The sequence below is a fragment of the Emydura macquarii genome, unplaced genomic scaffold (genome assembly GCF_026122565.2).
Source record: "Emydura macquarii macquarii isolate MOO-44397 ecotype Brisbane River unplaced genomic scaffold, CSIRO-AGI_Emac_v2 contig_2292, whole genome shotgun sequence".
Lineage (NCBI taxonomy): Eukaryota > Metazoa > Chordata > Testudines > Chelidae > Emydura > Emydura macquarii.
Window position 1 is genome coordinate 1,249,147 of NW_027132429.1, and position 232,433 is coordinate 1,481,579.

General features: G+C 58.8%; 13 protein-coding genes across 14 annotated transcripts; 7 read left to right on the forward strand and 6 right to left on the reverse strand.

Annotated features, from left to right (window-relative positions):
- The first annotated feature begins 26,333 nt into the window (after window positions 1–26,333).
- GADD45GIP1 (GADD45G interacting protein 1) lies at window positions 26,334–28,656 on the forward strand. Its single transcript, XM_067560371.1, has 2 exons — window positions 26,334–26,811; window positions 27,230–28,656. Exons 1-2 carry the CDS (start codon window positions 26,471–26,473, stop codon window positions 27,546–27,548), a joined length of 660 nt encoding a protein of 219 aa, XP_067416472.1. The 5' UTR covers window positions 26,334–26,470; the 3' UTR covers window positions 27,549–28,656.
- A 3,086-nt stretch (window positions 28,657–31,742) lies between these two features.
- Window positions 31,743–45,958, reverse strand: LOC137161311 (tetratricopeptide repeat protein 39A-like). The gene is made up of 18 exons (XM_067560465.1): window positions 45,842–45,958; window positions 42,196–42,300; window positions 41,748–41,879; window positions 41,157–41,227; window positions 40,862–40,929; window positions 40,432–40,496; window positions 40,051–40,150; window positions 39,844–39,909; window positions 39,326–39,434; window positions 38,976–39,043; window positions 38,561–38,620; window positions 38,219–38,380; window positions 37,691–37,782; window positions 36,757–36,877; window positions 36,243–36,354; window positions 35,711–35,825; window positions 34,998–35,114; window positions 31,743–34,247 (listed from the first exon to the last, which is right to left on the reverse strand). Exons 1-18 carry the CDS (start codon window positions 45,865–45,867, stop codon window positions 34,130–34,132), a joined length of 1,707 nt encoding a protein of 568 aa, XP_067416566.1. The 5' UTR covers window positions 45,868–45,958; the 3' UTR covers window positions 31,743–34,129.
- Window positions 45,959–48,701: 2,743 nt separating this feature from the next.
- RAD23A (RAD23 homolog A, nucleotide excision repair protein) lies at window positions 48,702–65,767 on the reverse strand. Its single transcript, XM_067560466.1, has 9 exons — window positions 65,614–65,767; window positions 60,772–60,933; window positions 60,361–60,554; window positions 58,890–58,945; window positions 57,735–57,862; window positions 57,395–57,470; window positions 56,925–57,055; window positions 56,515–56,679; window positions 48,702–51,766 (listed from the first exon to the last, which is right to left on the reverse strand). The coding sequence occupies exons 1-9, from the start codon at window positions 65,746–65,748 to the stop codon at window positions 51,653–51,655; spliced, it is 1,161 nt and encodes a 386-aa protein (XP_067416567.1). The 5' UTR covers window positions 65,749–65,767; the 3' UTR covers window positions 48,702–51,652.
- A 548-nt stretch (window positions 65,768–66,315) lies between these two features.
- CALR (calreticulin) lies at window positions 66,316–75,597 on the reverse strand. Its single transcript, XM_067560467.1, has 9 exons — window positions 75,436–75,597; window positions 72,939–73,040; window positions 72,108–72,311; window positions 71,233–71,327; window positions 70,902–71,111; window positions 70,544–70,657; window positions 69,465–69,608; window positions 69,012–69,104; window positions 66,316–68,113 (listed from the first exon to the last, which is right to left on the reverse strand). Exons 1-9 carry the CDS (start codon window positions 75,521–75,523, stop codon window positions 67,916–67,918), a joined length of 1,248 nt encoding a protein of 415 aa, XP_067416568.1. The 5' UTR covers window positions 75,524–75,597; the 3' UTR covers window positions 66,316–67,915.
- An 8,309-nt stretch (window positions 75,598–83,906) lies between these two features.
- Window positions 83,907–93,911, forward strand: FARSA (phenylalanyl-tRNA synthetase subunit alpha). Its single transcript, XM_067560468.1, has 13 exons — window positions 83,907–84,109; window positions 85,038–85,175; window positions 85,622–85,720; window positions 86,109–86,227; window positions 86,895–86,987; window positions 87,942–88,070; window positions 88,634–88,749; window positions 89,148–89,232; window positions 89,663–89,762; window positions 90,058–90,226; window positions 90,680–90,757; window positions 91,326–91,440; window positions 91,932–93,911. Exons 1-13 carry the CDS (start codon window positions 83,939–83,941, stop codon window positions 92,035–92,037), a joined length of 1,518 nt encoding a protein of 505 aa, XP_067416569.1. The 5' UTR covers window positions 83,907–83,938; the 3' UTR covers window positions 92,038–93,911.
- SMIM44 (small integral membrane protein 44) lies at window positions 92,814–97,747 on the reverse strand. 2 transcript variants are annotated; one of them, XM_067560469.1, is made up of 3 exons: window positions 97,614–97,747; window positions 94,123–94,427; window positions 92,814–93,353 (listed from the first exon to the last, which is right to left on the reverse strand). In XM_067560469.1, the coding sequence occupies exons 2-3, from the start codon at window positions 94,367–94,369 to the stop codon at window positions 93,199–93,201; spliced, it is 402 nt and encodes a 133-aa protein (XP_067416570.1). In that variant the 5' UTR covers window positions 94,370–94,427; window positions 97,614–97,747; the 3' UTR covers window positions 92,814–93,198. The 2 variants fall into 2 exon arrangements, with proteins under 2 accessions (XP_067416570.1, XP_067416571.1); XM_067560470.1 differs by lacking the exon at window positions 97,614–97,747 and having other exon boundaries at window positions 94,123–94,561.
- An 8,228-nt stretch (window positions 97,748–105,975) lies between these two features.
- On the forward strand, window positions 105,976–111,404 carry SYCE2 (synaptonemal complex central element protein 2). Its single transcript, XM_067560347.1, has 3 exons — window positions 105,976–106,088; window positions 108,487–108,697; window positions 111,210–111,404. Exons 1-3 carry the CDS (start codon window positions 105,976–105,978, stop codon window positions 111,402–111,404), a joined length of 519 nt encoding a protein of 172 aa, XP_067416448.1.
- Window positions 111,405–113,330: 1,926 nt separating this feature from the next.
- On the reverse strand, window positions 113,331–121,848 carry GCDH (glutaryl-CoA dehydrogenase). The gene is made up of 11 exons (XM_067560472.1): window positions 121,523–121,848; window positions 121,177–121,212; window positions 120,669–120,812; window positions 120,078–120,140; window positions 119,219–119,389; window positions 118,377–118,506; window positions 117,630–117,846; window positions 116,918–117,021; window positions 115,852–115,977; window positions 115,250–115,410; window positions 113,331–114,321 (listed from the first exon to the last, which is right to left on the reverse strand). The coding sequence occupies exons 1-11, from the start codon at window positions 121,623–121,625 to the stop codon at window positions 114,248–114,250; spliced, it is 1,329 nt and encodes a 442-aa protein (XP_067416573.1). The 5' UTR covers window positions 121,626–121,848; the 3' UTR covers window positions 113,331–114,247.
- Window positions 121,849–127,017: 5,169 nt separating this feature from the next.
- Window positions 127,018–131,200, forward strand: KLF1 (KLF transcription factor 1). The gene is made up of 3 exons (XM_067560473.1): window positions 127,018–127,154; window positions 128,717–129,557; window positions 130,134–131,200. The coding sequence occupies exons 1-3, from the start codon at window positions 127,068–127,070 to the stop codon at window positions 130,307–130,309; spliced, it is 1,104 nt and encodes a 367-aa protein (XP_067416574.1). The 5' UTR covers window positions 127,018–127,067; the 3' UTR covers window positions 130,310–131,200.
- Window positions 131,201–134,785: 3,585 nt separating this feature from the next.
- Window positions 134,786–149,822, forward strand: LOC137161246 (paramyosin-like). Its single transcript, XM_067560348.1, has 12 exons — window positions 134,786–134,796; window positions 135,381–135,515; window positions 135,677–135,794; window positions 136,223–136,273; window positions 136,558–136,610; window positions 136,652–136,775; window positions 137,121–137,177; window positions 137,996–138,055; window positions 138,639–138,703; window positions 148,569–148,649; window positions 149,227–149,285; window positions 149,629–149,822. Exons 1-12 carry the CDS (start codon window positions 134,786–134,788, stop codon window positions 149,661–149,663), a joined length of 849 nt encoding a protein of 282 aa, XP_067416449.1. The 3' UTR covers window positions 149,664–149,822.
- Window positions 149,823–150,867: 1,045 nt separating this feature from the next.
- Window positions 150,868–155,823, forward strand: DNASE2 (deoxyribonuclease 2, lysosomal). The gene is made up of 7 exons (XM_067560372.1): window positions 150,868–150,999; window positions 151,990–152,098; window positions 152,370–152,544; window positions 152,723–152,804; window positions 153,055–153,216; window positions 153,603–153,800; window positions 154,199–155,823. Exons 2-7 carry the CDS (start codon window positions 152,007–152,009, stop codon window positions 154,579–154,581), a joined length of 1,092 nt encoding a protein of 363 aa, XP_067416473.1. The 5' UTR covers window positions 150,868–150,999; window positions 151,990–152,006; the 3' UTR covers window positions 154,582–155,823.
- Window positions 155,824–172,414: 16,591 nt separating this feature from the next.
- On the forward strand, window positions 172,415–183,856 carry LOC137161318 (NFIL3 like protein-like). The gene is made up of 2 exons (XM_067560474.1): window positions 172,415–172,557; window positions 180,954–183,856. The coding sequence occupies exon 2, from the start codon at window positions 181,656–181,658 to the stop codon at window positions 182,967–182,969; it is 1,314 nt and encodes a 437-aa protein (XP_067416575.1). The 5' UTR covers window positions 172,415–172,557; window positions 180,954–181,655; the 3' UTR covers window positions 182,970–183,856.
- Window positions 183,857–189,359: 5,503 nt separating this feature from the next.
- On the reverse strand, window positions 189,360–227,204 carry MAST1 (microtubule associated serine/threonine kinase 1). Its single transcript, XM_067560475.1, has 27 exons — window positions 226,832–227,204; window positions 218,375–218,406; window positions 212,074–212,162; window positions 211,004–211,079; window positions 209,800–209,878; window positions 209,264–209,424; window positions 208,642–208,717; window positions 207,495–207,704; window positions 207,075–207,176; window positions 205,171–205,303; window positions 204,413–204,480; window positions 203,182–203,267; window positions 202,681–202,889; window positions 199,574–199,712; window positions 199,143–199,275; window positions 198,708–198,873; window positions 198,392–198,493; window positions 197,978–198,100; window positions 197,047–197,156; window positions 196,339–196,502; window positions 195,658–195,893; window positions 195,093–195,296; window positions 194,366–194,595; window positions 193,833–193,955; window positions 193,247–193,383; window positions 192,749–192,909; window positions 189,360–191,783 (listed from the first exon to the last, which is right to left on the reverse strand). The coding sequence occupies exons 1-27, from the start codon at window positions 226,868–226,870 to the stop codon at window positions 190,627–190,629; spliced, it is 4,545 nt and encodes a 1,514-aa protein (XP_067416576.1). The 5' UTR covers window positions 226,871–227,204; the 3' UTR covers window positions 189,360–190,626.
- Window positions 227,205–232,433: the final 5,229 nt, after the last annotated feature.

The window sequence follows — 232,433 nt, forward strand, 5'->3', positions numbered from 1 at the left end:
ACCCAGCCGGGGGCCATGTGTTCTCCTGAGCCTCCAGGCTGGCGGGGCAGAGAGAGCGTATTGAAAGGAACGCAGACGATCTAATGTGGGTCTGCCAGCACTGATCCAGGGGCGTTTGGGGCTGCCAAGGGGTTTAGGGGTGGGGGCTGGAGCGTGTAGTGAGTGTGTGTAGGCGAATGTGTGATATCTGTGTGTGGCTGTAGTGTGTGTGGGGTGCACGCATGTGTGTAGGGGGTGTATACACGTGTGGATGTAGTATATGTATAGCGCTATATGTGTGTGTGTGTATATGCACGTATGTGTGTTTGTATACATGAATGTGTATGGTGTGCTCACGTGTTTGTGGCTACAGTGTGTTTGCTGTGTGGCTGGGGGGCATATACACGTATGTGGATGTAGTGTGCGTGGTGTGGTTGCATGTTTTTGTGTGGGTAGCGTGTGCATGCACATATATACATGGCTACGATGTGGGTGGGTGTGTACGTGTGTGTGTGTAGTGTAAGTGTGTGGGGAGGCACAGCGTGGGGGGGGTTTTGCGCACGTGTACACGTGTGCATGTGCAGATAGATAGGCGTGTGTGTGGTGTGTTTATGCAAGAACGCCGCTAGTGACAGCACCTCAACCTGCTGAATGCATGCGGCTCAGTGGCAGCAGAGAACCGCCTGTGCTGGGAGCCAGTCTTAAGTAACGTCCATATGCCTCCAGTTATCCCAGAGACGGATCTGCTTTTTCTCCCTGAGACCCAGCGTGCAAGAAGAGGAGGGGGGGGGGAAAAAAAAAACCAACCCTCTCTCCAGATGGTCAGAGCCGGCTGTATTTGCACTACAAGTCTCAGAGCCAACAGATGTGCCAGGACGCCATATTGCGAACACAGATGTAGGAGTCAAGTGCTGTGTGAAGATGCTACATCTTCTTTGGGAAATGAATTCAAAAACACACACACGGCTACACAACCAGCCATGCCAGCCTCTGAGGAAGGCGAGCAGCAGCATTTGCAGAGGGTGCGGAGAGCTGAAAAGTCCTCCTCATCACACCCCCACATAACCACCCATTCCCCCCTCCCTGCAGGCTCCTCTGCAGCTGACAACCGTTTCAGGGCATTTTGCATGCTGTCTACTCAGGATCTGCAAAGGCAATTAGACGCGTGAAGAGCAGTGGAGGGGTTTTTTTTTTGCGCAAAGCACCAATCTTCTCTCTTTCTAGCCTTCCCGTTCCTGAGCCCACTCAATGAAAGAGAACACCAAGATGAACCACGGGTGATCAATTTAATCCTTTCAGCACATTCAGCGTCACTCTCATCATAGACTTTGGTTGGATCATAGGTTAACAGGGATCAATCACCATGCTGGGAATCAAGACACCTGGGTTCTATTCCCAGCTCTGCCACTGGCCAGCTTTGGATCTTGGACAAGTCACTTCACCTCTCTGTGCCTCAGTTCCCCCCTCCCACCTCTCTTTGTCTTGCTTATTTGCATTATAAGCTCTGAGGGGCAGATACAACACCCAGCACGACAGGGTTCTGCTCTTTGATTGGCACTTCCTAGGTGCTACTGTAATAAATAATGAATAATAATATCCTATATTATAGCATAAAATATATCTGAGCGGCTCCTACCTAAAGTCTCCAAGGAGCCTTTCATCCTGAAGAATGGATCTAGCAGACAGCTAGATTGCAGTTGCTTCCCTCAGCTCCAAAATGCAGCCACCTCTGGGGTGGAACATGGCAGCATGGAACAGCATCAAGCAACAGTTCAGGATGTGAGGTGAAGAAGGAGATGGCATGCACCTGAAACAGCAGAGTAGGCAAAAAAAACCAACAACATATAGTCAAAACACTGGGGCTGACACCAGATTCTTTACAGACCACAAAGACTGATTTTATTTCTCATCAGCAGCCTAGCACCCCCTAACACTGCGCTTGGGTTAGCATGTCCTTCTGAGCTCCCCGCCCCGCTCCCTGCTGCACAGCGCCCCTTAGCGCCACCCTGGGGCCAGCACTCACTGCAAGGGGAGAGTGCCTCCTACTGAGCCCTCTCTCCCCCCCACTCACAGACCCCAAACCAGACTGAAAACTCCATTGTACCAGGTGCTGCCCGGACTCTGACCAAGACCGGGGCCCCCATTGTGCGAGGTGCTGCAGGGACAGAGAGTGAGAGACAGTCCCTGCTCCCAAAGGACTCACAGTCTAAACAGACAGAGGCTGGGAGGAGAAACAGATACAGAGCAGTGACACGACTTGCCTAAGGTCACCCAGCCAGCCCGTGCAGAGTCAGGAATAGAAGCCAAGTCTCCTGAATGCTAGTCCATCGCTCAAACTACTAAGCCAGATAGGTGGGACCATTAGAATCAGCGGTGTGGAAGTGAGGTCTGATTCTTATCCTTCCCCCTGGCTCACCTTGAGTAGCCCCTTCCTCAAAGAAGGATCCTGCTGGGCCCGATTCACCAGGCTGTTACACCCGCGTGAAATGTGGTTGACCGAGTTGAGACTCAGACCCGTAGATTTCAGAGGGCAGGAATCTGGGTTTGGAGAATTATGGGGCAAGAGCAAAAAGTGACAGGGAAACACACAAAGAGAAAGAAAGCCACACAGGAGAGAAGACCCAAATCCCAATGTCCCTAGGAAAGTTGTCCAGTTCTGAGTCCTGGAGCTATCTAATAATTCCGTAGTGGACCCACATGAGAAGTGAGCTCCAAAGCCGGGAGAAAGTTCTGATCCGATTGTGAAAGCTGGGCCAGGCCATCACTGTGATGGGCTCCGATCAGAACGACCAAGTTGCATTTTATCTCTTTAAAACCATTTTGAAGAAACTCTAAAATCCACCAAAGTCCCAGTCGAGACGTTAGCCAAGAAAAACGTTACATCTTAGCCATTCACTGGGTTCAAATATATCTTATATAGAGGATATAAAATGAACCTTGAATCAAAAATAAACCCCAGCCCGGGCTGTGTTTTCTACAACTGCAGACTTTTGGAAGCAATTTGCAAAAATGTGCCTTTAAAAAAAATTGGCAAAACTTAAGAACAAAGAGAGAGAAAGGTTGAGAGAGAAAAAATGGCAGCGGTGGGGGAAATACAGAGAAATTGGACTGTAAGGGGGAGCCATGACAAGGGCCAAGATTTATGGAGTGTGATATGAGCTGGAAGAGGAGAGCGGTTTTGGAATGGCGGACTTCGAATTCGGGAGCTGGGCTGGAAAGCCACAATCAGTTCCTTTCGACGCTTCGCCTCCATTAAAAGACACCAGGAGATCTCGTAAATATCGCCCCTGGGCAAAGCTAGAGTGGGGGGGTCAGTTGATCTGAGCAGATTCACCCCTAAAATAACCTCCTGGGTGAGGACACTACGCACAGCAAAAGCTTTGTGGACGGAGGTTTCGGTTCAGGAAGGTTTTCGCAGCGGGAGCTGGCCCAGCTGAGGCTGTGGTGGGGTTTTTTTGGAAGGCGTCTTGGCCGACACACAGCACCGGGGCCTGGGATGGGGGGGAGAGAGAAGCTGGGAAGAAAAGTGTGTTTCCACGTTTGGTTTAAGGCTTTCACGGCGGCTCAGGGTTGGGAGCGAAAGTTCGGCGGAGGGCGGGAGCAGCTGCGGCACATCAGATGCTTACACTGGGGCTGGGGACAATCACACTTGGGGGTTCCCGGCTCAGCTCCCACTGTCACTGTCACAGGGGGGAGACTCTCGGGGTCATGCTCCTCCCTCATCAGCCTGAGGGTTTACTCTTCAACCCCCATGTACAGATGGGGAAATGGAGTGACGGAGAGTCAAGACAGATGAGGAGCCAATCAGAGGGCACTAATCACTAGGCCTCACCCTCTCGCAGAGCAGGGAATAGAACCCAGGAGTCCTGACTCCCAGCCTCCTTTGCTCTAACCCCTTAGATCCTCCCCTCCCAGAGCTGGGAACAGAACCCAGGAGTCCTGACTTCCAGACCCACAGTTCTAGGCCCCACCCTTCTCTAGCACTAGCCTGTCACTTTAGAGAACTTCTCCCTTCCTATCGGTCATGCAGACAAAATGAAGACACGAGCCTCCATTCCCAGTTACATTTAGGGCCCTTCAGGATGCTCTGACAGTGCAAAGGGGTACAAAATGGGGGTGGGGCATCCTGAAAATACCCTCTGCACACAGCGGCATCCTGGCTGGAGTGTGAACCATGCATTCGCTCTGCCCCCAACGCAGGGGGCAGGACCACACAGCCCTGCGCGGCGCCTGTTCTCTGCTCCCCAAGAGCCAAGGGAAGCAGAATCTTAGAACAAGCTGCCGTCGCTGGGCAGAGCTAGGAGCAGGCTATAGATCCAAGGACGGTATTAACAGAGCAAGGGCCGGGGGAAGGGGATTGCATCGGGGCCTTCGCAAACCTTGGCAGGGTTTGGGTTTGGATTCAATTCGAGAATGAAGGTTCGTGGGGAAGGGTGCAGGATTCGGATAGGACCGTCCCTGCCCCAGCCAAGTAGAGACACCCCAGAAAGCCACTTGCATCAACTCGTGATTAGAGCAGGGGCTGGACGTCAGGACTCCTGGATTCTCGTCCCGGCTCAGGAAGGACAATGGGGTCCAGTGATTACAGCAGGGGTGCTGGAAGCCAGGACTCCTGGGCTCTGTGGCCGTTTCCACTACTGATTCCCTGCATGACTTTGGGCGAGTCCCGGTGCCACTCCCTGCCTCAGTTTCCCCATCTGTAAATCAGGGATGACAACAACAGTGACAAAGCTACCCACTCTCTCCCGGTAGGGCATTCTGATTTCCCCCAAGACCTCAGAGATTGCTGATCCCGACTGTCCTGCAGGATGGGCTCCGGGGACAGCGCTGGGGAAGCAGGACTGTTAAGCATCCCTTGCTTGCAGCATTTCTGGGCGGGGGGGGGAGCCTCACGATGCAAAGGATGAGCCTCAACATAGCAGGGTTCGCCTCACGTCTCCCCTGCAGTCAGCCCACATCCTCCTTCCGCTCGCTCCCCGCTCAGTTCTTTCGGTAATTAAAACCGGGTTTCCCTGGCTGGCCCAGGAGCGAGGCCTGGAACCCGTTACGCTGCCTCATTAGTGTTCCAATCCTCCCCAAAGGCAGGTTATTAGGAGCAATAATCTTTATGCTGAGCGAAACGGAGATGCAGGAAGCAAGGGGATATTAACCCCCTGCCCAACCCAGAACCATGCCCCTTGCTGGGGGTGGAGGGGGGGTGCACGGCAGCCAAGGCATGTGACTGAGTCTGTCATGTGACCTGCCCTGGGTCACACGGGTGGGGTTCAGGGGTCACACACTACTCCTGGCCTGAAGTTTTGTTTTTCAAGCCCATTGTAAGCACAGGGAACTGACCCCACACCTTCCCCAGAGTCCTGTCTCCCAGCGCCCTGCCCCCACTCTAACCACTAGACTCCACCCCCCTCCCAGAACTGGGGACAGAACCTGACTCCAAGTCGCCCTTGCTCTAACCATTGGACTTCACTCCCTTCCCAGTGCCAGGAACAGAAGCCAGGAGTCCTGCATGATTCCCACTCCCCACTGCTCCAATCACAGACAACTCCACGTCCCCTGAAGGCCCAGGGGACCTTAAAAGAGCATGGTCCAGCAGCAAGGAGCTGCAGCTGAGATTTTAAAAGGGCAAGGTGGGGACCAGGAGTGCAAGTCCAATGAGGTTTCAGGTACCTAAACCCCCTAGGCTGCTTTGGAAACCCGGGGCCAGGAGCCAATGTGATTCGCCTCACCTCCAAAGAAAGGAGAGACGGATCCACCGAGCGGGGCCAGTGAAGGGTTAAACCACCCAAGTGAGACCTTGGCTCTGAGCCTCGGAGATTTGGCTGGGTTTGAAAAGCGAGAGGGGAGGGTGGCAAGAGCCACCACCGTCCCGGCCAAGGGAATTTTTTCTGCTCCAGCGGGTGAAGAAGTAAAAGGGAACAGAGCCTCCTCCCAGCCTCCCCTCCCCACCTCCATCCCCAAATGCAACCCAGCCAAGAAGGGGCAGGACAGAGGCGCAATACAGTACCCTGGCATCCCCCAGCATCGGTCCCTTTGGGAGAGACTGGCCTCTAGTGGATGGAACCAAAACGGCATGTCTTTGTGTCACAGACCCTGTACAGCTTACAGCTAAGGGAGAGTCTCCTTTAGCGCAGGGGACGCGGGCTTTTGAGCAGGAGGAGCCAGGTTCTACCCCGGCTGTTGCCGCAAAGTTCCCAGCTGGCTATGGGATTGTTAGAGACTCGTTAGTGCCATACTAGAGAGGGGGAAACCGAGGCACAGATAAGGGAGGCAGCTTGCTGAAGGTCAAGTAGCAGCAAAGCTGGGAGTAGAATCCAGAAGTCTTGGCTCCTAGTTTTCCCACCCCCAGCACCTCTAACCACTAGCCCCACTCCCTTCCAGAGCCAGGAATAGAACCCAGGAGTCCTGACTCCCAGCCACCTGCTCTAACTGGGGGTGGGGGAGGGTCACACATTTTGTTGCTTCTATAGGCCAAGCTCACTGCACACGCCAGGGTTTCCTTGCATCCCCACACCAGCTCCCTGGATGCCGCTCTCCTATCCCCCTGTATTTCAGGGCCTCCCTGCAGCCCGCCCGCCCCCCAACCTCACTCCAGGGGCTCTGTGTCCCCTCATTTCCCCCTCTCCCCATACCAGGGTCCCCCATTCTCCCCCACCGTATGCCAGGGGCTGTGAGTGTGCCCCCCTGCCCCTTTCCGCCCTCCCCCACTGCTCTTATTCTCCTTTCTTTCTTTTTTCAGAGCACCAGCATCTTAAACTCCAGCAAGCCGGGAGTGCTGCCTTCTGCCATCACCTGGTTCTCTGATCGAGAGAGGAGAGGTGGCTGAAGGGGTGGCTGTGCTAACCAGATGCCAGGGACTCCGTGTGCCCTTCCCCCTCACCCCCTCCGGTTTTCCTGATTTCCCCCTCCCCACAAATCACTAGGCCTCTGCCCATGGATGCCTGGAATATTCTCTGAGATTTTGGAAGTGATCGGATGCGACAGCCAAACAGAGAAATGCCGTCCAGGTGCATGTAAGGCCTCACAAACTGGGCCAAATATTAATTTTATTACACAATATTATGTATAACATATAGAGCAATTCATATTTCATAGGATGGTGTTTGGACATATTTAGTCTAGAGAAGAGAAAGCAAAGGGAGGGACATGATCACAGCCTTTAAAGGTTGTTTAAAACCAACAGAGATCAGCTGTTCTCCGCCACGGGGAAGACAAGAAGGAATCAAGGATCGGATCGGCAAAATTTAGGTTCGATAATAGGAAAAAACCTCTAAGGTTAGTTAAGCTGTGACCGAGGGAAGCTGTGGAAGCCCCGTCCCCGTGGAGGTTTTTAAGGACAGGTTTTTAGACAAACACCTGTCAGGGATGGTCTAAGTATATTTGGTCCTGTCTCAGCGTCGGGGGCCACCCCAGATGCCCTCTCACGGTCATGTCCAGCCGGACGTTTCTGTGATTCTGGGATCGAAAGGAAACGTTTTGATCCCATCGAAACGAAACATTGCAATTGCTCTGAATCAAACCTTTTTGTAACATTTGTTCCGGGGGAAATTCCAGCTTCTGGTCCTTATTCAGAAGCAATGTTGAAATGTGGGAATTCCCGGCAGATCACAAATCCCAGTTTTCTCTGCCACATCCCTGTGCCTGGGGCTCGTCTGCACATGCCAATTAACTCGCACCCAGGTAGGGGGTGAATTTAAACTTACTCCTGTTTGACTCCAATGGATGGCCTACTCTGCAGTGAGAGGGCTCTGCTCTCAGTGTGCTTAATCCATCACGCTGGGAAAAGCTGATCAGGAATAATTTATTCCCTGTGTAGAGAAGCCCTTAGTCAGGATACGAGGGCACAGCATGCCCAGGCGTGATTGTGAAAATGCCTCTTGCACCTCTGGCCCGACACCGGAAACCCCAAACCCTTCTTGAGTTTTCAGCCAGCAAACACAATCAGCAGGGTGAGGGGGAATCCGGGGGCTGGCCGCATCTGTGTGTCTAATTTGAAACTGACCTGGCCCATTTCCGTCTAACTCTGCAGAGAGATTCCCTTCTGCCCACAGCTGGGGCGGGAGAAATTTCAGGTGGAAATGGGGCAGGGCTGGGGGGGAACTGAGGAAGTGGAAAAGGGACTGAAATAGACCAGAGCTGCAGCATTAGCCCCAACCATCCCAAGATAGGCCATCTAGGCTGTGCACGAGACCCAGCCCCGAGCTCAGGGATTTCCCGTGGCTCCCACGGGCGACTGCCAGCTGGTTTCCTCACTCACCGTGGCAGAGGGCTCAGGGTCTGGGATGAGTCCCCAGGGGATGCAGGCAGGGGAAGCAACAGGAAGGGTGAGCAGCACGCGCGGGGTGGGAGGAAGGAAGCGTCTTCCGTTGCTCCCTGAGCCAGGGCCAAGGTAAAGCAGCAGGTACGGGGTTGAGCCGAGCTGGGCTGGGCAATGAACCCCACCTCCTCCACCCCCTGGGCGTAGCCAGTCTCAGCATCCCCCCAGGCTGAGCTGCTCTCCACAGTATGCCCCCTACCGGACCAGTCTCTGTGTTCTCCGACACAAGCCAGTCTCTATGCCAAGGACAAAGGGGAGGGCACTTCAGCTTACCACATGGGAACGTTCCCACTACGGTTTCTGACACACATACCCCCAACTGCCTTCTCCCCAAAGCTTGCGGGAGCCCAGCCCCCTCCCCACTGCCCCCCCAGGCTCCTGTTTAGTTACTGGTGCTGGACTGAGATGGATACAGACTCACAGCGGATCTGGACATGCCTCAACAGGCACTGATCAGCCCCACCAAGAACAAAAGTTCTTATCCACACGGGGGCCCTTTGTCCGTCTGGAGATGAACCCTTGGGCCTGGCGTTGTGTACTAGCAAATTTGCAGATGATACAAAACTACTCAAGATCGTTAAGTCCAAAGCAGACTGCGAAGTGTTACAAAGGGATCTGACAGACCTGGGTAACTGGGCAACAAAATGGTAGCTGAAATTCAGTGTTGATAAATGCAAAGTAATGCACATTGGAAAACAGAATCCCAATGGTACATATAAAATGATGGGGTCTAAACTAGCTGTTCCCACTCAAGGAAGGTCTTGGAGTCAGTGTGGAGAGTTCTCTGAAAACAGTCACTCAGTGTGCAGCAGCCGTCAAAAAATATAACAGAATGTTGGGAATCATTAGGAAAGGGAGAGATAAGACAAAATATCGTATTGCCTCCTTATAAATCCATGGTACGCCCACATCTTGAGCACTGCGTGCAGATCTGGTCACCCCATCTCAAAAAAGATATATTGGAATTGGAAAAGGTACAGAAAAGGGCAACTGAAATGATCAGGGGTACGGAAAAGCTTCCATATGAGGAGAGATTAATAAGACTGGGACTTTTCAGCTTGGAAAAGAGATGACTAAGGGGGACATGATAGAGGTCTATAACATCATGACTGGTGTGAAGAAAGTAAAAGGAAGTGTATTTATTCCTTCTCATAACACACAAACTAGGGGTCACCAAATGAAATGAATAGGCAGCAGGTTTAAAACGAACAAAAGGAAGTATTTCTTCACACAACACACAATCAACCTGTGGAACTCCTCACCAGAGGATGTTGTGAGGGCCAAAACTATAACGGGGGGTTCAAAAAAAGAACTAGCTAAGTACATAGAGGATAGGTCCCTCAATGGCTATTAGCCAGGATGGGCAGGGACTGCTGTTTGCCAGGGGCTGGGAATGGCCTACAGGATGGATCACTCAATAATTGCCCTGTTCTGTTCGTTCCCTCTGAAGCACCTGGCATTGGCCACTGTCAGAAGACAGGCCACTGGGCTAGACGGACCCTTGGTCTGACCCAGTGTGGCCGTTCTTCTGTTCAATGCCAGGGCCTGGCAGTTTGGGGAGCAGAGCAGGTGAAAGGCTCAGAGAATGCCAGCCAGTAGGGGCATTTAATACCAACACCCACAAGCGCTGGAGGCTGCCCACCACAGGGAACGTGTTCCATTGGATGAGTCCAGGGAGCCAATTTGATCGAGACAAATTGGATCAAACAAACAAGGAACATTTCAGTCCTGGCTGGTTTTGGCAAATGGCCGGCAAGGCCCCTACAGGGCAAGGACAGGAGCTAAGGAGAGGTTCCCCTGCAGAGCTCTGCCAGTCCCCCACAGCCCCCTAGCCCTGAGCTCCCACCCCCCAGCTCTGCCGATGCCCCTCAGTCCTGACCCACAGCCCCCTGCTATCCCAGCCCTGGGTTCTCACCCCCCAGTTCTGCCATTGCCCCTCTATCCCGACCCACAGCCCCCTGCAATCCCAGCTTGGGCTCCCCGACCCCCCAGCCCCATCGGTGCCCCTCAGTCCCGACCCGCAGCCCCCTGAGTGAGGGAGGGCTGGGCAGAGCAGAGCAGAGCAGAGCTGCACATCCTGCTATGGCAGGCAGGCTAGGGGTGCCCCCTTCACAAGGCAGCTGTGCACCCCTCTGCAGCCCCTCCCCGCCCCCCCGCCCTGCCCACGCTGGGGGCAGAGAGGAGCTGGGAATCAGGGCGCACGCAGCCGGCAGCTTGCACCCCATCCTGCCCTGGAAAATGGCTGCTTCCCATGGCAGGAGGCTCAGGCCCAAACCCTGCTGTGCTAGCCACAAACGGCTGGGCAAGGGCTCCCCCTGGTGCTCAGCCTGAGCACATCCGGGAGCGGGGCTGCCCGTCTCTATCCATCTATCGATCTACCCGTCCATCCCCGTACACACCCACCTATCTACCTACCGATGGGCAATGATAGCACCATGCACACTCCAGCTGCGTTGCTTTTCATTCCCAGTGTCTTGTCTCAGTGGTGGTAACTCACCCCATCCCTCCACCCTGCGCTCCTCGAACAGCGGCGCAAATAAAATATGGTCTGGAATTGCCTGTCTCACTGGGGTGCAGCCAGGAAACCGGGTCTGATGCTGCGAGCAGGCAGCAAAGGCTTCCTGGCTGGGGTCAGAATCATCTGGGCACAAAGAGAAAAAAAATCCTAATGACCCAGAAGCTTTTCCTCCAAGTGAGGAAACGCTTCTGGCCCTTGTCACTGTGCTCTGAGAAGGGACAGCGTGAGCCTGTTGGGCGTGGATCATCCTCCTCCATGAGGGCTGGGGTGGTGCTAAGCCTTGGGGAAGGACCAACACACCCCTTCGGAGGGAGGCATTATTTTCTTGTTAGACCCAAAGAGCCACATGGTGTCTGACTGACTGACTGACTGACTGACTGACACACACACACACACACACACACACCCGCGCGCTCTCTGCCACCGAACGGGGATCCACAGGTGTGAATCCCGGATTCAGACCAGCTTGTGGGCCAATAAAGAGCCCCCCACACAGACTTCTACCAGGTCCCAGATCTATGCTCTTCAGCTCCAGTGGGCGTTGTGGATACTCTGACAAGGAGTGGAATTTTGGCCTTGAAGGAGCTGTCTGACCCCTTTCTCCCCCATCCACCCCTGCTTGTTCAGGTAGATGCAGTAAGAGGGGTCCATTTTAGCTAGTCCAAATAGCAGCAGAGTGAGACACACGCACGCGCCACCCCGTGCCAGGGGGCCAGTGCCCAAGCATCGTTTTTTTGGGCCCAGTACAAACTTGTAACACGGGCCCCCTCCCACACACATACCCCAATCCCTCATCCCATACACACAATCTCATGAGCCGTGAACATTTTTTTCTTCATGGTAATGGTGATTGCAGCCTGGGCCGAGCCGCCCAGGGCCTCTGGACCCCGGTAAAGTGTACCCTTCCCCGCCCCATGTGGGGGCCCTGCAGGGGGTTTGTGTCCTTTCCTGAAGGGGTCAGACTAGAGGAGCTCAGCCCGTGTGGCCCCTGCTTTGGGAGCCTGGATAAAGTCTGAACCGTAACATTGCGTTATTAACGTGAGCTGGATGGAGAGATTCCTTGTCGGCAAATCTGCAGATCCCCCCGACAGACCCTCCCTCCCTAGACAAGGAGATCCCTCTAACAACAGACTCACAGATCCTCCGCTATGGAGCTGCAGATCTCCTGACATGCAGCTCACCAAAATAATCTATCTATACCCCTGAAATCTATCTATACCCCCGAAAGGGAGACGGGACCGAGATGCTATGAATTGCACCAGGGACCTGGATATTGCCAGTCTACTGTATGTGGAAGGCGCTCAGCTGCTACGGTGACAGACATCGGCGCAAATCCCTCTCACGGGCAGAGAAAGCGCGAGAGCCCCTTTTAGTCTGTACGCAGCTATATCCCCGCCATTCGATGTGCTGATGGGCGTGCAAGGGACACACAGCCAGACCGACTACCCCGCAGACCCTGACGGGGGCACTGAGCGGGCTGATAGACATAAAAAACAAAGATCGGGTTCCAACGTCAGATGGGGAGGGGTCGCCTGCTCTCACACCTGCTGCCTTGTTCGCCGTCATCCCTCCCCCCCCCCCCATATGCAGAAAACAACACCGGTGCGGGGGAATGGGGGGATAACCAACCCCTCCCGACAATGCACAAGAGAAAGGCCATCTGTGCTAGGCAGGGATGAGCAAAGCGCTCCTCCAAACCAATCTGGAGCGGAGGGGGGGGTGTCTGGGGGTGGCGCTAGGCTCCACGCACTGAAAGGGAGCGCAGACCCTTTGGCAGGCGTGAATCAGTGAATTATTAAGATCAAATTAGTTCCATTTATCAACTCGCCCAGCTGAGATAGCGGCTCGCTTCTCCCCCAGCCGGGCATTTGCGCTGCCTCTGCGGCTGGTTGCAGTTTAATACAGATGCCAAACTCGTAATTCTAACGAAGGGTGACAGGGTCACCTTGACTCCCAGATGCTCACATTCTGACAGATGGCGCTGGCAAACCTGATTAACTGCCACCGTGCCAGCTCTGATGCCACCTGCATCCCTCCCCCGCCCCCCACCCCTTGTCTCTCTTTCCCGAAGTAGTCATTACCGAGCCATTGCTCGGCGTCCAAGGTGGGCATGGCGCAAAAGGAGGTGGGGAGAGCTGTGGAGCAGGGAGCCGCAGGATCGGGGGGGCTCTAATGGGTCCTCATGTCGACTACGCGAAGGGGAAAGGGACCCATTGAATACAGGGGGCTCATGAGCTCTTCTGAATTTCCCCATATGTACTGAGTGGTGGGATGGATCGATGGATGGATGGATGGATGGATAGATAGATAGATGGGGGTGTATGGGGATAGGTAGATAGATAGATAGATAGATAGATAGATAGACAGACAGACAGACACTGGAGCACACCATCGACTTTGGTCTGCTTCCCACACACACACTCCGTCGCCCTGGATCTGATCGATGATCCGTCCAGTCCGGTATCCCACACCCTGCTGGACTGCTCTCTCCAGTCTAATCTCCCGTCTCCCACCACGTTCATTTCCACCATCAGGCTTCCGCAGTAGCCCACCCCAGCTGCTTCAGAGGAAGGCAATGACCCCTTCCCAATGCACACGATCCGCTGCGCCACTTGCTGTGTGCGGCTTCCAAGTAGGGTTCTTCCCCAGCCACTGTGGCGATCAGCTGCTGCCCTCAACCTCGATAGCTACAGGTGTTATTAACAGTCCCAGCCCTGTGTTTCAGTCCAGAGCCTCCTGCTGCAGGGAGTTTCTCAAGTAGAATGTAAATAATGTCCTTTAAATGTACCTCCCATTCGAATCTGAGTAGGCCGTTCAGCTGTGAGGGCAGTGGAATCCAGTGATTAGACCGGGGGGCTGGGAGTCAGGACTCCTGGGTTCTGTCCCTGGATATGGGATAGGAGTAGGTTCTTGTGGTTAGAGTATGGAACTTGGACTCCTGGGCTCTCCTGCTGAGTCACACAATGTCAGACACTGGCCTCTGCCTCAGTTTCCCCACCCTCTGTGAAATCAGACTGACACTGACCTTCTTCTCACTGGGGGTGGCGAGACTGGATGAAGGGTTGGGAGGCGCTTGGAGCTCCCCGGGCCGAAGGGCCTCAAGCAGGACAAAGAGTTAACCCTAGTAGCACCCCCATTCATCACCCTCCTGCGGGATCCTGCTATCATTCCAAGAGCAAACCTCAGCCCAGCCCACACCTCGCAAGCAGCGTGGCTCCCAGCCCATACTCCAAACAGCAAACACCTCGCCGGCGTTAGTGCCTTCAACGTCCCAACCCGCTGGGAAGCAGGGTCCCAGGAGTCTCATTCCAGAGTGGGGGAACGGAGACTCAGACCCTCACAGGCAGTGGCAGATAAGCACCAACCACCTTTGAGGAGCTGGGCCCGAGAGATTAAGGAACTTGCCCACTGGAACTGAACCCAGCTGTCCTGCCTCCCCAGCAAGTACCCTAACCATTGCACCATCCTGCCTCACTAGCTGCCTCCCTTGGCAAAGCTGCCCCATGAGGGGCAGCTCCTCCACTCAGGCACAATGGTTTGACTCCGCTGCCTTCAATAGAGTTCCTCTCCGTTTACACCACAGAGACCGGGATCAGGTCCCTTGATTTCGGCGGGAGCAGCGTCGGGCCCAGCGGTGTTGCAAGAGCAGCCGACAGCCTGGCTCTCGGCCAATGCCCTACATACAGCAATATTTTTAGTGGAGCGCTAAGTGGGATTAATGGATCAATGTGTCACATCAGCTGCTGTCCCGAGCAGTCGGCCGCTGGGAATGTGAGGTCGGGAGTGTTTACACAGCAGGGTGTTTACGGAGCAGGCTTCAGAGTCAGCCCCGCATATCTGACCATCAGAGAATCAGGGACCTGGGAAGCCTCCCCCGTAGCTAAGCACTCTGCTTGTTGCGACATGCGATGGTTTGCATGGCTTGTATATGTAGTAACTGATTCAAAGTACTTTGCTATGTATGTGGACAGATAGACAGATCAGACAGAAGTGTGGGTGGAGCGGGATGGATAGGTAGACAGATAGATGGATGGATAGATAGATAGATAGATAGATAATGCAATGCTCACATTACTCAGTTAGCACAGCAGCTAATGAAACTGTCATCCACACCATCTGATGTGCAAGAAAACTTCTTTTTAAATGGTTTTGGGTTTTTCTGACAAATGTTCCAAGGCCTATTTTTCATATTGCTCCACTGGCAAAGTCAACCAAGAGGATTGGGTTAACCGTGGCCAGCGTTTGTCAAAAGCGGCCACTGATTTTGGGCACTTCTGTTTTGGGGGAATTGAGCTGACACACCTTCTTCCTGAGTTTTCAGCGCACCCGCACCTCTGTTCGGAGTTGGATCGACTCCACTCCCCGGGTCCCAGAAGGAAGCAGGATTTCAGGGTGAAAATTCCAGACATTGCCAAGCAGCCGTGATGGGACTAGAGGGAAATGGCTGCACCTGGTGACCCATGACCCCTACACGGAGATGGGGAGTGGGAGAAAAGACAGTCAAGCGGCCTGTAAAAGACATGCAGACCCTCCCCATAAAGTTAGGGGAAGGTTTTGTTGACCTGTCTGAAAGCTGTTAGAAGCCCAGGAGCCAGGTCTCGTGAGCAAGTGGTTGTTGGCTGGTTATTGCCAGTCAGATGGCTTGGGATATTTAGACACCTGAGACTATTTCATCCGGGAGGGGAGAGCTGAGAGAGAGGGAGAAAGACGGGCTACGAATTCGCCAGATGGGCGCAAACAGATTGTCTGCGAATATGGAACAGTCCCCGGGCCAGCTCTGCCGAGATTTCATGAGGCTGGCACTGGGGGAAGAGAAGAAGAATTCCAAGAGGGACCTGCCCACACCCCAAAGCGCTAACACTGACGAGTGGGGCTCAGGGCAGCTGGGTTCTGTTCCCAGGGTCCAGTGCTCGGATAGCAGGGTGGGGCGTCAGGAATCATGGGGTCTAGCGCCGCTTCAGGACGGGGTTGTGGTGCCGTGCTTAGAGCAGGGGGCCTGGGAGTGCATTTCTAGCTCTGGCAGGGGAGTGAGGTCTAGTAGTTAGAGCAGGGTGAGGAACGGGCGTCAGGACTCCTGGGTTCTTTTCCCAGCCCTGGTAGGGGAATGGAGTCTAGTGGCTTAGAGTCAAGATCCCTGGTTTTTAGCCCTAGCTCTGTTTGGCAGTGTGATGTTGGGCAAGCTATTGCCCCTCTCTGTGCCTCAGTTTCCCCCTCTACAGGGGGAACAGGGACCAGGCTTTCCCACATTCCGGGGGGGTTGGTTGGTTTCATGATTCGATCCAGTAACACTCATTCACCTCCACCAAGTGCTTTGAGATCCACAGAGGAACCATGCTATCAACATGCAAAGCCCTGACTGCCCTTTACTGCCCCTCATGCATCCATTTCATCCCTTGGCTTGGAGTCCATAGCCTGCCCTCCCCAAGAGATAGAAGCAGTGAGAGAGCTCCAGCTCCCAGTACGCCAATCCACCCCCCCTCCGCCCCCAACAGCTCCAAAGTGACATCCAGTGGCCAGTTCCATTAATCACAGTGGTGGCTTACAGCCCCCGGAGGTGGTGGGAAGAACCCAGGCATCCTGCAGCACCAGGATCCTGCTGCTATCTCCTTCGATCCAGGCACACACTATGAGCCTGTTGTGGCCTGGCCAGTTCTTGGGGAAATCTGGGAGCGGGAGGTGATTTCTCAGGTTGGGGGGTCTGAACCCCGCTTTGTGAGGGGAGCCCAAACACGGCAGAGACCAGTCAGATCGGGGCAGGAGAGCGCTGCCCCCACAATGGCAGTGTCTGGTGCTGTATCAAAGCATGGGAGTGCAGGGATCGGGCTGTGAAGTTCAGCAGATCGGCCCCTACGCTGGCTCACCCAATCAAAACAATAGCCAGAGGGGGAAAGAGCAGCGTGGAGAAACCAAATCGGTCCCCAAGACACACAGATGCATCCTCCACCCAGTACAGGAGCCCTCTAGACGCGGACCCTTTGAGACTGGCATGCCAGACCTGGAGTCCCCTCTTTTCTGGTGGCGAGGGGCCGCCAGGCGCCCTTGGATGGGCCCCGCAGAAGCTTGGATGGCCTGCCTCTCTTCCCCCCAGAGCAGTCTTGCTGCAGCTGGGCCTGGCTCGTAGAAGACGCCGCGGCGGGATGGAGGCGCCCAGGTGACAGAGTGCCAGCTAATGCCATCTGCCGCGGTGCCAGCCACGGAGAGGATTCCACCCATCTGTTCACTCGCTTGGATTAGGGAGGAGAAGGGCTCGGACTGGATTCAGAGGGGGGCCGTGCGTGCAGTTCCCTCCCGCCATGAGAGAAGTGAGACTGGGTCTGCTCCCTGCTGGAATGGGCTCAGCGGACAGTGCTTAGCACCCAGGCTGACAATGAAGAGGAGCCGTGGAGTGGAGAGAGAAGGAGGAAATGGATTCAGAGATTCTAAGACCAGACGGGACCATTGTGATCATCCTGTCTGACCTGTCTAACACAGCCGCAGGCCTTCCCTGCATTCCCTGAACGCTGGGCCCAGCTTCCTGCCTACAGGGTTACACGAAGGAAAAGGATTGGAGGAGGGTCTGGCCCCCCAGCCCCGCCATCCCCATGGGGTAGGCAGGCAGGCACCCCCACTGCAGAGCTGAGTGTCAGGAGCAGAACAGAAGGTTGACATTAACTCAGGCCCATGTCCCAGCACGCCGGGACCTGGGAATGAACAACAAGTGCTAGGAAAACTCCCCTCTCAGCAGAGTCCAGGCTGCGGGATCCGCTGCACTTAAGCACAGAAGACGCTCCAGCCTGCTGCATGATGCCAGGGCTTTACCAATGAATCTCTGCACACGCCCCGGCCAACCCCGGGTCCCATCCTTCGAGCCCTCTTAAAAGCCTTTAAAAGCCTCAATTCCCCGTGGCCTTTGCCGCTGCGCTGCTATTCTCATCTGCAGCTTCTCTGCCAGCACCTCACATATTGGTTCCAATCTCTCCAGGTCACGTGGATCCATCAAATGAGGTCCCTGACTGACAGACATGGGGCTGCCATGCAGACAGACAGACACACACACTCATTCGTATCTACCCTTAACTGCCCACAGGTCGGCCTTCTGGGAGGAAAGGAAACGTTGGACCCATGGATGAAGAGAAGGATGAGATGTGGAGCCCAGAGCTGGGATAGCGGGGGTGGGGATCAGGATTGAGGGGCACCAGCAGAGCTCCGTGTGTGGGGCCTACGGCGGGCTAGCAGAGGTGGGGCTGGGCTGTGGGTCAGGATCAGGAGGCACTAGAAGGGCTGCACTGAAGAAGCTTGCCTGGCACTTTGCCGTCCTAGGCCTGACTGCCACCCTTGCCCTGCCCCAAACCCCACCCCGCACAGAGATCCCCCCCAACACCTCTGGGATACACAGACCTCCCAGCTTGTCACCCCAGCAGCAAGACACCGGTCACAACAAGAACTGGGGACAGGCCAGGCCCGTGAAAACACATCTGCAAAGACAATGGGAGTGATGCCATCCAGATGGGCCGCTCATGGCCCGGATGCTCCCTCCCCCAACCGGGCTTTTCTTTGTGCGTGCAGGACTCCATGAAACCATGACCCCCCCCCTGTGATCCTGTTTGCTCCCCAATTCCCACGCACCGCCCGGCGCCCCCTTGTCCTGCGGCCATCTCTGTTCAGCGGCCTCTTGACACCTGTCTGGGCAGTTTGGCAGGAAGGGGAGCTTACGCCACAGCCTGTTGGGGTGTAAACACGCTCAGCCACGGGCACGGGGCCAGGGGCTCAGAGCCCACGCCATCGGTGAGGGGCCACACAGGATCCAGGAGGGTGACGTCACTTCCAGCCGAGGAGTGATTTGTCACCAGGCTGCTCAGAGCAAGGCCTGACCAAAGCAGCGTGGGGAATATAATGTGTTTATGGAGGGAGGGGGGGAGCGGAGGGGTTGGAACGACCTGGACAGATCCACTGGTTTAGGATTCAGGGTCTATTCCTGGCTCTGCCACTGACATGCTGGATGGCCTTGGGTGAGTCACTGCCCTACTCTGTGCCTCAGTTTCTCCTCCCACCCTTTGTCTTGTTTATTCATATGATGAGCTCTTCTGGGCAGGGACTGCATCTCGCTTGGTGGGCACGTCTACACTGGGGCTGCATGATGGAATTTCCATCTCGAGGGGACATACCCACGCTATCTCTGATTGAGCTAACACACTGAAAATAAGCATGAGGAACTAGCCACCCAGACTAGGATCCCTTCTGCAACCCTGGGTATGCACTTGGGCAGATATCCCTGTGTGCCGTATGCGTCTGCTTTCAGGGCCCTGTCGTAAGTGCAGGTCTGGCTCCTCAGGCTGGAAATTAGCCATTCCAGCTCCAGCGTAGACCTACGTCTGTGCAGTGCCCCACCCTGATCACGGCCACAGGCCTATACAGCACCTGGCACAAGTGGGGCCTGATCTCATTTGGGGTCTGCGCCCCACCTGGCCCAAGGGGGGCCCGATCTCGGTCAGGGTCGATGCAGCGTGACAGGGGCCCTGATCTCCATCAGACCCTCTAAGTACTCCTGTGTTGGGTCAGATCAGACTGAAGTGTGAATGGGCCACGGAGACTGACACCCCCCCACCACAGAGGGTGCCCCTCCTGGACAGGGCTGACACGCTGTGGACGGGAGGAGATGTCTTGCTGAGAGCGCTCCTAGTTCTGTACGGCCCCAAAGCTGCCAGGCTCCCACCATTCAAAGGGAATGAGAAAATTCCCAGCTTCTCAGCGTCTCTCAGCCCCCGCCGCCGCCTTTGGCCGCGCACTCACTGCAGATGGCAGCCCGGGCACGGGCGTGCTGGCTCCTGGGCCGTTTAGTCAGCTTCCTCGGGATCTGGGCTTTGGAGCATGGGCAGGCTGGCTCACCAGGGAGTGCCAGAATGTCCAGTGCCACCCCCCAGGAGGCGCTGTGATCCAGTCTCTCTTGGGGCACCAGAAGGATGACCGTGGCTCCTAGCTACAAAGTCTGGGAGCTGCTGCGTGTTTGGAGGATGAAGGGGAAGGGAGGGGGCGGGGGGGATGCAGAGTGTAGTCTGCAACGTTACCAAATGTCCTGGCTATCATGCCAGAGCAGACCATCTGCCTCCCGCGGCCTGCTCCCGGCGCAGCGCTGTGGCCCCCTGCCATGTCCCACCCCCACTAGAGCTATTCGGGGGCCCCCCGTTTCAGCACATGCCGGGGCACAGAGGGGAAGAGACCCCTTGCGACACTGCCAGCCGGAAGCAGGATCCCCGCATTCCCAGCAGGGCTATTGCTCACGAGCTAGGTAAGGAGCTTTTAACGCCAACACCCCCAGATTGCCAAGCAACCAATTAGATCAAACCCTGAGCACCCAGGATTAGTAAAAATCCCTTGGCGCTTTCAGCAAGAGTCAGTCCTGCCTCCCTCCCTCCATGCCCTCAGCTCCGTTTCAGCTGGATCCAGCATTCTGCTTTGCTTCCTGCCCTGCGCAATTCTGAACAGCTGCCGTGACTCACCCCAGAGGAGGCTGCATCTCAGCCACTGGCGAAGACAAGGGATTGCTCGGTGCGTCAGTCCGTAATAACAACAGTAACGTCTATTCCAATTCACACCTGAGGTTTTTCAGCCCCAGATCTCAAAGCACGCTACAAGCAAAGGGAAAGATCCTTATCCATATTTTATCGATGGGGACACTGAGGCCCAGAGAAAGAGGTTCCGATTGCCCAAAGTCACTCAGCGTCAGGAACAGAGCTCAGGTATCCTTGACTCCCCGGCTAGTGCTCTAACCACTGAACTATGCTTCCTCAAGCATGGCCGAGAAATGGCACCTGCATCAGAGCACTGGGCCCCAGGCACTCAGCCCAGCGAGGCTCATCCTGGCACCAATTCTCTGCTGCGTCACAATAACCAAGAAGGGTCGGAATTTACATTTTACAGCCTGTTCCTCTGCCCTTCCCCAGGATCAGACCCTGGCCCACAGACTCCATAACCAGTCAGGAAGGAAATTTTTCCCCATCATCCTCTGCTCCGTTTCTGCTGCCAACACACTGCTGGGGCCTGTATGCGCTGCCATGCTGATTGCACGCATGGGGGATGGGAACTCACATCAAGTCAGTTTCACTGGAATTGGAGGAATAATTTGCCCCGGGTGCGTAAGTGACGTTGGATAACGGCAGAGCTCAGCCATCGTGCGCCATCGACCCGCCGCCCGGACATGCCCACCCTTCTCTAGTCCTCCTCGGGAGCCTGGGGGCAGGTCCAGCCGCAGGAGCAATCCAAAACAATTCCAAATGCTCAAGCCAAATTCCACATCCCTCTTCCCGGGGCAGGTTCTGGGCAGCCCTTCCCAGCTCCTACAAAGCGCCCCCTTCCTGATCACGGTGCTCTCCAGTCTACTAGCCTCGTGTATGGCTTCCTGTAAGTCACATGCTTGACCTCAGCCCTGTGACAACAGCTCCCCATTATAAAGGGCCCCCAGGACCCAGTTCCAGTCCTATTTTCTGTTCAGCAGCACTTTCATGCGGAATCCCTGTTGCTGGACATGTTTAAGATCAGGTTAGACAAAGATCTGTCCGGGACTAGGTTTGCTTGGTCCTGTCTCAGCCTGGGGAGATGGCCTAGATGGCCTTCAGAACAGTGGTTCTTAACCAGAGGTACACGTACCCCTGGGGGTACACAGAGGTCTTCCTGGGGTGCAACCACTCATCTAGATATTTGCCTAGACTACAGGCTACGTAAAAAGCACTAGCGAAGTCAATACAAACTACAATGTCATACAGACAAAATGAGAAAGTCAGCCATTTGTCAGCAATGGTGCGTTGGAACACTTGTATTTTTATGTCTGATTTTGTAAGGGAGCCAGTTTTCAAGTGAGGTGAAACTTGGGGTACGCGTGACAAATCAGACTCCTGAAAGGGGCACAGGAGTCTGGAAAGGTCAATACCCCGCTGCTCTGGAGGTGCCTTCCAGTCCTGGAGTTCTGTAATTCTACGCATGTGACCCCACAACCAAACGCAGGACCATCTGATGGATGTTCCAGTTGCGAGGAGATCTGGGAGAGGTGACTCAAAACTCCCCCACCTCCCCACACACACGCACAACAAAAGCTAGAGTCTGACCTCAAGTGCCTGAAGTTACAGAGACCCCCCCAAAATAGTCCCCGTTCTGGGAAACACAGCCCATGCTCTAATTAGGGGGGAAAGGAGCCAGCCATACTACTTTCCTAGCACAGTCATTGGGGGCCGCTTGGCTACAGATCAACCCACCGGCCTCATAAATACTTCATCTCGCAGGGCCGTGGCGCTGATGAAGGATTCAGAGAGAGGACCCAAGGCGAAGGCAGCCGGCGGGCAGACCCAGGTACGAAGGATCAAAGTCCATGCCGAGTTGGCCCTCCCTGCCCCAACCCATGTGGCTTTTAGCTGTCTCTCTTGGCCCTGCCACTCCTCACTCAGGCCGAAAGGAGGTGACACAGGCCAGAGCACAGCCAGTAGACAGGTCCGTGGGGGACGCCCATCAAGCATGGGAGATGGGGAGTGTGGGGGCTGGCTGTACAGAGTCGATGCGAATTTTGTTATTTGTTTGTCAGTGCCAGAAGCCATTAAGATGTCGTCTTGTTTCGGAGAAAGGGTGTCTCTGAAGACAGGCACTGACAGGAAACAAATAGGCTTAAAGACAGCGAGGGCAAGCGAAGGAGGGAATGGGGGGAAGAGAAGAGAGCACCAGCCAGCCGCACTCCTGCGCTGACAACTCCACTCATCTGAACCCAGGCGTTTAATTAGCGTGAAAAAGGGGAAACTGAGTTTGACTTAAAGTGTTCTGGCTCGGCCTGGCTCAAGGGTGCCGGGGCAAGGGAGGACGGGGAAAGCAGGGGAACAAGGGAGAAGTGAAGAAAGCAATTTGTCCTCTTTCTCTTCCGCCACGTGCAATTCGGCAGGGAACATTATGTTATTAGTGGGGCTCTTAAGCTTCCCCGACTCGCTCCCTCTCTGGGGGGAAAGGGGAAGGGGATGCCAGGGAAACAATTAAGTAAAAGGCAGTTTAAAGTTGGCAAACGCTATTTGGGGAGCTGGTGCCGGATCACGGCTGGCAGGAAAGCTCTGCCAGAGGCTGACGGCTGAAGGATATAAAGAGCAGGGGAAAGAGAAGCAAACAAAAGATGACGTGGCCTCAAAATGACAGTGTCGTGGGCCCGACTCCCACTGTCTAGCAACTGCTCCAGTGATGTCAGGTCCGCGGCTGGAGGCTGAGCAAGATGCAGGGATAACAGTGTCAGATTGACCTTTGCTGGTGGGAAGGATGGGCCAGTGGTTAGGGCAATCGCCTCTGGCTTTAGCAAGCGAGGCTCAGTGCCCTGCGCTGGCCCAGACTTCTGGAACAAGCTATATAGCTTCTCTGCTGTTGCCCACCAGTATAAGGGGGATAAATAGTATTCCACAGGTGTGTTGGGAGGATAAATACCTTAAAGACTGTGAAGCAATTTTGAGATCTACAAGGATGAAAAGCACTACATAAGAGCTAGGTATTAGTAATTTTCTAGTCACTAAAAAGATCCTCTCTCTCTGTCGATGGGGCAACAGGGATAGTCCTCTTTTGGATAGAATCAGAACGGTTCTACTGTGTGTCATATGCCCTATACAGTTATGACTAACAAAGTCTTCTTTTGCTCAAGCTGTCAGTGCTTTTGGAACAAGGAGAATCTAAGCACTATCACAGTGGAACAACTTATCTAGGGTTGTGGTGGATTCCTCAATGGCAATTTTTAAAGCAAGATTGGTTGTTTTTCTACAGGAGATGCTCTAGTTCAAAAAGGAATTAACTCAGAGAAGGTCTATGGCCTCTGTTACACAAGAGAGCAGACTAGATGATCACAATGGTCACTTCTGGCCTTAAAAGCTATGAATTCCTGACGGTGTCCAATGTGCGGCATACCGACAACTCAAAAAAATCCCAGGAAACCACCAGTTTTTGTCACAGTAACATTCCGAAGCATCTTTCACCTGAAGGTGCCAAGCTGCATACACAGGGCTCATTCACCTGCTGCTGAAATGCAGCTACTTCTGGTGGGGAGAACACATAGCTGCACACGGCAACACTGCATAACAACTTCAGATAGCAAGCAAATAATACCATTTGCAACTGAAACTCCAGGAGGGGATTTCGGGAGGTAAAATTTAATTACCAAAGTTGGATACAGGCCAGGACACCGGGGTTAACACCTTGACTTTTGGGAAAAGTGCCTTGGGATATTTAACGACCACAAGTGCCCACCCCCCTTCCAACTAATTCCAGCACTTAAAACCAGTACAAGTAAATTGAGAGCGAGAAAATTCCTGACAAGAGTTCACTCTGACTTGGAGGGGGCTGTGTGGCAATCAGATCCTAATTACAGACCTGTGGAGGGAGGGGAGGAGGAGTCTGAGTTTGGATCCGCTTAGCTCAGGGATCATTACTCTCCCAGAGAAAGGCGCAATTTTTCCAGCACAGCGGTTCTGGTGTCTCATTAAAAGCCATCAGGCTCAAAGCAAACAAACCATGGCATGTCATTTTGGGTTTTATGGGGAGAAATAATTGTTCCCACAGCCCAACGTATATAAAACTCACTCATAAAACTCGACCTAGCTTTCCAGAGGCTGCTCAAAATAAGGTGTGTGAGTGGGAGGGAGGGAAAAGCCATTGTTCCATTGTTAGGGGAAACCTTAAATTAAGTGGAAGAGCGAAGGACGAAATATCTGGGAAGGGGAATCGACACACTAAGGGTTCATCTACCTGGGGAAATTTACTGGCATTTAAGTTTATAAGTACCTGCCTGGGGAACAAAAATTTGTTATTGAGCTCTTCAGTCTAGCAGTCAAAGGTCTAAATAAGGCTGGAAGGTGCAGCTAGACAAATTCAGACTGGAAATAAGGCACTAATTTTTAATAGTGCGGGCTATTAACCATTCCAACAATTTACCAAGAGTTGTGATGGATTCTCCAAGGCTGTAAATATTTAAATCAAATGGGATGTTTTTCTAAAAGAGAGGCTCTAGATCAAAAAGGAATGAATTCAGGGATGTTCTCTGGCCTGGGTTACACAGGAAATCAGACAAGATGATCACAGTGGTCCCATCTGATCTTAGAGCCTATTAATTTATACTTATGCCACTCTAGCTCTACCCCTATAACTCCCTGTGCAGATACTCTTATTCCTAAATAAGAGGGCATTTTTCCAGGTTAGCTAGGTCGCTTTGGAAGCAGGAGTTATATGGGTAGATCTATAACGGTATAATTATACCTATATAGTTCTACTGGTAAATTTTCCAGTGTTGATAAGCCCCGACAGTTCACGCTGGACTATTTGGAGATTCTGGTGGACATAAAAATTTGCACTACCACGGTGACATCACTTTCCCTTAGAACTAATTTGGATGAAGCTCCGATACACAGCAAGCTAGAGTAGAGTTGATCCATTTGTGAAGGCCCAGTTGAGTGTATCTGTCCCTGTCCTGCATGTTACAACAGAAGAAATGCAACACAAAACTTTCCTGGGGTTCCCTGAATAGGAGCCTTACCGGTAAAATTCCTTAGCCAAGCTGGTAGGCGCTGTGCTGAGCATGAGGGAGGTGGGTCTTTCTTCCTGGCTGGTCATGGCAGGAACGCAATCCCTGGTGAGAATCAAGTTTATCCGTCAGGCTACAAGATATGAGTCAGCGGGAGAATCAGTTGGGTCATTCCAACCCAACATTGCAATGTGCCATTGTCACATTATCCTGTGAGGCACAATGCCATGCTGTCGTGAGGCGTCGGCTGATCAACTAGCCACCAGGGAGCTGCTATTTCATCTGGACACCATGTAGCGATGCCAGGACGTGGCATGAGGCTGTAATGTTGCATAGTTATTTCATTTCAGTGCCATGTTGCTGCATGATGCCCCCATGTTGCAAAGTGTCCCTCCGATGCTGTTTCTGTGCGACACCATGGTGCCAGGAGGCAATGGGGATTCATCTCGGTGCCACATTCAGACAGCACGCCACGCCAGCCCAATGCCCAAGTGCCCACAGGTCGTTCCAATGCCCCTTTCTGACCCAGTGGCCCTGAGGTCATGCCATGTTTTGGGGGGGGGAGGAGTGTGTTGGTGGAGGTGCCACTCATCCAAGTTTTCCCAGGGTCGGCCCTGTGTGGAGGCAGCCGGAAGGTGCTGAGCACACGCCGCCAACCGGCCTGTTCTGGGGGCTCCGCATCAGCCCGGCTCTCCTGGCTTTTTGTGGCCGCCCTACATGGGGGCGACCTGACGCCGCGTTGCTTGGACGTGACTCTGACTCGGTTACTGGCTCGAGGCACAGCCCTTTGGCTCAGCTCAGCGCCACGTTACTGGGCGAGGGCGAGTCATGTCCGGGGCAGGCTCCATCCCTGGGCCACGCCTCAGTTTGGGGATAAATTCCCCATTTCCGGTCCCCACTGCCCCCAAATACCCCACTTCCGGTCCTCACTGCCTCAAATACCCCCGCTTCCGGTCCTCACTGCCTCAAATACCCCGCTTCCGGTCACCCATGCCCACTTCCGCTCTTTCTTAGCCTCCCCCAAATCAACTTCCGGGCCTCCATCGCCCCCTCATCCCTCCACTTCCGGTCAGCGGGGGGTCAGGCACCTCACTGGGCAGCCCTAACCGCCATTAGCAGCGGGAAGGACCCGCCTGGGGAGGTGGTCACGTGACAGGCCAAGATGGCGGCGCCCATGCAGCGGGCGTGGCTGGGGCTGCTCCGGCCCGCGGTCCCGGCTGCCCGCTCCTATGAAGCCCGGCCCCGGCCCCCGTGGGGCGGCGTGTACCGGCCGGCCCCCGACGATCCCTTCGCGCCCAAATGGCAGCTGCAGCCCGCCTACGAGGCCAAGCTGTACGGGCGCCATGGCTCGGCCTCCGGCGTGGACCCGGCCCAGCTCTGGCCGAGCCCCGCGAAGCTGCAGGAGATGGAGGCCGAGGAGCGGGAGTGGTACCCCGGGCTGAGGGAGATGGAGGCGGCGCTGGATAAGAAGGAGCAGGAGGAGGAGAGGCGGCGGGTGGAGAGGTGCGGGGGCGGGGCAGCCCTGGGGGGCGGAGGTTGTGGGTCCTGACTACCGTGGGAGGGGGCCCTGAAACTTCACTCGTTGCTGGGGGAGGGAAGGACCTAGTCATGGAGGAGTCAGAGATGCTGGAACGTAACCCGAGTCCTGGGATTATGACCCCCATTTGTGCTGTGATCCTCCCCTCCCCCCCAACACATTCCTCTAGGGAAGGCTCCAGCCCCCCTCTTTCTCTTCGGATCCCCCTACCCAAGACCAGCCCCCCTGGAAAAGGGAATACATTACTCTCCTAATTCCATGGGAGAGGTGATCTCCATCATGCACACAATGCAAGTCCTGGGAGCAGCAGTGGCAGGAGAGATTAAAAAAGAGTGCGTCCCTGGTGGTTGGGGTCTCACCGCTTGCTTGTTGCTCTCCCCACAGAGAGAAGTTGATTGCCGCCAACATGGCCAAGATGCCGCAGATGATTGAGGACTGGCGGCAGGAGAAGGTGGCACGCGAGGAGAAGGAGCGGGAAGACAAGGCTCGGCGGGAGCGCCTGCTGGCCAAGGCCCAGGAGCTTTTTGGCCACAAGGTGGACCACCGCAGTACCAAATTCCAGGAGCTGGTGCAGGAGATGGAGAAGAAAGAGCGCAAGGAGCTCAAGCTGAAGAAGAAACAGCTCAAGGAGGAGGCGAAGAAAGCTGCTGCTGCTGCCCCAGAAGCTGTTTCTGTCTCAGCTGGGGGGGCTGAACCAGTCTAAGGGGGCACGTGATATGGGAGCCTCAGATTGGGGCACCTGTAGTGCTTGGGAGGGCTGTGGAGCCACGGTGCTAAATTCTCTTCTCAGTGCATGCTAGACGGGGCTGAGCCGGGGGGGGCTCAGATCTGCAACACCAATCATGTTTCTTTGGGCAGCAAATAAACCCCACCCATGATGCTGACTGGGTGAATGGGGACTGCACGGCAAGGTCGACCCCAGTGTAGCAGCTGCCCCCTGAAGTGTGGCGGGGGAGCAGTCAGCCTCCCTTCCTGCCAGTGCACCCAGCCAGCGCAGCATGGTTTCTTCCGCCACTCCCTGCTGGGCCCAGATCTGTGCCTGAGCCGCCTAATGGAGTTGGAGTAAGGCAGAGGGAGGTCTTTGGAAGCTCATGGTTGAAAACCCTAGGCTCCCCCCCTTCAGTTACCTCCTGTGGGGATGATGCAATGAAGGGCAGCCGGCATTACGGTACAGTATCACGGGGCTTCAGAGTGCATGCTGCTATCGCAGAGAGTGTGATGGCCGCATGGTGACTCAGTTAGTAATGTAACCGCCAGGCTCCTTTCTCTCCCAGCACAGCCGGTTCTGCGCCTACCCAGCTGGCAGCCCGAGATCCCTGTACTTTTCTGTTGAAATAAAAGGTTCTGATCAGGGCCTTGGCTGTCTGGTGCTTTTTGTCATCAGCCTGTTCTGATCCCAGAAGGTTTGAAGATCTCTCCTGCCCACCAATGCTCCTTAAAGACCCCAGGTGATTGTGGTAAGAACTAAATCTCTCCACTCCACCCAGTCAATTCACGTGTGCCCTTTTAACTTCCTGTTTTGAGCTGTTGCTATGGATTGTTATACAGCAGTGACGTTCCATCCCAGAGGTGGCTGCATTTCAGCACTGGGCAAGTGACTCCTGTATACGATAGCTCTTAGCTAGGGCTTTTCATCGGTGGGTCTCAAATAGCTTTCCAAAGGAGGTCAGTATCACGGACCCCATTTTACAAATGGAGAAAGGGAGGTGTGGTGAGGGGATGTGACTTGCCCGAAGTCACGCCACAGGTCAGGGACTAGAACCTAGTTCTTATGACACCCAGGCCTGTGCTGTATCCACTAGCCCCCACTGCCTCCTTTCCCTACCTCCAGGAGCAGCACATTTAGTGAGGAAGGAGTGAGATTCATAGATCTTTCATAGGCAAAATACCGTTCCCCAGCCAGTTCCCTGCCCTCTCGTGTATCTGCTCCAGAGCTGGTTGTGTTTTTTTTCCTGGTTTGGAGACTGATTCATAAATGGCAAGGGTGTAACTGAATTCTTTGTCCTTCCCTGCAGCGTTCGCCTGCATCCCTGCTCCCTGAACGCCGGCTTAGATCAGCACTATTGCTCCAAAGTAAATACGGGCAAATGAAATGAAGGGCAGGGAGGGAAAGCGGGTTGAGAGGGGAATAGAGCCCTCCTTGCTCTAATCACTAGATCTCTTCCCCTCCCAGAGCTGGCAGTGGAACCCAAAGCTCTGATGTCTGGTCCTGTTCCAGCCACTGGCCCCCATCCCCCCTGCTCCAACCACCACCACGCACCCAAAAAATCCCTTCATGTTCCCTCCCTGGTAAGAGAAGGGAAGGCTGGGAGTTAGGACTCCTGGGTTCTCTCGACCTATATTCAGTACTTACAGGGTCCCCTCCCTGCAGTATTTGAGCCCTTCGCAATCTGATGTATTTATCCTCACACACAGCCCTGGGAGGCAGGGCAGTGCTATTATCCCTATTTTAGGGGGGGCAGGGAACTAAGGCCCGGTATGGTTAAGTGACTTGCCCGTGGTCTCACAAGCCATCTGAGGCAGAGCAGGGAGATGAACCTGCATGAGTCAGTGCCCTAATCACTGAGCCATTCCTTCTTCCCTCCTGCTTTGTTGTGTAGCCTTGGCAACCTACTTCCCTTTTTGCTGCCTGCGGAGGGTGGTTGGGAACAAATTCACGCCGATTTCGAAAGCATTTTCCAGCTCAGAGGACAGAGGTTTTCCTCCCCTCCCTCTGCGTTGGTTTAGACACTTCAGTTCCCCCCCCACGCACACCCCTTTGGCATATTTCCTGAGCTGTTTCACACAGCTGGGACAGCGCTCCTGCTCCAACAGCACCCTTGGTTTCCTCGCAGCCACAGCAGCTGGGCTGCTGGCAGGGGAGCCCCCTCTTCACGCAGAGCAGGTGTTTGCACGGTTGAAAAACAAAATTCTCCCTCACAGGGAGCAGCTGGGGGAGCTGGGACTGGCTCAGCCCAGCTGCAGAGCAAGGAATGGCTCTCTGAATAGCTTCCTTGCTGCCGGGGGGCGCTTCCCACGGTGGCCACCAGGAGGCCACGAGGAGTGACTCATCTGACCTGGCAAAGTCTGACTGCTCCTGAACTGGGCCCAGTTTGAGGAGCAATCGGGAGCTGAATCACCCCAGAGCCAATGCTGAGGCCGGAGCCACGGTTAGCCATTGCCCAAGCCAGCAATTTCAGCGGAATAAGAGGCAGGGGTGTCATTCCCTGCAGGCTCAGTTGTCTGCCCCTCCCTGCCTTTTCTGAAGTCCCTAGGCTCCCCGTTTGATACCATTTATAACATCCTATATTCTGCCATACCCTTGCCGCCCACTCGCCCGCTGCGTGTCCCCGGGGGCAGCGATCCTGGCATCATTATTTAAATTAGCATCGTTCAGCAGCCAAAGGGCTACCACGACCCCCCAGCTGGAAGGAAGGTGAAGCTAAACACATTCAGGTATGCGCTTTTAACAGGGACTGGACCAACTTACCCAGGAGTGTGTGGTGGATTCTCCCTTGGGGGGGGTGGGGGTCATTTTTAAATCGAGCTGGGATGTTTTCCTAAAAGCGAGGCTCTGGTTCAAACAGGAATTAATTCAGGTCTGTGTTATACGGACGATCAGACTAGAAGAGCAGAGTGGAATTGTCAGGCCTTAAAATCCACAGCCCAGATTCTCACTGAACTCAGTGGGAGCCGGGTCCCTGAACACCTGTGAGATCTCAGCCTATGAAACTAGTCTGGTAAGTTCTGACAGGTAGCCAAGTCCTCAGACTTCCTCATGAGACCGACTTAAGAGGGATAGACACTGGAGGACTTGACTACACTAGAACGTTGTACCCCTTTCAAAATCCCGGGCAGCTCCTCTCTCTAGCCCAGGGGCAGTTCTATGGCTATAAAGGTGTTTCTAGAAGCGATTCCCACATGCAAAGTAGAACAAGCATATAATTGTAGCCATGCTACAGGTTGGACCAGTTTAGCAATAAAAAGTTACACCAGGACAAGATCTGTGTGTAAAGTGGGGGTGGGGAGCACAGTCCCACTGAAAAAATCAATATGACGTTTGCCAAGTAAAAGTGCTTCTGAAAGCCTGACCCTCAGGGGGTGTGGTAGAAGCATACAAAATAACAAATGGGATAAAGGGGGCTAGGGTGTGCTGTTCCACCCCCTCATGGCATGATAATCTCTAGCGCTTCATCAGTAGATCTCAAAGCACTTTCCAAAAGAGGGCAGCAGCATTAGCCCCATTTTATAGCATGGGGGAAACTGAGGCACAGAGCAGGGGGAAGTGACTTGCCCAAGGTCACCCACAAGGCCAGTGCCAGAGCTGGGAATAGAAGGCCCAATCCAGTGCTCTATCCACTCACTAGGCCACACTGCCTCCCACATCAGCACATCTAAATCCACCCCAAAGCACTACGTATTTGCACACAAAACTCCCCTGACCTGCAGAACTCACTGCCACATGATATTAAGCCTGAGACTATCAGGATGCAGAAAAGGCGGGGATATTTAGGCGGAGGACAAGACCAGCTGCAGTTACATTAGACAGGATAAAAATAAAAATTAGGGTTATCGATTCAAGGCATCAATTGACCCCTTACTGCCTGGGGTCAGGGAGAAATTGCCCCATGGGCCGGATATCCCATCATTGCCCACTGCGGGAGGGTACCTTGTACTTTCCTCCACCGCAGATGATGGTGGGATATTGGCTTGATCTGGCATTGCCTATGGGCCTGAATTCAGTTGCAGCTTCTCTCTTCCCTAGCAGAATCAGTGGAGATAACACGCACACTCTATATCAGGCCCTGGGCAAAGCTGCCATGCTAAATAAAACCAACAGGGAGCAGAGGTCAGTCTATTTGAGGGTGCCCCCGAACATTTTTGCATGGGGGGAGGGAAAGACCCAAAAGCCCTGGAATACAAATTAAACAGCTTTATTTTTTTACATAATCTCCAGAATTAAAGTGGATTAAAACGCTTGGCAGAGCCCACTTCTATTTTAAGATACGCGTCCTTCCCACACAGCCGTAACCAGTTCTTCATGACCATAAAGTCCCCTTGCCTCTTCAGTTCAGCTACCTCGCCATGGGTGTGTCTCGCCTGCTCTGTCCTGGGGTTCAACATCATCAAATCAGCTGGCTCCGGGTGCGCAAATAGCAGCTCTGGTCTCTGACAGGGCTTTGTCTATTCAAACATGCACTGGTTAAACTTTAACGGGGATTAAAGGCAACCGATTCAATTAAACCAGTGCAAGCCCCATGTGGACACTTGGTTTGGTTTAGCTTAAATCGGTTCCCCAATTCACTCAGGCTCGATCTACGCACAAAATTGCAACGGTTTCAGCGAGGCTTTGTCGGCCCTGAGGATTGCACCCAGATACCGGCGCATCTCGCAACTGCAGCATCGAAACGGCGCAGGCTCTTGGACGGCCAAGCGGAGGCCTCGAGTTGCACCGATAACCTGCCGCTCTGCCACGCAACGTACGAGCACAGACGCCGCGCAGAGAAAGAGCCGTCTCCACGGTCCACGGCCCCTTGGCAGCTAGTCACGCAACACAGCTTTCTTCTGGCGGATTTTAAATCAATTCACCTGAATCCAGAGCATCCTCGCTGGGGTTCGCACCGGCTGAGCTGCCTTGGTTTCAGTTCACAGCGGAAGTGACACGGACACAATCATCTCTGGGATTCTGGGCAGCTGTGACAGCGCAGATTTAACTTGTAGCTGGAAACGGACGGCGCCTGACCTTCCCCGGCCCATGACCCCCTACGCTCACCCTGAGCCCCGAGGGCATTCCCCTCCCATCCCATCCCGTCGCAGGAGCAGGTGCAAGCAAGGGCTGCCCAGGTCTGGCCCAGCTGCTCCTTCGGTCTGCCAGGGGTCTGGCCGGGCCAAATCTGAGCGAGTGGCCCCTGTTGGAAGTGGGAAGCCCATGGCCTGAATGGCCCCAGCTGTGCGGCCTAGGGGACTGGCCCGGTTTCATCCCATAGGAGGGCCCGCACACAAAGCCGCAGGGGCTGTACTAAACCAAATTCTCCAGCGTCTGTGTTTAAACAAGCCTTGAAACAGCACCAGAATAAACCAGTCTTAAACCCAGAGCCTTTTGCACTGATTTCTCTAAACCAGATTCAAGTGTGACCGGTGCGACTTTGAATATGGACGAGGCCACACTGCACTGAGCTAAACGAAGACAGATGATTTTCTACCTAGAAGCACCCAGCCACAAGGGACCTGGCCTCTATTTCCAGTTCTCCCTCTAGCTTCACTTTAGCACCCTTGCTTCAAAGTTTCCCCACTGGTCAAAGGTGGCGGTTCCCCCCCTCCCTGAATGTACAAATGCAGGAGGATTGGATCAAATGCTGCTCAGAGGCTGCCCATCTTATTAACCATTTAAAAAACGAATAGTCTAAGAACCGCCCGTAGGATTCGGTCATTTTGCCTTTGAACTGCCACCCTCCGCTTCCTGCGCCCTTCGCGGGAGACCCGGATTTCCAGACAGACAGAGAAGAGTCTGAGCTATAAAAACAAGGCCACGGCTGCATTTTTAAAAAAATATCACCCAATGGTGCCAGACGGCGTGACAGGTCCCAGCTCCCCGGGGTCGCCCCCAGACGAGACGGCAGCGGCAAACCCGCTCAGAGTCACTCAGCGTCCCACCAGAGATGCTGGAAGAGGAAACCGTCCAGCTCCGGGTCAAAGTGGGCCTGGCAGGGTCTTCCCCCACTCCACGTCTCCCATTCCTACAGGGTAACGGGGGCTTCGGATGCAGAAAGGAACAGCCCTGGGGGGTGGAGACGCCTGCTTGGCTGGGAACCAGAACCGGGGCAGGTGGAGAACCCCGAAGGGCCGAGGGATCTGTGGGCAGGGCCGGACCAGGGACACCAGCTGGGCAACACACGGCACAGCACTTACCGGCCCCGTACAGCAAGCGGCACCTCCCCAAATGACTTAGTCCCAAATTAGTTTAATTAAAGTGTGCATTGGGGGGATGGGGTTAGCCCTTTTCCTAGGAATCTGGGTCATCCGGGTGAACTGGCCCTTTAAGGGCATTTGGATGTCCTCCCGCAGGGTGGGAGACCCCTGGTGCTGCGGGCACGCACCCAGGGGAGACCTCCCCCCCGCCCCGACGCCGCCTTCGGTGGCAAAGCACCCGCTCCGGGGAGCAGAGCGGCGCGGGAAGGGTTAAGTCGATTTGGCGTCATTGAAAGTGCAGGTTCCTTCCTTCAGTGGGGGCGAGGGGAGCAGGTGATTCCACACCCCAGAGTCCCGCGGCCCCCCCTCCTCTCGGCTGGGGGGGGGGGGCGGTTCCTAGGAGGGGCTGGCTCCGTCCGTCCCGTTCTCCTCCTGATCGGCCTTGAGCCGGGACAGGACGGCGTGGATCCGGAAAAGCGTCCGGGACTCCATGGAATAGTTCTTGTAGCTGCTCCTAAATGGGGGGGGGGGGGGGGGGATTATCAGTGGGTGGAAACAGTCACAAATACACCCTGCCCCCCCCAATGGGGGTCTCTTCATCATATGCACCAGACTCCCCCTCCCCCATGGCTGAGCCCCCAGTGACCTTCCTGGTCTGGCCTGTCCTGGGACAAGGAGAATGGGACCCCTCTATCCTGGGGGGGCTAACCCTTTCCAAGATCCCTGGCCCCCCATGAACAAGAACTGCATCAGTCACACAGCCGTCCGTCCATCCTCCATCCGGCCCGGTCACAGACGCCGCCCCATACCCAGCCCCCTGGGGGGGTGGGGAAGCGACCTCCTCGCCCCCAAGTCAGACGCAGCCAGCCAGGCCCGGGTCTGGGTGCAGAGATCCGGGGTGTCCCAGCTGGGGTCAGAGGGGAGCTGGAAGGACCCACCCCCCATCTCCTCTTCCTGCGGGATTATGGGAAATTTGAACCCCAGAAGGGAGCAGCTGGGCAGGGGATGGGGCAGAGGAGCCCAAAGCATTGCCTGGTCTCACCAGGCCCCCCCAGTGCAGGCTGGGCAGGGCATTGCCTAGCTGGCAAAGGGGCAGAGGTTCCAGCCCCCCCCGTGCCTCCCTTTTAGCACTGCAGTGCATGCTGGGATACACCAGCTGGGGCTTCTGGGGACACTCCCGCCACGAAACATTTGTGGGACTGGGGAGGACAGGACAGGCTGACATTGTTGCAACACCCTCCCGCCTAGTGTAGACGGGCCCCACCTGGCTCGGCGCAGCAGCCGGATGGCCTCCTCACTCCGGCCCTGGGCCAGGTACAGAAGGCTCAGCTCCAGCAGCGCGTTGGGCACCAGGTAGTGGTCATAGCGGATCCGCTTCTCACTGCCAGACAGACAGATGGACAGACAGCTCACACCATGATGCCACCCCCCCCTCCATGCAATCCACAGGACAGGGGCTTCCCGGGCCAAGAACTGCCCCATGCAGCACCCTGGGGGCAGGAGTCTGCGGACCTGGCCATGGGCCCAGACAGACCTGCAAGAGCACGGCCCCCTCTAGACACCCCCGGACTCCTAAGAGGGCAGTGGCCCCCTACAACCCCAGGAACCCCCTGCCTCCTAGAGTGGGGAGAGGCCCTCCATAGAGCCAGGGCCCCCCGTCTCCTTGAGCAGGGAAGCAGCCCCCCATGAACCATTGCACCCCTTGTGACCCCAGGAGTCCAGTTCCTTGCCCTGGCAAAGCCCATGGGCTGGGGGGGGGGGTGGTATCCCCTGTAACCCCGAGAACAGCAAACCGGGGGGGAGGGGGGGCCAAGAGCCAACAGGCCCCTCCCTCCGTCCCGTCTGCAGGGGTTCAGGATCCAGAGCCCCTCCCCCCCCGGCCCGGCTGGCTGGGGCCCCAGGAGCTCTGAGCTCCCCCGTGCCAGGCTGCCCTGGCCGCAGACCTGGGAGCCGGGCCGGGGGGGGCGCGTCTCTCACCTGCCGTACACGGCGCTGAAGCAGGCCTCCGCCTCGGCCGGGCTGTGCAGGTGCTTCAGACACAGCCCCTTCAGCAGCAGCAGCAGGCACCGGTCGTCCGTCTGGTACTCGCCGGCTGCGGGCAGAGTCGGGGCGTGGGGGGGCTGTGCCGGGGGGGGGCTCCTCTGGGCATCCCCACGGGGGGGCAGCGGTACAGCCACCCCAGTAACCCCCCCCCCCACAACCCCCACCCTGCCCCAGTGTGCCTCCCCCACCCCCAGTGTGCTTCCTCCACCCCCACCGCCCCTCCCCCACACCCTCCCACAGCCCCCAGTGTGTCTCCCACCCACCCCCACAGTCCCCCAGCTAGGCCTCCCCCCCCCAGCCCCAACACACGCCCAGCCCCCCAGATGTGCCCTCTACCCCCCGCTGGCTCTGGGCAGAGATGCGGGGGCTCGGTCTCTCCGTTGGGGCTGAGACCCAACAAACTCGCCCTGGGGCGGGACCAGGACGGGCGCCCCCCCTCAAGAGCACAGGCCTCAGGTCCAGTTACCTGGCGACTCCTGCAGCTTCTTCTCGGCCTGCGTCAGCGTCTCCAGCGTCCCCTCCAGCAGCTCCCGCTGTTTGCCCAGCACCGAGAAGCCGTTCCACATGTACATCATCTCCTGGAGCGAGACCGGGGGTGTGAGGGCAGCGGCCCAGACGGCTCCCCACGAGATCCCCCCCCCGTCCCCACTGCACAGTAACTGAACTGTCCTCAGCTCCTTCCCTGTGCCCCCCCTCCGCTGAGAAGTTTATAATGGCTGGTACACAGAGCCCGTGGGAGGTGGGGAAACTGAGGCACAGAGCGACACAATCCATCCAAGGTCATGCAGCAAAGGCAGGACTGGGACCCAGGAGCCCAGATTCTCGGCCCCCTCCTGCTCTAACCACTAGCCCCTCTCTCCTCCGAGAGCTGGGGACAGAACCCAGGAGTCCTGAGCCCCAGCCCCTCCCCCCGCCCAGCACAGCAGATCTCAGGTCCCGGGTGACGGCAGTTCTGCTTTTCCGCGCCCCTTCCCCCTCACCAGGGCTGGCACCGGCAGTGGGACCGGGCGGCTGCCTTTATAACGCCGGGCTTTCCGGATGGCGAACTTCTCCGTGGGGGGAGACTTGCCCGCGATCTTCTGCTTAAAGGACGACACCTGCCTGGAGGGAAGAGACGCAGCTGGGCGGGGAGCCGGGCTGGGCGTCCCAGAACCTCCGCTTTCATCGAAACCAAACCTCCCGTTTCTCGCTGGCCCGTTTGCAAAGGAACGGTGCCGCGCCAGCTGCCTGACATGACGGTGTGGGGAGCGCCTGGTGCAGCCCGTTGGGCGTTAACTCTGGAGCCTAATGTGGGACACAGGCACCCGCAAGAAAAACGCGCAGCAGCTCAAACTTTGACAAGAGCAAAAAAGCAGATCAGGGTGGTATCGAGACAGACCCGGGCGGATCCAGCTCTCCCGCTGAGAGAGATCTCATTCAATTTGACACGGCCCACGGCATTCACAGCACGTTTCCAGCTGAGACTGCAGAATTTCGCTCCGTGGAACACGAACCCTCCCAGAGCTGGGGTAGAACCCAGGAGTCCTGGCTCCCAGCCCCCTGCTCTAACCACTAGGCACCACTCCCCTCCCAGAGCTGGGGTAGAACCCAGGAATCCGCGAGGCTGAAGAGCAGAGGGGGACACGCGGCTTCACCTTTGGGGGTCAGTGGTCAAGTAAGTGGGGGGTCGGGACACGCACAGCTCTGCCGGTGCCCCTCACTCCCAACCCGCAGCCCCCGGTTGCCCCAGACCCGGCCTCTCCCCCTAACTCTGCTGATACCCCCCACCCCCAACCCACCCCAGCCCCCCCAAAAAATTATGTTCCTTGTGTTTCAAGGCCTGAACCCAGATCTCTAGGGCTCCTCCCCCTCCCCCACCCCCAGTTTTGCAGCAAACCCTCCCCTCCCCTCCCCCAGCGGCGCCCCCAGCCCTACCTGAACAGCTCCACTTCACTCTCCCCAAAGGGCCGGGACTCCTCGGGGGGCAGCATGCTGAGGAAGGCGGCTTTCATATAGACGTACATGGCCTGCGGAGAGACACCGGCCTGGCCCTTCAGACCCACAGGCGCCGCTGGACGTGGGGGGCTCAGCCCCCCAACGGGCCGGGCCCGCAACCCGCAGCTACAGAGCTCAGGTCTCCAACTCCAGACATGTCCGGGAGACCCTAGAGAAAACCTCCCGCTGCTGCCAGGAGTGGGGTTGGGACAGGGGAGGGGGATCAACAGGGGGGCGCTCCCCCCTCCGCAGCCACCAATGCCCCAGCGCGGCACTAGGGGGCGCTGCGCTGCAATGCGCGGGGGGACCAGGAGGAGGTGCTCTTCCCCCCCCCCCCCCCCCCGCGGCAGCCACCACCGCCCCGGTGCGGCACTAGGGGACTAGGGGGCGCTGTGCTGCGTGGCTCCCAGACAGCCCTGCCCCCCACCAATTAACCCTTTCCTCCCTGCACCGCCGGCGGCCCCGCACCTTGGACCAGCGGTTCTCCTTGCTCAGCAGGTCGGCGTAGAAATACGCCATCTTCCACATGCCCTTGTAGGCGAAGCACCACATCAGCTCCCAGTAGCACATGTGATGGAACTGCTTCCAGGCCTGCTGGGCCGCGCAGCCCTCCTCGAACTTGCTGATGGCCTGGGCAGAGAGGCCGAGAGCTTCAGAAATAGGGTCTGGAGGGGGGGCCTTTCCCCTCCGGGGGGCGCCGGCGGCCATCCGGCCCCAGGGCAGGGGACCAGCTGGCCCCGGAGCACCTCCCGCCCCAGATCCCGGCTCCATGAGGGCCCCCCTCCAACCCCCAGCCCAGGGGTCTCTGACCTCACTGATGTTGCCTTTGATCTCCTCTATCCGGCCGGCAAAGAACAGGAAGATGGCGCTCTGCCGAGGGGAGAGAAGGGAGACGTTAGGCAAGGCGTGGGGAGGTGCCGGGATCATCCAGGAGGCGAGTTTGCGGGGTCTCAGCGCAGGGATGGGGGGAGTCACAGACGCCTCCCTGCAGCCGTCGCAGCCCTGCGGGTCGGGACTGAGGGGCACCGGCTGGGCGGGGGGAAACCCTAGCAGTTCTCTCCACTCTGCCAAGTTTTAGCCGGGGCAGCGAAACCCTCAGGGAGGCTGGAGCGTGGGCACCTGGGGCAGGTTTGTGGCAGCCCCAATTCTCCCCAGTGAGGCCAGCCCCCCCCCCCCCGACTCTCCCACCCCGCAGGGGGAAGGGCCCCGCGGGCCGGCCCCGTACCTTCGGGTAGCGAGTGAGGTAGGGTCTCAGCAGGGACTCGGCCTCCGTGAAATTGTCCTCCCCGATCCCTGCGAAGGCGCAAGGAAGGGTCAAGCTGGGGCGAAGCCACCGCCCCTGGGGCAGCCCGGGCGGGAAACAGCAGCTACAGGATGGAGGAGAGATCGGGGACCCCTTGGAGGGGGGCAGGGGGCTGGATCGGAGCTGACACCCCCTAGAGGGGAAAGGCTCCATGCCCCATACTCTGCCCCCCCTACCCCAGCCAGCCCGGGCCCCATCTTGGAGCCGGCGCCCCGTAGAGAGGAAAGGCCCCATGCCCCGTTCCCTGCCCCCCAGCCAGCCCCACTTCCTACCGAGGATGAAGGTGAGGAAGGTGTAGTAGCAGAGCAACAGCATGGTGCAGAGCAGCGCCCGCAGGTTCAGGGTGGTGGCTCCCTCCTGCAGCTGTTGCAGCCCATATTCCTGGGCAGAGAGACAGAGCGGGGGGGGCTGAGGGGGTCATCGGGCACCGTCACCCTACAGACAACGCGCTGCCACGGCCACACACAACCGCAGGGCAAGCCACAGGGCCCAGCCCACCAGGCCAGCAAGAGCGGGGCGGGGAATTCCCACCCAGTGGGGCTTAGCCCCTGGAATGGGACCCACAACTCAATGGCGCCTTCTGGCTGCGCAGGCTCAGTCTGGGGGGCTCTGGCTGCAATGGGGGGGTGGGGACGGAAGGAAAGCCCACACCCCAGTTCCTCACACCCCGGCCCCCAGCGAGAGCCCCACAGAACCCCCCTTCCCAGCACTGACCCAGGGAACCCCCATCGCTGGGACCCGCAGGCGGGGCGGGGCCGGGGCGGGGCGGCCCCTCCCTGCAGGGGGTTACCTTGTCCCCCGAAAACCCAGCGAATTCCAACAGCCTCAGGATCCGCGGCGGGAAGAGAGAGAGCGTCTGGGAGGAAAGGGAGGAATGAAAGTCCCCGTGTCCCGGTCCCCGGCCCCAGCAGCCACCCACACCCCAGCCAGATCGGAGCCAGCGCCCCCTAGAGGGGAAAGGCCGGATGTCCCATGGGCCCCCCCACTGGTAACTCACCAAGTTAAAAGCACCGATACCCAGGGCCACGCCCCCCTCCAGGTGGACATGGGCAGCGCCGGCCGTGCAGTGACTGGACTGGATGAAACTGCTCAGTTCCCTGGAAAACAAACAGGAGAGTCAGAGAGCGCTAACCACTAGCCCCCGCTCCCCCTCCCAGAGCCGGGGACGGAACCCAGGCATCCTGGCTCCCAGCCCCACACACACTACACCCCACTGGGGACCCAGCAGCCCCATCGCATTTCCAACCTTCACGATACCAGAGCCCTTCTGAGGCTGGGGGGGGGGCTGTCCGGGACTCCCCCTCATCCCAGCTGGGCCTGGGGCAGCAGCCTGAACAGGGGCCCCCTCCCCCGGCAGCCCCACTGGGGCGTCACTCACCTGTAGATCAGGTAGCTGCTACGCACCTTGATCCCCCCTTTGATGAAATTCACCATGTTCTCATCCTGCAGGGAGAACGGGGGGGAAAGAACATACCCTGAGGGGAAGGGACCCCACCCTGGGCGCCGAGATGCAGCCGCCTCTGGGGTGGGGCGCGGGGGCTGTTTATAGAGGGACCCCGCCTGGGCGCCGAGATGCAGCCACCTCTGGGGTGGGACGCAGGGGCTGTTTAGCAGCCACACGGCAACTGTGTCTAACAGTGAGACAGGAAATGAAGGCGAATCTTTGGAAGTGCTACTGGGGTGTGACCCAGAGCACCCCCTAGTGCCGCAGTGGGGCAGCACTGACTGCGAGGGGAGAGCCCCCACCCCACTCCCTGCAGCACCCCATGGTGCTTTGCCAGCCGCGTGGCGGCTCAGGGGGGCCGTACCTGCAGGAAGGTCAGGGCCGCCCGCTGCAACAGACACTCCGCGTAGCAGACCTCGGCGTGCAGCTCCTCTGCGAGGGAGAGCGACAGGGATTGGGGGCGGGACACACTCACCCCCGAAACCTCCTGTCCCCTGCCCCAGCAACACCACCACCGCAACCCCCCAGGAGTCCTGGCTCCCAGCGCCCCCTGCTCTGACCACTAGACCCCACTCCCCTCCCAGAGCCGGGGAGAGAACCCAGGAGTCCTGGCTCCCAGCCCCCTGCTCTCACTCACTCCCCCACCCCGTGTCCCTTACCCTCGGTGAAGCACTCTGCCTTGCTGACCAGGCCGGAGAGGGAGCCGCCCATGGTGGATTTCCTCCGGAACCTGGGGGTGGGAGGAAGGTGGCTGGGACGGGGTAGCTACATTCCCCTCCCCCTCCTGACTCCCCCCAGCTACGTCCCCCTCATGAGGTCAGTAACTGCTGGGGGCCCCCAGCCAGGGAGCCTGCTACTGGAGGGGCTCCCCCATCTTCACGCCACGGCCTCCCAGGCCCCAGCTCCCCTGTGGGGTGAGGCTCTGGCTCCCCCTGAACCCTGGGAAACTCCCCCTCTGCTGGGCAGAGGGTCTATGACACACAACAGAAGGACTCCGTTCCACCCAGCTGTGGGACTGGTGCCAAACGGCGCCTCCCCCCCCCCAGCCCGGAGACCTCCATGGGGGCCCGGCTCTCCAGGCTGGGGTCCCATCACCGGCCTCCCGCCCACGCCCTGTCAATCCCCCACCCAACCGCCAGCCCCTGTGCAGCCCCCCAGCCCCATCTCCCCACCCACAGGACCTCCCCAGAGGGCCTTCCTGATCCCAGTCCCTGCTCCCCCTCCCCATGCCCTGGGATCCCAGCCCCCACCTCTGGCAGATCTCCTGCGCCTCCTTCATGGTCTGGCCGGCCTGGACGATGTCTTCGTGCTCGAAGGTCATCATGGCCTGCATCTCCAGGATGGTGGCGTAGACCAGGGCGTGGTACATGCTCTCCTTGGTCCTGCCAGGTGCGGGGGGGGGCAGGTCACAGCGAGCGGGGAGACCCCCCCTTCTACCCAGCAACACCCACCCCAGCGAGCCCCACCCTGCCCTAGAGTGGAGAGTTCCGGCTCCATGACCCAGGGCTGGGGTGTGTGTGTTCTGGGGGGCATGGCCTCTTATGCCCATTGGGGGTGGGGAGGACTGAAGGACCCCCACCCAGGCCAGGGCGAGCCCCCCCCGACAGGCACTCAGCAGCCTGCAGGTGCAGGGAGCCTCGCCCCACTGCAGAGGATCAGGACCAGGGACCCCCACGCCGGGGCAGCTCCTTCACCCACCTGGGCTGCAGCTTCTCCAGGCTCTCGCTGAACCGGTTACACAGGAAACAGTTCAGGGCCTCCATGCAGTCGTCTAGGGCGGCCTCCAGGCCAGGCGGGGGGCTGCTGTGGGGGGGGGGAGAAGCAAAGGGGCTGGTTAGAGACTCATCGACCCCTGCGTGACGCCGGCCAGAGACCTGCCCGGAGCCAAGGGCTGTTTGCACTGGCGCAGATCTTCCAGGATTTTTAAATCGCCAGCCTGCCCCCGGTCAATGGTTCCAGCAGGTAATTTACCCTCCGTGCTAAACCGCTGCCCCCCACTTCTCGGCCAGCTTCACCTTCCGTCTCGCCAGGCCTTTCGCCACCAGACCAACGAGCCTCTGATTAAATGTTCGCTCCCCGCCTAGGAGCTCGCAGACCGGGGCCGAGTCCCCCTCTCCCCTTCTCTTTGCTCAGCTGAATAGACGGAGCCGCTCGGGTCCCTCGGTCTAAGGCAGGTTTTCCAAGCCTTTAATCATCCGCGCGGCTCTTCTCTGACCCCTCCCCGATTAAGTGCAGCTTTGAAATCCCACTGCGGGCACATGAACTGAAGCATGGCCACCCCGGGTCCGTCTAGCGCCGCGTCCCGTCTCCCGCCGCTGGCTGGTGCCAGCTGCTTCCAAGGGAGCAGCCAGAACAAGGCAATTATCAAGTGACCCCCCCCGTCGTCTACTCCCACCTTCTGGCCAACGGGCTAGTGACACTCAGAGCGCGGGGCCGCGTCCCTGCCCGTCCTGGCTAATAGCCACCCAGGGACCCGTCTTCCACCAACGGAGCCAGTTCTGTTTTGAACCCCGTTATAGTCCCGGCCTCCACCACATCCCCTGGGACGTTCCACGGCCTGACTGCGCTGGGTAAGGAAACGCTTCCTTCTCTTCGTTTTAAACCAGCTGCCTGTTCATTTCACGGAGCGACCCCAGTGCGTGGGTTACGCGGAGGAACAAACAAACTTCCTTATCCCCCGTCCCCGCGCCAGTCCGGATTTATAGACCTCCGGCACAGCGCCCCTTGGGCGTCTCTTTTCCAGGCTGAACAGTCCCGGTCTTTCCAATCTCTCCCCACAGAGAAGCTCCCCGATCGTTTCTGTTGCCCTTCTCCGGGCCTTTCCCGCTTCTAATCTCTCTTTTGAGACGGGGAGACCAGAACTGCGGGAAGTATCCGTGGTGGGGACGTGCCATGGATTTATATGATGGCGTGACATCACCAGGGCCAAACTCAGAGGTAAAATTCTCTCTGCTCCTACCTGAGATTCCTCTTTATGCATCCCAGGCCCCCTAGCGCCCCACCGGGAGCTCGTCTTCAGCAAACTCTCCACCACGACCCCCACGTTTTTGTCAGAGTCGCTGCTTCCCAGGATAGAGCCCCCCTCCCCCATCAGTAGGACCTATTCTTTCTTCCTAGATGTTTACATTCGGCCAATTACAACGCAGATTGTTCGCTTGCACCCAGTTTACCAAGCGAGCCGGGTCGCTCCGTATCAGTGACCTGTCCCCGTTGTTATTTATCACTCTCCCATTGTCCGCAAACCCTGTCCCAGGGGACGTCTTTATGTTTTCTCCCAGGACATTGGCGAATAGTGCCGGGCCAGGAACCGAGCCCCACGGGACCCGCTAGGAACACACCCGCTGGATGATGCCTCTGTTTGCAGGTACATTTGGAGCCCTCTCCGTTAACTGGTTTATAACCCATTTAACATGGGCCACGTTGAAGTGGTACCGTTCAAGTTTTTTCAATCAAAATCTTGGGCAAACGCCTTAGGGAAGTCTACGTGGATTCTATCAGCCCTATTTCCTCTAACAACCAAATTTGTAATCTCATTAAAAATACCAGATTAGTTTGACAGGATCTTTTTTCCATAAACCCATGTTAACTGGCATTAATTACATTCCCCCCCTTCAATTCCTTATTCACAGAGTCCCATCTCAGCCGCTCCAGTATCTCACCGGGAATCAACATCAGGCTGACAGGACTAGAATTACCCAGGTCACCCCGTTTACCCTTTTTGAAATATTGGCACAACATTAGCTGTCTTCCAATCCTTGGGAATTTCCCCAGTGTAACAAGGCTTATTGCAAAGCGACATTAACAGTCCAGCAAATGCCTCGGCCAGCTCTTTTCAAACTCTAGGATGCAAGTTACCGCGACCTGCTGATTTGAAACTAACTTTCGCCCCGGCTGTTTACCATCCGGCTGAGTTATTGTTGGAACAGAAAATAGGTCATCGTCATCACTATCTTCCTCATGTGACTCTGACTTTTTCCCCAAACACAGAACAGACGTTTATTTATTAGCAAGGGCCTCAGGGTCTGCTGCAGGAAAAGCCTGCTGGTGGACTAGCAAAGATGGGGGAGCCCAGGGTTGGGCTAGCAGGGGCTGCGGGTCGGGATTGAGGGGCACCAGACGGGGGTGTCGCTTAGCACTTTTCTCTCCCTCTCACCAGCACTGATCAACCCCACTGCTGGACTGACCCTCCTCTTCCCCAGATCCCAGCCCCCCCTCCCAGGCTGAGGGCAACACCTCGGGGCCCCGGCGCCCCCCCCGCCCCAGTTGGCCGCTGGGCAGCCAGCCAGCCTCAGCGCGATGTTTGCCAAAGGCCGCAGCGCTCACTGAACCGGAGCCCACGAGCGCTGAGCAAACACAGGGTTGGCAAGGCCCTGCCAGCGCATCCACCCCGCCTTCACCAAACAGGGCCGAACCCAGGGGCCGGGCCGGGCCCCCTCCCCCACCTGCGGCGCCAGGCAGGGCAGAGGGACACCTGGCCGGCAGCTCCCTCCCAGGCAGGGCTGGGTACTGGGCCCAGCTGGCATCATGGGCAGGGACCCTCCAGCCCCCAGCGGCCTGTACACTTCCCCCACCCCCACCCCGTGGGTTCCAGGATCCCGGCCGTCCGGAGCACCCCCCAGCCCCGGGTAGCCAGAGCCTGGTGCCAAGCTGAGCCCCCGGCCCCCACGGGGCTGACGGTGGCCCTGAGGCCTCAACAGGCTTTGCCCCCTTTGACCCCATGTGCCCCCTGCCCTGGACCACCAAACCGCATCGCTGCACCCCGGGACACCTGGATATTCCCACAGTACCCTGGGGCAGGAGGGGCCGAGGGACCCGCGGCCTATGGGGGGCCCCCCGAGTGAGAGGGACCAGATGGCGCTGGGTGAGAGTCGGGGGTGGGGCCCAGAGCCCCCCCAAACCCTTCCTTATTCTCCTCACCTTCCAGCAACAGGGCACCCTCCATTCCCCAGGGCACCTGCCCCCCCCAACCTGCCCCCTCCTGGTCCCCAACACCCCCCACCAGCCTGCTCCCCACCCCATCACCCCCCCCAAGCCCCAGGGCCCCTGCACCCTGTATCCCTGAATCCAGCTACATCCCCCCCCGTCACCCGACAGGGACCCCCCAGACCCTCGCTGCCCCATGGGGCGACTCTGAGAGCTGGGGGGCAGGAGGAGAGACCCAGTGAGGGGGGGGGGGGGACCCGGGTGCCCTGCACCGGAAGCAGGCGGGGGGGGGGGGTGACGCTGCGTTGCAGCTGCGTGTCTCCAGCAGCCGGGGAGCCCGGAGCAGACCCGGGGGGGGGGGGGGGACCCGCTTCCCAACCCCCCGCAGCCCCGGCTCGCGGCTCCCCCGGGGGGGTCTCACCTGCCCGCAGCGGCCGCCAGGGCCATGACGGGCCGGGCCGGGCCGGGCCGGGAGCAGGAGGGAAGCGGCTCCGCAGGAATGTGCAGCCGGGCCCGGACTGCGGGGGGCGGGGAGGGAGGCGGCTCCGCCCAGCAGGTGCCGGGACTCACCTGGCTAGGCTCCCCCCCCCCCAGGTGCCGGGACTCACCTGGCCGGGCCCCCCCCGCCACGGATCCGGCCCCCCCCAAGTACCGGGACTCCCCGTCATGCCCCCCGGTGAGTTTCGGGTCCGGACTCGGCCCTGGCGCAGCCCAAGCGCTTTGGCATCAGTTTGGAGCGGGTGGGGGGGCCGGTTACAGCAGGCGGGGGGGGGGGGGGGGGGGGGGGGGGGGGGGGTGCCTTGCAGCTGGAGCCGTGGGCTGGGATTCCTGAGATCTAGATTCCAGTCCCAGCTCCGTCACAGCCCCCCCCCCCCACGTGACCATGGGCCAGTCACGTTGCAGCTCTGTGCCTCAGTTTCCCCTCCCATCCTTTGTCTGTTGACACCCTGAGCTACACGGGGCAGGGGCAGAGGCAGGGGCAGCGCCTGGCACAGGAGGGCCCCGGTGTTTGTTGGGGCTGCTTCGTGCGGCTGGGATGTAAAGAATCCATCCCAGAAACAGCGGGAAACTCGCCAGCCGCCCGCCCCGCAGCAGGCCCAGGCCCGGGCCCGATCGCTGGCTCAGTGCTCGCCCGCACAGGGGCCCAGCCCAGCGGCCGCGTTGCTTTGCAGGGAACTCATGGGCTTTGCCTGAATGTGGCCAAACCTGCTTTGTGTGCCCGCCCAGGAGCCGGGAGCCCAGGTCTCGCTGCGCTGGCTTTTCTGGTGCCGGAGCATGGCTGGGGCATGCGGAACAGCTCAGGCTAGTGTGACCCTTCCTAGCCAGGCCCTCGGCTCACCTCACCCGCCTCCCAGCTGCATGAAGTGACTCAGCTCTGTATAAACAGCCGCCCACGCCCACCCCAGAGGTGGCTGCATTTCCGTGCGGGTGAGCAATCCCTTTATAAACAGCTGCTCCTCCCCAGAGGTGGCTGCATCTCAGGGCCAGGCGAGGGATCCCTGTGTGAACAGCCCCCCTGCCCCACCCCAGAGGCAGACGCGTTCCAATAGCGAGCGAAGGGATCCGTCCATCACTTTGGGGGGCGGATGGCGCTGGAGAAAAGCTGGTTATTGACCAATCTCAGGGAGGAGCCGGCTGAGCCTGTCCCAAGGCTCCAGACGCTGTAGCCAACGCCTCGCTGCCCCTGGGTTTATCCTCATGGTAACCATTTCCAAGGCCCCCTCCTCCCCGCCCAGTGCCAGGCAGCGCAGAGCCCTGGCAACCAAGAAAACAGCCGGCGAGACGCTGCCCGCGGCTCAGACAAGGCCTGGTCCCGCTCAAACCCTTTTTTTCACGGGTTTCCGGCCGGCCGGCAGGGAAACAGCACCCGCCGACGCACCGGCCCTGCGTGGAATTGTTTCCAGTTGCCCTGCTGAGGGATCCCCAGGGAGGGCCGGGTGCGGGCAGGTCCAGGCCTGGGGCAGCCTCATAGACGCAGGCTTCTGCCGGGGAGCCAGGGCTGATTTCTCCCGGTGGCCCTAGCGCAGCTCCAAGGGGTGGCCGTGAGATCAGGCCCCTGCGGCCCTTCGCCAGGGACACAAATACAAGGTGAGGCCAGCGGGACTCATCCATGCCTGCTGCCTCCCCCCCCCCCCCACACACACACTGGGGGAAAGGCTGCTGGGAATCAGGGGACCTGCCTCCCTTTTTCTTTCTTTATGGAAAAAGAAGAGCCGAGCCTTCCCGCACTGGCCTGAGCCCCAAGCAGGGCCCTATCGTGCCAGGTGCTGCCCAGACACTCCCTGTCCCTGAGAGCTGACAGGGAGGGGAAACCGAGGCACAGTGGGGCTAGCCCACAACTGGCATGCCTCGGTGCTACCATAATACACCTAATAAACAATGTACAGCACTCAGCACCAGGGGGCCCTGTTCCATGATTGGGTTCCTAGGCGCTACCCTAATGCATCTAATAACGTACAGCCCCTGGCACTCTGTGGTCCTGGCTCTGTGACAGGCTCCCAGGCAGTACCCCCCAATACAGCTAAGAACCAGGGAACCAAGCGCCATCAAAGCCGGGTAACACGTCACCAGAACTCCAGTTTCCATCTAGCCCCGGCCCCTCTCCAGGCTGCGTCCACACGGGAAGCAATTCAGGCACCGCTCTTGGGCCAGGCCTGACTCGCTCATTCTAGACTCGGGCTGCCTGGCTGGGCCGGGCTGCCTGGCTGGGCCGGGCTGCCAGGGGGCCCTGTTAGCTGAACACCCTGGGTTAGACTGTACCTAATGAGCGTCCACGCAGTCAGTTCTTCACTCCACGCCCAGGCCCGCCAGCTCCCGCCCAACCCTCATTAAGCCAGGGCCCCTGGGCTCAGAGAGGCTGGCTGCTGGAGGCCAGAAAAGGGGCTGGATCCACGCCGCCGGCACGTCTCTTTGCAGGGCGTAGCGGCTCCGTGAACCCGCCCCCACCCCTGCTCTGATCCTTCAGGACAGGAGGCGAAGGAGAATCCCAGCTCTGCTTCACGGCCATCGGCCAAGGGGTGGCAAATTAGGGCCCCCCAGCCATCCGCTGGGACGGGGCAGGTCAGTGCCCAGAGGCCGCGAGCCGGCAGGTCCTCGGGAAGACATCCATGCTCCTGTTGGGGTGCCCAGGCCCCCCCACCTCCCCTCCCGGCGCAGGCAGTTTTAAGCATCTGCATTCAATTATTTTAATTCTGCGCCTGAAAACAGTCCCGCTCCCCTCGCCCCCTTTTGCAGCTCCCCCTCGCCCGCAGCTTGGAAAGAAAGAGCCGGAGACGTTCGCGTCGGAGGTTCCGACCCAGCCTCAGCAGCGAGAGGTGGGGGGCGGCTCGTTTATTTCACATTCCATTCAGAGCACCCCAAAAACATTGGCTTTAAAACATCAGTTTCAGCCTGGACAGGGAAAGAGGCGGGACCGCACCCTCAGGGAACTGAAAGCTGGGGGGAGGAGAATCAATACCCACAGGACAGGCCTGCTTCGGTGCCCAGAGCCGGGGCAGGGGGGGCTGCGTGGTGTTCCCATTACCACGACCAGGGCAGCGCAAAACCGCCCAACTCCAGATTGAAATGAGCGAGGCCGGCCGGCTGCCCTTGACCAGACACCGGAAGCTCCTGCCCCTCTGGCTGCTGGGAAACGTAGAGGACCCCCACCCCCGTTCTGTTAAATCAGCAGCTTCAAGGACCCCGTGGGCTGAGCTAAAATGCAAACTCTCACGGGTACAGCTGCGGCTTGCCGGGGTCCGAAAAATCCACCTCCCTGAGGGCTGCGGTGCAGACAGTGCGAGCTAGAGCCTCTCCGGGGGCTGGATTAGCTGTGGTGACGGGCAAACCCCCCCCCGTTGCCATAGCAAGTCTACACTGAAGAGTGCGGTGTAGACGGAGGCCAATGCCAGCACTGCCCCAGTATTCGAGGCCGGGCTCCCACCAGGGAGAAACCAACAGCCACCAGGGCCGCGAAAGATGCTGCTAAATTAACCGGCGCGACAAAGCCGCTGTAGCGCCCGTGCCAGGCAAGGGGCACGGTGCCGCCCACTGAACGCCCAGGGTTGCTTAAAACTAGAGGCAGGTCTGGGCACCGAGGCTGGAGGCCGAGTGGGGAGACCCAATTCTAGCCCCCCCCTCAGCCACACACTCGCCACCCCACTATGTGGGTCTGAACGACCCTCTTTTGGTTTTAAATGTAATCTTCCATCCCCTTTTTACATACTTTGCCATCAAATCTATCCCCTCGGCCAGCATCAGCGCCCACCCTCCACCTGCAGAGTTCCAACGGTCCCCTGCTTAGCATCCACACACCGCCCCTGACATAGGAACATTGTTAAATACAACCACAAGGCAAATAAAACAAACCCCAAAACAAACCACACGTGTTAGGACACCGCCCCTTTAAGAGGGAACCTGGCCAGGAGGGGAGTCCAGGCTCTAACCAATGGAGGCTGTTCTCTGGGGGGCTCGGCTAAGAATGTGGGCCTATCGCACTCTTGTCCCCACCCCCTTTCAAACTCACTTTCCCACCCCCTTAAAGTCAGACCGGCTTAGTTTAGCCCAGCTCTGGGGTGTGTCAGGCCCGGTTCCCCCACCACATCAGGGCACTTAGCAAATACTTGGTTCTCTTTGCAACGGCACAGGCTGGGGAAAGCAAGCCCCAGGCAGGATTCATCTGCAAGAGAAGGGCCCAGGACACTCAGGAGTGATTTCAAAGGGATGGGAAGGTTTGGGGGGCATGAGACAGTGAAGGAAAATCGGGCCACAGTAACAGGTGTCAAGATCCGGGCGGGAGGGAGAGGGGGGACACGGACACACAGCAGAGCTGGGGGGATGTTTAGATCCAAGTGCAGATTTGACCTCTCAGACCCTCCTGCCTTTAAACAAGCAGTGGATTTTAATCTGGTCTTTCCAGAAGCTGGTCTGAGCATGTCGGCTTTTCAGTGAGAGCTGAACTGGATTTTACACTAGCACGCTGAAAAGGGATTTTTAATTCTTGTTTTTAAAATAAGCCTATTTTCCTGGAGGTAAAAGTTTAGCTGGACCACGGGTGCCTGTTTAAAATAGATTTTGATCTAATAAAACTGTATATTTCATCCCCTGCTGAGGAGAAAAATCAGGGTTACAAAGACACCTAGTTTCTGGTTTCCTTAACACTACGCTGGAATTGGAAACAGGGCTTAACACAAGCTGAGGAAGGAGCTAGTCCGGGGCACTTTGAAAGGGGTATTTTATGGGCAGAGGGGTTTGTAAATGGATTTCCATCTCCCTCGGCCCAGCCCGGGTTCTAAGGTCTGAAGACTAAATGCTGCACACGCACTTACGGTGCAGGATCTAGTTTTATGACTCAAACGCTGCCCGTGCCGGCAACCCAGCTGCTTCAGCGCTATTTTCCCAGCAGCCCCGGCCGGCGGCACAGCGAGCTGCGGACCGTTCCAACGCAGCGCCCACCCCGTGCATGGCACAGCGGGGCTGGGATCTAACTAAGAGAGCAGGAAGAATGCCAAAGCAGCTGGATTCTCAGACAGAGGTTGGGCTCCCGGGAAGCTAACGGCTAAGGGAGGGAGGTTGGTTTAAACACAGGCGAGGCCTGGAGCCAGGCTCTGCCCTCAACACCGCTCCAGAATAGCAACACAGTTTAGTCCCTTCTGGGCAGGCAAAGCCAGCTGATCTTATACCAGGCAGGGGCTGGGACCCTTGTGATCTGTGTGTGTCTCACATTTTAAGCAGGAGAGATCGGCTCTAACACTGGTGGTTGATTTGGCAGTCGCAGAAGCTGGGACTGTTCAAGGGACATCAAAGGAGACCAACATACAGCTAGCGGTGCTGGGGGGGAGCAGAGCAGTTCAGCCTTTCCCTGGGGGTTGGTAATCACCACCACAAAGCAATCTGGCTGCACACGCGTGGGCCGGGTTGGGAGAGGATCCGATAGACCTCGTCTGCCATCCCTACATCCCTTCTCCCCGCCCCAGAGCAAGCTCCCTGCAGGAGAGGGGTGCAACCGAATTGAAACGCGTCACAGGCATGGGGGGGAGAACCCCAGCTGTCCAGTTCCAAGGGGAGGGGGAAAGTATTTCCTCAAGCCAGAAGGCCGGGCTGATTGAATCTGGAGGCAAGTTTGTCTGGTTTGGGGCTGGGTTGGAGGGGGATTTGGGGTCTCTCCCACATACCCCTTAAATAGACAGGAATATATATATAGAGAAAATTTTTTTTTTTTTATATATATAAAATTTTTCTTTTCTTCCTTGCATCACTCGTCGTCGAAATTCTGACTCAGCAGGAAATTGGCAGCCAGGTTTTCGTTCTTTTCACAAGCAAAGTAAGCTTGGATGACCAGACTTTCCGGGAATCCTAAGGCCTTTAACTGAGGGGATACAAACGGAGAAGAGTCAAAGGATCCTGACTGTGATGTCCACTGCTGCCCTGTGCATCCCAGCCGCCCTCCAGAACCAAGCCCCTCCAGCGCTGAATGCCTGACTCCAGTTCGGCCTCCTGAATACAGGCTGAGAGGGCCAGAGAGGTGTAAAGGGGCCATAAACCCCTCAGGCTCAGCTGGGGGAAAATCCCCCCAGTGCAGGCGCTGCGGCTGACAGCCGTGCTGTCTTTGAAGACCCCTCGTGTAGGGGGCAGAGTCACCGCACTGCGCCCCCGGAGGCCTGGGACTTGGCCAGGCCTCCCAAGCCTGGTACCTAGAATTGGGAAGGCACAAAGGTCGTTTAAAACCAGCTCCCCCACTGCGCTCCCACCCCTGGCCGGGCTGCCAGTTTGGTGCTGTCTATTAGAGGCCTGGCAACCTCGCCCGCGGTTCCCGCGCCGGGGACTGTAATCAGCTGTGGGGCGCAGATGATGTGCTGCCCGACAGATCCGATGGAAGAGAAGAGCCGAGGCTTGGAGATGCAGCTAGAAACCAGGGCTGAGCTGTTCTGGAGCACAGGAGGGCGTGCTGTCTGCCGGGAGCTAAGAGACAGGATGTGGACCTGAGGCTGAAGAGGATCCGATGGGAGCAGGAAAGAATCCACTGATTGTCTTTCATGCGGGAACAAATGATACAGCTAGATGCTCGCTGGGACGCATCAAGAGAGACAAGGCCAGGCAGTGGAAGGTGCTTAAAGAAATGGAGGCTCAGGTGATCTTCAGTGGGATTCTGTCTGGTTGTAGAGGAGAAGCGAAGGCGAGAGATGATGATGATGATGATGAAGAACACCTGGCTCAGGCAGTGGTGCTACACGGAGGGCTCTGGGATGTTTGACCGCTGGAAGGCAGTGACGGACCAAAGGCTGTTCTCATTTGATGGATGCCACCAGAGCAGGGAGGGCGACACATCTGGGATGGAGCATGGCACAGCTGCTTAGAAGAAGAGCGATAAGCTAGGAATTCAGGACAGGCAGTTGGGAAAGGCTCGTGTAATCTTCGTGCCTGACTAATATCGAACAGGAAGAAAATCCAGTGTGAGAGGATGCGGCAATGGGGAAAGAACCAACTGAGGGTAGGAGAATGGCAGCAAAAGGAAAGATTGTCCCTGGAGCACGGATAGTAACTGGCAGGAAGGGAATACTGCAGTAGAAGGTACCTAGACGGGCGAGGAATCTGGGCGAAGCGACAACGGAGGTGTCCGTACACCGATGCGAGGAGCCTGGATAACGACCTGGAGAAACTACAACTACTGGTGCAGGAAGTGAAGTCAGATATTATGGGATAACAGCACGACGGTGTGACAGCAGTCATGACCGGACTACGGAGATCGAAGGGAACGTGCCGTGCGGGAAAGACAGAAAAAGGTAAAGGTGGGGCCGCAGCATTGCATGTTGATGACAAGGATGAGCGGGAAGAAACGAGAAGCGATGGAATGGATCAAACGGAATCTCTTTGGGTCAAATTCACTTTGGCACCTGCTCCTGACCTCCAGGATCTGATCTGGATCTAGAGAGAGACCTCATTAATATTTGTAATGAAATAAATACTCCTGGGAACTGTGATTATGGGAGACTAATTTCCCAGACATAGATTGGAGGACAAGTGCTCCTAATAATAGAAAGGCCCAGATATTCCTGGACGCGCCAGCCAACAGATTTCTTCAAAGAGTCACCAAACCATAAAGAAGTGATGCCGTTTTAGATTTCGTATTGGTAAGCAGCGAAGACCTCATAGAAGAGCTGGTTGTAGAGGACAAGTTTGGTTCGAGCGATCAGGAGCTAATTCAGTTTACATGGAAGGCTAAACAAACTAGGCCTGAAACTAGGGTTGTGAATTTCAAAAGGGCAAACTTTTATAAGTCACAGAAACGGTCTGAAGGCTGCATCCGAAGCAAGGGGAAAAAATTTGTCAGGAAGGGTTACAAACGAAACTGGATGGGCAGGCATCTCCAGCCGGTGATAAAGAGAACGCCTACAAGGAATGGCAGATGGGAGGGATCAGCATGGAAAGCTCATCTTGCACGTAGAGAAAGCGTAGGGAAAAAGTGAACTGCCAAAAAGCCAGGTACAGTTGGACTTTGCAGAGGGAATTAAAGGCATTAGTAAAAGGTTCTTTAGCCACATGTATTAAAAAAAAAACCAAGGAAGGAAGAAGTGGGACCGCTATGTGCTGAGAATGGGGTGGATATGAAAGAGAATCGCGGCAGGGCCCGACACCTAAACAAATACTTTGGCTCAGATTTGGGGGGCAAAGGCAGATTGGCTAATGGGAACAAGGACACGGAGGTATAAATTACCACATGCGAGGTGGAAGCCAAACTCCAACAGTGTAACAGGACCAAATCGGAGGACCCAGATAATCGCCATCCAAGCATATTAAAGGAACCGGCACATGAAATTATCAGTCCAATAGCCAGGATTTTTAATGAATCTGTAAACTCGGGGGTCAGACCCTGTGACTGGAGAATTGCAAATCTGGTACCTATATTTAAGAAAGGGGAAATAAAAAGTGACCCAGGCCCTTTAATTTGACCTCAATTGTATGCAAGGTTTCAGAGCAAGTTTTGACAGCGAGGGTAGTTAAGGACAGAGATAAATGATAATTGGGAATAAATACAACATGGATTTACAAAAGGTAGATCTGATCTCTTTCTTTGAGAGGAGAACTGATTTTCTAGACAAAAGGAAAGGCAATAGATCGGATTTCAATAAAGCATTTGATAACAGTTCCACATGGGAAATTAGTTCTACTGGAGAAGATGGGGATTAATAGGAGAGACAAAAGGTGGGTAAGGAACTGATTAAAAGGGAAACTGCAGGAGGTCGTGCTGAAAAGGTGAACTCTCAGGAGGGAGGCAGCCCCTCAGGGATGTTTTGGGACAAATCTTATTGAACATTTTAATTAGTGACTTTGGCACAAAAAGTAGGCATGTGCCAGTAAAATTTGCAGCGGACACACAGTTGGGAGGTATTGCTCATACGGAAGAGGATCGGAACATCACACAAGAAGATCTGAACGACCTTGAAAACTGGAGTAGTAGAAATGAGATGAAAGAGGGCGAAGTCATGCACTTGGGACTAAGGACAAGAATGTTTGTGATCAGATGGGGGCGTATCAGCTGGAAGGGACAGAGGAGAAGGACCTGGGTGTATTGGTTGATCACAGAGGACTATGAGCTGTGAAAAAAGGCTCATGCAGTCCTAGGATGCATCGGGTGAGGTATTTCCAGGAGAGACAGGGAAGCGTTAGTACAAGGCACCAGGAGACCACACCTGGAATTCTGTCTCCCCTGTTTAAGAAAGATGAACTCAGATTAGAACAAGTGCAGAGAAGGGCGACTAGGACGATCTGAGGAATGGAAATCCAACCTTATGAGAGGAGACTCAAAGAGCTTGGCTTGTTTAGCCAAACCAAAAGAAGGCTGAAGGAAGATGTGATTGCTCTCTGTAAATACATCCGAGGGATAAATGCCAGGGAGGGAGAGGAGATAAGTGCCATTGTGGACACAAGAACAAACGGATGTAATCTGCCCATCAGAAAGTTTAGGCTTGAAATTAGACGAAGGTTTCTCCCATCAGAGTTATGGAGCAGCCTTCCAAGGGGAGCAGTGGGGGCAAAAAAAGAAGTGGCTTCAAGACTGGCTTGAGAAGTGTACGGAGAGAATGGTGTAATGAGGTTGCCTACAATGGCACGTAGCTGATCCGTGACAGCCAGTAGCAAAAATCCCCAGCGGCTGGAGACGGGACACTAGATGGGGAGAGCTCTGAGCGGTGACAGAATTCTCCTCCCAGGGTGTCTGGCTGGCAGGTCTTGCCCACGTGCTCAGGATCGAATCGATCGCCCGGTTTGGGGTCGGGAAGGAATTTCCCCCCAGTCGGATTGGCAGAGACTCTGGGGGGGTTTCGCCTCCCTCTGCAGCGTGGGGCCCGGGGCGCTTGCTGGTTTGAACTAGAGCGGCTGGTGGATTCTCTGTAACCTGAAGTCAAGAGTTGAGGCCTTCAGCGACTCAGCCAGAGGTTCTGGGCCTGCTCCAGGAGGGCGCAGGTGAGGCTGCATGGCCTGAGACGTGCAGGAAGTCACACTAGATAATCAGGATGGTCCCTTCTGGCCTCGAAGTCAGTGAGTCTCCAGCAGGCGCCAGGAACCCAGCAACAGCCGGCTCGGGACCTGGCTGCACGAGAGGCGCGCAGACACTGCGGCCTCTGCCGTTGACTCCCAGGACTGATCACCCTGCCCATTTCAGCATCCCGGGGATATTGTGGGCGGAGCTTGGCCAGGCTGCCCTGGCCAATCCACAAGGGCCACGCCCATTTGGGGGACAGCCCAAAATCAATTATGCACCATTGCTTGGCGAAGTCAGAGCCATCTGCTCCCTCTCCCCACAGCGCCTCCCGCCCCGTCCAACCCCCCTTATCAAGGCTACGACCTGGCACTTATGTCAGTAACTAAACTTGGTTCTTGTTCAACCCCCAGTGCGAGGGGACAGTGAGACCCCAGGAGTCCTGGTTCCCAGCTCCCCCGCCCTCCAACCACTAGACCCCACTGCCTGTCCAGAGCTGGGGCTAGACCTCAGGAGTCCTGGCTCCCAGGACCTCCCTCTCCACCCCCAACGGCTCTAACCACTAGACCGCTCTGCACCCTCACTGCAGTTCTCCACGGCATCAGGGTGGCTCCCGGCACAGCCAGCCCCCATCTTACCCTTTCTATGGCTTCTTTTTCCTGAGGCGTGACCTGGATGTAGTTCATCTGGGGAGCTTCCTCTCCGATGGCCCCGACCTCCCCCTCGATGTCCGAGATGTCGGCCATCTCACCCAGGGGCTCATTCAGCATCTGGATGAACTGCTCTTGATGCTGGCTGATTTGCTGGGGAGGGCAGGGCGAGTGGGTCAGGGTTATGGAGAGACTCCCCCCTCCCCCAGCGGCGCCTCCAGATCTGCTTTTCAGAGCGGGGAAACTGAGGCACAGAGAGGGGACGGGATCCACTGGTAGAACCAGGGATAGAACCCAGGAGTCCTGCCCCCCCACCACCACCCCAGACACACACCCACTCCCAGGGCTGCTTCCCTGCTGCTCCTCCATGGCCTCATTCAGCCCCTGCCTCCCTTTACCTGCAGGAGCTGGGGGTTCTCCTGGCCCAGCTGCTGGAGCAGGGCTGGGAGCAGGGCTGGGTTCTGCTGGATCACCTGCCGCATGTTCTGGAACTGGGGCTGGTCTCTCAGGAACTCCAGCGGGTTCTCACCTGCAGACAGGAGCGTGCGGGGTGAAGCCAAGCCAGGCCTCGAAGGGGCAGGGCCCACCTGAACCACACTCCCCACACCGGTGGGGCACAGGTGAGCGCAGGATATGGGGGATCTCTAACAGTGGGGACGGGGAGGGGGCCTGGAACTGCTCCCTCCTCCAGGGACCAGTCTTGGTCATCATTGGCAGCCATCCCTGCGCTCTCAGCGCATCCCATACCCCACAGGCGCAAGAGCCTTCTCCCACGCAGCTCTAGCCCGTGGCCTGGCCACCCGGGGTCTCCCCCTCCCCCCGTGATCTCTGAGTCTCGCGTGGGAGCAGGATGGTCCGTGTCGCTGACCTTCCGGCGCTGGCTGCTCTGGGGGTTGGCTCTCCTGGATCGGGGCCCTCTCCGGTTCAGAGGTGCCCGGGATGCCCTGTGAAGTCAAAGGAGCCCGTGTCAGTGCCTCTGCCCCATGGGGCTCACCCCACAAGGGCCAGAGAGGAGCTCAGTCTCTGGGGTTCGCCTGGCGCCCCACATCCTGCCAGCGAGGGGGCAAGCTAGCCCCAGGTGATGGGGCGGGGTCGGCAATGAAGGCAGTGACTCCCAGCCCCCCACTCTAACCCCCTAGAACCCGGTCCCCTCCCCGAGCCAGGGATTGAACCCAGGAGTCCTGCCCCAAGCCCTGGCGCAGCCTTACCGTCAGCAGGTACTCCACGGCTCTGTGGGGGTTGTTGTAGCTGGCCCGGAGCGCGGCCACCACCCGCTCCCGCTCGTACCCCATGGACATGATCTCGGTCAGCATCGTCTCGTACTCTGAGCCAGTCACTGCGGGTACAGCAGCCTGGGGTCAGGGAGTGCCAGGCGGGCGTGGGGTGCCCAGCACACGCTCACCAGCAGAAAGGGGGGCAGGACAGGGCACCGGCTACAAACATAGCCCTTCCCCTCCTCCAGTATTTCCTGGCAACCACCCCACCCGCCCCACCCCCGGTGGGGGATTGCCCTCCCCCCGCCCCCGTGCACACAGGGGAAGTGACTCAACCCAAGTCACGCAGAGTCAGGGGCAGAGCTGGGACCAGAACCCAGGAGTCCTGGCTTCCTGCTCCACCCCCACCCGACTCCTGGTCCATGACGAGGGCTCCGGGGTGCTACCGTAATACAGATAATTAACACCAGCCACCTACCCCTCATGCCCACCTGAGAAGATGGAAACCCACCCACGAGTGCTGGGAAAAAAGCCAGGAGTCCTGGCCCCTTGCCCAGCTCTAACCACTAGACCTCACTCCCCACCCAGAGCTGGGAAGAGAACCCAGGAGTCCCGGCTCCCAGCCCCTCCTTTCCCTAACACGGCCTCTCCCCTAATGAATGACTGGACAGAGACAGTCGCCTTTTATCCTTGGAACAGACACAGCCCAGGCTCCACCAGAGCAGCCGTCAGCTGAGACCCAACCCACACATCACACCAAACAGCCTGGCGCTTGGGACCCTCCCTGCACAGGAACCTGGGATCGCGAAGGAGGCAGCTCCCCCCTCCCTAGCCAAGCCCTCCACCCCCCTCCCCAAACCTTCCACCTCCCCCCCCCAGAGCGAGGGGCAATGCTGCAAAGGGGGGGGGGGTCTGCTCCTGCACCCCTCCCAGCATCAGGAAGAGGGGCTGGTTTTAACCAGCGCCAGCCACCGGAGGGCGCCCCGGCCTCACGAGCCAGCTGCAGGATGTGCCTGGATCGTGAATTTGGCTAACTCCGCGAGCGCCGAGCCACCCGCCTGGGTACAGGGCACCACAGCTGCCAGGGCTCTGCTGTGGCCCAGGGACCCCGGACGCCTGCCCCGGCCCCAGCATTGGGACGTGACCTACCCAGGGTGGAAGCCGCGTCGTCCTGGCGCCCCACGCTACCTGAAGAGGGAACAGAGCTGCAAATTTAAAAGAGAGGAATAGTAGCCAGTTCCTTCCAATAGCTGGGCAACAAGAAAACTGCCAGGGGCCAACGCAGAGCTGGGGTGGCCGGGCCGGGCCAGGCAGAACTGCAGGCAGCAGAAAGGTCCCCGTGAGGCCCTGCCCTCACTAGGAGAGGAGCGTGGGTCTGAGCACGTCAGCGTGTGCGTCAGCAGCGCCACGGCCCAGGAGTTTGCCACCGGCAGACGGGGGCGTCTCTGGAATTTGCGAGCGGGTCTCCACTCTGCCTTCCTCGGCCTGAGCGTGTTCGGAGAACGGGACAGGCTTTTTAGTCTGTGTTTGTGCAGCCCCTAGCGCGGTGGGGTCCCAGCACATGACCTGGGCGCTACCGTAATACCATTAATACCAACGCCCTTGGCGCTGGCCACTCAGGATCCCCGTTCTCAGACTTGGTCTAAGGCAGAAAATGCCACTGGTTTCAAATTCAGCTGGGTTTTTTGTTTTTATTTTCAGTCAGTACAGACCCCAGTGCGGACGATTTTATGTCCTGCTGGGTGACCTTGGGCAAATCACGTGACACCTTATGCCTCAGTTTCCCCATCTGTAAAATGGGGATAATGCTCCTGACCAAGCGCTTTGAGATCTACTGAGGAAAATCGCTAGATAAGAGCAAGGAATTATTATTTCAGCGGGGTTGAAAGCTGTTCCAAGCGGGCTGATTCTAACCCAACCGACCCAGCCCTGCCAGCGGAGTCAGGGTAACTAAGTGAGTCTGAATAGTGGCGAGGTTTAAGCGCTAACAACTGACCTCCCAACGATCTGCCACAAACCAGCTACCCGTCCCCTAGCACGATGACCCACCCCCTTTCTGTCCCCCACCCCAGGGAAGGTGACGTCCATGCAGAGACGGCCGTTCGCCCGCAAGGATCCCGAAGCACTCTGCTGGGTGTGCACATGGGATCACTGAGGTGTAGCCACCTCTGGGGTAGGATGCAGCAGCTGCTGAACAGCCATATGGCTTAAAAAAAAAAAAAAAAGGCAGCAGCCACAGGGAGGCAGGCACAACTGCACTGATGGGGAAACTGAGGCACAGAGCAGCAAAGTGACTTAGCCACAGCCAGACAGGGAATCTGTGGAAGGGCTGGGAATAGGACCCAGGTGTCCTGACTCGCAGCTTCCCTTGCTCTAACCACTAGACACCACGCCCCTCCCAGAGCTGGGGATGCAATCCAGCAGCCCTGCCCCCCGCACCCACTAGACCCCCCCCCACTCGTCCCAAGGAAAGATGTTCCAAGCCTCATAAAGGAAGGCCAGGCCCACCCGTGAAATGGAACCTCCCCTCTCCCCCCATATTCTCTGGGGCTCCTGGAGGGACTATGGGGCAGTTGCAGCCAGGCAGGTGCGGGGCGGGGCAGGCGCTCTCGGGGCTTACCCGGCAGTGCATTCAGGGGTCTTGACAGCAGCCAGCTCCTCTGGAGGTTTCTCCTCGCTCGGGGCCACGGGCGGGACAGCATCTGCACTGGCTGCGGGGGCCGGCGTCTGCCCTGCCGCCGGGGCTGGCTCCGGGGCACTGGCTGGCCCAGCATCGCCAGGCTGGGGGGCCGGGGCGCCCGACCCGGATTTGGTCTGCGGAAACAAGCAGCGTTGAAGGGTGCGGCTGGGACTCGATGCCCAGCCCCCTATGGAGTCCCCACCCCACTCCCTGCCACCCAGCGCCCCCTAGTGCCACGCTGGGGTCAACACCCCCTGCGAGGGGAGAGCGCCCCTGCACAGTGGCCGGGAAAAGCGAGCCCATCTGTGAGTCCCAGGGCAGGGTCGCCGCCCGCACAGGGCCCAGCTGCACCTTGGTCACCATGACCACCACGAAGTTCTTCTCATCTATCTTGTACTCCTTGATGGCCACATCGTCGCTCAGGATCTTGCCGGCGTAGATCAGCTTCTGGCCTGAGACGGGGAAGGCCTCTTTGCCTTTCTCTGCCTCGATCTTCTCCTTGAGGACCCGCACCTGCCGGGCAGGACGAGACAGCCCCGTCAGCTGGCTCGCCCAGGGTCCTGGGGATGCAGAGCCCCCCACGGCGGGGAAAGGGACAGCTCTCCTTTCCCAGCACGCCCCCCACCTGGGTTACAGGGGCCATAGGAGGGAGGGGGATTGAGGAGGTGACGGGTCGGGTTGGTTTGTTCCCACCCTGGTTCTCTACACCCTAGTTTGGTCTCATGGGAAACGTCCTGATCTGGGACTCGGGAAATCTGGATCTGCCGCCGAGTCCCTAGGTGCCCCAGAGCGACTCTCTGGGTCTCAGCTACCCAAACGCTGCCTCCGTCTTCCACCCTGCGTCTAGCCCTTTGCGACAGCGCCAGCCTCTCACCGGGGCGTGGGCAGTGCCGGGCCTGACGGGGCTTGATCGTGGCTCAAGCCTCTAGATAAGGCCGAGGTAGCCTCACAGCTGCTTCGACGGGGCTGCCCGGATCACCTGCGGCTCTGCTCACGGAGGAACAGGCGCCAAACGGAGACCGGGAGGTGCACGCGCAGACTCGGGACCCCCTCGGCACCCAGCTCGGGGCATTTCAGGGCGCGGGCTTCGCACGTGATGGCAGCAGCTTCCCTGCGGGGGCAGCGCCAGGGAGGTGCAGGATTACACAACCCAACGGCAGCTCTCGGAAGGGGAGGAGGCGGCACTGGACTGAAGGAGGGGCAGTTAACGCATGCCGGAGGCTCCCTCATGAGGCTCGGGGCAGGGCTGATTGCAAAGTGCCCCCACTGAGCCCCCTGACCCCGCTCCCGGCAGCGCAGTGCCCCCTAGTGCCACAATGGGGTCAGCACCGACACAGAGGGCAGAAAAGCTTTCACACGTGTCCATCACACCCATTTCCCCCTATCGTTAACACAGCCCGACTGTCCCCTGGGAATGGCAGTTCTCTCCCTCTCTGGGCAGGCACTGGGAAAGTCTCGCTGGTCCTGGAAGCGTGTGCACTGGTCTCTGGGTGACTGCAAACCACTCGGGCCTTCTCGGTGTCGGTTGTAAGACTGGAAGAGCAACACTGGCTGGTCCTTGCCGGGGAGGGCAGTCATGACGCTCAAGCCATTCAGGTTTGCAAGGCCCTTTGGGAGGGTAACTGAGCTACCGCTTCTGCAAGCGGGTATCCCACACGCGGAGCCGTTACACCAGACGCTCTCCTGCACCCCGGAGGACGACTGTGTCCCAAAGGGAACAGCTGCAGAGCCCTGCGAGACGAGCGATATTTTTGGCTGCTGGAGCGAGCCAAAATTAAGCCTGACGCTCTCTGAAAAGCATGTGGGATTCTGGCTATTTAAAATAAGGCCTCCCCCCACCGGCAACGACTGTCTGGATCAGCAAGACCGGATTCTCCGCTACTCAAGTGCAGCTGCCTCCGCGGTGGAGCACAGCAGCTGTTTATACAGAGCTCCCTCGCCTTGTGCTGAGATGCAGCCAACTCTGGGGTGGGCTGTTTGTACAGACATGGAACATACACACGGAACAGTTCAGGGCAGGAACTAACAGCTGCTGCATTCAGTGGCACCAGTGCTGATGGAGAGGGAAGGGCAGCACCCCCTCCTGACCCACCCAACCCCGCCCGGCTCTCCTACCTTCTCACCTACGTTCCATTAAAACCATCACACAATCCCTTTTTGCCTCTCTGCTCTGCTCGCCCCAGGAGACCAGGCAAACCAGTTTCACTGTGGTTCTTGTTCAGTTTCATTCAGCATCACATGCCCTGCTCCTCAGACAGGGCTCTCCTTGTTGGCGGCTTGGGCCTCCCCATTGCCAGCGGCCAGTTTGCATTAAAAGACACCAAAAATACTTCGAAAGACATTATTCATATTCTGGAAGGGCCTGCCAGCTCCAACGGAGATTGGGGTTGCACAGTGCCAGGTGCTGCAGGGAACCGGAGAGTCCCTCCATCCCAAAGAGCTCCCAGTCTGAATAGACAAGCCTAGGGCAGGGTTATAACCCGCCACCCCCTCCCATTCCACATGTGGGGAAACTGAGGCACGGGGTGATTGTGCTCAAGATCAGACAGGCAGCCTGTGGCAGAGCTGGGAACTAACCCCAGATCTTCTAAAGCTCAGGTCAGTCCCTCAGCCACACCACCACCCTCCTCTACGTCAATCGCCGGCTGCTGTTCCTTTCGCTGCACGAGCAATCGCAGCCCTGCCAGAGGGACGAGGTGGATGGAAGCGGGAGGGGAGCTGTCCAGCAGACAGTTTCTGTCCTAAAACGTGAGTGGCGCTGAGGAAACGGCTTGAAACCCTGTTGCCCCCACAGAAAGTTTCTCAGCTGCAAAAAGGGAATATTTCAAATGCTATTTAAAAGAGATTGAATGGACAGGTTTGGATTGTTTGGGTTTTATTTTTATATGGTCCCCAAACTTTTTTGGTCCACGCCCCTCCACCCCCCTCCAGAAGCTGGGGGCTGGAGCTGCAGCCGGGGGCCAGGAGCAAGGCTGGGTGGAGTTCCCACACTGGCCCAGGTGCTGCCACGCCGCCTGAACGTTCCTCTGCACCCCCCTAAGCAGGCGTGCCCCCAGTTTGGGGACCACTGGCCTAAATTCTGGACCCCTTAAAATCAGCTTTGCCTAAGCCCAAAGGAAAACAGGATGAGTTCAGGACGGTGGCGTACTGAGGGTGGGGGTGCCATGCCCTTGGGCACCGGCCTGGGGGGACACCAGCTGGGCTCTTGGAGAAGGACCCCCCCCCCCCGCTGTCACAGGCAGCCAGGGCCCTGCAGCCGCACCCAGTGTGGTGTAGTATTGATAACTAGGAGCTTTCAGAATTCGAGACCGTTCCAGACCTAGGTCCCAAAGTCTGCTCGGTCCTGGTTATTGGTACTACCCCAGCAGCCGAGAGCTCCCACTGTGGGGGCAGGAAGTGTCCTCCCGGCCCCGGCCAGAGCCCATCACACCTCCGCCAGGCAGCCCGGGATCCATCACTCCCTCTTCCAGCCACACCCCCAGAGCAGGGGGGAGTGGGGGAGAGCAGGAAACGGGCCCGCAGACACACTCCCTCGCGGGGCGCTGCTGCCGACTGGGATGGGGGAATGAAAGTATTGGCCCCCTGCCCCAGAGACCCACGGCCTGCCACTGGTGCAGGACTCCGCTCCCCACGCAAGCCAAAGGACTGTCCTCAATCTCAACCCCGTGGTTAAAGCCAGCGGTATGTTCAGAGGGAGAAGAATCTGATGGGCACAGCACTCCACCCCCTAGATCGCACAGTCGCCCTAGAGCTCGGATTCCTACTTCCCAGCCATCCTGCTCCAACCCCCGAGACCCCCACTCCCCTCCCAGAACTGATCTAACTCCATGATCCCACTCCCTGCCGGAGCTGGGAACAGGTCTGAGCGGTGCCTGCCGCCCTGCCCACTGCTGCACCCATACGTCTTCCCAAGTAATTCAAAACAAGCTCTACCGAGGCAGGCGCAATGGGGACTTGCAATCTCCCCCAAACTGGGACCACACGTCACCCCAATAAAACACAGGGATCGCCTTCCCATACAGCCAAAGAAAGGGAGAGTCCTGGGCCCCACGGCCTAGTCACGACCCAAGGCATCTGCATCAGCTGGCCACGCCGGACACGCTCCCCCTCAAGCTAAGTTCCCTTGAAAGCCAAAGAGCATCTTCAATGAAGAGGCAAAAACGTCCTACCAACCAGAGCCTGTTTTGGGTGCTGCCTGTTCAGTTCTGTGCCCCCCCGGAGCGGGACGCTTGGCACGGCATTTCCATCTATCGCTCGCCAAGGGCTTTACAAAGGAGGTCAGTATCGTTCTCCCACATTACGGATGGGGACATTGAGGCACGGGGAGGAGAAATGACTGGTCCCAGGTCACGCTGCAAACCAGTGGCAGAACCAGGACTTGAACCCAGGCTTCCCCAGGCCCAGCCCAATGCTCTATTATTAGCCCCACAAGACAGTGGGTTCGGTTCCTTCAAGAGACCCCAGTCAGCTTTCACGTTAATCATGTGAACACCGATTTCGAGGATGTTACAGCCCCACCTCTAACATCCCCAGGGTTTTCTATGGCCCAGGCCCAAAGCCGGCAAAGAGGAAGCCTCAGAAGAATGTAGCGCCTCCTGTGGGTCGGGGGGAGATGCAGGGGTCTGTGCGCCCCAGCGTAATAGGGGCACATGGGCAGCTCGGCTCCCCCACCCCTCTCTGTGCTGATGCTCCAGTCCCCACATCCCCACCCACATGGAGCCATCCCGCCTGCCCCTGGCGCCCCAAACCAGCGCCCGCACGGAGTCCCCCACATTCCCAGGTAGGGCAAGGGGAGCTGGGGGGAAGGGAAGAGCAGGGACCCTCCCCTGAGAACACCCCATGGGGGGCAGAGGGGGTTGCACTTGGGGGGCGGGGGGGGGAGAGGAGTGGCTGCTCCACATAACAGGGAGAAGTTGGGACTGTTCCATGTGCGGGGCTGCTGGGGGGGGGAGGAATTGGGCCAGGACCATGTGTGTGGGGGGGGCTGCCCCACACTGGGGGGCATGGGGTCAGGACCATGGGGGGTTCCCCACACGGGGGGGAGGGGAGACCAGGACCATATGGGGAGGGGGCGCTGCCCCACACTGGGGGGAGGGGATCGCACCATGGCGGCTCCCCTACGGGGGGGGGCATGCCAGGGCCTAGGGGGCTGCCCCCCACGTGGGGGCCGAGCTGGGGCCGCGCCCCCCTCACCGTCTCCTCGGGCTCCATGCGGATCTTGAAGGTCTGCTGCTGCAGGGTCTTGAGGGTGATGGTCACCGCCATGGCGGGCGGGCGGGGCCGGGCGGACGCTTCTTCCCAGCGGACGCGGCGGCAGCCCCACAACATGCAACTCACGCCGCCGCCATCTTAGCGCCCCGCCGCTTCCGGCCCCGGCCGGGCCGCGGGGGGGGGGGAAAGGAGGGGGTCCGTCACGTGACAGGGACCAGCCCGCCGCGATCATGTGACAGGAGGCGGGAGCCGCCCTCACGTGCTACGGGAACAGCGACGCCCGGCCTCGCTCACGTGACGGGAGCTCAGCCAACCGCGTGCAGGGAACGCTAGGCGGGAAGGATGACGCTCATCACGTGATGCGGGGACACAAAATGGCCGCCGCGACAGGCTAACATGGCCGAGCGCTCGGCCCAGGGCGCCCCCCGCCCTTACGGAGCCGCGTCGGGCCCGGCCGCGCCCCCCGCCCGGCTCGGAGGCTGCATCGGCCACCCCCCGCCTCGGGCCCGGTCTCCGTCGCCCGGGGCCGCTCCCAGCCAGGCCCGCGGAGTCTCCGCCGTGAGCCGAGCGCGGCTGGGCCAGTTAAACGGGGGGAGGCGGCAGGGAACCGCGGGGCGTCTTCAGCCCGCAGCGATGAGCGGGCTCGAGTCGTACCACAGCGCGCGGGGGCCCGGCCCGTCGTAACACAATTCCCCGGCGGAGCGGTAGCAGCACGGGCCGCAGCACTCCTGTGCCTGCAAATCCCGCACAGCGGGGCCGGGGGCAGGGTCCAGGCCCCCCCGTTAAATTTCACACACCCCTTCCTCTAAACCCAACCAGCACCAGGCTTCCCACACGTGGCATGAGCTAGTGCAGGGCGTGGATGCTCTGGCCCCCTTCACTCCTTCCCTTCTTAGAGTGGCCGAAGACCCCCCGCAGCACGCTGCTGCTGCAGCTTCCCCCTTTAGGTGGGGGGGCCTGCACATGGCCCTGTGGGCAGGAGAGAGCAGCCACAGCTACCCCTCTGGCAGCTGGCTGAAAATCCTCCTCCAGTACATTCATTCGTGGGTTTAGCTACTACAGTGGTTCCAGTGCAGCTGAAAGTGACCCCAGTCACAGGCCAGGAAAAGACCCCACGGAAACCGGACCACAGCCCAGACATGAGATTTAATTTAATAGAAATTTTCTTCAATCATTCATACATTCAAGTGTGAACATGAGAAATCTCCCCACCCCCACCTCTTCCCTTCACTCCCACCCACACTACATTTCTGATGGTACGGACAAGCTAAACTTGGACTCTACTCCCTTACCATCTCCCACACCTCACTGTCCTTCCCCCCCCCCCCCCCGCATTTTGTGACCTCCCTCACCACTACATTCTCCTCATTCTAGCCTGTGCCCCATTTCCCTTCCCCCCATGCTGTGTGACAATAGCGCTATGCAGTTTCCAGGGGGATTCCTGAGCTGCATCAGGCCTGTCACACAAGATCAAGGAGCTAACCTTTTGAGCTTTTAAGAGAAATAGCTCAGACTGACAATGGAGCTAGTCTGGACTGACCTCTGTACCAGCTGTGTCAGTGAACCAGAGGCCAGCACAGCAGCTGCAGATGTAAAAAGATCAAGCAGCAAGCTAGGGGAAAAATGGATTGATCCACTTATTTTAAGCAGGAGCTCTCCCCACAGCTGTTCAGTTTCCCCAGGGAGAAGGGAAGAACAGACTGCTGAAAATGAGGCATAATACTGCAGTCTATTAGGAGATTTCAGCCCCTTTGCTCACAGAAGCTGTGCTAGCATGGAGGAAAAACAATCCTACCATCCTCGCCCTCAGGTCACCCACATGGGAGAAGGGGTCGGAATCTGCTTCCACCTGATGTAATTTTGTAAGGAGGGAGGGGGCAGGTAAGGTGTCAGGAAAGAGGGTGAGGAGAGGTAGAGTTACTCTACTTCCTATACATCCCTTTGTAGAGCATCTGGAGACAGCAACTAAGAGAGAAGCTAACCCCTGTTCGAAGTAGTTGATGCTGCTGTTCCTGGCTGAACAAAGGGTTGTTTCTACAGTTAATCTTGGCATACATTCATACACTGCAGGGCCTAGACCTGTACTCACATGAATGGATCTTTGATGGCATTGGGGGCATGTGAAAAAAAACAAACCACAAACAAAACACCAATAAAAAAGTTCGAGTCTCATAGAGACATTACGGTATCCCCGCCCCTTCTTATTTGGGATTAACCAAGCAAGCCACATGGCCCCAGCCAAGGGTGAGGCTCAGCAGAGGAGCAGTGCTGTGAGAATGGCCTTTTACAGCTCATCCTTCACCGGTCCCTCCGTTTCCTCCTCTTCCTCCTTCTCCGGTTCATCGTCGTCATCGTCCTCCTCCTCGTTATCCTCTCCTTCAGGCTCCTCATCCCCTTCCTCCTCTTTCCGCTTCTTGTCTTCCTCCTCCTGTTTCTTCCGCTGTTCCTCATCTTGCTGCTCCTTCATTTTCTTCTCAGCCTCCTGCAGAGTTTGAAGGCAACAAGTTAACCAGAAGGGAGAGGCGAAGGATGGTGCAAGTGGCTTGGCCACTAACCTGGGACCCGTGTTCTATTCCCTGCTTTGCCACAGACTCCAGGCGACCTACAGCAAGTCACTTGCCTCCGTGCCTGTTTCCCCATCTGCACAATGTGGAGAACGGCACTGGTTGGGCCAGGGGCCCAGATACTACACTATATGAAGCCAGAAAAGTATCTGGAGGAAGGAGAGATGCTGCAAGGAACAGCGCAGGCTTGGAGGCTGGACTCTACCCAGTGCTCTCAACAGCTTCAGACCACCTTAAACTTTCATGCCTTGGCGAGAGCATTCGTCTCACTTCACAGGTAAGGAAACCACAGCCAGGAGCGGTTGGGATGTACCCAGCAATTCAGTAGCAGAGGCCATAAGCCCCTCCTGACAGCACCCTTCCCTTTGGAGAGGCTGGGCGGCCATTAGCCTAGAGGGTTTAGGTTTCAGGACATTTATTGAAACTGTTACGTCTCTTCTCCCCCTGCCACTGCCCTATCAGATTGGAACACCTCTCTGAAGCAATGCCCTGTTACAGCCGAACAGCCCCAGCACCCTGCTAGCACAGGAGATGCTACAGTAAACGCCCGGGCTCAGCTTGCCTCTCCCTGCACTAGTGATTCCCTGTGGAGCCCCTCTTGAACAGCTGCTGTTCCTTCCTCCAGCCTCGGGATGACAGCCACTGCACTGCCTGCCAGGACCAGTGGCAGGGATACGGTAGGTTACAGTGCGTCTTGCTGATCAGAGCAGCAGCCCCAGCATTGACCCAGAGGTAGGAGACTGGCACTGGCAAGGGGAATCTTCTGGTGAGTACTGGAGGAGAGCACCCCAGGGTGCAGGAAGGGACGGTCCTTACCTTGGTGGCTCCCCAGGTCTCATTGCCGAACTCCTCAGCGAACTTCTCGTCATCCGTGATCAGGAAGTTGTCGAAGATGGTGCCAGATTTCACCTGAAACGATCGCAAGCTGGTGACTGTGCTGCAGGGGGCAGCCAGATGCCCCAGGGCAGCCTCACCCATCGCACCCCAAGTGTAGGGTTAAGAGCCAAGTCCTGCCCAGAAGAGATTTTACCTGAGGCTGGATCTCAAGGATTACAGATGCAAGGGAGCCAGGAGTCCCTGAGGGCAAGTTAAGGTGTCTGCCAACAGGGGGCAGCACAGCCAGACACATGGGCCCATCCCATTAGAGTGGGTGCCCCAGTGCTTTACAGCAGTAGGTAAAGCAGAGTTCCCCCCCAGCACAAGGCGACATTAGGTCTATGATACTGTTCAAGAGCTTGACCATCCCCCCACCCTGTTGGGAGAGCGCACCTGCCACAGGTCCAGGCCCATGACACCGAAGCTGTCGTAGGAGTATAGGTTGGGCTCGGGGGTGTAGTCCGGGTTGTCGATCTCAGGGTGCACCCATTTGCCCTTGTAGTCAGGGTTGTCGATCTGGCGGGGTTTCCACTCCCCCTGAGAAGCAGAAGAACAGCACATGAGAAACTAGTGAGCCCCCTCTCCCCATCTCCAACAAGAAAGTGGCCGGTCTCACTGGGGGAGAGAGAGCAGGGAATGGGGACCAGCTCTGCCAGAAGCTTTTGCAGCTCTCTGAGTTGGACAGGCTGCCTCCCTCAGTGCACGCGCTACGCTGAGGGTCACAGGCGTAAAGTTTATTAAGGGGAATGGGAACACAAGGGCTCTCACATTCAGTTGGTTTCAGAGACGTCTGGATTGGACTGAGGCTTCCCAAGAGGAAGCCCGGTCCTAGCATGCTATGGATTCTTCCCATGCAGTGCTGGACCCCTGGACCAAGCATCACGTGGGGGGTTCTCCATCAAGGGCAGTGTTAAACAAGGCTGGGTATCTAGGAATTCCTCCAGGGCAGCTCTCTGGCCTGCATAGGACAGGAGGTCAGACTAGATGAACACAATATCCCCGCTGGCCTGGGGATCTGACTCTAAGCTGCCACGTGCTAACATATGAGAACCAGGGCATGTTCCTGTCCAATCACTGCTCCCCCCAGCCCACTCTAGCAAATTTCCTGAGTCCCTCCTTACCCAAAGGGGGACAATTACCAGTCCAGCCTGAAGAGGTTAGACTGGGGCAGTGTTGCTGCAACAGTTTGGATTGGAGTTACAAGGCTCTTGATCTCTGGAAGGGGATGGGCTTATCCTCTGGAGGAAGTAGGTCAGAGGGGCACCAGGAAGGGACTGCTCACGGCACTGCCGAGGTGTTTAGGGGTTGTGTCTTTCTCTAGGGCAGGAGATCTTAAGGCAAGTGCCTTAGTCCTCTGCTATCCCCTGGGTACAGATGCACTGCAGAGCCTCAGCTGACTCAAGGCCACAAACATTCATGCACATTTAACCAAGTACCCCCTCACCTGCTCCAGGTCCCAGCCCCACCCTTACCTTGTACTCTGGATTCTGGATCACTGGAGGCTCCCACTCCCCATCCATCTCCTCATCCCAGTCCTCCGGCTTCTTGGCATCAGGGTCAGGAACATGCTCTGGCTTATCCCAGTCCTGAGGGGCAGAGGAAGAGAAGCCCGGCGCTGTCAGGAAGAGATTCCCCACCAACTCCTCTGATGGTAGCCTGCCCTCCATTAGCCCTTGCACTGCAGCCAGCCGGTTACACACAGCCAGAGCTACAGCCGTTATCCTCCACCACCTGGCCACGCGTGCAGGGGGAATGATGGAGAGGAAAGGTGCCAGTCTTCAACCAACCCCATATGCTATCCCAGCCCAAGATCTGAAGCCCCCACCTCACCTCAGGCTTAGTGTCCTCGGGATCGTCTATCTTGGCTCTCTCGTCCCAGTCCTCTGGTTTCTTGGCCTCAGGATCCTTGATCTTCTTGGGAGGCAGAAAGTCCCAGTCTTCCTCCAGGCTGCCCGACTCCACCTTGCTGTTGTCTATCTTCACCTCATAGGTGTTGTCAGGCCGCACAATGAGAGTATACAAGTGGGTGAACTCGTCATCCTGGGCAAGGGGAGGAGCCAGTGATTAGCTGGTTTGGCTGGAAGAAGGCTCTCAACTCAGGGCCAAGATCTCACTCCAGGCCCATGTCCCGGGGGCAGGAGACCCCAGCCAGGATACTCACTTTGCAGCGGATGTCCTTGTTGATCAGGACAGTCTTTCCTTTGTAGTTGAAGATGACGTGCACTTTTTTGGTCCCTGGGCCGCAGATATCAGGGCCTGGATTGGAAACAAGCCACTGTTTAGAGGAGCCAACCCAGCCTGCATCAGGAGGGACCGAAAGTCACCCTGTCCCAGCATGGAGAGCTGGCAAGTTCAATGACTAGCTCGCCACATGTAGATCCCCAAGCTGGGGTTTACACCAGTCTTGTTGGCAGGCTCAGCAGAGAGAACATGGACTGTATGGGGCTCCGAGACTGGACTCCTCTCCCTACAGGTCACCCCACAGAAATGGGGACAGGGTTTGGGGGAACACAGATTGCCCTTCTGTTGCTCATGACAGGCCCAGGGCAGGCTGGTCTCCAGGGCTGCCAAGATACTAAATCCCAGGCAATCTGAGAACAGAATTTGCATTCCAGGTGCAGCCCACCCTGAAGGCTCCCGAATCCCTTCATCCACCTCTGGGGTGGAACACAGCAACAGTCCACGACCACTTCGGCCAGGAAGCAAAGACCCCTTTGGCAGTGAAGCTGTGGGGTGAATTTGGGGAGAGCAGAATGGCATTAACCAAGCGGAAACTGGCCAGGCCACTGGCCCTGACAACTCATAACATGAGTTACCCAGCAACACAGCATCTCCGAATGCCAGGCCAGGCCACTGAGCACCCCCTGCTAAAGTCACCCACCCACTCCCGAGGGTTTGGAGAGGTCCCATCTAGACAAGGTGCAAGCCCTACCCTACTTTGCATGAGACCCTACAGTCTGGGCCCACGCAGCTAGTCCATGGCCAGCAGAGGTCACAGGGTCTGCAGCAAGCAGAGCACACCCCGCAGGCACTCACCAAACATGATGTTGTACTCCGAGTCCCCATGCATGTCCTCCTGGCTCAGGCTCGAGGGGAAGAGTTTGACGTAGCCACCACCACAGTCGATGTTCTGCTCATGTTTCACCGTGAACTGCACCACCAGGGTCTTGTCCTTGTTGCTGAAGGGGTCAAAACGGGCAGACAGGGCGTAGAAACGGGCATCCTGGCTCGTCTGGAGGCCTGGAAAGGGGAGGGGGAAAAACAAACAGTCAAGACCCACAAGGGAGAGGGGAGTGTGATCCCTCAGCAGCCAGGTGGATTCTGGCCTCACAGCTCAGCACATCTGGGCAACAGTTCAGCACCCTGCTCCCCAGTAGGATGCTCAGCCCAGCAGCAGCTAGCACAGTGCCTGCATACAGAGCCCCTGTGCTTGGCATCTTACAGCCAGTGCTTCAGGCACAAGGCAGCAACCAGCAGGGGAATTATCTTCCCCCAGCCATGTGCACAGGTGCATTATGGGGGTTGTGTCAAGTACTCGCAGCTGTCACACACGGGGTGCTGTTACCTGGACCATGGTAGCATGGTGGATCCATGCTCCACTGGACAGACAGGTGAGAGGCAGCCCCATCCCAGAGCTCGCATTCCACGTGACACCCGGTCACAACCAGAGTGGGATGGGGAGGGTCCACTGGGCTGATCTGACACTAAGGCATTTATAGAAGTGCTGGGTGATTTATAGGCAAGTTGTAACTCTGACAGGGGAGCGAATGGACAAGAAAGTTAAGAGAAAAGTCCCTGATCTCCCCAGATGCGCAATACACCCCCTAGGGGGACAGCAGAACACAGCAGGAACACAGGACATCTCACCTTTGTCCTTCTCAGCATCCCCATAGAACTTGCCCGCTGTCAGTTTGAACTTCCCATAGTCCGACTTGTGCTTCGACTCCACCCAGCGGCTCGTCCAGGCATCTGCGGGGAAGAGGTACAGGCATGAAGTTTAGTCATTAAGTCATTCATCCCAACTGCCCTAAGAGATCACAGGTCAGAGAAGGGCCCTCAAAGCCAATCGCTGCCTGGGCACAGGCACTTCTAGTCTTACAGTCACCCATGGCAGGGAACTGTGGTAGAAAGGAAACGGCTTGGCCAGTACCCAGCCAATGCCATCAGAGTTCTGCCTCCCAGTGCCTCTGCTCCAGCCACTTGACCAAGCTCCCCCCATCTGCAGTGACAGGCTTCATTCAGCAGGCAGAGTGAAAGTTGACCATGCAAGTGTGCAGCTGAGGATTAAGTGTGGAACAGGATCTTTGTCATCTCACATGAGCCCCAGCTCTTCAGAAAGAAGCTGACAGGCAACACAGGGACTGAAAAATGCAGCTGCCTCTGGGGTGACTATGGCAGCATTTAACGGTCAATCCTGCACTGGCAGATTATATTGCCTGCCAATACCCTGAACAGCATGCCCTGGAGGATGCTTTACATACAGTCTAGAGTGGCTGGGCCAGCCTCTCATTCCTAGGCAGTGCAAGCTGCATTACGGACCAGAAGCAAAGGGCTTGTGTGAAGGGGCCCAGCCACAGCCTTTAGAACCCCAGGTTCACTCAGGCCCTTCAGGCAGGAGTCGTCAGCTTCTTGGCTTCCCAGACAGATTACAACACCTGCTTCCAGCCTCACTGAATCCCATCCCAGCTGCGCACCATGAACCACCTCACCAGCCTCTGGGCCTCCCACACCCACAGATGCACACCCAGTTCCTTTTAGCTACCCACATGGGCACACTGGGACTGAGGTGAGGGCCAGCAACCTCTCTGCTTTGAGATCTATGGACCAGACCAGAGTTAGAAGCAGTTCGCCTACATCTAACTTTGCCATTGGCCATCAGCTACAGAAGATTTTTGTCTTTAAACCTACACATGGCACTCAAACACTGTAGGCCTGTACAGTCTGCAGGTGCTTAGATACACCCCAAAGTGTCTGATCCAGTCATTCCAGAACACTTATCACCGCAGTGCCTGATAACTATCGATTCCCCACTGCCCACTCAATCTAGACTAAACAGGGAGGCAATATGAAACCAAAGCAGCTTCCAGCCACACCCCCACACAGCCCTGCCTTCTTTCTAGAAAAGGAAGCTCCCCTCTATAAGCCCTTAAGCCCAGTGCTGCCCACTGGAAGCGAACATGGCAGCATGGTAAGTCTGTATATGCAAAGGCTCTTACAATTTCAGCCATGGAACTGCTGCTAAGTGACTTTTTAATGTCAACTCCCATGTACTGATTTTGGAAAGAGTAGGCAGATTCTCCCCTCCCCCATCCCAAATAGTTTAAAGCCCTTTCAAGGGAGACTTTGAAAGTGACATCCTAATGCTACCTAGAGTCCACAGCAAATTAAATAATCTTTGTAACAAGAGGGAGATCAAGGTTAGCTCTGTATTCCCAATCCAAATCCAGCTGAGCTCTGACCAGCCAAAGCAGGATTTTAGGGTGTGATATTTAAATGTCTGTGGGTGAAATGTAATTCCCTTCTCCCACAGGATTCTCTGTCCCACTATGTGTGGACTCCTCATCACAGAGATCTGTGCTCATCCCATGGCTCTATACAGCCTCAGTTGATCCTATTATGATTCCCCCCTCTCCCTTTGAGTTCCCTTTGCTTCTGTGGGGACCATTTATGCCACCCCACCATTAATCTGCCCTATAGATACCACCCCACATTCCAGTAACCAGAATCATGACTTCCACAGCACACGAACTCTGTAGCCCCGTAGATCTGCAACACCCCTATTTAATCCCCTCTGCCAACCCCCAGCCCCACCCATGAGCCTAGCAGTACAGCGAGCACTACAGAAAAGCCTTCTGCTCACTTTCACTGTAATGCTCCCCTCATGGATCTATGCCGATGCCTCCTCCCTCCCCCAAAGCCAAACTCACCTTGAGGAGCCCCCCCCAGGCCCCATGCAAACTGCCCTTCCCAGCCTCCTCTTAGCCCCACACATGCTCCAGCTTCAGACTAGCAAACCCTGACTAACCCTTCACCTGCCAGCTAGCCTGACCCTATGAACCCCCCCCCCCTTCCACGCCCCCAGAGCCTTCCACCCCCAGCCTCCAGCTCCTATAGAGACAGGCGGACCCTAAGACAACCCCACTAACATGAACCCTCCCCCCCCCACCATCCTGCCCAGCCCCCCACCTCCTCCCCATGCTCCCCAAGCGTCTTCGGTGCTGCCCCCCACAGTGGCTGGATCAAAACCCTCCTGCTATGAACACAGACTGACCCCCCCGCCTCACCCCACCGCCCCCCACCCTTCCCAGCCCCCCTCCTCCTCACCTCACCGCCCCACCCCCATCGCCTCGCCGCCCCCCCTCACCTCCGTCCCCGAACTCCTCCCTGAAGTACTCGGCGGGCCCCGCCGCCACCAGGCCCAGCAGGCCGCACAGCGCCAGGATCGGGCTCATCGCGGTGGGTCCCACACTAATCCCCGGCTGCCGGCTTAGCCCCGCACGCGACTCCCCGACCCAGCGGCGCACGGACACTCCAGCCGCGCGAGCTGACGGCGGCCGCCCTTATACCCAGCCCGGCCCAGCGCCCGCCCCCGCCGCCGCCCCATTGGCCCGAGTTCCAGCGACGCGCTCTCCCATTGGCCGGCAGCCCGCCCGACGAGTGAGGCTGCGCCCCCGAACGTTGGCGTCCCAGATGGCCGCTTCCGATTGGTTGCCGAGCCCGGCCAATGAGGAACGACCACGCGTTCGGGGGGAGACGCCCCCTCCCCTTGCTGGTTGTGTCACCGCCGCCTGTCAAGTCACGTGACCTTTCGCTCATGATTGCTGGGGCTCCCCATCCTCTCCCCCAGCCTGGGACTCTTGGGAGGGGGCACCCCAACCTAGCCCAGCCCATAATAATCACCCTGTGGGGGAGTGATAAAATAACCCTGGCTCCTCTGCCTCTCTTTGGGAGGGATGCAGGGTCCAGTGGTCAGAGCAGGGGGCTGGGAGCCAGGACTCCTGGGCTCTTTACTCAGCTCTGCCGCTGACTTTTCCTGAGGTTTTGGTCAAATCACTTATGCCCCACTTCTGCCTCCCTGAAGATGCCAACCTACCGTTATGGAACACTTTGGTTCCTCAGCTGAAAGCACAGACTTGTGCCAGAGGATTATTATTTATCCTTGGCAAATAGGTACCTGCTGCTGTTCCTTTGGGGTGGTGCTGGGACCTCCCAGGGCTAGCAATAAAGCAACTGTTAAAACATAATGTGCTCACACAGAGACTAGGGAGGGTTACAGAAATTAATCTTGGTGTCCTGCACAAACTACATCTCTGATAATTTAATTCTGGCTCCCTAAACTCCTCCAGCAGTTTCATCTAGTAACAGGGTTTTTTCTTCACCTCTAAATGCTGTGTGACGTTAGCTGCCATGCTCCACTCCAGCAGTGGCTGCATTTCAGTGGAGTCTGGATCACTGGATAGCTGGGCCTCTCACTTAATTTGCTAATGTTTGTAAAGTACTTACAGATCCTCAGGAGGGGCAAAGGTCTTATACTGGAGGTCTCACACTGCCAGTACTAAAACTTTCTTGGGATTTCTAAGTATTATATATGACAATTTCCCAGCTCAGACAGTACTGCTACTGTAATATAGGAATTCTATATTAGACTAGTCTTGACAGATACAGAGAAACTGATCACAGAGCTAAAAATTAATAGTAGCTTAAGTATAAGTGATCATGACCTTGATCACATTTATAATGTGCAAGCAGAATAAAGTCCAAATCAGAAATATATATACTTGGAGCTTTAAAAGAGCCTGTTCCACAAAGTTGAAAAATTATGAGCCAAATCAGCTGGGGAAAAGAATGTAATCAGAAAATTTTGAATGATAATTGGAAATTGTTTAAGCACACTTAACAAGATGCCCAGCAAGACACAATCTCACCATTGAGGAAGAAGGCCATACTGGTTAAAAAGTTGAACTGGTTTAGAAGGGAAATTAAGGCAGCTAAAAACAATGATATATATATGATTAGTAAAGAATTAAAGGAGGGTAATATACTTAATACCAATCAACATGAGTTAATGGAAAATAGATCCTCTCAAATTAAATGATACTTTTTTTGAGATTACAAGTTTGGTTGATAAAGGTAATAGTGTTGATGTAATATACTTAGACTTCTATAAGGCATTTGACTTGGTACTGCATGACATTATGATTAAAAACCAAGAATGATACAAAATTAACATGAAACACATTAAATAGATTAAAAGCTTGCTCAAAACAACTGTAAATGGAGAATCATCATCGAGGAGGTGTGTTTATACTGAAGTCTCTCAGAGATCTGTTCTTCGTCCTACGCTATAAAATATTTTTATCGACATAATCTTTGATAAAGTTTGCAGATGACACACAAATTGGGGGAGTGGTAAGTAAGGAAGAGGACAGGTCAGTAATACAGAGCCATCTCAATAGGTTGGGAAACTGGGCACAATTCTACTCGAGTTGGAGTAGAGAGGTTATTTTACCTCTGTATTTGTCGCTGATACAACCACTGCTGGAATCCTGGGTCCAGTTCTGGTGTCCCCAATTCAAGAAGGAAGTTGATAAATTGGAGAGTGTTCAAAGAGCCATGAGAAAGGATTAAAAACCTGCCTTATGGTGATACACGCAAGGAGCTCAATCTATTTAGCCTAACAAAGAGGTTAAGAGTAGCGGGACTGGGTCTGGAGCAGTGTGTATAGTGGGGATACTGAGAGCCATTGAACCAAACTTTAAATCCTGGATATGATGGAAACCACTTCAAGCCATCTATCTAACTGTGGATTTGCTATAAAGCCCATCACCTTAGGCACCTATGAACCTTGCCCTCTTGCCATCTTCTGGCTGGCATAATTTACATAACAGGCAGGCGGTCCAACCTCACCCCATCCTTGGGCTCTGTTGTGCCATTAAACTCTAAGAAAACTGTTACACAAGCTCTCCACCCATGGATTGGGGCTGCCACACAAACGGACTTTCTTTTGCAACCCAAACGGCTTAGCTGGCAACAAAGCCAAAGAAAGATGGTAGGGGAGAATGCAGAGGAAAGAGGCAGGCTGTGCCAAAGAGATAAGTGGAGGAGGAAAAGAAAGAGGGAACTAGTTTGAACGTCTGAAAAGATGGGCCGCCCAGGTGGCTGGACTCGTTGGGTTTCTCGTTATTACAAATCCCAGTGCCTGGTCTCTCTGCTTAACCACAGCGCCTTGCAGGAGAGAATCCAAAATAAGAAGCGGCTGTCGTATTCTGAGCTCTTGGGACCTTAACTTCTCCAAGGGACTGCACATGCAGAAGCAATGCCATTGATCCCAGTTCAGATCCCAGGAGCTAGGATGAGTGGCGATCGCCGGGCCAAATCCCAGGGTGCTTCTGCAAGGGGCTTTTGACAGTTCAGTAGGCAGGAGTGGTGGGGGGGAGGGGGGATTTGTGACCCACCCCCTTAGTATCGGCGGGCAGAGGGCACAAGCGTGCATAGAGTTACAAGGATCCTGGGGCTCAGATATAGTGCACCAAGGGTGGCATGTGAGGTGTCTCCCAACAGCCAGCAATGCACTGGATGGCATAATCATTGCAAAATGTACGTATGGATGATATTTAAGGAGTTATGTATCTATACTGAACACTATGTTCTTAAGGTCTGTGAGGTAAGGCAGGTCCCCAGGCAGGAGGGAACAATCACTACTCTCTTTCTGTCTGGGTATATGTATATTGCCCCAGGGCCAACTCAATCAGCATATAAATCAATGGACATCCACGGTAGGGGTGATGTTTGCTGTCTGGGCCAGGGACGGGCCTGAGGATCTGCAAAGACAGAAGATTCCCAAGAAAAGTCTCTGAACAGGGGGTCTCCTGGGGGAAGGGACCAGATTCTGTAGCTGCATAAAAGAAGAAGAGAGGGGACAAGGTTTTATCCGTCACTGACAGCGTGCATGACTTATCAGGGGAGGGTCCCAGCCAGGCAGGCTGGAAAACACTGGGAGAAAGACTTTGGGATGAGCTGAAAAGACCTTGTTAGTTAAATCTAGGCTCTAGAATGCAGGTTGCGATTGGATTCTCTGTGTCACCCATTTTTTCCATTAGTTCCACTTGCTTCTTCTCTAATCTCTGTTCGTTAAATCAGTGTAGACGTGTTTTCAGTACACACAGCTCTAAATGCTGTGTGCTAGCTAGGCAGAGCGGGGACCTGAGGTGGAAGTGCTAAGCGTGGTAGCCTGTTCCTTTGGGAGCAGCGGTGCTGTGAATGCTGTGAGTGTGCAGTGGAGCAGAGCTCGGCATGTGTCTACACTACTACCCTGCAGAGGGACAGCAGAACTTGTGTTTGCCGATGGGGCGGCCTTGTGTTGCCCGTAGCTGATGGAGTCGGGGAGCTGACCCCTGGCAGGTACAGACCAAGCTTCCTCACACTGAGGGCAGGTGGCAGCGAGGGGCCTTGCAACCCTGGATACCCCCATGAAATGTCACACCACGGGGGGGAGTTCACCCCTCACACTTCTCTATCAGCTCTGCCACCAGCCTGATCAAATCCCAGAGGCAGTGATTGCCTTTTGGCCTGCCCTGCCATTTCACTTGCTAGGTTTTTACACTGTTCTCACCACCCTGGTACCTGAGTGCTTGGGGGATTCTTCTTCGGTGGACCATTGCGGGACGCTGACCAGCCGATGTGTTCCACTCCAGAGGGGGCTCGCGTGCGAGGGCGTGTGACCTGTTTCCTGTGTACATGTACCAAGGCAAAGAAACCTACTTTGAGATAAAGTTAAAACTGAGACTCAGTAACTCAAGGGAAAAGAGATGACAGGGACATTGTAAACCAGGAATTTTCCGGGGAAGGTGAGACTTAAAAACATACAAGCATGTTAAGGCTGGGAATCCACAGTTAAGGCACCCAAACAATCTTAACTCTGCCCATGCAATGACCTTAACTTTATCCACAGAGATTAAGGGCAGAAGAGATCACTACTAGGCAGAGCTTAATTTGTGCCAGGACTTGCCAGGACCTTAGCTTTACTCCTGGGACAGCGGTTGCAGAGGCTGGATTTTTAAAGAGCGTGTGCCTTTTGGTTTTTGCTTTCACTGTGCCCACAAAGAGCTGCTCCCAAAAGCTTCCTCTTCCTCCTCTGAGCCTCCAGGAAGGTGGCACGTGTGGCAGGAGAGGCAGATTGTACTGGGTAGGCCTGCTCTTCACAAGCCAATCTCCTGGTGAAGGTGGAAAGAGAGAGCTACTGACAGGATCACATGCCACGAACATCCTGTTGTACAGGCTGAGTAAGGTTTCCCTTTTGAGACTCCAGCTCAGCCCACACCTGGTTTGGTCTCAGGTCACAGGAATGATGGTGAAGGGGAGGGGGGACAGGATCCAGGGAGGGGGGTGGCTAGTGGTCTGAGCAGAAGCTCACGTGCAATGATCTCCAAAGTCTCCAGTCCTTGGGAGGGAGTGGGGGCTAGCAGTTAGAGCAGGGGAAGGGAAATGAGAGTTGGGACATGTTGGTTTTATTCCCAGCTCTGGGAGTGAAGGTGGAGGGGAGAAGCTAGGAGTCAGGACTCCTGGATTCAGTTCCCAGCTCTAGGAGGGGAATGAGGTCAAGCGGGTGTGGGAGACTAGGAGTCAGGACACTTAAGTTCTGCTCCAGGTCAGAAAGGAGTCCGGGGGATAGAGCAGAAAACTGGAACTGAAGACTCCTGAGCTCTATTCCCAGTCCTGAGAGTGGTCTACTGCTTCAGCCACTGACCTGTATGTGGTGTATAAAGCTCCAGGAAGATAGAACATCCTCTCCCTGCTGTTCCCACTTAAGACTCAGAGCCGCTTCCCAGGTAGGCAGCCGGTATGTGTTACTGTCCACCCCTCTAGCTGAGGTTGCACTAAGGAAGTTACAGTGAATCCAGACCACCTGCCCCGGCTCCACTCCCTGATAGCAACCCAAACGAAAGGCATCTCTCAGGCTGTAATTAGACCACTATCCCCATTTAACAGATGGGAAACTGCGGCCCAGATCCTCAAAGGTATTTAGGCTCCTAACTTCCATTGACATTAACACAGTGAGTGGAACGGGAGGGAGTGGATCAACAGAATGATATCAGTGGACGTTAAAAGCCTAGCCACCTTTGAGGATGTGGGCTAGAGAGACGTGCCCAACCAAATCTGGGAGAGAGTAGGGATTTGAACCCAGGTCTCCCAAATCCTACAGTAGTACCTAACCATTACACCATTCGTCCTCCCACAGAGCTCAGGACAGAATCCAGGCATCCTGACTCCCTATTCCTATCACTCCCTGGCTCCCAGCACCCCAGTTCTAACCCCCTAAACTCCACTCCCTTCCCAGAGCCAGGAATAGAACCCAAGCATCCTGCTTCCCAGCCCCCCCTCTAATCCATTAGACCCCACTCTCCCCCTAGTGCCAGAGAGAAAACCTAGGAGTCCTGACCCCCAGCCTGTGACTCTAATCTCAAGATTCCCCTCCCAGAACAGAGTTCACACTCTCATGTTTAAAACCAGCTGCTGGAGAGTCTGCAACTACAGGTGGGCAACTCCTGGAGTCAAATGAAACTGCAAGTGTGGGAGGCTCCCAGCTGGCAGGATCTAATTATCAGAGTCTGAATTTGCCCAAGGTCCCATTTAACACCTGGACTTCTTGGGGACAACACTGCAGCATCAGTGTTGACCACGAGGGGGCAGGGCCTCGCTTCCCAAATATGCTCCAGTGCCTTTTACAGTCTCTTCCATTCATCCAGAACTTCCGGCTGGAACTGGGGGGGTCTGGATAGTTTAGGGCAGGTGTTCTCAACCGTCCCTGGACCCCTTCCTGCTCAATATGGGGAGGGCAAGGTGGTTGCAGCACCCCCACAGCATCTGTCGTGACCTCCAACTGAAGAAACTCTGGCTTAAGGGGAGGGGATTCAGAGCCTTTCATCTCTATCCTGCCACTTCAGATCCAGCTCAGTGGCGACTGGAACCCATTCCCACGCGGTGCCTCCCCTTGCAACACACATTTGGGATTCAGCCAAACTGCTAGTGGGATAGGTATCCACAGCACCCAAAAAGGCAGCCTATTTAGCATAAACCAGTTCCCGGTTGGCAGTGTCATCATAGAGCGTGGAAACCAAGTGAGCTGTAGAGTGAGCTCTCATCCCTCTGAGATAGAGCAGAGGCACCTTGGCAGGAGCAATGAATTTTGCCCTGGCAATGGCTGGGCTGCACCTGGCTTGTGGCAAAGAGGATTCACTTTCTGTTGCTGTAACCCATTAACTAGCACCGCCCATAAGCAAACAAGCTGTGTTTAGCCAGCAGCAAGGTGTAATTACACCTACCAGGAAGTCCCAGGTGGAATAAACCTCCATGGATTAAACATTGCTGCATGCTTCCCAGTTGTGGTTTCCATCTGCCACGGTGCTGGGATGTGTGTGCGTGCGTGCATGCCACACTCACACCCCCAACCTAGTATTTAACAAACAGATTTTGTTTCCATGATGATCCAACACCCATCATTGTCCTGACAATTTCTATGGCTGCCCATAGAGAGGAACTGATGGTTGTCAGCTTGGGGGATTTTATCACAAGCCTCATGAGGTTTGGGGTTTGTCTTAAAGCGCCAGCTCCCAGAGTCATTGCATTACAGGAGAAATGCAGATTTCATTGAAAAAAGGAAGAAAGTTTCTTGACCTTGTGGTTGTGGAGAAAAGCTTGAGAAGGTGACCTGAGTGCAGCCGAAAGTCTCAGAAATGAAAAGGCAAAACAAAAAAGAAAGAACTCAAAATGTATCATTTAAAAAAGCCAAAACGAAAGATGATTTTTAAGCCAATCTCATGATTTTTGAATGCTTGGCATTGAGAACATTGCGCTTCCCGTGTTGGCGTATGAATAAGCAGCCCTCCCGTTTCAGCAGCACCCGATGTTTCACACACTAGGCGCACGCACAGAGCCGCCAGAATGCAGCCACCTCTGGGCTGGCGAGCGCCACGCTGCGCAGCAGAGGAGAAAGGGGAGGAGTCTCGGCCCAGATCCTATATGGTAACGTCCGCCACCTCGTCACTACCTATGTGTGCAAACCTGGGCCCATTGCCATGGCAATGGGGTGTGATATGCCCGTTGCCATGGTGACCAAGCACCTCATGCCATCCTCACACCATGTCACAGCTGCCCAGGTGCCCATCACCGTGGTAACCAAGCACCTCTTCATGTCCTCACCTGATGTCACAGCCACTTGGTGGGTGGGATGGGCCTGTTGCTGTGGTAACCAAGCCCCTCATAACATCCTCAGGCCCTGTCATGGTGTCATGTCTCGGGAGGCCCCAGTGATACCCACCCACAGCCTGCCTGTCTTCCCTCTGCAGGCCCCCAGCCACCCCCTAGCTGGGAATGAGGCCTTATGGGGGGAGGGAGGGTGGCACTGCCACACCCAATATGGCGGTTCAAGTGCCACACCCAAGATGGTGGCAAGACCCTTGTCTTCATGCCCCTCGCAAGGAGGCGACGGGTTTCCCTTCTTCCCTGTGGCCACACTCAAGATGGCACCTGACACGTGCTTCTCCCTCCTCGCACGTCCAGAGATGGCGGCCACGGGAAATTAGCAGTCCCCTTTTATGCCACTCTCAAGATGGCAGACGCTTGGCGGCGCTCACGAGGGCGCCCGACTGCCGCACTCAAAAGGGCAGCGTTCGACAGGGCCCCCTTCGGCCACGCCCAAGATGGCGCCCGAAACGCGCTGCCTCCTTTTTTTTTGTGCCACACCCAACATGGCGACCACCGCGGGGCAACGAAAGAACCCCCCCTCGCCGGCGGCGGAAGTGGGCGTGGTTTTGGCGACCACTTCCGGAGCGAGAGGTCAACACCCGGCTCCTCTCCTCCCGGCAGGGATGTCCCCCGCCATGGCGACGGACGGGCCCGCGCCGGCTGAGCTGCTGCTGCAGCGGCTGGAGCGGGCGGGGGGCAGCGGCGGCCTGTGCAGCCTGGAGGCGGCCGCGGCGCTGGGCCTGGAGCACCAGCAGCTGGTGGGGGCCGTGAAGAGCCTGCAGGCGCTGGGGGAGGTAGGTGGGGCGGGGCCGTGAGGGGCTGGGGGGGTCACATGGGGCTGGGGGGGTTTCGGGGGGGGACTATTGAGCCTGAGGAGAGTCTGAGAGATGGGCGGGGGGGAGGTAGGAGGCTCACGGGGAAGGGGGAGGGGCTGTGAATGGGGGAGGGGAGGGCTCCAGTGGGGTGGCCTTCAAGGCAGCAGCCCCCCCACCCGCACCTCCAAAGTTCCCTTCTCTTGTATCTCTCTTTACCCCCAGCCTCACTAAATACCGCCCCCCGCACCCCCCACACACACTGCCTCTGAAATCCTTGCTTAATCCAGCCCCCCAAACCATCCCCCTGTCCCGTCCCTTGGCACCCCCAGTCACCTCCAGCATCTCTCTGATCCTTGCCGGAGCTCCCTCCGCTTCTCACCCTGCCCTTCTTGAGCAGCCGTGGGGTTGTGCTGGGTCCCTGCTGGCCTGGAGCAGGCCCAGCTGTGGCTGTTGGAGCATCCATGTGGTCCATATAATTACTCGGTCCCTTTTAAATCTTGCTATGCTGGTCTCAACGATGTTTGGTGGCAGCGAGTCCCACAGGCTTGTCACTTGATAGATACATAACCCGTGGAACTCCTTGCTACAGGATGTTGCTGTGGTCAAGAACTCAGCAAGATTCAAAGCGGAACAGCAGGAATATCCAGAAGGGTGATAGCTGATGCTAAAATAAGAGTCCCAGAAGGGATAAAAACACCTCATGCTGCCCAGTCAATCTATGAGAGAGCAGGGGGAGATCTTCATGGGGGCAGATTGTCCCACACTGCCTGCTGTGGGGCTCTCGTGCCTTCCTCTGAAGCACTTGGTGATGAATACTGTTGGAGATGGGTACTGGGTTTAGATGGGCCTTAGATCTGGTCCAGTCTGGCAGTCCCCGTGTTTCAGAGTCCCTCTGTACTCCCCTCAGGTCATCGAGGCCGAGCAGCGATCATCTAAACACTGGGAGCTGACGCCCGAGGGGAAGGAGATCATCCAGGAGGGAAGCCATGAGGCACGTGTCTTCGACAGCATCCCTGCCGAGGGGCTGCCCCAGAGCGAGCTGATGGTGAGGCTGACTTCCCACCCCCCACGTCTTCAGTTTCCTCAGCGTCTCATCTCCTGTCAGAACTTTGCTTTTTCTTCTACATTCTGCAGCCTGGCAGTCAGGGCTCCTGGGTTCTCTTCCTGGCTCTGGGAGGGGAGTCGGAACTAGTGAAGTGAGTGCGGGCTGGGAGTCAGGACGCCTGGGTTCTGTTCTCACCTCTGTTGCTGTGCTCTTGGACATGTCCCCTCTCTTCTCAGTGCCAGAGTTTCCCCATTTGTAAAATTGGGGTAGCTCTGGCCTTCCCCTGGAGGGTGTTTGTGATGCTTGACCAAAGTGCCTGTAAATAGCTATGAGCTGTTGGAGGCAGGGCTGAATACCCTGCTTGTGCCCCCTTTCCCTGTGGGTCTTCCTCTTCTGCTCTGTCTGAATCTGGGCCTGGATGTGAAATCTCTTTTGTCTCATTGCAGAAACTGCCGAGTGGGAAAGTGGGGTTCAGCAAGGCCATGTCCAACAAGTGGGTGCGGCTGGACAAGAACGCAGACGGGGGTCCGCGCATCTTCCGGGCTGTGAGTGTGTTTCGTGCCAGGGCTTTCGTCAGAAAGGAGACTTCTAAGCTGTGCCCATCCAGGCCCCAAATCCCCCTTTCAATCCCTCCTTCTGGGCCGAGCAGAGACCCATCAGCTCTCGCAGCTCGGTCGGTGCTTGGGCGAGCTCTGGACAGGCGGTTGGACCCCTGGGGCTGAAAGGCACTAAGGACATATAGACGGTTATTCTGCTGTCGCATCTTGAACCTACAAAACCCCCAGCTTGTGCTGGGCAAGGCTCCCTGGGCACCTGCTGAGGCTGCTTCCCCTGCCCTGCCGGGGATGGGGGAGTGCTCCTGTGCCAAGGGATGTCCTCGCACCCAGCTCCGCCCCTCTCCTGGGCGCTCACCGCTGCCCTCCTGTCCCCCAGGTGGAGAGTGTACAGGACTCCGTGAGGGAGAAGCTGCAGCTGGTGCAGCAGGGAGAAGCTGAGAGCCTGGAGGAGAAGGACAGGAACGAACTGAAGAAGCGGAAGCTCCTGACGGAAGTGTGAGTTGAGCCTCCCCCTTTCACCTCCCCGGCCTTGATCCCTCTGCTGCTGCAGCACTGTCAGGAGCTGGGATTCTGCCCAGCAGTAATGTGGGGAGCTGGGACTCCCGCAAGCAGACATGGACCAATTAAGCGCCCTTTTATTGCATCAGATAACCGAAGGGGTGCACGTTCCCCTCTCCTCACTAGAGGGCAGCAGCTGGTGGGGTCTGTTTCCTGCTGCTGGCTGCAACCCTGTTGCAGTCCCTCTCCTACCTCTGCTCTCTCCGTTGCTGGACGGGGGGGGGCTTGCCATGCCTGACGGCCCCCCAGCTGTGCTGCTTAGCCAGCCCCTTGCATTTGCCGGCATGACCCAGCAGGGACATCAAATCCTGCCGAGGGCCGTCTGTGTCCTGGATTGTAGCAGCCAGCTCTCGAATGCACAGGTGCAGCCTGCTCAGACTACAGATCCCAGCGGCAGTGCTGCTCGGGTGAAGACGGAATGGTCCATGCTGGGATTTGTGGTCTAGAGGAGCTGCCAGGCCCAAGGGCCCAATCTGGTTCGTTATGTTAACGGGCTGGCTACTCTGCTGTGCTCTTCTCCTAGTCCCAAGCGATGATCTTGGGTGCTAGGCTTCCCGCTGCCTCCTGCCGGGGTCAGCTCTCCAGCTTCCCTTCTCGTGTACAGGATCATCAAGACGTACTGGATCAGGAAAGGCAGTGCCTTCAGCACCTCGGTCACCAAGCTGGAGACAGACCTTACCCCAGAGATGATCGCCAGGTGAGGGGCCCGCTGCTTCAGCTGGAGTCTGCAGAGCGCTGGGAATGTGGGGAAGCTGCCCCGGCACACTGGAATCCATTGACACGTGTAAACGTGGTTATTTGGAACCTGTCTACATACATGCAAGGCCTGGCTGCCTGTGGGCACTCCTGCTCTGGCAAGGTTCTGTGGCCTCTGCGATGGAGGATGGGGGCAGCTGCTACCAAGCTCCCTCGCTATTTAAAACACTGTGAACAGGGCTGTGAGAACCTCACGAGCTGCGATTCTGTTGTAGAAGCTGCAGGGTTTTTTCTATGGCTGCTGCACATTTTGAGTGGTGGAGCGGCCCTGTGTGCCGGGTCGCAGCTCCGCTTGCCCGGATTTGGCCCAACCACCCCCTGTGGGCCAGTTGGAGTGGCGTTTTGTCGTGGGGCATGGGGTCAGCGTCACTCAAAGTGTGGGGTTTTTTTTTTGTTTTTTTTTTTTTGTTTAAACCCCCACCCAAAACTATACATAAGGTTTAAAAGAAATGCACAACACCCGATTCTCTGGGTGTCAGCTGGGGTATCTGGGCTTCGAGTGGCCTGTGCCCCTAGCATCTCCCACTGCTTCCTCTTGACCCACTTCTGGCTGTGGCTCAAATGTTGACCCAGCCCCGTTCTCTGGGCTCCAAGCTCCAGGTTTCACTCCCCCCTTCACTGTGGGTTCAAATCCCCCTGGGATCCCCTCCGCCTGCTGGTAGATGTCCAAACCCCATGTGGCTCAGCCTGGTGGCTCTTTCAGACAAGCATGGATGTTGACAGGCCTGTGGCCCGGGTTCTCATGTCCCACTGTTACATGCTGGCTGCTGCCCTCTACCCCAGAGCTGGCTGCATTTCAGTGGACTCTAGTTGGACGGCAGGTGCTGTAGAAGGCCGTTTAGTTGCTTCCCCAGGTCTCTCCCCACTGTGACCTCTCCCCTCTCCTCATCCGCAGTGGCTCGTGGCGTCACCTGAAGTTCAAGGCGTACAACTTTGAGGCGCTGGGGATCATGCCCGAGAGCGGCCACCTCCACCCGCTGCTCAAGGTCCGCACTCAGTTCAGGCAGATCTTCCTCGAGATGGGGTGAGCAGCCACGTCTGCCCCTGCTGTCCCTAGCCCGGCGATGGGCACAGGGTGTCTGCCCAGGGGGCAGCGGTGCAGAATGCAGAGCACGTCCTGCGGAGTGGGTACCAGCCAGGGGCTGCGCAGCTGCCTCCAGCTCTCGTGCCTGGGAGGGGCAGGGAGACCGAGCTCCTGCTAGCCCAGCCTAAGGGCCTGGGATGGGACTTTTCCCTTCAGCCCGATCTCCAGGGTTGGCAGCCAGGACTCCTGGGTTCTATCCCCAGCTCTGGGGTGGGAGTGGTCCCTAGGGGTTAGAGCAGGGAGGGTGGGCGTCAGGACTCCAGGGTTCTCTCCCTGGCTCAGAGACGGGGCTTTGGTGGTGAGAGCAGTGGGGGTTGGGAGTTGAGGGTCCTGGCTCAGCTCTTCCCTCGCTGTGGCATTCTGGAGAAGTCGCTTCCCCTCTGTGTGCCCGGGAACGTGGGGCTGCCCGGGTGTGTGTGTGTGTGAAGCTGCAAGAGCAGGTGAAGTCTCCTCTCACCAGCCAGATGCCTGCAACACCCTCACTGGTCCCATTTCTCGCCCAGCTTCACGGAAATGCCAACCAATAACTTCACGGAGAGCTCCTTCTGGAACTTCGACGCCCTCTTCCAGCCCCAGCAGCACCCGGCCCGCGACCAGCACGACACCTTCTTCCTGCAGGGTCAGTCCCCCCCCGCCCTTCCCCTCTAGGGGGTGCCGCCTGCGATCCAGCCCTGGGGCCGGGGAGTGGCTGGCTCGGGGGGGGGCAGGGATTGGTTCCTGTTTTTGAGCTTGCTGGGCCTGCACCAGTCCCGGCCTGGCCAGATTTCCTTATCTGGATGGCGCTGGTAGCTGTGGCAGAGGAGCTATGGGGAGTGCCTGGACCCTGGAGTCCAACCCCCACTCGAGAGGGTGCTTGTCTGGGGCGCAGTGAGGGGGTGGAAAGCTCACCCAGCCCGGTGGCTAAATGGGGGGCATCAGGCTGGGGGGGGAGGTGCAGCTGAGCCCTGGGCCCCCTCCCAGACCGGGCAGCTGGGAAGAGTCACTCCAACCCCATTTGCACCTCCTGGGTTCCCCTAGACCCTGCTGAAGCCACAGACTTCCCCATGGACTATCTGAAGAGAGTGAAGCGGGTCCATTCACAAGGAGGCTACGGCTCCCAGGGGTGAGTGTCCCCCCGCTTGCCGGCCACACTTGCAGCCCCACGGGACGGGCTGATCTCAGGGATGCCAGACACGGGGCTGTTTCCTCTCTAGGAGGTGCTGGTTCTGATCCAGCTCAGGCTGGGGGGCTGGCTGGCTTGCGGGTGGGGAATGGGACTCGGGGCCTCTTTGCTCTAGGCTGCCCCTTCTGTCTGGGGCAGCTCCCCTCTCCCATCTCTGTCTGTGGGGCGCTTGGATGCAGGACCGTCCAGCTGGGAGCTTGCCAGCACTCGGGGGAGTGGGGAGGGCGACATTGTGCTGCCCCTTTCCGCCAGTGATCTGGGAAAACAGCCCCTCCCACCTCAACCCCTGGCGCCATGGGGCAATCCCCAGCCCAGGCTGGGCTGGGATACTGCCCAGCGTGTGCCAGTCGCCCCATGAATCCCTCCCCAGGTACAAATACGACTGGAAGCTGGAGGAGGCGCGGAAGAACGTCCTGCGGACACACACCACGGCTGTCAGCGCCCGCATGCTCTACCAGCTGGCCCAGCAGGTGGGGAGCTGCCCCCCCCGCCCCTGCCGTGCCCCTGCTGTGCAGGGTCAATCCACCAGCCCCGGCTGCAGCTGCATCTTGGCCAGGCCCGGGGCCCCACCCTGACAGTGTTTGCATGGGGTGGGGAATGTGGAGCTGCAGGGGAGCCAGGGCAGAGCTCCTGGGGGTCACGGGGGAGGGGGGAATCTGGCCTGGGGCAGGGATCCCATGTCACGGGGGGCTGGAGGCCTGGTGGGAGGGGTCTGGTGGGGGAGGGCCAGGGCTATGATTGACGCCTCTGTTCCCTGCCCCCCAGGAGAAGTTCACCCCGGCCAAGTATTTCTCCATCGACCGGGTCTTCCGGAACGAGACGCTGGACGCCACCCACCTGGCCGAGTTCCACCAGATCGAGGGGGTGGTGGCCGACTACGGCCTGACACTGGGAGACCTCATGGGCACCCTCAAGGAGTTCTTCACCAAGCTGGGTACGTGCCAGCTGGGGGGGGGGTTGTACAGTTCCGTGCACTGAAGGGCTGGAAAGCTGGGCTCCCCGAGGAGTTGGCAGTATGGGGGCAGCAGGCTGGGGGAGCTGGCGTTGGTGTTTGGAGGTGCTCAGTGGTACCTGTTGCCAGCTAACACCCAGGGTAAGACCTGATCCGGGGCTGAGCTTCCACCACCAGCAGTGGGGCACAGGAGGGACACGGGGGGTCTGGTACAACACAGGGTGAGGGCAGGATGGAGACCCAGGAGAGGACACGGGGTCTGGCAGGCCGTGGGGTGGGGGGAGAAGGGAGACCCGGGCAGGGTGTGGGGCACAGGAGAGGACACGGGGTCTGGCAGGCCGTGGGGTGGGGGGAGAGGGAGAGGACACGGGGTCTGGCAGGTGGTGGGGTGGGGGCAGGGGTCCCGGCGGGGTCTCACAGCCCGTCTCTCGGCAGGGATCACCCAGCTGCGTTTCAAGCCGGCCTATAACCCCTACACGGAGCCCAGCATGGAGGTGTTCAGCTACCACCAAGGTGAGGGGGCGCTGGCCCCTCACGGCCAGATCGCCCCATCTGGCTGAGCTGCCGGCTGGGGCCTCCCCCCGGGCAGAGCCGGCAGCGGATGCTGCTCCCGTGGCAGGAGGCTGTGGGGGTTCTGGGATGGGGGGGCTGCAGGTTGGGTGGCAGGAACCCCCCAGCTAGGCTTAGCCAGGGTGCCCACTGCAGCATCTCCTCTGCCCCCTGGGGCTCCAGCAGCAGCTGCACAGACCAGCGGGGGGGAATCCCACATCCCCCGGCAGGCAGGCGCTGCAGAGCTGCTATCCTCAGACACGCCCTGCCCCTCGGAGCCTGACCCAGCAGCGCCAGCCTGGCCGGGACCTGCTGGGTCCAGCCTACAGCCATCCTGCCCCCCTACCCCCCCACACACACACACAGAGGGACAAAGGGGTGGGGTGGGGCGGCGACTGGCTCCGTGGTACCGCCCCCGTCTCTGAATCCCCAGGGGAAGGGCCGAGGATCCCCCTCAGACCCATCCACTCCAGGTGATTCTCTAGGGGCCCGGCCGGCACTAACCGAGCTGCCGTCTCCCTTCCTGTTGCAGGGCTGCGGAAGTGGGTGGAGGTGGGTAATTCGGGGATCTTCCGCCCGGAGATGCTGCTGCCCATGGGCCTGCCGGAGGGCGTCTCGGTCATTGCCTGGGGCCTCTCTCTGGAACGGTGAGGAGGGTGTGGGCACGGCTTCCTGGCACGGGTGACTTTGAGGGTGCCAGCATGGGGCAGTCAGGGCCCCTCGCATCTCCTGCTGCCGGGGGCGGGTGGGGGCATCTAGCCCTTGCCATAGGGCTGGCTATGCTGGGACAGGGCTGGAGATGCCCAGTGTGGCTTCCAACTTCTCTCCCCACCTGGGGCCTGGCCTGGCCCTGCCATGACACGGGCAGGTGCTAACGATTTGCGCTAATCCGGGGGGGGCTGAGCGATCCTGCGCCCGGGGTCGGGCATCTGCGCAGCCTGGGCCCAGCTCCCACTCTGGGGTTTAGCTTCCCTCACCCAGTAACAGCCGGGTCCTGGGGATCTGGAGTGAGGGGTACCGGCAGAGCTGGAGGGATCCCTCCTCTCCCAGGGTTGGGGGATGTGCTGGGCCTGTGCCCCCAGCAGCGGATCCCTGGGGCATCCCCCCATCAGGCCCTAACAGCTGCCTTCTCCTCCAGCCCCACCATGATCAAATACGGCATCAACAACATCCGTGAGCTGGTCGGGCACAAGGTGAACCTGCAGATGGTCTACGAGGGCCCCCTCTGCCGCCTCGACGCGTAGGCCCTGCTGCCGGCTGGCCCCTTATTTATTAGGGTCCTCTCCTAGGGGCTCCCTGCTGGACACGCCCCTTAGCAGCGAGGCCAGGGAGTGCCCCCTGCCCTGCCCTGCCTCCCTGCTGGAGGATATGGCCCTCAGGAGGGGTTAAAGGGCAGTGGTGTTGTGGCAGAGCTGCCCCGGACGGGGGCACCTGGGCCCCAGCCCCAATAAAGGGATGGTGTCTGGGCTGGCATCTCTGCTCTGTCTCGAGGGGGGGGACAAGGCTTCCTCCCTACAGCCCACACTGCGTACGGCCGGCAGGGGGGTAGGACTCCCAGGTTCTGCTCCTGGCAGCGGGCGGGCTGGGAGTTCTCCTTCAGCGGTGAGTGCAGAGGGTGTAGTGCTTAGCACATGGGCCTGGGCCTCAGCCCAGGTGAGTTCTCTCCCTGTGGTGGGGTGGGCAGGGGCATGTCCCAGCCCTGTTTACTACTAGGAGGCAGAGGCCCCTGTTCAAATGCAGGGGGGGTGAGGGGCACCAGCAGAGTGGGGGGAGGAAGGGAGCCCCATGCTGGGCTAGCCAGGGCTGGTGGGTCAGGGGTGAGGGGCACTGCCCCACTGCTCTGGCAGGCGCCCCCTCTGGCGTGTGGGGCTCAGGGCTGCGTGAACCGAGCCAAGCAACATCAGAGTCAATGTTTTATTTTACAAAAGGATCCCGGGCCCTGGTGCTGCCAGGGCTGGCGGGTGCCCCCCACCAGTGCCACAAGGCAGGAGCCGTCTCCACAGCCAAGCGCCCCCCCCCCCCCCTTCCCTGCAGCACAGCTGCCATCCTGGCTGGGGCAGGAATACCCCCCCGGGGGGAAGAAAATAGCCCCTGCCCTTCCCCTCTCCAGGCCTCCACATCCCTGCGCTGGGGGGGCAGAGCGGGGCCTAGCTGCCCATCCTCAGGCAGGGCCAGCAGGAAGCTCTGCTGGGGGCACTTATTAGCCAGCGAAGTTCCCCCCCAGTAATGGGGACCCCAGCTGGGTCGGTGGCATCTGGTGATGGGCACGAAGGGGCTGGGGTGTATGGTAGCCCCAGCTCATACCCACAGGGGGGTTGGTCTTGTCCATCCCGGCCGCTGGCTGGCCCAGCCGCTGGTCTCGGTGCGCCCTGGCCCTCCTGGCCACAGATCGCCAGAGCCTGGCCCTACGTGGGCTCGGGGATCCCCTGCAGTCCGATGTGCACGTGGCTGTGGGGCTCAGTCCCATGGGGCGGCGCAGGGTGGAACCCTGAGGGGGGCGGGGTCGCAGGATCCAAGGCATTCTTGGCAGGGACATCAGGTTGTGGCCCCAGCAGCCAGTCTGGGGGAGATGGGACAGCAGTGAGGGGGGGTCTCCCTGCCCCCCAGCCCCTCGGCCCTGGCCCCTCAGTGTCTCAGCTGCTCTGACTACAGCTCCCTTTGGGGAAACTGAGGCATAGAAGTGACTTACCCAAGGTCACTAGAGTTGGGGGCAAGGCTGGGAACAGAGCAGAGGTGTCCTGACCCGCCCTCCCCTCCCTCCCCGGCTCCAATTTAGGACTCCTGCGTGCTGTCCCAGCTCTGGGAGGGGAGTGATGTCTAGTGGTGGGAGGGGGGGGCTGGGAGCACAGTTTTCATAGCTGCTACCTCCCCCAGTCGGAGAGCACTGGACCAGTTTACGTGTCTCCTCAGAGCAGTGTGAACCAGAAGGCAGAGCACTGGACGGGACCTCAGGAGTCCTGGGTTCTCCTTTGGGTTCTGCCACTGGCCTGCAGTGTGACCAGGGGCAAGTCACGGCCCTGCTGTGCCTCAGTTTCCCCTCTGTGAGATAGGACTAATGCTGCTGCCCGTCCAGCGCCTTGGGGCTGCCTGAGGCCCCCTGCTGGATGAGAGGTTCTAATAGACCCAGCCACCCTGCTGCTGCAGTGCCGCCACCTCTGGGGTGGCTCGTGGCTGCTGTTTAACGCCCCACAGAGCCGGTGTAGCAGAGGCAGATGAGAGGCTGCCCTAGTGGGCTGAGCCGGCAGTGAGGGGGGATGATTTTCTGCTCACCATCCCCCCCCCCGGCTCAGGGCTGAGAAGGGTCTGTCCCACTCCACCCCCCCACTCACCTACGAAGTCGTGGGCCAGGTCCTTGATGAGGTGCCCCACGATGGCGTAGGCCACGCCCACCACCACCAGCGCCGCCATGAGGAGGTAGAGCACAGCCTTGGGCAGGGGGATGAGGTCGTGGGCGGGCGGCTTGTACTCGCTGTAGAGGGGCTCCTTGTCGGACGCGTGCTGGGACAGGAGCCCCGGCAGCTCCGTGCGGTTGAGGCTGGTCAGGTTCAGGAGCTGCACGGCGGCCAGGGCTTCCATGGCCTAGGGCGGGAGGGGAGACGCCTGGGGCGGGAGCTTCAGGGCGGGCGGAGATGACCTGCAGGAGGGGGACAAAGATCTGGTTATCCCACTTCTGGATGGGGAAACTGAGGCTGGGGGGGGGTTTGGCTCTCCCCAGCCCATGTAGCGAGCCGGTGATGGCTGGAACCAAATCCCAGGATCCTGCCTCTGGCTTTATCTGCTTGATCACACAACGTCCTGACTGTGGAAGGAGAACCCAGGAGTCTGGACGCCCAGTCCCTGCCCCCCTCGCTCTAACCTGTAGAGCGCACCTCCCTGTCCTCTGCTCTAACCACTGGACATCACTCCCCTCCCACACCCACTACTGGAACCCAGGCCTCCGGCTCCCAGCCCTGCCCATCTGATCTAGGGCCAGGAGTCCTGACCAATCTTCCCTCTACCTGCTTCATTGTACAACTGCCAGGATAAGAAGCCAGGAGTCCTAATTCTCCCCGTTTAACCACTAGACCACACTCCCTGACTCCCCGTCCCCCCTTCTGTAACCCCTAGGCACTGTTCTCACGCAGAGAATAAAACCCAGGAGTGCTGAGCCCCCAGTCCATCTCCCCGTGCTCTAACCCTACACCCCACTGTCCTGCCAGGGCTGGGGTTCCCTTCCCGTCCCCCCACCAGGCTCCCCCTGCCCAGCTTGGTCAGCTCCTTTGCCCAGCTCGGGGCAGCCCGTGTCAGGACAAACTGTCCCTTCGGCTGGTCCCTCACTTGCTGCAGGCTGGCCCCAGAGGACGGGGCTGGCTCTCGGGGAAGTGGGGAGCGGTGGGAGCTCCCGGGGGCCTGTGTGGCTGCAAGGGGACAGCTCAGACTCCTGGGGGGGGGCAGGGGGGGTTGGCCAGCGGAGGAGGAAGAGCTAATTCAGAGCAATAATATTTTGCATTCTAGTAGCCAGGAGTCCTCAGCCAAGAGCAGCCCCTGTTGTACCAGCAGACAAACGGACCCCCTGAGATCAGGGCCCCTGTTGGGCCAGGGGGTGCACAGACCCTTCCCCCATGTTCAGGGTTCCCCCTGGGCTGGGGGATGCCCAGACCCTCCCCCCCCAGATCAGGGCCCCACCTGCAGAGTGAGCTCACCTGCTAGGCGGCCCAGGCAGAACTTATCCTCATGTTACTGAGTGGGGAAACTGAGGCCTGGAGAGACCAAGGGACTTGCCCAAGGTCACCCAGGCCGTCTGTGGGACTCTTGTCGGGGGGGAGACCTGGCTGCTTTGAAGCAGCACAGTCCTGAGGGCAGGGCCCTGCTTTCTGGGAAAATCCCCTGAAATCAAAGCAGTGAAGCCCCACCCCAGGCAACCGCCCATCGCCCAGCGTTGGTGGGATCCGCCCCCCAGGTATCTCCTCCGAGGTGTCCCAGGGCTTGCACCTGGCCCCAGCCCCACCTTGCCTCCATCCTCCACCCCAGGGGGCAGTCACTCCAGGTATTCATCCAGCAGCAGAACCGCCCCGCCCCCCCCCTTGTCAGCCATCCCAGAGGAACAAAGGGTTCAGCTCAGCCCCCAGTAGAGAACAGCTCGGCCCCTTCCCCCCCCCCAAAGCCTTTACCAACATGGCCCTGCTCCTGCTCCGGCACTGCCCGGCAGGCCCTCTTCCCCATGGAGCGGGCAGGACTCTGGGGCCGTCTGGCCCGTGCCAGCCCATCCAACAGGGATCTGCCCTCTCTGGAGCTGCCCCCTTGGGCCTGCTGAGGCGGGGGTCGTCCGCACGTGCCAAGCCAACCCCCCGGCTCCACAGTCACAAGCCCCCCGAAATCACAAGCCTGGGTTCAAAACCCTGAGCTCGTCCAGGGGGGGCTGGTTATCTGCCAAGACCCTCTCGCCCCCCCGGCTCTCGGGCTTCTTGCATGACAGCAAACATCCCCGGATTTGGCCACCCCAACGCTCCTATGGCCAGGTCCCCACCCTCCCAGCAGCGGGCTCGCTCTCGGGGCCCCCCGGAGCTGTGTTAAGTCTCGGGGGAGGCGACTCCGGGCTCAGCCCACACAGTCAGGGGCAGGCATGGGCCCTGCATGGCTCAGTTCAGCCCCGGCCCGGCAGCCAGCGCTCTCTCGCTCCAAAGCCAAGCCCTACATTTGCCTGCTCCCTACAGGCCAGGCCGCCTCTGGGTCCCAGCTCCTCTGCGAAGACAGGGACAGTCTCTCCAGGTCTGCAGCACCTAGCACCGGGTCCCCGATCTCAGCCAGCTGGTGTGTGCTGTGCCTGGCACCATGGGGGGCCCTGATCTCAGCTGGGGGGGCCGAGCAGCACCCAGTATCCCAGGGGGGCCAATTTCAGGCAGGGATCTGTGCAGTGCCTGGCACCATAGGGGGCCCCCAATCTCAGCAAATGGCACCATCCATGACAGCCTTCCCCACCCCACCCAGACCAGCTGGGGCCTCCACCTGCTACCGTAATACACATAATAGAAGTGTCCTCTTCTCGCCTGGGGCGAGCGACCCCCAACCCCAGAGAAAGAACCGTGGGCATAAGAGCAGGGCCAAGAGGTAACGGCCGGACAGGAGCGCTGCCATCCTCGAGCCTGCCCTGCCCTGCCCAGCCCAGGGCTCCCTCCAGCCAAGCCAGTAACTTCCCGGCTAGAAAGAGTCCCCCAGGCTAGAGTCTGTGGCTCCCCGGTGCCCCTTGGCGAGTCAGTTCAAGGAGCAATTCACCCCTAGGGTGAGCCCACAAATGGGCTAGGGGCTGGGGGGCTTCCCTCTCCACAAGCCGGCTAAGTCCCTTTGCGTAACAGCTTGTGCCGGCGGGTCTGCGCCAGGAGCCAAGGGCTTTGCCGAATGCTGAGACCGGCCCTAAGCTTTCCAAGCAGAAGCCCCTATTAAGACTCTCAGATTTGTGGGGCTTAAAATAACTCCCCCAATGGGCAGGGCATGGAGCGAATGCCAGGAGCAGCAAAGGGGAGGGGGCGACAGCCGCCAGGTGAGGAAGTCACTGCTAGAGAGACACGGGGCAATGGAGAGCTCTCCGCGCAAGCCCCGGTAACTGGCCACCTGCTGCCACCCCACTGCCAGGAGTCCAGGCTCCTACAAGCCCATTGCAGCTCTGAGCCCACCCCAGGACCACAGCTAGAACCCAGGAGTCCTGGCACCCAGGGCACTAACCAGAGCAGGTCCTGGCTCCCAGACCCCTGCTCTAACCACTTGGCGCCATTCCCCTCCTAGAGCCACTGATAGAAGTCAGGAGCCCAACTCTTCCAGACTCCATCGCTCTCCCCCTTCTCACCTGGGCTGCGTGGATCCCGTCTGCCACCGGGGCCTGATGGTGCATCTGTTCCCACTTGCTGGCTTCCCCCAGGCAGTGGACGGGCCTGGCCGGGAGGCGGCAAGTTAGGAGCCCCTGGAGCGATCAGCCACAGCCCAACCTTCTTAAGGATCAGAGCCCGACAGCTGGAGGTGAGCATTAAGGGAGAGGCTCCGCCCACTCCGTTATGTCATCACCAGGGCTGGGGGGGATTGGCTCCCTGTGGGGGTTGACTGGGGTGCTTTGCCAGGGGGAGACCCCGGGCCTGTAGTTAGCTGTGTGGAGTTCTGCACCGGACGCCTGGGTTATATTCCCAGCTCTGGGAGGGGAGCGGAGGACTAGTGGCTGGAGCAGGCGGGCTGGGAGCCAGGCCGCCTGGGTCAGATCCCCAGTTCATACAAGCTTCTCAGCTGGCAGCTCTTAGCCAGTGATCTCCTCTGTCACAGCGCAGCGGGACTCCAGGCTGGGGAATGGGGAAATCCTGCTTTCCTAAATGCCCTTGGCAGCTTCCATTCCCTGCCGTGTTCTTCCTCACGTCTGGTTCCAAACCGCTGTCGAGGGGCGATCACGTTCCACCCTAGACTCAGCTGCTTTAGATGAAGTGGGTTCCGCCTGACGTGTGACCCAACTATCAGGTAAAAGACATGACTGTGCAGTGGCTCCCTCTGTCAGGCCACAGAACAGCAGCGTGCCTTGTGCACTGTCCCAGCGCTAACACGTCCCGGCTCCACTTGTCCAGCCCTGAAACGCAGCCGCCTCGAGGGAGCAGCGCGGCAGCTGTCTAACAGGCTCCGCAATGCTGCAGAGCAGTTGGGGACAGGAGGATCAAGCTAGCTAGTGGTTCCTGGCTCTCTTGCCGCCGCTCGAGTCAGCCGGCCGTGGGAGCTGTGGGCCGGGCTTTTCTTTGCAATGCAAAGACCCTCCATTATTTCTTGTAATGAAGGACTGACATCTAGCGCAGCTCTCGAGTTGCTGGTTGGGTGCAGCCCCCCCATTCCAGTGAGGGGGACGGGGATAAGTAGGTCTAGAGGCAGCCTGGTTTATTGGCTAGGGCACTGAACCAGGACCCTTGGGTTCTGTTCCCTGCCCTGCTGTCCGACCTTCAGCTAGTGTGTTCCTCAGTTTCCCCTCCCAGCCGGTGTCTATTTAGCCCATGTGTGCATCCAGCACGGTGGGACTCCCGGGACTCAGAGTGGAGCCTGAGGCACTATGAAACTAGAGGTGCGTGTAGTAATTTCCACACTGGCCTTCCTATGATGAGCTGAATTTGGGAGTCGCTGCATGGGCAGAACCCAGTGTGGACAGGTGTTTATCACCCAGCCCTTCACTAAGAGGGGACTGGGGGGGGGGTTTAGAAGCTGGAATCGCTAGTGCCGGAGCACAGCTATTTACCAGCTGAGTGAAGGGCTAGCTATGTCTGCTAGTGGGAAGCAGGCAGGAGCCTCTCTGCACTGGGGACACGCTGGGAAGGCGAGGATGGCAAACTATGGGGCCAGGCCAGTTGTGGGCTTGTCACAGGAGCCTCTGGGGCACAGAAAGGGCCCCTTTTGTTCTTCCTCACTTCACCATTCCTGCTGCCTCCCCCTCTGCCTGCTCATGAAGATGACGAGCTATGAGTGTGAAGAGCAGGGGGGGTGTTAACGAGGCAGCGTCAGCATTGGGGGCGGGGGGGGGAAGAGAGCTGGTGTGAAGCGCTGATGCAGGAGATGGGAGTTGACGTGATGCAGCACAGGATGAAGCAGGGGCCTGATCCTGGAGCTCTGCTGGATGTAGGGACTCGAAGGAGCATGGGAGGGTGCTCACTGCCAGTTCACTCGGCTGTCTTCTAGCCACCGAGGGTCTGCAGATTCCACCCAGCAGCGATTCCCGCAGCGTCTAACTGTCCTGAAGAAGGTGGGGGGAAGAAATGGGGAAAACGCAGGAGGTCTTATGAAATGGAGGTGAAAGAGAGACAGATGCTAAAGAGCCAGAGGGAATCACAGGGTCCTCTCTGTCCAGCAGCCTCAATTAAAAATAAATCAGACAAGCCCCTTTGTATTCCTCACAGCCATGTCTTGGCTCTTTGGGTGCGTCTACACTACGGAGCCCATACTGGCATCGCTATGCCGGCACAGTCCCTACGTAGATGCAGCCTAGGCCAATAGGAGTTTTTTTGTTGGTGTAGGAACCCCACCACCCTGAACAATGTTAGTTATCTCATCAGAAGGCCTCTTCTGTCAACACAGCTGCATCTATACTGGCGGTTTTGTCAGCAAAGCTACATCAGGGATGTGGTTTTTTCACACCCCTGACTGACTATTTTAAAGTGTAGAACAAGCCTTTGCCACCAGGCACACTGCAGAGCGACAGCAGAATCCCCTGCAGGTAAAGGACTGGGGCATATGAGAGAAGGAACAATCTCATGTCAACTAGAAGGCAGTGGACTAGTTGATCAGATGGATCTGATCTGATCTGCAAGGGAACCGGCCTTCTTGTCAAAGCGACCTGGCTCTGCAATGCCGAAGGCAATCTGCTGCTAATTGTATTTAGGTGACGAGGTGAGAAGCTGAGACGTCAGATGTTGGCACTTCCATTGCTATAAATATCACCCTGCTGTTCATTGCACAGATGCCAGGTTCAGAAGAGAAGCTTCCGATCTGAATTTCTATACACGGGGCATTAGCCCTGATACACTCGACATGTGAGAAATAAACACCCGCTGAACTTGACATGTTCAAGGAAGGAGCTGGTGGGAGGTACCTCTAAACTGAACCTTGCTCCTTCAGATTTGGGCAGGGAGCCTGAATATTGAGTGCCTGGGAAAGCAAGAGGGTTGAGGTGCTGGACAGCAGAGGGGGCATAGAGCGAATAGGCAAATCTTGACATGTATATAGTAGTCCAGATACAGAAGTGATGGATAAAGTGGTGTGAGCTGCCCTTTCACTCAGACTCTAGCTATGTGTAAAAGGGGCTGGAAGAAAGTTTACATTAAACAAGGCCCCTGGAACTCCGTCTCCAGGATTACCATGCTGCCATCCCACCCTTGTCTGTTGGGCAGTTTGCTGCATTCCTAGCGCTCTGCTCCTCCAGGGTCAGTTTCAGCATATTCCTCCTGGCCTGTGTGAGTAGATATTTCTTTGTTTAGTAGGGACAGTTTCCAGATCTTAAATCCTCTCTGAGAAGGGAGAAGAAAACAACCAACCATCAAGCCCTGTTTCATAAGGTGGAAGATGCTGCTATTCCAGGCACCAATGGATTACAAGTGTAAAAATAACGCCAGCTGGAAGAACTAGCCTGTGATGTCACCCAAATCCGAGACAGGAACCATTCACAAGCTCTTACTGAGCAGGGAACATGCGGGACGGTTTCGTTTAACTGAATATCCCTCAATCGTAAACCTGTGAAATTTTGCCACAAAATGTTCCTTTACAAAATGTTCCTTTCTTGTCCAAAGATCCCTGGAGTGAGGTGAGCTCTCAGATAAGGACAGAAGTGTCTATTTTATGATCAGAAAGACAATAAGCTTTATTAGTCTTCTTGCTGCCTTATTTTCTTGTTGATTCCCTCCTCCTGCTAAAGCTGCCAGAATACCAGCTTCCTGTAAAACATCTGGATTTTTGTGATTTTCGGAGGCTATCGTCCACACTACAAGCACGGGGTTTTCCATCAATGTAATTAGTCCACCGCTCTGAGAGGTGGTAGCTAGGCCGAGGGAAGAATTCTACACTGTGTATACAATGGGAGTTTGGTTGACCTGACTATGGTGCCGTGGGCACAATATTTTTCACAGCCCTGAGCGACATAGCTAGGTCGATCTAATTTTCAAGTGTAGACCAGGCCTGAGTCGCCTTATTGGAACAAGGCACCAGTCTCCTATTGAATTTCAATGGGGTCTAAACACCTATGTGGAAATCCCAGCCTTCTTCAATGGACTGTTTTTTAAATGGTGCTTTTTAGAAGCAAACAGAAATGAAGGCGACGAACCATGTGTGAGGCATCCCTTGTTCTTAAATACTGGACCTTTGATCAGTCTGAAATGGTTATTCCTGGATAGGGCCTTCCCTTATGGAACTGAGGATGGACTGTCCTTAACGAGAGGAAGTCAGTAACTGACACGAGCCTTTTGTCCAGATGTTCATTTGTGTGTAGATAGCATGAGGCCTGCGTGGCCATTCAATGGTCGATTCTCAGTTATGCTGCCGTTATCAATGTAAAGGAGGCTTAAAGTAGGTGGAAGTGGTTCCAGAGTGCAGCTGTTTTCTTCTTTTCAAGGCCCATTGGGATCCACTGGCAGTAGAGCATAGACTAGAGCAGCCTCAAAGCCACTGTAATATACAGGGTCCTGCACAGCCTCAGAACATGGAGACAGCTGAGTTGCCTTAAAGGACCCATCCTCAACCTAAGCATAGGAACAAGGGAACTGAGAATCATACCTCTGAGTTCTAATCCTTGACTCCGCTGTATGTCACTGCAATTCCTTGCGCCTCAGTGTCCCCACCTATAAAATGGGATAGCATTTTGCGATCCAAGGATTAAAATATAAATGCCTGAATCCCTCCGAGCAGCAGGATTAATATAATTTTAATTAGCCTTTGAAATGCAAGCGTAGAATAAGGTAAATCACCATAAATAGGAGAAGTTACATAGACCAAATCTATGGATTTCCAGACAGTGGGGATGTGTTTGCAACTTTGCTTCGTTAATAACATCAAGTATTAAAAACAAAACCAAGATGGTTTAACCATCTCCTGGTGGTCTCCAACTACCCATATACCAGATTGGATTGAGGTAGGGGGAGAACTGAACTCAGCAGCAAATACATCTCAGCAGACGTTGCATCCTCTGGTTGGATACTATCATGTAAATTTGTATTAAAGAGCTGTCTCGCCATGACACCAAGAGTGCCTCTGTCTTACAGTGTTTTTTTAATCATCATGTTTTCAGCACCGTTGGCAACTGCCAGTTTATTTTCATTTCTTATTGTTTGGAACCCATTGCATTCAGATGGGCATGAAGAACAGTGAAATGTGAGGATGCCCTGAGATCCTGTGCTTTTGAGCCACTGAAACCAAAATCTCCTGTCGAGGAGCCTCTCCAGAGGGGCTAAAGCAACAGTAAGGGTAGTTGATGTTCGAGCTTCTCCCAACAGCTCTCCCAATGAACCTGAAACCTGCCAGGCCTAATCTGTGGCGATCTAGGATTTCTTAGTTCATCCTCTTCTATGGCCACCTAGGACTGAATGGAGAAAATAGGGAGAAATGAGCAAAGCTCTTCCACACGAGTACCCCGTACTTCTAGAACTATTCCAGTCCTGGGCTTCCCTCCCCTCACAGCTCTGCTAATGTCCCGTAGTCCCCCTGCTATCCCTGCCGCACACAATTCTGTTGATACCCCTCAGTCTCGACCCGAAACCCCTGCTATCCCAGCCCTGGGCTCCCCCTCCTCCAGCTCTGCTGACACCCCTCGATCCCCACCCGCAGCCCCTGCTAGCGCAGCCTTGGACTCCCCCCTCCCAGGCTACACCGGTGCCCCTCAATCCTGACCTGAAGCCCCCCCCGCTATCCCAGACCTGGGCTCCCCCTGCCCCAGCACTGCCAATGCCCCTCAATCCCCACCCGCAACAGTGATACAGACAACTATCTTGGGGGAGGAAGGCCCTAGCTTCTGTTCCAAACTGTGTTTCCTTTAGGCGTTAATGCAAGCTCTACATTTGGGGGATGAACCCCCCGCCCCCCCACACTGCAGTTCTCTGCACCCAGGCCCAGGCCCCCTGCTAGTCCAGCTGTCTCTAGAGCAGCGAATCCCCCCAAACTGTGCAGTGGCTGGATGTGCCCCCCAGGCAGCCTGGAACCCTCCCCCACGCCTGCGACTCTCCCAGACTGTATCCCACACAGCTCTGCCCCAGCCTAGCCCCCTCTCCAGCCCTGACCCCCACCCCCAGCATGGCCCCCCTCCAGCCCTGCTCCCCCCACCCCCAGCCTGGCCCCCCCCTCCAGCCCTGTTTCCCCCCCCCTCCAGCCCTGCTCCCCCCACCCCCAGCTTGGCCCCCCCCCTCCAGCCTTGCTCCCCCCACCCCCGTCCTGACCCCCCTCCTCCAGCTCTGCTCCACCCCACCCCAGCTCTGGACCCCCCACAGCCCTGTTCCCCCCACCCCACAGCCTGGACCCCCGTCACCTCAGCCTGGCCCTCCCCCCACTTTGGACCCCCCCATTCCTCCTTCCCTCCCCACCTCTCATTGGAGGAGCCGAGGCCCGGGAGGGCGCTGATTGGCTGGCAGGGATGGCATTCTCCAGCCCAGGCCCCGCCCACCTCTCTCCTCTGAGGCGCCGTTGAGGGGGGTGGAAGTGGCGGGAAAGGCTGTGGTGAGGGGGGAGGGGCTCTGGGAGCCCTGCTATGGCAATATAGGGGCCACCCTCCATGGGAGCCACAGTACAGGCCCCCCAGTTCTATATGGGGTCCCCCTGGGAGCCCTAGATGGGTCCTCATCCGTCTATGGGAGCCTGTCCCCGTGGGCCCCTCACCCCCCATGGAGTCTCCCCCACTGCCTATGGCTGTCCCATGGGGGGTCCTTCCCCATAGGGGCCCCTCACACCTGCCCACTGGGGAGCCCCCCCAGCCTGTCCACAGGGCACTGCCTGCGCGTGTGGGGTCTATGGGGAGCCCCTAGGTGGGAACAGAAGCAGCACCCCCATCCCACAGCATTACATCTAATTAGGGGGTTAATTTATGCGCACACGCAGGGTGGGATTCCCACGTCTCTCCAGCGAGCTCCACACGCGCTCAGCTGGCCCCCACCCACCGCCTGGAATGGGATCGACTCAACGGGTTTGGGTGCATTTAGCCCTTACCGTCGCTCTCCAGGCTCGGGGCGGGGGCGGATTCTCTGAGGCCTGTTTTGGCCATGAGAAAATCTCGGCTCAATTGGTCTTTCCAAACGCAGATATTAAGAGTCACACTACTGCCAACCCGCAGCTGGGTCCAGCCCGAAACCCTGCACAAATGGGCTTAAAATTAATGAAGAGAAAAATAAATTGGATTTCTGCTTATTTGCTTTCCTTAGGGGTCATGGTTTCAAGCATTTTTCCTCAACCCCACGGCCTAGAAATGACTTTTCTTTTTTGTCTTTAATTCAAACTGAAATGCCCACGTGATCCCAGGAGCTGGGGCTTTAAGAAAAACCGCTAATATGCTCAGAGTTGGCAATCCTGAAGTCAGGTTTTTCCCAGTAAAACGCATCTAGTTATATAAAGGAGACAGGGCGTGGAGGGGAATTGGAAGGAATGGTCAACAGCTAGCTTCATGCAACATTTCCCCTTAGGAAATGATGCGAATTTAACAATAATACGTAATTCTCTCTCCTTTTAAAAATTAATTTCCTATACAGTTTTGAAGATCTTGGCTGAGGTCACACAAGGTCACACTTTCAAATCCAGGTAACCAGTGAAGGTTCTAGGTGCTTTATTTCTTATTCATTATTATTATTTCTATTATGGTAATTGCTAGAACCAGTTGACTGCACTACACACACCCATAATAAAAAGACATTCCTTACCCCCACAGAATTTACAATCTAGGTAAATACAATTGACTTATACAGCTAGAAACATAAAAATGTTTATAGATGTAGTTTCATAGTCCACGAACAGGAATTAGAGGTGCAGTGGCTTTATATTTTTATATATTCTCAGTGTTTTAACAGTTTTTCTTACAATATATATCAGCTTAGCAAATGTAGTCCTATGAAACATCTCATAAAATACAGACTATTTCAATCTCCCCGAGCAAAGTCAAGTCATAGATAAACACACCATATTTTGTCCAGCTCTCCAGGTAAATTGGGAGTAACTCTGGTGAAGTTTATCAGTGTAAAACTAGTGTAGAAGGGAATCAAACTCAAAATTAGAGCTGGTCAGGAAATGGATTTTTCAGCCCATGACAAATTTTGAGAGTTTGACTTTTTTTTCCAGTCCCAATTAGAGAAGAGGAGCCAAAAAATCAAATTTTTTAAAATTTCATCAAAAGTTCCCCATCAAGCTCTACTGAACAAGTTTAAAACTCTCAGTTTGATTTAGTAGCTCCTGTAGGTCAGTGATTTTGATCCTTTTATCTTATACATGTACTTTAGTGACTAGAGGCTGCAACAAGATCAGGGCCCCATTGTGCAAAGTGTTGTACAAATAGTTTGTAAGAGACAGTCTCAGTCCTGGAGAGTTTACATTCTAAATAGACAAGGCAGGAAGGAAGTGGCTTGCTCAAGTCACACAGCAAATTAGTGGCAGAGAGCAAAAGCCTAGAATAAGTCCCAATGCAGTGCTTGATCCATGCAGCTTCCTGAAAAATCTCTCTCTAATTTTTAAAGGTTACAATGTCTAACCAGGAATGTGAAAGTCCAGAGCCAGAAGAGGAGCAGGCTAAGCCAGACAGCCCGTTCTTTGCTGATATAGAAAGATGTGATTTACATAGTGACATCCCGTCCAGGTGAGGATTTTTGCACAGACCTCTGTCTAACATTTGTTGAGAGCCATTGAAAGGAGAGAAAATGCTGTGCTTTGGGCCATGAATATGTCAACAGAAACTTCCCAAAGAAAAAATGTGTTTGTAATAAATATATTGTTGGTAATACCCTGGTTGTTCATAATGTTAATTGTAGTAATTTCCAAGCCTGTAATCAGACTTAAGTTTTCTAATTAATATAATTGGGTATGGACAGTGTTTCTAACTGCATTCTTAAGTTAGAAAGTTAGTTTGGAGGCAGTGTTGCCCAAATGGATAGAGCACTGGCGTGGCACTCAGGAGACCTAGATTCAATTCTTGGCTCTGTGACTGGTTTGCTGGATGACCTTGGGCAAGTAACTAGCTGTGCCTCAGTTTCCCCATCTGTAAAATGAGGGCAATGATGCTGACCTCTTTTGTAAAGTGCTTTGAGATCTACTGATGCAAAGTGCTGTCTAATTAATGACTCACACATTCCCTGTGTTGGGCACTGGCAGAATTACTCATTTTAAATCCTATAATCTGGTTCCCAGTACATCTCTTGCTTTTAAAGAGGTGGTGACGGCCAGTGTACCTAAGCCTATTCTTAACATAGTACCTATGTAACTATTTCAGTTAGTGGTATGATTATATATCAGTACAGTTAAATTGGGATATCCCTAGTTTGTGGATGCTGTTACATATGCTACACTGAAAAAAATAGACACTCTCAGACCAGACTAAAAGTTATAACTATATTGGTTTAATTTTTCCCTGAGGCAAGACCTAAGTATAGCTAACTACACCCCTACTAGGGGGTTGTACCGCTTTATACAGGTTTGAAACTGATGCAAAAGCTGTGTGTAGACAAGCCCTTGGATAGGAGCAGTTATGCTATGCAGTTTGTCTTACAGACAGCAGTTGAAGGACTTAAATGGGTAATGAGTACTTGAGCACCTCACACTTTTCATGTATTTATTTAAACCCAGGTCTCCTGACTCCCAGTGCAGTGCCTAATCTAGTGGGCCACACTGTCTCTCTTGCAGTAGCTGCGTACATACAGTGCACTCCGGTGGAGAGTATACAACAAGCCACCTGGCACGTAGTGTTTACTTGTACTTCTGAATAGGAGGACACAGCTAATCAGCAGCAGGTGTCTCTGGCTTTTAATTCCATCACTGAGCTGCTTCACCTTGGCAGATGGCTTGGTTTATTTAGACCCATTTCCTTCACTCCTCCTCAGGACCAAATGCCAACACAAGGCAACATAAGGCAAGGTTAAGAAACATTGACGTAGTAGTGCCGGCCAATAGCATGAGGAGTTGAGCGGGGATCCTGAACAGTACAGAGCATAATGTGCTAATGCAATAAGGTACCCAGAAGGCTGATCCTAATCTCACCAACTTCCATATGCAAGGGTACTGGTTTAGAATCACGTGTGTCATTTTTTTTCTATCAAATGGAATTAGATGTCAATTGCACGAGCGCTGCAGTAGTTTAACAAACAAATCAGCCAACAGGGACTCTGTATTTCCTTTATTAAAGATAATTAGCCAACACAGGAGCTGTCAAGTTTGTGATGAATTAGCATTCTGGTTAATAAAGTGCTTTAATTATTGGATAAACAAATGTAAAGGACTAAAATTCCCACATGAGAGAAATTAACAAAATAGCTGGCAAAGGTTTTCTTTGGCATCTGATTTTGCTGGATAACTTTGGCTCTAGTCTTTGTAATTTTTCTTAATTTATTTAATGGGATGGTGGTTTGTACCCATAGACTGTAGCAGAGAATGACATGGGATGAGGGATAGTTATTTTCCTGTTACAGTATCTGTTTAAATATCACATTTATTCTTCACCTTCATAAAACAGTGAAAGAAGTCCAGCTGTATCAGCCCCATCTTCAAATTCCACTGACTTTCTCCTCATTTCAAGAATAAGTTACAGGAGCCAACCTAGGCTGCTCTATGCCCTGCATGCAGAAATCCCACCACAACACATCTGTCCCCCAGTTTGTGAATGGGATCCTGGGAGAACCCCCATACAGCTGTCTTCAACCATGCCTGTGCTGGGGAAAATCCACAAGTGGGGCTTTTAGGGTGCCTGTATGCCGCTGCAGTCTTTTTAAGGCACCAGTAACCAAGGGAGGATATGACCATCTAAGTTTGGTTTTAAAATGCTCCCTTTCTTTAGGAGTGACAGCGGGAAAACGGTGAGAAGTTTACCTTTTCCATAGAGCAGGTGAACTTTCCCCGTTGCTTCAGATACATCAGTTACTCTTTTCTGGAAACAAAGCAGATGCTTTCACAATGAGTCCTCAAACTCATCAGAGTTTTGGCCTTTGAGTGTAAGTCAGGGTAAAGAGAAATACAAACCACGCTCATTTATTTAAATTTAAATGCAGGAAGGAAGGCCCCAGCACATCTCTGATCTGCCCCACCACTGATGCACCTGTAGCAGCACTGGATGGCAAGTCATCCAATTATTTCATGGCACTGGATTCAAACATTGAAAATCTGCAGAAAAGAACGCAGCAGTTGATTGAGAAGATTAATGAGAACCGAAAGAAAGACCATACTGTCATGAGCAATTTCAGGGACAGCCTCCTGCTGAAGGTGAAGTGGATACTACTGAGATGGCTACCAACAAGGGCTTGAGGGTGGAAGCCAAAGGAAGAAAGAGGAGTTAGTTAGCTTGGTGAAAAAGGAGGCTCTTTAACGCTGAGCAAAGGAAAACGTGGGGGGGGAATGCTGTATCATGGATTGCCCACTTCCATGATATAAAATCCATGTCGTTCCAGCAGGGAGGCAGGGTTTGCCCTGGGGTGGACCAGGCTGCAGGTCCCACCATGGATCTGGAGAGCAGGGCCATCTGCATGAAGGGCCTGTGCTTCTGACTGCATGCCTCCTCTCACACATATCCTGGAATCTCACTCTAAGGCCCTCCCAAGCAACAGCTACACTAGGGATCCTCCTCAAAGGTAGCTCGGTGGGAAAAGTAATACAGCCCAGAATGGTGTTGTCTTTTCCTTCTGAACTTCTCTGGGTGCAGTGCTCTCCAACCCCCTCCCCCACAACAGATCCCTGGACCACCAGGCTGAGGGGGGATGGCTGAGCCCTCCATTCGCATGGGAGGGGGAAAAAGCTGGGTCAGGAAGGTCCTCGCCTCGCATGGATCTTCTTCCTGGTGACTCATACTGGGTTATGGAATCATCTCTTCAAGGAAAGGGGTAGGAGTTTCATAATTTTAGGGCATTTTAAAGTAGACCGGACAGAACAGAAGAGGGGAGCAGTTAGACTCTACTTGAATTGAGATTGACTAGAGGGGGCCTAATCAGTTTTTTCCATCTCCATGTTCTCCAATCCTCTGCTAGGTTACAGCCAAATCAGTGTAGAATCTGTTTGTTTTAAATGTCAAACCACTTCACCTGCCAACAGTAGTGAAATCCCAACATCACACCTTAGAGACACTAAATTAAATCCCTATGAAATACAGCAACCCCCGTTTCATCCACAACAGATCAAGTTGCCTAGCTAATCTATTCTCCACCCCAACTGCACACACAGCATTAAAGATTGTGCACTCACAGAATGTTTATTTAATATATTGTAATCATGTTATTCTAACTGCATTAGTCACAGATCACTGATCTTAATATCCTCCATGTCTCTGAGGCAATTAAATAAGATGCTTTGGCACATACTTTAAGTAAACAAAGAGAAATAATACAACATAGGGGAGCTTTCATTACAAAATCAGTTACAGACTCTAACGTGTAACTTATATTAAAACACCCAGCTCTTCATCTAGCGCTTTTCATCCGTAGCTCCCAAAGCACCTTGCAAAAGGTCATTTTACAAAGGGAGAAACTGAACCATGGCAGGTCAGTGGAACTTGCCTGAGCTTACCCAGCATAGAACCCAGGCCTCCCAAGCGCTATATGAGAGCACAAGGTTATGAATGATTATTAATTATTATTATTATTATTATTAAGAGTGGCAGCGTGTCCTATAAGACACAGCACTGGACTGGGACTTCGGAGACTAGGGTTCTATTGCTGGTTCTGCTACAGGCCTGCTGGGTGACCTTGGGCAATTAATTTCACCTCCTTGTGCCTCAGTTTTCCCATCCAGAAAACGGTGATAATGGCACTGACCATCTTTATAACATACTTTGAGATCTACTGATTACAAACTAGGGATCATTATGCAAATGGAATAACAAACCACAGCTTCATTTTATGCCAATGCCTTCAAAGCACAGAAATAAGTTAAGAGGAAAGTCATTCCAATTCTTTACCACCTTCAAACATGCCATCAGGCTTTCACTTCCATCTCCAACAGATGCAGAGACCCATATGCCTCCCACTTCAAACTTGCACTTGCAAAACCTTAAAACTGGCTTCTTCCATCAACAGCTCGGCACATCTGCCTGTCACACATTCCATGCATTTGGGAAGCTATTTCCGCCTTACCGTCACTGGGGCTGCCGTTAAAGCTTTGGGCCAGATTTTCAAAGGCATTTAGGACCCCCAAAATGGTGCTTTTGAAAAATTGCACTAGGCACCAAACTCATGGGAGAGTTGGGAATAGAACTCAGATGTCCTGAATTGCAGTCCCGTGCCCCTGTCTCTGAAGCACATGGCCTCTAATATGTATACCATGTTGTTGTTTCCCATGAAGATCCCAGACTTACAATTGGATCCATGCAGTCAGATCCTTATGGCATTGCACTGAAGTGTTGCATGGATCCAACTGCAGGACTGGGGTCTACATACAAACTGCCAGATTGGCTCAGCCTAGCAGTCCCTCTAGTCAGTATCCTGGCCCCCACACAGCCAGCTCCAGGTGCTCTCAGAAGATGGTGCAAAAAGCCGCCAGTAAACATTTATATTTATGCAGAGATCAGTTTTAGTCCACTCTGTCTAAAACTCATGAAAAAAGTCACACTCAGGACAAGACTCAGCCCTGGCCCAACATGGCAGAGGACCCATTGAAATCAGTGGTAGTTGCATCCCGTTACTCTGGGGGGATGGGGCAGGAGGGGAAATGCAACCCTTAATATTCAAACCATCAGCCTCTGATCCAGTTTAATTCCTAAGGCCTGTCTTTCCTCGCACTCCAAAAGGTTTCAAGTTTGGCGGAGAAGCTGGAGGAAATGATGTTTCTCATTTATGATTGCCACAACAAGCAAATGCAGGATAAGCTCCAGGAGCTCTCGGAGATAATGGAGAGGATCAGCCAGATCCAAACAGAGCTCAGACAAGTCTGCCACACTGTGGAGGCAGCTTATAAAGACTTGTGCAAGCAACCAGAGGTGTGAGAACACTGGGAAGAACAGACAAACCAGCCAAGAAGGTCCAGTTGGAACCAATGCCTAAATTAACCATTGAAACCATCTCGTAGCTACTATTCTGATGCAAAAGGAAAAACAAGACTATAAGTCAGATAAGGGCCCCTTTCTCTATTCCTGTTGCTGCTTGTTTGATTGTTAAGGTTATTTTAAAAATCCCTGAAATTTCGAGCTCTGATAGATAGTGTCCTAAAAGGCATGAGAGCTAGACAGGTTAAAAAACAAACCCAGTAAGATTCAATCTTTTAAAAGTGGGAGTAGGTCTTACCTACCTGTCAGGAGATGGTGAGATGTATTTAAAGTCCACTGAAGATATGAAAGGACTGTGCAATGGCCAGCCAGCAGCTGTTGTCAAACTTCTGCACCCTGCTGCCTTTGGGAATGTCTTTCTTCCGGTGGGTCGGGGGAGATCGATGTAGCTAACTCTGCGCGAGGAGGCCTAACCCCTCTCACTGCACTCTTTTATTTTCAAAGGCATTTTATAAAGATTACATGAATGTTATGTTCCACTTTGTTGGCTTATCAATAGCTGTAAACATGTCTCCAGTGATTTGCCTATTTGTTATTTCCAACTGTCTCTGTGCTATGAGAAACCCAATGTGATTTAAAGAAAAAATATTCGATTTGTCGCTCAGTTTCTTTACAGGAAAATAAGCTGTTGTTCCTGATAAGCTCGTTATTCTCAAAAGGAGAGAACCAAGAGATCATTTACACATTCAAGGGCTGAAAACAGAACCTATTTTGCTACCCATCGGACTTACAACAAAGGAACAAAATATAGTAGCCAAGGGGGGGAAAAGGAAAGGTGGCACAGCACTCTCTGCCCTGAGAAGCCATTTCCACCCATCAGTCACACAAGCATATTGGAAAACCAGCAAGTTACTCTTATATACTGTTCCCACTTCCCAATGCTGGACACAGCTATTTTAGAACTCCTGGGGCAGTCCCAGTTGTCTTAGCATATGGAGGCGGGGTGGAACTTTTTGTCACATTCATGGGACTTGGAATGGTGCAATGGAGAAGGGCTGTTTCGGGTGGATCAATCCAGAGATACCACCCTAGCTGTTAGCTTTTCAAGCAAGGGTGGTCTAATCCCCTTGATACTGGCACATCTCAAACTCTTTGTCTAATTTCCATTTCATATAGCAAACAGTACAGGCCACATTGTCAAGAGTTGGGTGTTGAGCACTTGGAAAAAGCTTGGAGCTACATGTTGTCACAGGCCAAGGCAACTGCCTGTATGAACCTTTCCTTTCCTATTTGCCAGGAATCAAGGACTCAACCCACCTGCCTTGGCTAGAATTGAATTTGACTCCAGCTGTTCAGCAAGCTGGACGCTGTTAGCAGAGAGACCATTGTGCAATTCTGGTATTGCAGTAGACTGGTTCTAGTGCAACGACGGACTGTGCACTAAAAACTCACCCACCACCATATCAATAGGCGCTAGGGCAGCTATTCTGTGTAGGTTCTTATACCACCCCATCACTGTAATAGTTGAACATTTGTGAGCTTAACACCTTCGGAAAAAGTCAGACCCTAGGGCCAGAAGTTTCAAGAGGATTCAGCATCCATCATGAAGCCCAGATTTTGAGAAGAGCTCAGTACATTGGGCACTGATCTCTCCCAAAAATCTGCCTCTGATTGTGGGGGGCCAAGCACTTGAAAAATCTGGCTCCGTTTTCTTTGGAAAAATTTGCCCTTAGGGATGTGAAATTTGAACACAGCCTATTGCTGGTTGGTTTCTTCTATTTTGCAATGGCCAGGGCAACCGGCCACCAAATGTTAACAGTCTATGGCCAGCTTCACACAGTTCAGCAGCTCTGATTCTATGCAGCAGAGGGCTGCGGGGTACATAAACAACTAACCACCCCAAACACAAAAAGCAAGATGCATAACTTTTTTATACCATAGATTTTAAAATTTATTCATGTAAATAACAGAAGGGACATGAGATCAGCTGGGCTCAGCTGTGGGCTACTGTGAAAGAGGAATTTTGGTAACAGCAATGCTAAGTGTGTCTTCTCTGGGTCTTGCACCCTGGGAAACTGAGGCACAAAGTTGCCTGCAGTGGGTCAGTGGCAGAGCCAGGAATTTAACCCCATTTTGACCCTCAGCCCTGTGCAGTGCACAGCATTGCTTCACCTCGGTAACAAGGTGGAGCTCAGTAACTACACTGTCCAGATGCCCATTTGATCCACCCCATGACCTGTCTGTGCATGAAGATTCAGATTTTATGACTACAACACAGTTTTGTAAAGAGAAGGAAGTTCTTGCAGCCCCCTATGCTGCATCAATTCAGAGAAGCAAGTTAACTGACCTTGAGCAGCTTTTCCATGCGGCTCCTGAATTTACACAAGGCAAAAGCAAGCAAGACAGCTCCATGCATCAATCAGCCAATCCAGCCTCACAAACCCACTGACATGATAATCCACTTCACAGAAGTTTTGCTGATTTCACCCTCGCCCATACTCTCAAAATACAAATGCAATGCTGGCAAAGATGGGTCCGTTACTGGGCCGGTCTCCTTGATCCTTTACTACAAACAGTGTGGAAGATGATCTTCTCCTGGATTCTTGAGCTTGTCAACCAACTAGCTGATACGGGAGAGAACTGTATTGCAGATTAGGGAAGAATCCAGGAATCAACCTGAATAGCTATATTCAGATTCTGTATCAAAGCAGCAGTCTTTGCTTTGTGACTTTTTTACCTTGCAAAAGAAAAACCAATAATCTTTTTATACAAAACAATCATTCTTCCACCGCAGTGAATTTAAGGCTATAGCAAAGGTGACTCAGGCCCCTTCCAAACGGGATTTATTTGCCAACGGTGAAAGACTGAAGTCCAGTGATTGCTCTGCCAAGGATGAGAGCATGGATATCATGTGTGCCTGTGGAGCAAAGAGAAATGGGAACAAAGATCTCACTGGGTAATGTTTAGGATAACTGGAAGTCACCGATACATTTGCTATGTCTCAGTTCCATGGAGCTGCATTTCCAGAGCTAGCATGGTTAGATTTTGGCTTGCAAAGAGGATGGTTGCATCACAACAGTCGTGGGTGAATGTGGATCCCTTTGTAAGGAAACAAACCCCACACCTTTCCCCCAGCAGCACTGCTTTTGTAGCACGAGACCACGGAGACTAGAAAAGGTAAACTGAAAGGCAGTGAAAGAGAAGCTAATACAAGGCATTGGCTACATATAGAAATTGTACCGTTTTAGCCATGCCAGTACAACCCCTCCCAGTATGGACATAGTTATACTGATATAAAAGGTGTTTCATACCAGTGGAATTCCTGACAAATGGGAAGAGGAATATGCTATACCAGTATATTCCCCATAAACCATGTCCACACTAGGGCTTGTATTTGTGTAACTATATCAGTAAATGAAAGTCACCCCACCCCCAATAAACACCATTATATGGGGATAAAACCTGTGTATAGACCAGCTGTAAATAATCAGATGCTACAGGGATGAGCATGATCCAAGATTATTTATCAGACAGTGGCTGGGGGTTGCTTCCCCCAGGAGGTGAAGAAAGGCTATATTAGCGATGAGCAAAGCAAATCACTAAAATGCAAGCACTTCTGGGGTGGAACATGGCAGCCATTTCAGCAGCATACAACAACAGCGAAAAGAAACGGAGGGCAGGAAGTGAAGATCACATCCAGTTGGGCTGTAAGGATGGCACCCCCCGGCCCCAGTATATTGTTCTCTCTCTCTTACTTCCATGGTCCCCAAGGAGCTGGGAAATCTCAGGGACCTCCATGGCATGTGATACAAAGGTGTATGGGGGGAGGAGGGAGGAGGATTTACCTTCATATGTGTTCACGGCCTCCAGGTTCATGACATGCCGGATGACGTGGTATTCGTCAGCAATGCCATTGCCCCCCAGCATGTCCCGGGCCTGGCGAGCGATATCCAGGGCTTTGCCGCAGGAGTTCCGCTTCAGCATGGAGATCATCTCGGGGGTCGCCCTGCAGCGAGAGCAGTGCTCAAAGGGACTGGGGTGGAAGGACGAGCTCCCCAGTGGAGCCAGGATCTGTGCCCTGTTGGCACCATGCTGAGCCCCGGCAGACTCCACACTAGGGAGACCTAGCAGCTGGGTCAAAGGGGGAAGGGCCTTCCCCCGCCATGAGGTCTGGATCAGAACCAGCACTCTTAGATGGGAATCGGTCCCATTCCCCACCTGCATGAGCCAGCCACTGGAGTCACTGGCCCCTAGAAGGAAAAAGCCCTATAGGTCATTCCACAACACCCTGTGCCACCAGTCCCACCAGCCCTGGGGCTGGATCAGAGCCGGTGCACCCTGGAAGGGCAAGACCATGGAGCCCATTCCCCACCCGAGCCAGCCAAACCCCTTCAGTCTTCTAGCTTTTCAGTCAAACCCCCAGAACAGCTAAAGGGCAGGTACGCACTTGTCTTCATCCTTCAGCCTCCCCAGCTGCAAGCAAGCCTGTAACCCAATGGTGATCTCTGTGAGCATATCCGCCAGCTTCTTCTGGACCAGCTGATTCCTAGCCAGTGGCACCCCAAACTGGATCCTGGGGAGGACAATATATTTAGGAAACCGAGGAGGAAAAGTCACTTAAGACCACTGGGGCAGCTCCATCTCTGGTGTCTGCCTTCCCTTGGGATGAGTGTTATCCTAGGTGTACTGAGGTAGTGCCTAAAACCCGTCGTGCTGGGGGCTGCACAGACAGAGAGAGGCTCTGTCCTGAACAGCTCCCGGGCTGAATAGACACATGATGGAAGGGGACTTGCCCAAGGCTGGGCAGTCAGGAACAGAACGCAGGTGTCCCGAAGCACAGCTCAGTGCCTTAGCACAAGGCCAGCGGTTTTCAACCTTTTTTCATTCGCAGACCCCTCAGAAATTTCAAATGGAGGTGCAGACGCCTTTGGAAAGCCCTAACATGGTCAAAGCACAGGATGAAAACCACATTAGACTGTGATTGCTGCTCATCTGCCCTGGTCTCTGCCCAGAGAAGCAAAAAAGTTCCATCGACCCTCTATGACGGAAGGTGTTTGGAGAGCTAGAACGCTTCCCTGACACTGCGCGTAATCCAGCACGCCTGGACTGGAAAGAGCTCATGAGTCCCATGAAAGTCCTTCACTATGTTCTCTCACAGTGAACCGCTGGCATTCACCCCAGTGAGTTAGAGCAGGGAGGCTGGGAGTCAGGACTCCTGGGTTCTGTTACCAGCTCTAGGAGGGGAGTGGGTCCAGTGGGTTAGAGATGATGCTGATTCAGGACTCCTGGGTCCCATTCCCAGCTCTGCTACTGATCCACTATGCAACCTTGGTTAAATCACTTCACTTCTCTCCCTCAGTTTCCCCTCCTGGCAAAGACCCTCCCATGGGTGCCTTGAGGTCTGAATTAATCAGTGCCTTTAAAAGGAGACAGGCAGGGACTCCCCAAACTTACATGGGGCTTCCACCCAACCCAGCATGCAGAGTTCTCCCCCTCCGCCCCGCAGTCATTACCTGTCCAAGGCATACTGCCTGGCCGTCTCCAAGCAGAATTCAGCAGCTCCAAGCGCTCCCCACGCAATGCCGTACCTGGCGTTGTTCAGACAGCCAAACGGCCCCTGGCAGGACACGAGACAGAGCCGGGATGATTAGCCTCCAGGCAACGTTGCCAAGGAAGAGCACCTGATCTCTGCTCCCACCAGCCACCTGCACTAGCAGGGCAACAGGACACTGGCTTCCGCGCCATTGTCTCTCTTCCCAGAAGGATTTGGGGACCACGTTTCTAGGCACAAGCCAACTGGCACTAATCGAAACCGACCTGTTAAAGCAGCAGGAATGGCTGAGCACGCCAACGGAAGCCACTTCTACGGTGGGGGCTGTTTTATACGCGAATCCCCCCCCCCTGCTGAAATGCAGCTGTGTCTGGGGTGGAGCATGACAGCTACTTAGCCAAGGATCGCTTGCTCGCCCCCTCCCTCGGTGCTGCCGAAATGCAGCAGCTTCTGGGGTGGAGCCTAGCAGCTGCTTCATCAACCACTCCCAACTGCTCAGGGTAAGACGCAAAGAACCACCCAGTGGCTGATTGCTTCCTGCAGAGTGCCCTCTGCTGGCCCCCCGCCCCACTCCCTGCAGCAGCTGGAGTCTACCATCCCAGCAGTGGCCCCAGCCGACCCTGCTTAGCGTGCGAGATCCTGGGGACCCAAGAAGTGGCTGTGGGTGGACGTACCGCAAGCCCGGAGACATGCGGCAGCAGGTTCTCCTCCGGCACCTCCACGTCCTCCATCAGGATCATGCCGGTGGTGGAGGCCCGCAGGGAGAACTTGCCCTCGATCTTGGGGGTCGACAGGCCCTTCATCCCCCTCTCCAGGAGGAAGCCCCGGACCCTCCCGTCCTCGCACACGGCCCACACCACGCAGAGATCCGCCAGGGGGGAGTTGGTGATCCTGGGAGGAGATGTGAGACCCGGCTCATCTCAGAGCCTCCCAGAACTCCCCCACCGAAGGCAGGATGGTACCATCCAAATAGGGAAAACGAGGCAGGGAGGGGGGACATGAAGCACCCCGGAAACTCAGCAGCTGAGTCAGGGGTAGAACCCAGGAGTCCTGACTCCCAGCTCCTCCCCCTCCCCCGCTCTAACCGTTAGGCACCACTCCCTGCCCAGAGCTGGGGCTAGAACCCAGGAGTCATTCCCATCCAACTACCATTCTGCCGCCCTTGTGTGAAGCGAGTTTGCTGGGTCTTAGCCCAATCCCCGGTGGACGCCTGCCCCCTCCCTGGAGAGGCCCAATTGACTGGGCCATGGAGAGCAACAGGGCAGGGCTGAGTTATGGGGATGCAGCGATTGGGGGAGGGGGGGGGAGGCTTGCCCTGCTGTGGGGCCCATAGAGGATCTGGTCTGGGTGGGGGAGGGGAAGGGGGCTGCAGCTGAGGGCTGGGCTAGTGGCCAGGCTCCCGGGGCCTGGCTCTGTCTCACCAGGTCTTGGAGCCGTGGAGCGTGTAGGTCTTGCTGGCCGGGTGGTAGCGAGCCCTGGTCTCCATGCCCCCGGGGTCGCTGCCGTGGTTGGGCTCCGTCAGCCCGAAGCAGCCCAGCAGCTCCCCTGTGGCTGGGGACGGCAAGAGCCAGTGGGCCTGGGCTGGAGCCGCTGCCCCCCTGCCCCAGGTTCTAACCCCCCCCACGCTCACTCCCCCACAGCCCACGTCCTGCACCGCTGCTCCCCATCTACTGCCCCCATCCACTTTTCTCCTAGGGTTCCCCCCTAAATCCCCCCCCAAGTTCCCGAGCCCCTACTCACCCTGACGCCCTCCCCCAGTTCCCACCTTTCCCCCCCACAACACCCTCCCCATGGCTCCTGCCCCCCATTCCCCAGATACCCAATCCCAGAGCTGCCACCCCCTCCCCCAATGGCTCTCACATCCCCCAGACTCAACACCCACCCTGCCCCCAGCTTCCGGTCCCCCCAACACTCCTCAGGGCTCCTTCCCCCCCAGTTGCTACCCCACACTCCCCATATGCCCGCCTCCCCAGGCGTTCCCCACCCCTGAGCTCCAAGGGCCCAGCCTCCCAGCTGCCCGTCCTCCCCTCAGCAACTGGGCTCGGGGCAGCTTTCCCTTGGTGGTGGGGGAGTGCATTTCTTCCTCCCCCTCCAGCCACCATCCCCCCAGGTTAGCACAGCAGAGAGCATTGTGGGAAAGAATCATCCCAGCATCCTCTCTGCTCTGCCAGCTGGCCGGACAGCAGGGGACCGGTTCCCCCGGGGATCCACGTTCCCTCTCCTAGCCGGGGAGGGCCCTGCCCCGCCTGTGCCGGTCGCTCACCCAGACGGGGCAGGTATTTCTGCTTCTGCTGCTCCGTGCCGTAGGCGCTGATGGGGTGCATCACCAGGGACGACTGGACGCTCATGACTGATCGGTAGCTGCTGTCCACCCGCTCGATCTCCCGAGCCAGCAGCCCATAGGCCACGTAGGTTGTCCCGGCACAGCTGTAACCTGAGAAGGGCGCAGGACGCCCGTCGTCAGCGCCACCGGTTCTAACCCCGCTGTGGGTCAGTCGAGACCGGAACCCCCGCCCCACCCGGAGGCAGCTGGGGAATGGCTCCCGTCAGCACCCTCTGCCCCCCCAGCGCCGGGGCACAAAGCCACAGTGCTAGAGATGCCGCTGCAGCCACTGGAGAATCAGCCCCTACATACTGGGGGTGCAATTCAGCACAGCCGCGGGCCTCCGGAGTGGTGCAAATCCCCCCCCCCCCAGGGGGCATCCCAGGTGGGGCAGAGGTGGCCATGGCCAGGGCAGGAGGGGGCAAGGAGGGGCAGGTCAACGAGAGGGGGCGGAAACTAGTCCAGAGGGGGCGTGGCTAGAGAAAACCAGCAGGAAAGGGGCGTGGCCACCACACAGCCCCACTTGAGCACAGGTCAGATCAGGACTACCCCAGGGACAGTCTGGGGGGACTGTGGTGGGGGACCAGCATGTTCCAGGGGAGCTCTTGGGGCCTCTCCCCCACTCCTGCTGCTGCCCTCGCCCACCATCACCTCTGCCTCATGTTGGCTGGTGAGATCCTCCCCCATCCCCCACGTGCCAGCCCCTCCCTCCGCAGGGCACACTGTCCTCGAACTCAGAGCCACTCCACGACCCGGCCAATGGCCTTGCCAGCCACGTGACCGGGCGGTCGCAGCTCACCTTTGATGGTGGAGCCCAGGACTCCCAGCTCCCCCAGCTCCGACACGATCTCCCGGTGAAAGACTGGAAGGAGGGGACATGGAAGGGTGTCTGTGAGTGAAATGGGCAGTCACCTGTCTCCCTCGCACCCACGGGAGTGCCAGCCGCCCAGCCCACCTGGCTCTCCCTGGGAGACCCGCACACTCCCTGCAGCCCCATAGCAGCAACGTGATCCCGGGTTTAATCTGCAATTCCCTCCCCCAAATGCATGTAATTCAGGCGTTCACCAGGCCCACTCCAGAGTCACACACTGAATTTAGCGGAGTGACTCTGGATTAATGTCAGAAGAACAGCGAGCAGAATCCGGGTCTGCGAATCACCCCGGGCACCTCTGGTTTGCAGGCAGCCAGGGCACACCGCCAGCCAGCACCTGGATTTCCAGGGAGGTTGGGTCTGTGCCCCGCTGCCAGAGACTGGACGCAATCGAACGGCTCGTGGTGCTGTCCCAGCAGCTGCAGTGAGCATCTAAACCCTAAACCGCGCACGCAGGAGCAGAGGCCTGGATTTTTGGAACGGCCGCAGGTTCTATCCCCTGCTCTGGCTTTCAGGCACCTTCATTCCGGTTGGCCATGACAATTCGTGGCATCAGTTTCTCCTGGCAGTAGGTGCGGAAGGCATCCCGGATCATGATCTCCTCCTGGGTTAGATGCCTCTCCAGCTGCAGGGCATCTCGCCAGTCAAACTGGGCTCTCGGGGCTGGGGGAAAGACAGTCAGAGCTGGCTACGGACAGAACAGCTTCAGATCCAACCCCTATCCACGGGGGCGGGGGGGAAGGAAAGTTACCAGCCAGATACCCCATCTTCTCAACCCAACCTCCCTCGGTCTGAAGGCAGATCACAAATGGGAACGTTAATCCCAAGAGTGAAGAGTAAACCTGATTTGTAGGCACCAAGAACCCCTTGTTTTAAAAAACCCAAGCGCGGCCTTCTGGCTGTTTAACTTTCCGCTACTGGTGGTGTTGGTGGATTTGCCAAGACGCTCAGATCCTGTTCTCTTCAGTTCCTGCGGCTCTCCCAGGGTAAATGAGTCCTTTCCAATCGGGGCTGAGGGTGCGGTTACCTTTCAGGGGCTTCTCTTGGGCCTTGGTTTCTTTTTCTGGAAAAGGAGACAGGAAAACAAACCCAGCATGGAAAGTGGCGCAAGCCGAGCAGGTGGGTTTTTTATCCCTGCTCCACTGGGGACGTGACGCGGGAATCACTGGATTCAATTCTCTACCCGGTGCCATGCCGGAGAAAGGCCCTTTCTGGGCACCCCATTACACGTACCTGCTTCTTAGCCCTCCAGAGGTAAAGAGCTGGAGATGCCAAGGTGGGGCTCTGACAGACTCAGACCCGCCACAGATGGGGGACCTGGGGGTCCATGGTGGTGGGGTGTTGGGAGAGGCCACCCCGCGCTCCCTACTCACCTTTCTGTGCCACGGTAGTGCCCTGTGCCCGGACGGCGCCCATCCTCGCCATGCAGCACCTGCCGCATCTCAGCAGCCTGGTGGTGGTGAGTCTCAAAGCCATCTGGGTTCGCTTCTCGCCAGGAAGGGAAACGAGAGAGAGGCTGCTTAGGGGTGACTGCCTGACACACTGATCAATCACTGTTGCGCTGGGGAGTGTAGACGAGACCCTGATGATCTTTTAACCCAGTACCCAGATGAGGCACCTGGATGCTGTGACATGGTTCTGCCTACACCACAAGGCAGGGCGGTGTCTTAATTACGCTGGAGCAGCTATGCTGCAGCCGGGTCCCTCCAATGGTGTCTATCGTGTAGACAAGACCCACGGCACCGCTTGTCGCTGCGCTAAGGGGCCGGAATTGGCCAAACACACAATCCACATTGGAGCTCTGAGCCAAGACCTGCCCCTGGGAGAGGAGTGGGGTCTAGTGGTTAGAGCAAGGGGCTGGGAGCCAGGACTCCTGGGTTCAGCTCCGGGAGGGGGCAGGGGCTACGAATCAGGGCTCTGACTCCTTTCCCAGTACAGCCCGCCAGCGATTCGTGTCGGCGGCTCCGCTAGCGGACCCAACTCCAGGATCGGGGCCGTCCTTAGGTTACCAGCCGGGTGGGTCAGACCCTTTATAACCTGCGTCCCCATCGATCCCTGGGTGTCACACCCGGCACTGGGGCTGGGCTGCCAGTTCCCCAGAGCCCCACCAGCCCAGCCCCTTGGCTGCAGCTGCCGGGGGAAGGGAAGAGGGTGGGGGAGCCTGGGGAGAACCAACCAGACCCGGTGCAAGGGAGCGAAAGGGACCCGGGACCCGAGCAATCGACCCAGGAGAGCCCCAGGCTGCCCCTGCCAGCCGGGAGTGGGGGGCTGTCTCAGAATTAAGGGGGGACTGCCCCTCCCCCCGCTGACCCCATCAAAGAGACCGACGCCCCCAGCACAGATCGACTCACCTGGGGCGGGAGGTGCTGAAACTAAGCAGGGGGCAAAGGTAGCCCTTTGGTCTGACGTCAGCAGGAAAGGGGCGGGGCGACATCGTGAGAGTGGCGGAAGAGAGCGAGATTAACCCCTTGGTGGCCAGGCGGGGGGGGGACGGGGGGGGTGCAGGCTACATGGACGCAGCTGCCGCGGCGCTTGCTGCAAATGTTGCCTGCGACCCCACCCGCGAGCTGGCCCCGCGGCCTGCAAGTTGCCCCCAGCGGGTGCGTGCCGGCCACTTCTCCTTGCAGCCCCCCCCCCGGGAAACAAAACCGTGCACGACTGCCCATGCGCACGCAGACCACCTCGGCCTGCAAAAGCTGCACGCAACGCCCTGGCACCTGCACTGCTCGTGTGCGGCATCTGCAGACCCCGGGGAGGGGAGGGGGGGGGGATCATGCAACAGGCCGCCCCGGCCTGCAGCAGCTGCAGGATTGCAACCCTGGTGTGTGCATGCACCTGGGGGGGGATCGTGCATGCAACAGAAGCATGCGGGCAGCTCTCCTGCAGCGACCCCTGCTGGCAAAAGTCACTCAGCACAATCAGCTGCAGGCCACATGTGTGTGCAACGTCTGCATGCAACGCTCCAGCTGGATCCTTCCTGCTTCTCTGCCTAGGGGCGGGGGGCAGAGACTTGGGGTTAACAATCAGTGGGAGACATTATCAAAGGTGGGGGGGGGAGGGAGCAGTACCCCGCCTTTTCCGGGGGGTGGGGGCGGTGGTTAACAAGCTTCCGCCCATGGTTGGCCGCCAAAAGGAGGTGTGTGAAGGGTGTTTTGCAACAGGAAAAAAATGAATGATTGGGGGGGGGGGGCATGTGGTGTAAGAACAGCTGCTGAGCAAGTTACCGATGATGACGTGTATGGGGGGGATCAAGATTAAATGCCCCCCCCAAGAGCAGGTGGGGGCTATGATTGGGTGAAAATGGAGACCCCTCTTCGGAAATGGGGGTGCCTCACTTGGCTCATGCGGCGGGGAGGGGGGTGATGGTGGTAAAATGAGGGAGGGCAAATGCTGGGCCAGGCTGCCAGCGGACCCCCCGCCCACCAGCTGATCCTGTCCAGCCAGCAGAGACAGCCTGGCTGCTTGGGGAAGTCTGGGGGACCCCACTGCTACCACCAAGGTCCCGCGGGTCAGAGGGGAGCTGGGTCTCTATGGGAACATACATTGGGGGAGGCTGTGGGGGGTGTGATCTCCCTGCCAGGCCACCAGGGCTGACTCTGGGGGCAGGGCACCAAGCCGCGTGTGGGGCAGGGGTCATGCCCTGGGCCGGGTGGGGCTGTCAGGGGCTCATTGCGGCAGCAGGGACACGGGGCAGAAGAGCCACAACCGGGCGAATTTGGGGAACGAATCACTTCCCCTTCTCCGCCTGACTGTCCCCGCCCCCGCCTGGGCCTGTGTGTGCAGGGGGCACAGCTCTGCCAGTGCCCCTCACTCCTGACCCGCAGCCCCCTGCTAGCCCAGAGCAGGGGGACAGGGAGTCCAGACTCCTGGGTTCTATTCCTGGCTCTGCCCTGGCTGGCTGTGAGATCTCAGCCTCGGGTTCCCCCCCCCCCCGTGTCTGTGGGGATAATGATCCTGCCCCTTTTCCCAGTGTGGGGACAGGGAGCCCCCGGGCCGCGAGGCTGATCCCAGAGACCTGTTAAGCACTCACTCAGAGCATCTCGCCTGGCTGCCATGGGTCCGATCTCATCCCCCCACCTGCCCCCAGGGCTAATCAGGGCCCAGCACTCAGCCCCGAACCACCAGCCCCAGGAGCTCTGCAGAACTGGGAGCTGGTGGGGGAGTCAGTGGAGCAGCTAACACGGGGGGAGGGAAACCTGATCCCTGATCCCCCCATGGCCGATATCAATAATGATCCCTGCCCCCTGCCCCACAGCAGACTGCGTGCTCTGTGGCCTGATCTCCACGGTGGGGGGGAGGGGAGGGTAGAACCAACTGGGCTGAGGCCTGGCAAACTCATCTCACATCTGGCTGTGGCAGCTGAGCTGGGAGAAAGCAAGGGCCCGGGGCCGAGATTCAGCCCCCCCTCCCCCGCTCATCTGCCCTCTTCTCCATGCCCAGCAGGGCAGGGGAAGAGATGCAATGGCTTCTGGGATCAGGGATGAGAGCGAGGCTGGGAGTGGGTAGAGGGGACCCCCGGGCGGGGGCTCCCTGCTGCACTGGGACTCGGGTACGTTGTTCCCCAGCACCTGCTGACCCCTGGGACTGCTGGGAGGGTCAAAACCCCATCACCAAACTCTGAGGGGCCAAGATGCCCCCGGCGGAGTCGGACCCAGGAGTTTGGCTGCAATGGGGCTGACCCAAACCTTCCCTCCCCCCACCCCCAAGCTATTGCAGTTCAGGGCCCAACCCCTGCTCTTTTGTGCCCCACAATCCCTATCCATGGCCTGCTGCTCTCCCAGCCTTTGCTCCCCCGCCCGCCCCACGGGGACTGCCTCTCCAATGGCGCCAATGGAAAGTTCCCTGCTGCTGGAGCTGGGATAGATGAGGGGGGCTTTATCTCCCAGCAGGAGTGAGTTCTGCTCCGGTATCAGAGCTGGGGCAGGCGGCTGGGCTGCTCTGGGGCAGCCTGATAAACCCCAGGTGGCTGGTGATCTGTGTCCACACGCTTCCCCGAAAGCAGCTGGGGGGGGGGGGGGGTTCAGAAAAGAGGGTTTGTCTCTGCAGGGAAGGCTCTGGAGCCAGGGCCAACTCCAGGTGTCAGGGACAGTGGGGCCCAGGGGGAGACAGAGCCATTAAACAGCTGCTTCAGTCAGTCAGGATCAGAACCCAGCCCCCTGCTCTAACCACTAAACATCACTCCCCTCCCAGTGCTGGGGATAGAACCCAGGAGTCCTGGCTTTCTCAGACCCCCCATGCTCTAACTACTAGACCAGGGGTCCCCAAATAGTGGGGCACAGAGGAATGTTAGGGGGTGTGCAACCAGGCTCTGGGTTCAGCTGCCTCAGCCCCCTGCCTCGGTCCCCGGCCCCCCACTGCAGTTTCCGGGGCTCCTGGTCGCCACGGCCCCACTCCCAGCCTTGGCCCTCAGCCCTGACCGCAGCCCCCCACAACCATGGCCCTGCTCCCAGCCCCAGCTGGAGGGGGTAGACAGGGGTAAGTGGGACCAGAGGGTAAAAGGTTTGAGGACTCCTCCTCCCCACAGTTGGGGTCAGGAGGGCGGGTGGGGTTCCCTGAATCATGTTTTGCTTCTCAGGAAATTCTCAGCATTTCTGGTTCCTCATTTCCTTTGATGAACTTTGAAAGGGGCTGAGGCCGGAAGAGAGAAAATAGATGGGGTATAAAAGTCCAGGACAGGCAGAGCCAGGGGGGCAGAGAGTGAGAAAGAGAGAAAAGGGACACTCGGGTTCTGTGCCTGGCTCTGGGAAGAGGAGTGGGGCCTAGTGGTTAGAGCAGGGGGGGCATTGCTGGGAGCCAGGACTCCTGGGTTCCATTCTCAGCTCTGCCCCCGGTTCACTGGGTGACCCGTTCTGTGCCTTGTTTTACCCACTAACCTGTCAACTGGCATGACCATAAGTTGCACTGAAGTGGTGTCTTCCATCCCAGCTGCCTCCTGTGATTCATGCCCCCCCCCTTCCTTCCGTCCTTCCTTCCAGCAGGCCCCAGCGTGGTGGGAGATGCTGCTCCCCTCAGACTAGTCAACTGGGATCTATCTCCACTGCTCTGGCAGCTGAGTCTGCATCACTGGCCCCCATTTTACAGGAGGTGAAACTGAGACATGGGGAGAGGGGAGGAGTGACTTGGCCAAGTTCACCCAGCAGGTGACTGGCAGGGCTGGGAATAGTATGGAGGATTCAAACCCTGGCTCCCAGCCCCCTGCTCTAACCATTAGACCCCACTCCCCCTGAGATGGGACTAGGACCCAGGAGTCCTGACCTCACCCATTCCCTCCTGACAGCATTTAGCCACCTCCCCCTGGGGGAGGGCTGCAAAGTGGAGCCAGTGATACCCCCCGTTAATTCAGCTGCAGCCGCTGATTTACAGCAGCTCTGGCTATTGATGGGCCCAGCCAGAGGCACCTGGGGCAGATTCTAGCCGGGCAGAGCCCTGGGCTGCTGCCAGGGGAGCTGGGCGGGGGGCTCTGCCCCTTTATAAATCAGCCCCCCCGCATCTCTCAGAGGGGCAGAAACTGCAGCCACTTGCTGGATGCAACAGCTTCAGGGTGCTTAGAGATCCCGGGGGGGGGGAATCATTTCCCACCCCCTTGAGTGAAATTAACGGAGTCCCCAGCATGCACCTCCCCCCCCACCTGATGGGCCACACCCCTCATGCTGATTGGCCCAGAGGCCTCCCCCTTATCACCTTGGCTGGCCAATGAGAGGGGGGTGGGAAAGGGGAAATGAAGCAGGGGGGAGCCTTCCTTAGAAAGTGGCTCGAAGGAGTCAGAAGTGGGGGGCGGGAGGAGAGAGGAACACGTGGGGGGGCAGGGAGGGAGAGTGAAAGTATTCAACACCCCCCCCCCTCCGGTCTTGGCCTGTGATTCCTGCCACTCCCCCCCCCCCTCCCCCTGCCTGATTCTGGATTGGGACCCGGCTCGCCATGGCATTTGTTGATGCTGTCCTGCCCTCCATCAGCAGCCTGGCTGGCTTCTGCCACTTCCAGGAGAAGCAGTCGGAGATCCTCAAGGTAAGGGAGGGGCTGGGAGAGAAGACACGTGGGGGTGCTAGGAGCTGGCATGAGCTGCCTGACCACCCCAGGGAGCCCACTATGGCCTTTGCCTGGGGTGTGCTTGCTCCAAGGGGTGGCTCCTGTTTAACTGACCGGCGGGGTGCCTGGGCTGCCTGCAGCAGGGCATGGGGGGTTATTGCCTTCTCCTGCCTGTGTGGTGTGAAGGGGTAGGGATGCTGCTCCCCAGAAGTGGTTGCATTTCAGGGTTCCATGTTCTGGGAGGCTTGAGTGTGGTGGTGGTGGTGGGGGGGGGGCAGTGAACAGAGGGGGGCAGAGAGCAATGGAAGCAGAGTGCTGCTCTGAGCCTGTGAGGGCCCTGGTGTGGGGCAGACCCCAGGCAGGGAGCGCCTGGTCACTGGAGGGCAGTGGGGGGAGCCCCTTCCCTAGGGTGAGGTTTCACTGGGTGAGAGGGTCCTGTGAAGCTGACGAGCCGGGGGGCTGTGAAGGCAGGATGCCTGGGTTCCAGTCCTAGTGCTGGGGGGACCCCAATGTTCACCTTAAAGGAGCTTCCAGCTAGTGGTACCCCTCAATCCATGCAGCGCCCCCCATCCCTCCTAGCCCAGCCTGGGGCTCCCCTCGCCACAATTCACCCAGTGCCCCTCAGTCCTGACCTGCAGCCCCCTGCTAGCCCAACCTTCCCCCCCCCCCAGCTCTGCTGGTGCCCCTCCATCCTGCCCCCTCCTAGCCCGGCCTGGGGCTCCCCCAGCTCTGCCGGTGCCCTTCAACCCCAATTTGTGGCCTCCTGCTAGCCCAACTCTTGACCTGTCTCCCCCACCCACACACCGGCTCTGCCAGTGCCCCTCTGTCCCCGTCCCACTACCCCCTCCTAGCCTAGCCTGGGGCTCCTGCCCAGCTCTGCCAGTGCCCCTCCATCCTGCCCCCTCCTAGCCCAGCCTGGGGCTCCCATCCCCCCAATTCATCCAGTGCCGCTCACTCCCGACTCGCAGCCCCCTGCTAGCCCACCCCCATCTAGTTACTGAGCATCAGCTGAGCTTGTGGCCTGGTTTTTGCGGAGCCAGGAGAGGGGCTGGGCTGAAAGCAGCAGTCGCTGCCCTGGGGCAATGACCGTTTGCACCCCCCAGAGGGGCTCCCCCACCTTTCCTCTAACCTAGCCTGCATGTGGGCCCCGGCCCGGGGCGCTCTTCCCCGCCGCGCTGCGCTGGAATGGCTGCGTCCCTCTGCTGGGCCATGACCTGGTGCAGGCGCCTGATAACAGATTCTCTTATCTCTCTGCCCCAGCGAGGGCAGCGTAGGAGCTGGCCCCACGGGCTGCACCCTCACCCCACAGGGTGACAGAGGCTTGTGGCCAGCTGGGGTTTGTTGGTCTATGGAATTTTTCTCGGTAAAATAAAAACTTAGCTGGAAAAGCGGCTCGATGTGCTTAAGAAATGCATGAGCTGGGGATAGAACCCAGGAGTCCTGGCTACCAGCTCCCCCTTCTCTGACCAGTGGCTCTAACCACTAGTCCCTTCTCCCAGTGTCTCCTCTGGCCTGATGGAGCCTGTTGGTTTTCTCTCTAGTGGTGGAAGGTGGAGGATGCCCCGGACCCCCCAGTGCCCAGCCCCATGGACCTGCCCCAGCCCCTCGGCTCCCTGCAGCTCAAGGAAGAGGATGACCATTCCTGCTGGGACCTGGACTTCTTGCTCAGCAATTTCCCCAGCACAGAGGCCGGTGGCTCGGGCCTGGGCGGGGGGTACGAGGCGGGGGCCGGACTGGGCCAGCAGGTGGCCTACAAGGGGCAGAGCCCGTGCGGGTATGCGGCAGGGGACGGGCTCCCTGGCCCCAGCAGCCTGGTCGCTGAGCTCCTGTCAGGGGACGAGCCCCTGGGCTGCGTCTCAGCCCCTCCTGGCTACACCCGGGGGCCGGAAAAGGGGGGAGCGGGCACCTGCGGGGGTCATCTGCAGACCTTCCACTCCAGGCCGGACTGTGGGGCCCAGCCCCCTGGCGGGTATGGGGAGCCCCGGCCTGCGGCCCTGCGGCATGGCTACCAGCTGAGCTACGGTGGCTATGCCCCGCCGGCCCCCACCCTGCTGGCTCGGGGGGCCCCCTACTGCCAGCTGCCCCAGCCGCCCCCCTGCAGCCTGGGGGGCGGCTACCAGGCCTTCTGTCCCAGCCACTACCAGGCCCGGTTCCAGCTGTACCGGGGCGACCCGGCTCTGCTGCCCTCCCCGGCACCCGCGGGCTACCTCGGCCTCCTGGCACCGGCCCCCTCGCCGGCCGGGGAGGTGGCCACCAAGCCGAAGAGGAGTCGTGCGGCCTGCACCCGCAAGCGCCCCTCCATCCATCGCTGCAGCCACCCCAGCTGCGGCAAGACCTACACCAAGAGCTCCCACCTCAAGGCCCATCTCCGCACCCACACAGGTGAGGGGGATGGATCGGGGTGGGGGGCAGGGGGGCTCTGACCTTGCAGCCTGTGCTGGCCCCGTGGGGAGGGGGGCTCAGGAGGGGTTGAGGGAGGCATTCCAGGGAGTGGGGAGGCTGAGGGGTGGCTCTCCCCTGAGATGTGGAAAGTCCCGTCCGTTTCGGGTTGTGGACAATGCCTGATCGGTGAAATCTCTGGCTCTGATCCCTGAGTCTGGTGCTTTTGTTCTGCCTCTTTGCCATTCCCCTGCACCCAGGTACGAGAGCAGCACTTCCTGTCCTAAATGTGTCATGGGGTGGCCGTGCGGCTGCTAAACAACCCTTGTGCTTCACCCCAGAGGCTGCTGCACCTCAGTGCGGGATCCCAGTATAACCAGCCGTCAGGCTCCACCCCAGAGGCAGCTGCACCTCAGTGCGGGATCCCGGTATAACCAGCCGTCAAGCTCCACCCCAGAGGCGGCTGCATCTCAGTGCGGGATCCCAGTATAACCGGCCGTCAGGCTCCACCCCAGAGGCGGCTGTGTTGGCTAGGGTGGGCTGGCTGGGCTGGGGTGACGCTCCCTTTGTTCCTGGCAGGCGAGAAGCCGTACCACTGCACCTGGGAGGGCTGCGGCTGGAAGTTTGCCCGCTCGGACGAGCTGACGCGCCACTACCGCAAGCACACGGGGCAGCGCCCGTTCCAGTGCCGGCTGTGCCAGCGCGCCTTCTCCCGCTCCGACCACTTGGCCCTGCACATGAAGAGACACATGTAGCACCGAGGCTGCGCTGCTCCCTGCTCTGCCTGCGCCCTGGACTGGACTGGAGCAGCCTCGTTCCAGAGTGGCCCAGGTGCCACGGGCCAGCAGCAGAATGGCGTGGGGGGTGTTTGGGCTTCCTTTGGCTGAGGGGAATGGACTGGGGGGACTGTCTGAGTGCCCCCCCGGGAGGACCCTGGGGCGCTGTGGGGAGCGGATCACACACCCCACATTCTTCCCCAGCTGGGTCTATTGGAGGTGTGGATCCAGATCATTGGATGTGTGGATCCAGTGGGGGGCTGGATCCTGGTTGGCCCTGGATCTCCCCTTCCCCAGCCCCCATTTGTCTGCTGCCAGTTGTTTCCCCTGCTGTGGGGACCACTTCTGGGGGGAATGTCTCGAACCCGCCTTCCGTGGAGGGAGTTACCTGCAACTCACCCCGCAGACCCTGCGGGCCGGCCAGCAGTGGCTACCCCCCACCCCTCTGGAGCCTTAGTGGCACCTAGAACCCAACCTTCTGGACGTCCCTGCCCCATTTCTAGAACCCAGCCCCTGGGGAACCCGGCCTCCATCCACAGGTGCTGCAACCAAACCTCCCAAAGCCCCTGCCACCTACAACCCGGCCTTCCTGCTGTGACACCTCGCACCCACCCCTGCTGCCTGCCCTTGCCCCTGAAACCTGCTCGCTACCCACCCCCAAGTTCCCCTGAGGGCCCGGGGCTGGGTGGGGGTCCTGGCTCTGAGGGGTGGCTGTTGCAGGGGGTCCTGTGGGGCATGGGGAATAAGCAGGCACCCCTGAGGCTGATGCTCCCTAGTAGCATCGCTCAGTTTAAGCAGGTTCTTTCCCCTGGAGCAGGTACCCCCTCTATTAAATGTCAGAAAGGGGGTGAGGCTGGGGTTTTATAAACTGCAGACGAGGGGGTCCAGGCTCTGCTCCAGCCCAAGGGTGGGGGACTGGCTGGCTTGGAGTGGGGGAGGAGGAAGGGGTGGGGGGGCCTTTCCCCTCGAGGGGACACTACCCCCTGCTCTGACTTATCCCTGGTTCTTTAATGATGACAGTAATTTCCAGCTCCATGAAACAAGTGTGTGGGTCTCAGCCCTGTTCCCATCATCCTCCTACCCCACCTGCAGAGACTAAACTGTTATAAGCTTCCCCCCCCTCCCCCCCCCCCCCCCGGTGCCTGAGCTCCCTCTTCCCTTGGGGTGAGAGACAAGGGGGGGCTTCAGGCTGGGCCCACCTGAGATGGGTGATGGAGGGCGGTGTCCTTGAATGAACTGACTCCAAACAAAACAGCTGTGAGCCGTGTCCCCATCTCACTGTGGTGGCAGCCAGCCCCTGCCACTGACTGTACACCAGCTGAGGGATGCTGCAGGAGTAAATTTACCCTGGGAGCAGCTCTTTATGATGGGGAGGGGCCTGGTTCTTCACTCTCCATCCATCAGTTCTGTCATTCTGATGCCTGGGAAAAGGAGCTGACCAGATTTTCTTTTTTAAAAATCCTGTTTCCCTGCGTGTGTGTCATATGCCCTATATTGCTAGCAGTAAATGAGGATTCTCCTTGCGTCTTCCATGCAAAATCCACCGCCCCCTTGCTGTGTTGGAACTGCTAACCCACGAGAGGGTTGAAATGAAGCTATTATTTCTTCCCTGGCTCTTTGAAAGTGTGTTTTGGTGGATTGGAAAGTGACAGCTGCAGGGGCTGACACTGAGAAGAGTTCCCAGAATTGCTTACCCTGGTTGCGGTCCCTGTCAGGCAAGGCACTGGGCAGCTCTTGTGCTGGAGAGCTCACTGGCCACGTTGCCTCAGTTTCCCCTCCCACGCTGTGTCTCAGAATGTAAAAGGAACTTGCCCCAGCTCCGACGGCAGATCAGCGGCAGAGGAGAGGAGACCGTGTGATTCCTGGCTCCCAGGCTGCTGCCGCTCCCGGAGGTGGGGGAATATGTTTGTGCAGCACCCAGCCTGCTGGTGCCCTGGGCTGTGACGGGATCTCCTGGGTGCTACCATAATGCACTTAATAAATTGTGTACAGCACCTAGCACAATGGGTTATTGGTTCATGGCTGGGCTCCTGGGTGCTACCGTAATGCACCTATTAAATTGTGTACAGTGCCCAGTCCAAGGGTGTCTAGGGCTGTGATTGGATCTGCTGCATGCTACCGTAATGCACCTAATAAATTGTGTACAGCACCTAGCATAATGGGTTATTGGTTCATGGCTGGGGCTCCTGGGTGCTACGGTAATGCACTTAATAAATCATGTACAGCGCCTAGTCCAAGGGTGTCTGGGGCTGGGAGTGGATTTCTTGGGTGCTACTGAAATGCACCTAATAAATTGTGTACTGTGCCCCCCATGATGAAGTCCTGGTTGGGGGGAGGGGTACACATACTAATCGGTAAGGTAGGTCCTTTCCCTAGGAGGCTTCTGCTGTGAATTCCCAACCTGCCATTTTAACTGAAACCTCATAAAATCGTCCTCTAACTGCCCTGGGAGGAGATGGGCTCTTGCTAATTTTAATCCCTCCGGTGAGGAGGTGAGTTTGCGTCCCAGTGGAAAGCCTCTCGTGCTGTTCTTGTTTCAGGGGGGAAAACCCCCATTTCCCCCGCTGTATTAATGAAAAACAAACCTCCTCAGGGCCACACTCTGTCATAGCAGTGAGTCATTCCATCTGCCTCGCTCCCTTGTAGGCTGAGCCAGTCCGTAAATTGGTGCATTTTGCCTTGACATGGTTAAAAACAAGATTTTTTTTGTTTTTAAAACCACGGTGTCTGCTCTAATGCCTTTAGTGCCGTCAGCGTGGGAGCCTCCTCTGACTCCTGCCTGCAGGGCTGGGCACCCCGTCCCCTGAAAAGTCTTGGAGAATTAGCCGGGGAGCTGAGATCAAGATGACTCTTGTGAAGAGGGTTTGATAGGATTGGCTTTATTGATCGTGGACAGGAAACGGCTAAGCAGGGACCGCAGTCTGTAAAATGACAGGGCGGAGGTAGAGAGAGGCCCCACCAGCATTGTTCTCTTCTCCCTGCCTCATCACGTGAGCTCAGGGGACAGTCAAGGCCGGGGAAAGGTGGCAAATTCAAAACCAATCCAAGGAAAGAGCTGTGCACCCACAGCGTGAACCTGTGGAACTCTCAGCTGCTGGATGGTGCTGAGACCAGAGCCTCAGGAAGGGGCTTGGAGGGTGAGCGGGACAGCGAGGAGCCCGACTGCTGTTGACAATTCGGGAAGTGATATTAACTTTGATGTGGTGGGGTTTAAGCTCATCTCTAGCATATGGGGGGGCAGTTTATCCCTCAGGGGCTACTGCAGGGGGTCTGACGTTCTCCGCCCTGGGTTACCCAGGGCGTAGGGTGCACAATGGCCCCGTCGGGCCTCGAATCAATGGATTGAATCAGTTACGTTTTTACCCGTGAAAATAAGCAGCTGGGGGAATGGGCAGTGCCGCTGCTCCCTGGTGGTGCACAGGTGCTCTGCGGTGTTACCTCTCAGCCTGGCTGGTTTAGGGGGTCGCCTGTACGAAGGCACCCCGAATCCAGCCCTACCTCCAGGAGCTTCCGCACCCGGCCAAGTCGATCTGGGAACGTTCAGCCCCAGCGTCCGTGACGCAGGAAGGGCGGCGGCAGAGGGGTGGGAGAAGAGCCCCGAGAAGGATTGGGAAACCTCCCGGCGAGCGGGCGACTCGGATGGCTCCATCTGTGTCGTTTCATGAAGAGCTGGTGAAGGGTGGGGGGGCTTGATCCCGGTCTGAAAGTATGGACGTGGCGGGGAGTAATTCACCCCTGGACCAAGTCACTGAGGGGTGCGGTGGATTCTCTGTCACTGAGTTTGTCCCTCAAGACGGGATGTTTTCCCAGGAAATCTGCGCTCGTTCAGAGGAGGATTAATTCGGCGACAGCCGATGGCTGGAGTCAGACGCCATCTGTGGGGCCGGGTGCAGCGCAGACACCAAATGTGAGGCAGTCCCTGCTCCCAAGAGCTCACACGCTGAATAGACACAGGGTGTGGATGGGGAAAACTGAGGCACAGAGCAGGGCTGTGACATGCCCAAAGTCAGTGGCAGAGCTGGGGAACGGAAGCCAGGCGTCCGGACTCCTAGCTACCTGCTCCAGCCATTGGGCCAGGCTGCCATGCTCATACTAGGAAAGGGGGAGAGTGCCCCCCCATACCATCTGGGACAGTCACCCCCAAGGCCACTGATTTGCCCTGTCGCCCCTCCCCCCCAGCGGGGGCTGGTGACTGGCTGCCCCCCCAGTATGGGGAAGGGGATGCCCAGTAGCCATGGATAGAGGGATCCCACACACACGCCCTGCTCTGTCTCAGGCATCTGGGGGGGGGTGAGGAGATATAGCCCCCCCACCCTTGTGTCATATCCTATCCAGCCATGTGTTCTAGGTGGTTGCTAAGCAACCTGTGGCATGGCGATGGCAACCGTAACTGGGTGATGTGTGGTGGTGACCAGGGGGGCTGTGTCACATCAGACCCCCCCACAGAAGTGAAGGATGGATGCTGTGTGAGTGCAGGTTGCTATGGGTCTGAGCCCCACTACTGCTGCGGGGGATTCTCCAACGGCTGAGGTGTCTTGTCCTGGCTGCTGCATGGTGGGGGCGGCGCTCAGCCCTGCCTTTACTCTCATGCCAGACATCGGTGCCCACCCCCCATGGTGCCAGAGACCAGCCGGAGCTCCTCCCCCCTGCCCCCTTCACTCCCAACCACTCTGCAGGCCCCCCTCTGAGATCCCTATCCCCCCGTCCATTGCCCTCAGCCCCCCCACAGGAGCTGCCCCAGGCATCATCCTGTATGGGGACCTCTGTAGTGACTGGGGGGGGGGGGGGAGGCCGCGCATGGCAATGCATGGCAGTTGCTGGGTTCAGACACAGCCTGTGGGTCTCTCTTGGTGTCACCCCATGGGGGTCTCCCCTAGATCCCCCCCCTCAGGGCTAGTGTCTCTGGGATTAGGGTTGGGGGGGGCAGGTGATGACCCAGCTGCTGGGCTGAGCGGACTTAGGAGGTGGAGCGGCGGTGTGTGGGGACCCCTTCGGGGTGGTGGGGGGGACTGGCTAGAGCTGGGGGACTCTGATGCCCACTGTGCCGCAGGAGCGTGGAGGAGGAGAACGCCCGGCTGCGGGAGCGTGTGGCAGAGGAGCTGGTGCAGGCCGAGCGCTGGCAGGGGCGCTACGTGGCGTTGCTGGGGCGCCAGGCCCGGCTTCGAGCCCGGCTACAGGCCCAGAGGTGAGGACCCCCCCCAGGTGTGGTGGGGAGGGAGCAAGGGAGAGGGACCTGGCGGGGGAGATGCCTGGGGGTGCAGCTTGCGCTGGGGTCCCCGGGGGCAGCGGGGGAGGGGCTCATGCCCTGTGTGTGCCCCCCCGCCTCATGCCCCCCTGTCCCCCCAGCCTGAAGCCGCTGGAGCAGGCGGCCCGGGCGCTGCGGGAGGAGCTGGAGGAGGCTCAGGGCGCCCTGTGGGAGCGGCAAGAACAGAAGGGCCGGCGCCGGCGCCATGTCCACCAGCGGGTGAGAGCGCCACGGCAACCGCCACCGTGGCCCTGTGGGGACCACGGCCATGGCAACCGGGGGCTGGATCACAACCGGCGCCCCCTAGAGGTGAAAAACCCTGTGCCCCATTTCCTGCCCCACAAGCCAGCCAGACCCCCGCCCTGGGGCCAGACCAGAGCTGGCGCCCCCTAGAAGGGAAAGGCCCTATAGGCTGGTTCTCATTCCCCACAGCCATCTGGGCCCCCCAGCCCGGGCCCCCCAGCCAGGCGGCCGGCAGCGGGGTGGGGCGGCTGCACACGGCGGGAGCTGGCCTGCGTGGAGGCAATGACTGGGGCTGGCTGGAGGCTCAGCACAGAGCTAGCAGCCTAGGGCCCCCCCCCCCCACCCAAGGGACAAGCGCCCCCCCCCCCCCATTGCAACAGCAATTTCCCTTCATTGCCCTGCAGGAAAAAGAAAACCAGAGACTGGCTGAGACCCTCCAAGAGCTGGAGGGAAAGGTGAGTGGAGGGGGTCAGTAGTTGGGGGGGGGGGGGGGGAACAGGGCTGGGAGTCAGGACTCCTGGGTTCTATCTTCTAACCCCAGCTCTATCACTGTCTGTGAGATCTTGGGCCTCAGTTTCCCCATCTGGCCTTAGAGGTGCTCTGGGATCCCTTCCTCACAGGGTCATCCTCCATCCTTGGGAGAGGGAGGAGCACCCTGCAGGTGTCTCCCCGTCCTTCGCACTGGCTTCAGCCCCCTCCCCCCCCCCGTTTGTGCTCAGCAGTGCTGCTCCCCCCACAGGTCTCCAAGCAGAGACAGCTGGAGAAGACCCACAAGCAGAATTTGCAGCAGCTGCGGGTGCAGGGGGATGAGCTGCAGGTGAACCGCGTGGGAGGTGTGGGGCTGGGGGGTATCGGGGACGGCAGTGCAGAGCCGAACTCTCCCATGGACTCCCAGGGCGGAGAGGGGCGGGGGAGCCCCTCCTCCTACACACCAGCCCCCCCCCCCTGCTCCCCGAGGTGTGGGCAGCTGGGGCACCAACAAGGAAAGACCCCCCCCCACCTGCCTCCTGTCCAGCTCCTATCTAGGGAAACTGAGTCACTGAGGCGTTCAGTCCGGGGGAGGATGGTGACTTCTGAACTCTGGACACCCATCCAGCAGGGTCTCACGGGGAATCCAGCCTCCATGGGGACTTACTGAGACACAAGGGAGGGTCTCAGAGGGGGTCTTTGACACCCCTTCCTGCCAGCCACGGGCACAGCTGGGCTGGGAGGGAGTGGGGATCCCGGCTGATGGACAGGGCTGGTGGGGGGTGGATGTGAGCTGACGGGCTAAGGCAGACCCTGTCTCTTTCCCCCTTCTAGAGGCACCTGTGGGATGTGGAGGCCCAATACCAGGCCAGGGCTGACAGGATCAGGGAGGTAACGCCAGGTCCCGGCTCCGGGTCTCAGCGCAGGCCCCTCAGTCCCGACCCGCAGCCCTCTGTTAGCCCAGCCCCAGGCTCCCCCCACAGCCCTCCGGTGCCCCTCACTCCCAGCCCGCAGCCCCCTCCTATCCCAGCCCTGGACTCCCTCCCCCCCCTCCCCACAGCTCTGCCAGTGCCCCTCACTCCTGATCTGCAGCCCCCCAGCTATGGGAGCCCCTCTGGTCATTTCATGTCCTCCCAGCCAGGGGACAGGTCTCGGATGTATCGCTTGGTTTGAGCCTGAGCGTGATACATCACAGGATTTCCAGATGGGATCTGACCACAGAATTTCGTCACCTCTTGGTCTGTGGGGCAAGAGACCTGTTCCTGCCCCCCCACTTCCTTTCCCCTGCCCCAGTCTGTCCCCCCAGTCTCCTCCCAAAACCTCCATCACAATCACACACCCCAGCCTGTGCTCCCTACACCCCTCCCCCCCAGCTTTCCCCCTCCCCAACCTGTTCCCAGCCAGCCTGCAAGCCCCAGACACTTCCTCCCCCCACCCATCCAGGTTTCCCCAGCGTGGTCCCTTTGGGGCCGTGGCTGACCAGGGAGATCTGTCAGTTACTGGCCCGGAGGCTCTGGTGTTTTGTACCTCAGAGGGGGCCATCCTCATCCACCCCCTGGGCTGCATCTCACCCCCGGGGGGGGGGGGGGGGGGTAGAGATCACCACAGGCCTCTGATTGGTTTCCCGGCCCGTAATTAACAAGCACGGTCCTTATGGACCCAGAACCCTAGCCAACGGTTCCTGTTTGGGGGGTGGGGGGCGGGTTTAGAAGCAGCGACACATCCCCGAGCTGAACCTGACCGTGTGGGGACTTTCTCGAAGGATCCAGGTATGTCCCGTCCAACCCCCAGCGCCGGGATTGAATCCAGCTGGGTTTCAGGGAGCCTCATTTGGGTCAGAACCATCTGCCTCAGGCTGTAGGGCCCAGATCCTTCCTGGGCTCCTAACCTCCCCTGATTTCCGTGACGGTTCCTGAGCCCAGGCGAGCAGCTGCTTCCACGCTTGCATAGCCCAAATTCCTTCCTCTGCCAGGCACGTGGGTGGGGGTTGGGATGGCGCACGGGACACCTGGGCCCTGTTCCCTGATGGGAGACCTTGGCCAGGTCTGGGCAGCGCCTGGCACATGAAGGCCCTGAGCTCAGTCGGGGGCTGGGCAGCGCCCGATTTCAGCCATGGAAACTTTAGCCTCCAGGTTGCCAGTTCGAATCCACGGGGTGGAATGAGTGCGCTGGGGCTCAGCCTTGCTCCGGCTGTGACGCTGTCACGGGTACACACTGGCCCAATGGGTTGAGGATCAACTGGGCTACAAAGACCAAATTCCCCTCTCCCTTTGGGTGGAGATCCCTGGCGGGGCTGTTGCAGCTGAACGGATTGTAACCGTGAGGTGGGGGGTGCGTTCTGGTCCCTCCAAGGTCCTGCACGGGAACATCAGCGGCTGGGGTGATCGGGTGATGGAGGCACAGCAGGAGGCAGAGCTGTGAGTGATTTGGAGGGCAGGGGGCAGGAACATCAGCCCAGGGTGGAGCAGGCGTTCTCAGAGCTGGGGCAGGTCCTGGGGTGGGGGTCGGGGGCCCAGCTAGGGCCTCCTGTGGCTGTGCCAGCCTCTCTGGTGGCGTGGGGGGGCCTGACAGGTAGTCAGGGGCACTGCTTGGGGCACCTGGTCCTATTCCACTCTGCCTCGTGACACACAATATCATGCCAAGTGCTCATTTGAGAATTGAAGTCTTTTACAGTCTTTTCGACAATCTGGGCCCTTTGCAGCTATGACAAGGCCTGTGGTTTGTTTGATTTAGTTTAAGGTTCCCTGGCATGTCTGTATTTTCATGTCCCAGTTGGTATCATTCCAGCTTATTTCTTCCGTATTGGGTGATCGTAATGTGGGGCTGAGATATATCTGTTTTAACCACCTGGGGGTGCCACTGCTATGGTTTACATTGGAAGTTAATTATAGCCCCGCATGTGCACAATGCTCCCTGTTTTACCAACCAGGCATGATTATTTATAGGCACGTTGCCTTCTTTCTCTTGGTGCCAACATATATTTTGATTTAGTTTATTTAATCCCCACCAACCTTTTTTCATTGCAGATTTACAGTAATATCGTCTATTTACTCTACATTTCAGGGTTTTTTAATTAATGTTCCCCATTCCCATTGGGCGTCTAATATTTTTTCTCATCCTTGGCCAGGGATCCACCATATTTCATTTCCTTCTGGCATTATTTCATAATAACCTTTCTCATTTCCCCAAGCCCTGGCATATGTTACTGGATATTCCTTTTGTACCTGTCCATTAGCCATCCCTGAGAGGATAAAAACACATTGGCGGTTTGTCCACTTTTGTATTCGTGCCCTCCAGGTATCTTGGAATGCATTGTTAATGTACGAATAGCAGTGTAACACCCGGTTCAATGTCCTTGGCCAACCTTTAGCACTTGGTTCCATGATCTCTCTCCATGGTTCTCCCAATATTCCCTGGGCCTCCATGCAAACGTCTCCCCTGGACAGACCCGCATGAACGTTTTTTACTGGTTTAACAATTTCCAGACTGGCCTCTCCCAACAAGTTGCTCATTTCCTGCTTGGCCCAGTTTTTGGTCCATTATTTCTCCTTGCACCGCTGCACCTGCTGCTTCAGCCAATTGTTCCAGAGCCTCTCTCACTCTTCCCCTGAAAGTTGAGAGACCCAAGTATTTCCTCGTCCCAAACCAGTATGAAATGTCTCCCATGTAGCATCTTTTTTAACCACCCCTCTTTTTTTTTTAAGTCCTGAGACCAATATGAGAGAGTCCATCTAAGGGATCCATGTTCGTTTAGTCCCATAAGGGGCCAATATTGTCACCTTCGCATTTCTTGCTTCTATTGCCTTTTCTCCAGGGTAGTTAGGGTACCCACTTCCTCTTGCAAAGCCCTCATCCAGCTCAGAGCCTCCTGTACGAGCTGAGATGATGATCTGCCCCCCCAGAAAGGATTTCTGTCACACCACAAATTGAGTTGCTTCACAATTTGCTGGTTTCTCCTCTGGTTGCAATTCTGTGGCAAGCACAGATCTTCCAACCAGTGGTCCAGTGACCACATTGCAAGAGAAACAACCAGCAGTAATAACAAGCAGATTCCCCAGCATATTTCTTCTGGCATCCATGGATTCATTAATCTGGAAAACAGAAGCAGAGCAAAAGGCCTCTAACCTGACCTCATAGGTCACGTTAGCATCATTTCAATGTCTGCATTGCATAATCACATTCCTCGTGACCAGGCATACCACTTCATTTCCACTCCAGCTGATTGTGTGCCCAAATGACCCCAGGAGACAGTTTACAAACGCTCCATTAAGCCCCACTTAAATTTTGTGTGAATTTCAGGGATTGTGCGTTCATCCCTTTACCCGCTTCCTTCTCTCATTCTTTGTGTTTTACCAGGGAGTGCTTATTTTATACAGCCATATATAATAGAATAAGGGTTACAAGCATATATATAGATACTCTAGCTTATCATATAGGATGTGGGCTGTATATTTCTTGCGTTACTGCCAAAATACAAATCTATGAGCCCCTTATACTAAAACAAGCAATGCAAGTTATAAGAAGAGATACGTATGCAAGCAAGCAGGCTAGTCCTATGGGTTTGTAGTCCACAGGTACCAAGTTCACCTCTCAGCCATAGGCATCCCGGATACACATTTAACAGCGTTGTTGTTTGGTACCTGTATCGGTTTCTGATCCAGCCCTACACTGCCGGTACTCTGGCCATTAACCATGTGACGGGCTTTCATGGTGTCATAATGACACTTGCCCTCACACCATTTTACCAATGTTTTTCCATGCCCTGAAATATAGTTTGATGTGGTCAGAATCTTTCCAAATATCCCCCTTTCGAGTAGCCACCAAGACTGCTCTGGGGCTGGCTATGTACTTAACAGAGCATGGTCCGTTTCATTTTTCCTTTTGTTACCAAATTTTTCAGCATTCCCCTGTCCCCTGTTTTCCATTGATCTCCCATTTGTCCTCTCTTTTTCTACCTTGAGTTTCTTCTGTGCAGATTTCCTCTCCTGTCTGTGCCAAGTTTACTATCCATACTTTGTTTTGCACCCACTCCGATAGCCTAACGTTAGCGAGAATTCTGGGGTCCCCGTGGCCGTACCTGTCATCAACTCAAAGGGTGTGTGCTGGCTTCCTGCTTCTCTCAAAGCTCCCATGGTCATAAAAATGGCAGGTGAAGCCGTTTCCCAGTCACAACCTCTTGTTTGAATCGGTTTGGTCAATGCACATCCTTTATTTCTCTATTTGTCCCTTCCACTTTTCCTGCACTTTGTGGATGGTAAGCTATATGCCACTTGGCTTTAATTCCCATTGTTTGCAACAAAGCCTTCACCACCGTCCCAACAAAAGGCGCTCGCTGATCACTGTCTATACACAAAGGCATGTCCCACCGACTCAGCACCTGCGCTCAAAGACCCTTAGCTGTCATCTGAGCTGTATTGTCGGAGATAGGGATTACTTCAAACCAGCCTGAAAAATCATCTATTACCACTAGGAAATACTCTTTCCCTGGAGGAGTTCTTCTTAGAGGTCCAGTGTAATCCATTTGCAGTCGTTCCCATGGGCCTGCAGTGCCAGGTTGATGTCTCATCACCTTTTCCTGCTGGCTTTTAGGATTAACCTGTGCACAAGCCAAACATTTTTGACAAAAAATTTCAATTGGAATCTTCATCCCCGGCCACCCGCACCGTTTTTTTTACTTGTTCCAATGTTCTTTTTGGTCTGAAATGTCTTTGTTCATGAGTGAACCTCATTATTTCTTCTCTGCTCCATTCTGGGGGTCCCCACCTTCCCTCTTGTCCTTGTTTTGCTTCTGTGATTTCTCCTTTCTTTTCTATTTCCAGTTCTCTTTCCACTCCTGCCAATTTTTGTCCCACTAATTCTCAGTCCTGTTTTTTCATATTGCACAAAAAGACTGTTCTGTACATTGCTCGTGATTCAATTTTCCTTCTGGGTCAGCTTTTATATTATCTGCTCAGGTTTCTTTTCCCATTTGAGATCGTGTTACCACCTTATTTTCGCCTTTTCCTGAAGGTGGCACAGTAGCTGCTGCTTGCTTAGCCAGTGCATCTGCTTTATTGTTTTAAACTCCTTCCACGATAGATGGAGTACTGGGGGCTTTAATATGCGTAATTTGTGTAGATCCCGTTCGCTGTCTGATTATCTTAATAATTGCTTCCCATTGTGTCCAACATGAACTCTCTTTATCCTCTTGCTTGCCCATATGGGGGCCCAGATGACTATTCCTTGCAGTGTCCAATGAGAATCTGAACACAGAACCACATCACGATCCAGTGGGGGTAGGTTCCAGGTCTATTTTTACAGCTACCACATCGCAGCCCTGTGCCAACATGTTTTTGCAGGAGGTTATTAATTCCTGCAGCTGCACAAACAGGCTTTTCTTCTTTGCAGTCACTGGACCCGTCCGTGAACCATTCCCACTTGTGATTCAGCCCCGCTTGCAATAGATCCTCTGCTTCTTCTCCTGGCCAGGTACTGGACATTCATGCTGATTTCCTTCCATGATTACCACATATGTGAGCACTGGCAGGCCCTTTACTTTATCTGCTCCCACCCGTCGGTTCTGTAAGACCAAAGATCATTTAGCCAGTCGATGGTCACTCACTCTCACATCCGATGGCTTTCCTCGAAGGATGAGCTTTCACCGCAGTGTGTGACATAATCACTATGCCCTACCATATATTCCTACGTCGATAGTGCCCACATAATCTCTTGCCATTCCAGGTTCCAGCTCATAAGGGGAAAATGTAGATTCATGTGGGGAGGGCTTGCGGCTTCCACAGGCAACAGGCTGCCGCTTTCCCAGCGTCTCTTGTAGCAACACCGCTCCTCTGGCTCCCGGGCTGTGTGACACCCTCAAATAAAAAGGTTTCGCTGGATCGGAGTACGCGAGTGCTGGTGCAGTCAGAACTGCTTCTTTTCCTTTCCTGAAAGTGTTATCGTGCTCTGGCTCCCAATCCATTGGCCTCTCTTTCTCATGAGGGACCATGGAGGGGCTTGCAAATTTCAGCAATGTTTGGTATAAAATCCCTGAACAAATCCCATAGCCCCCCCATTCAACAAACCCTCACTGACTCCCGGGTTTAGGAAGGGTTCTCAGAATTCCTACTCTTTGTTTACTGATAGTTCAGCCTTCCTGCCCCAGAGCGGTCCCTAAATATCCAACCTCTCCGTGTACCAATCGCACTTTATCCCATGACAATTTAAAGCCTGTTTTTTCCACTAGGCTTGTAACCCGTGTGGTCCGATGGTTGCATTCCCCTTCAGACGTTTCAGTAACCAAAATACCATCCACATGCGACGTTACCCCCCGGTTTGTCTGATTCGGGAAGCTGGTCCCACATCTTGGTTACTGAGCATGGGCGATCGCCGGAGTCTTGTGGGAACCCTGAGAAGCCCTCCTGAGAGTCAGGTGTTTATTTGTAAATGTAAACGCTAATCGAGGCCGACTCTCGGGGATGAAGGGGATAGCAAAGAAACAGTTAGCAATGTCCACTACAGAAAACCAGTTAGCTGTAGCCATTACTCTGGCTATTACAGCTGGGAGATTGGCTACAGCTGGGGCCATAGGGACTGTAGATTCCTTAATTTTCCTGTAATCAATTGTAAGGCACCATCTGCCGTCTGGTTTCTGTACCAGCCGGATTGGAGAGTTATATGGACTCGACACTCCACTACTCCTCGCTGTGTTGTTAAATCCTCTAACAGTTCTTCTGTACGGGGACCGGCTTCTGCTGGGTATGAGTGCTGAGGAGCTGGCGTCACAAATGTTCCCACTCTCCCCACCGCAGCTCTTATGCCTTCACATGTCGATTTCTTTCTAGCCCGCACTGAGGGAATTCCTCTGCGTGATCGACAGATGGCTCCGGCAGTGGTGCTCTGAGGAGGGCTTTGGGATATCTGGTCGCTGGGAGGCAGTCACGGACGGAGGCCTGTTCTCTTGGGATGGACCTCACCTGCGTAGGGAGGGATGTGCACTCCTAGGATGGAGGCTGGCACAACTGATGAAGAGAGTTTTAAACTAGGGAGTTGGAGGAGAGGGTTGGGAGATGCCCAGGTCATCTCCACGCCTGATTTTAGCATTGAGAGGGAGGGAAATGAAGTGAGAAAGGACACAGCAGTGGGGAGCAGATGGACAGCAAGAGGAAGGGTGGGGGAGACACCGGGCTAAGAGGCGATATTGGCAGTAGAATGACTGGGCCAAATCAGGTCAGGAACACAAGCAAAGTCAGACCGCAAAAATGAAGATGTTTGTACACCAATTCGAGGAGCCTGGGCAACAAAATGGAGGAACTAGAGCCGCTGGTAGAGGAAGTGAAACCCCGTATTATAGGAATAACAGAAACCTGGTGGAATAGTCGTCACAACTGGTGTACAAGCATTGAAGGGTGTGTGCTGTCTCGGAAGGACGGATGTAAAGGTGAAGTTGTGCAGTAGCTTTGTATAGCAATGATGAGGTGGACTGTAAGGAAATTAGAAGTGATGGAATTGATAAGACAAAGTCTGTCTGGGTAAAGATCACACTGGGGAAGAAAACTACTAGCGTGTCCCCTGGGATAGTGCTTGGGGTGTGCTACTGACCACCGGGATCTGATCTGGACATGGCTAGAGACCTCTCTACGGCTTTTAACGAAGTCAATACGACTGGGAACTGTGTGATTATGGGAGACTTTAACTTCCAGGATACAGACTGGAGGACAAGCGCTAGCAGTAATAACAGGGCCCAGATTTTCCTGGCTGTGACAGCTGACGGATTCCTTCACCAAATAGTTACTGAACCAACGCGAGGGGCTGCCATTCTAGATTTGATATTGGTGAGCAGTGAGAACCTCACAGAAGAACTGACTGGAGGGGACAGCCTTGGTTCGAGTGACCATGAGCTAATTCAGTTCAAACGAAATGGAAGGAGAAACAACAGTAGATCTGTGCCTAGGGTCTTTGACTTCCAAAGGGCTAACTTTAACACATGAAGGGAATCAGTTGGGGAAGTGGACTGGACTGAAGAACTCAGGGATCTAACGGTGGAGGAGGCTTGGAATTACTTCAAGTCAAAGTTGCAGGAACTATCTGAAGCCTACCTCCCAAGGAAGGGGAAAAATTCATAGGCAAGAGCTGTAGCCCAAGCCGGATGAGTGAGCATCTCAGACAGGTGACTAAGAGACAGCAGAAAGCCTCCAAGGAGTGGAAGATGGGAGGGATCAGCAAGGAAAGCTGCCTCTTGGAGGTCAGAACATGTAGAGATAGCGAGAGAGGCCAAAAGCCAAGCAGAGTCAGACCTTGCAAGGGGAATTAAAACCAATAGTGAAAGGTGCTATAGCCGTATAAACAGGAAGAAAACCAAGAAAGAAGAAGTGGGACCGCTGAGCACTGAGGATGGGGGGGAGGTTAAGGATAATCTAGGCATGGCTGAATATCTAAACAAATACTTCGCCTCCGTTTTTAATGAGGCTAATGGTGAGCTTGGGGATAGTGGTAGGGTGGCTAATGGGAATGAGGACTTCTCCTGTTGAACCAGATCTGGCCCCAACAGAACTTCATTTGGTCACAGACCCCGGTAGCAATCAGAAATCTAGTCTGATCTTACCCACAGCAGATGTTCGAATAATGAGCCTCCTGCAGCTGAAAATCCTCTTCCTCTTTCTCTAAATCCAGGAGGATTTCGTCCTCTACCATGTCCAAAAGTTGATTTAGATTAATACTGTCAGGTTCATCACACCCTGCTCTGTTAGTACATGAGATTTTGCTGACTGCTTTCGGAGAAGAACCGCTTGTATTACTTAATACCTGTTCTGCTTCTCGGGCCGCCCTTAGTAACCCCACCTTAGTCATGTTTTCCCGCGGCCCTTTGAAAATGTGAAAGGTGATCTCAATCCATCATATATTAAATCCGTTACATGGGCCTCGTCCCCATCCCAGCCAGCAGGAATACACGCCAGAGTCAGCCTGGTACAAGAAACCACAACAGTTTCTCCTTCCTCCTGACACATCAGCCACACATACAACTTCTCTTAGCTCAGCAGGAGACAGGAAAAACCAGGCTATCTTTTTCACAGCTTCGTTCTTATTTTGCTCACCTTCCATTTCTGCCAGTACCGTTGATCCTTCCCGGTGCATGGTTAATATCAAATCTCGGAAATCTCCCAAATCCAATTGCTTCCGGTTAGTATATCCCAAAAGCCAAGCCACACAGTTTTTCTTTGTTAAAGGTCCCAACTATCTGGCCAACGCCTGCTTTTCAGTTTCCGTCAGAGGATGGGTTACTTCCTTCTGTACCTGCCGTGGGGGCTGAGGCATCTGTACCACCACTGCAGGCTGTTGTTTTCCTTGGAATAGACTCTTTTTCTACCAACTGATACACAGGCCTCCCAGCATCATCCAACATTACAGCACGATCACCATCCAATTTAACATTATGCCGTTCTCTTTTAACCACCGGACCGGTTAAATCAGATATCTCAATGTGACAAGTGGGTTCCCCTTCCATGAGTTTTTCCAGATCACAACATCACACACACCTTCCTCCTTTTTGTTACCAACATCATCGGATGGCAGAGGGGCACATGGAATAACCCGCTGCCCATGACGTTCCTGCTCTCACATTTCTTGGTCCTTTTCCCTCTGCCATTCTTCCAGTGCATTCTCCCAGTCTTGATCATCCCAGGGATTATCTCTTAAAGCCACAAGACAAATGGCTTTTTCAGCTGTTAAGGCTCGTTTTAATTTACTAATGACATTAGCACATTTCTTGTGATTCTCTTTTCCAGTCCTCCCGGCCTTTTTAACTTGCACAGTTAAAACCAAAGCTGCCCCTCAATACCGTAAAGCTTCTTGCTTCAACCTCTCTCTCTCTCCCTCCCGTATATTCATTTTCTCCTCAAATCCTGGCAGCTCCATGTCAGTGCTGTCACCTGCTGGGCACGGGTTAAAGGCTGGGTTAAAGCCGGTTGCAAATCTCGCTTCATGTTCTTGTTCTGAATTTTGACCTTCTCCAGGTCCTGCTCCAAAGTCTCCCAGTTGCATTCCAAAACATCTCGCTCCTCCAAAAGCTTAGCTACAGCCGGACCCATATCCCACATGGCAGCACAAATCACCTGTTCCGTCGCCGGATTATAACCCTTTGGATATCTCAACAACAGATCTTTCCAATACCCCTCCTGACAGGGCGTGGGAACAGCATCAAGGAGCGATGGGTCTAACCCCAGGTTCTCACACACTTGTTTCAATAGGGACTTGTCAGCTAGACCTGGAGGCTTCGGGGCATCCCGCCTTTCCTCCGAGGTAAACCCACCTTGCTTGCGCTTGTGGAACATCCTTGGCTTGAAGATCACACTTATCCCTCTGTTGTCTGCCCGTCTGTGACTCTTCGTAACCTCAACTCAGACACAAAATCAGCTTCGGCGTCTCGGTTCCAAGCTGTGCGTTACAACTCAGATATAACACCATCAGTAACATGCAAGTTTCACTTGGCACAGTGGCCACTCCATCAGCGATGAGCCAGGAACTTTCCACAGGCCCTCAGCTGGGACACAACATCCAGTAGCCGTGCCAGTGAGTCTTGATTCCGTTTCTCCAACGCAAAGCCAGTTATTGGGAAACAGGCATCCCAGCCAGACAGCAAACGGCTATCCAGTGCCTCTTCTTCACGAGCCTCAGTTCCCCAAGCACAAACCCTCAGTAACGAAGCTGGCCCCACATAGCGTTGGCAAACGGAGCAGGGGTAGCTCCCAACTCTAGGTGGAGGCCGTTTGTCTTCTTTCTTCCTCCAAGTACGTGGTCTTTACGATGGTCTCTCACAGTGAGGTGTTGGCCACCCCCAGACCCTCTGGTTCCAAAATCCTGCGTCTGTCCTGCTGTATCACTAGCCCCTTCAGATATCTGCGAGCGGCTGTGACGGGATATTCCCCAGCACTTGTACCCTTTTTCCAACCTAGATACCTCGCGGGGTCCCGTCCAACCCTCATCTTCTATGATTCTCTGACCCTGGTGTCAAGCATCACTCCATCCCCACTGCTCAGCCACTGGTTAGTGGGGTGGGGGTTGCGCCCCGGGGCTGGCTGGGCTGGGGGCTGCACTGCCGGCCTGGGGCCCATAGAGGCGCCATCTCTGGGGCAGGAGGCAGAGAGCGGGGTGGGTGATGCCCAGGGGAGATCCAAGGGGGTTGTGATGCCCAGTGGGGCCTTCTGACCTCGACTCCACTGGGGGACAGCTGCATCATCATACCCCATTTCCCCCCAGATTATGGGGGAGTCGCTGGGGGGGGGACACTAATGCTGTGTCCTGCCTCAGCTTCCAGAGAGAGGCTCTAAACAGCCCCCAGGGACCCCGCCCGGCAGCCTCCTGTGGGAGGAGAGAGCTCGTGACCAGACGGTATGGAGGGAAGTGGGGGGCAGGGCACCAGTGGGGGGGGGGGGGCCCGGGTCAGAAGGCTCTGGGCACAGCTGTACTGGGCAGGGGGGATCAGGGGCCAGGAGGAAGCCAACTAGGGGTGGGGAGGAGAGTGGGGGGCTAGACTGGGAGGTGGGGGTCAGCCCATGGGAGGAGGCGGGGGTCCAGCTGTGAGGGGGGCTGGGCGGAGGCAGGAGCCAGTCTACAGGGGTGGAGAGGGGCTAGGTGAGAGGAGATGTGGGGAGAGTCCATGGTGGGGGTCTAGGCTGGGGGGTGGGCTGTGGGTCAGGGGGTGAGTGTTTCCAGTGAGGGGCTTGGCTGGGGGGAAGTAGGGGGCCCAATGTCTCTGCCCCTGTCCCCCCTAAAGCACAGGGACCACTAAAGAGTGGGGGCCATATGGGGAAGGAACCCCACCGGGATGAGGGGGCTGGATGGGGGTCCCCTCCCAGAAGCACTTGCTGCCATTGGGCCCCTCGCCCTGCCCCCCCACCCAAAGGCCTGTGCACCCCCTTTGTGGGGTGGGGGGGCTGCATCTCACTGGGTTTGTTGCTACCCCCAGGAGAAGCTGCTGCATCAGGAGTCAGGGGTCACAGAGCCAAGGGGGCGACTCCCCCCCAGGTGAGGAACCCGGCAGCCATGGAGGGCGGGGGGGGAGGAGGGGTGACATGAGTGGGACCAGGACTCTGGAGCTGCGGGGAGGGGTCCTGGGGGGCAGGCCAAGCGGGGTGTCTCTGGGGGGCAGGGGGCTCTGGGAAGCAGAGGGGGGGGGTCTGTGGGAGGAGGGGTCCTGGGGGGTAGACCAAAGAGGTGTCCATGGGGAGGAGAGAGGCTCTGGGGGGGCAGGCCACGGGGGTGTCCTTGGGGGGTAAGGGTCCTGGGGGGCTGAGGGAATGTCTGTGTGTCTGGGGCACATGGGGGGCTCCCCCTAGCCCCCCATCTCATGCTGTCCCCGTCTCTCCAGGCTGCGGGCGGCCGGGCGGCTGCTCTGGGCCCTAGCCAAGGCGTTGTTCCTGACCCTGCTGGGCACCCTGGCGCTGGCCCCCCTCCGCGCCCTGCTGTCACGCCAGCCCTGCCCCCCACCCGCCGGGCCCTGGCTCTACGTGCGCCCCAAGGAGCCGCTGCCCCCCTGAGCCACGCTAATAAACAAATAAACCACCGGAATTCGTCTCCAGGGTCATTTCCCCCACGCCCACTCCCCAAATCCAACCCATAGGCCCCCCAGATCAGACCCATGGGCTGTCCAGCCTGGGACCCACCCCATCCAGTTCAGTGGTTCGACACCTGCCAGGCGGGTGCGGGGGGAGGAATCCCTGGGTGGGGACATGGGGGCTGATTCCCTGAATCCCAGAGAACCAGTTCTTCTCTTGGCAAAGCAGTAGCCACTGTTCAGAGCCCCCCCCACCCAACCCCCCCCAGGAGACAATAATCCGGTATCAGGCTCCGCATCCCCAGCAGCGAGGAGTTCCACAGGGAGCATGGGGTGAAGGAGCATCGGTCCCTAACGGTGCTGAAGGAATCTGCCTCCCAGTGAGGGGAAGGAAGAATGGGGCTGGCAGGGCTGGATTAATTAATAATTGATCATTAATAACCACTCATTCGGGAAACTCCCCCGGTCTCCAAGTCCCTCCCAGCCAGGCTGTCTTCATGAGACCCTTAGCCACGTTGTGTGGCTGGGGAAAGTGAAGCACAGAGCACAGCACACACCCGTTACAGGGATAGAACCCAGGAGTCCTGGCTCCCAGCCCCCCCCAAACATGACCCCACTCCAGAGCTGAGAGTGGAACCCAGGAGGTCTGCTTCCCAACCACCCCCATCCTGCTCTAACCACTAGACCTCACTCCCCTCCCCGAGCTGGGATAGAACCCAGGAGTCCTGGCTCCCAGCCCCTGCTCTAACCACTAGACTCCCCTCCCCGAGCTGGGGATAGAGTCCTGGCCCCCAGCTCCCCTCCAGCCCCCCCCAGTTACTAATTATGCCTTTGCGCTGCAGGGCTAATTAAATCCCTAATGAGCAATGACTCTAGTCATTGGCTGGCCTGGCAGGAAACCCTGCCCCGGCCACCTCCCATCGGCCCCACGGCCCCGCCCCCCAACCACACCCCCCCCAACAGCGTCGCCCCCACCGCGCCCTAGGGCCCGCCCCTCCCGGCCGGGGCTGGCTGGGGGCCGGGTGGGGCGGGCTTGTGGGTGGCAGAGGAGGGGCCCATGGATCACGTCCTGCCAGTGCTCGGCTGATGGGGGGGAAGGGGAAGGGGAAGTGTGGGGCAGGAAGAGCAGCAGCGGGAAGGTCGGGGATCGGGGCGCCCCTCGGACGCGGCGTTTCCCCAGGCCAGGTAATCCCCGGCTCCGAGCCGTGCTCCGGCTGGGCTGGGCCCCTCCATGCACCGCCCCGTGCCCCACCCCAGAGGCGGCTGCATCTCAGCGCCCAGCGAGGGGTCCCAGGGGTCATGGCACTCCAAGGTATCTGCTGGGTCCAGCCCCCGGGGACCCCGGAATTGGGGGGGGCTCCCTATCCAGCCCCACAGCGACGAGGGCTCTATGTGTTTATGTGGGGTCAGGGCGAGGGGTAGGGGCCGGCTTGGCAGCCCCCTGACTCTGGGTGCGGAGTGAGGTCTAGTGGTTGGAGCCGGGGCTGGGAGTCAGGACTCCTGGGTTCTATCCCCGGTTCTGGGCGGGCAGTAGGGGCTAGTGGTTGGAGCAGGCGTCTCCCTGCTCTGTCTTGTGTCCCCGAGCTGTGGTTCCCTCTGGGCTTTAACCCTTTGTTCTCCTACTTGTGTGGTCCTCACAGCAGCTTCAGCAGAGAGGGGGGCCAGCTTTGCAGATGAAGACCCACACACTCTGCCCCCTAAGGGGGGATCCCTCTAAGCTGGAGCTGAGATACAGCTGCCTCTGGGTTGGGATGTGGGGGGCTGTTGATATGGGGATACCTTGCCCAACATTAAGAGGTGGCCACATCTGGGGTGGAGCACGGCAGCTGTTTACACAGGCACCCCTCGCCCGGCGCTGAGTTGCGGCCCCTCTGGGGTGGGGTGCAGAATAGAAAGAGGAATTGGTTTGTGGAACTCGGGGCTGGGGCTGGAGCACGCATGCCAGGAACAGGGCCGTGCCCCACGCCCCCACCCCGCTTCCCCGCCTGCCCTCTGGAAGGCCCCAGCGCACATGCCTTCGGGTTGTGGTACCGACCCATGGCCCCAGAAGGACGTCATTCCTGCCGAGAGAACCCCGGAGTCCTAGTTCCCAGCCCCTCCCCCCCAGTTGTTTTTGTAGGGCCTCCATGTGTGCGACTCCCGTGCGTCTCACGGGGGTGACTGCTTGCATTGCAGGGACTGTCTCTGCCAGGATGCTCCCCCTCTTCCTCCTGGCCATGGCCCTGCCCCACGCGGCTGGGGGGGGCATCTCCTGCTATGACGATGCCGGGCAGCCCGTGGACTGGTGAGTCCCCCCTTCTTTCCCTCATGTTGCCCCCCCCAATGTGGCTCATAGAACCTGTCAAGGGGCAGCGTCCCACTGGGCTTAAACAAGGAGGGGGGCTTCTCTGGTTCTCGTGGCACATTTCCCCCCACCCCCTAACCGCCCCCTGCCCCCCCCCAGCCACGTGCCAGCTGAGTAGGTATTGCACCCTGCGGTTCCCTGTGTATGGCTCCCCCCCCATGCAGGGGGTCTGGCCCTAAAGGGTTAACAGGGTCCCGTCTCCCCCCCCCAGGTTCTTGGCCTACAAGCTGCCCCGGGCCCGGCACAGCCCCCTGGCCGCCGGCATGCACTACATGTACCAGGACGCCCGCTCCGGCGGCTGGGTGCCCGGCCGTGCCCTCATGAACAGCACCCAGGGCGCCGTGGGCAGGACCCTGCTGCAGCTTTACCAAGGGGCCAACAGGAGGGTGAGTCTGGGGGGGGGCGCTGGGGGAGCAGAGGGAGCAGGAGGCAGTGGGGGGAGGATGGCGCTGGGGATAAGTTGGGCAGGGGGGCAGGACAGAGAGGGGCGGGGGGCAGGGCAGAGGTGGGGGCGGGGGGCAGGGTCTCCCCAACACTCAGTCCCCCCCCCCATTTCTGTTGCAGGCGGAGGACGCGGCCTACGTCCTGTACAACGACCAGCCCCCCAAGAACGTCAGCTCCTCCAGCAACCGGGGGCACACCAAGGGTAACCCCCCCCGACCTGAGCCCAGCTGTCACCAGCCAACGCTTGGGGGGGGGGGCTGCCCCCTGCTGGGGAGATGCGAGTCTGCCCCCAAGGGGGGATTGAAACAAGCCCCCCCCCCCCAGACAACAACGCTGGCTCTGGGCGGGGAGGGGGGTCTAGAGGTTGCGGGGGGCTGGGAGCCAGGACTCCTGGGTTCTCCCCCCTGCCCATCTGGACCCTGACTCTCTGCCCTCGTGTTCCCGTCTCCCAGGCGTCGTCCTGCTGGACAGAGCCCAGGGCTTCTGGCTGTTGCACAGCACCCCCAGCTACCCGCCCCCCACGGCGGAGACCTACGCCTGGCCCCACAGCGGCCTGCATAACGGCCAGTCCTTCCTCTGCGTCACCTTCCCCTACGCGCAGTTCGAGGAGATTGGTAGGTGGTTCGTCTGCCGGGACGCCTGGGTTCTCTCGCCAGCTCTGGGAGGGGAGTGGGGTCTAGTGGTTAGAGCAGAGGGCTGGGCGCCCGGACACCTGGGTTCTATCCCAGCTCTGACCGCTGCAGGGACTGACTCTGTGTCTATCCTCACGCGGGTGCAACCGGGCTGTGGCACGGTGACACCCCCACCCCCATGTGCCACACCCTGCCCTCTGTGGTGGGGGAGGGGGCTCAGTCTCCTGGGGCAGCATCTGTGATGGGGACAGCTGGACTGAGCCCCAGCAAACTCGTTTCACCCAGGGGGTGGCGGGGTTGTGGGACTCAGGGCTGGGGCCATCCCGCTGCCCCCCCTCCCCCAACCTCCCTCCCCCAACTCCCCCTAGGGACCCAGCTGAGGTTCACCGACCCCGAGGTGTACGACGCCCGGGTGCAGGGAGCCTTCGCCCAGGACCTGCCTGACCTGCGCCTGGCCTCCGAGATGCAGCACGTCCGGGAGGCCCCCTGGAACCGCAGCGTGGCCCTGACCTCGCTGGGGGGCCGCCAATTCCTCAGCCTGGGCAAGTTCCGGCTCTTCCATGACGGTGAGAATGGGGGGGGGGAACCTGGTGGGAGCCGTGTTTGGGGGGACAAGTAGCTGGCATGGCAGGTCCCAGACCCACACTCACGCATGGGGGGGCTGATAACCCTCCCAACGCACCGCAACCCCCCAGCTTTATAACCGCCATCCCCCCCCCCCCCCCGCCCCCGCAACACCTCAGCCTCACGGTTCCCTAGATCCGGCTGGCTGCCCCCAATTCCTCCTGGGGTCTCTTCCCCTCCGCTCCAGGGCTCTCCTGTCCCCCCAGATCTACCCCCCCCAGCCTTCTCACCGCCCTCCAAGGTCTTCTTCCCAGATCTGCCCCCACAGTCCCTCTGTCCCCCCATGGGTCACTTCCCTCTCCCTCCAGCTCTCTGACCTGCCCCGCTCTCTGCCCCCCAGATCTCTACTCCGGCTGGCTGGCCCAGGCTCTCTCCAGCAACCTCTACGTCCAGTTCTGGCCCAACTCGCGGGGCGTCCTGCCCTCCAACTGCTCGGGGCCCTACCGGGTCTATAACGTCCAGGAGCTGGGCTTCCCGGCCCCGGGGCCCAGCTTCTCGGCCACCGTCGACCACTCCAAGTGGTGCGTGAGCGTCGAGGACACGCCCGGCTGGGCCTGCGTGGGCGACATGAACCGCAACCAGGAGGAGGAGCAGCGGGGAGGGGGGGCCCTGTGCCAGCGGGACCATGCCGTCTGGAAATCCTATTATGCCCTGGTGCAGGAGTATAACGACTGTGACAGCACGCCTCAGCTCTCTGAGAGGGGAGCGGGGTCTAGGGGGTAGAGCCGGGGCAGGCGGCAGGGAGGCTAGGAATCAGGGCTCCTGAGTTCTCTGCCCGGCTCTGCCAGTGTCTTTCTGTGGGACCTCGGGCACTTCATTTGTCCTTTCAGTGCCTCAGTTTCCCCATATGTGATGAGGAACAATTGCACTCACCTACCTCTCTGGGGCTGTGGGGGTGGGGTTCAATCGTGTCTGCAAAGCGGTGGGGGTCTCCACACCCCTGTATAAATGCAGCCCCTCCCCACTGGGTATTTCAATAATCATCTCGAGATTTCTAAGTCAGTCTCACGATTTTCTTGGCGTGTCACAGCGGCGCCCTGGGGGTGGCCGGGATGGGGGGGGGACAGCCCCGTCAATACCCAGTGTGCTCTAGAGGAGAGAGGTCGGCAGGACACCTGGGTTCCGTGCCCTGCCCTGCCTCCCTGTGCAACCCTGGCTATGGCACTTAGCCACCCTGTGCCTCAGTTTCCTCACCCGTATAATGGGGCTAATGGCCCTGCCCTGCCCCACGGGTGGGCGGGAGGGCTGAGGATAAATCGTGTAAAGGCCAGGGGCTGCCCAGCCGCTGCAGGGAGCTGGCTATGCTCAGTGCGCCCCTGGCCTGGCTGGTGACTCACATGGGGGGAAGGAGTTTAGGGGGGCTCAGCCCATGTGGATGGGGTCCCCCTCTGCCCCCAAAGAGAGGTGCTCCGGGGCGGGGGGGGGGCAGGAGCTTTCAGCGTCACCTCCAGGCTGCTACATGGAAAGGCTCACGTGACGCCAGCCGGGCCCCAGGCTGCTCAAAGGGAGAGAGACAGCTGGGCGGGGGGAATCTTGGGGGGCTACTGATACTGACTGCACCCCTGAGCTAGATCCCCAGCGCCCAGCCCTCCCCATGCACTCAGCTATCTGTCCATCCACCCCCCATCTGTCTGGGTGCTATGAGGGGCAGGTTATTCCATCCATGTCCACTAGAGGGAGCCTTGCCCCATCCTCTGCAACCCTGGGCCTGGCCACTGGGGTGGGGGGGGATGCCGGGGTAGCTGGGCCTGTGGGTCTGTCCCCAGTAGCCCCCCCGCCCCCGGGAGTGGCCCAGACTAGCAGGGCAGCTGAACATTGCAGTCACTGTGGCTGGGGTCTGCACTGAGGGCGGCCCTGGGCGTATCTGTGTTGGTGGGGTCAGGGTGTGTGCATGGCGCTGCACGTGTCGGGGTGGATGTTGGAGGGGGGTTCGTGTTGCAACGTGTGTGTTGTGGGGTTGACTGTGTATGGGTGTTGGGTGTGTTGCCTACAGGTGGTGTGTGTCGGTCATGGAGTGCATGGGGCTGTGTGTGTGTGTGTTTTGCAGGGCGTGGGGGTTATGTGGGGTGTGTTGCAGTGTGTGTTGGAGTGTGGAGGGGTTTTGCAGGACATGGGTGGGGGCTGGCTGTGTGCAGTGTGTGTGTTGTGGAGTATGTTGTCTACAAGCCATGGGTGGCACCGGGGTGGGGTGGCCGTGTGTGCAGCTGTGATGGTGTGTGTGAGGGGGTGTATGTGTGTTGCAATGTGTATGTCTTGGGCTGTGGGTGTGGAGTGTCTGGGGGGGTGTTGGGGGGAGTGTGGGCGCTGGAGTGGTGAGTGGTGGGGCTTTGCAGTGTGTGTGTGTAGGTGTGTGTGTGTAGTGGGGGGGGGGCTTCATGTCTTTACAATCTGTGCCAGCAGAGGGCGCCCTGTCCCCCTCCCCTGCCGGCGCTGCTGCGTTCCAAGCCCTCGCCCAACAGGACGTTTGGCTTTAGGTGTTTTGGTAGGACCTACCCTTACCCCCGGCTCGGCCGGCATGCTGGGGGAAGGGAGAAATCTGTGTGTGCAGCCAGCTCTGTCCCTGCCCAGCCGTCAGGCTGAGCTCCCAATGCCTCGACCTGCCCCCCCCCGCTCCCAGTCCCTGCGGTGGGGCCGGCCCTCCGGGTGGGGGGGTAACAGGCTACAGGTGAAACCAGGCCGGGCCATCCCCCCCCCCCCCCGGCCCCTGCTAGCGCCGCGGGGGTGGGGGGGATCTGACCTCACGGCTCCCCGTCTCTGGGCCACTGCTGGTGGGTGGGATGAGTTTGCTGGATCTCAGCCCAGGCTCCTAGCGGGCCGGTGCCCCTGTCGCAGCAGCGCCAATGGACCGGCACCGAACCCCCCCCCCCGGCCCACTGACGAGCGAATGGGACCGTCTGTAGCGGGGGGCTGCGGGGCGGGAGTGAGGGGCACCGGCTCAGCCCAGACCCGCAGACGGGGAAGATTCGCCCCCGGCCTCTCGGAAGCCGACCCTCCCCCCCCCGCGCGCTGGGGAGTGGGCGGAGCCTCGCGGGAAGGGGGCGGGGATCCCTATCCCCCGCCCCCCACTTGCGTTAGAACCCCCCCCCCCGGGAACCCAGGAGTCCTGCCTGCCAGCCCCTCCTCCACCCCTTAGACCCACCCCACTCCCCTCCCCGGGAACCCAGGAGTCCTGCCTCCCAGCCCCTCCTCCACCCCTTAGACCCCCCCCCGGGAACCCAGGAGTCCTGCCTCCCAGCCTCGCCCCCGCCCCCGCTGCACCCCCAGGTAGCCCCGGGCGGGGCGGGGCGGCGCGGCGGGCGCTGTAAATAGGCCGCCGGGAAGGGAACATCCTGTTCCCGCTGCGTTGCGCAACCCGCCCGCCGTGACCCTCCCTCTGCCCTGCTCGCCTCCCTCGGTCTCTCCCTCCCCTCTGCGGGCGGGCCTGAGCCCCCCCCCCACGCCCCATCCATAGGCGGAGTTTCCCAGAGCTGGGATAGAACCCAGGAGTCCTGGCTCCCAGCCCCTCCCCCTCGCTGTAACCACTGGACCCCACTCTCCGGCTCTGCCACGGTGGGGGGCTGGGATACCTCCCGCGTGTTCAGCCTAGACTGTGGCCCGTTCCCGTTGGGATGCGAGAAGCCAGCGGCGCCCCCTGCTGGAAGGAAAGGGAACCGCTGTGCCATGGGTCATAGACCCCTCTACTGCTGAGGGGGATTCTCCACCAGCTGAGCTGCCGGGGGCTTGTGACCTCAGCACAGGGGCTGTGAATTCTTCCCCCACCGCTGATCCTGAGTAGAGGTGGGGCACAGAACTGTGCGACCTATGTCATGTAACAGCCTGGGTCCCAGCCCCACCTCTGGGAGAGGAGGAGGGGCCTAGTGGTTAGAGTGGGGCGAGGGGCTGGGAGCTAGGACTCCTGGGTTCTATCCCCAGCTCTGGGAGGGAAGAGATGTCCAGGGGTTAGGGCAGGCAGCTGGAAGCTGGCAGGGGTGGGGGTCTGACCCCGTCCGCCCCCCAGGCCGGGGGTCCAGGACGTGGCACCGTCTCCTCTTGGCCTCCATCTGCTGCCTTGGCTGCTGGTGCCTGCGATGATGTAACTGGAGCCAGGCCACCAGCCAGAGCAGCTGGGCCTGGGCCAGGCTGTTACGTAAGAGCCGCCGGCTTGCGTAACCCCCTTCCCCACCCCCCCCGGCTCCCCCAGCGCCGGGGCTAGGCGTGGGGCCTGCTGTGTGGGCTGGGGGGGTCTGGCTGTGTGCGCATCAGGCCCCTGGGGTCACCTCCCTCTGCCTGGCTCCCAGCCTGACCCATTGATTTAACCTAGGGGGAGAGTCTCCCCCCTGGGCTGGTGCCCCCCTCCCAGGATCAGAGCCGGCGCCCCCTAGAGGGGAAAGCCTCCCTGTCCCATACCCTGCCCCCCCTCTCCCCCAGCCAGCCAGTCCCCCCTAAGTTTGGCCTGATGCAGGTTGTTGAGAGACCAGCAGCCCCAGCCCCACACCATGGACAACAGCAAAGAAGGAGCTACAGGACCCACAAATACACACACACACCAACTCCGGGACTGGGGCAAAGGGCCAGGAGCCAAAACACAGTGTGGGACAAACACACTCTCCCGCTGTGCACGTACGCACAGCACACGCACACCACGTGCACATGTACACACCCCCCCACACATGCAATGCACACACATGTGCACACGCACGCACACATGCAATGCACACACGCACCCACACACCAGTTGCCAGAAGTAGGGCAAAGGGCTTGGTGCTAAATTCACAGCGGCACACAAAACCCTTCCCAGCGCGCACATCCCTGAGTGCACAACCACTGTCATCTGCACACCACCAACACACACACACACACATTGTGTCTCACACCCCCCTGCCCCCACACTGCACAGCACCAACACACACACACATTGTGTCTCACACTCCCCCACACTGCACAGCACCAACACACACACACATTGTGTCTCACACCCCCCCTGCCCCCACACTGCACAGCACCAACACACACACACATTGTGTCTCACACTCCCCCACGCTGCACAGCACCAGCACACACACGTGGAATACCTTCAGACCTTACAAACTCTGTCAGATCCCACAAACAAACACACCCTCAGCCAGTCACACTGAACACACTCTCCTCAACACTCACCCACACACTGTACACCACTCAGACGCACACACACCCTGCCACGTATACTTCCATAAACCCACACTTTCCTCACACACACACACACACACACACACACACTCAGTGTGGCACACACCCACACAGCCCTCATACACCCACACCCACTCAATGTACACACATGCACACCCACCATATGCACGCTGGGGGCCACCCCTCCACCCCCATACACTCCCCTGTACGCTCAGTGTGCACACAGGCACATGCAAACACATCCATGGTGTGCACCCAGGCACACGCACGCATGCACACGCGCTGTGCACAGATGCATATACACACACACACACGCACAGATGCACACACGTGCTTATGCACGCACATGCACACACCCTGTAAATCGACGTTGTTGTCAACGGGGTGACACAAAGGTCCAGCAGCTGAGGATTTACCCCTTCCCACCCCCTCTACCCTCCACCTGCTCTTTGCGCCCGGACAGGCGAGGGGCGGGTGGTGTTTGTTTGCTGCGGCTGGTTCCTAGAAGGACGAAGTGAGACGTAACCAGCAAAGATTCCAAGGGCAACGGACGCAGGCCGGTTGATCCCAGCGGGCGGCTTGGAGGAGGCGCAATCCGGGGGGTGGGGGCCGCCAGGGTCAATCAGGGTCCGGCTTTGCACCAGGGGAGCTGAGAGCAGGCCCTTGGCCCTCTCCCAAGGGGGTGGGTTTGAAATCACCTGGGCCAGGCCTATAAAGCAAAGAGGAACCTGGGTTAGTGGCCAATACACCCACCTGGGACTCAGGGCAGCACCATACTAGCCCCAGCTCTGGGAGGGAAGTGGGGGGCAACTGGGGGGAGTGGGGGGAGGCTGGGAGTCAGGACTCCTGGGTTCTATTCCCAGCTCTGCCACTGATCTGTGGGTGAGCCTCTGTGCCTCAGTTTCCCCACCCATCTTTGTCAAGCTGTCTGGGGCAGGGTCTGCCACTGCAGTCCCCTGGCACAGTGGGGCCCTGATTTCAGCTGGGGGGGCCTCTCGGCATTACCGTAATTCACCTAATGAACAGGACTCTATCAGGCCCCCTTCGTGTGGCGGTACAGCAGAGAGGTGGTGCCATTACACAGCTCCTGGGGGCTCTGCCCTGCCTGTAGCAATAATAGGGCTTTTATCCTCCAGGTGGGAACGGGGGGGAGGCCAGCCCCCTTATTTATGGCTCCATCCGGATCTGGATCCGGTCCACCGGCCCCATTCACCTGCTGGATCGAGCCCCAGCTATTCCGGGGGCCCTTTGACATCAGCAGGTTGCCACGGCAACGCCTGGTTGCCAGCGCTCCGGCCCGGAGGAGAGAAGGGTTACTATGGAGAGAAAAAGGAGCTGCAGGAGGGGGGGGGGCCGGATGGGGGCAGGGGGGCCAGGGATAAAAGAACCCAGGAGTCCTGACTCCCCGCGCCCCCCTCTAGCCACTAGACCCCGCTCCCTGCCCCGAGCTGCGCCCAGACCCCGGCGCCCTGAGTCTCAGCGCTGGCGGGGGGGGAGGGGCCGGGAGCTAGGACTCCTGGGTTCTATCCCCACCTCTGGGAGGGGCGGGGCCCGTGGCTTGGAGCCGGGGGCCCCGGGGGTGTCTCGCAGTGACTCTGCTCCCCCCCCCCCCCGTCCTTTCCCAGCCCGGCTCCAGCGGAGCATCCCACCCCGTTGCCGGGGGGGAGGGGGAGCGGTCCCTGTTGCCATGGTGCGCGGTTGCCAGGGGGACGGGAGGGGGAGGGCGGTGACGTGCCGGGGTTACCCGAGGTGAGGCTGGGACCCGGGCTGAACCTGGCACAAATAGGGGCCGGCGCGGGCGGGCGCGGCAGACGCGGAGGCAGCGGCGAAGGGGCGCCGGGGCCTTATTGCAGCGTAGCGGCCCCAGGGCGGTAAGGAGCAGCGCCCATCCCCCGCCGGGCGCTACCCGCGGGGCACCGGAGCGGGGGCGATTGCCAGGGCGGAGGGTCCGGCTGCGGGGGAGACAGGCACGGCCCGCACCGAGACACCTGCGTGAGGGGGGGGAGGGACTGTGTGTGTGCGTGTGTGTGCGCGTGCATGGCTGTTTGCACGGCTCTGTGTGTGCGCCGTGCACGCGTGCACCAGGCCGTGAATGTGTGTGTCTGTGTGAGCAGTGTGCGGGCTGGTGTGGCTCTAAGTGTTAACATGCTGGTGTAACTTTGTGGGTGTTTTATAATTTGTTTGCATTTCTGGGTGCCTATACTTGCCTGTGTCCTTGTGGTGGTGTGTGTTTGCGGGCCTGTGTGTGTGTAGAGGCAGAGAGTATTTGGGAGGGGATGGCAAGTTTGTGTTTCTGCCTATGACTACACAGTTGTGCTAGCATGTGTGTATTTGTGGTCTCTGTGTGCAGCTTTGTCTTTTGAACCCGTCTGTGCTTTGCATTGGGGTTTGTGTACCTAGCCAGGTTGTGTACAGGGGGCTGGAACAGTTTGTGTAGTGCGATTGAACGTTGTATGTGATGGAAACCCCGCCAAGCCATGGGGGTGCGGCGGTCCCCCCCTCCCCCCACTCCTAATTCCAGCAACTATGGTTGTGTATTTGTTTATGGGTGTTTGTCTGTAGGTGTAATATATTGTCTGTGATCACACTGTGTGTGCAGATGGGTGTGCTGGTGTTTGTATATGTGTTTTGTGGTTGGAAGTGCAACTGCCTAGCTCTGTGTGTGTAGGCGTGGGTGCGTACACTTACGTGTTAACAGTTTGCATATATGGATGTGTGTACCTGTTCATGCCAGTGTGTTTGTGCATGGGTGTACATGTCCATATATGGGTGTGTATATATGATTGTATTATTTGTGTGTTAGCATGGATGTGTGTGTTTTGTTCTTGTGTGTACAACTGTGTGCATTGTATATGACTGTATTTCTTTGTATTCCTGTTTATGTGCTTAGAAAGATTTGTGTATTTGAGTATGAGACTGTGTGGAATATATATAAATAGTGTTGTGCGTGTTTGTAAGAGTGCGTGCCTGTATAGATGTGTGTGTCTGTGTGTAAATGTGTGCATGGTTGTGTACATTCATTTGCATTCGTATGGATATGTGTGTGTAAGCAAGTGTGATTGTGTGTTCTTGTATGGAAGTGTGGTGTGTTTGTGTGTATGTGATTATGTATTTCGACGTATGTGTATCTCTGTTGTACCTCGGTGTATGTGATTGTGTGTCTGGCTGGTTGTGTGACTGGCTGACTCTGCATATTGTGTGACTGGCTGGCTCTGTGTGTGTGTGTGTGTGTGTGTGTGTGTGTGTGAGAGAGATTCTGACTGGCTGGGGCTGTGTGTGTGCAGTTGTGGCTGTGTGTGATTCTGGCTGCCTGGCTGTGCGTGTGAGTGTGATTGTGTGCCTGGCTGTGCGTGTGTGATTCTGGGTGCGATTGCTTCACTGTTTCTTTCCTAAATAAAACAACAACAACCCCCCCCTCTCCCCCCGCCATCTCCGGTGCCTGGAACATTAACCCCTTCACTGCTGCTGCAGCTTGGTGCAATTTCTGCCCCCTCCCCCCCGCTGGAGATTAACCCTGGGAGTGCCGGGGGGGGGGGGGGACGGTGGGGGGAGGAGAGCGGCAGATCCCTCCCCCGCCCCTCCTGTGCAGGAGCCAAATATAGCAGCTGGCTCAGAACAAGCTTGTTTGTCCTGTGTGCGGGTGGGGCGGTCCCATCCCAGGACTGGAATGTCCCAGCAAAGTGGGGGGGCCGGCGTGGGGCGCGAAATGCCTGGAGCAGGGACAGCAGGTCTGGGGGAGGGGGAAAGGGCCGCCAGTCCGGGGTGGGGTTAAAACCCAGCCACATTGCAGGGAGGTTGGGGGACATATGGGGTGTCAGGGCTGGAGTCTGATCTCAGCCCCCCTCCTCCCTCGGGGTCAATCCGGAGTCGCCCCCTGACTGCATGGGGGAGCTCAGGATGGTGCATCCCTCCAGCTGTGCTCTGCACAACAAACTGCAGGGCGAGGGGGGGGAGGTCCTGCTTGCCCCAGAGGAAGAATGGGGTGAGGTCTGGCAGATTTATCCCTGTCTACGTTCATGTGAGCAGGAAAGGGGTGTGTGTGTGTGTGTGTGTGTGTGTGTGTGTGTGTGTGTGTGTGTGTGACTGCGTGTGTGGTGAGTCTGTTACGAGTGTGTGTGTGTCCGGGAGACCTTTATGGGACAGTGTTTGCGTGTGATTCTGTGTGTTGTGGCTAAGGGAGAGGTTACGTGCTGTTGATCTGTGTGTGGTGTGTGTGTGATTGTGTTAGTCTGATCTGTGGGTGTGATTGTGTTAAGCTGGCGTGAGTGTGTGGGGATGTGTTAGGCCGATTTGTGTTTTCTGGCTGTGTGATTGTGTTTTGTGGTGTGTGTGATCGTGGGTGTTGGTGTGTGTGCATTTACATGGGTGGGGTAAACTCCACACATACACACACACACACTGGTGCACGTGCAAATGCACACTCACACACACTTGTGCACATCCTCTCTCACACCCGCAAGGACGTCCACCCACGCGCATCCCCCGTTAGCCTCCGCGTGTCACCTGCCACGCGCTAACCCCCCCGTTTCTCCCCCCAGCCGGACGCGGCCTGTCCCCGGCGCCATGAGCTCACCCCCAGAGGAATCATCTCGCCCGCCCTCACCGGGCCCCGCCAACCTCTGCGTAGCCGTGTCCTGCTTTGCTGAGGAGGCTGCGTCCCTACTGACGGGCAGTGGGTCGCTGGCTCATTCGCGGCTGGCGGGGGGCGCCGGGCCGGGGGCAGGCCCCAGGACCCAGCTGGCCCGGCCGGGGGGGGGCCCGCCAACATGGCCCGGCGCAAGCGGGAGTTCACCCCCGAGGACAAGAAAGACGACGGCTACTGGGACAAGCGCAAGAAGAACAACGAGGCGGCCAAGCGCTCGCGAGAAAAGCGGCGCGTCAACGACCTGGCGCTGGAGAGCCGGGTGCTGGCCCTGCTGGAGGAGAACGCCCGGCTCAAGGCTGAGCTCCTGGCCCTCAAATTCCGCTTCGGCCTGATCCGTGAGCCGGCCGAGCCCCCCAGGCCGGCCGCCGCGCCCGCCCCCTACCCGTACCCGCTGGGCACTGAGCCCCTGCCACGCTACGGCCGCCCCTTCCAGCCGGAGCCGGGCGGCGGCTACTCCGAGGACTCCGGGTTCTCCACGCCCGGCAGCTCCAGCATGGGGAGCCCCGTTTTCTTCGAGGAGCGGGACGGGTTCGAGGGGCCCTGCCTGGTGCCGGAGGCCCCCGGGGAGGGGGGCGAGGCAGGCCGAGGAGGGCGCTATGACCCGGCGGGGGAGGCCGTCAAAAGCCTGCCCCACAAGCTGCGTTTCAAGATGGCCGGGGGGGCCGAGGAGATGGCGAGTGAGGCCCAGGCCCCCTACGCCCCGTCGCTGCCCACCGCCGGGGACTGGCGAGGGGGCGCAGCCGCAGGGGAGGACCAAAGGAACGGGGCGGCAGCGGCAGAGGTGGGGGCTGTGCCGTTCGGGGGAGGCTACAGCGCTGGGGGGTCACCCCCCGTCCCAATCCAGGAGCCCGGGTACCAGACGGAGAACAGCGTCCTCCGGAACCAGCTGGCGTCTCTGTCGGCCGAGGTGGCCCAGCTGAAGAAGTTCTTCTCCGAACAGATCCTGATCAAGATGAACTGAGTGGGGGCGGATCCGGGGGGTGTTAGGAGGCTGGGAGCAGCTGTGGGGTGTGATCTCCCCTCTCTGGGGCCCTTCCCCCACATGCTGATTTATTCCCCCCTTGTATATTTGTACAGATTTCTGCCCCTCTGGGCGCGTGGGTGGGTTTCTATCATGTATCCGTAGGCAGAGACTTTTAATATAATAAACACCTTTCCTGGGGGGGCGCGGCCCTGCTGATTGGGGTGGCTCCCCCGAGATCCTAATGTGCACAGCAAAGATCAGACCCTTGGGCCCATCTGCCTCGGTATCCTGCCCCCGCCGTGCCAGATCACTCCCCGCTGCGCAGCCGCTTGGCCCCTCCGCAGGGCGGGCTCTATAACTTGGCTACGGGGTTGCCAAACATCGGTGGGGGAACCTGTGCTGCCCCCCAATGCAGGGGGGCCGGAGCCCACAGGGAGCGCAGAGGCGCCGAGTCTGTAGCGGTGCACGGCGCCACTATCCGCCCACAGCCAACCCCAACTGCTGTGGTTGGATTTGGACCCAGGTCCCACCTCCCTCCTCCTGCCTCCATCCGGTAGCAGCGTGGCACCAGCGCCAAGCTCTGCAATGCCACTGGCCGTGTACATCTGGGGATGTCTCACCCCACCCAGAGATGCAGCCGCTGCTGGGGTGGGGGCGCAGAGGATCTCTCACCTGGCGCTGAGATGCAGCTGCCTCTTGGGTGGAGCGTGAGGGCTGTTTATACACGATCTCTTGCCTGGTGCTGAGATGCATCTGGAGTGGGGCCTGGGACCTGGGGTCTGGAGAAACTCCACTTCTAGGGCCCTGATCTCAGAGTCAGAGCCCGCTGCAAGGAAAGTACTGTGGGGGGCTCCGGTCCCCCGCCTGCTCGTGCCCCCTGACGTTTGTAATTGGGCCGCTGCCCTGCGAGGCCGGCTGAACGCATCCAGCTGGGCCGGCTCCAGCCTGTGCGCTGCAAACTTCTCCGCGCAGTGGTGCTCCGCCCCCATCCATGGTCTCGTGCTCCGCCAGGGCACCAGGTGCCGGGTCTGTTGCCCCCCCAGAGGACAGGTTGCCCTGGTGGCCAGCCTGGCCTCTGCCCTAGTCCCACCGCCCGCCAGGGACCTCCGCTGGCGACTCCTCCATGGGGCCACTAGCCCAGGCGGGTGGTTGGCATGGTTCGCTGAGACTCCCGCTGTGCACGTCCAGCATGCCAGGCGGCGAGCGCGGTTCCGGCTCGTCCAGCGTCTCCTGCTGAGGTACCCTTGTGTTTGCAGGCCCTGCTGCACCCCCCTCATCAGCCCCGTCCTGGCACTGCCCCTAGGGGCCGATCCCCCGGCCAGGAGGGTGCAGCTGGGCAGGGGATGCCCTGCGACTGTGTGGCCCGGTCCCTGGGTGGATCCCAGCTTCGGGCAACGTTCGTGTCCACTGGCTCCTCGGACTCCTTTGGGGCACGGCGGGCGCTGAGCGGGGTTCTGTTCTCGGGGTCCCCCTCTGAAACCCTGCGACCTTCCCTCCCGTCCTGGCTGGCCCAGTTTCTGTCCCCCACAGTCAGTTGTGGCCCGGACTTTGTGCTCCCCTTGGTCGGGGGGGGGGGGGGGGGGCGGCTGGGTCTCCGCACGTCCATGCCAGCGCCGGTAACAGGTACCTGGAGAGGGGCTGGGGGTGGGTCACTCTTCCAGTTGCCATAGCGACTTGGGGGAAAGGAAAGGAGGGCCCCCTAGGAGAGAGCCTTGCTGGAGGGGGCTAGGAGGATGGGCCGCTGCAGCTCAAATGGGGGGGGAAGGGGCCCTGCTTGAAGCTGGGGGAGGGCTCTGATGAGGGAGGGGCTTCGGCTCAGGGGTGAAGGAGGATGCCCATCCCAGGGCATCCTGCTCTTCAGAACATCAGCTCCCTGGGTGGGGTGTGGGAGCTGACCCCCCTCCCAACTGCTCCCTGTGCAAACTACCCCAGCCAGGCCTGTGCTACTCCTCCCAAACTACACTTCCCAGGATGCACAGGGGCCACAAAACTACATTTCCCAGGGTGCTGTGGGACTTAAAAAAACTACATCTCCCAAGATGCCCTGGGACCTTAAAACTACTTTTCCCAGGATGCTCTGGGACTGAACTGACTTTTCCAGGACGCTCCTTACTCTTGAAATGTGGCCATCTCGGGTGTGGGTTGTAGCAGTTGTTCAGAGCCGGAAGCTGCGGGGAATCCGTCCGAGCCCAGGAAAGTTGCAGTGGGAGTTAAGGAAGCCGGATGCAACTCTCCAGGCTGGGACTTGGCCAAGTTGTCTTTGTTTTTGCAGTGCGAACTGGGCGAAGGTCCCTGGCGTCTGTTCCCAGCGCGGGGAGGGTAGTGGTTCTGCTAGGTGGGGGCCAGGACGCCTGGGTTCTATCCCCAGCTCTGGGGTGGGAGTGCTGTCTAGTGGGTTAGAGCAGGGGGATGGAGCCAGGACTCCTGGGTTACATGGCTGGCTTGCCCATTGATTCACTGTGTGACCCCAGGGACACCAGGACCCTTGTTTCTCCCTGGATGGAGGGGCGAGGCTGTGAGGTCAGGCAGAGCTGCACTGCCCTAGGTACGCAACTGGGCTGAAATCCTGCCCCATGCCTTCCTGCCCCTACAGATAGCCTGACCTGGCCCACCCCCATGGCCCAGCTACCCCCGTATCAAGCCTGTCCGAGCTGAGCCTGCCTCTGAGGAGGAACACTTCCTGTAGGTCCTATATAAACAACAGTGGGGCGAGTGGCCTGGGTGCCTGCGGATGAGATGGGGAGAGTGGGAGGTCCCTCACATGGGGGGGGGGGAGAAAAGCCACTTGGGGTGCTTATGCTGGGGGAGGCACATTTGGGGGGGCGTTGGAGGGCTCATCCCACCCTGGGGGGGCACGGAGACCCCAGTCTCTGCCAAGGAGCCGTAGCTGCAGGGTGCGGCCCGGCCCACAGGTGGCGCTGCAGATGTGGTTATTGACTGACACAGCTGGGCTGATCCAGGCTAGCTTCAAGTTCTTGTCCCTTTGACCCATAGATTCTCCCCCCCCCCCCCAATCTATCCCCCTCATCTATCTGAGCGACAAGGTGGGCGAGGGAATACCTTGCCTTGGCCCAGCCTCTCCTGGTGAGAGAGAGACGCATACGCGTGTCACAGAGCTCCTCTCCAGGTCTGGAAAAGGGGCGCCGAGCGCCACGGCGAAATCCAAGGGGGACAGGTAGTTTAGCATGAGGATATGCTAAACCTCATATGCTAAACTATCCTCATAGGCCAAAAAAGGGGGGGCCAGTGGGGAAGAGCTGGTTGTAAAAAGCCATAAATCCAGTGTGTTTATTAAGGATTTTTAGTGTTTAGCAAAGTTAGGGTTTTCAGTTCCCGGCCTCGCCTTTTGCAGGTATCGTGCAGGTTTTCTCTGAGGGGTCAGCTATGGAGCCATCGCCTTGTGAAAATGGCCGGTCTGTTCCCACGGGTGCCTTTGTCTTGGATCGTTTTCCTGTCCGGGTTCGTTCAAGCGCGCAGTGATTGGCCGGTTCCTCCCACGTGGCGTTATTGGGGCGTTTAGGGCCCTGGATGAGGTGCGCTAGGCACATGGACGTCCCACGGGGCCTTGACAGATGTGTTGGGGGGGGGGTTGATCATGGTGGCAGTGGAGACGTGTCTGCATCTGTTGTTCTGGCCGGGTCTGGAGCCACGTTGAGGTGGTGGGTCCTGGGCTGTGAGGAGCTGGCCTCTGCCCATGGACTTTGGTGAGGTGGGAAGGAGTTTGAAGGCAGAAGAGGGGGGTCAGGAAAGATTTTCTTTCAGAATGTGCTCCCCTTGAAGCATGCGTGTAATTGCTGACTGCTGCCCCTTTTGGGTGCCTGTGTGGGGTGGTCGCTGATACCTGGGGGTGAGTGGGCAGAGGGGGTTTTATTTCCATATGAAAGCAGGTTCTCTTGGCGTGTGTGGGCGGCCCATTTTGTGATGTGATCAACTTCTCTGGTGACGTGTCCTTGTTTGGTGAAGGTGGTTCTAAGCGTGCTGAGATGTGGAGCCTGGACTTTCTCCTCGGAGCGTGTTCTGTGGCATCTGAGCTCCTGGCGGGAGGCAGTGGCTGTCTTGGTGTGCGGGGGGTGGTTATGGGGTCGGTGACGTTCGGGGTGGCGATCGGGGGGCTTTCTTGCATGAAAGGTGCCAGGAGCGTGCTGGAGGCTGGCGTCAGAGGCAGGAGTGGAGATCTCAGTAGCCAGTGAGAGATGATCAGGCGGGGGGAGGCTGGAAAGGGTCGTGACAGTGCACGTCACGGTTTCAGGGTAACGGCAACTGTGTTCCCCGGTCCACCAATGGCGCCTGCTTTAGGGTCCCAGCTTTCAGCTGTCATGGGCAGAGACCCACATCCCACTCCCCTCTGACTGAGGCTACCAGCTGTGGGGGTTACACTGTGATATCCCAGCAAGCCAGAGTGTAACCCCTGCTTCACCCCTGCCTGGTCCTCTGGAAATCCTGACCTGGCCCAGCCACCCCATACCAAGCCTGTCAGAGCTCAACCTGCGCCTGGGGAGTAGCACTTTCTGTAGGTCCTACGTAAACGACAGGTTATGCTTTGCTTTCTCTCCAATGGCTATGACAGTTGTAAGTGGGTTTGGCAAAATTCTATTTTTATTTTTGTATAATGTCATTAAATAATATCTGTTTATTTTTAAGTCTTATCGGCTATTTTTATCTATGTAAATGTTCACAGTTGTGTGAAATTAATTTAAGCATTGAAATTGAAATTTTAAGCATGTTTTAATTTTTTTTCATTGATTTAAATGTTCACAGTTGTGTGAAATTGTGCGGGGGAGTCAGACAATGGAGTGGGGGTTTCAGACAATAATTAACGGCTTACAGTCGGCACCGAGTCAAAAAGTTAAAGCTTTATAACTGACAACACAAACTGTCACATCACACGTCAAACTTTCAGCCTCGACTCTCACGCTAATACCTTCTCAGGCAGCGTTCCGCTTCCCTGGCCTGTCTGTACATTTCGAGTATTATCAAGGGAAATAACTTTTCATCGGTTTGCGTGTACGGCGCAATTGGCGCTTCTCGATGCTCACTGATCGAAATCTAACCTTCCAAGCTCAGGTATAAGTTACCCCCAGCTCCTTCTAAGCAAGCCCATTTATTAACGTGAAAACCACCAAAGAGCCGACACACCTGCTAAATACCAGAGCTCACCTCCATCTCCAGCCTAGGATGACAGTTCTTAAAATCCCACAGCTTGGTTTTCCCCACGATTACAAGTTCATATCCAGATCAACCACTAGGCAGAGCCGCCATTTCTTTGTACATCTCAGGCCTTTGATCGTGGCCTTCTGTAACAGTGATCACCAGACAAAGATTCCTTCTCCAGGGCACAGCGTCGAAAGGCTGGGTTTTTGAACAACCGGAGCTGCGGAATTTGCATTCATCTCTCCCTAGAGATTCCCCAAGAAATTCACTTCTTGTCCCGAAAATCCATGCTCGTCCGGCACGTTTTCGGGATAGTTTTCTGAGCTCACGGGTCTCACATCTGTGACGTCTTCTTGCTTCGAGGGGTTACCTCTAATCCCAGCTCCCAGTAATCCATCAATTTAATACAGCGAGGTCTTCCGAGGATATTGCTGGAAACCGGCGCATGACCCACCGCAGAGATGAGCTCGGTGGGGTAATATCTTTTATTGGACCAACTTCTGTGGGTGAAAGAGACAAGCTTCAACCCACAGAAGTTGGCCCCATACAAGTTCGGTATCATGATCAGCTTCGGTTGGCTGTGCGAGAGAAGGCAGAGCCAGCGGAGAGACACTCAGAGAGGAGGGGACATGGCCATTGTGACAGGCTGAGAGAATAAACTCCCCATACAAGTCTGTACAAATCTGATTCCTGGCCTGGGTCTCTTACCTTTAAAACAGCCACTGGTCACTCGCTCCCATTACCTGGGTGCTTCTTTTGACTGTAACTTTCTCCCGTCCTTCTGTTCCCCAACACCACTAATGCCGGGGGGGGGGGTGTTCTTCTCCCACCTCCAGCTATCACACGCCGGGCCGGTGTAATAACTGCGCTTTCAGTGGCGTCAGGGAGCTCTGCAGCTGAATCGCTCTCGGGTTGGGGGCAGCCAAATGTTACTGATCTTGGCGATTCTATTTGTTAGTTTCCTCCTCTTGGGCGGTCCCGCCATCCAGGCACAAAGGAGGCAGTGTGGCCTAGTGGGTGGCACACTAGCGTGGGATTTGGGAGATGCAGGTTCTATTCCCAGCTCTGCTACTGGGTGACCTGGAGTGAGTCGCTTCCTGGCCCTATGCCTCAGTTTACCCATCTGTAGAATGGGGGTGATTCTGACCTGCTGTCACAGATTCACAGGGTTGGTGCAACCCCCCCAGCTTTTAAACAGGCCTGTGGAGGAAGCCATGCAGTGTGCCCGGCCCCGAAGGGGTCCCATCCTTTCTTCATGGCAGGCCACACGGCCACCGAGCCTCTGGGCTCAGAACTCCTGTTTCACCCCCGTCAGCTCTGCCCAGCGAGTTCAACGGAGACGGACTGCTGGCCCGAGACTCCGTGCCTTCTTCAGGAATCAGTGCACCACAGCGAGGATTTGCAGAGACACCCGGCAGCCGTTTCAAAGCAGAGCAGGATTTAGCAGTCAGCTGGAACGTGGCAGCGGAAAGCCCTTACGTTAGCACAAGACAAAGTCCGTCCTGGACAAAACCAGGACCCTGCCCGGCCGTGCTGCTACGGAAAACATCTGGGCTCTGTCTCGCTGTCCTTGTCCATCTCGGTGTCTCGCACAAAGCCAACTCTTGTTTGGGCCTCCTGTCACCCCGCCGTCCATCAAACTCCTCGGGCAGGTTCCTGCCAGAGTCTCCCCTGTTGGGGGCTGTCAGTTGCCCAGGACGTGGGGTTCCCCTTATCTTTCCAGATCCTGCAGTTTGATGGGTCCGTTTCGACCACCCGCAGCCACTGGGAACCATCCCGAGGCAAGTCAGCCACGTCTCCTGTGGAAAAGCCCCCTGGAAAATTCCCCCTTCGCCACCCCTCTGGAAAGTGCTTTGCGATCTGTGGATGATCAAAGCTTCTGGAAGGTCTCTGGTCCTCTGCCTCTTCTCCAGCATTTAAAACTCCCTTTGGGACAGAGTCTCCTGAGCATAAATGGGGCTGTTTATACAGGGATCCCTCGCCCGGCGCTGAGACGCAGCCACCTCTGGGGTGGGGAGTGGGGCTGTTTATACAGGGATCCCTCGCCCGGGGCTGAGATGCAGCTGCCTCTGGGGTGTGGTGTTGCACCAAGGGTCAGTTTAAAGCTCTGGCGGGGGGAGCTCTGGCTCCATGGGCCTAGGGCACCCCCTGACCCGGCCTTAGAGGCTAACAGATCCCTTCTACCTCCCCCCTTCCCCACCATCCCTGCGGTCTAAGGCATCGCCAACCCAGCCGCAGGTAATGATGGCTCCATCCAAATTCAAATCCTGGGGGGTGGGGAAGGCGGGGAAGGGGCAGGGACCAGAGGGGGGCAGGGACCAGAGGGCCCCCCCCTCACTTCTACTGGTGTGAACTGCACCAGTCGCTCCCATTCATACCTGGGGGTGATCCAGCCAGAGGAGGAAGATGGGGGGGGGGGAGAGGAGCTGGACCAAACCCCCCGGCAGCCAGCCCTGCCATGGAGGGGGGTCCAGACAGACCCCCCCAATTCATCCCTGCCGGGGGGGGGGGCCCGGCCAGACCCCACCTCCAGAGCGGCCAGCCAGGCCAGTGGGGGAGGGAAGGGCGCGCCCCTCCTCCTGGGTGGATGAAAAATCTCCGCCCCCCCCCGGCTCCCGGCCTAGCCCCCCCGCCGCGTTTTGTGTGTTGCGAAGCGGAACGTGACCGAGGCGCTAAGCGGCGGTTATGCAACCGGCTGACCCAGTAACACACATTCCGGGCGCCGGCTGCACCGACCGTCCGAACCGAACCGAACCGAACCGAACCGCCCGCAGGGACCGGCCCGGCCCGAGAGGTACCGAGCCCGGCCCGCGGGGGTGGGGTCGTATAGCGGTCTGGGGGGGGAGTTGCCGGGGGGTTGTGGGCGTGAAGCGGGGTGTGTTGTGTCGCTAAGCGCGTTGTGTGTGCGTGTTTCGCCTCTAAGGGTGTCGTGTTTGTGTAATGTGTTTTGTGTGGTCGGGGTGCGTGTGTTGCGTGTCTTCTGTGTGCGGCGTGTCTTGTGGGACGCCTTGAGTGTGTATACTGCACGTTGTGCGCGTAGTGTGTTGTGGAAGGGTGTTGTGTGTGTAGTGTAGTGTGTGTCTAAGGGTGTTGTGTTTGTGTAATATGCTTTATATGTTGGGGGGGGTGTTGTGTATCTTCTGTGTACAGTGTGTATGTAGTGTGTCTTGCATGCTGTGTGTGTAGTGTGTCTGTGTTTGTATGATGTTTTGTATGGTGAGAGAGTGTTGTATATCTTCTGTGTACAGTGTGTATGTGTTGTGTCGTGTGTGTTGCATGCTGTGTGTAGTATGTTGTGTGTCTGTGTTGTTTGTATGATGTTTTGTGTGTTGTGTGTCATCTGTGTACAGTGTGTATGTGTTGCATGCTGTGTGTGTTATGTATCTAAGCATCTGTTTGTATGATGTATTTTGTATGTTTAGAGTGTGTGTGTATTGTGCTATGTGTGTGTGCCGTGTTATGTATTGTATTTTGTGTGTATTGCATGTTGTGTGTGTAACGTATTGTAAGTCTAAGCACGTTGTGTTTGTATGATTTGTTTTGTACGTTTAGGGTGTGGATATTGTGTATGTATCCTACTGTGTGTATTGCATATTGTCATTGTATTGTGTATATTGTGTGCATAAGCGTGTTGTCTGTGCAGTGTTTGTAAGCATGATGTGTTTGATATGGCTGGAGGTGTGTATGTATTGTGTTTTGTATATGTTTGTGTTGTTTGTGTATGTATGATCTGTTGTGTGTGTTTGGGGGTGCATTGTGTGTATGTAGTGTTTGTATGATGTGTTGTTTGTTTTGAGTGTACGTACTGCCTGTGTATGTTTTGTATCTATATTGTGTGTGTGTATGGAGAGCATACATATCATGTGTCTGTATGTGTGTTGTGGCTGTGTGTATTCCTCTTGTATTGTTTGTCATGTGTATGTGTTTCATGTATGTAAATCAGTGTGTGTAGATTGTGTATATCTACAGTGTGTTACATGTGTGCTTGTAGGCCTGATTCATTGGGGTTATGTTGTGTGTGTATCTATTGTGTATTGTGTCTGGATATATTATGTGCATGTGCTCTCTGTGTTCATGTAATTGTGCGTTGTGTGTGTGCATCTATTTGTGGTGTGTGTGCGTTCCCTTCCCACAACACACCCTGAACACACACACACAACACACCCCACAACCGAGACTAGGTGCTGCTGGATCAAAGTCCTGAGACACACAACACACACACAGGGCTGTTACATTCCCAGTCACTCCCCTTAATCCTGACCTACTTTTGCAGGGCGTGTGTTGTGTGTAGCAGGCACAGCCAAGCCAAAAGGAGCCAGGGCGGGCGAGGGGGGTGAGAAGGAGGGAGACGGTTTTGGTGGTCGGGCCTTTGGGGTACGCAAACAGATTTGGGGTGCGCGGAGTGTCTGGGGCCCAGGGTGTGTTGTTTGGGGTGGATCTGAGGTGTGAGGTGTAATCTGCAACAGCCAAGTTGGGGGTCCAGGCAGCTCAAGCCACAGGAACGCTGGCTGGAAAGCGTGGAGTGAAGTTTGTAAATAATATGTGCATGACACACACACACCCCATCTACACACACACAGACGTCCCCCAGGACACACCCACCATCTACACACACACACCCCATCACACACACACAGACATTCCCCAGGACACACCCAGCGTCTATATACACCACCCCCAGCACCCACCCACCCACCATCTACACTCACACACACACACTCTCTCTCTCCATCCCCCTGCACCCCCGGATTTGCGTGGTGGATGTCCCCTCCCTCCCAGCTCAGATCCCAGCTAGCTGGGGCGGCTGGGATAGCGAGGGGCAGGGCTGTGGGGCAGGGGGGCAGGGGGGCTCTGCGGCATTGGGGGTGGGTATAGGACAAAGGTCCGATGGAGGGAGAGGGGAGCAGGGACGTCTGTCCATGTCACTCGCTCTCAGGCTGGCCCCAGCCTTCCCCCCAAGTCCTCAGGCCTGCTTCTCCCCCCTGCCGATCCACACTGGGGGAGCGATCCTTCTCACCTCTCCCCGCCCGGCTGGGCTGTGAGCCCCTCGTGGCAGGGACTGTCTGTGCAGGCAGCCTCTGGTGCCAGGGCCCTGATCCTGGCCTGGGAGGGGCCATCCTTTGAGGGAGGGGCCTGCCACCAGTCGGGGGGGGGGGGGGCTTGTGCTGCTACACACCCCACAGGGGTCCCGTGGGTGGGTCCCAGATTTATAGCCCCAGATCCCATGGGCCATGCAGGGATCTCGGATTTTATCTAGGGTGCCGTCTCCGTGTGCCGAACATTGCCAAGTGGGAGATGGGGTTTGGGAAGTGTCCCCGGGTAGCTGGTTAGGGGAAGTTTAACTCGTGGAACTCCCCGCCGCAGGATCAGCTCAGCTCAAAGGCCGGGACTGGGTTGGAATTGAGTCCGATCTTCCCGTGACGCTAGGCAGTGCCCATCACTGTGGTATCTGGGCAGAGAAAGGGACAGGTAAATTGGATATCCTCTTCCTGAGGCCTGTAGGCAGCCCATACCCACCCCACTCTAACCACTAGACCCCACTCCCCCCCCCAGAGCTGGGAATGGGAACCCATATAGCTAACACTGAAGGCTTTCCTTCCCGTTGCCTCTGGGCTGTCCATGGGACGAGCACTCTGCCCCCACCTTCATGGTGCTTGTGCCCCCCGTGGGGTCCTGGCTGCTCCGTGCTGCAGCCAGGACGTGTTGCTCGCGCTCTGTGCTGTCCCCAGGGCAGGGGACAGGCAGGACGTGGGGCTGATAACAGCACAGGGCGGGCGGGGACTCGGGGAGGCCTTGAGGGGGAGGCCGGGGCTGGGATCAAAGGGCTCACAGTGTTTCATGGCTGGGAAGGTGACCTAGGATTGCTGAGTTCCCATTCCCAGCTCTGGGAGGGGAGTGGGGACTGGTGGTTAGAGCAGGGGGCTGGGAGCCAGGACTCCTGGGTTGTCTCTCCGGCTCTGGGAGGAGCGTGAGGCCTGGTTGGTTGAGGTGGGGGGGGGGCCTCATACTGGGCTAGATGGGCCTGATCCTAGGCACAGGGCGGGTTCAGGCACATATAGGCTGTATTGGCCCATTGTGCAGCTGGGTCCAGGCCGAGGCGCGGCGTGGGGTGAGGAGCTGGCCCGGAGGCCTCGCCATAAGGAGGATGGTGGCAGGGAAAGCGATGGCTCCATTCCAGCCCCGCCGGGGACAGAACGTTACATTCCTGCTTGGCGAGCGAGCGCGGCGTTGTATAAGGTTACATCATGTGGCGCTGGGAGCCCGGGAGGGGCGGGCGGGGGGGGACTCTGCTCCTGGGGGCTGGTGCTGTGGGCCCAGGGCCCAGCCGTGGGCTGGCAGACAGGAGAGAATCCCCTGCAGCTGGGGGGTCCAGCCACGGCCTTCTCTCCCCAGGGGGACTCAGCCAGGGCCCCAGAGCTGGGGAGGTGTGAGGTCCTTGGCGTGGGTAGGGGGGCACATGGACAGTGGAGAAGGAGCCGGGCCAAGCTGGGATCCCCAGAGCTTCTCTGAGCCAAGAGAGTGGGGCCAGGAATCCAGAGTCCTGGGTTCTAACCCATCTCAGGGAGGGGAGTGGGGTCTAGTGGTTAGAATGCGGGGGCTGGGAGCCGGACGCCTGGGTTCTGTTCCCAGCCTGGGGAGGGGAGTGGGGTCTAGTGGTTAGAGCACATGTGACTTTGGGAATCATTTGGACTCTCATGTCCCCATGTTGCATTTCCCCGGTAAGGATCTGTCCCTTTGTTAGCAGTAGGCCCTGGAGGGGTCCAGAGGGGGGCTGTTTCCCTGCTGCGCTGCACCCGATCAGTTTCCACTCTGCCGCTGCTCAGTTTCACCGGTCTGCTTGTCCCCTGCCAGCCCTGCCCTGTTGCCTTTGAGTCCCCACGCTGGGGGGCAGGGGATTTGACTCCCCCTAACGCCCCCGCAATCTCTTTTCCTTGAATTTCCCCTCCCCCTCTTCAATGCATATGTAACCCCATTGACCTCAGGAGAGTCACTCCTGAGTCACTCCAGAGTCAGACCTGGGCTGTCGCGGCTGGGGCATTGGCAAAGCAGAGATCTACCCCACCCATTAGCTCACCTGATTCCTGATCCTCTCCCTGGCTTTCTGCAGCTCTGGTGACGTAACCCCTGCCCCGCGCTGGCTGCCGTGGGAACGCCCCGCTTGACCGAGGCGGGTGCTGCGTTCCTTCCTAGGCTCTGGTTTAATGGGTTAGTAGGGCAGAGCTGTTCCGAGGGTGCTTTTCAGCCATGGGTGGACTGTGCTCAGATAACCACTGGGGGGCATGGAGAGGGGATGTGTGGGGACAGGGAGACAGGCGGGTCCGTCACCAGCTCTCCCAAAATGTGGTGTGTGGGTTTTTTAAAGCACCAGCTCCTGGAGTCATGTGACATAAGAGAACCTTTGCTTTTGGTTACATTTTGGTAAAGGTATTGCTGCTATTTATGAGGTGTAATATGGTAGTGCCTAGGAGTCCAGGTCATGGACCAGGACTTCATGTGCTGGGCGCTGTACATTATGTATTAGGTGTATTACGGTAGCATGCCTAGGAGCCCCAGCCATGGCCCAGAATCCCATGGTGCTAGGCGCTGTGCATTAATTACTAGGTGTATGCACCCGTTGTGCTAGGTGCTGTACAGACACAGAACAAAGAGATCATCCCTGCCCTAAAGAGCTTCCATGCTCAGTTGGAAGTCAGTGGCCAGCCCTTGTTGGTGGAGGAGAAAAGCTGGAAGCTGTGACCCTGGGGCGCCCTATAGGATCAGAGACCAGCCGGTGAAGGAAAAGAGCCGGACGGTTTTAAACTCCCCTGGGTTTTAGCTTAATTCAGTCCAATCATCTGACTTCAGCGCGCTCGAGGAGACAGATAAATAGATGTGAAAGGGATGGATAGATGGTGATGGGGTGTATAGGGAAGGAAGTGTAAATGGACAGACAGACCAACCACAGCAGCCCAGACAGACGCCCTGAGAGACGACCTTTCCCAGCGGGCGCCGGCCTCTGCCTTTAGGTAACCCAGTAGCCCAGGGCCATGACACAGAGCTGAGAAGTGGGTCAGCGGCACCCTTCATACCAGTGCATGCAGGCGACGCCCAGACTTGCCTTCACTTGGAGTACACGCCCGGCCCAGCCCCTCCGCGGCTCTATGTGCCATGAGGACACGGGGCTGGGGCTGGGGCCTGGGGCGGATCCTCCCTGGGAGCAGAGGCAGCTTGTTTTGGTGGAAATGCTCTTACAATCTTGACCCAGAAAGAGAAGGAAACCGAGCGGATGGTGGGAAGGGCAGGGAGTGACTCAGAGGAGAAATGCCAGCTGGGGGGTCGCTCGGGGGCGCTGTGCAGCAGGGAGCAGGCTGGGGGGGTGCTAGGGGGCTTCATCTCTCACAGTCAGTGCCGACTCACAAGACCCCACTCCCCTTCCCTCCCAGAGCTGGGCATAGAACCCAGGAGTCCTGACACCCCGCCCCAGCCAGATGGGCCCATTCGTTGGATCCGGGGCGGCAGGGAGGGGGTGGGACAGGGGGCTAGGTGCCCCCTTCAGCCCTATGCCGTGTGCAGGGAGAGAGAAAGAGCAGACCCCCCACTCCCTGTGTTTGGTTGATGCAGTGATCAGACCCAGCCCTGGGGCGTAGCGGAGCCGTAGGGCAGGATGTGGGGCAGGAGGGCGGGCAGCCCACGCACGGGACCAGCGAAAGAGGAAATGTGAGAGCCAAGGAGGCAGCAGGGACTGTCCCAGAGTGGCCGCGGGGGCTCATGGCTAGGGCCCCGGCCTCCTGGGTTCTCTTCCCAGCTCGGTGACTGACTTGCCTGACCTCTCGCTGTGACTCAGTTTCCTCTGCTGCCCTGCGTCTATTCAGACTGGAAACGCCGTGTGGCAGAGGCCGTGTGGTGCAGCCCCGAGGGCCATGGCGCTTGCCCCACGATTGGGGGGCCCGTAATACATCTAATAAATAACCTGCAGCACTTAGCGCTGTCGGGCCCTGATCCAGGCCTGGGGCACCTAGGTGCTACTGTAATACACCTAATAAATGATCATAATCAAGTAAAGGAAGGAGGATTATCATCTCCCAGTTTACAGATGGGGAGACTGAGGCCCAGAGAGATTTAAGGGGCAGCAGGCTGGATGGTGGACACTGGTAGCTTGTTGAGTGGCAAATGCTTTTGCCCACCAGACCCTAAATAAGCGCTTAAAAAATCTGATCCTCGAGCCCCGATCTTCAAAGGGTGTGAAGCACCTAACTCCCATCAGTTCCAAAGGTGCCTAAACCCCTTTGAGGATCTAGGGCCTCACCCTAAATCTGAGAACGGAGGCCACGCCCCCCGAATCTGTCCCCCCAGCTTCCACCCCCTTCCATTCTGTTCCTCTCCTGGCTCAGATCTCCGTTCCCGCTAAGATAATCTCTCCGGGCAGCATCTGATCCCGGCAGCGCAGAGCTAAGCCGTCAAGGTCTCTTTGCTGCTTCCAGTCCCACCCCCTTCCTCCCCGCCCCATATCCCCGTAGCCCCATTGTTCCTCTGCCTTGCGCACAGAACCTCTTTCTAGGCTAGGAGGTTGCTGGCACGGCGCCCGGGTCCCAGCAGCCGTCTTGTGCAATATGCCATCAGCGGACCTGTTTTGACTGCCTGGGCTGATAAATATTCAATGTTTACTGACCTATATTCCTGCTGCTTACATCTGCCGGCCCGGCTCCTGCGGGCGGGGGCGTACGAGCTGAGCGTGCCGTTCCACGCACACAGCCCTGGCGCGGCACAAGGGATTGGAAATACTCCACCCTCCCTACGCCCTGGACTAGGTCAGTTGCCCAAAGGGCTCCTGTGACCCACTGGGCGTCCCGCCATATGCAACCCACCGCCCTGCTCCAGGCCTCCCTGTGGGAAAGAGCCAGGCCGCGGGAGACGGGAAGCCGCCTCTCTCTTTTCATCTGGTTTTCTTCGCTCCCCTCTTTCCAGGGCGGATGTGCCCAGGCTGACTGCCCTGCCACTGCCCGTACGTGCCACACACAGCAGCCCTAGCAGTCAAAGCAGGGGTGCTGGCAAGGTGGGGGTGTGGTGTGTGTGGGTGTGTTGCACTGTCGTTGTGTGCATGGGGTACCGTGTGTGTGCAATGTGCATGGTGTGTGTAGTGTGGTGTAAGTGTGCAGTGTGTATTGTGTAGTGTGGGTGTAGGGTGTCTGTGGTGTGCAGTTTGTAGCTGTATGTGCTGTGTGTTGTTCAGTGTGTGTGTTGGACAATGCATGTTTGTGTGTGGTGTCTGTGTAGTGTGCAGTGTGTGGTGTGCGCACACATGCATGGTGTACAATGTGTGGTTAACTAGTGTGTGTGTGTGTGTGTGTGTGCCTTGTATACTGTGTGTCGCACAGTGTGTGTATGGTGTCTGTAGGTTGCGGTGTGTAATTGTGTAGTGTGCAGTCTGTGCTGGATGTGCACGTGCAGTGTGCAGCTTGTGAAGTGCATGCATGGTGTTGCAGTGTGTGAGATGGGTGTGCAGTGCAAGGTGTGCATTTGTGCAATGTGTGGTGTATGATGTGTGTGTATGTGTGGTGCGCAACAGTGTGTGCGTGTGCAGTGTGTGTTTGTGTGGTGTGTGCGTGCGTAGTGTATAGCTGCAGTCAATGTGTGTGCATGATGTGTGGTATGTGTAGTGTATGGTGTGTGCATGCACGATGTGCAGTGTGTGTGCAGTATGTGATATGTGTGCATGGTGTGTGATGTGTGTGTGTGTGTGTGTGTTGTGCAGTGTGTAGCTGCCTGCAGTGGGTGGCATGCTATGTGTTCATGAGAGTGTGCATTATGCCTGGTGTGTGTGCATGTGCAGTGTCTGCATATGTTGTGTATAGTGTGTGTGCATGGTACGTGGTGTGCAGTGTGTAGTGTGCATGCGTGGTGTGTGCATGTGCAGTGTGTGAGCATGTGCTGTGGTGTGCGCGGTGTGTAGCTGTGCAGTGCGTGTTTGTGTGTAGCGTGTGCAGTGTGCATGGTGTGTAGCTGTGCGGGGCGTGTTTGTGTGCACGGTGTGTAGCTGTGTGGTGCGTGTTTGTGTGCGGTGTGTAGTGTGTGCGGTGTGTAGCTGTGGGCAGCCCCGGCACATGCTGCCTGCCGGGCCCAGAGGCCTCTCCGGCGCTGCCCGGACCTGCTCACCGCGTGGTTTGTGCAGGCGGTGCGGCAGGGTGTGACGTCCCGTGTCCTTCCTCCTAGGCGTTCCCTCCTCCTCCTGGACCTGACACGGCTCCCGGCCACACCCGCCTCACATCCCCCGGCACCCGCAGCCGAGAGGCATCTCTGCAGCTGGCCTCCCCGAGCGGGTCACGGGTGCCACGGCTCCTGGCGGAGGGTCAGCACCTTCCCTGAGCACCCGGCAGGCGAGGAGCAGACCCCAGCCGAGCCCGAACTGCCCTCCGGCCTCCCACAGCCCCTAGTGGAACGGCAGCTCCTCCAGGCGCCCGGAAGATGGTCGACAGTTGCCCAATGTATGCGCCGGCACCCAAGGGTGTCCATTGCCTCTTGTCGGTCGCAGCTGGAGGACAACTCGCTGGAGCAGCTCGCCCGGCCATCAGGCTTGTTAACTGCGTAGGCTGAGGAGCCTACGAGAATCAACCGTTCTGGTGGCAGAGATCTGGGGCGCAGTGACTCGGTGGCAGAGATCTGGGGCGCAGTCACCCAGGAGCACAGATCTGGGGCGCAGTCACCCAGGAGCACAGATCTGGGGTGCGCTATCCCAGCACCAGACGTCTGTGGGCCTGTATTCCAGTTGCAGAGACCCATGGGTGAGTTCTTGAGCCATCTCTAACCTCACCGTCCCGACCCATCCTGGGCTCTCTGAGGAGGGCCCCGGGAATATCGGGGGGTCAGAGCAGGGGCTGGGCGGCAGGACTCCTGGGTTCTTTTTCTGGCCCTGTGATGGAGAATCTCAGCTCGCCCACCCTGTGTGTGGCAGGGGGCGTCCCCTCGGAGGGCGTGATCCAGCGGGCTCGGGTGCTGAAGGGCAAAGCCGGCGCCAGCGGCCGGCGCAAGCGGGAGTTCATCTCGGACGAGAAGAAGGACGCCAGCTACTGGGAGAAGCGCCGGAAGAACAACGAGGCGGCCAAGCGCTCGCGGGAGAAGCGCCGCTTCAACGACCTGGTGCTGGAGAGCCGGGTGCTGGCGCTCAACGAGGAGAACCTGCGCCTCCGGACCGAGCTGCTGCAGCTCAAACTGCGCTTCGGCCTGATCAGCGCCGCGGCCTTCGTGGAGAAGAGCCAGCAGCTCAGCGCCGCCAGCCGGGAGCGGGGCAGCAGCGGCTACTCCAGCGCTTCCTCCCGGGCCCAGCACTCGGAGGACTCGTCCGAGACGGAGCAGTCCGGCCGGGACACTGCCGGGGCCAAAGTCTCGTTGCGGGGCTCCCTCTCGGACATGTCCGACGGCTCCTCCCGGGACAGTCCCCTGCCGCGCACCCCGGGGGAGGCGCAGGCTGTGAGCAGGGCCCGGGGGGATGACGGGGCGCCGTGCCCCCCGCATCCCCAGGGCCCGGCTTCCCGGGGCGTCATCCTCTTCAGCGCCAACGGCTTCACCGCGGTGGAGCCGCCCAGAGCCTGGGAGCCGCCGGCGCGGAGGGACGGGGCAGAGGAGGAGGCCCTGGGGAGCTGTGCCCAGCGGGTGCCGAGGGGTCTGCACGGTGACTGTGAGGCCTGTTGCCAGCAGGGCCCCCCCGAGCCGTATGGCTGCCCGCAGGCCGAGGGCTACGGCGCCCCCGCTGGCTTCCTCGGGGAGGAGGAGGAGGAGGCCCGGGAGGCCCAGCCGGAGCCCATGGAGATGACGGGCGAGCCGAGCTCCCCCTTCACGGGTTACTCCAGCGAGGAGAGTGGGGAGGAGTCCGGCTGGGGCTGCCCGCCCGCCCCCTACCCGCCCGCCCCGGACGTCAAGCTGGCCGCCCTGCCCCACAAGCTGCGTCTCAAGTGCCGGGCCCACAGCAGCGGGGGCCAGGATCTGGGCCCCGAGCCTGGCGCCGCCGGCTGCCTCCAGGAAGCGCCGGCCAACTGGGAGGGCGCGAGGCACGAGGAGATGGCGGCCCTGGTGCGGCAGGCGCTGCTGCTCAACGGGCAGCCCCCCGCGGCCGGCGCCCTGGACAGACTCCTCTACTGCAGCCCCCCGCTGCCCTCCCACGGGCCGGAGCCCGGGGACTTCGCCGGCGGCTGGGGGGCCGGTTGCCACGACGAGGGCGCCAGGCCCATATGAGCAGCACCCCCCAGGGGGGCACAGCCCTGTGAACAACCGCTGCCTGGGGGGGTGACGTGCCCAAGACACTGACCGTCCTGCTGGGCCTGGGGATCTGCCGGGCTGGGATCCGGTGAGCAGAGAGATCCTGGTTCTGCTGGGCCTGGGGATCTGCCGGGCTGGGATCCGGTGAGTAGAGAGATCCTGGTTCTGCTGGGCCTGGGGATCTGCCGGGCTGAGATCCGGTGAGCAGAGAGATCCTGGTTCTGCTGGGCCTGGGGATCTGCCGGGCTGAGATCCGGTGAGCAGAGAGATCCTGGTTCTGCTGGGCCTGGGGATCTGCTGGGCTGGGATCTGGTGAGCAGAGAGATCCCGGTTCTGATGGGCCTGGAGATCTGCCGGGCTGGGATCTGGTGAGCAGAGATCCCGGTTCTGATGGGCCTGGGGATCTGCCTGGCTGGGATCTGGTGAGCAGAGGGATCCTGGTTCTGCTGGGCCTGGGGATCTGCCGGGCTGGGATCTGGTGAGCAGAGAGATCCCGGTTCTGATGGGCCTGGAGATCTGGTGAGTGGCAGGACCTGCTTGGCCGGGCTCAGATCTGGGGGCCATGAGACGCTTCCCACCAAGCCGACGCTCGAGTCCCACGCGCTGGCCCAGGCTGGTCTTGCAGGGAGAGGGCTGAGCAGGGCCTCGCTGTCCCCCCACGCCCCTGGCTTTGGGGCCCCCAGGATAGTGGCAGCGGGGTGCAGCCAGGACCTGGGACCCACAGCCTCCTTTGGGCTGGGACTGTTCTCACCAGCACCGACACCAGCCAGATGCGTTGATGCAACCGGGACTCGGGGAAGGGGGGGAATTTCTGAGTCGGGAAACATTTGATGGAAATAAAACTGTATCTTTTAAAAAATCCAGAGACATGTCCAAGAATGATTTACTGAAGTGGGGTGGGGGGTGGGGTGGGGTGGGGGGCTGGAAGGGAAGAAAGATGCATGGATGGTTGTATATGGAGATAGAGAGAGAGATGTGTCAGGGGACAGGCGGACGGACGGACGGATGGATGGACGGACGGACGGACGGACGGATGGATAGCTAGAGGGGTGGAGATGGGGATGGGTGGATGATTAGAGAGGGGAGGAGTGGTACGGGCTGCACACACACGGCTGCTGGGGGGCTGGGGTGGGACCAGGAGGGGGCACTGTGCCTGCAGGGTCTAGCTGGGCCGCACGGGGGAGAATGTCTCGGATGTTTTCAGGGGAGGAGGTCCGGGGCTGTGTGTTTTGCTCCCCATTCCCTTTTGAGGGCTCAGCTCGGGCATGGCCCCGTGTTAAGAACGCTGGCGCCCTGCACCTTTAGGGGGATGCGGCCTGAACCCCTGGGAACAGGGGAGGGGGATGTTGGAGTGACTGTACTTTGGGGTGGGCCCCAATACTCACTCCTTGTGCTGGGGGAGCCACCCCCAGGGGGACACATGGCCCTCTCTTCCCAGAGCCCAGCCAGGGGCCGTCCCCTGGGACTCAGACACCCCCAGGAAGCAGAACCCAGGAGTCCTGGCTCCCAGCTCTCCTTTTGCTCTAATCACTAGACCCCACTCCCTTCCCAGAGCCAGCAGTCCCCCAGTGCAGCCACAACAGAGAGACCAAGGGCAGAAGGAGGCCGGGATACCAAGCGGGGGGAGAGGGGTGTGCGGGCAGGGGCACTGTGTGGTGTGGTGTGGTGGGGCAGGTAAGGGCCATCTGCCCCCGGGCGCTGGGGTTACTATCTGGGCCAGGGCCGGGCCCGGCTGGCAGCTCAGCGTTAGTAGGTCAGGCAGCTAAAGTAGGGCAGTGCCAGCCCCCTCGGGCACCCACGTCAGCGGCCATAATTGACAACGCGGGGGAGGGAACATCCTGGGCAAGCCACGGGTTGGCGTGGAGTAGGGGAGGTTGGGAGGGGCGGGGGCAGAGTGCCTGTGTGGGTCAAGGGGGTGCCCCGCCTCTCGAGTGGAAGGAGGGGGGGTGAAGGCCTGGGGAATAGACAGGGAGGGCTATGTCCGACACAACGTACACAAAGTATTACACAGACACGCAAAATACAGACAACGCAACACTGACCACAAAACCCCTGCAGAAAACACCAGGAACGCACACACCAGACAACACACACACAAAATAGCACACAAAAACACGCACGGCACAGCCAGAACAACACCCAGACACACCCCTGCAAAACAATACTGGCAGATACACAACACAAAGGCACAACACCACACATACACACAAAACAACACACTTTATGCAAAATACACAGACATACACACAGAACAGAGACAACGTAACATCAGCTGCAAAGGGCACACATGCTTCTGAAAGAATACACACAGACGCACAACCCAGAGACAAAAACAACACACAGATGCAAAGTAATGCAAACGCACGCACAGCGTGGACAAAAACAATCACATGCGAAACAACACACGCAGACAGCGCACACGTGCGCATGCAGTGCGCACAACATAACACACAACCAACCCCCCCCCATGCACAACACAGAGACAAACCCACACACAGATGCAAGCACACAGACCACCCGACACGCAGACACTCGACAACATAGCACGACACACACACAGCAACCAGATCAGGTGGCTAGGCACAAAGTGAGGCGACCCTGATCCCCCTGGGCGAGGTGAGGGGCTGAGCTGGGCTTCTCTGCGGTAACTGGCTGGGGTTCCCCAGAGAGACGGAGGTCTGGACAGGCCAGCTTGGGGGGCCAGGGCCCAATCCGGCCCCAGCTGCAGCATGAAGGGGAACCTGCTGTAGTGGTGGCTGGACGTGGGGCGGAGACTGTGACCCAGTCCCTGCACCCAGGAGCACCCGTGTGTGGGGCAGGAAGCAGCCCAGGGTTCCAGGTCCAGGAGATACGTGCTTCCCTCCCAGAGCTGGGGATAGAGCCCAGGAGTCCGGACTCCCCGTTGTCCCCCTGCCCCTCTGCAATAACCACTAGACCCCACTCCCCTCCCAGAGCGAGGGATAAAACCCAGGCGGCCTAGCTCCCAGCCCCCCCGCACACCCTCTAGACCCCACGCCCCACCCAGAGAACCCGGCTCGCAGGCCCTGAGCTGTCTGTGCCCTCGCATTGCCCCCTGCCCAGTGCCCCCTGCCCCCCCACCTCAGGGCGGGATAATCCCCGATTAACGAAGGCAGGAAGAAAGCGCCAGCGAAAGTAGGTCATGAGATGCCCCCCCAAGCGGCTGAGCTCCCGCTTGGCACCACCAGGCTGGCTCCAGCGCCAGCCCGTTGCCATGGCAGTGCTTTCATAGCCTAGCCACTCGGAGGGGGATCGGGGGGGGGGGTCATCAGCAGGGGATGGAGAGATGGGGGGAATCAGAGATGGGGAGATCCTGTGACAGCCGGGGGGGGGGGGGGCATGCAAAGCTATAGGGCTGGGACAGCCAGGGGGTGGGGGTGGGGGCACCGGGGTCCCATGAGATGCTGTAGCACTGGGGATCGTGATTCTGGGGTGCGGAGCAGGGATGGGGGCGGGATCCCCTGTGACACTGAGGGGGGAGCTGGGCTGCTATAGGGTGTAGGGGTAATGGGGAGATGGGGGGGGGGCCTGCGATGCTGCAGGGTGGGGAATGGTGACACATGGGGGGGGGGGACTTCCATAAGCCTTCTGTGGGTGCTGGTGCCCCAGTGCACCCTGGGAGGGTCCCAGGGGCCCCGAGCTGCTGGGACGATTGGTCCTGAGCTCCCGGCCCCTGGTGCAATGGGGCTGCCATATCCGGGGGGGGGGTGGGGGGACAGGGCGCACTGGTCCTCCCCCTCCACGAGCTGGGCGAGAACCCAGGCGTCCTGGCTGCCAGTCCTGGAGGCAGGAGTCCTGGCACCCTGCAGGCCTGCCATGGCAGTGCTCCCGGGCTGGTTCTGCTGGTGGCCGGCTCTCCCGGGAGGAGGTGGGGCTGCAAACGCCTTTCCGGGGTGGCTGGCTCACGGCTGCCCCAGGCAGAGGGGGGGGGCCTCGATTCTGGGGTGCGTGGGAGGTGACGGGCGCTGGGCAGGTGACTGGATTGTCACCTGCCTCCAGCCCCACGCTGCCTGTCTCCACACAACCCTGGGGATGGAACCCAGGAGTCCTGCCACCTGTCCCTGCTCTAACCACTACACACATCTGCCCTCCCGGAGCCAGGGCTAGAACCCAGGAGTCCTGACTTCCAGCCCCTTCTGTGTGGCTGGGCCCTTGAGTCCCGCAGTGCCTGCCAGGCCCAGAGAACAGTGACAGAAGGGGGTGAGCAGAGCCCCGGGGGAGGGGGGGGGCGGGTGGATCCCCAGCAAGGGACTGTGCCCCCAACCCGGAGGCTGCGGGGTTTATGCCAGCCAGCTCAGAAGGCCCTTGTCAAGGGGCGGGTGACACGGTGCTCGCCAGCCACCCGGGAACGGCGCCCCCCCCCCACCCCCAACCCAGGAAGGGGCACTAGGTCTGGGGCAGCCCCACAGCGGAGCTTGACCATGGGGGAGGTGGGTTTTCAATGGTGCCAGCAAGACTGGGGTGGGGACCTGCCTTGGGGCATCTCGGGGGGGGGGGGGAGGGATCTCGGATTGGGGAGTTTTGGGCATCAAGGGAGTGGGGGGGGGCGTCTCAGTTGGGGATGCAGGGATTTGTGGTATTGGGAGATTTGGGGGGGGGCCACAGCTGGATCCAGAACCTCACAATCCAGGCCTCACATGGGCTGAACCAGAACCCCTGCCTTGGCCCCACTGGGCCCCCCAACCCAGTTCCCAGTAGGAGCCAGATCGGAGGCAGGGTTCTGGGTCTGGAGCTGAATGGGCCGTGACTCAGGTTCCTCTGCATTGTGGCTGATCCAGAACCCGCAGCCCAGTCATGTGGTGGATCAGAACCACCACCACCTCCCCCCACTGCCCCGGGGGGCGGGGTGACTACGCCATGACGCCTTTCTTTGGCCCATTCCCCCAGCCTGGCCCACGTGAGCCTGGCCTCAGCTGAGCGCAGCTGGTCACACCTGCTCTGTGGCTCAGCGGCCCAGCCCAAATGGGACTGGCAGGGCCAGGCCCCCGGGCGGCTGGATCGGGGCCAGGGCCGCGCGGGAGGCAGCAGCCCTGGGGCAGAACCAGGCGCCAACGGGGCATGAGATCCAGGCGGCACGTGGCAACCGGCAGAGAGAGCCTGATCGGAGGGGGAACATTTCAGCTTGGGGGAGGGAAATGGGCGAACTGCCCCCCCCTTCAATAGCAATGACTGCAGCATATTGGGGGGGGGGGTCCCCTCATTTCACCCAGCCGGGATGGTGGGTCCTGCCCCTTGTCAACCAGGGCCCTGCGCCAGCCCTCCCACCGGCCACGTGTGTGTGTGTGTGGGGGGGGGAATGCCGGAGGGGTGTGGTGTGGGGCTGAGGCACCTGGAAAGGGGAGGCCCACATGTGTGGTTGGGGGCGAGGGGCTCAGGCTGGGGGTGCAGGAGGGATGTAGTTGAGCGGGCAGCCAGGACTCAGCGTTTGCATGGCTTCCAAACCAACCACGCCCCCCCCCCCCCCGGGCCAAATTCAATCTTCCAGTTAGTGCCCCCCACTCTGGGGTATGGAGGGGCGAAGTCGAATGCTTCCCTCCCCCCGCCAGTCAGTGCAGCAGGGGAGGGTGTTTGGAGGGCAATCAACTCCTTCCCCCCCCCCCCACGATGATACAGCAGATAAACGACCCCCCCCCCCCCGCGACAATGAAGAGATGCGAGGGGCCATGGCGTGGGGTGGGGGGGTGTCAGTTGCCCCAGCTAATGCAGGCAGTCAGAACTGAGCACAGAGGACAATTCCCCCCCCCCCCCCCCGAGGACACACCACACGGGGGGTGCTATGTGCTGTACAGGCTTTATTATTACAGAACACGGTTGCTTCCGGCCCGCAGAGGGCTGGACACAGACTGCGTGCCCCCCCCCCCATAGCTCCTGGGGAGGGGGCAGCACATCACCCCACCCGAGCCGCCCCCCCCCCCTCCCACCAGTGGGGCTGTGGGAACATCTTGTATACATGGGGGCTCTGGAGTGGGAGGGGAGGGAATTTCTCCCCCCCACCATAGCCAGAGTGACGGGGGGGGGGGGGGTAATAGCACCTTCCTCTAGGAGGGTATACGGGATAATTCTGCCCCCCCCCCCCCCCGACCATTTCCCCCTCCTTGGATATCACCTGGTCCAGCCTGGGGGGGGTCCCATGACTGGAGACCGCCCCCCCCCCAACACACTCATGCTCCTCTGCCCGCCCCACTGGCTGGAGAGGGGTCTGTGGACCCCGTCCCGTGAGGAGATCCCCCCCTCCCCCCCAAGTCCTGGGTGGGAGTGGGGCTGTCTCCTATGGCCCCTGCTGGTCCCTCTGCGGAGGGTGGGGGGGTGCGGCTGTGTGCGTGGGGGGGGGGGGCGCTGTGTGTGTGCGCGCAGGGTGTCCGCTGCATGCAGGGTCCATTAAGGCTTGGCTGGTGCGGGGGGTATGGGGGGACAGAGCCAACGCCCCCCCCCATGGGACGTGTGAGGATCCCAACAGCCTAAGGAGCACATGGGCAGCTTTGCTGATGGGGTGCCCCAGGGGTGGGACCCCCCCCCAGCTGCAGGTGTCGGGGGGGGGGGGGGGGGGGCACCCTGCAGCTGGGGCAGGGCAGGGAGGGGCCCACGGCTCAATTTGCTCTCATGGCAGCACCGGGCATTTGCATAGCGAGAACCGTGCCCCACCGGGGCACACAGGGTGGGGTGGGGACGAGGCTGCATTGGCCCTGGGGGGGGGGGGGGTGATGGGCACAGCTGTGATGACATCATCACATGGACAAGGCCAGTCCGATGACATCATAAACACGGCATGGCGGGGGCAGGGTGCCAAGGGCGGAGCTCAATGGCATCATCACCGTGCCCCCAGGCACCTCAATGACATCATGCACCCAGCCATGACATCATGCCCGCCTGTGATTTGCTCACACGCCCATGCCCCTGCAGCCCCATTGGCTGCTGGCTGATGACATCACCGCCCACCTGGTGATGGCACAGCAGTTGCTCAGCAACGTCAGGCAGCAGGGCCTCAGATTGACTCTGGCCAGGCGGTTGTCATGGCGAAGCATCAAGGGGCGTGGCCAAGGGTGACAGGCCAGGACCTCCCCCATTTCTGGCAGAAGCCAGATCTAGCTACCCCCCACCCAATTGGACCTGCTCCCCCCACCCCACTGTTGTTGGGGGCGGGGGGAATTTGGGGAAGCCAGAAACCTGGGGGGGGGGGGGGGGGTGTGAGATCACAGTATTAACCCTTTAGTGTACGTGGTATGCTTGCGTGTATATATTATATATATATATATATATGTATAGATACTTTACACAGGACATGCCATTCACTGGGGGGGTTACAATGAGGGGGGGGGCCACCTCCACTTCCCCTATGTACATGGAGGATTAAAGACCCAGGCGGGGGGGGGGTGGCACGCCTGGCTCGGTGCCCCTCACCCCACAGACAGACGTGGCTCGGACCGGGGGAGGGGAGGGTTGTGTAACCCCGTACCCCCCCCCCCCCGCTACAAAAAAACTAGCTGCGATTCCTTTTGGGGGGGGGGCGGCAGAGGGGATCCTGCCATGTCTCCAAAAATTCAGGGGTGGCCCCTTGCTTCCCAGCGGTGTGTATACTGCAGGGGGGTACCCCAGCCCCCCCCCATGCCCACGCTTCTCAGTGTCCCGCCCCAGTTTTTCCCACAGCCGCAGGGGCTGGGCCTTGGGGGGCAGAGACCTCTCCCACCGGCGGCATCGGTCCCTGCGTCTTCACCTCGGCCAGGCCTTTCCTGGGGGGGCCCAGCCCATTCTTGGCACCCTCAGGGCAGGGGCCTTTGGCTGAGGGGGGCTTGGCTCGGCCCCCCAGGGTGGTGTGCTCCTCTACCACCTCCAGGATCCACTTCTCCTTGGGGGAGCCGGCCTGGCTTTCGGGTCGCTTGGGGGGCTGCTGGCCCCGGCCCCCCTCGGCGTTCCTCTCCTGCAGCCCCGGCCCGTCGCCGCTCTCCTTGGGCTCCACCACCAGGGGCACGGGCCCCCGCGGCGCCCCCTCCGCCTCCCCCCTCCGGCCCTGCTCGTGCTCCTGCACCGGGCTCAGGGCTTTGGCCGGGGGTCGGGCAGGGGCAGCGAAGGGCTCTTCGGTCTGGACCCCCTGGTGTCGCCGGATGCTCCCCGCCGGGTCGCGGTGGCTGCCGGCCACCTCGGCGCAGGCCGGGCCGTCCTTGGCGCTGGCCTGGCCCCCGCCGGCCGTGCCCGCCACCTCCCTGGCGTCGCCTTCCCCGGGGCCGAAGCTGAGGGCCGACTCCTGCCGGCCCAGCCGCCGGGCGGCCCCTTGCCTGCCGCCCCCTTCGCCAGGCCCCGGACTCTCGCCGTCCGACTCGGCCAGGCTCTGCAAGCCGGCGTCGGGGTGGAAGTCCTTGCGGTAGTCGGCGTGGGTCACCTCCAGGCTGTGCTTCCGCACGGCCCCCTTCTTCTCCGAGCCCAGCTTCTCGGCCGACTGCACCCGCTTGAGCAGGGGGGAGCGGGGCGGCTCGGCGCTCTTGGGCCGGGGCCGGCCCACGGGCGGGGAGGAGTGCAGCTTGGCCGGGAAGCTCTGGGTGGTGTGGGAGCTGCCCACCGTGTGGCCGGGCAGCGGGGGGGGCGAGGACTGGGTGGGCGAGGGGGTGTGGGCCAGGGGCGAGAGGGGGATGTTGCCGGCCGACTTGCAGCGGGCCGAGCGGTACTGGCGGTGCAGCTTGGGCGACAGGCCGTGCAGGGTGCTGGGCCGGATGTGGTGGGAGGAGGTGGCCGGGGAGTTGGGGGTGCTGGAGGCTGGGGAGCTGCTCTGGGACGAGGCGCCTGCGGAGAGAGGAGACCGGGGGGGGGAAGGGGTGAGATCACCGAGGGGGGGGCGGCTCGGAGCCCTGGGGACCAGGGGGCCTCTGAGCACCCCAAAGGGAGCAGTCCAGGGGGAGTCCCTGTCACACAGCCTGATCCCCCCTACCTCCTGGGGCAGCCCCCCTATGACACGCACACCCCATATCTTGGGGGGTGGGGCAGCCCAGGGTGAGATTCCCTGCCACACGCAGCCCCCGCCCCCCCAACTGGTTCTCCCTTACCGCCCGGGGGGGGGGGAGGGCAGTCCTGGAGGAGCCCCCCCCATGACATCCAGCCTGCTGTGGATCAGCGAGAGCCGGGGGCTGGCTGGACAGACAGATGAGTGGGACTGGGCCCCCCCGCCAGTGAATGGATGGACAGACAGAGCATTAAGCTCGCCCCACAGCTCTGGTCACTGGCGCTTTGGGCCTGTATCCCCCTGGCCCTTCTGCCCCCCGGCCTCCAGGCCCCGGCTGGGGTGGGAGCGGGGTGTCCGGGTGGGGGGGAGCTGCCCCTCGACAGACCCACGGGGGCGGAGGGGCTCGAACCGGGCTGGGGCGCCACCTGGTGGAGACCCAAGGACTTCCCAGAGATTCCCCTCCCGCCTCTCAGTCCAGCCCCACACCTGCCTCCCCCCCTCTGGCAGTGGGGCAGAACCTGACTCCCGGAGGCAGAGAGGTGGCCCCGAAGCCCCCCAACTTACACACGCCGTGCCCTTCTGCATGGGAGGGCAGGGATGGGGGGGGTAACAGAGACCCCCCCCATGTCCCTGTCCCCCCCCCGAGCCCCCGTGGGGTGCCCCTCAGCCATGCTCCCTGCTCACCCCACAGTGCCTCCCCATGATGCCCCCTGCCCCACATCCTCTGCCCACCCCAGGGTGCCCCCTGCCCCCCCAGTGCCCCCCACGGTGCCCCGTCCCCCCCCCCGGGGTGCCCCCCGCCCGGTACCGAGGTAGGCCGAGTCGGGGGTGGCGCGCAGGCTGTGGGTGGGCGAGCCGGGCAGGCTGTCGCTGGAGGAGAGCGAGCGGCTGAGCGAGGACAGGCTGCGGCTGGTGTGCAGCAGGTTGGCTTGTTTCGTGATCTTCCGGAAGAGCGAGCTGCGCTTCTTGCTGCGGGGGGGGGGGGGGGGGGGTGTCAGTGCTGGGGGTGAATCCCCTGCCCCGCCCCCACTTTGCACCTCCTCCTGTGCCTGCCCCCACTGCCCCCAGCCCCGCCCTGCCTGGCGTCCCTCCCTGCCCCCCTCGCCATTGCCCCCCCCTCACCTGGCACCCCCGCCTGTGCCCCCCCACCCTCCCCCGCATCCCCACTCTGATTCTCAGCCTGCCCTCCCCCCCCCCCAACCGCTGCTTCTGCCCCACACCTACTGCCCGGACCTGCCCCCTTTCCCCCCGCCTGTCCTGGCTGACGCCCCCCCCCCCCGCCCCACCGCACACCCCCGGCCCCCACCTCTCCTGCCCCTCCTTGCTGATGCTCCTCTTGTTCCTCCGCGCCATCTTGGATTTGTAGCTGCTCTTCCGGGCCGGCCCGACGCGGATGGAGGTGTTCTCGAAGGGCGTCGTGGTCACCATCACCTTGTTCCCGCTCTGCCACGAGGGACAGGCCGGGCGAGTGGTGATGGGGGGGACAGGAAACAACTCCTCCCCCCATCCCCGTTAGCCAAAGCCTCCAGGCCGGGGCCATGTGGGCGGCACCTGGGGGCATAGCTGGGCTGCATGCACCCTTCCCGGTGGGGTGCGAGGCCCCTGTCCCAGCATGCACTGCTCCCCAGTGCAGCCCGTCCCAGCATGCACCGCTCCCTAGGAGGACATGAGGCCCCTGTCCCAGCATGCACTGCTCCCCAGTGGGGTGGGGATGCTGCTCCCCAGTGGGCCGTTCAGCCCCTGTCCCAGCATGCACCGCTCCCTAGGAGGACATGAGGCCCCTGTCCCAGCATGCACCACTCCCTGGTGGGGGCGAGGCCCTGTCCCAGCATGCACCACTCCCTGGTGGGGGCGAGGCCCCGTCCCAGCATGCACTGCTCCCCGACACTGACCTTCAGGATGAGCTCCACCACCTCCGTGTGCACCAGCCCGTGCACCGGCTCCCCGTTGACGTGGGTGATGAGGTCCCCGGCGCAGAGCCCTGCCTCGTGGGCTGGGCCCCCCTCCTCCACGTGCTGCCGGACAGGGGGCAGGTGTCAGGGGCTGGCCCATGCTGCTTCCCCACGATGCAATGGGACAGCGCCTCCCCAACCAAGGGCGCAGGGCCCCCCCCCTCCCAGCATGCAATGCTCCGCCTCCCCCCGCCCGGCCAGCGGTGTAGACCCTTTACCCACAATGCACCAGCCCAGTGACAGTGGGAGGGCTGTACCCAGAATGCCCTGCCCCCAACTGGGCATGAGACCCCTCCCCCAGCAGCCCTGCTCCCCCGGGGAGCGCGAGACCCCTTTCCCAGCATGCCTTGTCCTGGGCATTTCCCAGCATGCCTGGCCACCCAGGGGGCATGGGACCCCGCACCCAGTTCACACTGCCTCCCCCCGGGGCACAGGACCCCTCGCCCGGTTCACACTGCCCGGCTGGGCCGTACCCAGACGATGTGGTGCACGCTGTAGACATCGCTGTCGCCCATGTAGACGCGGATGGCTCGGAGGGTGAAGCCGTACTTCTTGCCGGAGCGCTGGATGGTGATGGGCGAGCGCAGGGCGGTGACGGCGGGCGAGTAGTCGCGGCTCGGGGAGGAGTCCCGCGAGGATGGATTGGAGGAGAGGGAGCGGGGCGACATGGGGCTGGCCAGGGGGGAGCTGCTGTGCTGCTCCACTGCAGAGGGGACAGGGTTGAGTGAGACCAGCAAAGCCCTTCCCGGGCCCTGGCGAGAGAACGCAGGAGTCCTGACCCCCAGCCTCCCTGCTCTAACCACTAGACCCCACTCCCCGCTGAGAGCCGGGGACAGAACCCAGGAGTCCTGCTCCCCAGGGCGCGGTACCTCTGGGGATCATGGCAGGCAGCCCGGTGAGAGTAGGGGGCTATCAGTGGGGCGGTATCTGTGGGGATCATGATGCACAGGGCGGGGGTGTCTGGGGTGATCAGGCCGGGAGGGCCGGGGGGTACCTGTGGGGATCAGAATGGACAGGGCAGGGGGGGTCTGGAGCAATCAGGCCAGGGGGGCGGGGGTACCTGTGGGGATCAGGCCGGACAGGGCGGGGGGGTGTCTGGGGCAATCAGGCCAGGGGGGGACCGAGGGGTACCTGTGGGGATCATGACGGACAGGGCGGGGGGGTGTCTGGGGCAATCAGGCCAGGGGGGGCGGTGGGTACCTGTGGGGATCATGACGGACAGGGCGGTGGCCGAGGCGGATTTGATGACCTTGCCCCCCGCCCGGGCACTGCGTCTCTCGCCCGCCGACTCCCCCGACAGCTGCTGGTGCCGGGCGCGCCGCAGCACCAGGTCGTTGGTGGCTTTGGGGGCCTGGGGGTCCGCCTCCTTCGGGGTCTGGGGGTCGCCCCCCTTCGCTTTATCGCCTGGGGGGAGAGAGAGCAATGGGGGGGGCATGTGAGTGTCTCCGCCCCATGGTGCAGCCTGTGGGGGGCCGTGGGGCAGGGCAGCCCAGGGCTCCTTACCCAGCATGCACCTGAGCCCCACACAAGGATGGCGTCAGGACATTACCCAGCATGCACTGCTCCCTTACGTAGGGCTGGGACCCACCATACACTGCCCCCGAAGCTTTCCAGCATGTTACCCACAATGCACCTCCCCGTGCTCTGCCCAGTGAGACCAAGGAGGGGGAAATAAGGGGGGGGTTCAGCCCTGGGGGGGAGTTACTCTGGGGGGGCGGGACATGCCACATTTGACCCTTTGCCAGGAGCCCCAGGTCCTACCCACCGGCCTCGGTGTCCCGGGCTCTCCCCACTGGCCCCTCCTTGCCCTCGGCCTGGGGGGCGGCTCCGGGGCCCCCGTTCTCCTTAGCGGGGCCCCTGGCCCGGGGCTCGGCAGCGTCGTCCTCCAGCGGCGCGGCGAAGCGGCTGGTGTCCATGAGGGCTGAGAAGCGGCGCCGGGCGCCTAGCGGGGGGCTGGACTCGCTCTCCGGGTAGGAGCACTCCGAGGCCGAGAGGCGCTTCCTGCGGCACAGACACCGGGCGGGCGGGTGAGGCGCCCGCTGCCCTCCCGGAGCCGGGAGAGAACCCCGGAGTCCTGGCTCCCCGCCCCTGCTCCACCCACTGCGCCCCTGCTGCCCTCCTGGAGCCGGGAGAGAACCCCGGAGTCCTGGCTCCCCGCCCCTGCTCCACCCACTGCGCCCCGCTGCCCTCCTGGAGCCGGGAGAGAACCCCGGAGTCCTGGCTCCCCGCCCCTGCTCCACCCACTGCGCCCCGCTGCCCTCCTGGAGCTGGGAGAGAACCCCGGAGTCCTGGCTCCCCACCCGCGCGCCACCCACTCCCCCACCCCCCGCTGCCGTCCCGGAGCCGGCCTCTGCCAGAGGCCTCCAGGACTGGCCCAGCAGGCCGGGATGAACGGGGCTTTCTGGGGCAGAGCCTGCTCAGCCCCCTCCCAGCCCCCCCCACTCACATCTCGGGGGAGCCGGCGCGCCAGCTCTTGTCCCGCAGGGTGAAGCTGCCCAGGCTGTCGCGCTTGGCCAACTTGTCGTCCTTGTGCTTGTTGCTCTGGTCCCGCTTGGTGACGCTCGGGCCCTTGGGCTCATGCTGGGAGAGGTGCTCCATGCTGCTGTACACCTGGGGGGGGCGAGGGTCAGGGCATGCCCCACGGATCGCACGCGTGCCACGGATCGCACGGGCGTCACCAGCCCCACGGATCGCACGTGTCATCAGCCCCACAGATCACATGGGCATCCCCAGCCCCATGGATTGCACATGTGCCACGGATCGCACGGGCATCACCAGCCCCACGGATCGCACATATCATCAGCCCCACAGATCACACATGCCCTGGGCTCCACAGATCGCAAACCCCTCCCCACGGATCACAGCTGCACTGCCGGCCTCATGGTTTGCCACCAGCCCCACGGCTCGCACATGTGCTGCTGACCCCACAGATTGCACCCCCCCCAGCCCCACAGATTGCATGCACACCCCAGCCCCACAGATCTGACCACAGAGACAGCACACACACACACATCCAGGCCCAACAGATCACACCCGCCCCCACCCTGCAGTGTGCACACACCACACACACCAACTCGTCCCCACACAGTCCCTCCCCACGGGGCAGCCCTTCCCGGACGGGGCAGCCCTCACCCTCAGCGTCACGGGGTCCCACCTTGCTGAACCTGGGGGAGCAGGATGAGAACTGCCGGATCTCCACCGGCTCGTCCTCCGTCGTGTCGTCCTCGTCATAGGAGTTGATGTGGTGGTACCGGTCCGAGCGGGCTGAAAGGGGAGGAGAGGGGGTAGTAAACGGGCCCTGCGCCCCACCCCAGAGGTGGCTGCCTCTTGGCACCGGGTGAGGGGTCCCTGATCCTGCCATTCCTTCCCAGCTGCTCCAGTGGCCCATGGACACAATGAGTTTGCTAGCTCTCAGCAGGCCGGGCGCCCAGGACACAGAACATCCTCCCCCCACCACTATCTGGCACTAACGGGCCCCCTTGCCACCCCAGAGGGACTAGGGACTGACCAGGCTATGGAGACCGAGGTCCCCCCGGCCCCCAGCCAGAGGGCAGTGATGCTGCCTGTGGCCATGCAGCTTGCCCAGTCACTAGTCACCGGCTTGGCAGAGAAACGCCAGCCCCCCCCCAGATCTCCTTTAGAAGAAATGGGATGCAGAGCCCCCCAGCGGCAGCCTGGAAGATTGACCCTGCCCAGCCTGAATCAGGAGAGAACCCAGGAGCCCTGGCTCCCAGCCCCTCTGCTCTAACCACTAGACCCCACTGCCCTCCCAGTGTCAGGATAGGGGCCAGGACTCCCTGCTCTAACCACTAAACTCCCCTCCCAGTGCCAGGATAGAACCCAGGAGTCCTGGCCCCCAGTCCCCGCCCCACTCTAACCACTAACACCACTGCCCTCCCGCCACCGGGATAGAACCGGAGCCCCCTAGGCCCCTGGCCCCAGACACACGGTCTCTGAGCCTCCGTTCCCTGAGCTCCAGATCCCAGGCTGCCGTGCCCCGGGCCATGGCGGCTCCCCACGCAGTGCCTGTGACGGGGGGGGGGGAGGGGAGAGGGGGCCACGGAGGGCTGGGGGGTGGCACTTGCTGTCAAAGTAGCTGGTGTCCTCCTCCGACTCCAGGTGGGGGATGAACTCGGCCTTCTGCCGCAGCAGCCCCGTCCAGTCCAGCTCCTTGAAGAAACTGTGCTGCTTGACCTCGAACGCACCACCTGCGGAGACCAGCCCCCGCCAGGGGCGTCAGGGAGGGGGCAGGGCCGGGGCACCGGGGCACTGGAGTTGTGGGGGGGAGGCTCTGGGGCATCAGAGACGGGGGGCGCGCAAGGGCTGGGGGGGGGCACGCTGGGGCACTAGCGGAGTGAGACCCGCCACTACGGCAGGTCCCTGGGGCGACGGGCGTGGCCGCGTGCCCGTCTCCCGGCTGGGCCCCGTGGGGTGCGGGAGAGGGAGGAGTTGGGGGGGGCCCCGGAGCCCGAGCCCACCCCTGCCTCGGGGTGTCTTACCAGCCCCCAGGCGGACGAGCGGGTCGGTCTGCAGGAGGCAGGAGATGAGGTGCTGGGCGTCTGCGGGCAGGGCCTCCTCCCCGTCCGGCCACAGGATGTCGTCTGAGAGCGGGGCAGGGGGGCCGGGTCAGACCAGGACCCCAAACTCAGCCCTGTCCCCCACCGCCACCCCCAAACCTCCCCCCACCCCTCCCCCAACTCCCCGCACCCCGAAACCTCCCCCCAAATTCCCACAGACTCCTCCATGACCCTGCCCTCCAGCTTTGCCTGCCCCGAGGGTGCCCGTGCCCCCCCCACCCTCTCTGCCCCCACCTACCGCTGATGACCTGCCCGAAGAGTTCCTCGGGGGTGTCCCCGAAGAAGGGCACGCAGCCCACCAGGAACTCGTACAGGACGATGCCCATGGCCCACCAGTCCACCGGCTTCCCGTAGCCCTGCCGCAGGATCACCTCGGGCGCGATGTACTCGGGCGTCCCGCACACCTGCCCGGGGCAGCGCCCGTCAGCCCGGCGGGGAACCCCAGCCCCCCATATCCACCGGTCAGCCCTCACCTGAACCCCCAGACTCACCCCATCCCCCTTCAGGGCCCCCTTCTCCCCTACCCCATGGCCCCCCAGCCACACCCCCAAGACCCCCCTGCCCTGCCCACTGCACTCCATCCCCATGGCTCTTGTCCCTCCCTGCCCCCACAGCCCCCATGCCCTGCCCCCACAGCCCCCGTGCCCTGCCCCCACAGCCCCCGTGGCCCCACCTGCTTGTCCAGGAACTCCCGGGCGTCCTTCTCGATGTGACCCTCGTACAGGTTGGTCGTGAGGCTCATCAGCCCCATCTTGGAAAGGCCGAAGTCCGTCAGCTTGATGTGCCCCATGGAGGTGATGAGCAGGCTGGGGGGACAGCGATGGGGAGCCCCTGAGAGCGCGGGATGGGGAGGGGGGATTCTGAGATCCCCACCCCCCTCCTGGGCCCCGGATCGCCACATCCCATGGTCCCCCCAACCCCGGCCTGATTGGCCCCAGGTGGGGCTGAGGGAGGGAGGGGACGAAACAGCAATGGAAGAAGCTGTCCTCCTTTGGGAACAGAACCCCGGACCCTGCCTCCCGCTCTACCCACTAGACCCCACTCCCCTCCCAGAGCCGGGGAGAGAACCCAGGCGTCCTGCTCCCCGCCCCGCCGGCTCCATACTTGTCGGGTTTGAGGTCGCGGTGCACGATGCCGTAGTTGTGCAGATACTCCAGGGCCAGCACGGTCTCGGCGAAGTACATCCGTGCCAGCTCCACGGGCAGCGCCCCGATGTTCTTCAGCAGCGTGGCGCAGTCCCCGCCTGCCGGGTGAGCCAGGGAGACGCTGTTTATACTGGGGGAGGGTTCCCCTGGCACCCCTAGAGCAGGGAGCTCCCCTCTCTTGAGCCCGAGCCCGAGACACCCTCCAGGAATCCCAGCTTCCAGTCCCAAAGTACTTAAAACAAGCCCCCGGGGATGTGGGGGGCTCCCTGTGGGATGTCTGGGCCGGGAGGCTGTGGGGCAAGTCGGGACGCATGAGCAGCCAGGCCTGTCACATCAGCCCAGCGAAATGCACCCCGGGCCTGTCCTGACGCTCCGCCACCCTGCCCCAACAGAACAGCACGGCCATGGCACGGCGCCGGCCCGTCATGAGAGCGTCCCCCCGTCACACCCAAATCCGCCCCGTGGCCGTGACGCTACGATGCCGCCCCGTCATGGCAGGACACAGCCCGTCAGAGAATCGTAGGTTCTAGAAGAGGAGGGTTGGGCGGGTCCCCAGGAGGTATCTAGTCCCAGCCCCTGCTCACAGCAGGACCCACCCGACTAAATCATCCACGCCAGGGCTGTGTCCAGCCGGGCCTTAAAAACCTCTGAGGATGGAGATTCCACCACCTCCCCAGGTAACCCATCCCAGTGCTTCACCACCCCCTCGGGAAAAACCTTTTCCTAATGTCCAACCTAGACCTGCCCCACTGCAACTCGAGACCGTTGCTCCATGTTCTGTCATCTGCCACCACTGAGAACAGCCTAGCCCCATCCTCCCTGGAACCCCCCTTCAGGGAGAGAAAGGCTGCTATCAAATCCCCCCTTATTCTTCTCTTCTGTAGACTGAACAAGCCCAGTTCCCTCAGCCTCCCCTCATCAGTCCTGTGCTCCAGCCCCCTCATCCTTTTCGTTGCCCTCCCCTGGACTCTCTCCAACTTGTCCACATCCTTCCTGTAGTGGGGGGCCCAAAACTGGACATAATACTCCAAATGTGGCCTCACCGGTGCCACATAGAGGGGAATAATCACTTCCCGCGATCTGCAGGCAATGCTCCTACTAATGCAGCCCAATATGCCATTAGCCTTCTTGGCACCCAGGGCACACTGCTGACTCATATCCAGCTTCTTATCCACTGTTACCCCCAGGTCCTTTTCTGCAGAACTGCTGCCTGGCCCGTCGGTCCCCAGTCTGTAGCTGTGCATGGGATTCTTCCGTCCTAAGTGCAGGACTCTGCCCTTGTCTTTGCTGAACCCCATCAGGTTTCTTTTGGCCCAATCCTGCAATGTGTCTAGGTCGCTCTGTATCCTATCCCTGCCCTCCAGCGTATCTACCACTCCCCCAGCTTAGTGTCATCTGAGAACTTGCTGAGGGTGCATCCACCCATCCTCCAGATCATTCATGAAGATGGTGAAGAAAACCAGCCCCTGGGGCATCCGGCTTGTTACCAGCTGCCAGCTAGACATCGAGCCTTGATCACTGCCCAGTGAGCCCAGCGATCTAGCCAGCTCTCCGTCCAACTGAGAGTCCATTCCTCCAACCCAGACTTCTTTAAGGAAATGGCCCGTCATGGCACAACACGGCCCGTCACGGCACAACACGGCCCGTCATGGCAGAACACGGCCCGTCACGGCACAACACGGCCCGTCATGGCCCGTCACGGCCTGTCATGGCACAACACGGCCCGTCACAGCACAACACGGCCCGTCTCGGCACAACACGGCCTGTCATGGCACAACATGGCCCGTCACGGCACAACACGGCCCGTCTCGGCACAACACGGCCTGTCATGGCACAACACGGCCCGTCACGGCACCGCATTGCCTTGTCCTGATGCGACTCTGCCCTGGCACAATACACACGGGCCTGTCATGAGGCAACTTCTCCCCTTCACCTTGTCACAACACGGCGCAGCCCTGCCGCAAACCCTGCCCTGCCGGGATGCGAAGCTGCCCTTCGCCAGGCAAACCCGCGGTGTGGTGGCCCGGTGTCACCCCCTCACAACACACCCGCCCCATGCATCATTTCAGTGCCAGCCCCGCACAGCTCAGCGCCACCGGGACGGGACAACCCAGCACTGCAGCCGGTACGGCATGGCACCACGGCGTGCAGAGACAGCCCAGCACGACACAACGCCACCCTGTTGTGAGACAACACACTGCTAGCCAGCCCCACCACCTCACTATACAACACAACACCGCCCTGTTGTGAGACAACACACTGCTAGTCAGCCCCACCACCGCACAACACAACACCGCCCTGTTGTGAGACAACACACTGCTAGCCAGCCCCACCACCTCACTACACAACACAACACCGCCCTGTTGTGAGACAACACACTGCTAGCCAGCCCCACCACCTCACTACACAACACAACACCGCCCTGTTGTGAGACAACACACTGCTAGTCAGCCCCACCACCTCACAACACAACGCCGCCCTGTTGTGAGACAACACACTGCTAGTCAGCCCCACCACCGCACAACACAACGCCGCTCTGTTGTGACACAACACACTGTTAGCCAGCCCCACCACCTCACTACACAATGCTACCATGTTGTGACACAACACACTACTAGCCAGCTCCACCACTACACAACACCGCCATGTTGTGACACAACACACTGCTAGCCAGCCCCACCACCTCACTACACAACACAACACCGCCCTGTTGTGAGACAACACACTGCTAGCCAGCCCCACCACCTCACTACACAACACAACACCGCCCTGTTGTGAGACAACACACTGCTAGCCAGCCCCACCACCTCACTACACAACACAACACCGCCCTGTTGTGAGACAACACACTGCTAGTCAGCCCCACCACCGCACAACACAACGCCGCCCTGTTGTGACACAACACACTACTAGCCAGCTCCACCACTACACAACGCTGCCATGTTGTGACACAACACACTGCTAGCCAGCCCCACCCACCGCGGCCGTGCCGGATGGGCACTGGAGCCGGTTCCAGGCTGCCGTTGACGTCCCCTCCCCAGCCCTGGGCGCACTGCACCCCCGTACCTTCCACGTACTCCATGACCATGCAGAGGTGCCGCTTGGTCTCGAAGGAGCAGAACATGCTGACCACGAAGGGGTTCTCGGCGAAGGTGAGGATGTCGCGCTCCACGAAGGCCTGTTGGATCTGGTTCCGCAGGATCAGGTTCTGCTTGTTGATCCGCTTCATGGCGAAGCGCTGCCGGGTCTCCTTGTGCCGCACCAGGTACACGGCCCTGAAACACAGCGCAGCGCTCGGCCCCGACCCCCGGCGCTGGGCGAGGACCCAGGCGTCCGGGCACCAGCTTCCCCCCCCCCCGCCCACTCTAATCACGCCCCGCCCAGGCTGACTCCCAGCCACGCGCCCACCCTAACCACTGAACCTCACTGCTGCCCCACAGCTGGGGGCTGATCCGTGGGGCTGTGAGGGGAGGAGCCAGATCTCTCCTGCCTTCCCCCACAAGGGGTGCAGGCCCTGGGTGCAGGAGGGGTCCCGGGTCAGGGGGGTCGCCCCCCCAACACTCTCACCCATAGGCCCCGTTGCTAATGAGTTTGATGGTTTCAAAGTCCCCTTCTCCGGGCGGTTTCTTGTGTTTCAGGGCTGCTCCCCGGCCCTGGAATAAATCACATGCATCACTGAGGGTGGGGGGAAGGGGAAGTCCCCACCCCACAGATCTACCCTCCCCACGTCAGCCCCTGGGCCCCACCAGCTCCCAGCCCCCTGCTCTAACCACTAGACCCCACTCCCTCCCACCCAACTGGGTGCCTGGCATTCCCACCAGCCGGGGCGGCCTCAGCTTAGCCTCTGGGCACGGAGTTGTATTTGTGTGTGTAGCTGTGGGGCTGGGTGTCTCTAGGGGAGGTGGGTCTGGGGTTGTAGTGTGTGTGTGTGTCTCTCTCTCTCTGGGGGGTGTTGTTCTGGGGTTGTAGTACGTGGGGGGATTGTGTTTCTGGAGTTGTGAGTCTCAGCGGGGGTGTTGTTCCTCTGGAGCTGTGCGACTGCGGGGAGTGTGTGCAGGATGGGCTGTGTTGTTCCTGGGGTTGTTTGTCTGGGAGTGTGCGATATGTAGGCATGTGTGTCTCCAGGATGGGCTGTGTGGGTTGTTTCTGGGGTTGTGTCCCTATAGATGTGTGGGGCTGTTGCATGCTGGTCTGTGTGTGCCTGGGGTGGACTATGTTGCTTAGGGGATTGTTTCTCAGAGGGAGTGTGACAGGGAGGGGTGTGTGTCTCTCTCTGGGGGGGGAGTTGTGTGTGTAGTTTCTGGGGCTGTGTCCCTCTATCTGTGTGTGATTGTGTTGCACACCAGTCTGGGTGCAGTTCTCCGTAAACGTGTGCGGCTGTGTGTGCACCTGGGAGTGTGTGTGCATCTGGGCGTTGTGTGACTGTGCGGGCGTGCGGTTGTGTTGCCTCTGTTGTGCGTCTGTATCTCTGCATTTGTGCCTTCACAACATGCCCCAGATGGGGCAGCAGGGACCTCCCCCAAGCCCTTTGCCATACTGCCACCTGGTGGGGCCCATTACAGCATTTCACACCAGGGCTCTCCCGGCACTGCGGTGGTTTTGACACATAGCAGGGCAGTTCCAGTCCCCTCCAGTAGGGGGCAGTGGAATGGCGAGTCCCCCACTTTATTATGGCACTATCAGGGCAGATCCAGAGCTGTGGGCACCAGGCCCAGGCCTGACACGCTGCTGACACCCCCCTCCCCGTGGCTTGGAGCCCTGACGGCCGCGTGCCATCCGCAGCCCCAAGGGCACTTACCTCTGTGAACTCGTCTGTCTCGGGCGTGTTAGATCCACCACTGTCATATTCCTCCAGATGCACCATGTCTGGCAAAAACAGCAACGGAGCAGAGGGGTCACAGGAGCCCCAAGGGCACGAGATTGACATACAAGGGCCCCACACACACACATACACAATCACACCAACACACAAGGACATACGCACATGGATATATACACACGTCCGGTTACAGAGAGATGCAGACACACACACGTGCATGCTAACGTGTGCAGTCGCATGCATATAGGCCCACACCCAGATACATGCATGCACACACGCATGTGGTTTCACACACACGCATGCAGTCGCACAAATGCATGTCGACTTGCACACGTCTATGCTCACAGGCATGCAGTCACACCCGTGTGAATCCTACCACACGTGCCGTCACAGAGATGCAAGCACACATGTATGCCTGCTAACACTCACGCAGTCACACACCAGCATGCAATGACACACCCACGTGTGTACTAACACATGCAGTCACACACCCATGCTCAAACACACACAATCACACAGCCACATACAATCACAGACACACACCCAGAGTCACGCACCCACACGTAATCACACCCACGTGCATGCTAACACGCACGGTCACATACCCACTTGCTATCACACACACTTGTGCACGCCAACACGCATGCAATCACACCCACCCCCGCTCGCTAGCACAGCCTGGCGGCAGAGGGCACTGGTCCCCACGCCCGTCTCCCCCCCCGCTCCCCCAGGGTTACCGGTGAAGGGGTCGCGGGTGAGGCCCAGCTGGCTGATGATGTAACGCGGGATGTCGGTCTTCACCAGGTGTCCCTCCTTGGCGTGGTCCTCGGCCACCTCCAGCAGGTGGTAAAACTCCTCGGGGTTAAACTCCTGCAGGAGACGAGCACGACCGCCCAGCCCTGTCACTACCAGGCAGGTGGCAGGGGGCGCCCCCCATTATAGAGACTCTGCGGGCTGGGGAGACACCCCACAGCTCCCCTGGGGTCCAAAAGTGGGGACTGGGGAGGGTTCCCCCGAATACAGAGCTGCATACTGGGTGGGAGCACCCCAACTTGTAGGGTTACTGGGGCATCCTGGGTCAGCAAGCAGGGTGGGGGGGGCAGGCACTGGGACTCTGCCTACCCACCCGTTCCTGCTGGGATGCTAGGGACTGCCAGCAGGGGGCACAGCGAATGTTTGTCACTTTGTATCTGTGTGTGTGTGTGTTAGGTGTTTGTGTGTTTTTTAGGGGTGTGGGTGTGTCTGTTTCAGGTCACTCCCCGCAGACATTTGTGCAGAGTTGTGTTGGAGGGGGGGTGCTGGGGTGTGTCTCTGTTTCAGGTGTGTAGGGGGTGTGTGTCAGGCGTGTGGGAGTGTGTAGTTGTGTTTCAGGTGTCTTTGTGGGACAGTGTTGGGGGGGTGTATTTTGGGTGCTTGTGTACACTCAAGGGAGTGCCGGGACTGTCTGTCTGTCTGTCTCTCTCACACACACACACAGAGCTGTGTCCTTTGTCACGGTCCCAGAGACCCCCAGACCCTCCTGGCTCTTCCCGCCCCACGTCCCTGAGTGAAGCGTTGGGGGGGGGGGGGGGTCACACACTGATTAGGGGGTTAGACACTAGGGCTCTCAGGGTGCAGGGCAGAGGAGCTACCCACAGGCCTATCCCCAGCATCACACCCCATGGGAGGGGGGATCCCAGCTGGAGGCAGCTTCTGCCTGTCTCTGTTGCCATGACAGCCCTCTAGCACCTGGGCAGTGATGGCTGTTGCCACAGCAACAGGCCGCATAAGCAGCCTGCCTTGGCCAATGCCATGCCGCCCCCTGCTGCCAGCTTGCTTGCCATTGGGCCAAGACAGCAGCCCAGTGATTGGCCAGCATCTTGTTGTCCGGGCGACAGGCTAGGTGCCATTGGATGGCCTGGCCCGGGTGGTCCAGGCTGCTAGATTTGGTGTTGGCTATGGAGCGGGGGACAAAGAGGTAGGGGCAGGGATGGGGGGCGAGGGAGGGAGCTGGGGGGCAGGCACAGAATGGAAACAGAGGATGTGGGCAAAGGGCAAGGGGGTGGGGGAGGAGCTGAGCAGTTTCACATACCCCCCACCCTGTAGGTGGGTGCCACCCCTTGGCCTCCACCCCCATCAGTCGGGCGGCGGGGGGCAGAAGAGCCTGAACCCTGGGTTCTGCTGCTGTGACCCTAGTAACCCCAGCTGCAGCGATTGCCCCCCCCCCACCCTACCCCACTTCCGGGGCCAAACACACCAGGGTTGGGAAAGGGAGTCGCTCCTCCGAGCATGGGAGATAACGGAGCAGCTGGTAGCAGTAGTAGGCTGTTATCTGCTCCGTGGATCAACCACTGGGGGGCAATGGATACGCTATGCCAGCCGGTTGGAGATTCTCTTTGCTACAGAGCAATGGTGGGAGCCAGGACTCCTGGGTCCTCTGCCCAGCTCTGGCAGGGGAGCGGGGCCCAGTGGGTAGAGCTGGGGCGTGGCGTGAGATTCAGGTTAGCGCAGCGAAGCCAGACAGCCTGTGGCTTTGCCATGTTCACGCTGCAGGCCAGCGTGGCTGGGAGCTGGCTCTCCCAGGAGACAGCCCTGGCCTCCAGGCCGGGGCGGTGCAGAGTGGGGGGCAGCTGCCCACCCCGTGCTCCCCGCCCGCTCTCACCAGACACTCCAGGAGCCGCGCCGGGCGGGAGATGATGATCAGCAGCTTCTTCACCAGCTGGGTCACGAAGGCGACTTCCAGGCTCTCCGAGCGCTCGTAGGCCTGGGGGCGAGGGGAGGGGTGAGAGGCAGCCCCACGGCCTGTGCCCACCCCAGAGAGCCGGCCCTCCTGCCCCGCCCCCTTCACTCCCCACTGCCCCCGCCACACCCGACCCCACTTATCATGTTCCCTATCACCCCACTGCCACCCAGTTCCCAGGACCCTCCTGTTCCCATTGCATCCCTGTGACCCCCCGTCCTACCCCCATCACCCTCCACCCTGCTCCCATGACACCCCCCCAGTGTCTTCATCACACCCCCCTGCTCCACACCCCCCTGGAAACCCCCCCCCCACACACACACAGCCCCTCCCCCCACTCACGTCCTGCAGCAGCTTCTCCATGTTCTCCTGCAGCTCGTAGAAGTAGACGCTGGTGATGAGCCCCTCGCGGGCCTTGGCCAGGCAGTCCCGGGCCAGCTCGATCACCTGGTGGTGGATGAAGCTGAGCGCCCCGTCGGCCAGGGGCAGCACGCTGTCCGGCTCGAAGGCCGTGATGAAATCCTGCAGCTTCTCCTCCATCTGCGCCGTGGCCTGGGCGGGGAGGGGGGGTGGGGAGACTCTCCTGAGTTGGCACGGGGGTGGGGGGAATTTACCCCAGAGACCAGGCTACTGCGAGAGGGAGCCCCACTGCCCTCCCTGAACCAGGAGTCCTGGCCCCCAGCCCCCTGCTCTAACCACTAGACACCGCTTCCCTCCCAGAGGAAGAGATATAGCCCAGGAGTCGGGCAGGGTGTCACCTGGCCCGTCTCAACCGAACCGGGGCCAGAGCCTCCAGACTCCTGTCCCTTGGTCACAGGGTGAATGGGACACTGAGGGGAATGGGGGACAGGATCCCCCCCATCGACCCCCAGAGCAGGCAGCGGATGTACAATGAGTCACCACTAGAGGGCTCCCTTCCCAAAGGAACCCGGCAGGGCTCGGCGAGACGGCTGCCCCCCCAACCCCTCCTTCTTAGCCCGGGCGAGGTACCCCCCACCTCCCTATCCACGTCCAGCCCCCTCCCACTCCCCACTCCCCCCCACTCCTCTATCCCCGTCCAGCCCCCCCTTCCCTCTACCCTCCCAGCCACCCAGCCCCACATCCCCCCCATCCATCTCTCCCCACACCTCCCCCCGCCTATCACCTACTGATCACCGGGCCGTCCTCTGTCCCCGTCCGCCTGTCCCAACGAGCGAGGTGACCCCCCCATGGGGTGCCCGGTGTCCTGCCCTAACCCCCAGCTCAGAGACCCAGAGCTGGGAGCTTCACCCCACAGGTGCCGCAGGGACCTCGGCCAGACCACGTCAGCCACTGGCCGATCCAACACCAGGGTGCAGGCTGGGGCTTCCCTGCTCCCCGGGTCCCCACCCCTGCTGTGCCCCTGGACACCTGCCCGCTGGACTCTGCCAGGCCCCTGGGTCCCCACCCCTGCTCCCTGCGCCCTTGTCCCCTGCGCTGCCCCCAGGGCCTGCACCCAGCACTGCCATACCTTGGGGAACCGTTCCTTGTACACATGATTCATCATCACTATCTCATTGTCGTAGGAGGAGGGCGACCGGCCCGGGCTGCAGAGCAGGGAGGGAGGGAGATGGTCACACGCTGTTACATCTCCCTGCCCCTCCCCTCCCAGAAACCACCCGCCCAGTGCTGAGATGCGACCACCTCTGGGGCGGGACGCGGAGGCTGTTTATACAGGGATCCCTCGCCCAGCGCTGAGATGCAACCACCTCTGGGGCGGGACGCGGAGGCTGTTTATATAGGGATCCCTCGCCCAGCACTGAGATGCGACCACCTCTGGGGCGGGACGCGGAGGCTGTTTATACAGGGATCCCTCGCCCAGCACTGAGATGCAACCACCTCTGGGGCGGGACGCGGAGGCTGTTTATGCAGGGATCCCTCGCCCAGCGCTGAGATGCGACCACCTCTGGGGCACAGAGGACCAGCACTGATGGCCAGGGGACGACGCCCCCCGTTGAGCTTCTTGCAGGAGCCAGATTTCCACTGCAGGTTTCCTGTGTGATCCCAGCCCCCGGGGCCCAGGGGAAGGGGACAGACACTGGGAGAAGCAGATTCCGGAGGAGATGGGGGCGTCCACTCCGCTCCCGCAGTACCTGAGGCTCCGGGACCGGGGGCGCACGGCGGGGGAGCGGCGCCCCCCATCGTCGTCCGTGATGCTCTCGGTGCTGCCAAAGTGCTTGGAGAGGAAATGCAGCTCGTCCATGGTGGGCTGGTAGGGCAGCTGGTGCAGCCGCTCCTGGGAGGAGCAGGACGACTAGGGCGGGAGAGAAAGAGGAGGGTCAGAGAGGGACCCCTCACCTGGCGCTGAGATGCAGCCCCCTCTGGGGTGGGGCGCGGGGGCTGTTATACAGGGATCCCTCGCTCGCACGGAGGTGCAGCCGCCTCTGGGGTGGGGCATGCCAAGTCGTCAACAGCCGCACAGATATGCAAACGCTTAGGGGAGGAAGTGAAAGAGAATCCCCCGTCCCCCTAGTGCCGCACTGCGACCTGCCCCTGCCCCCTGCTGCCGACCCCCCGCCCTGCTCCCTGCAGCACGGGCTCCCTAGTGCCACACGGGGGCACCGCGGGGGGCCAGCGCTGTGTGGATGCGCCGGCCGGCCCTGCCCGCCCCTCGGAGGGGGAGACTCACCGACACCGTGGAACTGGGTGTGTTGGTTCCATATCCGGAGGAGGGGAGGGAAGCCAGAGACCAGCGGCGCCCGTCTGCCCTGAGGGGAGCAAACAGTGGAGCGTGAGGGGAACCGACTGGCGGGGATCCGGTCTCCGGAGAGCAGCGGGGGCCTCAGCCCCACCAGCCCAGCCGCTTGGAGCCAGTTGCCCCCAGGGCCAGAGGCATGGGGGACAGGGGAAACGGGCTGACCAGCGGTGGCAGGCAATGCCCCTCCAGAGCAGCTGCACGGGGACCCTTGCTCTAAGACCTGGGGCGTTTCCTAAGGGCTGGAGGGTCACATGCGGGGCCGTTGGGAAAGGGGGGGTGTTAATTACCCATCGGGGGAAGGAGCACATGCAGAGCCAGACATAGAACCCAGGCTCCCAGCCCCCTATCTCTAATCTCTAGACCCCACTGCCCTCCCCGAGCCGGGGAGAGAACCCAGGAGTCCTGGCCCCCAGCTCCTGTCCTGCTCACACACCCTTCCTGGGACAGGGCAGGGCACAGGGGGAAGGCGCTGTGCGAAGGGACAGAGACCTCACGCCCCGGGGGCTGGAATGGCACCTTCCACCACGCCGGTGATTCACCCGATGGATGCCAGGACAGGGACCAGAGAGGGCCCAGCCAGACAGGGTGAGCCCCATGGTGCCCGGCTGCTCCAGGAGGAGATGGCGCCATTTCTCCCGGGTTCTTGGTGAGGGTGGACAGGGCTGTAATTAGAGCAGGGGGGCAGATGGGGCATAGGGAGCGGCAGCTGTGGCCTCCTACATTCCCAAGGGCTGCATGGGCCAGGGGATCGGTTGGGAGCCAGGACTCCTAGGTTCTGTCCTGGGTCTAGGAGGGGAGTGGTGTCCAGTGGTTAGAGCAGGGGGGGCTGGGAGCCCGGACTCCTGGGTTCACTCCCCGGCTCTGGGAGAGGAATGGGGTCTAGTGGTTAGCCCAGGGATGGGGGAATGGGAGCCCGGACTCCTGGGTTCACTCCCCAGATCTGGAGCCAAGGGCTCAGTCTCCATAGCCAGTTCAATCCCCGGTCTCGGGGCTGAGGCTACTGGCGAGGCAGGATCGCATCAGGGAGCTGTGGAGGGAGAGTTGTTTATTGTGAGGTCCGCTGGGAACTGGGCCGGGACCTGGTAAACTCGTTCCATGCCCCAGCTCTGGAGACCGGGGGCGGTGCAGCCCTTACCTGCGTGAGGAGGCGAAGGAGAAGTGGGCGGGTGTGTTGGGGGAGAAGTTCCTCGGGCTGTCCAGGGGGCTGCTGCCTGTGGGGGAGAGGGAACGGGGGACGACAGACAGACATAGAGCATGTTGGCATCCCCCAGCAGATAGTATCCCACCGCACCCACCAACACCACATGCTGCCCCTCTGGCGGCACTCCTCCTCCAAGACTCCTCCCACAGGGGGCGGAGCCACAGGGGGTGGACTGCATTGCCATTGGCTGCTGTTCCCACTGCCTCCCAAGAGGAGGAAAGGAACCTCAGGCAAAGGACCCTGGATGCGCTGGCGTCTGGAGAGCGCGGTGATGGGGGCATGAGAAGCAGCTGGATGGATGGAGAATCTGTCAATGGATGGATAGACGTATTAGCAGATAGACAGATAAACGGGTGGATGGATAGACTGACAGATAGAAGAATGGACAAATGGATAAATAGATGGACAGATGGATGGATGGGCAGATGGATGGATGAAGTGATGGATGGATGGGCAGATGATCGGATGGATGGATGGATGGACTCATGAACGGATGGACTGATGGATGGATGGATGAATGAAGTGATGGATGGATGGACAGATGATCGGATGGATGGATGGATGGACTCATGAACGGATGGACTGATGGATGGATGGATGGATGAAGTGATGGATGGATGGGCAGATGGTCGGATGGATGGATGGATGGACTCATGAACGGATGGACTGATGGATGGATGGATGAATGAAGTGATGGATGGATGGCTAGACTGATGAATGGATGGGTGGGTGCTGTGATCAATGAATAGATGGACAGCCAGACGGCAGGATGGACAGCCAGACAACAGGCTCCAGGGACGGAGCTGGAAGAGTTGAGCAGCCGCACCCCATCAGCTGATGGGGAAGGGCTGGGCCTGGCGGGGGCCTGGCAGGGCTGGCCCAGCGAGGGAAGGGAGCTGCCCCCCAGGGGGGACGTGGTCGTGATGCCTCGGGCAACAGCTCCCTCTTCTGGCTACGAGCAGCGCGGCGGCGATACCCAGCCTCCTGGGCCAGGGGGGACTCACCGATGTGACCCGGGAGAGGGGAGTGAGGCCGCGGCAGAGTCGGGGACGTGCTGGTCAGGATCAGGCTCTTCCTGTTACTGGTTCGGCAGCTGCGGAGAAGGGAGGGAACGAGAGAAGGAGAGACGGGGGGACAGGATTCAGTGGGCCGGCTCAGGGGCTGGGGGGAAATGGGGCTCTGACCCCTGTCCCAAAGCCAGCAGGGGCTCAAGGGGGATTTAAAGAGACTGATCCCCTGTGGGCTTTTCTGTGTTCCCTCCGGCCCAGGACTAGAAACCCTGAGCTCTGCTCCCCTCGCAGTGCTGGTGATAGAACCCAGGAGTCCTGGCTCCCAGCCCCGCCTCCAGCTCTAACTCCTAGACCCCACTCCCCTCCCAGGGCCAGGGATAGTACCCAGGAGCCCTAGCTCCCAGCCCTGCCCCCATGCTAAGCCGTAGCTCCCCTTCCAGCCGTTCCCTCCTCTGGGCTCCGGATTTTGTTCCTGTGCCATTTCCGACAGGTGATGGACAAAATTGATGGAGAGCAGCTGGGGCTGGCAGGAGCGGGAGAGTGACGGGGACAGACGCCAGGTGACGGACGTCTGTGCTGCCCCTCGCCCAAATTCCCCCTACCTGGCACCTGGGGCAGATGGCCAGGGCCCGGCCTCAGGACCAGGGCTGCCGGGATCCCAGCCCCTCCCTGCTCTAACCACTAGACAGGCTTCCCACAGATTATAGCCTTCAGTTCAATTTCAGGAAGGTATGAAAACAACATCTGTTGTTGAGTGGGGCCTAGTGGTTAGAGCAGGGAGGGGCTGGGAGCCAGGACTCCTGGGTTCTATTCCCTTACTCTTGTGCTGTGCTTTGATGCCCTGTGACCCCTCACAGTCATTAATAGGCTCCAGAATGTCTCCCCTGAGCCCCATATGGTGGCCCAGGGCCCTGTCTAAATTCTCTCACCCTACATTCCCCACCCAGCCCCATCACTCACTTTCTACTGCTGTCTCCTGCCTTACTCGGAGCTCCTACCCAGCGGCCAGGCTCCACCCCAGAGCTGGCTCATTGCCGAGGTGGTGAGTGAGATAACTCACCCAAGGTCATGCAGTGAGTCAGTGACAGAGCTGGGAATGGAACCCAGGAGTCCTGACCTACCCCTCCTCCTCCCCCCCCCCCCCCAACAAAATAAACCCTGAGATAAATCAGGTGCAATAAACAGAAATGGAGCTGGGAGGGCAGGGGGGCACCGGCGGCGTTGTGGCACTACCAGTCTTTCAGTGCCAGCTGCTGACGGTTTGCTCTTCCACCATCAGCTTTGGCCCATTGGGCCCCACAGGGTTCTGGGCACTGCCTCTTCTGGGATAATTTATCTGCCCCGCCGAGGATTATTTATTAGCTGCTGGGATCTGGTGCCCATTGGCTGGGCAGGTAGCAAAGTCCTCCTCAGAGCCTCTCTGATACTGCACTGGCAGATATATGTCCGACCCCGCTCGCCACGCATACAGGGACCCCTTGCCGCATGCTGAGAGGCAGCCACCTCTGGGGTGGGGCACGGGGGCTGTTTATACAGGGACCCCCTCACCGAGTGCTGAGATGCAGCCATCTCTGGGGTGGGGCACGGGGGCTGTTTATACAGGGACCCCCTCGCCGAGTGCTGAGATGCAGCCATCTCTGGGGTGGGGGCTGTTTAACGGATGCACAGCAGGGGGACAGACTGAGGAGAATAAAATAGTTGTGTTCTCCTAAGCCAAGGCCCACCTGCACCACATCCCTGAAATGAAAGCATGCCCAGCTAACTGTGCCAATCACCCACCGCTCACTCTCCTTTCTTCTCTGCTCTGGTCAGTCGTGAAAGAGTTAACAGTGCTGGCATGTAACCGGCTGTCAGTAGGGTTCAGAGTCAATGCCCCTTCGAGGGGGAGGGATCAGGGAGAACAGGGGATTATGGGAAGGCTGGCTGCTCCCCGCAGCTGTGACACAGACGGATTCAGGCCCAAGTACCCACCCAGGGTCCAGATCACTCGAGCATCCTCAGCCACGTGTCATACACCCTACACTGCTCTTTGCAGGGGCAATGTTCGCCCATTTCTGGCGCAGGGGAGCCATGTCTAGGCCATGACGCAGCAACTGCCAAGCCCTAGATTGTCCCATCCCCTGGGCCCCCTGGCCTCAGCTCCCTTGGTCCCTGTGCCCTGCTCCACCCAACCCTGTGCTGTGTGGGCCCGGAGCAGGCAGAAACCCTCCCCCTCGGAAGGGCCCACATGGCACTCGTGGCTGGTGACTTCAGGGCCAGCCTGGGGCCAAGGGGGCATCTTGGAACAACCATCAGCCGCCGATCCGATCCGTGGTTGGTGATTAGCAGCCTGGTCGTTAACAACAAGATCCGTCTCATTGCCCCTTCGCTCGCCATCCCAGCCCCCTCAATCCTGACCCCCAGCCTGCCCTCGGGGTCACAGATTCCCGTCGCGGCTGGGTTGTGCAAGCGTGTGCGTGCCGGCGTCTGAGTGTGTTTGGCCGTGCGGGTGTCTGTGTTTGTCAGGAGCCGGGGCGAGCGAGATCTGTGGTGTCTCTGCGCGTGTGCGGCTGTGTGTTTGCCTCCTGTCTGGTTGGCAGGGTGTGTGCACCGGCAGGTGTGACAGGGTGGGGGGTTGGCGTCTGGAGGGGGGTAGCTCTTGTGACTGAGTGTGCGTGGATGTGTGTGTTGTGTCTGGGGGCCAGTGTCTGGCTGTGAGTGTGGCTTGGGGCGTGTTTGTGTGTGTGTGTATTGTGTCCTAGTGGTGTGTAGCTGGTGTCTGCCTGTCTCCATGTCCTGTCTCCATGGCAATGCCCTCTCTGTCTGTCTGTGTCTCCATGGCGATGTCTTGTCTGTCTGTCTGTCTCCCTGAAGATGCTCTGGCTGTCCATCTGTCTCCATGGCGATGCAGCAGGCTGAGCGGCTCATTAAACCCAACGGAAGCCGGTGCAGCTGCTCCCAACCAGAACGGGCCCCGCCAGCAAAGGCTCTGTGTGTGTCGGTGCGTGTGCGAGCGTGTCAGCGTGTGCATCAGGGTCAGTGCACGTGTGTCCGTGAGTGTGCAAGTATGTATCAGCCCTTCCCCCACCACACACAGTATCACACGCCAATCGTACAGCACAACACACACACACACTCTCCAGGGACCAGCAGCTATTCCCCCCTTGCACATGCACGGACACACACACACACACACAGACACACACACACACACACACAGTGCTCAGCCCCTAAGACAGGAGGTGCCAGGGGGCAGGGGCTGGAAATACTGAACAAGCGTCATAGCCCAGAGCCGGGGGTGCCCCCCAGAGGGGCGCAGAGCTTGGAGAGCAGGAGATGGGGGGATCTGGGGTGTTACTGGGAAAGAGCCAAGAATGTGGGATGGAGACAGAGAGAGAGAGCGAGCGGGGTGAAGGAGTGTGTATGGAGAGAGGATGGAGGGGTGTGGACAGGGAGGGGGAGGGGTGTGGACAGGGATGAGGGGTGTGGACGGGGGGGGGTTGGAGGGAGGGGGGAGGGCTGTGGAGGGGATGGAGCCAGGCTGTCAGCACATGCAGCGCCTTGAAGTCCCCGCCATTTGCCCCCTCCCCCCCACGTTGATCCCCGATCCCTCCCCCCGCATCGCCAGCTTCACCCCCCTATACAGGGAAGCTGCGTCCCTGACTGTGACGTGGCTGCGGCAGCTGATCCCCCCCCCCACCCCGCAACCTCCCCTAGGAGCCGGCCCCCCCCCCGTCACCAGCAGAACTCCAGCCTCCCCCAAGCTCTGAATGCCCCCCAAGAACCTGAACCCCCCCACCCCAAATCTGCCCCCATCTCTGAACATGGCCCCCCAGCTAGCAGCCTCCACCCTCCCCCACTCCAAAGACATTGTCCCCCATCCGCCCTGAACCCCATCAGTGCCCCCCATCGCTGTGGGTCACTGGAGGAGGGAGGGGCACAAAATGAGGCTGGATCCCCAACACCCCCCCCGCCCCAGCAAAAACACCCCAAACCCTGGGCGGAAAAACCTGGCAGGGGCAGGGCAGGGGAGTGCGATGGAGGGGGGGGGACAGGGATGGAGGGAGAACAGAGGGATGGGGAGGGATGATGGGAGGGGGGGAGGACGGCCGGGGGGGCTGGAGGGATGATGGGGGGAGCACGGACGAGGGGAAGGGGTGGAGGGAGGGGAAGGGGTAGGACGGATGGGGGAGAGATGGGGGGGTTGGGAGGACGGAGGGAGGGAAGGGGTGAGGGGGGAGAGATGGGGGGAGGGGTGGGGGAGGGGGAGGACGGACGGACGGGGGGAGGGATGGGGAAGGTGTGGGGGGAGGCGGCCGGGGGCAGGTGCGGTACCTCTTGGTGCGGCGGAACATGCGGCCCTCCAGGCTCCGGGGCCGCGGCAGCTCGGCCAGGGCCGGGCGCGGGGGCTCAGACATGGTCCCCCGGGGCCGCCATGGGGCCGAGCCGAGCGGAGCCGGGCGGAGCGCGGCGAGCGGCTGCCGAGAAGCCGGAGAGCAGGAGCTGGGCGGGGGGGGCGGGGGGCGGCGCTGGGCCGGGGGCGGGGCTGGGTGTGTGTCTGGGTGGCTCCGTGTCTGTCTGTCTCGGGGTCTCTGTGTGGCTGCAATGATGCAGCTGGAAATGCTGTGTGGGGCAGAGGGACAATGGGGGAGGGGATCTGAGCTAGATACACACACACACTCCAGCAACACACCTTGTCACTCACACACACCCCATATCACACACACACACGCCACACAACTCCCCCAGACAGACAGGCAGGCACGCACATACACTCTAGGAACACACACACACACATTCCCCGGGCAGTGACATACACACATGACATGACCCGGGTACCACACACACAAACAATTGCATCCCCAGCGTATTTCAGGCCTGGGGGTGGCCCTGGCCTGCGACGGGTGTCGGGGGAGCAGGGCACAAAGGGGCCTTTGCCGAACTTCAGAGCTGTCATCTCGGAGTGGACGTGTGTGTGTGTGTGTGTGTGTGTGTTACTGACTGGAGAATGTTTGTGTGGGTGTTACTAGAGAGTGTGTGTGTTTCCGATGTGTCTGTGTGTGTATATCGGGGGTGTTACATTATATTTATGTGACTGGAGTGTGTGTGTGTGTGTGTGTGTATGTATGAGTGTGTGGAGCCTCCCCCCAAAAGGAACAAATATGGTGTTTATCTGTGGTATGTGTGTGTTGCACTGTGTGGTATGTGCGGTTGTCCATATGTTATATGTGTATATATTTGTGTATATAGGGTGTGTGTATATGTGGCAGGGTGCATGACAGTATATATGGGGTGTGTGTGTCTATATATGGGGGTATATCTGGCGGTGTGTATAGACACAGGGTTGTATGTGGTGTGTGTATGTGGTGCATATATAAGCTGTGTGGTTTTGCATGTATTGTTTGTCTGGGTGCATCCATGATGTGTGTATGCATGTGTACATTTATGGTGTGTGTGGTGGTTGTGGTTGTGGAGTTATATGGTGCATACATGTGGCTCCCTGTGTGTGGTTGTGCATATGTGGGGTGGCTGTGTGCCTCTGGGATGTATATGGCATGTGCGTGGTGTGCATATGTGTGTAGATGGGTATACAAGTGCTTGTGCGTTGATATAGGTATAGGAATGTGTACAGCTTGGTGTGTATGCGAGTCTATATGATCTGTACACGTGTGACTCTGTGTGTGGGTGTCCATATGTGTGTACAATTGTACATGTGTTGACCTGATTGTATATCTTGTTGTGTGTGAAATGTATGTGTGTCTGTGTCGCTTGGGGAGGGGTTGTGTGTGTGTGTGTTTGTGAACACAGTGTTTGTGTATGACGGTGAGTGTGCATGCGTGTACAGGGGTGTCCATGTGTGTGAGGTGTGTACGGGGTTGTGCGTTGCTCGGTGTGGATGTGGGTGCGTCCAGCCTGGTTGTGCACATAGCGCGTGTGTGACTGTACATGGGAGGGGGTCTGGGGGTGACCACATGGCTGTGTGCGTGACAGGGCTGTGTGTGTAGCTTGCTGTGCACACGGCTGGGTCTCATCCCCAGATCTCACCCCCCCGCCCTCCCCCTCCCGAACCCACCCTCCACCCACACCCCAAACACAGGAGAGGGACTCCCACCCGCTCTGGAGCCCTGGGATGGGCCAGGCCCAAGTGTGCGGGGGGGGGGCAGATTAACCCCTTCCTTTCCTGCCCGCAGCCTGCGTCACCGGGTCCTGCCATGGGGCTGAGCTGTAGCTCCCCTCTGCCCCAGCCAGACTCTCCTTGGTGAGTCACCACCCCAGGGGCCAGGACACACAAACACCACAGGGAAGGGGATCTCACCTGCTGCTTTTCCGCTGCAAGGGCAGATCCTTCTGCAAAACAAGACGGGGGACAGGGAGTTAGCCCCTGGGCTGCTCCAGAGCTGAGGTGAAGGGAGGGTAGAGGAGGAAGGGGGGATTTTGCCCCCTGGATCCCCGGGAGAAGGTGATGGCGTCACGAGACTAATCATTCATACACATAGGAATCCCTTGCGTGGCACTAGCATGGAGCCACCTCTGAGGTGGGGCGTGGCGGCTGTTCACACAGGGATCCTTCGCCCGGCGCTGAGATGCAGCCACTTCTAGGGTGGGGTGTGGGGGTTGTTTATACAGAGATCCCTCGCCCGTCACTGAGATGCAGCCACCTCTGGGGTGGGGCACACACAAGGGCTGCTTATACAAAGAACGCTCCAGAAGGAGCTGCGGGATTGACGATGGCCGTGGAGGCGGGGCCTCGGGGTTACCGCTCAGCTGAAGGGCAGCAGCAGCACAGCGTCCCCTAGTGTAGACCTGGGGTCACCACAGAGGGGAGAGCTCCCCCTGCAGAGCCCCCCACTCTGCACCCTTGGACTCTCCCATCCAAGCTGTGATTCCTGCAGCGGGCGGGCGGGGGGAAGGAAGGGGAGCGTCTGGCTGCTAAGTGCCCTGATTGCATTAGCCCACCGCAGCGAAGAGCTTTGTAGTGTCCCGGCCACCGTGGTTCGTGGGGCACCCTGCACTGCGTGATTCAGCAGAAGACACGTTCTGGGATGCTCCCATTCTGGGAGGGATCCAGGAATCTTTGCCTTTGAGGCTCTGGGCCCAAGCGTCTCGGACGCAGCCTCAGATCCACCAGGAAAAAATTAACCCGCTCTCTAAAACAGCCACGCTTTACAACGTGGTCAGAGACCACTCCACACCTGCAAGGGGATAACGGGGCCAACGGCACCGGATTGCCCTCCCCATCACTGCTGAGCCCCACTCCCCATCCCAGAGCTGGGCTAGAACCCAGGAGTCCTGACTTCCAACACCCCCCCCCCAACTGCTAGACCACACTCCCCCTCCCAGCACTGGGGACAGAACCCAGGAGTCCTGACGCCCAGAGCCGCCTGCTTTACACTAAACCCCACTAACCTCTGGGAGCCACCAATGGAAGGCACAGCTCTCTCCCCCTCTCTGTGTAACACGCTCCCTCCCCACAATCATTCACCCGCCCTGTGTAAATTCCAGCTGCCAGCCCTGTCATTTGTGCGGCTCTGGGAAGGGCAGGGCCGGGGCGTCTCTGCCCAGCCACCCGAGGCCGTGGCAGCCCCCAGGGAATCTCAGCAAGAGACACACGGGGAGAGAGGATGGAATCACTCCGGGCCATTTTCCTGTACACTGCCCCCCAGGGAGACAGAAAATAGCTCTGTGTGCGTGTGTCTGTGCATGTGTTCTTTGCGTGTGTGCATGCGTGCGAATGAGGCTGCTTGTGCACATTTGTGTGTGGTCGTGTGCCCTGTGTGTAAATGACAGTGAAAACGAGGGCGGGTGTGCATTTCCCCGTGTGAACGAGTGTGAGGATGAGGGTGTGAGGATGTGTAAACACGAGGGGAAGGTGAGTGGGGGGGTGAGAAGGAGGGTGCACGAGAACACGTGTGTGGATGAGAGCAGGTGAGGAGAGGAAGCGGTGATATTAATGCATGTTGCCCCGGGGGCGGGGGGCTACAGGCCCAGGGGAATGTGTGTGTGTGTGTGTGTGTGTGACTGTATTTTCGTCTGTGTGTGAGGGTGGAAGTATCTCTGACAAGGTTTTTCACCTTCCTCTGCAGCATGGGGCCCTGTCACTGGCTGGTGGATTCTCTGCACCTTGAAGTCTTTAAATCACGATTTGCCGACTTCAGTGGGTGGGTCAGAGGTTAAGGGTCTATTACAGGAGTGGGCGGGTGAGGTTCTGTGGCCTGCGTTGTGCAGGGGGCAGACGAGAAGATCACAACGGTCCTTTCTGACCTTACAGTCTGTGTGTCTATCCGACAATGTGCACATGTGAAGAGCACGCCAGGGAGAAGGGAGAAGTCTCTGTGACAGCCCCATGTGGGCCTGTCCGTGGGAACACACGCGTGTGCACATGTGTGTTCTTACACCTTGGTTCCGTGTGCAGTTCTCCATATATGGTCCTTTCTCATGCTTGGCGGGTCATATTTACAATTGTGTGTGTACAGCCTTTCCCTGTGTGTGTAATATTTCCCTAGGTGTGTAACACAACCTAGCGTGTGTGTGACAGCTCCTTGTGCAGCGTGTCTGTGTGTGTAACAATTCCGTGTGTGTGTGTCAAATATTTCTCTGTGTCTATGCTCAGAACAATTTCATGTGTACAATTCCCTCTGTGTGTGTGTGTAACAATTATGTGTGTCCGCGTGTGGAACAATTCTGTGTCTGTATGTATCAGATATTTCAGTGTGTCTGTGTGTGTGGAACAATTCCATGTGTGTGTGTCTCTGTGTTTGTGTAACAATTATCTGTGTCCACGTGTGGAACAATTCCATGTCTGTATGTGTGTCAGATATTTCAGTGTATCTATGTGTGTAGAACAATACCCCGTGTGTGTGTGTAACATTTCTCTGTGTGTGGAACAATTGTGTGTGTGTGCGTGTGTGTGTCAAATATTTCTCTGTGTCTGTGTGTAGAACAATTCCCTGTGTGTGTGTGTCTCTGTTTGTGTAACAATTATCTGTGTCTATGTGTGTAGAACAATACCCCGTGTGTGTGTGTGTAACATTTCTCTGTGTGTGGAACAATTCCGTGTCTGTATGTGTGTCAGATATTTCAGTGTCTGTGTGCGGAACAATTTCCTGTGTGTGCGTGTGTGTGTCTGTGTGTGTGTAACAATTATTTGTGTGCGGAACAATTCCATGTGGGTCTGTATGTCAAATATTTCTGTGTCTGTGTGCAGAACAATTCTGTGTGTACAATTACCTATGTGTGTGTGTATGTAACAATTCTCCGTGTCTGTATGTGTGTCAGATATTTCAGTGTGTCTGTGTGCGGAACAATTCCCCCTGTGTGTGTGTGTGTGTAACAATTATCTGTGTCTGTGTGTGGAACAATTCCGTGTGTGTGTGTGTCTCTGTGTGTGTAACATCTCTCTGTGTCTATGCGTACAACAATTCCTCCTGGGTGTACCACCCCCCCGCAGCTCCCTTCCACGGTCCCGCTCCCCCCACCCGACCCGCACCCCCATGCTGACTCCCAGGGCTGGGCGCCCAGCAGCAGCACCCCCAGGTGGCACCGCAGGGGTTAATTCGCCCCCCCCCCGCCCCCGGGGCCAGGCCGGCGGCTCCTCCAGTCGCATTGCAGCACCCGCGGGCTCCCTCCCTGCAGCGAGCGGCGAGCGCGGCCCTTAAAGGGACAGGCCCCCCCCCACTCCCCCCCACGCCGGATGGAGGCACAGGCAGGCCGCAGCCTGGGTGCGGGGGGGCATCGCTGGGCCCTGGTCGCTACCAGAAATATGGGCCTCCCCCCGCCCCCCAAGTTCAGCTCCCCACAGCGCCCCCTGCTGGGAGCCCCAGGACTTCGGGCGGGGGGGGGGGCCGGACTCCTCCCTCCCCCTTCAACCCAGAGCAGGGAGGGGGCGGGCTGGGCTTCCTCTGCAGGGAACCCCCCCCCCACACACACCACACTTGATCCTTCCCCCCCCCGGGGGGGAGATACAGCTGGGGGGGGGGGATAGGGCTTCACTGGCAGCGGATTCCCCACCTCCCAGCAATGGGATAATACCCCCCAAATACCCCTGCCTAGCACCTCATGGCCCCCCCAGACACCCTGAGTACCCCTCAGCCCCCCAGCGCCCTGCACAGCCACCCATAACCTGCTCAAACGCCCCAGCCCCCCGATGCCCCACACAGCGCCACACAGCCCCCGCAAATGCCTCACAGCCCCCCAACATCCTGCACGGCCCCCACAATCCCTTAAAATGCCCCTCTGCCCCAATATGCCACACAGCCCCCCAAGCCCGTTCAACTGCCCCATGCTGTGCCCCACAGCTCCCTGAATGCCCCTCACAGCCCCCCAAGCACCCAACGTCCGCATATACCCACAGCCCCACCAACGCCCTGCACAACAACCCACAGCCCCCACCCGACACCCCCCCCGACCCCGTCCCCAGGATACCTGGCACAGCCCCCCGCAGCCTCCAAACACAACAGACAGCACCCACAAACACCCCCTCAAGACCCCCGAACGCCCTGAACAACCACCCACAGGTCCCCTACGGCACCCACTGTGGGATCCACGTATTAAATCGTAGCCCCCCCAAAACTTCACACAACTGGCTTGGGCCACCAACAGCCAGCAGCCCCCAAAGCCACTACTTATGGGGTTCCCATTGCCCCCCAATCACCAGCAATGGGGCTCACACCTCCTGACATCCCCATGGACCCCCCCCACCTGCCCAGGCATTCTGTGTTCTGCCACCCCCCTAACATCCCAGCCATGAAACTGACCCCCACTCCGTGCCTCAGTTTCCCCATCTATTAAATGGGACTAATGATATGGCTGTCCTATATAGAACACAGTGAGACCCACGCATGCTTAGAGCTAAGCGCTAGGTGCACACACATACCCAGGGATGACTCATTTGGAGCTGAGAGGTAGGTAGGTATCTGCTGGGGTCGGGCGTGGCAGCTGTTTATTCAGAGATTCCCTCTGAGGTGCAGCCACTTCTGGGGTGAGGTGTGGGGGCTGGTTACACCGGGACCCCTCGCCCAGTGCTGAAATGCAGCTGCCTCTGGGGGCGGGGTGTCTTAGCACAGGAAAGGTGTGAAAACCCCTCCCGCAACTGGGGGGATCGTATGGAGGCCGACCCACCAGACTCTGCCCAGCTCCAATCTGGCTAACGTCTCCCCCTTCCCCTGCAAAAATGCCAAGGGTTCGAAATCACCAAAACCACAGCTCCTGGGGGGGGGGGGTGTCACCTCCCCCCCAGAAAAATGAGGCCAGGCCCTGTTTAGTCTGTGACCCCTCAGAGTCCCCCCAAAGCACAGACCCACTGCTGCCAGCCTGGACCAGAGTGTCCACCAGGAGCAGACCCCCACCTCCTCCCAGTTTAGCACTGCTGTGAAAAGGTGACGGAGGCACCGAGCCAAAGAGACCTGTCACGCCAGATTAACAGCCGCGCATTTCCGGTGCCGCTCATCTCTGGCCCCAAACCCGGCCCCTCCCCTTTCCAGCAGAAGGCAGGCGGGCGTAGAAATCCAACCCTGCCTCGGCCCAGCCTGCAGGATCTGCCACCCGGGTGCAAAACTGAGCATCCTTTTCTCGGTGGGCTCCCCTGTCTGTCTGCAACCACCTGCTCTCCTTTGTCTTATACTTGGATCGGAAGCTCTCTGGGGCAGGGCCTGCCTGTTTGCTCTGTGTTTGTACAGCACCTGGCACAATGGGCCTTGGCTCCTGGGCTATGACTGGGGCTCCTGGGCGCTACCATAATACATTGAATAATGTGGATCCAAATTTCCAACCTCCCACGTCTGGTCGGTGCAGCTCCGCCTCGCGCGGTGAGAGTTTGGAGGCGGATAAAGACAATTGGTGCTCAAGGCTGGGACACCTGGGTTCAGTTCCCAGCTTCGCCACGGACTGCCTTAGGCAAGGCACTTTGCCTCTCCACGCCTCAGTTTCCCCAGATTGTTAGCAGGGCAGGGCCCTGGTCTCAAAGGCGGAGCCTCTTTTAACTGCTCACTTCCTGTTAAGATATTATTGGACTACAAAGAGGCCCAGAGAGAAAAGCAAAGTAAACTGATTGAGGGGGGGAGGAAATGGCCGGAGGGAATGCGTTATGAAGGGAGATTTTAACAAAATCCAGCAGGGCCACATGATTGTGCAGGAGCAAAATGATCATAATTAACAGTAACAATTTTAGGAAGGGTAGTCATCATCATGCTTCAGGGCTTAAAGCAATTAGTGGTCAGGAGGAGACCTTCGCGGGGCGGATCATCCCCTTGCTGCAGAGTTCTCACACCTTCCTCTGATTCTGCCTAGCAATCCCATGCTTCGTTTGTCACTTGTTTGCCCTGCACGTAGCGCTGTGAGGCCCTAGTCCTTGCCTGGGGCTCCTGGGCTAGATCTTAATAGCTATAAATAATTATCAGCATCACTAACAATCTCCAAAGGAGCCACTGATAGGGCTGGCTCTGTTTTGGGGGGAGAACCTGATTTCAGAGGGTTTTCGCCCCTCCAATCCAAAGCTGTGGCCACTCAGCCCTTCTGGGAGGGAGGGACAGGGCTCAGACTGGGGCCCCCAGAAACTATCGAGACACCCCCCTAAACCAGCATCCACTTTTGGACATGTCTGGGCCTGAATGTGCCAGGGAGGAAATGGCAGAAGCCTCCATGCAAGGGGGTTGTCTTTTATCTTCCCCTCTCCTGGAGGCACAAGTGGCCCTGAGTCCTGCAGGTCAGTTTCAGCCCAGAGGATTCTGGGGATTGTAGTCCCCGGGTAAGGGGAAATAATGGCCCCTGCCGTTCACCTCCTGGTTGTGGGCTCATGTCACTGCAGATGTGGTTTCTGGTGCTGGATGAGGCTTAGATGTCTGACCCGCCGGTGACAGGGATGGGCACGGTCCACAGCTGGGTGGGGCAGGGTGGTCGTTCTGAGGGCTGGGCGGATTCCAGAAACAGTCCCCCAGTGGGGGGTAGGTGGGTGTTGTCCCCCATGTCTCTGCAGCCACCTCTCTCTCTAGGCCTCTCATTTACACTCAGGACCCTCTCGGGCGCTCCGGCAGCCCAAAGAGTCTGAAAATGGAGGGAATCCCCCCCACCCCCCTCCACACGAGGATCATCCCTGAGCAGGGGGCGCGTCTCCAGCTGGCAGCCCTGCATCTGCCCGGCCCCCAGCACCCGTGGCAGGGAAATGGCCAGAGTACACTGCTCTGGCTATTCTCTGCCCCCCTGCAGCCAGGGGAAGACGTTAGAGCAGCCCCGAGGCTGCCCTGGATTGCACTAGGGGACGAGACATGGCCTGGGGAATGCGAAGAGGGGGCCTAACGTGGGGCAGGCGTGGGGTTGTTGTAACAGTGGAGAATAGCAGCTCTGATTACAACTGCAGAGTGGGGAAGGGATTTTGGGGATCTGGAGTGACCCCCCCACACACACCCTGGAATTGGGCCGGGAGCTCTGGGCTCGCACCCCTGACTGCGGAGGGCCTTTACAGGGCCCAACTGGGTCAGTGGTTCTGATCCCCACTGCATGGTAACAACCCAGCCCAGCCCAGTGCAGGATCCACAGGTACTGAAATGAAACAAACATGTTTACAGTCTTGCCCGAGCTGCCCGTCTGGTCCCCAGGGCCCCGTGAGCCCCGTGGGGAGAGGGAGGTTTCCATCACAGGTGCTAGCAGGGAAGGTAGGATCCTGATGTCGCACACTGGGCAGGGGGGCAGGGGGACTGCCTGGTAACCCCTCCCCTCCCCCTGTCCCCCTCATTTATATAACAACAGACAAGGGCTGTGCTGGCCCCGCCCAGCTCTCCCCCGCTTCCAGGGTCATTATCCCCAATGTAAGGAGGGGGAAACTGAGGCATGGAGAAGGGGAAAGGTCACACAGACAGAGTCAGTGGCAGATATGGGGAAAGAACTCAGGGATCCTGACTGCCAACCCTCCTCCCTGCACCCCACCCCCCAGCTCTAACCACTAGTCCGCCATTTCCCTCTGGGTAGCCAGGCATAGACCATTTGCACATGTTGCCATCAGGCCGCTCTGTGCCAACACCCCTCACTCCCGCCCGGCCTGACGTCAGACCCCAAACCCCAGCGGCAGAGTGGACCCCCCTCACCCGCGGGTGGCAGGCAGGTAGCACCTTGCCTGGGTAGGCATCACAGCATCACCCATGGCGGCCCACCCCAGATAGCCCGCTCCGCCCGGGCACCCACAGGCGCAGTGGGGAGCTCAGATCGGCTGCACCCCCCTCCTTTGACCCTTCCACGCCCCATTGTTTTCCTCCTCCGTCAGCCTCCTGCAGGCCTCCCTACAGCGTCCAATTCATGCCGGATAATCCCCCACGTCCCCCAGCGCCCACCCACTGCTCCGCAGCCCCTGTGCCCCCTGCAAACTTCCCAGGGGGCCTCGGATGGGGGGGGGGTTGTCTCTCAAAGTGGGGTTCTCCTGGAAAATGGGATGGAGGGAGACCCAGGTACTGCAGCATCCCGCCACAGGAAGGGGCGCCTCCAAACAGCCCCCTCTCCCTGGGTATGCCCACCAAGAGTGGCCCCAGGGCCCATGTCCCCATCCTAGCAGGGGTGGGGAGGGCATCTATGGGAGGGGGCATCCTTATAGCGCTGGGCACCCAGCCAGACCCATGTGGCCGTGCTGCAGGGTGTCTCCAGCAGCCGGGAGGGGCCCCTGGATGCTGCCAGGGCTGCCCTGTCCGTGAGCCAGCAGGGGAGGGGGCCAGACACCCACAGCCCGCCCCCCCCCTCCCCAGATCCATGCCAGGCGCCTGGTCCCTGCGCCCCCCACCCCCCCACCCCTTACCTGGAGTCGTCGTCTGCGGATGATCCCGGAATCGTCCATCTCCCCCCAGCGGGCCCAGCCGCCCCCAGCCAGCGATGGAGCCGAGGCGGGGGGGGGGTGGTTGGGGGGGGGGAGCGAGAATCCTCCACTCGCGTCTCCAGCCGCCGAACTTGGCACCCAGCAGGGTGATGCCCAGCGCGGGGGCGGGGGGGGGGGCGTCTGGGGCAGGGCGGGGCCGCTCAGGTGGGTGCACCCCCCCCGCCCCGCCTGGGGCTCTCCGCCCCCCCCGGCGGCTCCGAGCCCCGGCGAGACGCCGCGGCAGCCCCCGCGGGGATCAGCTCCGTTGCGCGCTGGATTCTCTCCCCGCCATCGCCAGCCGCCGCCTCCCGGCCGCCGCCCCCCCCCCCCCCGCCGCCCCCGCTTTATCTGGGGGGGTCCCGGGCCCTCCCCCCTCCGGGGATGCAGCTGGCTCTGCGCGCCGCCGGCTCCGCTCCGGCGCGGCGGGGGGGCGAGATCCCGGCTGGGCGGCTCGGCCCCGCCAGCCCGCGGCCCCACCGGGAATAGGGGGGGGGGGGACCTGGTCCGCCTGGCTCCCCGCTCCTGCGGCAACCGCGGGACCCCCTCCCCCCGCCCCGGCCGCGGCTTTAACCCTTCCAGCCCCGCAGCCCTGTAGGCCCCCGGGCCCGAATCCTCTGAGCCCCCCCACTACCCCCCAGGCCTCCATTGTGCCCCCCACCGCCCTCCTGCCCCATCACCCACTGCCCCCACCCCCTATGTTCCCCCACCATCCACTGCCCCCCATGTGCCCCACCCCACTTATGTGACCTCATCCCTCACCGCCCCCCCCCGTGTCACCATCACAGGCACTGCCCAAGTGCGCTCCCCACCGCCCCCCAAACCCACATGCCCCCCACCATCACCCACTCTCCCCCCACCATCCTATCCTTCACCATGTCCCAGCCCCACCCACCCCTGTGCCCCACTCACCCCAGCCTGGGTCTCCACGGTGGCCCATTCAGCCCTCAGCCCCTCCATTACGGGGAGGCGGTCTGTGCTGGGGGGCAGAGAGGGGGATGAGGGAGGCTACATCAGGTAAAAAGGGGACCCTTTATTGGGCGTGGGAGCTGTAGTGGAGGGGGGAGTTCCGCTGCACCCCTGGAGCCGCACGGGGGTCCCCAATAACTAGAGGTCTAGGAATGCTGGGCACCCCATGAGAATCCCCATGAGCTTCCAGGAGTCCTGCATTTAGGGGGTGCCCCGTCTCTGCCACGGGGGGGGTCCCCTCCCCAGACTCTCCAGCCAGTGGGGGGTTCTGGTCCCTGCCCTACACCTCCTCCTCTGCTCTCTCTCCCCAGTCCCGGCGGGTCCCATCATTCTTGCCACTCCCCCACTTTAAGGGGGGAAGAGGCAAGAGGAAGCCCCTGAGCATCCCCTCACTCTGGTGTCCGGGATCACTCCGAGATGGGGTGTCATAGCAGGGGGAGAGGCCAGAGACAGAGCCCCCCACGTCCCTAGAGTCCCCTTAACTCTGGCCCTGTCTCCATCCCCCCCACCTCCCACGCTGGCAACCCCTCTCTCTCCCAGGCTGACGCAGGCCTGTATCCCTCCCTCTACACCGTTGCAAACACTAGTGTAGACAGCAGTCTGGGTGTTTTAGCGCCTGGATCATCTAGGGCCCAGCAGGGCTCGATGACCCCAGGGTTATAGTTATTTGTATTGTGGAGTTTTCCATCGCTGTGGGGGCCCCACTGTGGCTGAGATCAGCCCCCCCCCAGGAGAGACAATTCCTCCCCAAACAGTTCAATAATCCATGTAGACAAAGGAAGAGTTATTAGCCTTGCTCTGCAGAAAGGGAAACTGAGGCACAGAGCGATTTAAGTGGCTCCCCCATGGAATCAGTGGTGGTACTGGGAATAGAACTCCGGAGGCCTGGGCTCCCAGCCACTTCCTCCCCACAGCCCCTGGGCCAGGACTGGTCCCCATAGGAACCCAGGAAGCTCTGGGGGGGAGGGGAGCCAGGTCTGTCTCCTCCCAAACCTAATTGCTTGGGGATGAAGAGCAGGATGAATTGTTAACCCTTTCCCGCCACACCCGGTGCCCTGAGCGTGGGGAACTGTGTGTGTGTGGGGGGGGAACCAACACGGGGGGGGGGTGAGCCTGGGCCTGGCGCTTCCTCCCTCCCCTTCTCTGCCCCCCTTCCTCTGCAGCCCCCCCCCCCCATTCTGGCTTCCTCCTCCTCCCCTGCCTCTAGGCCCCTCCTTTCCCTGGGATGGCCTCCTCTTCCTCCCTCCTGCAGCCTTCCTCCCTTCCCCATCCCCTCCCCCCGGGGCCTCCCCTTCTCCCTTTGCCGCGACCCCCCCCCCCCCGCCCCGCGTCTGCCCGTCTCTCCCCTCCCCCGCCAGTCCTGACATATGGTAAGAGCCGGATGCATTATTGATCAGTCCGTGTCTGGTCGCGGGGGGGCGGTGGGGGGGGGCTGGTGTCGTTGCTGTTAGGAGAGCTGCAAACCCCCCCCCCCACAACAGGGGGTTTGTCTAGGAATTTCTGCTGGGCTGGGGAATGCATGGGGGGGTGGGATAAGGGGGTGAGTCCTTGGTATCTGGCAGGGGGAGTTTGTGCTCTGGGGATGCCCAGAGGGGTCAGTTTCTGTGGGGGAGGGGGACACATCCCCCCCCCACCCCTTTTCTTCCCCATCCCCCTCCCTCCCCAAACTTCCTCTGCGGCCTAGAAAAATCAAGCCTCCCATCCCGGAGCCGATGGAGCCGCGGCCCTGGCCATGTCAGGGATATTAGCTGGGATGAAATATTCATGCGGGCGATGGGATGTATTATTAAAGGCCGGAGCCGTGTGGTGGGGGCTGCTTGACGGGAGGCCGCTTGGCTCATGGCCCCGGGGTGGGGACGGGTGCTTCTGGGGAGTGGGGCTATGCTCAGTGTGGGGGGGGGGCTGGCTCTGACCTGTCCCTCCCACCCCCCATGCTCTGAAGTCACTAAGCACACTGCAGATGGGGCTGGGCTGGAGGGAGCGGGGTGGGGGTCAATGGGGGGTGCTCTCCTCTGGCAGGCAGCGCTGACCCCAGTGCAGGGCTAGGGGGTGCTGTGCTGGAAGAAATGGGGGGTGGGGGTCAGTAGGGGGCACTCTCCCCTGGCCGTCAGCACTGACCCCTAAGCCCCAGGGCCGGAGGGAGTTGCTGCATTTCCGAGGAGGGGTACAATGAAGGCCGGACCCCTGGGGCCCATTCACGACCCCCCCGTGGTTTTCGTAGCTCAGGGGGATTTGCAAAGGTGGGTCGCTGGCTGCCAGGGGGACTGGAGACCACGGGCCTCGTCGCCAAGGCGACCCGTGAGCCCAGGGGCCTGGTTTCTGGGGAGACTCGCACACGGGTGGCTCTGGTCTCCATGGCGATTGGAGAAGGCGGCTGTTGGGGGGGTGGTTGGGGGGGGGCGGCTGGTCTCCAGGGCGGTTCGTGGGGCCCAGCCCCCATCTGCTCTGGCCCTAGCCCGGCCGGCCAGGGAGCGTCCAATCGATGGGTTCTGCCAGCGCCGTAATTGCACTTGGTGGGCAGCCAGGGCGAGCCGCGGCCTAATGGGGCGGTTAAAGGGAATCGATCGCGGGGCTGGGCCGGCCTAGGGGCAGGAGGTGCCAGGCTGAGGGGGGGAAGGGCAGCCCTGGGTGTGTTTGTGCAGGGTGAATGTGGGCTGAGGGGGTGGGGAGGGGCTGGGGGCAAATGTCTGTGTGTGGGGAGCGTGTGTGTGTGGCTCTGTGTGTGTCTGACTGTCTCTGTGTGTTTGTGTATATCTCTGTGTGTGTGTGTGTGTGTATGTCTGTGTGTGCACTGGTGGGTGATGAGTGAGCGTGTGTGGGGTGTGCTAGTGGCTGGTGTACAGGGAGCCATGGAGACAGATGTGGGTCCTTGGTGCCAAAGGCCCCGTCTCAGAGTCTTGGAGGCCACGGGCCTGCCCCTGTGGAGCCATGGGGCACGGCCCACTGAGGGCGTCACTGCCAGAAAGCTGGTTACAGACCCTGTGACTGTGTGACAGCGGGGGCGAGTGTGGGCGAGTGTGGCGGGGCTGAGCATGGCGGGGGTGAGCGTGGCGGGGCTGAGCGTGGCACACACGCCCGGCGTGTCTGGGTGGTGCGTGTCCCACCCCGGAGCGGGCAGCGGCTGGGCTGGCTGGGGGAGGGCGCCTGGCCCTGCGGGGTGCCCGGGGCTGGGGTGCAGGAGCCGAGCTCCGAGCTCTCCGTGGGGTGGCGATGGGGGCAGAGGAGGGTGACCCGCCCCCTCGCTGCCGGGGGAGAGATGCCGCCCGAGGCGGCGGCGGGACATCGCGGGCCCCGACCCGGGCGCTGTCCGCGGTGCTGGAGCGGAGCGATCCTTGCACGCCGGGAGCCGGACGCCTGGGTTCTCTCACCCCGCCCGGGCAGAAACACCCCCTCCTCCCCCGCCTCCCCCCGGGCTGTGTTTCCGGGCCCGGGGCTTCGAACAGCCCGAACCTCCCCACCACCACCACCACCACCACCACACACACACACACACACACACACACACCCGCGCTGGGTGCCCGGCCCGGGGTGGCGTGGAATATCGGTGTGCCCCACAGAAACGCCGCGTGGCTCTGTTGCTCTCTAGCGGCCAGTCCCTGCACTGCAGCCTGGGGAACCCGGGCCCAGCGGAGGGGGGAGGTGCTGGGAGGCAGGACGCCTGGGTTCTATTGTGGGAGGGGAGGGGCTGGGCGTCCAGTCGTGCCCCGCTCCGCTGGGTCGCCGGTGGGTGAAGGCGGGCCAGGAACCCAGCTTTTGCCTGTCCGCTGACAATCCAGAGCCCCCCCCAGGGCCAGCGCTCGCCTTGGCCCCCTGCCCACCGGGGTCGGGCCCAGACAGATGGCAGAGCCGGTCTAATTCCCTCCACACCGCAGCAGCCTAATCCCTACCTGCTAATCCCATCCGGTGCTCAGGGGAGGCCGGGTCCCTGCCAGACGCCCTGAGGTCAGGGCGGTGACTCTGCCTGTGGGTACGGAGGACAGAAGGGTGTCGCAGTCCCCACCCCACTCCCAAGGGGCGTCGGCAAAGGCCTGGTAACGCCCTGCACTTTGCGTGCCCTGCCCAGCTGTGGATCCCACTGGGGGAAACTGAGGCACAGAGCAAAGGGCCCGAGACACAGCCTGAAAGAGAACCCGGGAAACCTGGTTTTGTGTTCATCTGCCCTCACCTCTAGAGCCCGCTTCCCTCCCACAGCCCAGGCTAGAAGCCAGGAGTCCCTGCATCCCAGCCCCACCTGCTCTAACCATTGTACTCCACTCCCTTATCAGATTTGGTAATTGAATCCAGGAGTCCTGACTCCCCCCTTTCCACTCAGCACAGACCCCAGGAGTCCTGACTCCCAGCCCCATGTATTCTTGGGCCCCCTCCCCTGCCCTTCGAACACCGGAGGTCTATTTAACCTGACCACAAGCAGGGGGATGCGGCTCCCTCCAGCCCGGGGCATGCCCGGCCCATTCCCAGGGGCTGGGGCCATGTCCCCTGAGCTGCCCTGAGCTGTTCCACTGTGGCGTGTGTGGGACATGCCACGCTCCCCATGGGTGCTGTGCCCCACATCCGCCAGCCCACGCAGTCCTCTAGGTGG

What these genes read in the sequence shown, in the direction of transcription:
- SMIM44 (XM_067560469.1), bottom strand. Translation starts at nt 94,369, where the DNA reads ATGGAAGCCCTGGCCGCCGTGCAGCTCCTGAACCTGACCAGCCTCAAC. An exon ending in CCTGGCCCACGACTTCGTAG is followed by an intron (nt 93,354 to 94,122) that starts GTGAGTGGGGGG and finishes CATCTCCCCCAG; the next exon opens with ACTGGCTGCTGGGGCCACAA.
- MAST1 (XM_067560475.1), bottom strand. Translation starts at nt 226,870, where the DNA reads ATGGACGATTCCGGGATCATCCGCAGACGACGACTCCAG. An exon ending in AGACAGACGAGTTCACAGAG is followed by an intron (nt 203,268 to 204,412) that starts GTAAGTGCCCTT and finishes GATTTATTCCAG; the next exon opens with GGCCGGGGAGCAGCCCTGAA. An exon ending in GCGTGCACCACATCGTCTGG is followed by an intron (nt 193,956 to 194,365) that starts GTACGGCCCAGC and finishes CCTGTCCGGCAG; the next exon opens with CACGTGGAGGAGGGGGGCCC.
- LOC137161318 (XM_067560474.1), top strand. Translation starts at nt 181,656, where the DNA reads ATGGAGAATCTCAGCTCGCCCACCCTGTGTGTGGCAGGGGGCGTCCCC.
- KLF1 (XM_067560473.1), top strand. Translation starts at nt 127,068, where the DNA reads ATGGCATTTGTTGATGCTGTCCTGCCCTCCATCAGCAGCCTGGCTGGC. An exon ending in AGCAGTCGGAGATCCTCAAG is followed by an intron (nt 127,155 to 128,716) that starts GTAAGGGAGGGG and finishes TTTTCTCTCTAG; the next exon opens with TGGTGGAAGGTGGAGGATGC. An exon ending in CCATCTCCGCACCCACACAG is followed by an intron (nt 129,558 to 130,133) that starts GTGAGGGGGATG and finishes TGTTCCTGGCAG; the next exon opens with GCGAGAAGCCGTACCACTGC.
- GADD45GIP1 (XM_067560371.1), top strand. Translation starts at nt 26,471, where the DNA reads ATGGCGGCGCCCATGCAGCGGGCGTGGCTGGGGCTGCTCCGGCCCGCG. An exon ending in GAGAGGCGGCGGGTGGAGAG is followed by an intron (nt 26,812 to 27,229) that starts GTGCGGGGGCGG and finishes CTCTCCCCACAG; the next exon opens with AGAGAAGTTGATTGCCGCCA.
- GCDH (XM_067560472.1), bottom strand. Translation starts at nt 121,625, where the DNA reads ATGGCTTTGAGACTCACCACCACCAGGCTGCTGAGATGCGGCAGGTGC. An exon ending in CCTGGGCTCCACCATCAAAG is followed by an intron (nt 119,390 to 120,077) that starts GTGAGCTGCGAC and finishes CGCCCTTCTCAG; the next exon opens with GTTACAGCTGTGCCGGGACA. An exon ending in CTCCACGGCTCCAAGACCTG is followed by an intron (nt 117,847 to 118,376) that starts GTGAGACAGAGC and finishes ATCTCCTCCCAG; the next exon opens with GATCACCAACTCCCCCCTGG.
- LOC137161246 (XM_067560348.1), top strand. An exon ending in GGGCTGACAGGATCAGGGAG is followed by an intron (nt 137,178 to 137,995) that starts GTAACGCCAGGT and finishes GGGCGGGTTTAG; the next exon opens with AAGCAGCGACACATCCCCGA. An exon ending in GCACAGCAGGAGGCAGAGCT is followed by an intron (nt 138,704 to 148,568) that starts GTGAGTGATTTG and finishes GTCCTGCCTCAG; the next exon opens with CTTCCAGAGAGAGGCTCTAA.
- CALR (XM_067560467.1), bottom strand. Translation starts at nt 75,523, where the DNA reads ATGAGCCCGATCCTGGCGCTGTGCGGCCTGCTGGGCCTGGTGGCGGCG. An exon ending in CCGAGGACACTAAGCCTGAG is followed by an intron (nt 70,658 to 70,901) that starts GTGAGGTGGGGG and finishes TCTGCCCCTCAG; the next exon opens with GACTGGGATAAGCCAGAGCA. An exon ending in TCCAGAATCCAGAGTACAAG is followed by an intron (nt 69,609 to 70,543) that starts GTAAGGGTGGGG and finishes TCTGCTTCTCAG; the next exon opens with GGGGAGTGGAAACCCCGCCA.
- RAD23A (XM_067560466.1), bottom strand. Translation starts at nt 65,748, where the DNA reads ATGTTGTGGGGCTGCCGCCGCGTCCGCTGGGAAGAAGCGTCCGCCCGG. An exon ending in TGGTGGTCATGGTGACCAAG is followed by an intron (nt 60,555 to 60,771) that starts GTGCAGCTGGGC and finishes TTGTTTCCGCAG; the next exon opens with ACCAAATCCGGGTCGGGCGC. An exon ending in ACCCCTGAATGCACTGCCGG is followed by an intron (nt 58,946 to 60,360) that starts GTAAGCCCCGAG and finishes TTAAATTTGCAG; the next exon opens with CTCTGTTCCCTCTTCAGGTA.
- FARSA (XM_067560468.1), top strand. Translation starts at nt 83,939, where the DNA reads ATGTCCCCCGCCATGGCGACGGACGGGCCCGCGCCGGCTGAGCTGCTG. An exon ending in GTCCGCGCATCTTCCGGGCT is followed by an intron (nt 85,721 to 86,108) that starts GTGAGTGTGTTT and finishes CCTGTCCCCCAG; the next exon opens with GTGGAGAGTGTACAGGACTC. An exon ending in GGTGTTCAGCTACCACCAAG is followed by an intron (nt 90,758 to 91,325) that starts GTGAGGGGGCGC and finishes TTCCTGTTGCAG; the next exon opens with GGCTGCGGAAGTGGGTGGAG.
- DNASE2 (XM_067560372.1), top strand. Translation starts at nt 152,007, where the DNA reads ATGCTCCCCCTCTTCCTCCTGGCCATGGCCCTGCCCCACGCGGCTGGG. An exon ending in GCCGGGCAGCCCGTGGACTG is followed by an intron (nt 152,099 to 152,369) that starts GTGAGTCCCCCC and finishes TCCCCCCCCCAG; the next exon opens with GTTCTTGGCCTACAAGCTGC. An exon ending in CGCGCAGTTCGAGGAGATTG is followed by an intron (nt 153,217 to 153,602) that starts GTAGGTGGTTCG and finishes AACTCCCCCTAG; the next exon opens with GGACCCAGCTGAGGTTCACC.
- LOC137161311 (XM_067560465.1), bottom strand. Translation starts at nt 45,867, where the DNA reads ATGGCCCTGGCGGCCGCTGCGGGCAG. An exon ending in AGCAGCTACCTGATCTACAG is followed by an intron (nt 40,151 to 40,431) that starts GTGAGTGACGCC and finishes TTTGTTTTCCAG; the next exon opens with GGAACTGAGCAGTTTCATCC. An exon ending in CACTGCCGGTGCCAGCCCTG is followed by an intron (nt 36,355 to 36,756) that starts GTGAGGGGGAAG and finishes GTCTCGCTCCAG; the next exon opens with GAGATGATGTACATGTGGAA.
- SYCE2 (XM_067560347.1), top strand. Translation starts at nt 105,976, where the DNA reads ATGTCTAACCAGGAATGTGAAAGTCCAGAGCCAGAAGAGGAGCAGGCT. An exon ending in CATAGTGACATCCCGTCCAG is followed by an intron (nt 106,089 to 108,486) that starts GTGAGGATTTTT and finishes ATTTAAATGCAG; the next exon opens with GAAGGAAGGCCCCAGCACAT. An exon ending in GGGACAGCCTCCTGCTGAAG is followed by an intron (nt 108,698 to 111,209) that starts GTGAAGTGGATA and finishes GCACTCCAAAAG; the next exon opens with GTTTCAAGTTTGGCGGAGAA.